This window comes from Antennarius striatus, chromosome 18, assembly GCF_040054535.1.
Source record: "Antennarius striatus isolate MH-2024 chromosome 18, ASM4005453v1, whole genome shotgun sequence".
NCBI lineage: Eukaryota > Metazoa > Chordata > Actinopteri > Lophiiformes > Antennariidae > Antennarius > Antennarius striatus.
The window spans coordinates 15660122-15872500 of record NC_090793.1 but is presented as its reverse complement, the minus strand read 5'-3'; the positions used below and the strand labels follow the sequence as shown (position 1 = coordinate 15872500).

Here is a 212379-nt window from a genome sequence, read left to right as displayed (position 1 = left end):
TAAGACAATTTCAGCTTGTCTTGCTATTTGAATAGGACTTAAAAGGAATAGAGAAACTGCGGTCAGATTGGCACACAGGGTGCTACAATCAACCAATGTTCAGTCACTGATGGAAAGTAGCCAGTGGCAATATGGAAATTACAGTACGGGTTGTGTAATGCTTGCTTGGCACTTGTTTTGTCATTGACTATGTCCCTGTGAAGAGCAAAATATTGATCAATGAGAAAAAAAAAAGGATTGCAATAATTCTGGTACTAGAGGCTGTGGCTTGGTAACCTTCTGGATTTTTTTACAGTTACAATGACACTACCATCCATCTTTTCAACCCTTTAGCACAGGGCCCTTATCAGACAAGGAATTATCCAACGTGGATGCCGAAAATCATCAGTTTGGAAGATAAATGCTTTGTTTGACACATGGAAAGACGACAAATTTCAATGGACAGCTTAATGCATTCATCGGTACAGCAAGTTTTTGCAAGATGTCCGAGCTGGTTCCTTATGAGTAAATGACAAACTTATTTTCTATGTCACAGTCAACATCCTCCAAAGTGTTTATGTTTATGTTAAAGTCTCGAAAAATACAATGAGGACTAGCTAAGAACAATACTGTAAAGTGCTCAACTTAAGGCAAATTGATGAACAGAGTACCAAACATAAACAAAAGAAAAAAAATTGAAATAAAAATTCCACAAAAAGAATCAAAAGTTACAAAAATGAAACGTCTGATATTTTGGGTAGTCCTACAGTGAAAAAATGTTTAAAATGCATTTTAAATACCGGCCTATGTAAAATCGTACTCTTTTGTCTCCACTGTCTGAACTGCAGTTCCACTTAGAAACACTGGGCGGCACTATCCACACAGCCCACATTGCTTTGAAAGTAGTAGTGACAAAGGGACACTGCATTAACCCTGTTTCAATTCTGTTGCCGTCACAATAATTACCTTTAATCAGTATAGTAAAAATTAAAAGAGCAACTTTGGAAAAATTTAAAAATCTGAAAAGTCAATATGTACAAGAAGCCACATCAATATAATCATATTTTCAACAACCACTAAATACTGAAAAACATGAAATAGACTGCTCCATGTCAGCGAAAAGGAGCTTACATACACAATAATGATCGACTGTCTCAGACTGTCTGCTGCATTTAATGTTTCCTGCATAAGATCCTTCAGACCCTTTCTCTCAGGACTTTGTCCACACCGCTTCAAAGTTTTGCTTATTAACCTTATTTCAGTGTGAATGGGAAGACAATAGAATAACAAACTAATGAAAAACATAAACAAAAACAAACAAACAAACAAGCAAAACAGGCCTTATCCCTGTAAATTGCATGTTTGGCAAATTGTCTTATAAAACTTGTTGTGTTTTCACAGCAATTCACTATTTTCTCAGTTCAGTCATAAATATTCCAAAAGAGGAAGACTGACATGTCTGTCATTTGCTGCAGTAGACCTTGGTTTGGCTGGTAGAAGGGAAGCTTTTTTCATTTCAGATGTCTCGGTCTCAGTCTATTCTGCAACTGGAACAGCGACTCTACCTGTCTCTCTTCAGTGCAAGTGACTACTGTGTAAAAGTGTGGATTTTCATTGTGTGCTCCACACTCCTATACTCTCCACCCTGAGGTTTGCGGTCACCTTGTCCACAGAAACCAGAGGTGGTGGTGTTTGGTTGAAGTGGGAGAAATGGAGTGGCAAGATGAGGCACCAAAAAAATCAAGAGAAACAAATAAAAAAAGCCAAAAAAAGATGAAGTTTTGACTGGTGTTATGTGTCTTCTGCCATAATTTTCTCTGTGTCAAAAGAAAACGTCCTGTCGGAATCAGTAGTGAGCTTTTTTGTGAGCAGGTGAGCCGCAGCAGACAATGCGTCAAACTCATTACAAGAAGTTCTGCAGAGTTCTGATCCTCCTCTGACAATACAACCTTCTTCATGTTCAGGTGGACTCTCAGAATCAGACTCTCCTTCTTCTTCCAGAGTCAGATCAAACTGGAACTTGTCGGCCAAAGTCGGGCCTCCACCCTCGCTGAGCGCTGTGGCTTCCCCACTAAGGGCGCTCTCATCCTTGCCCTTTGGGTTTGGTGAGGGGCTGTGGGGGATCATGCTCTGGTACCACTCTCTATTATCCTCCAGAGTGTCCAAAATCTCTTGAGCATCTGGGTGGACAAGGTCAGCCCATGTTTCCCACAGAGGATGAACAATGTAGTCAATGAAACCCACCTGAAACAGAGGCAAAAAGTTTTATTTCTGCATGAGAATGTCTTTATTTCTTTGAGGTCTTTTTGAATAATTTTCATCATAACTTCTAGATTTCAGCTTTAAAATTAAAAATGATTCCTGGGTAAACTTCATGCTGCAGGTTCTGGTTTGTACCTGGTTCTTCTCTATTGAAGCATTTTTTTTGTCACACATGGGGCTGATCTCCATGCCTTTGTCTCTCTCCCTGTCCCCCTGGGTGAAAAACTCCACCATGATGCGGTCTGTCCACTGCCGGTAGAGCTCCAGCGGCTTTGTGGGATTGCTTAGGTCTGCACAATGCACCATGTTCTGAAGAACCTGTAAATAAAGGAGAAGGGTTTTTACTTTTACTATTTAAAATAGCTTTTGAAAAAACTGAATGATGAAGCAGCGTTCATCGAGTTCTGATCGTGTGAGGGCAGCAGTTGTTGACATCCTATGAAGTGGTTGCGGTGAACTGGTGACGAAAATGTCCTTTTTCAATTGCTTAACAGTTATTCTGTCTTACATTTGAAACATTTGGATCTTTAGCAGGAATCTTAACCAGCTAGTTACACTTAGTCTGCCTTTTGGTGCCAAGCAGGAAGTGCACTGCAAATTCTCATTTGTCTTTTACTGCTGAAAATACGAGAGTTTTATAAGGGAGGAAAACTGAGCTATAACTGGAAGTTTGAGACCGTTCACATTCATTTTAGCCCATTTATTCATTGTTACGACCTGATTAATGTGGCTTTCCCAATCAATAAATGACAAAACTGCTCTCACTTGTATGCGATCTGAATAGTTGTCCAGCAGCAGAACTCCAAGGCTCGTGACTTTCCTTGTCTCCACCATGGTTTTCAGGTCTGCCAGTAGGTTCATGTGTTTAGACATATCAGTGGCCAGCACCTAAATCATAGTTTTGAAGCAAATATATATATATATATAAACAAAACCAAAAAACCAATATATAAAAAACAAACAAACAAAAAAAAAATGACCAAGACTCCCTTAAAGTGTCTTACCATATCTATGACCATTTTTCGTAGCGACTGTCTCTGTTTCTTGCAAAGGTTATGAAAAATATCGCAGTTTTCCTCCTGCAGAAGCTTAAAGCCAACAGCCAGGTGGTGATTCTCAAGCACTGAAGAGTCGTTGTACATCAGGGCCAGCTCTGAGTCTGAAGGCAGATACACACACACACAATAGAAGGTTTAAAGACAGCACATTCAACACCAGCGTCTACCGAACCCACATAAACCCCGTGTAGACTCACTAGTGTTGATGAGGAACTGATTGGACACTCCAGGGTGATCCACATCATGGATGGCACTGGCAAACAAAGCAGCGAGGATCTCCAGATCGGTAAACACGGCCTTGGAACAAACAAAACAAACAAACCCTGAATCAACGTCTGTGTGAGGTTGCTCAACATAACAAAGTTTGATTTAATAATGATGAAGTTTGTGATCTTTCTCTTGGATGAATCCGAACAAGCATCTACCTCCAGCGCTGGTGTGGAGAGTAAGACGTGTGTGGACTGGACCACATCTGCTGCGTGGATGTTGTTGTGGTAGGCCACGTCTGCATGGTAGTGGTCCTCCAAAGTCATTACGAAGGTGATGAAAGTGTCTGCTGGGATTTTAAAGGACTTCAGCAGGTCCCGTTCCTGCAGTGGCAGAAGGTTAGTTCAGTCCAAGGTTAGTTCAGTCCAACTATGCATCTTATTGTTCATTCATTTCCTCCAAATTTTAAAAATTGATGCAAACTGTATGAAAAAAATCCAGCATGTTGGACGTGTTACCTGGAAGATGGAGTACATGGTGACCGTCAGTGGTCGATTCCCAGAGTACTCAGAGACCTTAAATATGTCGATACCCCATCTGTTTATGTCCTCCAACTCCTGCCAGTGGACGAGAACATATTTATATCATCATCAACGTAAAACAAGAAGGACAGAGAAACATATTCTCAATTAGTCATCATACTCTAGCGAGGAGTCCTTCCTGGCTGGTGTTGACCCCGAATCGAGGGATGGTGGAGGGGGCGAGGTTAGGGCTGTGGGTGGGCTTCTTCACGCCGCTGATCTGGGACATGGGCCACTTGTTCTTGTCTTTCTCCTTGTTGGGGGCGGACATGATGTCCATGTCATGTTGCTTCTCTGTCAGATGGCAACAGACAAAAACGTAGTACGTTATTAATAACATGTGGACTATTATACTAGTAATCTCTCAGTTACAAGCAACACACGAGCAGGAAATCAAAAAGGAGTTCACTATTCATTATATTATTTGCTGACATATACATTTGTGTGAAGTTTCTGAGGTCCAGACAGGAAGTTATTTTACCTAGGAAGGTGCTAGAGATGAACTCCGACACCTGATTCCCTGAACGGCTGGTTTCTGACAGCTGGGTGAGCTCTCGGTTCAGCATCCTCTTGAACTACAGGCAAACAAACACATGCATCCATGACTTCAGTCTGAGACACTTGAAAGTTAAACCACAGCCAACCGCTAACCATCGATATCTGCACCCAGGACGCCTACACCGATAACAGCATCCACATGTGCTTGTGTGCATCTCGTGTCACACATGATTCAGACGCTCATGATTGGATAGAAACACACGATGGGAGACTCCACCCGAACACACACACACACACACACTACATACCACACACATGGTTTATGCTTTTATCTCAAAATAAGCTGACATTTCTCAGAGAAAAGTCTGTGTCTCATCTCAGAATCCAGGTTCCACTTCTTCACACTCATTCCCAAAATGAGCAACATGTGAGCTCTGAACGGTGTCTCCCCTTCCCCTCCAGAGCATCTCCTTACCTGAATGACCATCCACGACACAGAGAGGAAATAGCTCACTTCTGGCATTTCAGCACAAATTTGAGCATGGAAGCAAAACTAAAAATGTGTGAGAAAGCAGGACATCTTCCTCGTCCTCCGATGCCACAGGAAAGCAGAGACAGCAGGGACACTGTGTGCTCGTATACGGATTGTCTGAGCAGAATCTACTGTAAGCAGTCAGTCCACTGGTTAGTGTGAAAGATCTTATCAGCAAAAGATGAACAGAAAGACAAAAAAAAAATCCGTTCAGACATTCACTGAAGAACAGGAAAGTGGAGGCACAGCTGTGGGAATGTTGTGGGGATGCAAGGATGCAAGACTGAGAATCCACACTCCATCGCTCTCCCTGACTCTTCTTCATTCACTTAGTTGCTGGCTGCTCCTCTATGTGTGTAAACAGAGGGAGAATGAGGTACTCTAATCCCCACCTCCTTCCAAAAATGCCCAAGAATAGCAACCAATGAGGTTCCTGCTGCAGCAGTGTTCTGGAGAGTCGGAGGGCCGTCATTGGGTGGGAAATGTAGAAAGTAGGCAGGTCTGTCTGTGTCAGAGGGGGAGGTCGTGAGACACCATGTGCACAAAGTTTGAAGAAGATATGAAGGAAAAGCTTTGAATGGACGAGGGAGTGGGGTGGGAGTGAGGGTTCATTCACTAAAAATAAAAACAGTACACCATGTACCACAAAATGTGGCAACTGCCCATTATTACGATATAATTAGAAACAGACTGCTGAATATTTTACAAAGAAATACAACCGCATTGTACTGCCGTATAATAGTGAAAAAATTATATTTATCCACAATAAGTGCTCCAGCAGATCACATTTTAAGCTGTTTTTTTTTCTTCTGAACCACATATGTGGTAGAATGATGATTAATATCAGGAAGTCACAACATATTTGTTTTTATATCTAGCAAAAAAATCTATCAACAGCTTAGAAAAACACTTTCAGTAGGGTGTAATGAGAATTTCATCTGCCAGGGATGTAGAAACAATGTTCTCTATCCATTCCAAGGTGGATAACTCTTCCCAGCGGTTGAAGCGGCTCATCTGATCTGCAGCGGTGGTGGTTGCTGACACCACGTGAGGCTGTGGCGTGTAGAGTGGGTTTATGCATCCACGCAGGCGATCTACATGTATGTGACTGGAAGAAGTCTGTACACGTGTGACATGTGTGTGTGCAATCTCATGGAGAGCATGTGCATGATGTGTGGGCGGAATCACATGATCACAGCGCTCCAGTCTGGGATGTATGTTGGAAGGATGCATGGAAGGGGGGGGGATGCTATTTCATCTTCAGCACACACTTTCATTCACATTTTTCTGCACGAGTGGGGGGAAGGGTGTGTCTGTGGATCTGGTCTCTGCATGCATGAATCCATCCCACTCATTCATGGAGTAAGGCCTTCTCCCACCGGTGATGGATGGGAGACTCTTTTCATAGTTTCATTAAGGATTCTTTGCTTTAGGGACCTTTATTGTGTAGAATCAGTGAAGGCTGAGAAAAGTTGAAGTGCGGCAAACACAATTGATTATTTTAGAAATGCACAGCACAAAATTACAAAATGCTTTCTGTTTAAAGAAGATTCCAAAAATTTATGAATGGATTCATGAAAATGTTTTGAGTTTTGGCGGTGATTTGGATTATCGTTTGGTTACAAATTTTTATAAATGACATGATTTTTGCTTCATGGAGACTGCCCACAATACACAATGACATTGGCATCTATAATACAACACACACACACACACATGCACGCACGCACGCACACACACACACACACACACACAAAAGAATACAGTACAATACCACACATCACACAGCAATCAAACAGATTATAATCTGGATCCTAAGGATATTCCAGATCCAATTTTTGGGCTCATTTATAATTATGTAGATTTGCCATTAAAATCATAATGAGGCTTGAGACTTAAGCAATTGCGAAATGTTTTTTTTTTCTTCTTAAAAGTACGTTTCAACCTAACAATGAATGGGTTTTCAGGTGGGATTTCTAATGTGTCTATTTCAATAGGAATTATGTTTTCAACATTTTCAATGCAACAATGAAACCAAAGCATTTCCTATATCTACACCTGTACATGCTGCATTCTATGTCTATAAATGGAAACATATTTAATTAGTTTTCGGGTTTATCCTGGTTGAATGCATGGTTACTTACTGTAAGGTGCTGATGGAGTTTACTGGAATCGGACTAACTGCAAAAAAAAGCTGCATGACTAACAGAATCCCTCAGGGAGTTGAATCAAGGTCCATCTGAGAGCAAAAGTACTGCAACGTCACGCTGTATCTCACTGCATTACATGTTCACCTGACGGTGAGGCAATGTGTTTCATCCTCTGACAGGTGTGTGTGTGTGTGTGTGTGTGTGTGTGTGTGTGTGTGTGTGTGTGTGTGTGTGTGTGTGTGTGTGTGTGTGTGTGTGTGTGTGTGTGTGTGTGTGTGTGGCACTGTGCCTGTGTTTTACATTTAGAGTACCTTGTTGGAGGCCATCTCGCTGACAGAGTGACGGGTTTTCAGTGTCTCTAGTTGTTCCAGACACCAGTCCAGTTCATCGAGGGTCTCGATGGCCAGCTGCTGGTGAGGCTCCTCTGTAGCACAGAAACACATCATGACACAAAGATAAGTGTAAGCTGTTTTCAAACTGTTCAAATGAAATGGGAACTCAGACAGGCTGTAAACTGCTCTTGAATTAATTTTAGAAATTTGAGGTATGTATTATATTTGTACATTTTCTATTTTATACAACTTGGTCCTTTACTACAATTAATTTGTGTCTAATCCATCCGTCATGGCTGGCCTCACCACTGTCTTATAAACTTAAAGGACGTTCACTTAAATGACTCTTTCAATGCAAGATTCAAAACGGATATTCTTGTATTTTTCTTAAGTAACAAAACTTGTACTTCAGTTAACAGCACTATCGCTTGTGTTTCATATATTTGTCAATGACATTCTTACACAGAGCTAAATTTAACTTTATGGATCTCCTCACCATCTCTTGTTGTTTTCTGTCTGGGGTCAGTGTTGATTTTGTGATACTGGCTAGTAAACAGTCCATTCTGTTATCAGTACTGACCTGCCAGGCTGGTCTTGCACATGGATGGGGGGTTGCTTCCTGAGGATCGTGTCCTGAGGACGGAGAGAATCCAGAGTCAGCCAGTTAAAGTCAGGCTGTAACGGCAGCGTGAACACATCTGTCAACTGTGATGATAGCATCATTATAGTATTCATTAAAACACCTACTTGCTGGCTGTACGATCCTGCTGTCCGGTTATGATGGCAAAGTTACCTCGGACTGTTCTAAGGCTGGCAAGAACCTAAAGGTAACAACAAGAGACTAAATGTCTGAGATCATGTGACAAATTACTGTACATGCCATCTGCAACACACTCCTGCTTATTTCAGCTTATCTACATCAAGTAATTCTTTAATGGGAATTGCAGAGCAGCAGGTAGTCTGTAGATGGTAAAATGGTCTTCTTACACAAAAACAGAGAGCTTCAATCAAACAGAAAGACCTGTGAACCCTTTGACTGGTGAGTGACACAGAAAACAGCGCTGGTTGCTCAACAGAATGCCATTTCTGAAAATATTTAAGATGAGGAAGACAGAATTTTGTTTCATTTCTGTTTAGCAATGCTTGGACCCTGATCTGGAACACAGTGTTGGGACGCGGAGCTGTAGCGAGGAGGGGTAGAGATGTGTTAGCGCCAACAGTAAGAATCTGCGATAATGCAGATTAAATGACTATATCTGTGAAAGGTAAATGTTGTATCTACACCAGATCCAGCAGCATTACCCTCTCTGTACGATAAAAATAATTGATTTCCCTTTAATTGGAACGGATGACAAGCCTTTGAAGGCAGATACTGAGGCTGACATTCTCCCAGCTGAGGAGCTACACAGAGGTTTTGATCAGGTGTCCAGACCTGACCCATGCAGCAGTGGCCTTATCAGCAATGGTATGCAAATTTAAACAGCATGATGAAGTGGTGTTGGATTCACTACTTCTCTCCCAGTGTAAACCGAGCACGAGTGTGACGCACATCCCTCACAAGAGCTGGCAATGCCAGGGTGGGCCGTCTAATACTATCGCAGGGCCAAATGCATGAGGGGCCGTTCCAGCAAAGCAGTAAAGCCCATTGTGAAACCGTCAACGTTTTGTCTGTGTATTCAAGACCTTCTGTCGTTGGCTAGAAAATGAGCAGTTTTCACTTGACCGTCTTATGACTTTTCAAAAGAAGGAATATTTCTGCCAAAAGTTGGATAGAGAGGTTTCAACCGACTCACCTGCGCAAATGGTGTGACGATCATGTCTTCTGTATGTCTGCAATGCAGAGTAACACACACACACAAATCATGACACACGGATTGAAACACTGACTATAGTCTGACAATAAACTGAATCATATTGATTTAACTGCATTCAGTGAAAACAGGAAATAACCTTTTATTAACCAACCAAATAATAGACTGGTGAGCAAACAGATGGGGTTAGGTGGAAGGATGGGTGATACAAATAAGTATGAATTGGTCAAGGCTACACATTGTGTTATTACACATGGTTGTCGTTGATCAAGCATCACATACAAAACAAAAGGAACGGAACTGGGTGTTTTCAGGGATCTAATGGATGTTAAACACAGTGTTTAATCTCATTGGTGAGGAGGGAGGTGGGAAAATGATTGCAAAGCCGACTGGATTGGATGCAGGAGATGACTTTGAGGAGAGAGAGAGTCTTTGTCTAATTTTAATTTTATCGTGTTCTCCTCACCGAGATGACAACCAGTTGACTTCCCAGTGCTTCAAGCTTTCCTCCCTTCAAAAACAGATAGGCAAGAGTCGATGAGGACAACGGTGCCGGCTAACTTTATAGATTAAACGATTGCAGACATAAAGAACTATCAGGGGAAGTGTTTTAACCATCGGGTTGGCAAAGAAAAAGTAAAAACAAAAAGGAACAGCAGACAAAAAAAAAAAATGCTGTTTCTGGGGAGGCAGATTTGACATGCAAGCATTTGCAATAAAGAGAGCTACTTGTGCTAATATTAGGATTTTTTCTAACTTTGTAATTTTTAGACACATGCATTGTACATCATCCTCTTGTGCCTTCTATGACTGCACTATTAACAACAGTGCAACTGAAAGGCTGCAACAATAAATGAAAGGTAGATCATTCTCATTGGTCCAAGCAGTATTTTTGTTTTGTTGGTGCGTTGAGTAAAAAGCCACAAGAAATCCAGTACAGTCTTTCGACTTCACAGAACTCTCCAGGGATTCCAAGAAAATTACATGAAAGAGGAACTTCAAATTTGTAAAGTTGAGAGGAAAACTGTTTTCTGCAGCTTCAGGGAGCAACCCTTAAACCTGTGCACGATATTCATCTTCCCATGTGGGAATGGCTCAGATGAAAGAAGACATAGCAGAAGAGAAACCCACAGGCAGACATGTTTTTCTTGTTAAAATCTAACAGAAAACAAACTCAGCATTCGGATCAAAGTTGTTGGGATAAGTCATGTTTGCATTCACTGCATATGTTGAAATGAAAGACAATCTGCCCAGATTTAATTTTGTACAATGAGATGTCAAGTTTTTATTTCATGAAAGAATCATAGTCATAGTTCAGTTCTGTAATTTTACCATTATTAGGACTTTTTTTTGAAGAAAGTATGTTTTTATATGTATGTATTAAAATACACATCGCTATAGGTATAAATAACATACAGTATACTCATAATGCATACCCTATTAGACACAATTTAGTGAAAGCTAGATGATTCTGAGGATTCCGATGCGACATGAGTCCAACAACTCAATGCAACATCGAGCCACAACAACAGAAAGAGGTGGAGTGAACTTACAGGTCACTGACAGTAGATGTGTTTCTGGTAGGACCTTTGGGCGAAAGGTCAAAGTCAGAATCAGAACGGTAGAGGAAGGATTCCCGTCGCTGGCTGTGAGGAAAACTGGCCTGTAGGACCAGACCAGAGCCAGGGTTGGTCTGGGGGTCCAGGTGGCTGCGTCCCACAGACAATCCATTCTCCACATCGAAACTGAAAAGGAAAAGACAAACAAAAAACGATAGAAGATTTATGAAGGCCGTATAGATGGAAAACACATTTTATGGGAAAAAAAAGATGCAGATTTATTACAGCTGGAGGGAATGAAAGGAGCAACCATCCAACCAGGCAACCAACTCTTTTAAATCATGGAGAAAACATCAGTTTTTTACTGAAGTGTTGATCAGTCTCCCTCCTACTTTGAACACGTCTCACACAAGATTCTTCTCGTCCTGTTTGACCAGACAAGACCAACTTATTGTCATAATTCATAGAATCAACTAGGAATAACCCTAACCTAATATATATAAAGAATAACTGTTACAGTCTGAGCTGACATACCTCTGGACTGGAGTAGTTTGGGTGAGTGGATCAGACTACATGAATCTGCTAGTGTGACAAAACTGGGTCAGTGAGGGCTGAGCCAAAAATAAAGCAAAGTAGAATTTTCAGTCTCCAGTTGAGAGGCTGGTGCAGCTTCATTAACAATGGCAGGGAATAAAAGAATATACAACACAATGCACTCCAAATGTAATTTCTGGTGACAACATTCAGCCATTTCCATCTCGATCAGGAAATGGTGTAACTTTAGAAGGAAGCAGGATCATTGTGAAACAGAAAAGACCAAAATTGGAGCAGAAAATGATAAATTTAGGAAGGTGACAAAAATATGAAAACATAAAGTGTGGGAATGGAGCTGATAAGTCCCCTGGTGTGGACTAAAATCAGCACAACTCTTTCACGATAAAGGAGTGCTGATAGTCAGACTGTGAATGGCTTCTAATTCTGATGGTGGTGATGATTTTGACGATCTGCCATAAAAGTGGAGTGAACATTACACCAAGGAACATTTTAAAATTAGAAAGAAAGCAGAGGCAACAGCAAAAGCTTCTACATCCCCTTCGATTTAATGATTAGAATCCTGTTTGCACGCCTGAATAAATAGTGTGCACTTCATTAAATGCGTGAGGCATGTGGGACACATTGGTGTCACATAGGTGAGATCAGGAGACACGAACCACGAGTAGCGACAGACTGTGAGTGAGTAGTGAGTGTAAAATTAGAATCAGCATGCTGACGTGGAGGTCATGTGAGTGTGAGTCTAAAAATAGCGCAGCAGTCAGGTGAGGAGGAGTTCCTCCTGATCAAACGCTGACGAAAAACACAACGAGATGTTTTTTCACAGTCCAGGCATTTTTCTGCCTTGATCTACATCTTTTTTTTTTTACCCACAATCCCTCTGCTGACATGTGAATCTGACAGGATGTCCCTTTCTATAAACAGCCGGAGGAACTCTGGAGTAGAACTGCGTGTTTTCATAAATGATCACCAGCACAACGTGAAGGATTCTGAGTGACAGTTAAATCATTTTCAGACAATTATAGCAGGTGAGGCGATGTTCAGACATCACCGTCTGAAACCAAAATTAAAAACTATCTCCTCAGAATTTGGGCATTCGTGGATGCACGACTGCTGGCTGGAGATGTCTGCTCATCACACACACATGCTAACACTATTTAAATGTGAGAATTAGCAAATTAAAAGCCAAGATTATAACAGCTGTGATTAATGGCATTACTTCAGTGGATGGGTTTCCTCCTATTCTACACCTCTGAGGCAGCATTTACCATTCCACAACCTGAAACTGGCAAACCTTTAACATGTCAATAGATTATTACTGATTGATTATTACTGTTGAAGGAAATAAAGAATCACAACATTTATCAGATATACTCCATTTTAAATGGAGTAAATACCATTTGTACAGTCGGGCTAGTGGCTATGTGAGACAAGAGCGCAATGATAACTTTAAGATTGCTAAACATTTATATTGACAATACTAACACGCTCATCGTTAGTATCTTGTTTGTCATGATGCTCTCTTTGTTTAGTGCTTTAGAATGTTTTGCATTTGTAAACTGAACATTAAAGACAGCTGATACTAGGCTGGATAACAATGAAAATTCAACTTCATGAATATAAAAAAAATCACAACATTCATTACGATTGATCATCCGGGGAGCATAAATATCTGCACAAATTGAATAGGTGTGAGATTATTTCAATCTGGACCAAAATGATTTATCATATCATATATGATATTCAGAGTCATACCCCTAACATGGCTAATAATACTTAATCACATCTTTAGCTACATTAATACTAATCTGATAATGTTAGTAGGTATGCACCAACTGCGACATGCAGATATCCTATTCAGTCTTCATTCTACTCCTTCCTCCGGCGCTCCTCCCCCCCGACGGCTCCCCTCCCAGGATGCTTTGTGAGGACGAGATATTGGTGCGTTGCTGTTACGTAACAGCATCCATAGAGAAGCCCCATCCTTCCATACATGTGACAGATTCAGACACAATGACTGCACTATGTGTAAGTGAAGTGTGTAACTGGAAGAAAGGAGGGAGGATAGCAGGGTGAGGGGGTTGAGAGGGGGAAATAGAGCAAAGAAAAAGATGGAGGGCAAATATGATTTCAAAGGAGAAGAGAGCTCAGCCTGTCCTGAGATACATTCACTGTATGAATGTTTATTGTGTGATCGGTGCAGATGATGAGTATCTGACAAAGTGTGTTTAGTGATTAGTCATCATTTTAACAGAATATGAATCAAAACTGTTTTGTGTGTGTAAATGATGCCATCTTACACGTCTGTCATGTGTGTTTTCATTTCACACACATCTTCTTACTGCAGCTACACACGCAGCCTGGAAATCCACCCCATCTTTATCTCTCACTTTCCCCCCGTGTTGTTCATCCCCGATGGTGATGATGGTGATGATGATGCACCCCAAGCTGATTTCATCTGTTCCCTGATCATAAATTCATTTCTATTTTTGTTTTATGCATCAGGCTTATGGCTCCGTATTGCTAAATTTATCCTCCTCATGCATGGGGAGTAGACTGAAAGAGGCGGGGAAGCAGCTAAAAATAGTCTTTCAGGTAGAATACCGAGTTCCCCCTTCTGCCTCATTTCTCCCTCAGCAACAGATTCTTCCCCTAATTCATGAATATTTATGGAGGTTTCTATTTCAAGCCCATGACGAGCTAAAATTAGATCACAGATCAAGCTATCGCCCACATCTTTCCCTCACTGCCGTTTCACTTCCAGTTTTCTCTCGTTCTCCAGAGTCCCGGCAGATTCATGACTGGACGATGCACTTAAAACTGACAATGATTAAAAAAAATAATGAAACATGTTTACACACACTAAACATATGCATATCCTACTTTGTTATTCACAAATAACAAAACTTAACCAGAGGTTTTAAGGAATTAAGAATGAATGCCTTCTATTCTCATAGTGGCATGAGTGCCAGGAGGTTGTTGCCAAGGTAACAGTCAGTGTGGAGCCAAAAGACACACTGAATAAAACTATTGCATCAAGTTTGTGTTTTTTTTAACACAAACTTGATGAACTGATCACATTTATAAGTCTTTTTTTTTTTTTTTTACTTTGATTATACTAAGACAAGCAATAGGATCAACATGCAGGTTATAATGGCAGCTAAATAACACAAAGAGCATTTTGTCATAAAATATTTTTTATCAGAATGTATTTGATACTCTACTGTTGAGCATCTACGAAGAAATATGGCATATTTTATGTGTACATTCCTTTACAGTTCAGGCCATGTTGGCAGAGGAAATGTGATCTACTCCTTTATGCATTGCCTTTAAGCAAAATGTTTACCAATTCTTTTTGTGTTTATAAAAGGTCATAGGTCAACATTCAGGCTTAGCAGACAGCAAGCTTCCACAGAAGCACCATCATTGTATGAACAACAGGTCCTCTAATACAACTCTATTGTCTTATCTTGTTTATGTCTTCCACATGCCAACCAGTTACACCCACCCACCTCTTCTCTCTGTTACCGACACCCCCTCCTTCTTTTCCACTCTCCCTTTCACACTTTGCACCACAATGATAAATAGAAATATAAATAACACAACAGAGAATGATTTCTTTTTAAAGATGCTGTTGAGTAGGATGGTGTTATTTAATAATATAGCAGATAAACTTGCTGGTGAGTGATGGCTGATACGCAGTAGGAGCTGTCTGGAGAGCAGTGATAAATCTCTGCATTCACTTTGAGGACAGGCTCCCTCTACTGGCCGCTGTTGGGATTGAAGGATGCTCAAGACAACGGGACTATTCAGTAGAACTGAAACAGGCGTTTCACTGACATATTCAGTAATTTCCAAAGAATTTGTTGGCAACAGTTTTGATAATTAACTGCTAAAACCAACAAACAATTGATTGGCTGATTCAAGTCTTTTTAAAAATTAAGTCAGATTTCGGGGGGGTGATTCATTTTTGATTTGAGGTAGGGTACACCACGGACAGGTGGCCAGGCCCAAGTTCATAAAGGTAAACAACCATTCTCATCGATACACACTCATCACTTGTTTTGTATAGCTTGTATTTAGGACTGTGAAAGGAATCAAGCAGACACAGAAATTTCTAGAAATTTAGGGTGGCAGTAGCTCAGTCCCCAAGGACTTGGCTGTGAGTCTGTAGGGTGACTGGTTCAAGTCTCTACAAGTCCTACATGGACCAAAGTGTGGAGTGTCAACTGATAGCTGGAGAGTTGTCAGTTCACCCCCTGAGCACCGATGAAGTGCCCTTTAGCTGGGCACCAAACCCAAAAGGGCTGCCCTTGGGGTGCTGCTACCCGACTGCCCTTCACCTCACCATGAATACAGTAGATGTCTACAGTCCCTTTGATGAGAGGCAGAGTTGTCATCAGAGAGATGGTCACTACTATCACTGTCTTCACTAGTCTTTGGTTTATTTATCATTCATGATAAACAGTAAAGTATCAAAGGTACGAGGCCTGACGCTCTAAGCCGCTCACAGAGACAACAGCAAACAACAAGAGGGGGAACTGAGTGTTGGAGAGGGATGAACGCAGCAGTGGTGCTCGACGGGGGTTGTGGCAGGAAGCGGAACTGCAGGACAATAGTCGGATAAATGGCGGCAGCCATTTGTTCGTATCTCTGAATGTTTGTAAGTTGAGGACTATCTGTACTTGAAATCATAAAAATAACAATTGCACTGAAAGTCACAATGCCTTTAAGTTAGACACCTAAATTAACACACACACACACACACACACACACACACAAAAACAGTGCAAGAACAGGGGGGCGGGGGTTGTTACGGCGTTTCTTACTGCTTGGTAAGAAGTCTGACTGATGGTAACCTGACAGCGGCCTTGATACTCTACACCCCACCTGCGTCACCGCCTGTCACAGCAATGTCAATCCCATCTGGGTAGCATTAAAATACAAGTGCTGCAGGGCAGAACCAAAGTCAGACAGACAGACAGATAGGCCTGTAAACCAGGTCATCACTCTGAAACCTTTGCCGTCACACAACCAGAGGAGGAAGTTTTTACACCAGAGCGGTACCACTGGATTTTTGTTCAAATGCTTTCCGGAAAAGTGCGGATCTTGTGTATTTTATGCTTCAGATTTTTGTGTGTCGTGTCTTTTCTTCTATTTGTCAAAAAAAGTCAAAGAAAATGAAATAAGAATTTTCCCTGGTTGTAATGAAGCGTTATAACATGGACTGTGTCTATAAAGGATGATCTGGAGAACAAACTAGGTTTAGAATTTTCTTTAATGAGACCTCAGATTTCCCCCCAGCGGCAGCTTTGCAGCTATTTCATATTCACAACGACATTTTTTATGTGTTAATTACTGCGTGGCATAATGTTGTAAACTCTGGAAAATTTACCATAATTTTCATACAGAGAGAGATAAAACCTCTCTCCTTCCCTGTCACTGCATATTATTGGCTATGCAGTTACCTATGCAGTCAACTCCCTCATTAAATCACAAAAGGCTTGTGTGACTCTTCTTGGAGTCACACTTGAACGTCAAGTAGCTCCAGTTTTTCCAGATTACCCTCCGATTATCTCATTTCTTTGGTACAAAAGACCTGTGATTACATTGACATACAAGTACAGTAAATACCAGAGAGAACCCACGCAGACACGGGGAGAACAAACTCCACACAGAGCGGGACGCGAACTCGGAACCACCCTGATTGCTGTGCGTTGCCTGAGAGTGCGGCTAGTGTCATTTAAAAAGGGATCTGCTTTAGATTTGGGGGTTTTCTGCCAAAAAGGGGTCAACAAAGTCCAGGATTGCAGAGCAAGAGGAGACCTGCCTGATCAACACACATAAACCAAATCATTGTCAAAATAAAACCCGGGGTCCCTGAAGGCAGCAGTTACACTCTCTAGCCATCCAAGAGGTGAGGATGTGGGATCTACAAGGCCTACAAGCAAGTGTGGGAAGTCGAAACAACAGGGTGATGATCTGAAATAGGGGTGTTAGTGCTTCTCTAAGGGAGACAGAGAACCTGTGACAAATTACGAGGTGCAAAGCGTTGATGCATTGGCCTGTTAACTGCTTGAATCAGCCCAAGAGAGTCCAAAAGGCCTTTCAAATTACAAATTGATTGGATGGACAACAAACATGACAATTAAAAATCCCAACAGACTAACAGTTTGTCAAACTCATACATTACGATGATACAGATTGCCTTCGCAGTGAGTGGAGTTTGACCTGTCAATCATTTTAAGACTTTAGTTTTAGCCAGGAACAATAAAATCTCTCCTAATCATGATCTTAATTCCATGAGGTCACAGTAACCCTGTCGTTTAACGTTAAAGTTTATTTATAGTTTATACTATACTGTGGGTCCAATGTGAAAGTTGCTGCTAGAATTCTGATAATTTACTTAGTAATATCGGCAGAGGTGCATGTTGTTAAAAAAAATTAAGAATCACTGCATTTCTTGCATTAAATATGTGAAAAAGAATGTGTTCCTCTTATCATCAAAGCCAGTAAAGCACACATGATGTATTTATGTAAACAGATGCAGGATTCCAACGACGTGTGTTACTTCAAGCTTAAACAGGAATACTGTCCTGAGACGCCAAAAACTTCTGAAATCACAGGCTAGATTTTTGCACAGATCATAAAAATCCAGACAAACACATGTTTTCACACATCTTGCACTTGTGTCTGAAAGGTTTACTAACGGACACTATGAGTCAACTCTGTTGGGTGAAAAGTTAGACACACACACACACACGCACCACCCCAGCCAAATGTCACGTTCACATGAGCAGCTTGTGAGAAATAAAGATTTTCCCCTTTAGAAGCCTCTAATGATTTTATAAATGCTTTGGAAAACAATTAGACTCATTTTTCACTAAATTCACTTTGGCGTCACCCTCTTCACTAGCACGGAGGAGGGCAGCAATGATTTAATCATTTCTGCGAATCAGAAGATTCATGTGGAGTGACTGAAAGAGTAATTCACCAGGCATCAACGACCTGGCAAACTTCGATGATAATTGACTTCGTGTGTGTGTGTGTGTGTGTGTGTGTGTGTGTGTGTGTGTGTGTGTGTGTGTGTGTGTGTGTGTGTGTGTGTGTGTGTGTGTGTTGTCTGTAAGACTTTATGTACATAAAATTATCTGTGACGGGAAGAAAAGACAAATCTGCTCAACACAGTTTGGCCACTAAATCGTACACGAGTGTCCAACATTCACAGTCTGAGAGTTCGATAAATCACTCTAGAAGAATATTTATCTTTTCCTTCTTGTCATCCCAGACTTTACTGACAGGAAAGACTATTAGGTTTCTAAGAAATACTGTTTAAAGCTCGACCTCAGTTACCTCACCCACATGCAATCTGCCAAAACTGTCATCTTTGTGAGACTTTTGATTCATATTAAATTACGCTATGCATAAATCACACCCTGAAAACACCCAACAAAGCTTGCTCTTACATTTGCTGTCAGTGGTTCATTTAGAAATCATCTTTTAGCACCCACCCCACCCCCCACCTCATCCTTAGCTGTCACAACTGTAAAATGATCTTTTTCGTGACCACATTTTATACTTGGCCCTTAGCAGACGGTGTTGAGAGACATTAGATCACAAGCTTGTGGAGACATTGTTGGGAGAGTGGAGGAGTGAAGTAATGTGGCTCGAGCTAATGGAAGTAATTAACTGGTGTTTAATTTTCAGTCTGATACCAAAAAAAAAGAAACAGGATGCGAAACTAAGGAGACTGGAGCTAAAAATGATATTTACTATTAATTTAGTACGGCAGCATATTAAGCACTAATCAAACAATACCCATCAGGAATTGTCTTATTTGGTTATAACCCAGAAAATAGATATAATTTTCTCCTTAATTTATTTAATTCATTCATTCATTTCCTGATCTATTTCGTATGCAGGTCCCAGGGTTTCTGGAGCCAATCTCAGCAGGCAAGAGGTGGGGGACACTCCAAGCATGGCACCAATGCACAGCGGAGCCATACAGAAGACTAAACCACTCACGCACACCCTCACAATCACATCTATGGGTAATTCGGAGCAATCATTTCAGGTAAATTGCGTGATTTTGGAGGTGGGAGGAAGCTGGAGAACCCCAAGAAAACCCAAACAAACACGAGGAGAGCATACCAAGTCCACACAGAAGTGATTCGAACCCGGAACCTTCTAGCAGTGAGACGACAGCTCTACCCACTGTGCCACTGTGCTGCCCTGCGATAATGAATATGAGTATGAAATACAATGACTGTTTACCACTTATGGAGATATTTCAGAGTGGACCAAAATGGTGAGCCCATCTTGTTCTAAGACGGCAAATATTTTCAAATTAAATGCGTCTTACAGACTGCTTTCATTGCTTTAAACCAGTTTTAGGTTCATAACATTGGAATCCATTGATAAATGGATGCAGATCCCGACAGAGCTGCTGCTGTACAGCGTCTTCAGAGGGAATCCTCTCATCTGTCCTAATTTAGGAAAAGCAGGCATCACGACAGCTGAACCAGTGACTGGGAGGAATAAGTTGTCAAGTAGTATGACGCATACCAAGAACAGAAATATTCACTACCTTCTTTTGTATTGTCACAGACACATAAAAACATGCATCACAATGTCCCATTTCCATTTAAGGAGAAAGAGCCAGTGTGATCCGGCTGTCTCCAGGTCTAAACTGGGATAATTGGGTTTCAAATCAAAGGCGTCTGAGACACTCCAGAGTTGCGTCATTCCTGCGCCTAAAGGCTCATCATGTTTTTCTAAAACCACCCTAAGTATATTTGATTCAAAAAGTGCTATGTCCAGTGTGTTCAAGTGCAAACATTAGGAAATTAGGGTTTGCAAATGATAAGAATAAGCTTCACCGTCTGGTTCTTTTTCTTTTTTTTACAAATTTGTGAATTTCTTAAATATGTAATAGTATTAAATTCACAAAACAGCAACTGACAAGGCTAATAACCATCTCCAGTGCACCATTACAGCCTGAATATTTAATTAGAATAAAGGTCCACGACATCTACCTCCATACCTGTGACTTCCTCATTAGGAGAGTGAATACATTTTCTTAAACATCTGTTTTCTTGCTAATGAAATTAAAATCGACACAAAATTTTTGAATGACGGTAACCTGAGCTGTGTGCTGATATAGCGATAGTCTGGAATTCCCCTACTTCACCGCGGAAAGTAGGTTCATCTTTGCATTTTACCAACACAAGTCATGAATAGGCATTAGAATTAAATTTCTTAAAAACTGCCACTGCTCACAGACGTTCTAGATTGTTTCTTCTAACATCGTAAATTTGGGAACTTTTTGTATAAAATTTTTGAACCATCCTTTACAGACGGTGTGTAAAGTATTAATGAGCAGGATGTGTGTACAGTAGGCCATCGCAAACACACCTGTTTGTCTTCAGTATCTGTGAAAGTCCCTTTTTAAATGTCACAGCGATGCAGGAAATTGTTGCTGTTCAGAAATATGGGTGAAATTATAAAACACACACACACACACACACACACACACACACACACACACACACACACACACACACACACACACACACACACACACACACACACACTGTAATATAGTAAAACTACGGTTAATTGTATTTAACCACTAATAGCATTTGCTTTTCAGTTGTAACAGTTCCGGGCAGAATAAATATACAAATTTAAAACTTCATGAAGAAAAAACAATCCAATATAAAATAAGTAATAAAATAAATAATCAGATAATTTCCTTGTGGCTGTTACTGTTTCTGCTAAACTTAAAATATGGTCTTTTATGCTTCAGGTAATAGTGTTGTAAGTAACGGGTGTTGTTTCTCATTAAAGGCACCTGTAAGCAAAGGTAATGAAATGTTTTAAATAGTTTTCCAGCAGAAACATTCTTTTAACTTAACTAATAAACTTAATACAAAACATATTACACAATATATCCATATCATGCCTTACATGCAGAGAAAGAGAGAGAGAGAGAGAGTTTATGTGTGTGTGTGTGTGTGTGTGTGTGTGTGTGTGTGTGTGTGTGTGTGTGTGTGTGTGTGTGTGTGTGTGTGTGTGCGTCAGTGATGAAAGGAGACATTGACAAAGAAACACCAAAGTGAGAGTAAATGAGATAGCTCTTCATTACCACCTGCATTTCTGTATGATGTCAATGGGCCTGTTGACGGCGAACTCCGATCCCCATGTGCTCCCACTCCTCACACAGATACTCCGCTCCATGGAGTAACAGAACCCACAGTTTGTGGACACACTCATGTTCCTGTAGTCTACTCCCTTTATTCCTCACCCTCCTCCTCTGGGCTGCTCCGCTGCTCTCCCTCTCTTGCTTCTCTTCACTTTGTGGCTGCTCTCATCCCTGTGAACCTCACCTCCTTTCCTGGTCTTTCTAGCTCTGTCAGGATGTCCACCTCTCCCCTGCTTCCCGGGAGTTCTCATTACCTTGGGCAGAAGAGAACACTTATCTCTAGGGCTGGTGGCTCCACTGCTGGATGGTGGAAAATCTGCTTCCTCTTAGGTGGAAGGAATAAATTTGGGATGGGTTCCTCCTGTGAAATCCTTCTGCACACTCCCTGGTGTCTGACTGTCTGTCTGCCTTGCAGGCTGCAGAAGACACTTCTCATTACTCTAAGCAGAGCTCCATTAACCAGTCACCCATGTGCATCTTGCTTTTGCTCCAGGTCTAAATGTGGCGCAGAAGCACTGCCCTCTCACCCCTCTTTTTTCTTGTCTAATTACTCTCTCTCTCTCTCTCTCTCTCTCTCTCTCTCTCTCTCTCTCTCTCTCTCTCTCTCTCTCTCTCTCTCTCTCTCTCTCTCTCTCTCTCTCAACCTTTCTCCACCTTTCTTTATGGAACAAGCAGACCTCTCTCTTCTCTGGGCAAACTTGCTGTCCTGCTACCATCTGTCACAGCAGCCCTTATGCTGTCTGTGTGTTTGCTCATCGTGGATCCAAAAGAATGTGCAAAGATTTGCATGATGTGTGTGTGTGTATGTGTGTGTGTGTGTGTGTGTGTGTGTGTGTGTGTGTGTGTGTGTGTGTGTGTATGTGTGTAGATGCAACTGAGCATGTGCGTCTGGGAGTAAGTGTGTGTGCATAACATACAAGGAAGAACAAGTTTCAGAGTGAGGTCAGAGCTGAGAAAGGGGGCGGGATCAGGGCCAGCATGGTTCCTGCTCTGCCCAAACGTTTCAGTGATTTTAACCCCTTCCTAATCTCTCACACACATACACACAGTGAGCAGCGAGTCCCAGTATAAACACAACTCTCCCTATGGTCACAGCGCTATTATCCTTTCCAGATGGAATGCGTGTGTGTGTGTGTCTGTTTGTCTGTGTGTGTGTGTGTGTGTGTGTGTGTGTGTGTATGTGACAGGTCCGACACAGGATGAGTGTGATAGGGTATTACAATAAGTACATCTTAGGACAGAGCCTTCTGAGAATGAAGAACAAACAAACAAACAAACACACTCACCCCTACAGAGTATGTACTCAAGCATGCATAGGCTTACATATGAGTACCCAAGGTCAGCCCCATCCAGGGGCTGTGTGTTTTTAAAGATCAGAAATGTGAAAAGTAAATATGAAACTTTAGCTGGTTGACCTTCTGTAGGCTTTATATGAAAACTGAAACAGGAAATATTTAGAAAAGAGGTCAGTAAAATAAGATGAGGGCCAGAGATTGTCAAAATGACAGATTAAGCCTAGCTTTAAATTATTCGACAGGACAGGAAGTTAGTAAAGTGTTACCAGGAAGAGCTGCGAGCGTGAGAAAGTCCATATGGAAACCTTGGATACTAAAAATTATCACATCGACTCCATCAGCGTTCATGGGACGGTAATAATCAGAGGGATCTGAGGGGTTTGTATATTTCTAAAGTATTCTTTAGAAATATATAAGAACTGAAAAATGCAAATTCAAGTCTACAGAATTTAAAGTTCATCACTACATGAGTTGGTACCTGTGGATTTTCTTAGTGTTCTTTATATTCATTTGGTCATGACATGTCCCACAGGCTATTACAGCTCTATCACAACTGTGAGAAAAGTATGTAATCAAATCTTTACGTAAAATGCACACAATGCAGAAAAAAAGAAGCAATCAAAGCCACAAAGTGAACTGATCTGCAGTAGTCATTTATGTTCTGGTTTTATCCATCCGTCTTTCATTTTTCTGTAAGTGCTTATCCCTTTCAAGGTCTTGATGTGCTGCAGACTCCCATCTGATACAAAACCACAACGACAGATTCAGGTTTAGCAAAAGCAGACGTTCAGGATTTGGCTCGACTGTAAACATAGAAAACTGGAGAATTTTGGAATGAAGTCCCTCAGTTTATATAGATTCCTGTCGCAGTATGTGAAGAATTTTTTTGTTGCAAGCTCATATGTACAGATTTTAATGTGTTCTGACTTTGGACTTGTAAAACCTGAGACCTTAATCCTGGTGTTCTGATGGGAAACGGAGATGGACTTTTTACACATTGACATGACAAGAAACATGTTTGCAAGTGCAGTTGGAAGAATGAAGCATTTATGCAACATGATTTGAGAGTAATATGCCTGCTGTTTTATAGGGACCATACACACTCGCATGCAGATTGGTTGTCAGCATACCACAGGACGCAACAGCGTTCATTGTGCCTCCATCATTGTGATGGAAGAGAATGACTGTTTGAAGAAACACAGACATGAAATATTTAGGTCTGCTCTAATCTGTAAAAAATAAAATAAAAATAGTGATATATACATCTTGGCTAACAACTTAGTTGCAAAATTAATAAATCTGTTATTTCCAAAGAGGCCTCATGACATCATGAGCTGGTGACAGAGGGGCATGGTGCGCATTCCTGGATAATGAGCTGTTTTTGAGTCAGCGTGGAGCGCTGTGTCAGAGTCGAGGCCAGTCAGAAGACACAGCTTGTGGATTGTTTGTCATGTTAGCTGACATAGGTTAATTTCTACTGTGTTAAAAAAAGCAAATCATCAAAAAACAGATGCAAATACAGACAAGACTTTTTAAAAATACAATATACTGTATATTTGTATACCAAATTGTTTCCATTTCAGGAGCCTAAGAGGAGAGTAGCTCTGATCATGTGGGTTAGTGAGCGTTGAATACTCTTGTCTATATAATAATAACAATAATAATAATAATAATAATAATAATAATAATAATAATAATAATAATAATAATAATAATAATAATAATAATAATAATAATAATAATAGCAGTGGCCCAGTGGTGGGGCGGGCCGTCCAATGTTCCAAGATCGGTGGTTCAAGTCCCGCTCCCGCCCAATAACACCCGGAGTGTGAGCTGACGGTGAGATGTGTCAGCTCACCTCGGGAGCACTGCCGAGGCGCCCTTGAGCAAGGCACCGTCCCCTCACAAGCTGCTCATTTCGGTGCTTCACAAAGAGGCTGCCCACCACTCCACCTCCCATTACATGCTTGCAGGCCCCCGTGTGTGGTTGTGTGTATTACAGGGGCCTGTACACACTAACATGAATGCGTGTGACTGACTAACATACTAGAGTGTGTATTCTTAATTTCCCTTCGGGGATTATAACAGTATATATATAAAATATTAATAATAATATAAAGGAGAAGAAGGAAAACAAGAAGAATGCAATGCCTTTGACAGATGTAGTTTTGATTAAAGTTACTGCAAAATTAAGAGTTTATCAAATTAAGATACATTTAGCTCTTTTATTGCTCATGGTGAAGCCAATGTGGTTTAAAAATACAGTCAGGTCAAGGAAATTGTCTAAATTTTCAATTTTTTAAAGGTTCAATTTCACCCACACAATCCAAAATTATATTTTTTCTCTGGATTCTCCACCAAACTTTCAGATAACATAATACGAAACACACCTCCTTAAGGTAATTTACATTACAACATAACAAGCCTTAGTGTCTGGTGTGAGCCTGTGACCCTTAGCAGTCTATATTTACCTAAATCTCTGTAACGTCAGACATCATGTTGCAGCAGGTCCTGTAGTAAAGGCTATCACTGACTCATTTTGTGATTCATTAGGCTGCCATCTGCTAGCACCACTGTGGGGTCCGGGCTCCTCTGATTTAGGGATTGGATGGATGACAAAAGTAGTCACAAGCAGAATACACATATTCACAGTCTCACATGCACAAAATGGCCATACTTAATTACAGTACATAGGATCTTGCTTCAAACATATATTTTTATATATGTGTGTGTGTATATACACACACGCACACACACACACACACACACACACACACACACACACACACACACACACACACACACACACACACACACACACACACAAAATGGTCTGCGAATAATCCAGATGCAAAGTGCTCAGCCAAAATGTTTGCCTGTTGTTCTTCTGGCATAGTCGTTGTATATCTAAGTGCAAACATCAGTAAACGCAGCTGCAGGAAGAACAGCAGCGTTGTAGAGAACTTCATACTATCTAACTATCTATACTAACTACTATACTAACTATCAGGAGTTGAAAAAGATAAAAATTAGTCCCTCAGTTCATGTCAATCATATTGTCATCACTGAGTCCTTGGGAGACACCAACATCAGCTTTAAGATTTATTTACAAATGTTACTTCTGAAAGACATTGCCAAAATTAGTTCTACACTTTTGATAATTAATCATCGATCTGGGACAAGAAGATTGCAATCGTCTCATCTGCTGTACCTAATTATCTGTGTTGTGGGTCTTGTCTCGAAATTAAATTATATACTACGGTAAGTAAAATAATTTTGAAATTTTGAAATAACTTCAGCATTTACTGTTGACGCTACTGGATGACATTCAGTCTATTTAGTTTGGTATAATCAGGAATAAATGAGAACAGTGGTAGATGGTGGTGATGGTTTAAGATATATGAATCACTTTGAGCGAATTTTATGACAAAAAACAACACAAAACAGAATAATGTGTTAAGTAAATACCAATGCAAAGTCTTTGCAATGTAACTTAAAACACAGCGGAACAAGAGTGGCATCGTCTTTCAGGCGAGCAGAACGTGAAATCATAATCTACCAAACTTGTATAGGCATTAATAGTCTGGTCTAGTACAGACAGGCTGTGTCCAAGCATAATTGATCTGATTCCCCCCTCTAGTGGTTGCAGTGAAGAGTCACTATGACACTGTGACATACCATTTCTTTTCTTAAAATGAAGAAATCAATCAAATAAACCATGAAAACAAATACATGAATTATAGATTTGACATAAACTGAGTTTAAAAAACAACAAAAAAACAAATACTTTTCAAAAATTTAATGCTCTTTTTCTCCTTGTCATAAATACATAAAATGTAGAATTTGTAAAATAAATATCTAAAAATACTTCAATTTTTAAAAAATCTGTTTTGTTTTGTATTTTGCTTTGCATCTTGATTTGTAGCAAAGTCCAAAAGCCCCAAAGAAATCCAAAACTTTACATACTGTAAAGTAATGTCCCATATTTTTGGTTGCCTATAATTATAAATTCTGGCAGAATTGGGAATACATTCGCTAAAGCATAAAACTGTGATGCAAAATTCAGTGGTGGCTTTTAAAAAAGGAGACCACAACTCCCACAATCCTCTGCTGCCTTGGTCCTTTGTTTTGTTATTACTGAGACCCCTTGTGGCAGACGCTACACACCATGTGTTCAAGTAACAGCCCATCTGATTGTTTTAGGACATGACTTTGAAATAAAATGACAATGTTTTTGCTTTATTAGTCTATGTTATTGTGTCTTCAGTCTCTTTGAACTTTTGGATGGCGGGGCAGCTCATGTGTCCTCTCCACGTTCGTAGGAAGTATAGTAAAGTTGCTAGTTTCACATTTCGTCTCTGCCAGCCACAGAAATCAATGAAACTCTGTAGGTGATTGGGGAAATCAGTCATGCTGAAAATATGGAGTGCAGCAGTGACGCACGTAGCAGCCAGTCCACCACAGTCACACAGGCCCTATTGACTGATCTGAATGCGTGGGGGGGGCTGGATTCTAATTAAAGACCTCTGATATTGACACTGTTGCCCTTTGGTTGGACGGCCTCTCTTGACGTACTTTTTGTTTTCCTAATTATTCTTGAATCACAATCACTTTCCATCCATCTTCTTTCTTACTCCACCACAGAAATACTTTTTCTCACAACCTAACACCCCCCCCCCCAATCATCTTTCAGTCCAACCCTCTCCCTCCAGTCGTATCTTTGCACTAAAAGCAGCCCTATCTCGACCCACATCCTCTCTATCGCTTCTTCTCCGCCCTCTCGTCTGCGCCTTGACCCACTTTGCATGAATTATCTCATTTTCCCAGTCGTTCTGTTGATGCATTTGTTTCACCCCCTTCTCACCTAAGTCTTCCCATCATTATCGTCTTTAGATGAATTTCATCTGTTCAGGCTGATGCAGCACCGACCATCTTCTCGTGATACTGCTTGAGGCCTTTCCAGCCTTATCCAGCTTAATGCAGCGACACTCTTGTTTAAATGTACCATCCGGCCTGAGAGAGGTCATAAAAAACATTGTGGAAAAGGTTTCTAGGAGTGTGTGTGTGTGTGTGTGTGTGTGTGTGTGTGTGTGTGTGTGTGTGTGTGTGTGTGTGTGTGTGTGTGTGTGTGTGTGTGTGTGTGTGTGTGTGTGTGTGTGTGTGTGTGTGTGTGTGTGTGTGTGTCATTCAGTGGGTTTGGATGAATAGTGCACTGGTACCATTAGTACTAGCGAGTAGAAGAGTCATCTCTATTGTGATGAACACATTGGGACTGAAAGGGACTGTTTTTTCGTACAGTGTGTGTTTTTGAGTGTGTTACGTAAGAGCACAGAAAACTTTTATTTCTAGATATGATTTGTATCTTAAATAGATCGAGTACTTCATTTCAGCGCGATTTTTATACCCGGTCATGAAGTATGAAGCTAGCCGTGTTTGCTTTGTGTGTTTGGCTGTGGTTTAAACCTCCTGCTTTGATCTCCTCATATGATCTAAACAGGAGTTCTGATAACACTAGTGAGGCACATGCTTCATGCCTAGAGCTCAGAAAAGCTTTGCCACACACACTGCACAGAAAAGACCTCTATAGCTCTGAAATGTCCAGTGAAAACAAAGTTTGATTTTTATCAACATGTGCAGAATTTAAAGCTAGGGAAATTTGCCCTGACAAGTGCTTCAGGATCCAAAGAGAAATAGATCGGGTTTATCACGATCATTCCATTAACTTAGCTTTTCAAGTAGGACAATTTTCCAATGTTTCTTAGGTTCTCTTGATGTCAAAACAATCCCAAACAACATGGAGGCCACGCCATGTATGGAATGGATGCCTCTGCTTGGCTCAGGTCCATGGACACCCAAGGAGGGCCATCAGTGGACAGAGTCATCGATTCGCCATGCCACCCCGAGGCTTGCAACGCTAATCACAGCGCCAACACCAACAGCATCACCAACTGGCTTCAGCACAGCTAGAATAAATCATTTGACTAAAGGACTGCCTCTAAATTCATGTTGAACAGTTTTTGTTGCTAGTATGTATCACTAAACAAAATAATGGTAACACTTTAAGTTGAATATACTAGTTTCCATGGAGAAATGCTCAACGTGAGATTTTATTCTCACATATGTTTCATGTTTTTCTCATGATGTGGGCCAAAACTGTTTTGAACAAACAACAGAATAAAAATATAAAACCAACATAAACAATGAGACACAACTGTAAACAATGATTAAAAAAAAGTTCTCAGTCAACCAATTCAATTTTATGCATTTACCAAAACTTCCTCAACCCTCTAGTTTCATGCATTACTATCCTTTTTACTTTCATTACGATCAGCAAACTCTCAGCACTCAAATGGATACGTACCCGATGCATGAGTGCCTGCGTGTCGAGAAGTTGCTGTGCATCTTCCTTGAAAAGCGGTTGTCTTTATTCATCATTTTTCCGGCAGGTTCAAGAAGAGCTGGGTTAGAATTCAGAAGGGCATCAAACTTGCAGCTTGGTGAGGCGAGGGGTAAAAGAAGTGAATGTCTGTGGGGCTACCAACCCTCATGCTGCCATGAGTCAGAACAGAGAGTTGTCCAAACTGTTTTCTCTGGTCAAAAGTTACAGATGACAGGTCCTGTTGACCGGACAGTTCAAGAAAAACAGGTCCAAGAACAACATTTGGTAACGCCAAGATGCAGAACAGCAAAGCACAAGAGTGTGATGAGCTGCACCTGCTTAGAGCAGGAAGGAAACCGGACAGATAAGAGTGAGACGAGCTGAACCTCTTTTCTGTATTTATTATTTGAAACGTGTCGGCTTGAAGCAATTCCCTTCCAGGTCAGCGCAGAATCAGCAGGTCAGAGTGTATTAAACTGTGAATTCTGTTTGCAGGTTAGCTCTTTATCCCACCATCAAGGACCTGTCCATTTGTTTTTGTGGAAAAGGAAGGATCAGAAGGGTTGTGGAGCGCCTAAAAAGCATCATGTCATCCTACAGACAGTTAAAGCATGAGGTCGAGTAAAATTAAGACGAATTGAGAGTCGTGTCAGCTGTCAGCGCTCATCTGGGTCTAGTTCCTCACTCATTCTTCTCTCTGCTCTCCACAAACTTGCACAGATGAAGTTTCTTTTCTTTCTTGTATTCCAAAATCAGAAACAGCAATCTTCCAAATGGCTTGAGAACTGAGGTAAAAAAAGGCCCTCAGGTATTCTCTGTCTTCAAAAATGAGGTCCATTTAAACACACCTCTATCATGCTGCACCACCAAAACACTGAGAATTTTTCTTACTGGAGAAAAAAGTTAGCTGGCAGGACTGTTATGATCCCATCAGATGTGATGAGTGGGCCGTCCCACACGGTCGCTATCAGCTGGCTATAACAGACTTCTGCATTCTCCTGCCTGCTCTCGTGAGAGTGGTGGGACCCAACTCAGGCTTATAACAACAAACAACATCACTATCTCCCTAGAGAGAGAGAGAGAGAGAGAGAGAGAGAGAGAGAGAGAGAGAGAGAGAGAGAGAGAGAAGGCGGGGGTGTGGGCAAGGGTGCAATGACAGCAATAACAAAATGACAGTGCATGAGAAAGACGACAAGTGTGAACAGTGCAGGAGTGAACAGAAGTGAGGTGAATGAGGAAATGCATAGACTTCTTTATAGCCAGTTTCACAAAAATTAGATTAGTATTTTCTTTTTATTATTGAGTTCTCTTTTTATGCTGATGATGTAATTTTATTTTCGTGCAATAACATTGTCACTGTTTGACAAATATTTGGAATAAATAAATATGTGACTATGTCAAAATTGAAGAGAATAAATAATGAGTACAGAATGGCAACGTCTCATATCAGGAAATAGTTGTTCCAGTTTGAGATTTTGCTGCTGCACGTCAGTCACAGTAGAAAGAGTAGTAGCAGTGGACAGCAGCTGTAAAGAAGCCCACATTCTTGTAATGCTTCTTAAAGAGTAGCATGATGTAATTCAGTGGATTGGTAAATACAAAAAAAGAGTGTCTGTTATAACTACTATTGTTTTCTCCACAGTTACACACAAATATAGTAGTTAAGTATAGTAGTTAATCAAGAAAAGCAAATATAAAAACTGACATGGAAAATATCCACATTTGGATTTATGGGGACACGCAGATGTGACAGACATCTCTATAAGAGCATAAAAATTTATATTCGAACTTCAGAACAAAAACTTTTATGAGTCACAGGAATTTCCTGAAGAAATTCATAGAAAGAAAGCCGTAGTGGTGCCCCTTCAGACCAATTACCACACTGACACATTCTCATTTACATCTCATCTCCAACTCCAAATAGTTTATCTTTCATCAGCTAAATTTATTTATAAGTGATTGGCCATTGCCCTACATAGGATGTGAAGTTAAAAAGTGTATAGCTAACCCAATGAAACGTGCACAAAAAACACAAAAAGCACATTTTTTTGTGAAATCAGTACAAAATCATTAAAGATGACTAAAAAACAAAACAATTTCCAACTATCTGCAGAGAATATCTGAGCAATCTCTCATTTCACATTTTGACATTAACTTAGACTCCATTATTCACCCAAAAGTACAAACTGGATCATTTTAGGTATTCACGATATCTAATGTCGGAATGATAGCAACAGAAATAATATATAATGACATGGACCAACATATTTAAGGTAATGTATGATAAGGCTCAAGGAAAAGGAATAACACTTCAACCCACCCTGCTTCTACCAGTTACATAAACTATATAAATACGGTAGCTTATGTCCACATTTAAGTTATTTAAGTTTACATCAACTGTTGTATTTGGGGAATCAAATTGTTGATCGATAAGTTAACTAAAGTAATGAAATAAAGTAGTAATTATTATGCTTTTATATTCAGTCCAGAACTTGATCTCCATTTACCAAAAAAACTAATAATTACAAGCTAACTTCCTAAAGTAGGCATGAAAAATGTATAAACAGAACATTTTTTTTACGTTTCAAAAAAAATCATTTTGACGTGATGTCTCTGGAGCGGAAAAAGAGTCTTATTCAACTTGGACATTGAGTGAAAATAGCTTCAGGTGTTTGTACTATATTTGAGCTGCCTGTGAAATTTAGTTTCCATTAGACCCCAGTTTATTTAATTCTGACTTCTTGCCAGCCATCCTGCTATAACTCACATTCATCCATTTATTTCCTCTCTGATGCTCAGGGACACATCGCGCTGCGGAGGGACAGCTCTACTGACTGGAGCTGCGTAATGTAAAACCTCTGACATGTTGAACATCTTTTTTAGACAGTAAGCATCTGGAATTCCTGATTGAGCTCTTGGTTGGACTTTTGCCCTCTCATTTTTTACACTAGATGTCATTAACGAAACAATGGCTGTCATTAAAGTCTGGAAAATTAATGAGTCTATTCTTGTGTTCAGACCATTAAAAGTCACAAAAATGCCCCCTCCCTCCCATATTTATAAAGATGGATGAACGTATGAATCTCTCTAGTGGGCATTGTCCTGTTTAGGAATGTTTAATACGCATTTCTTGCCAATACAAATAAGCCAGGACCACCAGCTGGAGTTTCTCTCAGGCGTTTAAATTGATTCCCCTGAGGTAGACCTATCCTCACTGTTGAGGACTTCTACAGTATAAAAAGTATAAACAACATTGAACTGTGAGGTGTCAACAACTAAATGTGTACATGTGAAGGAGAAAAGGATAAATATTGAAAGGCAGGAGCATAAAGTTTTATAGTATTTAATAGTTTCCACAACTATTTAAGTGCTGCACCAACGAGGAAATATACTGTAGCCACTCAAAAACATGAGCTGTCTGTTTATATGCGTGTGTGTGTGTGTGTGTGTGTGTGTGTGTGTGTGTGTGTGTGTGTGTGTGTGTGTGTGTGTGTGTGTGTGTGTGTGTGTGTGTGTGTGTGTGTTATTCTTTCTTGTTCAACAAGTTAAGGCGAAGCGCGGTGTGCTTGATCTCACCTTATTTCCAAAGTAAATGTTTAATGTACACTGGAATCATGGAGCATGCTTGACACAACAAAGGCTGATAAAACAGCAGCTATCAACAGGTACCAGAGCAGAGTTGGCAAATGACAGAACATTTGTTCTCTTTACAAACTAGAGTTATGGCCATTATAGATAATGAACATTATTAATAAATCAAATAAGCAAAGCAGGAAGCATCCAGTTGCAAGCTGAAGGCATACATTTTTCTGTGTTGCTCTGAAAAATGGATACTGTGCTGTTATTTGACAATCGAACTAACAGTTCACTGTTGATTTAGTGACAGGAGGGGTGTCACTGAGCTGGTTGTTAAATGGCACGACAGCAGTCAGTAGGATAAGAAAGGCTTTGGAAGAAGTTATTCACCTGCACGTGAGGCACCTCTGATATGCAGCTCTTAGTACAACTATTGGTTTTCAGCGAAATCCAACATGTGAGAAACAAATGTGTGTTTCAACCACGAATAAATAAAGTTGTATACCTATCAAACAGGAAGGAAACATCAAGTAACCCCACTGAATGTTCTGTGGTATAAGAATCAGCTGGTCTGTTTACAGAGGATGAAGCGCGCTTTGTAAAATACTAAATGAACTGCATTTATTTTTGTTGAATTTCTGTGAATTTCTGCACAGAGCAGTGCCTGAAACACAGCAATAATTTAGCTTCTTTTGGTCAAGAATGATTTCCTAACATCTTTTAGGGGAACGGTTGTTGCAGCATGGAAGGCTGCAGCCAGAGCTGCACTTGCAGCCGTGTTGAGTCGCCATCTGTGATGTGACACAAACCAGGTCCTTCTTATCAGCAGGTTCAGATAGTCACCAGTGATTCAGGTTAAGGAGAGGAGATAAAATAATAAAATGTTAATTACTGACTGGAATACTTCTGAAACTTGAGGCTAACACATCTGTGTATCAACAATATTTACCCAGTGACGTCATTAAGTAGAACTGTTTCCTGAAACTAAAGTTTAGGTCGAGCTAAAGCATAAAGTAGTGTCGTCTTTGCCATGTTGAACCCCAGAGGGACGGACTCTACCTGGGCGTGTGGGCGAGGGTGAAGCGGCGCCTCTGTAGGTTAATGGTGCGGTTCATCATCAGCTTCCTGAACAGCAGCGGGGAGTTTCTCGGAGAGCCACGTGGGGAATTCTTGGGTGAGATTTTTGGAGATCCTGCAGGGGAGCCAGCTTTCGACCTAGGCATAAGCTGAATGATAGGTAGCCTCGTCATCCTCTGGTCTTGTGGCCTCTCCTCGGCCTCGGATTGCTCTTCTTCGGAGCTTTCTGAGCACGGCTCACTCATCGTGGACACGGGATAGTGAGTCAGACGAGTCTTCTCATCTCCCTGCATTTGATAACTTTGGTCCAATAGAAAGCTTCTCTCGTTTTTCCAAATAGAAGTAAACCCTCACTCCCCGCTTGTTTATAATTGAGCAAAATCAGATCCTGTTAATGATTGACTCGATTCTCTATTGATAAAGCTCTCACATTAGTTTCCTTTGAGATGCAAAAAGAGCATGAAGTCTCCTCAAAAACACAAACATCCACCTCCCTATTTGCCTCTGAATTTATGAAACCTTGCAGTCCCTTTCTTGTGTCCTCTGGGATCATATCGACTCTTGTGCTGGGCAATATACTCAAACATTACCATTATGTACTCTCTTGGCCTCACTCTCTCCCTCTTTTTGTTTACATTACTGCTAGGCCTTCCCTCTTTCCAACTAAATATGGATGTCTGATTTACGGGGAGGAGAGCCATGAGAGATTACCTCCCTCTGCTTCTCTCTCCCTCCGTCCAACTCTCTGTTTCCCCTCCTCCATCACCCCTAATCTCATGGAGAATATTATTCATCAACATTAAGCCCTATTCCATAATTACTTCCTCTTGTGTAAAAATATTTAACGTTCTCCTGGCTTGGTTTTGCATCCTGTGGCTGTTCCTGAGGTGATGTTTGTCGTGAGTTTGCTGATTTCCTCTTATTTAGTTTCATATGCTTGAGTCACATGAAGGGCCTCAGACTATAAAAAGCAGATTTAGATAAAAGTGAACAGAGAGCATGGGTGCTGTCACGATGGCACACTCTATCTGTGACCAGAGGCAACACCAAGTTCGCCCCCAACCAATCGCTTTGTTGATCACAGAGGAGTGAGGAAAGGGCCTCGTGTGATCAAGTGCTCGGTTAAACACCGTTGCCGTCTGATGCAACTGAAATAACCTGAGGAGCTAAAACATTTCACACAGGACAGAACATATGACCACCGGATGACAGGGAGAGCAGGAACACGCACTCGGCTGAGAAAGTCTTTTTATGGATATAAAACCATCGCCACTGAGCTGTGTGTATTTCAGAGCAGCAGTGCTGCTGCATTTCTACATGTACAAATTTACAGTTGTCCAAATAAAGCACAACAGATGTTCCTTCCCCACCATAGGATCAGATGCATGTGAAGATTTTCATATCACCTGTCACAGCCAGAGCATTCCCCAGGTGTCAGGTATGGTGTATTTTTGATAAGTTCTTCCAAGACAAGCAGGTTCAACACTTCAGCATCAAACAGCAAATCAATTCTAGGTCATATTATGTCCAGAATATTGTTAATGCATCTTCATTTTTTATTTCTATACAGTTTTATACTCTTACTCCATTTTTTTAAAAAAAGAAAAAAATCAGCAGTATGTATGATGATTCATCAATAAAATCAACTTGATTTAAAGTAAATAAAGTTTGGTTTCATAGTCTCACTCACACTCTGCACAACTCTTGAAAACAGAAGTCGCCTAAATAAAGAATGTGTTTCTTCCCATGCTGTGATGAAAAACATCTCCCTGAGCATTTTGGTGATGAGGGTGAGGTAACCCTAACCCTTAACAGGCAGAAACCTTGAGCAGAACCTAAGACTTATTGTGGGAGTGGGAATGGGAGAGGGAGAAAGATACAGAGAGAGAGAGAAGTAGAAAGACATAGATGGGCGGAGACAAGAACAGAGGGAGGGAGAGTGACAGACAGTGACACAGAGCAGGAGGGAGAGGCGCGGGAAGACAAGAAAGAGAGTAAAATGGTTCACAATCTGCAGACAAAGTGTTGATGGACACTGCTACATGGCAGTGTTCAGACTGCTCCCCAGGCTGCTGTTATTGGAACCACAAACAAGCTGGCACTTTGGGACCACAGAGTTCAAGGAGGGTAACAACACAATGAGTTCCTCAGCATATGGTGGGGTCTGGCTGTTGAAGGCTTTGAAAGCGAGAAGTATTTTACATTCTTTACAGGGAGCTAAAGCAGAGATGCTAACACAGGGGAAATGTGATCTCAATCTGGTTCCTGTTAGAACACGAGCTGCTGCGTTCTGGATCAGCTGCAGTTGTTTCATAGACTTGTTGGGGCAACCTGACAGCAATGATTTGCAGCAAGCTGTCCTGGATGTAAGAACACCGTTATAATACTGTTTCTGCATCTTGTTGCCTTAATACATAACCTGATTTTTCTGCAGCAGGGTCTTTGTGGTACTGTAGACAAGACCACTTACAAAACCACCAAATGTCAAGCTCAAGTCAAAATATATGTGTGCAACAAAACAGCACCGGTTCATGATCATACTCACACATACGGGCAACTTATAGTGATAAATTCATCTGAGCTGCATGTTTGTGGAGGTGGAAGCCAGAGAACCAGGAAACTCAAATCAACTTGCCACAACTGAGATTTGAAATTATGGATATTGATTTTCATATATCATTATATTTCAAGCATTAATCGTGATGCATCCCCAAGAATGTATAAATAAATAATTTGCAATATAAAATGTGTTTATGTTTGTTTTTCCGCTCCAAAATAACAAAGAATCAGTTAAAACTGCATTTTACAATCTTTGCAAATATAAATAAATTGCAAATAGACGATCTTCCAGGCATTTTTTTTTAATTTCAAAAATTTCTTGTCTTGTGAGAATAACTGCTCGTCATCTTTGTGTGAAAGCAAATGCAACTAGTGGTAACTTGACAAAAACTTGCTGCTTCACACATTGCATTTTATAATGTTTACAACCAATAAAAGCTGTGAAAATATGACAGCACTATAAAACAGCCGGTTTAAAGTTCACAGTTTGTTTGAACTGACATCTGGATAATAAACTTGATCCAGTGGGACATACATTTGGGGTTCTTGAAACCCTCTTCATCTTTACATTTTGACTTTTCATCCCTTCTGGAGCCACACTATGGTTCTCTTCCCTCCTCCAGCCTAGGGAGGTCCTGAATGCGTTGCGTCTTCTGTTCAACAATTAGAGGATGGAAGGACGTCCAGAGAAAGAGTTTCTTCAGTTTCTTTACTGAAGTGACAGCGTTTTATGTTTAGTTTTTAATGTACAGAATTTTATTATCACAGAAAACTGATTTAATTTGAAGATCAGTATCAGTGAGTAGTGCTGAATTATCGTTGAATTTTTTTCCCTGAACCCAGAGGAGCACAAATCACTGAGCGTCTGTATTGGAAATGTTAGATTGCTCAGAAACATTAGAAGGTCTTCTAAGGGAGGAGGAAACACAGTGCTGAGCTTGCCGAGGCCACGGGCCACACTCTGTCTCAACCCTGTCTTTATCAATCTTGCCATATAAGAGCATATCTGTGGTCAACGTTCAGATCACTGACTCCATGTAACAAGCCTCACTGAGAACAGGATTACTGTGTCTGTGTTCGTCTGCATCACTTTGGTATCTCAGGGGAATGGATGATTTCATGTTATGTATGTGTGTGTGTGTCTGTATATATACTGTATATATATATACTATATATGTACTGTATATATAATGTATATATACTGTATATATATTGTATGTACACGTACAGTATATATATATAATTTTTGATGAATGACTCAACAGAAGGGCCTTTTAAATTGATTCAATCCAAATCTTATTTAAATCTAAAATATATATTTTATCATCAACTGTGGCAGAAGGAGTGGATTTACTCGGCTAAAGGAGAGACCAAAAAATGAAGATTGTGATTGATGGTGCATTTCTATATGATTATACTGGATGGAATCAGCTAAATTCCATACCTATTTTAAAATTGCAGTGCATTTATATTGTGTATATCACAGGGACATGTTTCCAGTGTGCTATACAAATAAAACAAACAAAAAAAACCTGTCTGGTCATCTTATCTCAAATGAGTGTCACATAACAGGACAAGTGTGGGCTGCAGGCTTGTTTTATTGACCACATATCAGTTTAATCATTATTCTGGTAAATGGGTATAATTCTTTACACAGAGCTCACAAGACAGCCTGTGGGCTGAAGGACTGTAGCTCAATAGATATTGTTAAGCCTTTAAGCAGAAAATGGAATTTGAAAAGTGTCTTCTTAAAACTCTGGTGAATTCAAGTGGTCAGTAAACTGTACGACAGAATGACAAACGATAACATGTTGACATACAATAATACTTTAAGCTGTCCCCATTGATCTATGTAAAGTGTTCTTGCAAGTATATTAAAGAAAAATTAACTTGCCTACGACATGACGCCTCTACCTGGTGGTGCAGTTCCTGGTGGAAATATGAGTTTATATCCTTTAGCATTTAGTATCATTTTATTCCCATGTTTTCTGTGAGCCGACTAAGGATTAGTATTTTGTTCAAATTTGTACAATAATATATTCAGGAATCACAATCAAAGAATCAAGTGAAATTCATTTTACCACCCTTAAAAATTTAAACCTTTTACGTCTTCATCAAATTCTGATGGTCAGGAACTGTCTAGTTTTTAGTTATCTATTCATTGATTTACTTTTAATGTAGCCGTAAGAGGACACAAGCCAGTGTCTTATTGTGCTGTTCCCATGCCCGGATAAATACAAAGGGTTGCATCAGGAAGGGCATCCGGTGTAAAACTTTTGCCAAATCGAACATGCGAATCAAACCTCTGACTTCCATACCGAATCGGTCGAGGCCCGGGTTAACAACGATCGTCATCGGTGCCGTTAAACTACAGGGTGACGGTGGAAATTGGATTACTGTTGGTCGAATAAGGAGAGGAGGAAAGTGTGTTAGTAGGAAGAGAGAGAAGAGGAACACCAAGAGTATAGGACTGAGAGTAGGGACGTTGAATGTTGGAACTATGACAGGAAAAGGTAGAGAGTTGGTTGACATGATGCAGAGGAGGAAGGTAGACATAAACCAAGGAAACCAAGTGGAAAGGTAGTAAGGCTAGAAGTTTGGGAGCAGGGTTCAAGTTGTTCTATCATGGTGTAGATAGGAGAAAGATAAGAGAAATGGAGTAGAAGTTATCTTGAAGGAGGAGTTTGTTAGGAATGTTCTGGAGGTAAAAAGAGTGTCGGATAGAGTGATGAGTCTGAAGCTAGACATAGAAGGTGTGATGTTCAACGTTGGTAGTGGGTATGCTCCACAGGTAGGATGTGAGCTGGAGGAGAAGGAGAAATTCTGGTCGGACTTTGATGAAGTGATGCAGAGCATACCTAGAAGTGAGAGAGTTGTCATTGGAGCAGACTTCAATGGACATGTGGGTGCAGGAAAGAGAGGTGATGAGGAGGTGATGGGCAGGTTTGGTATCCAGGAGAGGAATACAGAAGGACAGATGGTGGTTGACTTTGCAAAAAGGATGGAAATGGCTATAGTGAATACTTTCTTCCAGAAGAGGCAGGGACATAGGGTGACCTATAAGAGTGGTGGTAGGAGCACACAGGTAGACTACATCTTGTGTAGACGGTGTAATCTGAAGGAGATCAGTGACTGTAAAGTAGTGGTAGGCGAGAGTGTAGCCAAAACAGCATAGGAAGGTGGTGTGTAGGATGACTCTGGTGGTGAGGAAGATGAAGAGGGCAAAGACAGAGCATAGGACAAAATGGTGGAAGCTGAAAAAGGAAGAATGTTTCATGACTTTTAGGAAGGAGTTAAGACAGGCTCTGGGTGGCCAAGAGGTGCTTCCAGATGACAACTACAGCTAATGTGATCAGGGAGACAGGTAGGAGAGTACTTGGTGTGTCGTCTGGAAGGAAAGTAGATAAGGAGACTTGGTGGTGGAATGAGGAGGTACAGGAGTGTATACAGAGAAAGAGGTTAGCTAAGAGGAAGTGGGACACTGAGAGGACTGAGGAGAGTAGACAGGAGTACAGGGAAATGCAGCGTAAGGTGAAGGTAGAGGTAGCAAAGGCCAAACAAGGTTATGATGACTTGTATGTTAGGTTGGACAGTAAGGAGGGAGAGACTGATCTATACCGGTTGGTAAGACAGAGAGATAGAGATGGGAAGGACGTGCAGCAGGTTAGGGTGATTAAGGATAGGGATGGAAGTCTATTGACAGGTGCCAGTAGTGTGATGGGAAGATGGAAAGAGTACTTTGAAGAGTTGATGAACGAGGAAAATGAGAGAGAACAAAGACTAGAAGAGATGACTGTTGTGGACCAGGATGTAGCAAAGATTAGTCAGGATGAAGTGAGGAGGGCACTGAAGAGGATGAAGAGTGGAAAGGCAGTCAGTCCTGATGATATACCTGTGGTGGTATGGAAGTGTCTACGAGAGGTGGAAGGAGAGTTTCTGACTGGGTTATTCAACAGGATCTTAGATAGCGAGAAGATGCCTGAGGAATGGAGGAAAAGTGTACTAGTTCCCATTTTTAAGAACAAGGGAGATGTGCAGAGTTGTGGCAACTACAGAGGAATAAAGCTGATGAGCCATACAATGAAGTTATGGGAAAGAGTAGTGGAAGCTAGATGAAGGGCAGAAGTGAGCATTTGTTAGCAGCAGTATGGTTTCATGCCAAAAAAGAGTACTACAGATGCAGTATTTGCTTTGAGGATGTTGATAGAGAAGTACAGAGAAGGCCAGACGGAGCTGCATTGTGTTTTTGTAGATCTGGAGAAAGCTTATGACAGTGTGCCCAGAGAGGAACTGTGGTATTGTATGAGGAAGTCTGGAGTGGCAGAGAAGTATGTTAGAGCAGTGCAGGACATGTATGAGGACTGTAAGACAGTGGTGAGGTGTGCTGTAGGTGTGACAGAGGAGTTCAAGGTGGAGCTGGGACTGCATCAGGGATCAGCTCTGAGCCCCTTCTTGTTGCTATGGTGATGGACAGGCTGTCAGACGAGGTTAGACAGGAATCTCCATGGACTATGATGTTTGCAGATGACATTGTGATCTGCAGTGAGAGCAGGGAGCAGGTGGAGGAGAAGCTAGAGAGGTGGAGGTTTGTCCTGGAAAGGAGAGGAATGAAGGTTAGCGGGTTTTGGAGATAAAGTCAGAGAGGCCAGACTGAGATGGTTTGGACATGTCCAGAGGAGAGATAGTGAATGTTTTGGTGGAAGGATGCTGAGTTTTGAACGGCCAGGCAGGAGGCCTAGAGGAAGACCAAAGAGGAGGTTTATAGATGTAGTGAAAGAAGACATGAAGGTAGTTGGTGTGAGAGAGGAGGATGCAGAAGACAGGGTTAGATGGAGGCAACTGATTCGCTGTGGCAACCCCTGAAGGGAAAAGCCGAAAGAAAAAGAAGAAGATTCATTGATTTACTTTTAACCTGTCCTGTCAGGGATCTCATCACGCAGGATCTCTGGAGATGTAGGGATCAGAGTCCCCTGGTTCCTGGATTCATGCTGTGATTAAGATGCTGGACTTTGGACATCTTCCGGTTTGCCTGGGGTGGGTAGTCTGCAGAACAGCCCAAGAAGTTCAGGACACTTCATAGCACATCTAACACTGGGAGCCTGGGGATGCTTGGTGGAGGTGTCCAGTTTCAAGGAGTCCCTTTGCATTTTGATAAATTGTTTTTTAGATATGCTAAAAACCAAGATGAGCATTGAAAGAGTCTTTATGAGCATTTAGTTTGATTTCTGTACCAGACCAGATATTTGCAAAAAACTAGGATGGCCTAAAAAATGTGCAAATGTTTTTATCCACATCTGTTTCAGCTATGCATATTTACACATTTCACTTTTCTTCTCTACATGTCTCTAACTTTATTGGTAATTAAAAGTGCATTATCTGTATGACGTACACAATTCAGAAAATAAACAGTTGAAGGTCAATGTCAGCCTTGGAGGAATTTCTTGAAGAAATTGTTTGAAAAGCAAAAAAGGGACAAGAACGTTAAGGTGCATTGCAGACAGAGATGGGCTGTGTTGAGCTTTCGCACAAAAAGTCAGGCGTTGTTTTTGGAGGGCTTATCTGATCTCAGGTCCTGAGACCCACACACTAGTTTGGATACAACAGACGTTTCTCACAACGAAGTTGTGTTTTGGCTTCAGCTCTCGGGGCATCTCACTCTTAGCATCAGCATCGATGGGAAACAGATAGGAGTCCTTGTATTCGGCCGCATCTTGTGACTGTCTCTCTACCTGCTCAAAGCCCCACGTCTACAAACCAAAGTCAAGACGACCTTAGATTGGAGTTCATTATATTTTCATCCATTTATTAGATTTCTCTGTTAGTAACTCGTCTTTGCAATGGTAAAAATACTACTTTATAGGTAAATTATGGATTTGAATATATAATTGGCAGCAAACTTCATATGTTTGATCTAATAATCATATGACATGAATAGCCATCAGACTTGACTGGCTAGACAGGATTTCATTTTTGCATTTACGCCTCTAGTATTGTTCTTGTTGTTCTAGTATGACAAGGAAACGAGGCAAAAACCAACACATCAGCTTTATCTCATTGTCTCAAAGCACAGGAGACATATCCAAAAGTAACTCCATATGTTTTAGACATAACTTGTTTATATTCATCTGAATACAGAAATCATAATACATAATAACTATACATGTAAGAGTTAACATTTATAGTGCCTTCTTAAAGGTTCATTGATCACCATTACCTCTGTAAAGGTGAATTGTTTTGATGGGGGTTCTTTTCTGACATTTTCAGCACATTTTAGTGTATTATGAGACAAATTCCAAAGAGGAGGAAAAAGAAAGGCACACAAAACACCAGTTTTTGACATGAACACAACTTTGGTAGAGTCTCAATTTCTAAAGGGATTGAAGTCAATGATCAATATTTAGCACTTCTTCAGCAGAGGATATGAATTTACTTTCAACAAAGTATGACAGCACTTTTGATTCATGAATGTTAACTGATTATCATGGACTGTTTGTTGTATTTTTCAAAGTGATGGACTCACTTCTTAGGAAAGACAGCAGTATTAAGTGATTAACAATTGTTATTTGTTTGCAGCCATCAATTATTAGTGGTATCAGCAGAATAAAGATGAGGTTATGAAATACAGAGTTTTCTAAAGGACAGAGACTGCTGTCTCCACAACATGTTACTAAAAGCCTTTGATTTCAGTTAATAAAACATCACACTGATGAATAATAGTTTTGCAGAAAGTTGTTTATTTTTATATTTTTATATTTCTGGAAACAAGATACAAACTCTGATCTTACATACATAAAAAAAAAAATCACCAGCTTCTGAAGTGCCCACACTTGAAACAGATCATTTAGAACTTGTAGTTTCACAGCGCTGCTCTTCCCTCATTGTGGTTGTAGCTTTTGTATTGTCTCTGGCTCCCTCCACAGGCTACAGTCCTGGCACCCTAGGAAAAAAAAAAAGAAAGATATGGTCTCATGAAACTAACTATTCCTGTTTTATCACACAGATTCCAAATTTAAAAATTAAAGTACGCCAAGTCAGTGCATGAGTCGTGTGTGAGTGACATTGACCGTACCTTGAACGTGCTACAGACGAGTGTGAAGAGAGAAGACTCGGCTTTGTTTTGCAGCTCATCAGTGTGCCCCTATACGTACATACGTACATGCAGTGATTCATGTAAAATTTCCAAATTTAATGATACTCTTACAGATCTTTAATCCCCTGATGTCAGACTGACTTATCAGCTCATTACTGTTCATATCAATTACAGATGAAGATCATACTGTCATTTATTTAAAAGCAGGGACAGATTTAGGGATGTGATTAAGTTTTGTTTTTTTTCTTCAGTCTGCCACAGAAGCCACAGGTTTTGCTGCTAAATCCACCAGGTGACTTACCCCATTAATGGTGACCCAGGGGACAAACTTGTGTGTAGGCATCAGGGCGTTGGTTTTCAAGGCATTCTGATGCATCAGCTGGTTCCCAAGATCGCCGTGCACACACTTCATGATGGATCCCCACTCCAACTCGGTGGCAAAAAGGTCTGCACACTTTAAATATCAATGAAGGGAATTGAACACACGTCATTCTGAGTAGGGAGTTACATGTTGATGAGCATGACCAAATTAGTGATGTAAAGAACACAAAAACGAGCCGGAAATGGTCTGTAATGAGTAAAGTTCATTGCAGATCAAACGCTGCTCCAGAAGCAATAAAAAAATTCAAGTATGAAATCTGCATATACCTACCTAAGGTATGATTTTCATATTGAGTAAAATCTTTTAAAGATTTTCAGACTGATATAATATCAAATGTATTGATTGTATTAATAATTAAGCTATGGAAATAATAAAATACTTCAAATCCCCAAAATATCAAAAGGCACCTCTAAGAGTAAAACACAATACGTCAGTACTTGGTTGTTGAGAGTAGACAATCCTGTGACCAAATATTGAAGGGAATTTGAGCTGCACTCTGGACACAAAACAAAACAAAACCTCCCAAAATGAGATTCCGCATAAAACTAACCAAAAGGCACAAATTCCTGTCATACCTGATACATGGAATGAAGTTTCCAGAAAGGAGCACACACACACACACACACACACACACACACACACACACACACACACACTTACGCTCTTGGCTGCCTTGATGACATGACTGGAGGACTCCATACAGGAGATGATGGGGAAAGCCTTGTCTGTCATGTTCAGCAAACACGCCTGAGAAGAACAGCATTTACAAATTTACAAGAATCCACACAATAATTTGGACCAAGCAAAAGCATCACATACAGCGCTCCAATTTATATTCACATTATTATTCTGAAGTTTACTCAGTGGGTGCTTTGAGAATTATGACTTTACCTGAATCATGTTACCCAGACATTCCTGTTTTCCATGCTGACAAATAAAAATATATCTCTGCCCATCAGACTTTTCCTGGGATGAGAAAAATAGATGCACGAGTTAAAAATAAAAAAACCAAAACAAAAAAAAACCAAAACAGAATTCTGTACAAAATTATGACTTATCAGTAGAAGTAAAGGGAAATCTAAGACAATCATGTTAGTCAGGTTATTTTGTCACCATTTAGCATTAATTAGGCTTTAATATTGTAACAGTCCTATTTCTGTCTCAGTTGCCCTTTTCATAGTAGAATTAGAGGGATTGTGTACAGTATTTTGAGCACCATAAGGCGCACCTTCAATGAATGGCCTATTCTACAACCCCTTTTCATATGTAAGGCGCACTGGATTATAGAGAAAATCTGATTATAGGGCACACCTTCAATGAATGGTCTATTTCAAAATTGTTTCCATACATAAGCTTTACTGGATTATAAAGCACACTTTCGGTCTTTTGGCTTTTCGGTGCGCCTCATAGTGCGGAAAATACTGTATACGTGAGGTGCTTCATGCATTACTTACCTGTGCATTGCCATAGGGCACTAGAGTGACCGACATGATGTCGTTCAGCAAAATCCAGGTGGGAAAGAACATTTTAGTGAGAAAGTTTACGCTGTCAGGACACAGGGTTTCATAGTAAACCCCGACCCGGACGGGATCTGCTGTCTGCTGGGACCTGGTGGAGTTAGATTTAAGGCACTCCTTCAGAACCTGCACAGCAAAGGAAGAGGTTTTCACTTCATTGTTATCATTTCTCTCTCTTTTTTTTTTTATATAGACTTTTTTGATCAATTTTTTGACTGTTTGTCATTTTTCCATATCACTTAAATCACTATCGAAAAATTGGTTGTCAAAAGTTTTGTGGCTGGAGGAAATTCTGTCGTCATCTGTTTGCTTGTTTGTCCGTTTGTCTGCCAGATATCTCAAAAGGTTATTGATGGATATTTGTTGAATTTTCTAAAGGATAGTGCGACAGGGAGGAAAGTTTTGAGGGTGTTGAAGTGGATTCTGGGTCATGATTCACTTTGTTCAGCATTCAACACAGAGTCTAATAATACTAATGAAATTATTCTAATATTGTGTAATATTTTCCAGAGGACATGAACTCTCAGGTATGGACACATCATGATTCACGCTTGTATTTGGAGGGGGGCTGAACGTGAACATTCAGTTATTCAAACTGATTTCATGTCTCTGTGGAGGGTAGAAGACATATATCTGGATGAAAAGTAGATCCAATCCATCGTTATGGTAAAAAATATTTACTTTGATGATTGACAGCGTTGTGCGCTATGACCTGGGTCATAATGACTGTCAATATTGAGTAATGACAGAAATGTTCTTTCAAACTGCGTGAACTTTCTGAACAGACTTGATTTTCCAGGTAGTTTATTTATAGATAACCAAACCCTTAGTTTAGGATGATTGTTGAACTCACTGCTGATACACTTCCTTAAACAAGGTTTGCGAGAATTCCTTGTGACATATTTTGCTGTTAAGACTTCTGCACAAAGGGCGCACAGCCGGTGGGGGTTTGCTGGGTCTATGTGCGGACGCGGACTGTTTCGTGTTGTAAGTGGTTTGGCCTGCGGGGCCGGCCAGGTGAGCCGTGACTCCGGCGGAGGGATTCAGGATTCAGTGACCGAAGCTACTTGTGGCTGAGATGCACCGCGGATGTAAGTCTTACCCCACACCGGAGAGCTGAGTCCACAGAGGAGCACCACTTCGACGGAGGGAGGTTGCAGGATGGAGAGTGGACGCCACCGCCAGACTGGACGTGAAACCAAATCATTAAAATCAGCAGCGTGGGGCCCTTCATGTCAGTCACAGCAACTCCACGGAGCGTCACAACACAAAAATCACGAGTGTGTCCTGCCCCTTTAAATCCGGCTCCAATCCTGTTTTGAGGAACTTCTATTGGCTCTACGTCACGTGATCAGATGACGTCACAACGTCAACTTCACTAGAAGACGTCCGAACCAAGATTTTCTGCAGTTTTATTTCCATAGAAATCAGTCATAAAACTCCTCGATCCGAAGTGAAATAAGTTAGAAATAATTTAGTCAATAATCACAAATTATTTGAAGATGACGTCACGTCTGACATCTCCTTAAACACTGGTACACATTATTATAAGGCACAATTCCGTCTATAAATATTACTGTACTACCTATTTCTATTTTACATCATGAAGACAAAAAACAAATCAGGGAATACACTGCAAAACAAATGGGTGAAAAATCACAAATTTTTGTGGACAGAAGTACAGTATACAGATCTGCAATAACAATTATTTATATTAGTGATTATTGATTATGCAGGGTAGGACAATGAGTAGAGTGTGATCAATAAAGTTTATCTTGTATTGTATGGCTGGATTTGAATCTCTGCTGCGCTGCATGCACTAAGGCCTGTATGTACTGTATGTTTGTTTTCTCTAGCCATCCATCCAGCTTTTTGAAGACAAGATGACACACGCCTGGCATATCCAGGCGTGTGTTGATGATGTATGTGGTGACATTCACAGCCTCAAGAACCAGCCTATCACATGACCAGGTTCAGGAAGCATTCGAGGCTTTGCCCAAAATTCTACAGATAAAGGTACACCAAAGCTTCTATAGGGTTTCTGTCAAGATTCTGTGTACACCAGCTTCACCTGTGAACGGGTATTTTCAAAAGCGGGTGAAATAATCTCTAAAAATGAAACTGCCTGAAGCCAAGCACTGTTGAAAAGTTTCTCTTTTCGAGTAAATAAAAATTGCGTTTAAGTCTATTCCAAACCAAAACCCTTCCTCAGATCAAGTTCATGGAAACCTGATTTGTAGTTTTTGTGTAATCCTGCTGATAAAGGGACACACATAGGAGAAAACATGATCTCCTTGGAAGTAAAAATTATCTAACGTGAGCATTTTTAATATTTTGCACTTGGCCAAACCCAGCTTTACCTGCTGGAAAAGCAACATTTGAATGGGTTTGACTGATGACAATTTACACACCAGCCAGGAAGAGACAGTGGTTAACGTAGGTCTGTTCAGATGTGGTCCTGTGTTGGTCCTTCATTATGAGATGTATATACCGTATGTGATACATTCAATTTTAAGTCTTTTAAGATTCTCTCAATACTGAAAGGAAATAATACTAGACCTCAATAGGAGCCATAAAAACACAGCCCAGTGCTGTAAAACACTTTACCTAGTGACTCCCACATGATCCCTCTAAGCATTCTACGAAAGGGAAGCATTTCATTTATCCTTATCACAAAATTAAACAACTGCATATTTCAGTTGCCTTCAAGTTATCAGCATTATTTTTCTAAGAAGAAATAGAAGTAATTTTTCTTCTCATCCAGACCTCACCACAAAGTTTTCTCTAGAACTGCTTTCAACCAAATAACAACTTTCTATTGAAAGGCAGCACAGATATATTTGGTTTTATGAATCCACGGGGGCTAGAAACTATGAATGCAAACTTTTTCGTCACTACGTACACACAATGGTTAAATAATCATGCAATCTTTAATCACTGCCTTTGGTGGCACATTGTGTGATTGGGGCTTTTGGTTTGTACCAGTGAAAACTGGTTGTTATGTCATAATCCATGAATCTCAAAGTGTTACGGATGTATGCATTCTGTGGAGTTGTATATTGGACATAAAAAATCTTTTCAACATTACAATATCCAGCATTTTAGTAACATCTTCACAATAGAATGATCAATAATAAGCCAGTAAGGATATGAATGCACTAGCATGGACTCGCGATTTTCCACTGCTTTGCGCAAGCATAAAATATATTTGGAGAAAAAATGTTCCAAAAAATATCAAATGAGTGACTCAATCATGCCTTAACTTAGCAGCATAGCACAAAACCATATGAGGAAGTGTGATAAGTTGACTGTTGTCTCATGATGATACAAGAAAAAAACATCAAGACAAAACCACAAAGCAGTGAACTTTATTTCATATATCTTTTATTGTCTTTTAAAATCATTGCATCAGCCTACAGAATGAACCGTACAGATGAATGAGTGCCTGTCTGAGGACAAACTACTCTGAAGCAAGCTGTACACAAGAGAGAAAGGAAGAAAGGTCACATCTGAATGCAGATGGATCAATGGCAGAGGACAACACAAGCAGAGAGAAGAGGAACCATATTTTCGTGCGTAGAGGTTGGCACACCTCAGCCAATAGGCCTCCAATGGCTGGAACAACAGTGCTCCCTCTAGGTTCAATTGCACTTTGGTGTAGCGTTGCTTCATCTGACTGCCCCGTTCATTTCCAATCATCATTTAAAGGAAGCAGAAAGCTGTTTTATCATTATTTAGATGTGTTTGTAGTGTAGCTGACTCAAGTATGACCGAGTTAACCATACCCAAGGAAACCTGTTTCACAACAAATCAAATGTTGCCTTGTTATAGGCAAAATAAATTCTTCTATGAATTTTCTAGAATTATTTCCAGCCAATTTCTGAATGGAACACTTTTAGTTGGGTCTTGAACATTGAATTACTGTACACCAGTGAAATATACTACCCATTAGAATAATCTAACAGAGGGCAAACTTATCAGACTGAGACATGGTGATGCAAGGAGAAAATAAGCAGAAATAAAAGTGCAGATATTAAAATCAGCATACTTGAAATGTAAATCACACATAAGCTGAAAATATAGTGGATACATTTTGGTCTTAAAAATTATTTAACCAGCAGAACACCTGGTTCAACATTTCATTTGAGTATTATTTGCTGTGTAGTGCAAAACCAAGAATAGGATACCTCTTGATATTCCTGAATTTCCATATTTACTAAATCTGTACTCAAGCATGTTCACCAAGTGGCATGTTTTTACTGTTAACATAAAGTCTTTGAACCGATTCCGTACCAGAAAAAAACATGTCCTGGGGCTGCACAATATTTTGTCTCAACATTGACATTGTAAAGTATGTATGTCCAAATGTCACATCGCAGGACGTGTCAGGTCGAACTCGAACACGTCAGGGCTGTTAGCTGCTTGATGCAGAAAAGGATAAATGGTTCCATGACTAAGTTTGTCTGAGCATCATTTACTCTGAGTTTAATAAATACAGCTTGACAAAGCTGCATTTTAATGTGTTAGGGTCAAAGCAAAAGGGCTTTGTTTTTAACAAAGTTTTTCAAGTCACATGAAATTCTACTGATTTTTTTTTTCATGTCACAGAAAAGAATGTTTTTGCAATGTCAAGTTTTCTCCAATATCATGCAGCCCTAAAATCTAAACTGCACACAATAAAAACAGCAAAAGATGCAGCAGCATCTCAAATTAGGGTTCAGTCCTACGTATACAAGGCTCAGTGTAATTTTAAGTAGTCAGCAGGTGAGGATTGACGAAGGCTGATAAATACTGTAGAAAAATTAAGCGTTTGCCTCATTCAGTAATAATTTTGAAATTGAGGGAGCACTGTTCTCACACGTGCAACAAAGAGTGACGAACCAGGAAAGAGGAAAGAGAACAAGCAGTCATAATATTTTCAAGTTTAAAATGAAAGAAAATAAATGAAATATAAATCAATCCGTCACAGCCACTTTTTAGGGATGGACAGATTGATTCTCAAATGCATATTTACTATTTGGTTAATGACATAATTGTAAACATTTGTATTTCTTTTTTTCTGCGTGGATGAAATTTTTTCAATCTAGCTTATTTTTTTCTTTATAGGCTCTGAAAGGTAATCATTAACAGATACAAACAAACAAAAATAACACTTGGACAGACAACTCTTATCAGTTTTTCTTTAAAAAGCAAAAAAACAACAACAAACAAACACAAGAAAGCAATAAGAAAACATATACTCAGGCACCATAAAAGAACACTTTCTAATGCCATCATTGTTCCATGTACAAATCTCTGTAAAGGAGTGACTGAACTGCTGAATCATGTACCATGTTTATGTGTTTATCCTGTCTGTGTGCACATGTTAATAAAACACCACAGATCTACCGGCGGATGCCGCAGTGGTGAGATGTGCATCTTTCAAACTCAGTTCTACTCACAGAAACCAGAACATTCCAAACGACAAAAAACGATTCCTAAGTTCAAGAAGAAGAAAAAAAAGGAGAAACATCTCTCTGATATTTCTTAAATGCATTGCAGCCAAAGACTGCATTTGACATATAAACTCAGCTCTGTAAATATTAACACATGTACACAAGCTTGCTTCGTCCTCTGAATCAACCTGATAATAATCATGCAAAATAGATTACATTTATTTCAATAAGTTGTAACCACAAAGGTAGTTGCTGATCATGATGAAGCTCACTGTAGCTAATTAGTAAAAATACTTGGTTTTCAATATCTGCTCAGATACAAAACAGCCATGGAGCATGTCTAAAGACCATGTTCACGTCAACGCCACTTTTTTTTCTGATTGGTTTCAAGCACAATCCAAATCAGAATTACATCATCCAAAAATATAGATATCTAGGTATATATTTCAAAATATTTATTCTCTAGCATGTCTCTCATTCATCAGACTTTAATCGACACCAATATATATGTCTTTCTACGTAGTCAGTGAAAGATGTGCTTTGTGTGTGAGGCCAGTTCAAGAAATTTACAGTGTACCAAAGCCTGTGAAAAAATATTTAATTCCTTGAATGATTATTTGTTATATAGAAAAATGCAATTCCAGAAGCTCTGACAAATGCATATCTAATAGATGAGCAGGATGAAAGCTTTGAGATTTGAGTAACATCTACAAAAAAACGGGTCTAATCTCAGTCAAAGCGCATCAAAGTATTCATCCTCTGCCCGTTTCGTGCCCGACTAACTGTGCGGTCGGGTTTCATTGCTACTTAAGCTGCATTGCTTGTGGCTATAAACATCTGTGAATAACATGGCATATATGGCAGATGAAAAGTGTTCATCTTCACTGCAAAAATGTTCATCTTAACAAGTGATAAGGGAAGTAATTTCCTTCATTATTTTCTTTAAGTGAATAAAAACCGTGAGGATAACCTGAATAGAACCAGAAACTCGTAAATAGAGTGATTTCCTAGAACATATCCCCAAAAAATCAAATTTTTTCCTTATACTACACTTTCATTTTTACTCTTATGTGCTGAGCTCTTGACATATTCATATCTGAAACTTCAATTGCACATAACAACATTTTTTCTTTCTTTCGGGAAATACTGTTCGTCTTGGTCTGATTAACTCCAAGAGCTGACTGAATGTTTTTTATTAGAAACTACTTCCAAAAAAACCCAAAAAGGATTTCTCACAGAAGCAATATTTCCGTAATTAGATAATACAAGGTAGTAAGTGATAAAAAAAAAAAAAGATGGAAATTTGGGTTCCCTTCTCCTTAAACAAAATTAATACTTTTCTTCTTGCTAAGTTGGACAGTCTTGCTGTGTGGACATTAATTGCATAATGAGCCAGCAGCTCTCCTTAAAAGCACAACAGATTTCAATACCATATAGTAAAACTAAAATGGAAAATTACAACAGTCAAAATCATCAAAATCACAACAGTTGTTTAACTCAAAAACAACATAAGTATATACTATACACTGTATACTCCAATATCATGAAGAAAGTCACTCTGGATATACTGTATGGAAAGACATTGAAACTAGGAACACGACTGAAAACCGAGCTTCACCGCCGTCTGTTAGTTTACAGTTGCTGGGATTTAGACACACCATTTTGAGTGTGAGGAACAGGAAAAAAAAGTGCATTCACCAAAGTGTTGGTCCAACAAACTGAATATATGTGTCAGCAGTGACAGATGACTCAACCAGATTTCTTGTTTCTGAATTAACTGATGCTAGAAACACTGAGAAATGTTTGCATGCAAGTAACATGAGAGCTTATCAAACGAGCTTCGAACAACTGGGCTGGGCCACGGATGTGTACGGTTCACATTTCTACCTTATCTGAGTTTTATTCGAAAACATACTAGACAAATAAAACATCAACAAAAAAAAATCTAGCTTTGGTGCACAGTGAGAAAGAGAAAGCACCAAGCTACTGTACAGCCGCCCACCATAGAAAGAAGGAACATGTAACAACTATAGATGTAACAAAGAGGCCCGACTAAAATCTGTCACTCTAGTACCTAAAACATGCTCAGATCTACAGAGACACAAACAATCACACAACTATTTCACCAGATACCCTTTAGTCTTTGATAAACGGTAAATGTCTGAACCATGGGACACAGCATATGGTGGTGGTGGTGGCACCTTTTTAGAATGACGCTCTAATTACAACAAAGAGAAAAATATCTCATCAACACTAAAGGCACTTCTAATTTTACTCACTGGCGTGTCTTTATAACCCTCTGATCAGAAGCGTCACTACCACGTCTTCTTTAATTCTTGAGCTTTACTCACCAAGAACAGTGCAAAGTACAGTACAACTGATTCATCCTGAATGAAATCAAACAGATGCCTTGATTAAAACTTTCAGATCAAACTGGGTTTCACCTGAAACAGGGATTTGTATTGGTTGATATGATGCTGGAAAGCCTTCCTGAAAACTCCAAATGAGATGCAGCTGTAGTATCGCGTACTGACAGAAAAGTGAAGAGCATGTGACTCTCCTTTCATTATTATCCCTTCTCAACAAAAATCAAACCTTTATGCTGAATGTGCAACCTTTAAAAACGCAATAACACCACTGCCAATGATGATCAATTATTCTACTACAGTTTTCATTAAAAAATACATTTATCTTTCTGCAAATTTAATAGATTTTCATTCATTCAAGAAATGAGTCAAATTTAGAAGAAGTATCTCGTGATGTCTCTTTTCATGTGTAACACAAGCCAGAGTGAAGAACCCTGCCTCCAGACATGAACTGAGCTTTTAAAGTGACGTAGACCAAAGATGGTACAATCTTTACCTTGAGCCAAATGGAACATGAGGGGAGATGAGGGGGAGGGCGGGTGGGTGGGTGGGGGGGGTTCACTGCCGTGGCACAGAAAAGAGGGAGGACTCAGTCCTTAAATAATGCTTTATCCATAAGTGACTGCGTTGTGCATAGTACTGTACTACCACACATTAAACTGTACATGCACTGAAAAAATAAAATCATCAACCACTGGTGCGAAGTGAAAAACGAACAACATTACCCAAATGAAGGAGTCCATGATTTCTGTACTAGATAATCTCTGAGACCATAGAGGCTGTGCTGTATGGCGAAGGACTGGTTATTTTCTTTCTTGCTACATGAAAGACATCCTTCATTTGGCTCACATTTGTCGGATACTGTGCATCCTTAAAGAGTTTCTAAGAGTATAGAAAATATTTAGAGCATCACATACACTGACTGCGTGTGTGTCCGATAGACTGTACACAACTTATATTACCACTTTCTCTCGGTTTTTGTACGTGTGTGTGTGTTTGTGTGTGTGTGTGTGTGTGTGTGTGTGTGTATGTGTGTGAAGCTTGTGATAAAATGATCAGTCTGGGGCAGGAAACACCAAGTACCATGTGTTACTCTGGGGTTTAAAAGAAAACAACCATAAAGATCTGCAAGGACACTGTACCGCTAAAACAGTCTAACTAGAGACGATGCAAATACAGTACTGAAGATACAATAATCACATAGATCAAAGCTCTGCAAGTGTCTTAAAAATATAGACATAAGACACGCAAGACGAGAACTAACAGTTATGCCTTAAGTCTATGGCTACAGGCGCTACAGTATAAAGAAGGATGAAAAGAAAACGGGAAAAAACAAAGATTTGATGCAGGAATCTTTACACAATTTCCATTTTAGGATGAAACCTGAATCATGAGGAACGGCATTCATCAAAATACCTCATCATCTAGTGCATTGTGGTTAAGAAGTCCTTCCATATTCACAACACACCAAATATGTACCATGTGTTTCTATCCCATAATATAGTATTTGTGTGTTGTACCTCGTCAATTCGAAAGGAGACCCAGAGAGGCAGACAGAGACAGAGGAGTCTAAAGCAGTCGAGAAATAAAAATCATTTCATTAAAAATATACCTATGTGTTTAACTTTTAAAGCTGTAGCTTCGTCTAAATTGACAGCCGCTCACTCCTCTTCCGTTCCACCTCAATGTGCCCCTTCGCTCTCCTGACACAGGCTTGTGGTCATTCAAAGCTATTACTATGGCACTTAAGCACGCTTTAAATTCAATCCATCTTTTAGAAAAAAGATAATCCCCAGAAAAGCATCTCCCCTTTATCCCTCCCCATCCCAGCTCCAGTGACTATACCCTCCTGGGTTCAAGGTTTCTTAGCCACCCTTTGGTGTTATGTGAGCAGCCAAACCGGTCTTTTCAGGGGGTGACAGCTCAGGTCAAAGGAGAGTTTGCAGGCAGTCTGGGGATGACAGATTGGGCCTTTGTCTATGGACAGTTATCACATATTCAAGGCAAAAAATAAAGGAGGAGAAAAAGAAGGACATAAATGCCTCACGCCAATTTTCTTATCATCCCCATCTGGTTTCTCTCCTCCTTAACACTATCTTGACAAACATTTGTGTGCTTATTTTGTCTTCTATTAACACATTGTGTTTGTTTTTCTCCCTATCAAAATATATTTTCTTTTCCTTTTTCACGTTACTTCGTAGCTGACACTGTATAGTTATATCTGGCTAATGTGATACTGTCCACAAGTTAAAACTCACAGCATCAGCCAGGCAAGCTGTACAGTGATTCGTTACTGGTGGTGTGCTTATTCTGAAGCCATGCTGTCAGCAAGAAGTGCTCTTTACTGGACCGGGTTCCAGCCAAGTATTAACATCAAATCGTGGCTGTTGAGTCTGTTTTTTTTTTTTTATACAAGCATTGCTCAGAGGTTCATTCTTTTCCCAATGCATGTGAGTAAAAAAATTGTATTGTTCCCACCCTGGTTGGCATCATACACCTGCTGGTAGAGAATTCATCTGGGATGCTGGTTCTGGTTCTGAGAGCGAGCCAGGACTGGGTAGGCGAGATTTACATTCAGCTGGTCGTTGTGTTGGACCAAGGAGACGTTTTTGTAGTGGAGCACCAGCTCTTTGAGCGATGAGTACAGATTGTAAGGCTCGGCAAATCCATAACCTGTGGCCGTCTTGTAGACGACGCAGTGCTTGGCATCACCTTCCACACTGCAAAGGACAGACGGCAGATTTTTAGATATTCTACATGCCTTAAAAAATAGAGTCAGTTTCAAGTATCAGTCAATTTTGAGAAATGTTTTGGAAATTCTGTTAGTGGTAAAAGAATGATTATTTTAGAAAGAAGCTGACAGCAAACTAACATTTGATCACAGATCATATCAAAAACAGAAAATCAATTTAAACATGATAAAAATAATTTGATTGATTTTTTTCCCCCAAAATACTTAAACTGAAACTCACACTACAGAGCAGGCATACGAGCCCTTCTGTGATTGGCTCTCCCGGATGAGGAAGGTCCCATCACATTTGCCTCTCAGCATCTCCTCAGCCTGGGTGCGTTTGATGTCACCCACGTACCATGTACACTCGTCATGGTGGGGGGAACCTTCGTCTTCCTCCAACGGGTAGGAGCTGGGGGAACAGGATTAAAGCAGCAGACGTGTTATAAACACTGAGCTGCCTTTATTAAGGTGAAAGACATAAAAGCCCCAGTGATACCAGTAAGTGTAGCTGTGCTCTTACTTCATCCCAAACACTTACTCATCAGAATCATTCTTAATGCCCAACCACTCATGGATCTTTTTCTGCCTTGTCCCCTTTTGTGTCAGCCATCTACAAAGCAAGAAAACCACAGGCAATTGATCAATGTACAGAATGTTTTAACTAAATTATCTAAACAAATGATAAGTGTATGGAAAAGAAATTCTTTGTTGAGTCCTCTTACATTAAGTACTGGTCACGGATTTTGCGGAGCTGCATGAGATCCGGTTTGAGGCTGTTCATCTTCTTGTCAATCTCTCTGTTATCAGAGACCTGTTGTCTCAAGTCCTGCTCAAGTTTAATCTTGCTGTCATGGATCTCCTTCACGCGAGACTTCAAACGCTCCGAGTTGCTCTGGATCCTGATTGGAAAGAACGACACAATGCTGTCATAATTATGTTCCTAATGTGGATCCAATGCAACTCATCCGTCTTCCTGCTTTCATTTGACACTTTCATCTTTCTTCTGCAGTTGATTCAAACCATATTTTAAAGAATGTCATGTTCAGAAACAAACAATGTACTTTTGGATTTCTTTTTCGTTGCCCTCTCGTTGGAATCGCTCCAACGACTCTCTGCTGTAGCGCTCCTGAGTCTCACACTGCTCCTCAAAGATCTTGATGGTCTCATTGAAGGCCTCAATGGCCGTACGTTTCATCTGCAGCTCCTGTAGCAAAGACAGCCATATTGTGAATGATAGTTTGATTCTTTCTGTTGTTTCATTTAATCCTCAGCCACTAACACATCTTCATCCTGCTTATGTAAGACAGTGATGTGACTTATTATCATTTACTTGATAGATTGTTAAAGAAAGAACCAATGAATGTTGGATTACATTTGAAATAAGAGGAAAATCCATGTATTCATTAGTTTGAGTCTGAGCTTGGGAACTCGTACCTGTGTGGTGCGTGTGTACTCCTCATACAGAGAGTCGTACTCGCGACTCTTGTCCTGGTACTGCTCGTGGTATACCTTCAATTGCTCACCCACCTCCTCTATACTGTTTTCCTTCACCAGCTGAGCCATGCAAAATCCAAATGAGAGCAAAAATCACCAGTTTAATGAGAGAAACAAAGATGCACAGGAGGATTGTAGACAAATTTAAATTACAATAAATTAAAGATAGGCTTGTAAAGCAAATTTGAGTACTTCAAACTCCTGCTAGTGCTACATATCCCCCTGCATCACTGACCTGCTGGTATTTGGAGACAGGGTACAGGAGCTTTGTGTCCAGCTTGGCATTGTATTGGGCCAGGGACTCATGGCGGTAGTGACTGATAAGATCCACGACAGACAGGAAGGTGAGAGGCTCAGAAAAGCCGTACCTCTCGCCTCTGTGGTAAATCTTGATGAGCTTGTTATTCCCTCCTTTCCTGCAGGGGGTGACAAACGAGACAAAATAAAACATTTTTAAATAAACCAGACTATATAGAGACTCACTGTCTCACTGTGGGAGACAGTGAGCCAGTGCTGCCAGTGTAGCAGAGCCAGAGGGGTTACCTGAGAGTGAGGGTGTACTCTCCCTGGAGTTTACTAGAGGCATCTCGGACCAGGAAGGTTCCATCAGGGGTGTCTCGCAGTTTCTCATTCACCTCCTCCCTGAAAAGACGAGGATATGAAATTGTACTTCATGAACAGTGGTCAGATATTTCAACAGCACCTCCAAGAAAACCCTGCATGAAGTCAGATCCAATTCAACGGTAACTAGACAGTACACAGATAAGAGACTTCTTTTAAGGCAGTTCTATTTTTCTCAATTTTGCTGAAAGTCTCAATGCTATGAAGTTTTAGCCCTAATAATGTGATTCCTTGAACATGAACCCCCTGAGAATTGGGAATCATACTGGTATCCATAATCATTTATTGTTTCGCTTATCTTGAATGTTTTTGGAGGTAGGAGAAGGCCAGACACACACAGGGAGAACAAGACACCTCTGAACAGAAAGGAATTGAACCTGGAACCTTCTTGCTGTGAGTTAACAGCGTTACCTACTGTGGCACCATGCTGTTTGGAATCAATATTAGTTTGATAACTATTCAGAGAAAAATTACAAAGGAAGTTTTGCAAAGGATCTAGTTATGTAACTTCTGAAAATAATGTTAAATTACTAAACCTTACAAGGCCTGTTGCCTGGTTTATAACCTCTGTCACCAACAGTTAATTAAAATCTGTTCTGAGCAATGATCCACCTATGAGACAAAACACAAAAACATAAAACATTCTTATAACAATAATCTATTTTTAGAATTTACCTGGAGATTTCTCCCCAGTACCACTCAGCTTCCAACAGAAGGCTGTTTGGGTCGGTCATTTTAGACTTCGCTGGCTTTGCTGGGAGAACTGGAAAAAGTCCAAGACATCAATAAATTAAATCCATTACAATTGCATGAATTTAAACAATCAGTTAACTCATGATAAACTCCTTGGGAAACTGCTACAAGAGATGACAGTATGACCACAAAACTAATGATATCAAAAGGGAAAAGTAATAAAAATTGCTGATATGTGTGACGTGTGTGAACCTAGAATATATATTTTGGCAGATATGACTCAGACACAATAAAAATGGATGTTTCAGATGAAATCACATTTCATTTAATCTTTTAAAAACTAAAAACATGAAAAAGGAACAATTACTTCTCATGGTTTGAGAATATGTTGAGTTTGATGAAGCTACATAGAATAGGTTGTGACAAAATGAAAAAATATACATACAGTGTCTACAGCACAGATAAACAGTGGTCCTATAATCCCCTGTTGGTCATAAAAACAACAAACCTGGAGGACTGAGGCCTTGTTCTGTAGTTCTCTCTGTCAGCAGTTTCTCCACCACAAGACCAGGGAATTCCTCATCCAATGATAACCTGTAATTTCATGAAAGGAGTGTTTTACAATTTTTAGCCAAGACAGACAACTTCACAAATAAATTAAAATTAGATTTGATCCCTTTTGATTTCTCATCCTTACATTAAAAAAAAACTTACCACGGGGTCAGGGAGCTTGTTCGAATCAGTAGTGGTCCAAATATCTGTCCCAGCGTGTGTGTGTCCAGGCCGTTGCTAGCTTGTGCCTGGGCGACCTTGGTGAGGTGTATGAGGAGGTACTGTATGGTCAGACGGTGATGAAGAGGGACGGCGGTGGAGCTCTCAAGGACCAGGCTTACCTCTCTGTCATGGCTTCCAGCAGCTGCTCCATCTGTCAGAGGCATTCAAACAACCGTGAAACATAGCTACATGAAGAGTGTTCATGTTGCTTGAATTGAACCTGAACGTCAAATTAATAATGACTCCAAAAGCACAGAAAATTATTCCCTGTATATTTCTGTAAAAATACCTACAATATATTTGAAATCAAATCATGCTGCATTTTGTGCAGAAGATAACTGGCTTCAGTGCTTCATTTGTAGTGAACTAATCTCCTCCTGGCATTTGACAATCCTCTGGCGGGTAGCCGACCTTGAATATTTGCTTAAATTATAGCTACAGAAGCTACGAAACAAATTTTTCAATCCACTGACAAACTGCATGCAGTTCATTGATTAGCTCATGCTGTTTTATTACGCTACGCCATTGTCTATAGAGAAAAAAAATCTCCATTTTAACAAATGTTTCCATTCTTACAGTCACAAGATACTCTAAAAACAAGGGAAGTTTATAAATTGATCTTTCACTTGATTGAGTTCAATTATACATAATTCAAGAATATTCTTCTAGAACTGGTGGAAATTCAGATTTAGGATATAAAGGCAGCTTCTTGGTCTTTGAAAGTCCAACACGAGAGTTTTGATTATTTAGGTCCATGAATTGCAACTTGTGTTCTTGCAATAGTTGTTCTTGTAATAGTTAGAGTATAGCTGTAAAGAAAAGTAAATGTTGTCACCACTTTATTTAGAAAAACTCAACATCCAACTCTGCATCTTCTTTTATTTCCATCAGTTCATAAGTTTACAGCACCTGATTAATGCTGATATAACAACTTTCAGAACCTCTGAAGTTGCTTCTTTTAATTTGTCTGCATATAGTGTAAAGCCCAAGTTTGTTTGTTTTTTTAAAAAGGGGAGGGGGGTATGATCAGCTGTTATGTGAAAACATAATTTTTTTTACCGCTTAACACCTCTTTTAATGACCCACCAACACACCATTAGCTTGTGAAAAAGATACATAACACACTTTCCTAAAAACCTGAAGAACCTACCTGCTGCCTGCTGTAGGACCTGCTGCTGCAGTGTGACAGCTGTTTGAAGCTGAGGATAAATACAGGCAGGGATGATGGGTGATGGAAGGTCTTTCAGGTAACGTAACACACCCTCAGACAGTGGGCCCACATCTGTGTGACAAATGTCACTCTCTGGAGCCCAAAGACAAAGAAAAATATTCAGGAGAACTGAGGACAAAAAAAATCTTGCAAATTCAATCAATCTCCCACATTTCAATTAGCTGACTGCTGTTGAATGCTAGGTGCAAGATTGCTTGTACTCATGTAAAATATCTAATTAAAGTTCCTATGGACTGCACACCCTTCAATCTTTTCATGCACTCATTTGAGGTATGCAATGACCTATTTACATAAGATCAATTATAATGTGTGTATCTCTCAATCAGACTCCCTCACCTGAGCTCAGGGTGTACACTGAGTTGTCTGAACCTGAGGAATCAGTCCTGTACAAGGTCTTTGAATCCAGACCTAAGAAAGACAAAACCAGCATCTGATGTTAATATATCAGTCCAACACAGGAGAATGTTTGCCAATATTCACTTTGTTGACCACTACAAGCTAATGGTAAATTTGATCACATTCACAGAGAGCGGCGACTGGTGTCGATGTGTTGTGCGTGGGTACTGGCTTATGGCATCAATTTGTAAAACTAAACAAATATTTAAAGATTCTCCCAAAATGCAATATTGAAGGAATTGCTAAAGAACACTTTCCTGAAAGCTTTCCAAAACATGTGTGACCAGTTTTATGCAAAAACAGTGAATTACTTTAAACTGACAAGAAACTTTCTCCATCGACACATTTGAATATAGATAATATGACTATGTTTTTCATACTTTATCTGTGTGCCAGCATTATTCTAATGACTTCCCACCCCCCCTGCCCCCCCAAAAAAGATCAATTTTAGATCAAGATAACCTTGCTTTTCATGCCATGTTGGAATATTTATAACACAGAGTAAAGACGAAAGTCATGCAGAAAGCCTGTGCAGAACTCAACAACATCCTTATGATGTAAACCACATTAAAGAGAATTTACTTCAAGTCACCAACAAACCCAAGAGACACTGAGTATGCACGAACTTCTGTGTGACTACTCAAGGGGAACCACATGCCTGTACATCTACATGTGCAAAGTCTGGCATGAGCAAAAGAAGCAGATGGTGGGAGGGAGACATTCAGACACAGATGGAAAGACGGGCATGCCAAACAGACAACAGACAAACATCTTGGTTGTTTGACACAGATATACCTATTTTCTCTATGGCTTGGATCAGGCTGACAAGGGTTGGGGGAGCCGTCTCCGGTGGCGTGAACTGTTCACTCAGGTCCGGCAAAGAAACAGCTGAAACAACGACACAAATCACTGTTACACGTCTGGCATCCAGCTTCTGGAAAGCCACAGGACTGCTGCAGCAGTGAAGAGGACAAAGCTAACCAGGAGCAGTCTGACATAGTGTATTACAGAAACATTATAGAAACAAATACACACATATATTAACACAGACACATACACTGCTCTCTCTTTCTGACGGATTCAAATAGACCTGAGGTGGATTTTAGTATCAGTTAGACAAAACGCACACCTTTTCGGAAAACCCCCCCAAAAAAGATTCAGTATTTTGAGCAATATTTGACTAGTAATAAATGTCTAAAACAGAGCTTGTGATGTATGGCAGTGTTAGATAGTAGTTAGATAGTAGTTTGTAGTAGAAAACCAGAGCAACTTACTGAATGTAAGAATGAAATAATTTTACCAAGGATTGCAAACAAAACAGGCAAAAAAAAATAAAGGGGGACAGCTGATGGAGAGCAAAAACTTTATCAACTTTACAACTCCCCATAGTCCAAATCAAACATCGCTTCATTTCAAGAGAGAGAAAAGGAGAGAGAGCAAGAGTGGAGGGAGACAGATCCCACCCCCCTCTTTTCCCTTTTCTTTTCTCTCACTTTCTCTCCTCCTGCTCTGTGCTGCTCGCTGTTTCGCCTTAGCTCTTTGCGTGAGTGGAGCACAATAAAGGATTTAATCAAAACTCCTGAACAAGCAAAAGCCCTGTGGCAGAATGCCAGACCCAGCCTATCCCGGACAGGCAGCTCCTCCTATTTGGCTCTGGAGCTGGGTTGTAAACTGGGGACAGAAGGGTAGGGGTGGAGGAGAGGCGTGAGGGATTGGGTAACGGTGGGAGAAGGGAGGGCCTGGCTAGGCCTTGGCAGTAGGCTCCGGCTCCTGGCATGGCTCGGCTAAACTGCTGCTGATTATTAATTTGGGGAGTTCAGACAAGTAACGCCGCGTCAGCACATTCCCCCTCCCTATCTCAGTCTCTTTCTAGTTCTTGTTCTCAGTTTCTCTGAATGTCTCTCACCCATCCTCACTCTCTTTTGTTCTCTTGCATTCTTGCTCTTGTTGGACATTCTCCTTTGCTCCTTTTTCTGTTTTTTTTTCACCCCTCTGTCTTTCCCTTACCGTGCCCACCAGTTCAACATGGAAACTTTGCCTGGCACTATCTGCAGTGAGCGCAAACAAACTTTAGCTTATTTGCATAACCCCGGTTCTCTGAGCAGCAAGAGTGCGTTTCTCACATTGGAAACGCCCTCGGCGTGACCTCATCAAAAGCTCCTAAATGCAATCTGCCAAGATTAGCAGGAACTACGCACATCAGTGTTAGGGAGGATGAAGACCATGAAGGAGTTTGACACTACGCTGCCCATCATTCAAAAAAACTATAACCTCTTCCTCACGACTTAGGGTTTGGTAATCCCAAGCACTGATTGGTCCAAGGAATTTGCTATAAACTCGGGCTTGCAAAAACTTGTGAAAGTGTGTGGATTCGCTCTATCCCATGAGAGAGCGAACACGTAGATTTGCTAGTGCCTGCAAGCCTTTTGCACTGCCCACTGCTTTGACTGGTTTCCCCATTTGATTCTTTGCCCAAGACACAAACTAATTGAAAAAACATTGTTTTGTCCACCATTTCCTGTAGTAAAATGGTGGGGAAATTCTTTTACACACACTGTATTTAACCTACAGGCCAAAGACCTGTAGACATGGCAAATGATGGTGAGATGGTGGACTGAAGGGCTGCTAAGTGGCAAAACACTGCAAGTGGTTTTGGGGTTCTGTTCCTTACACAAGGGTACCTTGGCAGTGCTCAGGAGGTGAACTGACACCTGCTCAGCAAACCAGTTCACACTCCAACTTTGGCCCACACAGGACTTGAACAGGCCACCCTCCGGTCCCAAAAAAAGATCCTTGCGGACTGAGGTACTGCCACCTGAGGTGTTCGGGAAACCTGGTGATCTGACGCCCGCTGGAGTGATGATACAAGGATACAAGTTCTTCCAGTAACTCTGGTAATTTGATCAAGAGTGGTTTTTCTTGTCGTAGCAGGACGGAGACACAGCTGAATGAACTTCAGGCCATTTGATGTTTAGCTTACCCGTGGCGCATTTGCACACATCCTGCAAGTCCAAATCTACAGAAGAGGAAGACGAACCATCTCCTGGCTCAACTTCCATAGAGGGTTGGGGTTTTGCAACCCAGCTCGAGCTATTGTTGTCGTCCTCATTGATCATTTGGAGTCGCGACAACCCAATGTCTGAGTCAACAGAGGCCCTGAGGCTGGGGGCATCTAATTGCTGGGGATACAGGCCATTAAAATCAGCTGACTATCCCAGCTCGGGCCAGCTTCAAAATTGGGAGCCATCGATACAGACATATCCATCTGCTCTAAAGCCTTGGAAGTAGATGCCAGAGTGGGCTCACTGCTGGAAAGGTTCATCTGGTAAGCCAAGTGGTGGCGGACTACTTTGACGGGAAGTTGTTTGCAGGGTATGTACTCGTCGGCAGACTCAAAGGGGACTTGGGCGTGTTTCAGGCTGCTACACATCATGCGCATCAGGTTAGTATCCCCACTCAATGTTTTATTCCTAAAAGGGCAGACTCACACCTGGAGATTCGCCTCAGTGGGAGCTTTAGCATTAGTCATGGTCACTAGCAGGATTTATGGAGCTGTGAAGCTGTGCTGTACGGGCTGCTAAAGTTACCTCGTGTGGTTAGGGAATATCAGACATCGACTGGGAACTTTGCAATTTCCAGATGGGTTACAGAGCAGCAGTGTTGTGACTCTGTTGTGCGTTAGCCAAGTGACGCTAGTTGTAGTTTGGGTGAGTCTTGCTTCTTGGTGTAGTAATATTACCGTAGTTTCGAGTGGTATTGCTACACAGAAGTTGAATGTTGCCACACTGTTGAGCTAGTATTCCTATTCCAAATAGATAAAGATATAGCTCTCGAGTAACTACGATGTGAACAAAGAACCCTTTAAGTTTTCACAAGCCTTAGTGGACAATTAAACTAAATCACAAAGAAGCCATTAGAACAAGAGAGGGGACTTATGCTCATAGTGAAAAGAGTTTTTTGAATGATGGGCAGAGTAGTGTCAAGGCCTCTTTATAGGGGGAGGGTCTCCATCCACCAAGGATGTTTCAAATGTGAGACACAAAGCAAGTGCTATGAAAGAGAACCTCTGCCTCTTCTTCTCCCTGTTGGCCATTTTAGCAGGTAGCCCTCACACCCCTCCTCATAGAGCTTCTTTCTCAAGTTTTCACAAACCAAAATCAAACATCTTAAGATATCACTGCCTTCTAAAACCCTACAGACAGGACAGAATAGTTAATCAGTCCTCAATAATACCAGTGTTTGACTGTTGGAACTAATCTGTAGTACCTGGGAGAGATTATGCTCCGCGTAAACAATGCAAGTGGCTGTGGGTGCAATGTGAAATATAAATATGCAAATTCCTTTGAAAGTAATTACCTGTTGGTAACATTTTTATTTTTTAAATTACATAAATTAAGTCAGTGTTTAGGGCGGCACGGTGGCGCAGTGGTTGGCGCTGTCGCCTCACAACACGGCGGACCCGGGGTTCGAGTCCCGCTCTGTGCGGAGTTCGCATGCTCTCCCCGTGTCTGCGTGGGTTCTCTCTGGGTTCTCCGGCTTCCTCCCACCTCCAAAAGCATGCGCTTCAGGTTGCCCGTAGGAATGAGTGTGAGTGTGCATGGTTGTGTGTCTTAATGTGTGGCTCCGCGGTGCACTGGCGTCGTGCCTGGAGTGTCCCGTGCCTCATGCCCTATGCCGCCGAGATAGGCTCCAGCTCCCCGTGACCCGCTGCGGCGGACACAGTGGTGGTAATCTGACTGACTGAAGTCAGTGTTTACTAACATTGGTGTCATCTCATTAACATCTTGTCTTGCAGAAAAAAAAGTTGTAATGCTGAAAAGCTATGGAAAAGTACCACACAAATCAAGGCTGGATTCTCACATGATCTAATGAAATCCAGCCACCTTGAAAGGTAACATGATTCTAGCATCAGGACTGCCAACTATGTTCTTTTCTGACATGGATGACAGAAGCTCAGTGTATCTTCGGGTAGGTTTTGGAAATTACGGCACAAGAAGAGAGGAATGAAAACATGTGGAGGAGTTGAGACAGGCATGTAATATTACATGCCTTGAGACATGAGAGAGGAACAAAACATGAAAGACTGTATTTTGACACTCCAGTATGTTCATGGGTAACTCCTGGAGCATCTGAGCCCTTTCAACTCTGGTTTATGCGAGCATTAATATAATTTAAAAGACAAGATCTCATGACTGTGCTTGCAATTTTTCCTCAAAGAAGCTTTGATTTAGTTACAGAAAGTAATCAAATTAGAAAGTAGTCAACTGCCATACCTCCACCAATGACATCGTAAGAAGAACCAGATCAATCAGAAAATAGTTTTCAGCTAAGATCCCTCTCTGCAATTTCTTTTAAAGAAGAAATATGGAATCTCAATATCTTCCCAGGACATAGCACATACTTGCGACATTGCTGTGAGGATATAGCTTTTGTCAGTTGTATAGAATAATGAATTAATAGTACCACATTTTTTTGAACCTATAAACCTAATGCTACCATTCTGTGTTTATCAGCAGTGGTTTATTGGTTGTCAATAAGGACAGATTTTTCAAGAGGTTGGTTCGGATCCTTTTATCATGTAGCTATAACTTTTCACAGATCACCAACCTGTGACAGAGTACCGGTACATGAGGTCATACAACACAAAAACTATTATGTATAGCATTTGATTCCAAAAGAATAAATTTGTGCTGATCATCTGTCAACATTTTATTGAACAGTAAACGCGAAGAAATCTAACAACTGCTACTGTTACAGCAAACTATCATTTGTTATTTGGTGAAGGCGGATTAGCCATATGACAGGCACAGCAATATTATGCTCACAAAATACAGTTTTAGGGTATCATAATTTCTATTAACTTTGAAAAAAAATAATGAAATGTTAGAGTATGAATAAAGTGAGTTCAGCTCAGAACCAAAAGGAACCATTCTGTGGTGGACATGGCTGAGAAATCAAATTACTTTCCAAAACAACTATGGATTTACTTAAATCTAACAATTACTATCTGCACGTCTTCATTGGTAATTAGGTGAATACTGTACGGTGACAAGATTGGCAAATTTTAAATTATAAAGGGCATGTATGAACTTTGATGTCCAATAACTAATTAAAATTCACAACCTCTGCCAAGGTCATTTTAGCAATATCACAACACATGGGTGCTAGTTGATTAATAGCAAACACTCCTATTTTGATATTGAGATACAGAAATAAATTTCATTATGAACATTAGTTTAGCAGCAAACAACTATTTTTTTAATAATATTATGGTGTAACAATAATATCCTGAGCAGAAAATGACAAACTCCTGTGTGTGCGGTAATCTGAGTGTTAGTGCATGTGTACACATGATGGTGCACATCCACCACCATGCATGTACGGGCAGCTCTTTGTCCCCAAATGTCTGTTTTCAAGGTGGTGAACAACTTTCTCATATTTAAGCTAGGGCTGTTACCATAACCACATGACCGCAATATGCCAAATGTGTCTTTTTTATTTTCAAACTTTGCTAAGTGCGCAACATTCACATTTATTTTGGTCTGAGGTGCAGGCACTCTGGTGTGATATGCAATGGGACCCATTTTTGCACACCCATCTAGTTTTACTGCATTATTTTACAAACTATAGCTTACTCCTCACTGTACTCATTTGAAGGACTTATCAACATGGGGAAGAATGTGGCCAGAACATTTTAAACCATGTTGCTTACTCCAAGCATGTGTTTCTTATATGTGGTGGTGACATGACCAGTTGGTGTCTGGCTAACAGAGGGTGCATCAGGTTTCATTTCTGCATGTCCTAGCTGCATCACAAAAATGTGGGACAAAATCAAATCAAATCAACTTTATTTATAGAGCACTTTTCATATATGATGCAACAGAAAATGCTTTACAGAATTAAACAAAATAAACACAATTTAAAAAAAAAATCAAAAATCAAAGATAAACCCCTCCCCCAACCCTCCATACTAGATACACATAATCACAGACAATGCATAGACATGACAGGGCACTGATGATTAAGGAAATGAAAATGGGGCCATCCACAGTGGGTGGTGCCACTGGGGCGACTAGCACCCTCCGATTTTGACAGACAGGTGGATCCCCACATAGAAGTGAGGAACCCCCAGCAGGCAGGGTCGAAGGAACCCAAGAGGAGCAACCTCCTCCTAAAACCTGACTAATGTTTCTATAAAATGCTATCACTGTTAAAAAAAAACAAACGTTATTAACTTGGTTAAAAAAAAGTTATTAAATTTTTTTACTTAAAAACGTTAAGTTCGATACAGGTCGATGATTATTAAGTTACTCTTCTTCAGAAGGGATTTCACGACCAGGTAAAGCCGGTGGGGAAGACACCCATCTGAAGAGAGCGATTCATGATGTTTAAAAACTGCTCCTCAAAGAAACTGTAAATGTCTTTAACAGTGATGTGGGAATTGGATCTGAAAGGCAGGTTGTTGAGTTTACTTGGGAGAAAATTCGACCAAGTGTCCTTGCATCAACCAGGGCAAAACTCTCCAGTGTTTCCTTAGGCAAGGACGACAGTCCAGGTGTGTCAACAGACAAAACTTCCTTGGATAAGAAACCTTACCTGATGTCCTTGATTTTAGTTCTAAAGTGGTTTGCAAAGTTGGCTTAGAACTTCATCAAAATCAGTGCCTGTTGGAATAATATTCTTGTTGTTTTTATGGTTGGCTATGAGTTTTGAGAAATGGGAAATCCGCAAGTTTCAGTTTTCGAGGTGAACAGAAAATTCACTACACGTGTCCCCAAGCACTATGGCTGCCATTTTGCAGGAAGACAGACGTCAGGGACAGGCATCATGAGTACAGACACCATCCACTCCTCTGTCACAACAAGCTTCATGTGTGAGGGAGCCCTTCAACCATGTCAAACACAGTTGATCTCTGCACAGCTCTGGTTTTGATGTTAGATGTCTACAAGCACCAATGACCTGAAATATTGGTGCAGAGACGTGCTGTAAAACCTGTAACCAACATGTTTCATGCAGTGTGACTTGAAGTGTTTATGGTTCTTACTCATAAAGCAATGAATAATCACATGTCAGACACGAGACACTTCAACAGTTAATGTACATGTACAGCATTTTCCGTACTATAAGGCGCACTGGACTATAAGGCGCACCTTCAATGAATGGCCTATTCTAAAACTTTTTTCATATATAAGGGGCACTGGATTATAAGGTGCACTGTTGCTTTTAAGAAAATTAAAGGCTTTAAGGTGTGCCTTATATTGTGGAAAATACTGTATGTACTTTGTTTATTGGGGACATAGGTTCCAATGTTTGAGTTAAGACCGATGAACCCATGTTTTTCTTTTTAAATCTTTTTAAAACTGGCAATCCAACACATTCCCTTTGCTTTTAAATGTGTCTGTGTCTATCTCAAACCAAACTTCTCTGTCCTCTCTTTGAAAAATTCTATTGCCAAAACTTTGGGTGTAGTCATTTTCATCTGATGAAAATTTTTCTCTCTGAACATGATCAGCCAATAACTAGATTCTTCAAAAGTAAAAATAATTGTATTTTCACATGAAATATCTATTCAAGCAGATCTAACCTGTGTATTAAATATTGCTGCTACAAATATTTATATTTGTGATTTATATATTGTTCGCGAATACAGTGCGCCCTCGCGCATTCGCGCATTAACGCTCGTGACTTCACCTCATCGTGGATTTTTGGTAGGCAGTCACATGATACCGTACACGCTTTCTATTGGCTGAAGGCATCCGGAAGTGTGTTAAGTCAGTCTCAGACTTTCGGGAGACACAAAAGTGCTTTAAACAGTCGATAAGAGTGTGGGAAAAGGTAATACAGATAGAAAGTGATTTAATATCAGTATGGGGAGGGTTCATAAACGTTTAAATTACCATAAATAATAAGATAAATAGTCTGTCACTCGATTTCGGAATTCGTTATTTGTGTGTGGTTCTTGAAACGCTCTAACCGCAAAGAAAGAGGGCGCACTGTAGTCAAAATCCACTTGAATGCTTTCAGGGTATTGTTCTGAAGCAACCCACAGGAATGTTGATTTTATATCACTCTTGCCTGCAAAAAGTTCTCTGATGTGATCATGTTCTAGAAAACACATTCTGCAAACTATTGCATGCTAACTTTATGAAATTCCTGGAAAGAAGAATACAACAGTCAGGGGTGAAATCAAATACAGCTGGTTCCTATATTTGCAGTTAGAGTGGGGGTCCTGGGCTTAAAATGTAGCCCTCCCTCTCCATATCTCTCCCCATTCACTTTCTCTACTGTCTCAACCCTTCTGCAACCCCCACCTCCATTCTTTGAAAGTGTTTTCCTGGTAAGGCACACGGAGCAGAGATCGAGTGGAGGCCTCTCCTTTCTGAGAACTGGCCCCTTTAACATGGTTTATGGCTGCCCAGAGACAGTATCAGACGTGTATGTGAATCAGAGAGGCTGACGGAGAGGAGGGAGGGAGCGAGAGAAGGAGCACGGAGGGAGGAGTTTGTAAAAATGCCAAGCTATGGTTCACTTCAGCAGGCAGTGTAAGTGAGGCCAGGGAGAGGAGAGAAAGAAATGAGGAATAAAGAAAAAATCATTCCAGCTGAAAGTTAAAAACATTTCCCCTCCTTATCTAAGGGATGAAACTGATTTTGAAACTTGATTTGTCTTGAAGTGTTTTGCAAAAATATGCACAACACATACAGTACATTGGGTTTTCTCCAGTAAACTAACATTGCTCCAACTATCAAACAACTTCTAGATGTGGAAACAAAAGAGGAGCACTGAAAGCATGTCATGTTACCCTTCTGAAAGAACACCCCCCAAAACATTAAAAACTGCCTCCGTAAAAATACAACATCTAATATTCTACGAAATCAAAAAATAAACAAATTCTTTTGGACTGATAAATCTGTGCTAAAATTAAATCACTAGTTACCAGAGTGATTCAAAGTATGAGGGACTGGGCAGAAACATCATTAGTGGCCAACTGCATGTACAGGTGGGTTTTTTACTACAATACATTGTAAAACACTGATTCTGTGAAGTTTAAATTTGTTGTGGTCTACAACCACAGTTTAGATGAATAAATTTAGGATAATCTGCTTGTGCTCTTTTTTTCTTAGAGGTCCAGATGCATATTAAAGGACGGACAAAGGGATTAAACCTGTAGGTTCGTCAACCTTTCAACCACCCTTCCATGATTCTTTCCTTCAATAAGACAATCCCGATAAATGAACACCCACACTGAGATCTATTGACATTTCATCTGGGACGTGTTATGATATTTGGGAAGTTTACGCCTGGCCATTTCTAATCTACAATGTTCTTGATATAAAGCCAAAGTATCCTTTCTTCAGCCACCGCTGTGTCCCCTCTCACGCCCCCTCTGCCGGGTTTTCACTGGGTTCTTCTGCCCCTGTTGCACCGCATCACAAACACAAAATGGCCGCTGCCAAACTACTTTGTCTCACTGTCTGTCAAACCACAAGGATGCCGTTGTCCTCTTCACCTGTGGTGCATAATCTCCAACACTTTCCCTTCTCTTTTCACTATATTACTGAACAAATCTCATCAGATAAGATTTTGGGAGATGTTTTGCCCCAACGGTGAGACTCCCTGTTTATTTAAGTGGAAAATACAGACAAATTTGAGTCAAACAATGAACTTGGATGAGGCCCAGTGTACTTACTTGAACATGATAAAGAGCGAATTTGTTCAACCAGAGGTAATTTAGAGTTCACAGTGTATATGCTCAGTGTGGTACTTTTTCCATTTGTCATAAACGGCACTTGGACAACAGAATACGATTTCGACAGTCGAGAAATGGACGTTTTCACATGCATGAACTTGTATTCATCTATTCTGGCCTTGTGCACCTTTTTCTCTGGCATCTCTTGCAAGGAAGCAGTAAATTAACCAGCTGAAGTTAAAAGCTTGGGAATGCACGGGAGAATAAAACACTGTAAACTTGGGAAGAATTCTGGCAGCAAATCAAAGTTTTTGACTTTAAATTGAGCTTGCCAAAGTTGAACCATCCTTGCCAAGTGGATGAAGTGAACACTGTCCCATTTGAAAGGCTCTTATGATTAAGAGAAATAATGAGTTTTTTTCCCCCACCAACGTCATGGAAATGAAGAAGTGCCAAAAAAATGGGCATTCATCTCAGAACAAATGTGACATTACATTCCCTGAAAAGTTAAATAACTCAATCTGCCCAAAAAACACGTATATTAATCATCGTCGTTCTTCAAAACTTAAAAACAGCAACAGTAACATTGGTCCTGCAATGCTTGTTGGGTCAATAAGAAGTCATAGAGAAGGAGAAGCAAGCAAAATGTGCAGAGAAGCCCAAATGTAATTTGGATGTCAAAAACACATGCGAATGTTGAATGTAAAGGGGAACACACAGGCAGACAGAATCAATAACAATCAATTACAGAACAGTCCCTAAAGTACGCAGACATTTTAGGGAGCAGATTTAACGAGTTCATCAATGCAACAAAACATAATACAGTAATATAGTCATGGAAGTTAAACTTAAAGCACCAACTATGGTAGTTTAAGCATATATTGAAAGGTCAGCTAAAGGTCACTGTCAAATGTGAGAGGCCAATCAAAACTCGCCAACTACCAAAAAAAGTTGCAAATATTAAAGAACAAGAATAGCAACAAATTTATAAACATCTAAATTATTACAATCACAAAAAGTGCCATTAACAAGTGTTTGCAGTATTATTATAAACTGAGTAGAAACAAAATCAAAAGAAAAATTACATATGAAAAATCTACATCAATTTTGGCAATCAGAATTTTTTAAACTACCATCTTAAAAATGAAATCAACAGTGACAAATTCACTAATGATTTTTCGAAAAATGAATGAGTTTGTGCCTGTCTCAGATAAATACACTCCACTGTATCACAATCAGGTAGGGCTTCAACAATTACCTCCACTAACAGGGTAAAGTTCTGTCATCTGTATGTTAGCAGGATTTTCCAAAAATTTGTGAAGTGCCTTTAAATATTTTTTTGACTGCACACAAAAATTGATCCAGATTTTGGTGGTAATCCAAATGACTCTCTGCATCCATGTTGCTTTTAAATGCTACTGAACCACGACATGTCATAAGATCGACTACACACAAAAACTGACCTGGATCCATGTGATATTCTGGATTAGGTGCTGCTGTTCGATGGATTTGGGTGCAACAGCATGAAGGAGAAACCAAGCTGCCTCTTTGGAGCTTTACATTTTCCAAAAACTTAAGTCTTAATGACCTTTTGTGATAAATAAATACACATGTGGTTTATGGGGTCAAGTGAGGAAAATTAACAGATTTTTAAAAAAAAAATATTTTGATAAAAGTCTGTTTGCCTCCTTGATTTAATACACCCACTGAAAATTTAATTGAGCTCTATGACTTTTGATGAATCATAATTCATTGCTACTTATTGTTTCATTATTTAGTTTGATTTAATGGAGCAATTTCATTCATTAAACTTTTGTAGATATTTGTTGGACTGAGTTTGATTCTCGTTCAAATTTCAAACCAGCTCCAAAAAAAGCAGTCAATGAAACCTCCTGTGTGTTCGTGTGTGTGTGTGTGGGGGGGGGGTTCATATTGCAATGAAGTTCGCAGACGAGACAAAACACTTTTTCAAAATTGTGAAATCCTGATTTGGCTGATCACCTAACAAAATAAGTATTAATCATAATCTACCAGAGCCTAAAACGGCAACAATCCAAAAATCAAAGATTCTTCATTTACTACAAAAAAAGAAGAAGCTTAAAGCAACACAAATGCCTACATTTAAGAAGGTGGAACCACCTTCTTAAATGTAGGAAAAAGCCCAAAGGAAAAGAAGGTGGAACTAGCAAATTACATTTTTGCTTGAAAAATTACTGAAATTATTTGTACTAAATTTTTATCAAATAATTTTCAGTATTTCAATTTATTCGACTAATTATTCAGTTCTAATTGCACATTATCTCTAAATTTGCTGTATCATTATGTCATCAGCGAATCATTATTCTCTTTCACTGAGTGGCTGCAGTGCAGAATAAAACTACGTCTTAGCGTAAAATATAAAAAAGGGCCTTACCTTGCGATGCGTCTTGCCTCGGAGCAGCAGGGAGGGGTCGTTGGGACCTGGGTTGGCTGGACTGGAGGGTCATCTTGACGGGGCCCACGTACTCTACATACGTCCCTGGGAAGTCTCCTCTTTGTTTTGTGCGCTCATTGTAACCGAGGAGCCAGCCAAGGAGCTCAGGATGCTCCTCACAGCCCTCCTGATAGCTCTCTATGGACAGCAGAGAGGCTTTGCTGACAGTGAGGAGGTCTCCGGGCTGCAGATCCAAGTCCTCATCCTGGTCCTTGGTAAAAACGTACAGCGCGAGGTACTGGAATCCTTCTGCCGCCATTTTGATAAAGAGGCAAAAAACCCCAAAATGGCCACCAAACGGAGGATTAAATGGCGCACCCTGTCCCACTTCAACAAGGAGAATTGGCTACGCGGCAGTCCTCTCTCAGAAATCAGAGCAGCTGAGTCACTGAACTGGAGGGTCGTGTTAGTACCGTTGCTCAGGGGTCAGGGGGTAGAGGGGAGGAGGAGAAATCACCCGAAGCTTAGAAGCATTTTTAAAAGTCGATATGGCGGCGTTCTGCTGCGGTGGCAGGGGCTTTAGACCTGACCGGTGTTGGTGGACTGACGCACTTTCCTCAGCTTAATACCCCGGTTGAGCCAGATGATGGAGCAAAGGGAGAGCGATGGCAACATGCTCTTTAACACAGCGAAAACCTGCTGGTAGGGTGCTGTTGGAACAGCCCGGTAAAATATTTCACCTGTCGTGGGCCCGGCGTCGATGGCTCCCCACCATCAAACCAAGTAGTCTAATTGGAGCACAAGCAGAGTGGGACGATCTTTAATCCTCTTTGGTTCTCTCCGGCTCCCACATTTTCTGGACACAGATTCTGAACAACCTGCGTGACAAAAAAAAAATTAGGAAAGGAAAAAAAGAGCAAAATTTTTTTCAAATTTGATTCAAAAATTAAAAAAATAACTAGCATCTAGAATAAACTGCTCATAAATGTTGTTTCTGCTCAATAAATAGCGACAAGAAAAGCAAAACGCCGCGTGAAAATGACGAACTGCGTTTGTTCAGTCTTCGGTTAGGACAGAGATCGGATGATACTGCTGCGTCATGACCAACAGCAGACTGCATCCTTGGACGCGAGCCTCCATTCTCTTCGCTCTACGTTCACACATGCACACACACACACACACACACACACACACACACACACACACACACACACTCACACACACCTTTCACCCAAGCACTTTCAATAGAACCAAAAGTTCCACTTGTAAATGAATGTCCCGTCAACATGCATGACATCTACGATTAGCAGGATCCGAAAGAAATTTGTGTAAAATGGCGAAGAAAACATTTTCGCAAAATGAGCATGCAATGGAAACCAAGACGTGCATCGATGCTGTAGGGTAACCTGGATTTTGTGAAACATGCAGACCCCTTTTGCAACAGTTCCTCTTGAAGGAGAAACAAAAAAGGCAGCTCTGTGTTGCCTCAGAAGTCGGCTTCTTTCTGTCAAAACAGCTAAGTCGTACCTCTATTTCATACGAGAATACCAATCACGTAGTCGACTGAGCAACCGGAGCCAGGCAAAATATTAGAAAACGCAATTTAAAGCCAACTATTTCAATGCATCGTATCACATTAATGAACTATGTTGTAGCAAAGCATCTATGTACAACAAAAGGAACATTCTAGAACATTAATGAATACTGTCTGATAAAGATGATTGTAAGGCCCAGCGCAGTGCAAAGCTAAGTGGGGCATTATGACCATGAAACATAAAAAAAAAAGATTCAAGAATTCCGAAATAAATAACATCAACATTTCCAGGGTTGGAAACCACTACCGTATAAAATCCACTGCAAAATATGTAGAAGTTGTATTTCGAATTGTAGTTCGAATTCAAAATGCGACTATACGGAGAGATGAGACAGATGACACGCAAAAGAGAGAGAGATTAGGGATTCCAGATTATGTACGACATCTGTGGTCTGTGATCCAACCAAGGACGATGGTCCTGTTAACCTCTCAAGACAGGATTAAAGGACATCAGTGAGGAGATGAAGCAGGTAAAGAGGGAGGGAGAAGGGGACGTGAAGATGGATGGAAGTTTTGGTCTTTTATGCCAGGAATAAAGAGCTATTTGGGGCAACTTCCAAAAATATGGAAATTCAAACATCCATAGGCCTGAATTTTGAGGCCCCGATGTTGTGCAACCTTTTCATCGAGGTTTGTGAATGAACAATATTTGGAGTGATGCAATTCAGACGCGTAAATAAAAACTAGGTAAGAGCGTGAAAAAATAAGCTTGTATCTTTGAATACCGAAGTGCATGCTTTCGAACCTTATTCTAGATGTCTCTCTCCTCCCCCCAACAAGATTGAGAAAGCAAGCGGACATCAATGACAAACCTTCGTGAGTAAGAATTTTTTTTTAAAGAGTTATCTTGATATCAGGATGCAGCAGAGTGCAACACTCACCCCACTTTAGATTGCGAGAGAAGCCGGACAGGCTCCGCCAGACATCCTTCGAGTCGTGAAGCAAGAGGTGCCAGGCTAGACACGTGGCACTGGCATACCCAACCACAGCCCGCAATCCTCACACCACCATGTCCCCCCCCCAAAACCCTAAACCCCCCCTCCCTTCTGTCTCCACCTGCTCACCCCCCCGCCCCCCAAACCCAGCCGAAACTCACACACACAGAGTCTTGCCTCCAACTGACACCCCCTCATCCTCAGCCAGCAAAAAAGTCTGGTTGTTTTTCCAGTTGCCATGCTTTATTTGTTTGTAGTCAGAGCACTGCTGCAGAAAAGAGGCAAAAACAAGATGAGGACCAAGTGAGGGGAAAAAGCAGCGTGCAGTGAGGCGTCCTTATTTATTATTTAGTCCCAGAGCAGAAAAATTGGTAAGAGGTAAGAGACGAGTCATCTCTCTTAGTCCTGGTCTGACAGTGTTGTAGTAGCTCACACTTCAGGGAAGCATCTGGAAAGCTCAGCGACAGTGGATCCATCCTTTTTTAGACTTTATTCAGTCAGAGCAGGAAGAGACAGAAAGCAGTTTAAAAAAAAATAGAGTGAGAGACGTTCACTTTGCTATCAGCAGAGTCCAAACGGCTGAGGGAGACCACAGGAAAATAATTAATGAATAGGCAGCAAGTAACTCACTGTTGCTAGAGAGAGGGAAAGCTAATCCTGCTCTCTGATTGGCTGCTTCTCTGGCCATGTGCTCAGCAGTCACCAGAGAAGCTGGACAAATCAAAGAAATGTTCTAATATTAGAAAATGTATCTAGGCAGTGATCAAACATCTGACCCAAACAATTACCTTTTCTCCTCACACTTGACTTTTTATATCTGTGAAACCTTGATGATGATCCTCATCTCTGATGAAATGATGACTTAAAGAAAAATAATCTGACACATGTTAACAGTGAAGAGCATAACAGTAACGGCTACGTGTGATTGGACAGAATTTCATGAGTCATGTGGAAGCTGTGCAATGGCATTAAAAGAGATTATTTTTTGTTTTTCTCAGCTGAGAGGATGATGAAAATATTCTAAAACAGGAACACTGACAGAAACTGACAGAATCAAAGTTCAGGCACAGTAACGTAGAGATAAAATATTTAGTTGAGAACTGTGCATTATGACATAACCCATGACAGACCGACACAGAAAGTCATTCTGATTTCACATGTTTTTGTGCAGCTGATAGCCATGAACTGAAGTGCTTTCAGTGTAGTGAGAAATCTTACCACAATACACACACAGAGACATGTGGTCTGGTTCTGGGCTTGTTACTGGGGAGACAAATCTTTACTTTTCCTCAATTTGTGAAATCGACACTTTAGAAGCTGCAGCATCATGCATCTTGTAGAATCTGATACTCTTCATCTCGGAGGGATTTTTTTTTTAAAAAGGGCTCTCTTGCTAACAGCCACAAACGAAATGTAGAAAGAAATATTTGAATGTGACAAAAACTCATCCGAACCAGAATAGAGTGGTTGGTGAAAATCAGGCTTTTGCTTAACTATGGAGAAAAATAAGACCTAGATTGAAGTCAAAACAGTATCTAAATTTTCGTCCTCTGTTTGCCGACATCAAATGAGTCTTGATGCATTTAGGCAGCTAGTGGAGTTCTGACTTGTTCATTATATACCAGCATACATAAGGTAAAATGGCAAATAAGCTATTCAGAGCATCACTAATGCAGAGAGCAACACAAAAGACTGACAGATCGAAAGCAAACACATTTGTTGACTATTTTCATTTTGGTGTGAGAAAATGTTCTACTGTTGGTCTTTTCGCATCTACATGATAACAAATTTATTACCCCCCCCCCCCCCCAACAAAAAAACAAAAAAACCCCAGCACTACTACAGAACTGAAAAAATTACAGCAGTTTCTAAAACAATTGTTGATCCGTATGGTAAAATTATTCCAACTTATTGTTTGAGGGTTTTGTTGTCTAGTGGGACATAATGGAGCCCCACAAATACTTTATATTTGAGGCTATTAAGAGATTCAAGCATAATATTAAAAATTTTTTTACAAGACAACCACACGATTTGTGTAGTAGTTTTACGTTTTATCACGGAACTGTGATAAAACCTATTTAATACTGACAACATTAATAAACTTAAGGAACATTTCCTCAAAGCCAGTGAGACCTCTATATTGTGTATTTTTTATTACTTATTGGCGGATATTACTTTCTGTGGTATAGTCAGAAATCAATAAAAACTATCCAATATATGTACCTCAATCAATAATCAAAAATTACAATTAATTTAAAATAAAAAAAGAGTTACAGAAATACATTTCTCACCCATCTAAGATGAGAAGCATCTTAGCCGGTTGATAGGGTGGGTATGTGATTAATTTGCTCAGGCCTTTATCTGTGCATGGCATTATGATGAAAGGAAAATATTATTTCCTCATTCTGTCAATATTAATAAGCCCTATGGTTTAGCTAGATAAACTACGTATTAAATCACCATTGAAAAATTCTACCTGAATATGCTCTGCCATGTAATTCCTAACAATCTATGACCCTTCTATTAACAAACCAATGCAGATTAACAAGTTCTTCTATGACCTAAGGGTGCATCTTCTTTCCCTGTTCAACCAACCACATCAATCATAACCATGAGTCAGATCTCTGTAGGTCAGGAAAATTGGTTGAACTGCAATTAGAACTTCAAAAGTTTGCAGGAAAACATGGCAAGACAAATAAATCAGCAGTTTATCCTTTAGTGTGATTTCTACTCAAGGGGAAGAAAGGCTTCATGAGTTTAAGAATGCCGTCTTGTTTTACGACACCTGATTGACTATTTCAAAAAGAGAATTTGTTTGATTTTATGAATTTTAAAAAATAAAGATAACACATAGTTATTGCTTTTAAGTTCGAGTGTTGTGTTGGTTCTTTACAAGCCTACTGGGGGGAGCTGACTACAGAGGCACCACGCATGCAGCCTGGCCTTGGGCCATCTGTCCACATGCAACTGAAAAATCTACTGCGCCACAGGCTCGGAGGACAGGCCAACAACACAGGCACTAGTACTGTCTCGTTTTTCTGTCTAAAATGGGGGCTTAGGCATTTCATGATTCAGGATAAATAAACCTGAAACCTATCAGTCCTTAATGAAGCTAAAAAGCTCTCACTCTTATATATCGAAACATCTGCTACAAAGATTCTGTAGAACTGAGAAAGCACTGTTCCGAAAAGTTAAATACACCACAAGACTAACAGCTAAAGAAGTCTCGCTGTATTTCTCAAAGGCCATAATCTGCAGGCAATCAGATTTCTATGCTGGTTTAAATGCTCTGTTAGGTCCATGCAACCATGGACAGAGAAAGAAAATCTGATAAACCTGCAGTCCGCACCGCTTGAAAATACCACAAATTTCTTCACCAGTTTTCTTTGCTTCATCAGGTCACGATCTTCAGCTTTATGAATCTGTATGAAGTGGCTTCCTCTGAGTTGGGGGTGGGTTGTTAAAGTATCCTGGAGTTTAGCTCACTGATTCTCATCTTTGTTTTGGTGCATCATTGGCGGTGATAACGATGTTTTATCAGTCTGCTGTGGTCGTAGAGGTAGGATGAGAGGCCTGGACTTTAAGGGGGAGCTCAGAAGAGAAAGAACCCAGTTGAGGTGGTTCGATTAGAAAGTTTTATAAGGTACCTCCTTTTTAAGTTTTTCCAAAACTTGATGGTTACATTTTGAAAGTAATTTTTCGGGGTATTAGTAACTTTCTTCGATATGACAGTTGATATGTCAAGAAACCCAGAAAAGGGCAATGGCCTCTTGAGGGCTGTGGACTCAGTACATGGGTATGACAAAGACTAACCACCGCTCCATCTGTACCCTGGAGATGAGGTATCTCATCTGGACCGGGTCTGTCCATGTCTGGAATACACCACACAGCTGCTGTCACTGTGGCCTGACCCCAAATAAGCAGAAAATACATCTAAAAAAGTAAAAAGTCATCTCTTTCCAGGAATCAAAATCTGGTTGTAATCCACAAACAGTATTCTAAACAGTTTCAGGGAGTAACTACAGTATTTTCCGCACTATAAGGCACACTGGACTATAAGGCGCACCTTCAATGAATGACCTATTTTAAAGCTTTTTGTAATATATAAGGAGCACTGTCGGTTTTTGAGAAGATTAAAGGCTTTTGGGTGCGCCTAATAGTGCAGAAAATACTGTACTGTCTTCAGAACAAAATCACGGAATGAAGAGTGCAACTGCTCAAGAACTAAAAGCCATTTAATGATGGTATTTCCTCATCAGTTCATTTCCTCATCTTCTCTATGATACTGATAGTTTGGTAGTAAAACAGTTACTACATGAACATGGTCACAACAAGGTCTGTGGATCATCTGGAGTAACAACATCATGGCAAATGGAAAGACACACTGCGGTAATTTTTTTTATGCCTAGTTATCATGTTTTATTGCGATTGTTTCAATATCTCCACACCATTCTCTATGTTTATACATCGCTGTTCTATGAACACAATACCAATAAAACATTTATACACATCTCATTTACTTGAATAACAAAGTCCAAGCTTGAGTGTGATATGTTTTGAAAAATCTCACACAAGTCACATATACACAGCTGAGAAATTTAGATTTGGACAATGAAGAAAAACCCGTCAAGTATTTAGAAAGAAAATGAAGTTATTATTGATGTCGTTATTGTAATGTGATGGAAGATTGAAACGGGCTGCAGAATTCAGCACAAGAGAAAGGGAAGGAAGGAAGGTTGAACAAGGGGTGCAAATGGGCATATTTGCATTAAATGCATTAAATACAATAAAAATTCCAGTCCAGGAACCTGTCAGGCCTACAGCTACGGTAGGCCCCCAACAATGCAGGGCCCCATAAGAGTCTGCACTCAATCCAGAGCAGCCATTAGTAGTGTAAGCTTTACTGTTACTGACTAAATACACAGAACACTGCGAGGGTTTGTGCGAAGATGGTGCATTTGTTTGGTGTTTCAAAGTTTAACAAAAATAAATAAGAAGGAGTCAAAATTAAATGTATTCAAATTTTAGCATTTAGTCAAAAACAACAACCCAGAAGAGGGAGGTTTAACTTCTGCATAAATCAACACATTAGAAGAGCTACTAAGCAAAGTTAACCTTAATAACTTAATATAAAAAAAACTTTGAAAAAAACAAAATATATGAAGGCAATGCTAGAAAATAACATGTCAGACCTTACTCTCATTTAACGGCCTCGGTATTTAGAAGTGAAAAGTTAGAAGTGGAAAAAGCGCCAGAACGCTGCAGGAATAAATTTTGGAATTTAGTGCAATGTGTACTGCACAGAAAATACAGTCAACATTTAAAAAATAAAAATAAAAAAAACTTCTAACTTTAAGGCTAGGGCACAAAGTTGCGTGCGGAGGGCACACTTGCAGCGCTTCCACCATTTTCCAGTACAGTGGCTGCTGCTGCCTCGCTGTACTGGAAATGTCCAATAACTTGGAAAAACTCACCCGAGGATATTTCTTGAATCTTCTCACTTTTTAGATGCGTCGCTAACTCCCCAAAGTGTCCGAGTCCGTCCCGTACCGTGTCTGTAGACGACGGCCTTCTTGAGGTGCATTTATCGTCTGTCCGAGTGTGTGTTCACTTCTTGCTTCGACTTCTTTCTCTCGCTCTTTTCTTTACTTTACTGTTCATGACTCCCCGCTCCCCTACACAGCCATTTTCCAGCTCAGCACGGCGCAGGGAAGGAGAGTGCGTGGGAACCAACACGACGAGCACGGAAAGAGCCGAAGCCGAGCGGAAAAGCCCGAACGATTGGTGAGAGTTCACCGAACGGATTTCGCCAATAATGGACGTTTGAATCTGATTATATGAAATATTCTGAAATAATTTTTCTATCATACTTTATTTATTGATGCTGCAAAATTGAAAACAGAAGAAATTTGAGGGACAAATGACAAAAGCATGGATGTTTTAGTCCCGGACCTTTCAGTCCCTTTGCAATTCATTTATTTCAAGCACTGTAAAGACAATTAAAAAAAAAAAAAAAAAGTCACACCAGTCTGCATTTTGTACCCACGTGGTACGAATTTCACAAAGGCCAGTTTCAGAATATGAAACTGAATGGTAAAACATACAAACACATTGAATGTGTGGAAAATATATGGAATAACCATTGAACACCAGTGTGAGATTTATACACACACTAATATCACCAGATCATGTGATGTCCAACCATTGGTTTCAATAGGTGTTGACTCCGGTTTTAAAAGATTATATATGATTTTGTTTAGAGGGGCTACACAATAAATTAAAATCCTACAAACATACTTCGATGTTTATTGCATCAGATATTCAGTGATAACTTCTACACACAGTCTCTTCATTCCAGAGTACGACAAACAAACTTCTATCGTGAACCTTCTCAGTCTTTAGTGTTATTATCATCCATTTCAAATTCGCACAATGCTACAATCACAAATGTAGGCCTTTGGAGAACTAAAAAGATTGGAGCAGAGTTTTCCTCTGTGTACCAAATTCATATGAAGTATGTCTAGAAATAGTCTGGAAGTTGGTCCGAAGAAGAAAAAAAAACATGCTTGAAACTAGAACACAAAATGTAAATTAAAGAAAACATATCTGAAACCAAATCCAAACAAAAAGTCATGTCTCTGATTAAAACTCTAATATTAAAGATCAAATTAAAGAATTCCATATGCTTTCAAACACTTCCAAGAGATCCTTAATGACATTGTAAACTTGTGGGAATATCAAGCTGGGATGTGAAGCATGCACAACTCTTTGAGGTTGATAGCAACATGAGATTAAGACCCAGCCACATGTGTGACATGACACAGTAAATCCATCAACCCTTAAAAGGTCACTTTCAAATAACATCACCAACAGCTGTTATAAGGTCCATTGTTTATACAACATACATCAACAGCATTGGTCATCAGTACTGCAACAAGACTAGTTCCATATCAAAATGTACAAAAAAAAAGTCATATATATACCCTTTCCTTCATCTGCTAAGGGTCTCTGGTTGAATTCACCGTCAATCAGATTTTTCATAATAATTTAACAAAACCACAGAAATCCACACACATATTTACAATAAAATGTAAACATTCATTCATCACACATATTTTTAAAAAAAAAACAGCAAAGGGAGTCACTTTTCTTACTTGACTGTTCAGTTTCTGAATGCCATGAAGAGAGAGAGTGAAGAACATCCTGAAAAAACAACAACGCGGCCGACGCTTTAGGATAGAATATGTGTGTGAGGAGCTGGACGGAGTGTCAATTCAACAAGACAAAAAAAAAAAAACTTTTACTACACATCAATTTTGATTAAGTTATCATATAAACCACCACTGGAGGAGTGTCAGCGCTGACACGTTTTTAAAGACAGTGAGTAGAATTAGAGCCCATGCATGAAGCTTCTTATGTACAAGTACAGTACCTCTTTTTAAAGTGGATCCTATGGCTGAACTGTGCTTTAGCACCACAGATACGATTCCAAAATAATTGGATGTTAATGTTTTTGTTCTTTAAAAATATTCACACAAAGGCCCCTGTTCAGGAACAGTGAATTGAAATAGTTAACTCAGAACATCGACTATCTTTTCTGTACTGTCTGTAAAACAGACTGAACAAGCCATCTTTGTGTGATATTTGTTTTGCGCAATTCCAAAACAATGAGGAACTGAGGAATCCAAGGCATTTTAAGCAACTGAAAAAGGAAAGATGAGCATATAAAGTCATAAATAAGTCTCATCATTTGAAAAAGTTTTGTTTTTTTTACAAAATACATCCATTGCAGGTGCCACAGTGATTTGAGAGTCGAGAGAGAAAACAAGCAACCACAAAGTAAACAGTTTGGCTGTCATTAGTTTGTTGACAGTGTTGCAGGATGCATATATTACTGAGAATTATCAATATCATTTGCTCTACTGTCTTCAGTTTCTTCTGATTATTTGGGATTTAGTCACAGATTTCTGGACAAACATGCAAGGCCTTCATATGTCCGGACAGTAAGAAAGACTTCCCATTTTTCAGAATCTGTATTGACGAATCATCCCTGGCATTGTGACTGAACTAAAACCCTTCTTTGTCTTTTGATTTGGCTTTCTGCTGTGTTGTTATACCCTGTGATCCGCTTCCTTCCAGTTTAGAGCTGGATTCAGATTGGGCCATGTTGACCCAGGATGCCTTCGATGTGTTAGGTTGTGCGACAGGAAGCGTCGGGCTGTGTGCCGCCTCCCTCTCCTCCGTGTCATCGAAGCTCACTTCCTGCACGGCCGCCTGCTTCTTGAAGGAGTCCCTTCGCTCAGACAGCGCCAGCTTCCTCATCACCACCACCTCTTTGGAGTGGTGGTTGCTACTGCGGTGTTGAGGGGAGGTGGTGGGGCGGGGGTGCTCACTGCCAGCGCCGACGCTGTCCTGGTGTCCTCTCTGCCCTCCTCTGCACAAACCCTGACGGCCGTGCTCACCCACACAGATGAACCCGGTCACAGTGTCCCCCTTTATGTCCTCCAAAACCCCCCCTTCAGACAGAGGGACCTCCATGGTGTGACGGCGGGTGCTGTAGGCCTTCCTGTCTCCGTGATACCCCACTGTCGTCTTCTCTCCTCCTGTCAGTTTTTCTGCTGACTGGACCCTCTTGAGCAGCGGCGAGCGCGGCGGTTCTGCACTGCGAGGACGCACAGAGTGGCGAGCAATGGTGGGAGGGGACAGTGTCTTACCATGGAACCCCTGTAGGGATTTGGGGGTACTGGGGAGACAGGATGGGGAACACTGAGGAGAGAGGGGCTGAGGGGGTGGGATGCAGGCCAGTGGTGAAGGAGGGATGCTGCTGGTGGACTTGCAGCGTCCAGCTTTAGTGTAACGACCCAAAACATGAAGGGAACTGGGGCGGGCCTGCGGCACAGGCGAGTTAGGGGAGCTGGAGCAAGGAGAAGAACTTGAATCTGGTCGAAGGAGACAAAAGGAAAAAAGGTTCAATCACATCATAAAGAGAATGAACACAAATTAAATGTAACGCTCTAACACCCACCTCCAGAGTGGTCAGGGGCAGGGGAGCGACAAGGTGTGGAAGGCCCAGGTGAGAGACTTTGTGTGGGCGAACCTGACAGGCTGTCGCTGGACGACTGGTGGAACCCTGAAGAGAAGCTGCGACTGCTCTGCATGGGGGGGGGAGGCGTATGCTTGGACAGCTTCTTCAAGATGCTACGCCGCCGACTGTGCAAGAGTTGAGAACAGTTTGGCTTGAGTTTAGTTTTATTCTTGTGACAGAAATACTAGAGGTGAAGCAACACCAAAAGGAAAACAAAACTTCATTTATTAAACTTCAATTGTTTTTTTTAAAGGTGATAAACAAGTAAAGTTACTATGACCACATTACGTACCTGTCCTGTCCATCCTTTCGCCTGCTTTTCTTGCTGCGTCGGGCCATCTTGGCCTTGTAGCTGATCTTTCTGGCTGGGCCCACCTTGATGGAAGTGTTCTCCAGTGCAGTGGTCTGCAGAGTCACTCTGTTGCCACTCTGTTGGAACAAATCCACAACATAAACAGCTGCCTATGAAGCCGTTTAGTCTTCCTTATGGGAAACGAGCCACAAACACACGAGCAGAAAAAAATGTTTGAAATTTCAAATATTCGGTTTATCGATGTACCTTTAGCAAAAGCTCCACCACCTCAGTGTGGACAAGTCCCTGGACAGACTCCCCGTTAACATGAGTGATGAGGTCACCAGCCCTCAATCCCGCCTCATGTGCTGGACTGCCATCCTCAACACACTGTAGACACAAATACATAACCTCTGATCAAACCAATAATTTAATCAATCGTTATTACGCCAGAAAGGCTTTCATTACATCTTTATAAAAATATGTGCACTGCATTCATATATCAAAATACATGCATGAAAAATATAAAAGTCCATCAAAAAGAAAATCTGAAATCGAAATAGTTTAAGGATTTTTTTTGTTTTGTTTGATCATCAAACTCTAAATGTGCTGCATTTACAAAAATGTGTATCTTAAACCCCATCAGCTTTATGTGAACACGTACCCAGACCATATGGTGAACGGTGTAGACGTCACTATCTCCCATGTAGACTCTGATAGCTCGCAGTGCAAAGCCAAACCTCTTCCCAGAGCTGTGGATGACCACAGGAGGCCGGAGACAGCTGATGCTGACAGACAGATCCCGGCTGGGGGACGAATCTCTGGACGAAGGGTTGGATGACAGGGACAGGGATGATTTGGGGCTAGTAGGAGGTCCTGCAGAATCATCTGGATCCGGAAAACAAGATCAGAAAAGCCATCTGATGAGTATTTATAGAGCAGCTGGTTGTATTCCTGATTTTTAGTTGCGAACATTTTGCAGCATTTACCACATTTGATAAAAATAATGTAAAATATGTGTTATTCTACCATGAACAGTTCCTAGTTAAGGGAAAAACAAGGCAAATCAATGTAAAACTGTGAAATAATAGTTATCAAGGTCACAGCTCAGTATTTAGAGTGTAATACACAAAAAATGCTGTAGAGGGTACTGTAAACATGTAAATAATTTGAGCAAATACAGGCAGACAAGAGTCACACCCATAAAAGGTTAAAATTGATTAGAACTGGAATTTCAGGAAGCAACTAAATCTATACTGTCATCAGTGGAACACAGTGATCATCAGGATCCTGTTTACCTGGGGTGATGATGAGGGACAGGCCAGACACCGAGGCAGACTTGGGGACTTTTCCAGCTGAGGATCTGGGTTTTTCTGGGGTCTCTAGCTGGTGGGTGATGCGTCGCGACGCGCCCCTTCTGAACGATGGCCTGGTGCCCGTGCTGTTGCTCCGTAGGCGAATGCGTCGCAGGTTGGAAACCATCCCGTCTACTACCATTAAGTACAGAGTGTAAGTATTGGTGTTTTAGTTCAGTTTCAGTTGACTGTGTTTGGTAGTCTCACCGTCCTCCTCAGCGGAGATAGCAAAGCGAGGCATGATGTCGAGGCTCTGCGTGCTGTTCATCACCAGTGGGCTGGCGCTGCGCTCTGACTGAGAGGAGCTTGACGAAGCACGAGGACGGAGACTGTCGTAAAACAGGCAGAAAAAATGCAAGGGTTCAATAAAAATTGGAAGACGAGCTCTTTTACAGAAGTTACTGTAACATTAAAATGCTGATTTCATAATTTTGGAGCTAGCAAGGCGGTGAGGATTTTGTCCTCCATCATGCTCTCACCTCCCTTTGTGCCCATCTGCTCTCCTGTCCACACTAGCCAAGTGTTTGAACCCATCACCGGGGGAAAGGACTCCCCTTCCCTCCCATCTCTCCTCCTTTTCTTCACTATGGCTTCGCTCGGATGATGACAGGCTCTGGTTGGACGGCGTGGAGGTGGACAGGTGCTCGGTGCTGCTGTACACCTATGCATTTTAATAGAAATGGATATTTGATGTGTCGTATGAGACAATTACTAATGGTAGGGGTACTGTATCTTTGATAGCAAATTATGTGATCTTTTTATTCTAGAGCAAAGCTTGGCCTCAAGGTTAACGGTTCAAGAACACCTTCTGCTGGCTGCAGACAATCTAGTCCTGGTTTTGCTAGAAAACTGATGCACACCAACACTCATCTACCAACTCAAATGGTCAAATAAAATTTTGAAGAGTTGTTGAATCAATTTTGAAATAATTGCTTTTTACTATTCGCAAATGCGTTGACCTAATGTCTGTGACACTAGGCTATCACTGATTATACCAGTGAGTGTATGGAATCACAACCTCAAACCTCAGGCTGAATCAAAACCAAAGGTTCTTTTGTCCTGGTGCTGATACTCAGTGTTATTGATTTTATAACAGAAATATGAAATATGATATCTTTCATGTCAAAGATAACATTAGTGAACTGATTATGAAACTGAGGACATGATTTATTTATTCTCATAACATAGATTTTGAATTATTCAGAAGACAAATTTCTTTGTAAAAGATCCAACCTCTGAAATTGTGAGGGAAATATACTGTACATCGTATGCTGCAGATAAATAAGATCAATAAGGACCTTGCTGAAGCGGTGAGCGACACAGGAGAACTGTCGAAGTTCAACAGATGATTCGTCATCGTTGGTTTCTTCGTCGTCATCTGAACCGAGGTGGCAGTAGCGTTCTGATCTGGCTGTTAGGAACACAATCATAGCAACTTAGATGTAGAACAACACAAATGCATGTAGTCCTCAAGATACAAACATTTGTGTAGATGACCAACCACGAGCCGCCACATCCAACTACTGCAGCTCCATTTCCTGCCTCAACTTACACCAAGCAGCATAACATTAACACCTTATAGATTAAGATTTCACGTCACGATAAACTCAGGAAACTGAAGACTAAGTAAACAGATCAGATCTCAGATTTGTTCAGTTGGCGCATCATCTGCAGCGTTTCGTCCTCCTCTATCCACATCTCTGCAAACTTCTGATCAGGGAACGAACACACAACATATACGTGCATGGGGAATTAAAACAGACTAATCAAGCATAAACTGTGACAAAGGTACGCTCAGGTTTGACTGTATGCAGACACAGAATGTACAGTGATCCGTGACATTTATTCTATTCTATTTGATGTATACTTACTGTCAAAGTAGCTCGTGTCTTCTTCAGTCTCTAATTGAGGTATGAATTCAGCCTTCTGCCTTAGGAGACCATTCCAGTCCAGACCCAGGAAGAAAATGTGCATCTTCACCTCATTAGTCCCACCTGCACCAAAGAAGACAGGATTTGGTTGCACGTCTCTGCTCTGGTTGGACTGGTTTAGTAACACTCCTCAGCTTGGAGCTCAATACAAACGTCCATTCTTGTAACATGACAGCATGAGTTTCTCAATCACCTCTATCAGTCCATAAATGTCAATTTTATCAATCAAACCAAAGTTCTGGTACACCCAATGCTGTGCCAAAAATGTACCTTTGTTTGAAAATTTCTCAGAAATTTTTAATCAGTCTTAGTCCTGGGTATAATGGGTAAAATTACTCATTATTCAACTTCATCCTCATCTCTCATTCAAGTTCTAATGGGGCATCAAGTCTGGGGATTTTAGTCATTGCACAAAAGGGAAGGTATTGGTATAAAACTAGAGGGTATCCAGCTGTATGACACACAGAACACAGATACGCACCCACAATTACACGCGCCTACATTTGTCCAATACTTCATATATTTTCCAAATTTTCCATTTCTCTCGCACTGTCCACTAACCTGTTCCCAGGCGCTCCAGAGGGCTTTGTCTCAGCAGTCTGGTGATCAAATCCTGGGCATCAGCTGGGAGAGCGTCCTCCCCTTCTGGCCAGAGGATATCATCTGGATTTAAAAAAAGCACACCAGTGATTAAACAAAGGGATATGGATGTAAGTACACATCCCAGAGGGTGTTGAGGTAATGACCAATGACTTTAGGATAATTTATTAAAAAACAAACTATACATGGTTTTCTGAGACTCAATAATGCGCTTATCTAAAAGCCATCTTACCATTGACCACCTGACCAAAGAGCTGCTCTGGTGTGTCGCCAAAGAAAGGCACACAGCCCACTAAGAATTCATAAAGGATGATGCCCATAGCCCACCAGTCGACTGGCTTGCCGTAGCCCTGCCTCAGGATGACCTCTGGAGCAATATACTCTGGAGTACCACAAACCTTATGGAGGATAATCAGGTGATGAGAACAGATAGAGATTAATATAACAAACAAGATGTTTAGATGTTAAGATAGGAAGACACTAACCTGCTTATCAATGAACTCTCTTGTGTCCTTTTCAATATGTCCTTCATATAAGTTGGTGGTCATGTTCATTAAACCGATCTTTGACAGCCCAAAGTCGGTCAGCTTTATGTGTCCCATGGAAGTGATTAATAAACTGCAGAGGAAGGAAACACAAAATTGTTTCATGTTGCATCAAACGCTAATTTCACAATATATATCTCAGACTCAGAGAGAAATATCAAAGGCTTGACAATTCAGAAAATTCTTCTTCAACTTCAAACAGACTGCCAGCATTTTAAAGATCATCTCAAGTCTAAAAAATGATGAAAGCTTAACAGTAAATAGCTGCTGCCTGAAGGAAGATAGAATCTATGGAAAATGTGAACTTCAGACTCACTTGTCAGGTTTGAGGTCTCTGTGTACGATTCCGTAGTTGTGAAGGTATTCTAAAGCAAGAACAGTCTCTGCAAAATACATGCGTGCCATATCCACAGGGAGAGGACCGATGTTCTTCAACAAATTGGCACAATCTCCACCTATAAGCACAAACACAAACAGGCCTTCTTATTCTCTGATAAAGGGCCCTTTTATTTAAATTAGGTGGAAACAAACACTAAAAGGAACTTTACTTAACAAGTACTTGAGGGAATCAAGTGTTGCACCTGGAAAAGAGACTTAATAACATCTATCTTCCAACCCACCCACCTTCAACATACTCCATGACCATGCAGAGATGCCTACGTGTCTCAAAAGAGCAGAACATAGACACCACAAATGGGTTTTCAGCAAAGGTGAGGATGTCTCGCTCCACAAACACCTGCTGGATTTGATTCCTAAGAATCAGATTCTGCCGGTTGATTTTCTTCATGGCAAAACGTTGACGGGTCTCTTTGTGGCGCACCAGAAACACGGCCCTGAATAGAAGACAAAGGGAGGGACAAAAGAGACAGGAAAATTACAGGACAAACAAGGATAGGAGTGTTCGTGAATGACTGAGCATCAGTTCACACTTGAAATTAAATTATCCAGACAAATTGTGAGCGCAGACACAGATATAAACAATATAACTTTCTCGTTTAGATTCTTTTCCGCTTTTATTGGGCTGCGTCCACAAATAGAGTAAATCGAGTGCCAGAATGTCTGTCTCACTCACCCATAGGCGCCATTGCTAATGAGCTTGATTGTCTCAAAATCACTCTCCAGTGGTTTCCTTCGAGGAGGGGTGCAGGCTGCCCGGCTCTGAATCACACAACCCAAAAATAGAGAAGGAAAATAACAGGACTTCAGTTTCTGTAAATCATGAATCTACACACCCACCAACGTCAAACAGAGTCACATTACAATTCATTAAGTGCATTTAACGTCATTGTTTAGTGTAAGCTTATACCTGTACGGGCGTCGCCTCTCCGGTGTCATCAGAGTCTCTGCTGGATGATCTGTGACTCGGACTAGTTTGCTCTAAATGGACGACTTCTGTAACCGAAGCACAGCCCAACAAATCAAACTCCAATCAGCTGAAACCGCCACAGAGATGCCTGCGATGATACTGAACCACTAATGAAGTCTGACAGCATTACAACTGTTACTGTGCTGGAAACATCGGTTCCTGCTTTCCTTCAAACTTTAATGTGATTACAGGTCTTCGCTATTAAATTAGAAGGTTTACCGATTCAGCTTAATTATGTTTGCTGATGAATTGGAAAAGCATTGCAGGCATGTAGTTACGCAGTATTTTGGTTGTGTTCTCAAACAGACCAAACACACAAACACTGTTTGATTGTGTGTTTGGTCTGTTTGACAAAGCAAAGTGACTCAGCAAAGGCATAAAAACCACTGAAGTGCCAAACGGCAAAAAATGATTTCTCTCCTTTTCAGTCCAAGTTATTAAATATTGCATTGATAAAAAGTCTACTAATCGTTACAGCACAAGCAAGTACTATATATAGTATAGTATATCATATATATACTATTTATAGTATTACTATATACTATATCTACTCCTGCCTCACTTTTTTACTTTGTTCTACTGCGGAGTGACTGACGAAAAGCAATTTCCCCTTCCGGGACTTAATAAAGGATTGTGATTCTATAATCCCTACATACAATGTGCATTTTTCAAATGACTTTAATCAACGCTGTACCTTCCAGGGGATCCCTAGTGAGGCCGAGCTGGTTGATGATGTATCTGGGGATGTCAGTCTTGATGCCCTGGCCCACCTTGGCCTGACCCTCTGCCGCCTCCAAACGTTGATAAAATTCCTCTGGGTCAAACTCCTGGGGAGGAAAATTACATCTCATGGTGTCATTGCATTTATCTGGACTACAACAATAAAAAACACCAGGAAAGCACAAGAAATAGAGTCCTAAAGAAATTCAATGATAGGCATTGGCAAGAAAGCAGAATGTAAAAGCTGATTGAAACTCATCTCTCTATGGCTTCAAGGATAAATGTGATGATTATCTGAGCTAATTTCACGATTTGGTAACAGGTGGATAAATACCCAAAATCTGTAGTTTTAAATAGCCAATAAAGGACTACAACCCCCTGCTCACAGGTGACCTTGCTTTTGACATACTGTTGCTCAGCGACTGTATTATTACAGCAAAAACATAAGTAGTCATTACAACATATCATCATGGTGTATGACTCATCTGGGATTTCTGCATTAGAGGGGACAGATTTTGTTACACGTTACACATCATGTTGATATTACATCTGTCCTGTTATTATGGTGACCAGCGTTTGCTGGTGAACCTTACCAGACACTCCAGGAGCCTGGCTGGCCGGGAGATGATAATGAGAATCTTCTTGACTAGTTTGGTGATGATGGTCACCTCCTCACTCTCTGAACGCTCATAAGCCTGGTAAGGAAAAAGACAATGGGATCATGGTTAATTCAATTTAATCCTGTCTGATTCAAGGAGGTTGACTAAACTTTGCTCCAGCTTGTATCATTTTTAACCTCCATTCCATGTGTATCTTAGATTATCTGGTGCTGATTTAGAGAATGATGGATGGTAATTCAACATCTTGCAACAGTATTGACTTCTGTTGCCCCGTTCTCTGTTTACATTTGAATGCAATTTTATGATAATTCATTGTCTCATTATCTTAGTCTAGTAGTGTCTCACCCTGGTCAAACAGCAGGTTCAGAGTCTGTTTTTCAGAAGTGGTGAAACAGTGAGATCTGACAGAGGTCAGGTTACTCAGCTGAACCAATCTGTTACAAGATTTTTTATTTTAAATAATTTATGAGGACAGAGAAACAGCAGTAAGAAAGGAACTTAAATTTACCAAAAAAAACAACAACAAAAAACCAGGGGCAGATTCAAATATTTTAACATGTCAAAGCATGAACCAGTCGCTTAAAAACAAACTCCAAGTTGGAAAATCTTTTTCTGAATAGAGCAAATAAGAATAAAAATAATGATGTTGTAGTTTTGGTCGTCACACTAAAATATAAAGTAAGCTACTTAAAAAACTGAAATAACAAAGAAAACAAATGCAATAACTGGCAGAAATTATTTTAAATTGCTAAATGTTCTGAGCAAAGACAGGAAAGAACTCGAAGACTACGCCTGCAGCACAAGTCGTACGACTTGAAGATAGCATCTGCTGCTGAAAAATTATAGAAGTGTTATGTAAAAAACATTTTATTATCAAAAGCTTGACTGCTGCCAGTATCTCTGCAATTACACAAAATGATGAGACCATTACTGGCCAATCAAATGGACAATTTCAAATCAATGTACCCAGTGAGGCTATAGTTTAGCACCCAATGTCCCAGAGGGCACTCTGAGCTGCTGGTAATCGTAAACCCACTGAAGATATCTCTAAGGGAACAAAGGAACAAGCGTGCCCCAAAATAAATAAAGATAAGAAGCACTTGCCTCATGCAGCAGCTTCTCCAGTTTCTCCTGCAGCTCCACAAAGTACCTGGAGGTGACCAGACCTTTCTGAGACTTGTCCAGGCAGTCCCTGGCAAGCTCCACCAGTTGGTGTTGAATGAATCCCAGGACACCGTCAGCCAAGGGCAGAGCGTTATCTGGGGAGCACTCAGCAATGATGTGGAGCAGCTGACCTTCCATCTGGGCTGTCGCCTGGGACACACAAGGTGGAAGTTTTCATTTAAAACATGATGACAGGTCTATTTCTTTTAAGAGTGTTCGAGTGTGTCAAATTTTCAACTGCAAAAAGCCCAAACATACATTTACAGATCACATAGATATCAAACACCGTGGCAAATGCCTTACAAATACAGTTCAGCAGGAGAAAGAAGGCAAACTGAAAAAGAAGAGGGGCAAAAAAAAAAAAACACTTAGGGAATACCTTAGGGAATCGTTCCTTGTAGACGTGATTCATCATGACAATTTCATTGTCAAATGATCCACAGGTCCTTCCAGGGCTGTTTGAGAAGCAGAAAAAAAAGAAAACAGATTTTTTTCTATGACTATGCAATGATTGAGATCAGTAATATTATATAATATGTAATTATTATATAAAAATAAAGGTAATATTTATTAAGACAAAACAGCTAAATTTGACAACAAATAAAAGGTAGAAAGGTGGATGGAAGACGCGTACAAAACATGTTTAATATATTACAGTCAACACACAAACGGTAAACACACCAAAACCAAAGAAACTCAAAATCTGTCCATTTTCTTGTAGACAAGACGACCATAACCATCTATCTTCAGCCACTGATCCACCTTGCATGGGTTGCACTGGAGCCTATCCCAGCTGGCTAAGGGCGAGAGTGGGGTACACTTAGGACACATCGCCGGCGCATTGCGGAGCCACATTATTTACAAGCAAATAACAAATGATGGCCTGTTAACAACTCCCCTCACCCCGGTTTGAAAATGACTAATGTGATTCAGATCAGGTTCTCATTTCTAGTATCCATGACCGCATCTGTTGAGACCACAGGGCTCCAGTTACAACAGTACACTTTAAAACACCACACAGACATAACACAAATCAATATACTGTCATAGCATGTGTTAAAAATAGTCATCTGGGGTTCCCCATCAGAGGGTACAAATACCAATATCAGCATGTGACGTGACAGGTTACTATTTCAGGAGAACCACAACAGATGCATATGCACAGCAGTAGTTTTATTTGAGTTAAAGCCACAGTTAAACCCTTGGGAACTATTTGAGAGCACTGGGACACACTTTACACACCCTTGGCAGCTATTTCAGATCTAAATAAACACTTGTCAGTGAGCTAAACCCACAGCCAGTGCAGCCAACAATGTAGATGTCTTTTTAATCATGTGACATCAGGCAGCTGAATGCCTGAATGGAAATTTCTTTCTGGATTAATTATAAGAGGGTTTGTGGTTTCACTTGCAGACAACTGATCAGTTGTCTAATGAAGAAATGACTGGATAGAAAGCAAATCAAAAATGGATTTATATGTAAAAAAAAAAACATGTTAACGTGTATATTATTGCAATATCTGACTAAATATTCGACAGTTCTTATTTATATTGATGTAAAACAAATCAACAAGTGATGAAGATCTCGTTTACACACGTCTTCAATGGGTCCTCTTCCTTCGATGTAGAACAACAATAACAAAGCTCAAGTTATTGAGTCTTGTTATTGGCTCAATAACTATTAACCTTTTTTTAAAACATACTTAGTGAGAAAGCAACTCACTGTAGGTATAGGTAATATGTTCCATACTAAATAAAAGCTGCATCCCTGGACTTTTTTCCCCATTGATATCTGGAAGTTCAGACATTTCTCATCAGTATCCAGATGTTTTTTTCACAGGCAGCAATTTATCAGAAAAACTATCCATAAAAAAATTTCAACATCCTCCAAAGCCCATTGTAAAAGTCTCCAGGGACCTAAAACTCCGAAGTGCATGAGCTATTTGGAGGACTGTGCTCGTTTTTGATGAGAGCAGCTGTCTAAACCAGAAGATCTGATGCTTGTTTCCAGAAACATAAAATAATTATCCCACCAACATTAGATCTACTTCTGCTGGTTGGAAGCTGAGCAGCAATCTCTGCAAATGTGAGAGGGCTTGTTTCTATTTCTGATTCTAACACTGTGACTAAGTAGTATGCTAATTCTAATCGCATGATGTCTGTGTGTTAGGTTTCTTGCAAATTATTTTAAATCCATGCTTCCATATATAGCTGTGTGACATAGGGTGCAGACACTGTGACAACAGCTATAGAATGCTATTTTAGCTCCACGGCTAGCCGCAAAACAAAAGCAGGGGAGAACTAATGAAAGGAACTACAAAGAAAATCCTCATGATACTGAAACACTTTGGTTCAATGAAGAAAAATATTAATCAAAGATGTCTTTCTCTCCTTTATCTTCGATGTTGAACAGGTAACACTGAAATATAACTTCAATAATTACAAACTTAAGCCAAACCTACCTGAGACTGCGCGATCGGAGCCTAGTGGGAGGAGTAGGGTGAGCCTCTTCATCGGCGACACTCTCCGTGCTCCGGAAGTGTTTGAAGAGGAAGTGGAGATCATCTTGTGTGGGTTGGAAGGGCAACTGGTGCAATAACTCATGGGAAGAAGAGGACTGTGATAGAGAGGTGCAGAAGAGAAGAAGACAAGGAGCACGTCAGACTTTAAAAAAAGTAATAAAGTGAAAACAGCATGCAGTGTCCGCTTGCAAAAAATTCATTAAAATATATCATTACAGTACTTACTGTACTATAAGGCACACCTTCAATGAATGACCTATTTCAAAACGGTTTTCATGTATAAGGTGCACTGGATTTTAAGGCACACTGTTGGTTTTTCAAAAAATTAAAGGCTTTTAGGTGTGCCTTATAGTGTGGAAAGTACTGTAAACAATTAACGGTTCAAACTTATTTGCTAGTTTGGTTTCATTTGTGTCGGTATCAAGTTTGAAGAGATAACGTGTTTCTTCAATTCAGAAATGATCCTCACTCTTTATGCCATGAATTCTCAGGATCTTAAAGGATTTCATGTTTCACTTTATAACTAAATTAAAAAAAACACACACAACAAGGACATCCTGAGAAAGGGTGCAGGAAAGTTAATATCATTAAGAGAGGCTCGGTGAGCTCTACTGCTCTGTGACGATTGTGTTTTTTTCCTTTCCTGATGCATCGGACCTTGAGGCAGGCGGAAGCGGCTGTTTTTCCAGACCTGCAGCAAAAATCTTTAACACTAGAATGAAATAATAAGAGACCTCCCATCTGGTTTGAATATTGTGTTTCATGGAAGGAAGCGCCAAGGGAAGAGTTTGTTTATCTAACTGGAGCAAAGAGTCGACTAGAAGGATGAAGTGAAAGGGAATCAAAGAAAAACAAAGAAGGAAAAGTGACAGAAGGAGGGGCATAAAGATATCCTGAGAAGGAAACTAGAGACGAGTCGGAGGCAAGCGAGAATATAAAGCCCTCACTGACAGCGAGCGTGAAAGGGCCATTGTGTGAGAAGGCTGACCTCATCGTCTCCAAGCCATGTGGTTGGCCTTACAAAATTACAGCAGCGACAGAAGAGACAGGGTTTGTTTTTTTGTTTTTTTTACAGCCAGCTGTAGATTCGGTCATGACCATCAAGACAAAGCCTGAAAATCAGCACAGAACCCATCAACACGTAGCTGGTGGGTGTAGCTATTCTCAAGAGGAAAAACTGACCCGAGGAAATGTGAGAGGCTTTGCTGTCCCTGTTCGTCTGTGATGTCATCCGGGACAAAACACACATTCAAAGTCATGTTATTTCAGTGATAAGATTTCTGATTGTCCTTTATCCTCAATTCAAAGGGGCTCAAAATCTAAAAACATTTTTGGAATGAGGTCAGTTAAAATGGATGGATAAATGCTGTGTGTGTGTCAACTGTTGTGTTTCTATAAATTATATCCACACTGCACAAATCCCTCCAGGAAATGTGGGGAATTTTTTAGATTAAATTCCTACTTGCGGTTTAAAGCGGAAAGACAGCCAAGAGCAGCTAATGATGGAGAGATGTATCATCATCACAGATATCCTGTTATGACTGAGTCATTAAAGGAAACAGCATTCAGCTCCAGTCAGATGTTTGGTCGACTGGCTGCAGAGAAGATGTTTGACCAGACTTCTGGCAGCAACGTGACCAACGTGAGAAGGAAGTCGCTGTTTTTAAACAGTAAAACTGATCATTTCAGCTGTTTAACATATTGAAGGTTGCACCTTCTGTAAAGTTGGATAATGTTTGTCAGTTTAGTAGTTTCCCTTCCTCGGCAAGAACAAAGGCGGCTTGGATTCAGACACAACTGATTCCAACAGGGATGTTTTTTGTGGTGCAAAATGCATCAATAAAAGTAAAAGAAACATGCAGCCTAAAGTACATCTGAGAGCAGTTCCTACTTTACGGGGGGTGAATTCAGATTAACGCACTGTAAATGAACAACCATTTATAGATGGATATATTGCGAACAGTGTAATCTGATGGAATATACAGGTCAGTTGGTAAGCAACATAACTTCACAAAACACAGCAGCTAACTGATTCAAAGAATGCTTACAGATACTGACGAACTGGGGGCATTGGTGCAGTACCCAGAAGAGGGAACTGACGCCACGGACCATCTTCTCCCGTCCCCCCTGCAGGAAATAATATGACAACAAACACCTCAGTGATAGCTCCCATGAAAACCACACATCCTGTTGATTTACACCAATTCTCACAGCTTCACCTCCACACATTCGCAAATCTCTCATGCAACAGTAAAGTTAGAACATCTGATACTTGAAAATGACAAGCAAAGAAAAAATAAAAAAATTGTTACTTACTTTTCAGATCGGGCCAGTTGACTATGCAGGTTCACAAGGAGGAAGATAAACAGAAGAGGAGCGGTGGAGCAGAAGAGAGGAAGGAGGAAACAACAGGTGACAAAAAACAAAACAGATTAATAATAGTGACAGTATGACTGGATGTCACAGATATGTGTGTGTGTGTCACAGCTCCTTGCCTGTGGCAATCTGACTCACCAGCATAAAATTACTCATTATTCACACAAAAAACACAGCAGCAGAAGACTGTACACTAAAACAGCAATAACACTGACACACACACTCAGTCCCACAACCAGAGATATTTAACCTTGATGTCAGATTTGTCTATCTCTGTATTCCCTCTACTTTTCCATCTAATGTGGCACTTATAGGATGTGGCCCAGTTTCCTTCACTGATTCAATCCGTGATGATCCAATGTTTTCTAGCACAAAAAACAGCTCTTGGAGACATAGTTTGGCTCTGAGATCCCAGGATTAGTCTGGTTCATTAGATATGTGTGTGTTTTCTCCTCAGGATCATATCTGACATGTTCACCATCTGCTGTGTGTTACCAAATATCTATTACTCACAGTATTCTGATGATGGATGATAAAGAATGCTTTGAATAAATGTTAGGATTGGAACGCCTTGGGTTTTTGAAGTAATATATTGTGGATAAAAACATCTTTGTGAAGGAACTGAATCTTAATTATAATAAGTCATCCTTGAGATAACTCTGTCATATTATATTTATATTTAAGTTCTCCTACTAGTGCTGACATGACAAAACAATCATACACATATCAGAGACACACAGTGTGTGTCGATGCCAAATGAACCCGGTGGACCTCTCAAACGTGGCTTAATGGGATCCGTCTAAACCACCCAGGCTCAATAATAAATTCAGAAGAGTTCTGCAGGAGAGAGGCACGTAAGAGACATTCCCTCTCAAATCCTAGGTCTGGAAGTCAAAGACCCTTCATTATCAGAGAATGTTTTTGGCTCTTGTTGTTGCTTGACTAAACTGGTTTGTCTAATGGGAAGACCCATGACCAGAAAGCCTTGGATCTGTTCAGCAGGTTGGACCTGTCGCTTCGTTTCCATTTCAAAGACAATAGCAAACAAGACGGTAACTCAGTTTGCTCTAAAAGCAAGTTTCTCCATTTATTCTAGAATGTTGTTAGGAGTTTTGGCAAAAATAATAAAAGCTCAGGTTAGTCGTTGGCTCAGATTTGACAGGGAAGAGACACTAATGAAGTGGCAATCTCTCAATCACACTTCTGCTATTGAAAGACTTATTGCTTCTCATGCTTTCAAGCATAACAAGTAAGATTGTTTTGTCTTCAGGCAGTTTCAGTAGTTCACATATTTGCCAGGACAAAATTGAATCTATTTTAATGTTAAAATATGTGTCTAATCCTGTGTTGTTCAGAGACATCTGTTCTGTGTCTCAACAGTCATACCGATTTTCTGTGTTTTGTATTAAATATGGAACAAATCAATATCAAATAGCATCTGCTTACCTTCGGGCAAACTGGAAGTTGGCAGACGTGCTGGCAGATACATTTCTGGGACTTTCTGAAGGGCTGCTGCCGCCTAAAGAAACAACTAAAGGTCAGCAACTTTTAAATGTGAACATGCTGAAGCAAACTTTATCAGAATCAGGACAACAATGTTTTGTTGACGAGTAGATTTAATCCAAAAAGGAACCCAACTAGGTGGTCTGATGCTTTAAAGATAGGTGACATAAATCTAGATTTGGATATAAATTTTAAACTTAGTAGAAACATCTTTGATATGGAGGTCCATTATGTGCAAATTATTTTGTGTGTGTGTGTGTGTGTGTGTGTGTGTGTGTGTGTGTGTGTGTGTGTGTGTGTGTGTGTGTACAGTATTTTCTGTACTTCCAGGCGCACCTAAAATCCTTTATTTTTCTCAAAAACCGACAGTGCACCTTATAATCCAGTGCTATATATGAAATTCTTTTGAAATAGGCCATTCATTGAAGGTGCACCTTATAATCCAATCCTTATAGTGCGGAAAATACTGTGAATGACTACATACTGTAGATGTTATAACATTCAACTGGCTGTTTTCTAGTTTGATGAGTTTATAACTACTTTATCTTCTCAGTTCAGCCTCAATCAATCATATATTTAATTACAGTCACACTCACACAGATGTTAACTCTTCCCCATCTAATCAAAGAATCTTGGATTAGACACTCCTGCCCAGAAATTGCATACGGTATTATTTGGAAGGGGTCCCTGAGGCTGCGCTCACACTACAGGAGCTTTAAAATCCTATCAAGCTGGGAAATTGGGTTTTATCACATCCATAAAGGGAATGTCAACCGAGCTTCTTCTCTTTAATCTCACACATGCACACACTGCAAATTTAAAAAAATATTGGGAAATCACAAGCGGTAGCAATTCCCTAAGATTCCTGCAGTAGAAGGACCCTTGAATGCACCACTTCTTGTAAGAGAAGGAATGAGTGTGGAACAGTAAATGTTATGGAAGATGTTGGCCATCCACCCTTCAGCTAAGAACTGGAGGTTTCCAAGAACCTATCAGTTTAATATCCATTGACAGCAGTGTGTCAGTTCATATTAGCCAAGTAGGCAGCTGCTGTGTTAAGCAGTCCATAACGGGTCGTGTCTCTCATTGTGGTAGCATTATTGCTTGAGAGAAATCCCTATAGCCTATCAACCAGATTTACTAAGCAAACCCGGATTATCCACAAGCAGATAGTGAGCAAACACCTTCTACTGCGAGATTATCTGAGGTAAACAACTGCATTGATCAAAGTCCCAGGCATTTTTTCTCCCCTGATTGTCAGAAGGAGGAAATCAGGGTAAAATCGGGCTAACTCTCCTGCAGTGTGAGCGGCGGTTTAGTTCTTTTCATGCCAGCCTTGTGAAGCAGCCACACCCTGAAACACTTAATAAAATGGATCGAGAGAATGAGCGAAACTCCAGACAGAAAATCAGGCATTTAGATCAAGGAATGAGGAGCCTAGAGGAAGCTGCCGGAAAAATTTCATCATGAGGAGCAAAATTACAGTCTGATGGGTGCATCGTAATGTAACAGCAATGAGACCACTATGACGGCACCAGAGGGAAATCAGTCAGTCTTGTGACATTCAGAATCAAATTCAAGGCTAAAGGCTCATAACACTAAAAAAAACAAATGGAGTGGTCCTCCCACCGCTGAAGGTCTTTAGCTCTTCACCCACTACTGTTTTAAATGTGTTTATGTCTACATGAAGTACAGTATTTTCTGCACTATAAGGCACATCTGATTATAAGGCGCACCTTCAATGAATGGCCTATTTTAAAACTATTGTTACCAGAATAGGGCGCACCACATTATAAGTCGCATAGAGTAGAAACCAGTGTAGTGGCTGTGGCTGTGTTATGCATCCACTAGATTGAGCTACTCTGAAGGGATTGCATTCATGATTTTGTAGCCTTTTCTGAAATTTCAAGAGCCAAGTCACTGCTAGCCAAAGGTGCCTGGCATGCTACAATTGATTTGCAAATGTGGTTGACACTTCAAACAGCAGGTAACTGTGGGGGCGAGGAAGCGCAGCTTAGACTTGTGTATTCTGTTTGGGGCTGCTGACCAGATAGGCAACAGCGTGGAGGTTGAGGTTACAGCTGAGAGCTGAGAAGTCATCTTTAATGAATGCCCTATTTTAAAACTTTTTTCGTCTAATGAGTATCCAGTGTAAGCTCAAAAAATAAAATAAAAAACACCCACAAAAAAATAACAGTACCTGTGGACAGTGGGAGAGGTGAGAGGGGTCGTGAAAGTGTTGGCGACGGGGTCCCAACAGCCAAACTCCTCCTTTTGTTGTTTCGGGCACTTTAAGAAAATAAAGACATAAATAAGATGAATAAGAAATGGGACTGCCGTGTCTTTTATGAGGGCAGTTAGCCATCACAGACGATAAACACAGACAACCTATGAACCCCAGGAAAACACAGCAGGCAATCATGTTTACACATCAACACACAGGTACAGCTACAAACATGTCTGTATGTAAATTACAAACATAGATTATCATGTGCTGTGTGCTTACAACTGAAAAGTCAACACTTATTTAGCATAACACAAATTTATCTAAAAATCCATCTGACTCCTGATGTAAAACAAAAGATGCAAATATTTAAAACAAATGGATATCAAACAAACAATGGTGGGTGTGGACTATCCTGTAATGCAGACACTGTGGCAAGATGGCCTGTAATGTCTGAAGTTGTTTTCATGTGAGCGTGACACTCATCTTTATGAAACAGAGCTCAGAAACCTGGGAGCACATGGCCTTGTGAAACAGCTTTTCCTTGTTCTACAACAATGCAGAGAAAATTTTGAACCCAACGGCTCCCATGATGGAAGTTTGCAGGCCATGTTCCATCCATATCAGCGTCGATTAACACAATTCTCACCAACACGCATTGAAAGCATTGACTGATGTATGGCTGAGGAGATCAATGACTTGATGATCGGTGAAAGGAAAATGATTTGGTGTCTCCTCAAACAAATACATCCACTCATTCGCAGATATTTTTACACATGTGGCCCCTGCAGGCCTTCATAGACCCAGTGTTCACTCTGATTGTGTTCTAGTGTACTGTGTACTAGTCTTCATTCTGATAATAGTTTGCTTTTATTCCCTAAAAAAATATTACAATACACCCCTGTTTTATCCAGATGATGAAACCCTGTTTTATGGTGGATTATGTTGATGCAATTGCCCTTTCTGTCTGGCTATGACCTAACAACCAAAGGCTGAGACAACAACAGACCCCGACGTTTCTAGGTCACCGCAGAGGCAAATTCACATAGAATATGGTTCCAAACCCAAGATCACAGCAACAGAGACAAGAGAGAACCAATAAATCCTTGACTTAAACACAAACCGCAGAAGGGCAGACTGTAAGCAGGCACCATCTTGCTCTTATCAGTAAATAATCAAACAGACACCCTTTTAAAACTGTTTAGCCTGGATAATAATGGCTTAAAAGGATAACTCCATCCCATCATGAGTATGTCATCTTTATCTTAAGTCAGCAGTGATAAAGCTTCTCATCTGGAGTTAACAGAGGTAGGACACTTGTACTCAGACATGCATCATGATTAACGTGGACCTGCATGGTCCTCGTATTGTTTGATGATGAGCTACCTTCATCACTGAGATCCATTCAGTCAGACTGTGTTGAATGCATTAAATGATGCATGAACCCAAGGAACACACACACATTCCTTCACAAGCATTTAAGCAGTCATTACCTTCTCGTCACACAAATGAGACATTGATTTTTGCCAAGACTTCTGACCTACTTTTAACATGTGCCTTACTTGTTTCTTTGCTTTTGTTATGGACTCTTAATAACTATTTCGTGCTTGATCTGTAGCTTACTTAATTCATATTACTAGTGTTTTCTGCATTATAAGGCGCACTGGACTATAACGCCCACCTATAAGGCCCATGAATGGCCTATTCTAAAACTTTTCACAAATTGGATTATAAGGCGAACTGTTGTTTTTTTTTAGAAAATTAAAGGCTTTCAGGTGTACCTGTTGTTAATTACCTGTTGTTATTTACATGAACCTTTTGTCATTTTTATGTTGTCTTTAGCTTCTCTTGGAGAAAATCTTTGTATATTGATGTTATAATCATAAGAGCTCCACAAATTGTCGTTAGCTATTAATGGAAGGACTGTAATTCATTAACAGGAGAGGTGACCGCATTGGTTTTCCACCAAGCAGTCACAATGAACCTTCTGCTCGTTCAGTACAGGTAGAGCTTTTTACTGCTCTGTTTGATTAAACATATCTGAGAGATAAGAGCTTCACATCCATTACGCTGCAGTCCCAATAATCACATCAGGGAATCGATCAGTGTGGCTGTATGCGACATCTTCTAGCAGACAATGCAGTCTGCTCACATCCACAAACCACCACAATGGATGGCCACGTTTCTCTGTGGGAAACAGAAACCAGGGCGGGTGTAGCCGAACTGTATTCTGTGCTGCCGTCTGTCAGGACCCTCATGTGGCGTTTAAAAAAAAACAACACACTGCAGTTGCACATCGAAAAACATTGGATGATGCGTTCAAGTGCTGTCGATCTAATATAACAACACATTGAGCAAAAAGCTCGGCGGAAGTGGAAACAACTGAGGGATTAATTAGCTTGATGTTCTGCTCTGGTTTGTGAAATAATCACTAATACTGTTGGCGTTACCCTTTCGATCTTTTCATCATGGCTCCAGTCACGAAACTAGTTTTGTAGCTCGGCAGAACCGTCCAGTAGTAGTTTTGGTCAGACATGGTGACGGTGGTGACCGATCAATCCAATCCAGGTGTGAGAAGCCCACTCCGGCTAAAGTGGGAGCATTGTCTCCCGTGGAGCTGTTGCTACTGCTGGTAGTTAGGCCAGAACGCGATGTCCAAAAGAAACTCCACTCTGCATCGGTACAAACTGACCCCAGAACCACGTCACGGTGGCTCGGTGGTGACTCTCCACTGCGACGGCCATGTCCACTCTCCACACTCCGTTACTAGCAAAACGTCCGTAACCCTCCCTATCCCACGACGCGCGACATTGTCGACAAGTCTCTTAGCCAAAATAATGTGATACAAACTTTCCACGGTGACTGCTCAATGCGCCTGCGCAGCCGCGCGGAGGGCGGGACCATTTATGATGCCTTCAAGACAATCCGAAATACTGGAACTTTCGAACAAATGCGAACAATTCTGCGCAATTTAGCTATAACACAGCAATCCTGTATTTTCAGTCACAATCAAACACAAAAAGAGTCTAATCTTTAAAAGTCAAACCAATGTTTGTAGTAAAATCACAATCATCCAGTTTTATCCAATGATGTGGTCAAAAACCATTAAAATGTCTAACAGATTGTTCATTGTGCTATAATCCACATTTTCAACAAATTCCCTACAGTTTTACAGTTTTATAAAACACTTAAACACAGGCCAATGTTTGTTAGAAGACCACCATGATGACCATAACGAAGCTGCTGTTTAACATGAACGGTATACTTCGATAGCCGAGGTGTACGGGATGTGACCCATTTAACCAATCCATATACATACTGATCATGTTTCACCTATAAAACCTCTTCATTTTCACCAAACAACTTTAATACCAGGAAATAGCCAAATGTGAACTGTAAAAAGAATGTAAGTGCTTTCAAATCTTTAAATCCTGTATCCGTCATGTGCTCTTAGTTTCTCCAGCGGTTCTAACATTTCTTCTGAGTCATGGACAGCAGAAGTAACCTGACTCATCCCTAAAGACAAAGTAAAGTCGTCATGTGTCATTACTGATGCAACCTCATACAACCTGACACAAAGCCTTACTGCTGTTTAAATTTCCATTAATCATCAGGATGATTCTGGACAGGAAAGGATTCAGCGATAAAACAAATATCACTGAGTGGTCACCTGTTGGGACTGGCTCAACTCGTTTGCTCAGGTTTTAACACACAATAGCGAAAAACCAGATAATTCCCTCTACTGAAAAATAGATGAAAAATGATTCAGATGCTTAATTTACACCTGAAAGAGCAACTGATGATCCACTGTGTTTATTTGCAAATTAGCCTTCATAGTTTGTGTCATATGAAAACATCCCTAGTACGTTCTGTGCTCTCACCCTCACACACTGACACAGTATTCTTACAGATCTTATTATATTATCCTTGATCCTTTTTCTAGGGTTACAGTAAGTTTAATGAGTGCATATCTGGTATTATTGGATGAAGGTATCATGGTTATTTCTCTAAAACAGTATTTCCAGGGTATATACGACTCAGAAATCCTTCATGTATGGCAAAATATTGTATTATATATCATTATCATGAGACAAATAACCAATTTAGACATGGACTTACTTAAAAATCGCATAGTGGCACTAAATGAATGTGCACATTTTTAAATCAAATGAATTTTCCAAATAAGTATCAGAGAAAAGGAACTTATTTCTTGCACACAAAGAATACAGAACTCTTCCTCAAGTTTGTGTACATGATCTCCATCGCTCCCATCCCACTCAAAGTTTACATAAAACCTGTTTGATTAGTGACACTACTCATTCTCTCAGACTTCGGATAGCCTTGCCTTTCAAAAGAGGGTCAAGTAACTGTTGTGCATTGTGCATGTGAGCCACATTTCTGACAAGCTGACAAACGAGAGGCAACTGGCTGATCTGGTTTGAGAAGGAGAAAGATGTCAACAAAGAACACAGAATATATCAAGTGATGATACTTACACATTTCCCCTGCGAGGAAGACTCAGTTCTTTCTAAAAAGAATATTTAAAAAAAAAGAGATGTTAGGAATTTCAAAAAACAATCAATCAAATTACAATTTCCAAGTTTTGCTGATGACATTAATTTGAAATACATATTGTAACTATAGCTAAGTGGATGAATAAGGCTTTTTTATTTTTATTTTTTACAAACAAACTGGTATCAGATGACAGCTCTTATAGATGATACATGGAAAGATGGTGATGTGATGATTTTACTGTATTTTCTGGCTTGGCTGAAACTTAGCATTTGTTACATGTTCTCCTCAGCGCTTATGTTTATATCACACCCGCTTTTGGTATTTCCCTTTGCATTGTAAATATAATCAACGTACAAGTCGTTAAAGAAACAGGGGGGGTTAAATCATGAAAAAAAATAAGTAACACATCATCTGCAGCGTTTCATCCTTCTTTTATCCACATCTCTGGAAACATCTAAGTAAAGAATCAACACACATCTGGCCCAATAACAGGGACAAATGTGGACAAATTCATTCTGGTGCATTCATCAGAGAGGATGTGATCAAGCAAAGGTACATAAGTAAAAACTGAAGCGGGGGATGATCCCGCCCATCTCAACCCCAGCAAATCACACCCTGAAATAATTATCTGGTAATACCGTCACTGGTTATTTACTAGGGAGCGTGTAAATCCTCAGTGGGTCCTAGCTGCCAATCAGAGTTCAGGAATACAGAGCTGTGGTGCTCAGGGTGAGAAAAATCAGCACAAAATCATTTTGAGGCAACTCACACAGATATTTTTTTTAAAGATGATGATGATGATGAATTATTCTGTTTCTGGTAAATACACATATCTTAAGAAGAACACATTATTTTTCATGAATTTTATAGTAGTAAATAACTTCAAAAGGAATATGTTGAAGCTAAAGGCTCATTTAGGCCTATCTTGCACCATTCAAAGAATAACCCAGCGGAAGAAGTACATTTATACTTCACCCAGAATTGTAAGTTTCACTTATTTTAAATTTTCATTACTTGATTAGTATTTCCATACTTTCTCTTTGACTTTCTTCTTGGTTTTTATTTTTTGTTTTGTTTTGTTTGTTCAGAATCTGGATGATTAACCTGAACTCATACTTAGACAAAAAGTAGGAAAAACCTGAACATTGACATTTCTGCCAAGAGCAAAATGTCTATTACAGTTGTAAATTCTGTCTTTTCGCTCTCATCAGAGCATGTCACTACACAGACAGATCAATATAATGCTAACATGTTTTCATCCATTTCCTTCAACAGCTTATCCTTTGCTGGGCTGAGCAGAGGAATAAACCCCGCCAGACATCACAGAGCTGAGACACAGCCATTCATATTCACACGCCGGCTGACAGTGTAGTGTTTCTAATTCACCCATGCTGCATGTTTTTGCGGGGGATTCCACACAGGTAACAGGCAGAACATGAAAATCACACACATAAAGGCTCTGATTCAAAGCTTCGTGATATGTTAAGTCGTTTTTCTAATAATAATAATGTTCATTATTAAATAGACAGGGCTTCAGTCAGATTTAAATTACCGATCAACGTGTGTTGGAAAAGAAAAAACAAAGGAACAGCAGCACCCAGTCTGGAGTCATTTACCACAAATCTGCCACCTCCTCAACGTCCTCCTTTATGAAGAAAATATACACATGAATGACCTGAGCGAGAATAAACAAACCGATTCAATATTGTACATCTCTCTTTAATAAATGTGGCACCCAGGAATAGATTAAAGGGATGTTTCTGCCAATCATTCAGTAACCCTTGGGTTTTCTGTCCCTATCACCAAGGCAACCAGATCCACCAATGGAGAGCTCCAAAATAAACATCCAAAACAGAGAAATCAAAAACATTTTCTGTTCAGATTCGTCAATGACTATAAATGATAAGCTTCTGATGGACCATAACCTGCTTTGGATTTTAAAAAAAAAGGAACCTGACAGTGGTAAAAATAATCAGTAGGTATAATAAAAAATGTTTAAAGCTCCAGTGATGTCAAGGAATCACCGGGAAGAACAAAGACAAAAGTCACTTACATGGAAAACGTGTCAACTACTTAAATCCACTAATAGCTGCTGATGGTTGATCACCATCATCATCATCATCATCATCATCATCATCATCATCATCATCATCATCATCATCATCATCATCATCATGTTATTTCTATTTGCCTGGAAACAGCAACAAGCGGCTGTTGTCGTGTCTTCTTTTACCTGCAGCCCGCGGCGTCTCAGGATGTTCGGCTCGTCCATAACTAAAGGCGGTCGAATCCCGAACCGGACCTCCGGTCGGCCGCTCGGCGCGTATCGCGCTCCGTCCGCTCCACGGGGCCGCGGATGAGTCCTCCTGCCTGGCTTCTGCTGCCGCTGCTTCCCACCAGCTCCTCCTCCCTCCTCCTCCTCCTCCTCCTCTTCTTCCTCCTCCCGAAGACGAGCTGCACGGAGGGCGGGGGAGGGGGTTGTGACCCCCACCCTTATTTAAAAATATTCAAGGGGTTCCAAAACGCATCGCTGTTTGTATTTGCAATTTTTGGCCAATGAAAAAACATCAATTAGATAGATAATCATTGAAAGTGAATCAATTTATATTGATTGTGTCAGTAAAATCAATAACACAGACTCGTGAGTATATAGTCTGTGTACATTTTACACAATCAGTTATTGGCAAGTCTCCAATACCATTACAGTAATCCTCCTCCTCATGGATTGGACCATCCTCCAGATGATGTCATCACATGCGATGACGTCTCACTCTGTGGTGGGAACTCCACCGGTTTGCTGCTGAGTCTGTGAAGAACCTTCAGTCCGCTGCAGTCATGCAGGTTTTCAGTGGGGTTTAGGGTTTCACCACTGTGAAACGTTTCAGATCTATGATCTTATTTCTCCTCTAATGGTGGAACAGCACCAGTTTGAAGCTCTCAGCTTCAAGGTCCATCATGCTACAGGCGCATTTTTCAAATCAGCAGAGTTCACTTTCTGTGCCGTATGCAATCTACAGTAATTACATCCCGCCTCAAAGCGGTGATGTGTAGTAATTGTCAGTGTTCGTGTGTTTGTCAGTCTGTTCATCCATCTAAAAGTTTAAATTTGATCTAGTTTTCTCAAGGTCAATGTTATCATCTCATTTTCATCCTCTTTGCCATCCGAGTAATGTGCTTTTCGTTTCATCTTTCTATCTGCAATGGTTGCGAAGATATTCGGTGGACCGCTGTGCACAGAAGTCAGGCTGTGATTAATCTGTGTCTGTCACCTAATGGCATCATGGAGTGTTTTTTCATTGATAACAATGGTAAGCTTTCTTGTTCAGTGTTGTCACATGTCTGTTTATGTAAACCAGAGGAATGTGAAGCCTTTATTGTTGTGTTAAAGCTTCTATGGAGCTGAATACTGTACGTCTAATAAAGAAAGCTGGTAATCGTTATATTAAGTGTGTCAGTGACCATATGTATCTTGTGGTATTCAGTATACAAGGATGGATAAAAGGTGTTTTCACTGATTTCCTTTTTGTTGGTTTGCAGGATTCCTCCCACAATTTAAAAAAAAAAATACATTGTCATTTCTTCTTGCGTTGGTTTGCTTGATTTTTGCTGGCTTTGGGTTGGTCAGATCATTTAAACCTCAATGGATGAATTGAATTAGACCACAAATCAAATATTTTCATCTTTATTTGTGGTAAGATATGTGCCACCAGCTGTACAAACAAGTTTTATTTTGAGTAAAATGTATTCTGAATGTGAACAGTGTGTTTGAATGATTTACAAACTTGAAAACTTGAAAAGTTCTGCATTATGCAAATTTGAATGACATTTATTTAAATGTTTTGCTTTTTTTTGTATGTAAACTAGATTTTTGAAGCTCAATCATTAATACTGAGAAGGAAAAGTAGAATCCATTGTGTTGTAATTTCACATCTTTGTGTGGAAAACAATCTACAAGATTTACTTTTTCGACAGCATCTACCTGTATTTAATCTATTAAAAAAATGCATCCTAATCATACCTTGACCATTTTAGATCACTATAAAGTATTACTATTAGATACTAAATATTTTTAATTTCTACTGAAATTGTGGTGAGCAATAAAAAACAACCAATAATATCATATTTCAGTATTGCATCCTGATTGTTGTTGTTTTTTTCCCCACAATGAGAAACAGTTCTTTTCTTTAATATTCTTAGAATGAAATGTCCACATTAGTTGCACATTCAAAAATGAGGCCATGGATTTTCTCGTCAGTACTGCTTGGACTCCTTTTCCTCTCAGTTTCATTAGAGGTTCACATTAGTACAGTAATCAGTTTTCAGCTATCTCTCAATATGTCGCGATTAAAATGTTCAAACATGGTTGTTAGTTTAGCTGATGTATACAATGTACAGTGTTTTTTTTGTCAACTGTATGTGTATAAAGTCTGTCTTGAATTGAGCGGTCCTAAAACGTCAGGGAAGAGGCACTGAGTGAGGCACGCAGTTCTCCTGCCTCATGGTAGGGGGCGCTGGTGATCCCAGGGATTCTTCTTGGAACTCTACGGCCTCAGAAAAAGTGATGACAGCTACAATCTACAGTCAGCAAGTCAAGTGCAGCTGTTCATTTCTTTTTTTCGCTTGCCTTGCCTCACTATAAAAATGGAGGATTACATATCTCAACTCAAATTTTTTTGATGCTTTTGTTCTGAAGGAACTGCGCATGGACTTCATTTATAAGTAAGCATAACATATAAACAAACTTGTAGGCAACAACGTCACTGTTTTGAACTATGTCGCTGAAGGCCCCTCATTACACGGAGCTGCAAACGTGAGGCACCGACTAAAAAAAGTGTGATGTAGCTGTAAGACCACAAGAGGGGGCGATAGAGCTGAACTACTGTTCAGGTACTGTCACCCCCTTTAGGTCCAGGTCCGTCTGCCGGTCTGTCTGTCTGGCTGTCTGTCTACCTATCTAACTGTCTTGCTCATTGTGCAACATGATGTGACTGCCCTACCTCTCCCTATTCCTTGCATGCTTACATGCTTATGCAGATGTACACACTCACACAAGCACACACAAACATCTATCTATCTATCTATCTATCTATCTATCTATCTATCTATCTATCTATCTATCTATCTATCTATCTATCTATCTATCTATCTATCTATCTATCTATCTATCTATCTATCTATCTATCTATCTATCTATCTATCTATCTATCTATCTATCTATCTATCTATCTATCTATCTCTCTATCTATCTATCTCTAGGAGGAAGGGTCTGACTTCACATACAGTGCCACTGAGGATGAGTCACTTCACACCTTTCACACAGTTTCACTTGAAGCAGTCTCACCTGGCAGAGCACATGATGGTTTCATCATCTTTGGTGACTCAGTGCTCAGAGGTTCACACACTCCTCTCTAGTGAAAAAGACACATCTCTGCTTCTCTTTCATAATTGGACAGAAACATCTTGCCAAGTTAAAATATAGATGAGGTTTCTGATTTATCAAAATATTCATGATCCGATATGATATCAGATCATGAATTCCCAGATGTTTTGGTTGTGGAAATTAACACTGCCTTCCTCCAACCATGATGATCCTTTATCAGCTCTTCTTATTTTATTTATGTGTTATCAATCCTAAAGAGAGAAGGAGAATGAAGTAGAAGAGGTCACATACTGATGCTGAACTCATCTGTACAGTTTGCATCAGCTTATAACATCATATCCTATTTGTCAAAAGTGCAAACAGTAATATTATTCCATTGGGGGTTTTTTTTACCATACATAGAGTATCTAATTCTCAACCCTGTTCCGAGGAGGAAGGTTTATTTATAAAACTTCATTATGTGGCACATATGGTTGTAAATGCACCTTTATGGACACTTATCACCAACAGCTGCTGCAGTTGGGAATGCTATATATCAGTTCAATGACACAGACAGCCACGTGTTAGGGTGGGAATTTCCCGTGTAACCAAGCAGTCAACTGATAGAGGAGAAAATTCTCGTGTAATCTACTGGTCCAGTTACCGCTGGGGTTCTCCACAGCACTACCCCAGAGAAGAACTGTCACCCAGCTGTAAAGGAGAGCGGAGCAGATATTACTACAGTCCATTTCAGTCATATAAAAGAAGAAATCTTTCATCGAGTGCATGAACTCCTTAAATCAGCAGTGTGATGATGTGACAGACCGTCACGAGGCAGCTCTTGATGAAATTACTTCTTCGTTATCTCTTTTTATAAATCTTGAAATATTTCCTCCATATGTTGGTTAACTTCCTTAAATGAACTGACACAAAAAGTGTTCTTTTTCTCCCTTTATCTGCCTGTTATATGTTGGCAATAGATGTTTTTATGAAAACCATTACTACGCTGAATTGTTCAGGAAGTGCATTGCAGTTTCTGGTAGCCCTCTCTCTGGTAGATGATATCTTTACATAAATGCAAGGACATTAAATACATGTCATCCTCACTGGCCACATTTATCAAAAAAGCCAGGAAGCAGAGAGACTCAACTCTGTAGGGATCAATAAAACTCAGCACTAACAGAACTGCTTGAATTGGTCATGGTAAGACGTATGAACTTTTGTAAAAGTAGGTGACGCCTAAGGAACCTGCTGGCATTGCACATTGAGATAAAACCATGTAGTTATGATGCAAACCAAACTCCTCCCATCCCCGCTTTCATTTCCAACCACAAAGTAATAAAATTGTAAAAAAGTAAAATCAACTAACCTGACTAACCAGGGGTGTGGCAATAGAGTCACTATAAATAAAGCATGTCAGGAATGTCATTCATAACATGGCCAGACTCCATCTGTTGAGGTGTTGCGCTCTCATCTATCCTGACAGACGCACCATGCTCAGACCGCTCACCTGTCACCCATTTGTTTCCTGCACTCTTTTGCTCGTGGTCATCTCCAGCTCAGGGGAGAGCTGGCCTCACACGGACCATGATGGCAGACTGGATGTGGACAGCAGAGGCAACCAAAGAGCCCTGCTTCTGGAGGCAGTGAAAACAGGCATCCTCACATCCTTGGGTATGGGCAAAGAGCCGACGACAAATACAAAGGTGTCAGAGGAAGAGCTGAGGATGATGTTTCAACTCTATGAGGAAAAACTGCTGGAGATAAGAGGCAATTCCAGCCAGATGATGAGGGAAACTTCACAACACGCCATGTTTTCCGTGCTCTTTCCATCTACAGGTGAGATATTTGTTAGAGGGAGACGTCAGAAAGGCAGCTATGCCTCATCGGGTCAGTGTCACAGTTGAGTGACTGAACTGAAAAACCAACCCGAAAAGTTTGTGTGGGAGTAGGAAAGTTTATTTCGTAACAAGCTCAAAGAATCTTGCAGTGTGAGTTTACATGTGCAGACAAAGTGTGGTGGTACTTTGAATGCGTTTTCTATACACTAGGGAGCAGGTTAAACTACACCCACAAGTTTAACTGTGGAGTTTAAACGTGTGAATGGAATAAGAGCCACCAGGACAGCAGAATGGACACACATCCTAGGTGGTATCAAACAGAATGTGTTTTTAGGAATACCATGTCGCAAATGTATCAACACTAAGGGTAAAGTTTCATGCAATATTTCAGAAATCAAGAGATAATGTTGTCAATTTTGTCTCTTATCAATGTTATCTCTGTGTTTGCTTTTAGTGGAGTCAATAAATTTGCACAACAGAGGACGGATTCATTCGCATCAACGCCGGCAGTGGTACAGAGCTGTTTTCCATAAGAACCCCAGTATCCAGACTGAATTATCACTCGCTCGGGCGGAGCTGAAGGTTTCCAGGCAGGTTTTGGGTCGACCCACCTCAGTTCAGCCTGAACTACGACGAGAGGTTAAAGTTAGAGTCAACAGGATGAAGCCCCTGAACTCTGCTGCACGGACACACACTGATTCACCGCGTGCCGCCAACGTGTCAAACACTGATATCATCCTAGACATCAGCCCTGAGGTCAAAAGGTGGATGAAGACTGGTGACAATCAGGCTCTCTGGGTGGATGTGGGGATAGTAGTGAGTGGAGAAGATGCAACTGGGGCAAAACCAGTGATTTCTTTGGAGTTAGAACTCAGAGCGAGGAGGAGATTGCCGCGCTCTGATGAGGGAGACACCTGCCACGAACAAGGATTGTGCTGCCGCAAGTCCGTCACCGTGTCCTTCAGAGACATCGGCTGGAGGGACTGGATAGTGGCTCCATCTGAATATACCATACATTACTGTGATGGCGCCTGCCCCCACAATTACAAGCCTGCAAGCATGCACACACAGGTGAAGTCTCGGCTGCACCAGATCACCAAAGGAGGGACCCCTCGTCCCTGCTGTGTGCCGGCAGCCTATGAGCCCATGGTCCTCATGCATTATGACAGTCAGGGGAAAGTGAAACTGACAACTTTTGAAAACTTTATTGTGAGTGAATGTCATTGTGCATGAGGAAAGACAAGTTTTGTTTTGTTTTTATTTTATTTTATTAATTTTTTTAACTCTAACTTCTGGAAGAGAAAATATGTTACATCTTGAAAAGACTTGACATGCACTGAAATTTCCCTTGTATAACAGCCACGTATTCAAAGTTGAATTTAAATTAAAATCTCAAAAATCCTCTTATTTTTTTTGAAAATGAAGAAAATATGTTGTTTACTGTTTTGTGGATTAGGTTGTATATCTGCTCATTCATCATGCAACTTCATAAAATTATTTGTTTTATTCTATTTAAGTTTTATTTTAAGTTGTATTTATAGTCTTAATCTTATGCTTACTTGTGTATTTTGTTTATTGTTGTTATTTTATGTTACGTTAAAAGTACTTAATATGTAATTATTTTCATTGTTATTCAAAGTACTGTATTGTTCAGTCATTCTATTTCTTGTTATAGATATTTTAAAAAAATAAATAAACATCATGTTTTATTCATACAGCCCTTGAGTTTTTGAACTTGTCAGCATGATAAATAAAATGAGCATTATCTTTACTAATATTTGTCATTTATCAATAGAAGCCACGCTAGAATAGCAGGGTCAGGGTGAACCACAAAAATCAGCATGAAGAGATAACATATCTCTGATAGCCTTGAACGGTTTTCACTCTAGCCTTGACCACAGAGTTAAGTAACAAATTACATTAAGTCGATAAGGTAAATATACTGTAAGTAAAAAGGAGTAAACTCCTTGCTCAAACTACATATCAGTGTGATGAAGTAGTAAAGAATAATAATAAGAAATAACCTTTTTTTTCCAGTCTAGCTGTATATTATATATATTTTGCTTTTGTGCTTTGAAGTGTAGATAATTTATTAGGAGTAGTAATGATAATGAAAGATATCCAATGAATACAAGTATAATCGCAAAGATGAGAGAAAAGAGAAAGGATCTCATTAAGGGGGTTAAAAACATACGTAAATACAGCAGAGCAATTTGATAAGTGTGAACTGAAATCAGCAGAAAGCACTCAAATGTTTTTAGTTTAATTAGACATCACAACCCCAATAAGAGATCAATCATTTCAACTTTGAATAGTTGCAGGTCAAATATGGTAAATATGACCATAACCTCTTTTACAATGAATAAAGTAGTTATATTAAAGGGTGGAACATGTTGGCTGACCATGAACTACTGAATAAACAGGCAGACCGATAAATAAGCAGTTAATCAACATTTCAGACACAAGTGCTGACCGTTACACTTTGGTGTAAATCCAAACCTGTGCCTGGTAACTACTCATTCACTTCCTGATTTCTACCCTTTTTGCTCTTTGTTTCAAGGTCAGCATCTTCTGCTATTTCACAACCATGGGTGAATGGAAAGGCCTTCAATCTTGGATTCTGAAAGGACTGGAGTTTCAGGTACCACCCAAAGTATACAAGTATAAAAGAATTGGGGACAGTGTTTATCAGGCCCTCTGTGTGGACGAGATAGACAGCATGAACTCATTAACCTCTGGCATTTGGCCTGGTTTGAATCCAAACACAGCTTTACTGAAGGAGTATTACTGTAAGAAGCACAATTCTTGCTCTTTCTCTCGCTCTGTCTTTCGTTTTCACACACTTTCTCTCTTTATCTCATAGGCCACGCAGTTATAACGTTTTCGTATCCTCAATTGTAATGCTGACCTTAGCATTTTTCTTATAGGTTTTGATAACACTTGATTTTATACTATCGTTTTTGTGTAAAATCTTTTAATGTACACAAATAGGAGGTTATTGGCCAAAAGCCTGAAGCTGAAACGTGACAATCTTATTTAATTATAAACAAGCAAAATCATTTTATCCCCTAATTTTCTATGTGGACTGCAAATAGCACTTCATACAACAATTTACGTAACAGACAGATTATAACATAAACCCACCAGAAAAATCATTTTCGATGCTTGACAGAAGGAATTGAACGAGATTATTATAAATATACAATCTTTGTCAGCGGCAGATGATCCCATCAAGATCGGGTTTTATCTATTAGACCTACAGCTTTATTAAACAATAAGATTTTTTTCTATCCATGCAAACATAAATGTGGAGCATATTTTCACATTCACCCCATTTTCTTTCTTACTTTATTTTAAGGCTGTTTATTAAAAGGTGAGAAAACACTTAGTCTTTAACATTAATAGTCTGTTCTGCTAGAATCTTGCTAAATCTACTGGAGTGATAATTGCAAAATGAATAATGCAAAAACCTGCATGCTAAATTTGTCCTCTCTGAAAGTCAAAATCAAAAATTTATAGATTATTTGTGATATTTCTTGATATTGCAAAAGATAATACATATAATATATATCAGAGATATTACATATGTAAAAGTAGTTGGTTCTTCGTAATAAATTATTTTGAATTATTGCCAACATGTGGTAATCTGTAGTGCACAGAGTACAATCTCAAATTAACTTGTCAAAAAATTGAGATTGAAGTGTGGAAACTCCTAAATACACTGGATTCATTAATTACAACACTGTGTCTATATATAGTTTAACCCTTAATCTAACCGATGATCTACAGTAATATATGCAAACTGTACTATAGATATAAAGTATCTGAGCCAGCAGTTGTACTGGAACTCATTACAGACTGGTTTTATGGTAGCAGGTTGGATCATAAAGAAACAGCCTTATGAAACTGTAAATTTATACCACAAACACGTGGAGCAAATAAAAGATGCTCCCCATCATGAATCTGGCACGATGTACAGATTATCTTCTTGGGAGTCTGAGAGGATGGACAGGTTGCATGTCGGGTCATTGCTGTATATTGCATCATCTGGTAAATCACATTGCAAATACAAATCCTCTTCAGGATCACCCAATAACCTGTGGAGTAAAAGGAAGCGTGGTGGGTAATGTTCCTTCATGTTTCTAATACCAATGTGATATAAGACAAATATTATGTAAACTGTGTAGATTTTCTTTCCCCAGTTTCCATTCTTGTTCAGAAAAACTCCAGAACTGAGTCACCAGTCACCATGTTTGATCAAATGATTTTAAATTGGAGGAAACAAAAGGAGAAGGGGACCTCCTCCAGATACGGGCCAAACTGTGTACACAGTCTGGAGCAAGATTGTGCAAAATGGGGAAACTCAGAACGCAGCGTTGTTTCATCTGTTTCCGTTTTCATCTGTTCATAGATTTCTTTACTTTCAGAGGTGACATTTTAACTGCACATTTCCTCAATATTGGACAAAAAACGGTGAAACTCATCCTGTCAGTTAAAACTTTCCCAACCAGCCTTAAAATACTTCATATACAGCTTACCTGCCCTGATTCACTGTGCAGCTGTTGTTTTTAGTCCGAGTTGTCAGATTTTCATAAATAGGAGTTTGTCCTCTTGACTGCTGTCTGCTCATAACAGTGTACTGATGTGAATCAGCCTCTGGTATCTCTGCACAGCCCTTCTTCTTCTGGCTTCGTTTATGTCCCAGATGGGACACAGCCCTAATTGAACTGCGATATTTGTACAAAATTACACCCGCTACCATCACGAGAAGTAGAAAGAAGACAGTCAGCCCTGCAGCGAGTCCTACAGAGGCGGCCGAGCCCGAACATACGGAGGTCTCATTTCCAGGGACACAGGTGTCATTGAGGATCATGATCTACAAGCATGGAAAGTAAAAAGTTACTAAGATTTCAGGAACTTTTAAAGTTTTTTATATTGAAAAAGCCTCTAAAATATATATATATATATATATGATTCACTTCATAAACAATATACTTATTTATTATAATTTTCATTATCTTAAAAATTGAAGAGATTTTATAAAATTATTAAATTAGCTAATAATTAAAATTCACAAATCCTTCTAGGAAAATTCTATTGAAAAAAAGTTCTTGCTAAATTAAAGTTTCCTCTTAAATTAAAGGTCAATCAGACAATAATCTCACCAAACAAGCCTTTGTGGGTTCAGGTCAGAAATACAAATGGTGGTATTATGTCATGTAAGCGCGTCTTTAATAACGCATGACACTTGCAACTGTGAAGTTCCCTTTTTACTGAAACCATGAATATTGAATAAGTTGAACACTTCCTGTAAAATCGCTTTCCTTCAATAGCTTGCCTCACTGCACAGGATGAGCTGACATGTTCAGATTGATTGCCTGGACATCCTTTAGAATTCAAATATTGAATGTGAAAAATTAAAAACAAACGGCATCTATTGTTTTCTCTCATCACAGTTCTAAATGAAAGTGTGTTTAAAAAGAGGGAGTTGGATATCGATCACACAAACACACGTGCGAAAGGATTTCAGCGTCATGAAGTTAAATGACTGTCATCTCTGCTCTGCATGCCGATCGAGCTGCATTAATAAATGATATGACATAATAGGAAACTATCACCAGCACATTCACACGGACATACAGCAGAGTTCAGCTGGACCTTTACTTCCCCCTGCTGTTACTTTCACTGCCCACATGCACCAGCCTGCGCTATAGATAAACAAAACTTACACACTGAAAATTTTGTAAAACTTGGGGGAATACAAGTAAATATGTTACAGGAGGGAATGCCTGATCTTGAAGACGATCTGGGATAAAGGAATAAAATGTCACTGTTTTTTATCATCCCAAAGGTCCTGGGGACAGTCATAAAGTTGTAATAAAAAGGAATGCTTGTCCTTCTCAGACAAATTAATTCTTCTGCATTTCTCTCCAGACTTATTTAATTATTATTTGTGTTTTCTGACTCATCTTAATCAAGTTTGCGTGCAGGATGATCCCAGGTGTCAAATGTACTTCTGAAGTTATTGACTGAGGTTTAAATGCATGTATAGTTAACACACATCTATTGCTGATTCAGCAGCCATTGCATACCCCAAATAATATCTTGCAAAGGCAAAGTGTTCAAAAATTCCGGATTTGTGCAAAAATAGAGAACAAAATTAGTCTGCTGTCATTTAGGTGTATTTGATAAAGTGAAATGAAACTTTCCCAGTACTTGTCTCAGCACTCAAGTACTGCTGTTGGTGCATTTCTGATGCGTATTTCATTATCTGAATAAAGTGCACAGGAATTCTCTACAAAAATACAACTGTATGTTCAACTTCAAGCTGGCATGGTGGCGCGGTGGGCAGCACTGTCGCCTCACAGCAAGAAGATTCTGCATTTGATTCCTTTCTGTGTGGAGTTGGCTTCCTCCAAAAACATGCAATTTAGGTGGACTGATCATATCAAATTGTCCTGAGGTGTAAGTGTGCACGTGGGTGGTTGTTTGTCTTTCATGTGGCTCCGCGATACACCAGTGACAAGTCCGGAGGGCACCTTGCCTTTCGCACGTACTCAACTGGGATAGGCTCCAGCAACCCCCGTGACCTGGCTGGGGGAGAGATGATCATGGTCCAAATGGCAGACGGCTGATAACAGAGTAAATGTTGCCTCGGCCTGCACTCCAGTTGCTTTTTGTCTAAACTACCAGGATTACTAAGAGAAAATTCATTAATCACACAACGGGGAAATTCAAATGTTGCAGAGGCAGACAGGTGTACATTAGTATAATGGTACTGGTGTACTTTTACTTTACATGTAAATTACTATCTCCTGAATTTTGGACCATTGTCATAGCCCCAAATGATTGCAGGTGCGGCATTTTAACTCGCAAAAAATGCTTTTCATGCTCTATGTTCCTGTAGTACGATTACTAAACCTCATCTCATCTGATATCTAGCTCACAGGTGTCTTTGTGCATACAGCAGCTCAACATATCAAACTCCAACTGTAATTAAGAAATAAGAATGGACATGCACTGGACTTTTTCCTTCCATATTGATGCATTTATCAAGTCATGATTGTCAGAGAGGCCAGACTGCGATGGTTTGGACATGTCCAGAGGAGAGATAGTGAACATATTGGTAGAAGGATGCTGAGTTTTGAACTGCCAGGCAGGAGGCCTAGAGGAAGACCAAAGAGGAGGTTTATGGATGTAGTGAAAGAGGACATGAAGGTAGTTGGTGTGAGAGAAGAGGATGCAGAAGACAGGGTTAGATGGAGGCAACTGATTTGCTGTGGCGACCCCTGAAGGGAAAAGCCGAAAGGAGAAGAAGAAGAAGATCAAGTGATGAACTGGGGAATGGGCTTCACAAAACAGTCACAGAAAGGCCAAATCTGTTAATTGTTTTTGAGGAGCTGTTGTGTTACAACAGGTGCTTGCATTCCAACAGGGTTTTTTTTTTTGTTAAAATGACATGCCCGACATGCCCGATGGCATTCAAAACCGATTTGAGAAATTATTTCCATGTGTCCAAGCACATTTACGTGGATGACATTAAATTCCCAGCAAAAGGAGCATCCATCTTGAAGAAACTAATTTTCCTTTTCGAGTTATTTTTACAAGATTTTGGTATGACCTTGGAAAGGGAAAATCATGCAGTGACTTTAACGACTACCCCTTGTTCTCTGTTCCCTTGGTTTGGTACCTCTGATCTCCTGACACAAATCAAGATTGCCTGGGTTTGTTACTGGGACCATGATCTTTCTGACACTGTGAAATGCGGACGGCTGCAGTGTTGGGGAATCTCCATATTCTCTGGAAAGTTGTAGTTGAGTTTGACAAAGCACCGCTTCCTGGAAGGTGTCCCATTTACTGCCTGTAGAGGGGATGAGGGTCAGCTCATCATGAGCTGATGATGACCTTAACCAGCTTGATATGGCCAAGATCACCTGAACCCTCTGCGACATATTACATTACGGAACAGTAATTAGCAATCATAACAGTAGTAGTAATAGTAATTTTAATAATAATAGTAATAGTAATAGTAATAGTAATAGTAATAGTAATAGTAATAGTAATAGTAATAGTAATAATATGCTACACAGTGTGTTCACTGCAATCCAGATGTGCAGTCCGCCTCCGCTACACCCCCGCGTGGCGACGCGTGAACCCGAAATCACAACAATTAGGAGACATCAAGTCAACGCGGAATAACCGCGTTGGGCGCAGGAAACGGGGCGATTCTACCTTCAAAATAAAAGCATGCCACTTCGCGAAAAAGACGAAGCACCGCGTCATGAAAACCTGTCAACACCTGGCTATTTTCTCACCATTTCCCTATTGTGTGGATTTAGATTGTGTGATTTTATGTGATAAATTATGTTTTGAATCAATATATTGGTCCAACCACCAACCAGTTTTCTGTATTATTTTCTACTACTGCCTGTTTAAGAAAGGACAACTTAATTGATTGTTGCCTTTAGTGGGAGAGGCCATATGACTGAAAACTGAATAAGATCTGCCAGATAGAAATGTTTTCCTTAGATTTAAGAGAGAAACATATATTTATAACAGCCAAGCTGTGTCTATACAGTATTTTATTTCTTTGTTCAGTTCTTTCTTACACCTGGATTGCTGATGTTGCGCACCTGTTCGACCGCATGAAGGCTGAATACACCTCACAAAACATTCATGACAAGAATATTACACATTATGTAGTACATTAACAAACATCGCATTGTCAAACATTAATTTATTTGTACCACTACACTTGACTGCTCGAGCTGCTTGCTTTGCATCCAAGTTTTGCGTGTTGATAATTTTCAAGTCATGAAATTAACATGATTTCTAAATTGGACCTTGAACGCAGCATCAGTATTGGGGCGCGCCCCCAGTAACACCTGTATAATAACAACCCAGACTTTACGTGTGAGCCGTGACAACTTTAAATCATGTAGAAGACGTTCTAACAGACCTTTTATTCAACACCTTTTAATTAATACTAACTCTAAACACTCCGCAGTGTTTTATGTCACGTCGCCAACGCCTCTAACAGGAAGCTGCGTGTCTTCATTCCTCAAAACTTGACGGCGGCCGTTTGTAAGGAAAACGGTGCAGAGGAGCGAATCATGGCGACTCCGAACAATCCGCGGAAATTCAGCGAGAAAATCGCTTTACATAACCAGAAGCAGGCGGAGGAGACAGCGGCGTTTGAGGAAGTGATGAAGGACCTCAACATTACCCGGGCAGCGAAGGTAAAGGCTGTCGTTTCCCTCCACATCTTCTTCAGCGAGCTGTCATATAGGCACGCATCCACGGCAGAGGAGGTAAACAATAACAAACGACGCTTCCAGGAACATTCTTCTCCCACGGATGACTCCCAGCGGGGGTGACAGTAGGTGACAGTCCTCCGACGCTGGAATAAGATGTCCACGAACCTCATCCTAAAAAGTTACTGCATTTTTTTTAATTTTTTTTAATTTTTTTATTTTGTCCCACGCAAGTGGAAAGCAAAGGGGCGTGAGCGCGTTATTTACAGCGCGCATCCGAATGCGCATCCAAAAACGAGGCTGCCGGCAGCAGCAGAATCTCATCAACATTTTTCCAATGCTGAATAATTCACCAGGTGTCAAGTGCAGTTTTTGTGGCGGTGTGTCGTTTGCTCCGTGGCTTTTGTAAACTTGTTTGACAGGTCGTCAGGCCTGTGAGCTGCGCAACGGTGCTGACATTTAAATGGAAGATGATGGCCAGCAGATTATAAGGAATTTAATCCACACTCAATACAGGCCTCTGAAACACACGGATTTAAAAACACACCACTGTGTTCATCTACATGTTGACTTGAGTCGCATGAAAATATCAATCAGTACTTTATTTCCTAGTCGCTGTTATTGATTGTTGTAATTTTCCTTAAATTTCCAACAAAAACACAGAAGAGAAACAACAACAAAAACATATGCAGTCACAGACTGCAACATTCCACGACAGCCCTGAATTCGAAATTTTACCCTGACCTTCTTGCATAGGTCAAAGACCAAAGCTAGAGTTCTGACATACTGTCATTGATCAAAGCATTAATTTGGATCTATGGTCTTACTCACACTGGTCTTCTCCCTTGTCTTTGTATCTTTATCCGGTTCCTGAGTGTACAAAGTTAAAATCTGAACTTGACCTAGTTTTCTCAAGGTCAAGGTCATCATCTCATTTTTATCCCCTTTGCTGCCAGAGTAATGTGCTTTTTGTTTCATCTTTCTATCTGCAACGATAGCAAAGATATTTGGTGGACTAACGGACGAACACACAAACGTTGACAATTACAGATCATCCCCACTTTGAAGCGGGATGTAAAAACATAGCCGCCATAAATTTCTCAGGAGACAACTGGATTACAAAACATTTACACAATCAGTAATGATTGTGTCCCTTGTGGGCATTGATCAGCCAGTTATCCTCCTCATGGCCTGGAACTGGAGCTGGATGATTCTTTACAGCTTTTAAGGTTACAATGGAGTCCTGTGATCTCTCCTGCTAAAGTGTTAGCTGGTGTGAGTCTGTTTCTAGTTTCTGACATTGATGCTGTATTTACATACAGGGCGGTCTGTCGTCGTCCCTCTTGTTAAATAACGTGGAAATATGTCCCTATGTCTGCGTGGGTTCTCTCCGGGTTCTCCGGCTTCCTCCCACCTCCAAAACCATGTGCTTCAGGTTGATTGGCCGGTCCCAAATTGACCGTAGGAGTGAGTGTGTGTGTGAATGATCGTTTATTTCTATGTGGCTCCGCGGTACACTGGCGTCGTGCCCGGAGTGTCCCCCGCCTCACGCCCTGAGACTGCCGGGATATGCACCGGCTTCCCTGCGACCTGCGTTAGCGGATTAAGCGGGTTAGAAGATGAATGAATGAATGGTTTGCGGCGCTATGTTTGTTCAATATTGAACGGAGTGCCTTCCCCCCTAAAGTTTCTTTGCATCTGTTCAAATGTTGCTGTAAGATATCTCAGGTTTCTTTTGTTTGAATAAAAGTGTTTTCATTCTGTTTTGAAATCAACAAAATCTTGATTGCGGCACCTTAAACAAGTGTCCGACGAGGGAAATGTCAATCAGCACGGTGCTTTTTGGAGTCCCGTCTATAGAACATGATGAATGGGATTAAAGATACACATTGTGATATCTTGCATATTATATCCTTGTTGGCTTGTGGTCTGTTTCTAAGCAGTTTGTGTTGCTGTTACTGAAGCATGAATTTACTATAACAAAGAAAAATACTCATTTATTTTGTGAAGTTCAATCAATCGTCTCGTTTGTCTTCATCTGCTTTCAGTTACAACTGCAGAAAATTCAGTATTTGCAGCTGGGACCAAACCGTGGACAATACTATGGAGGCTCTTTGCCAAATGTCAATCAAATTGGAAACGCCACTGTTGATGTGCCTTTTCAGGTGAGGCAATCATAAACACTTAATATACACCAGGATTTGTTTTGCAGTATGTATCTACATCTGTTTAAGATATTTTTTTAAATCACATCTTGCAGCATTGATTCAGTCTGTTTACATTGACTCCATGAACACCACAAGGTCCTTTTCCCAGTAGTGACATAGCTGGTGTTAATGCAAACAACCACAATATATTTTTAGAATGAAAAGAACAAGGCAGAGTAAATATATCAAACTATATTAGCTGTCTGTTGTAAGATATATTTTTAAAAAGTCAAAAATCCAAGTTTTGTTCATTCTCTCTCATTAATAAAATAAATTCTCACAATTTGTTAAGTAGTTTTGCATTTTTTTCTATCTTTGTCAGAATTCAGGGCTGGATGCAAACAGATCTACACGACACCACGGGTTGGTGGACAGAGTTTACCGGGACCGGAACCGAATCACATCACCCCACCATAAACCTCTGTCTATTGACAAACATGGGCGCCAGATATCTTTCAATGCCTGCAGGTCTTTTCATTGCACTGTATATGCAGATACTGAAATAAATTAAATAATACATTTATTTCCTGTGGCTAAGCATGTGCCTAAATGTAATTTGCAAATGTTTCCATGACTGAAGATTGTGATTAAATCTGAATCTTATTATGTTTGGTAGAAGCGTTTACTATGTGCAGTGTGTGCGATAATACTGTCTCCACTGATAGAAGACTGTGATGTGAAGCTCACAAATCATTACTGCTCACTTTTATCACATGATGGTTCATTTTAGATCTTGCCAGCACTGTGCTCTTTTTTTGTATCGCCTAATGTTTAAAGTATTCATGGTAGTGAGATTGCAATGAAACCGCCAAGACTTTCTCCAGCTACATTTTCTTAACCTGTAATCTCACATTGACAGCTGTCCATATGCTTCAGTGTATCTGTCACCACCGCCCGATACCAGCTGGAGGAGGTAAGTCAGCCTCTTCAGTGTTTGCATGATTGTCTATCTAGTGGTTACCCTTTTTTTATAGTAATAGTACTGATTAAACCTTCACACTGCCTTCCTTAAGTATTCTGACTCATACTATGTTCCTTCCATTATTTATGACGTTGCCCGGTCAAAGCAATACAGGTGGTAGCGCAGTATTTCCTAATCCTTACTGAATATGAATGTAAGTTTTAATTTTCTATATAAGCCCAGGTAAATGCAGAGGGTTGTGGTTGATGAGCGTTCATCTAAAGAATTCCATACCGGATTTAACTCAGCTAAAAGATGAGCCATAATGACTGAATGGTTTGATAAATGTGGTTGAGGCTTGAATTTGTATTTGCTTTTCATTGGTGACGTTTTACTACGAAATGCACTGACACACAGTATTTTAAATTGTTTCACTGCAGGACAAACTCCGACTCTGCGTTGCATCAGAGCACATTAAATCCTGCACAACAAACCTCGTTTGTCGGAGAGTTGCAGGAGTTGCAACCAAAACGCGGTAAACATTATCTCAATTCATTTTCGTTTGGCATTTGTTGATTAACGTTTCATTTTGAATTTGCCTGAAGAGCATGCACAAAGACATTCCATTTGATTAATATTGATCAGTATGTTGAGATATGAGTAAAGGAGAAAAAGAAACCTATATGGGACCTTTAATATATAAAAATAGACTTTTAATCAGAATAAGTCACTTCTTAATCGTGTGTGGGGTTTTTTCTTTCAAATCTGGTTAAGAACTCTATCTGCAGTAAGGGGTCATGTTTTTTCGTAAGTCTGTTTATTTGTTGTTGTGTTTTCCTTCTTTAAGTGTCTTCCAGTGTTGATAAAAGAGTTTTAGATGTGCTTTTGATGGCAGAGGTGGAAAATGAGGAGACTCAGTCCATCCAGGTGTCCAAAGAAATTTACTGCTAAAACCCAAGATCATTATCTTTTGTGTGACTCTCTCCAGTTCTCCAAATCTCCGTACCAGGTGCTGAAGAAATTAAAAAAGAGGTTGATGAAGCTGGACAAGAACAAAACTGGGAGTGCAAAGAGGTGAAACCTTTACACTAAGAATTATGTTAACCTTCACTTATTGTTCAATGCATCCATATTTTAGCTACAAATCATTTTTTGCCCTTTAGGACATTTCGTCTGATCCCTGCACAGTTCCAGGAATCCAGTGAGTTTTAGTTTTAGTTTTTAGTTTAGTTTTTTCAATGTTGAACCCATCTGAGAAAAAGCTCTCTTAAAATCTGACTGAAATAAAAAATGATGATGAAAATAATGCAGTTTTTCCTGGCAGTTCTTTATAATGTGTAATGTATGTATAATGTATAATTGTTAAGTGCAACTGCTCTTTAGGACATGGAAGCTCTTCAGTTTATGTGCATATTTTCACAAATAAGAATTAAACATAGCTTTAAACTGAAAGCTCCTAAATTGTCCTGACTACAATAATTTAGATTTATATCTTATCTATCAAAAATATAAGACAATAGAGGCAAGACAAAAAGTAGCAGTGACCGAACGCACCGAGTACAAATAATGGAGTTTTTGTTGTGAGAAACACTATTGAATGTTGGCCAATAATTTGCATGAGACATCCACTGTTAATATTTCTGTTCCTTCATCTTCACCATCTAATTTTTTACACCATAAGAAATTTCATTGTATGCTTCTGTATCCTGTAGCATATTCCCATCTCCAGGCCAGCAGTCAACCACTTCATTAAAACCAGCAGCCCACAACACAAGCGGCTCCCTTCCTGACCTGACTAATGTCCAGTTTCCTCCTCCGCTGCCCACCCCGCTCGACTCAGATGATGCAACAGCCGCCTTGTTTGGCTCGTCAAGCAGCTCACAGATGATGACCATTACGCAAGGTAACCCTACTGACAACGGCCTGTTCATGTTTAGTTTAGGAAAGTTTTTGTGCAAGATACTAATGAATTTTGATTTAACATTTTGCACGTTCTCTTTCAAAAACTCACTTGTCATGTTGTTCCGGTTTCCTGGGTAGGAGGGAATTCATCTCAGGCCACAGAAACCATGGAAATGCAGGCAACACAGGACAACATGGTTCCTCTAATCCTGAATGCAGGAGACTCCTGCCAACACCAGAACCTGCAGTTGTCCCCAACATCTCCTCCTCTGAGCCTCTCTCAGGTACAGCACTGCCCTGGCTGTTAGAAAAATCACATGCAAGTTTGATTTATATATACACTATAATCAGATAAAAAATTATGCAAATGAATTCTGTGTTTAATATTTAAATTAGTGTTGTAGAATGTTTCAAGAATGAAATATAAAATGTACTGAACAAGGAATGTATACAAATATGTGAAATGCCCAAAACATTTTGCTCATGTAATTGACCTTTATGACCCATAAACACAACAATAGTTATTAAAATCAATTATTATACCTACATAATGCAAAGTGCTGTAGTTCAGTCTGGGTATTTTCAGCAATCTAATCAGAAATGCATAACCTTCATATAACATCAAGACAATCTAAACCATATTATTTCAGTTATATTGATGTTTCTTGACTTTTTAAAATTTTTCTTCCACTGGCTTTTGTCAGTAAAATGCAAAGGGAAATTCCTCGCATTTGAAAACCTTCATATTAAATTCTGTCTATGAAGTCATGCGACTGAGCTGTGTGTGGAAACGTTTTCCCATAGAACATTGGAACCTTCTATTTGTTATGTTGCTGTGTTCACCGCAGGCGGCCATCAACGCCATGAACCTTGAGCAGCAGCTGTCCCAGTATGCCTTCTTCAACCACCAGCCGTCATCCCAGAGTCTGCAAGTGAGTTTCTCCTCCGTCACTCTGTCCAAAGTTTCAACAGCTGTCTTCCACTGAATGTTGTTAAGCATCACTTTGATGATGATGTTGGTGTGTGAGGATTCAGGCTTGATGCTGTGATGCTAAATGTTAGATTGCATTAATAGTCTGGTCATTATTTGTAATCAATACATTTAAATCTGAAGTGAATATAGTTCACGTATTTCTGTCTTTCTGTTTCTTAAAACACTGAACATGTCTGTTCCAGTGTCCAGTCTTATATCAGAGCGATTTTTTAACATCTATAAGCTGTGAATGGATTAATCACCTCTCAATCTCATGCTACCTTTATTCGTTTTGATTGCTTATCTATCAACAGATTAACAATCTGGAGGTTTATACTCTTGTTGACTTTTGAGTGATAGGAAAGGATTCTAGGCAAGAAACATGAGTGGTGCTAGGCCTAAAGGTACATAGACATGGGCATCATCTGCAAAGCAGTAACTGTCTCTACTGGGTCTACACACCATTCCCCACAGAGTAACTTGTAAATTATGAATGATTGGGCACACAAAATAGACCCCTGGAGTTCCTCACAAAAAAGAGAAGCACAAGAGATGGCAACTCACTCCAAATATTTCTGGGAAAGTTTTGTTTGAGAGACAGGAAATACTCCAGCAACACTGATGGCTGAGATGTATCTTTAATGAGCCTTTATTTCAACTTTAAAATGTTAATGGATGACTACATGGTGTCTGTCTGTATTTATGATGCAACTCTTTACTTTTCAGCACACAGCTCTGGCCCAGCTATCATCTTCCATGAAGTCCTGCTCTACATCAGACGACCAGACATCGTCACAAACCAACATGACCATAGACATGAACACGGTGAGTAACAAACAGATCTGTCTGCATTACATCAGTGTCTGCCTGCATCAGGTTATGGCTGCAGTCGAATCACAGCTGGTTCTTTGGGCTAATTCTCATTTCCTTTCCTAATAATTTGTTATCAGGATGTCGGTCTTGATGATGATGATGATGATGATGATGATGACGATGATGATGATGTGTGAGGAGTCTTACACGTTGATGCTGTGATGCTGGATTGTAGATTGTATTACTAGTCTTGCCATCTCTATTTGTAATCAATAAATTTAAATCTGAAATGAATATAGTTACATCAAGGATGGGAAAGAATTTCTTTCAGTCTTTATGTTTCTTAAAACATTGAACATGTCTGTTCCAGTGTCCAGTATTGTTCCATTGTTTTATATCTATAAGCCGTGAATGGATTAATCACTTCTCAATCTCATGCTACCTTTATTCGTTTTGATTGCTTATTGAGCAACAGATTAGCAATCTGGATGTTTATACTTCTGTTGACTTTTGAGTGATAGGAAGGGATTCTAGTCTTGTTTTATAAACCTCCAAATGTGAATTGCTGAATATGTTGTTTTGATATATTTTTCTCCACAGTCTGTTCATGTATTATTTTTTAATGTTGCTAGGCGAGTAGATTGGAAAGAGCTATATAGCGGAACAGATTATAGGGAGCACAGTCTCCCTGATCCTCCAGTTTTGCAGTATTTATTGACCTGGCTTGGCAATGTTTTTCTCCTTCTCTTTAATCCCCTTTAGTTTTTCTTTTTTCCCCAAAAAACCTTTTCAATATCAAGAATGCATCCATGTGAGTCATCTCTGTGATCAGTTCACAGGAACAACTGTTTCGGCATTAGGTGTCAGTATCATATAACCCGGGTGCGATTTGTCAAAAAAAACAAAACAAAGGGCTGGGGTGGGGTGGTTTTTTTTTAATGAATGGAATATTTTTTCATTTAAAAAAAATAAGCAATCAATGGGCCTTATTCTTTTTAGGTTAATGCAGTACTTCTTAATTGTTTTCTGCCCAGACAGAAGAAAACATTTTACGTCCATCCACTCTCTGCCTCTACCCTTTATTCTGTTACATCAATGAAAAAGCAAGCAGTAGTTTGCCGCACACGTTCACCATAACTCTGCGAATTTCTGGGCAGGGAACTAACAAATGTTTGGCCCATTAACAGCGACAAAACAATGACTGATCAGTGTGGACATTTGTCCACAGTGTGTTTGTCCACAAATGATGACAAACATTTGTGTTATTTCATATTTTTATAATCATTGATGGGGTCCTGCTGTAGGAGCTAAATGGAAGTATGGTGGAATACCTCAGTGGCTTAAAGCTTGGTTGAGCCTCTCCACCCCCCAAGGATAAAATTCCTTCAGCAGAGATAGAGATGTAAAAACCCAGAGGGGGGAATGATCCCCCTATCCCACCCAACAAATCACAGATTTCATATACACATTAAAATATTTAATAAACATTTAGGGATTTTACAGTCAGTGAACCCGCTGGCTAAAGGTAAACCTGATCACATAATGTAAGTCAAGCACCAGAGATACAAAAAATACACCCCCTGTGTTCAGTATGAGATCATTTCCACACACAGATACCAATAAATGGCATCTGCTATACAAATAACAGGTAAAACATATCCTCTTGTATTAGGCCTCCTCCCTCCAACAGTACCGCAGTAGGGTCGGATCCTCTGCCAATCAGTCTCCAACCTCTCCCGTCTCCAATCAAGGCTTCTCACCTGGAGGTTCACCTCAAGTAAGGGCGTGTGAATACATGAGATTCTGGCTCATTCTGTATAAACCGTCCCCTGCATTGCAGTACTGTGGTTATCATTGCCAAGTAAAGCTCTGTGGCTTCCCCCTACAGCTGCTTGTGTTGTGTTAACATTAGCAGATCTGGGCAAGAAAAAATATGCCACTTTGTCTGAGTCACTGAAGCAATTTAGACTTTTTTCATTAGTGTAAGTTAAATAGTTTAGTTACTTTGCTTCTGTAAATATATACTGAACATATAATGATTTATGATCTCATGATATCAGTACGCAACACACTTATTCACGGCTGATCTTTACGTCACACCAGGAAACTCAGGTATTTTGTGTTATTATAGTTTTACCAGCAAAATAATTCTTATTTTTTAATTATACTGTGGTTTTAATTTTATTACATGAAATAGTAAATGCTGTTAAGTCAAGAAAAATGTAGAATTTTAAAAATGTTATTATATAGTTAAATAATAGTGTTTAATTTTTTGTTAAGTATGCGTAGCTCCAGTTTTGCCCAGATCTCAACCAGTCTTCTGAAACTCTGTCATATGTTGCTCTGATGTATTGTCCCCGACCTTCCTTCTCTGCTGTTTCTGTCGTACTTCCGTTGCATCTCCACTGTTTTCCCTCCTAGTATGACATTTTCTTAGTGATCATTAGATCATTATTAATATTGTGGTTTTGCACCAGCACGGAGATTTGAGGCAGCTTGAGGTGTTTCAAGGAGAAGCCGCCATTGCTGCCATGATTGAATCTCAGCAAACTAAATCTTAATTGCAGGATGGTGCTTTAATATAATTGAAATACACCCAAGGTAAACATGGATCAGGGCTGTTGATCTGTTCTGCACATGAGGATATGCTGTTTGAATTCATGGCAGAGAAGTGGGTCTATAAATCTGTCATTGCTTAACCTTTCAAAGTGTTTTGAAAGACAGCCTATCTGTTGAAGCATGTTTTATACTAAACTAAAATTAAACCAAATATTTATAGCAATTTTAGACACTAAACTTTTGTTCCTACTGCATTTGTGACTGCATTGTATTTACAATGCTTAAAAAAGCCAATGTGGTGAGTGATGTTGTGGGTGTTGTGTGTTTATTATTGTGTTTGCTGAACCCAAGTCCGTGTTCTCATCAGCTAATATGGCTTAATTGTTGTCTAGAGGTTATCCAGGGGCTAAACCACAACTGGCAAGCCGTGTGCTACATCATCCAGCTGCCCTGTGGGGACCTCTGCAGCACACACAGATTGGTTTTGAACAAGGAAGAGCACGGGCTGAGAATATGATCCAATTACTTATACATTAAGAGGCCACAATGAAATAGGAGATTTTCTGATGCTGGTTCAGTGAGTATGTTTGACTGAGGAGCTTCAAAAGAATCAGCTCACAGCGAGTCAGTGGAGGGAGAAACAAGTCGCAAAGGGAATTCTATTGTATTTTCAATGATTCCCTTTATTTGATCTGATGTTCAGTATATTTGGTTGATAGTAAGTAAGACACAAAGGTCACAAAGCTTAAGAGAAGGTTTATACTGAAGGAACGAAAAGCATCCCATCCTTTTACTGTGGGCTACCAGATTTTTAACATTAGTATGGTTTCTGTCTACCGGTATTTACTGCGGCATTTTAAATAATTTCATATACAGTATTTTCCGCACTATAAGGCGCACCTAGAAGCCTTTGATTTTGTCAAAAACAGACAGTTCGCCTTATAATCCTGTGTGCTTACATATTAAAAAAGTTTTAAAATAGGCCATTCATTGAAGGTGCGCCTTATAGTCCAGTGCGCCTTATAGTGTGGAAAATACTGTATATTATGGTTCTTATTCATGCTCTTTATCTCAATCCTTATTTTTTTACACCTTGTTATTAATTTTATTTCTGTTTTTCAATGCCTTCTCCAAAAAAAGTTTGATTGGTCTCTGGATAAGAAAAATGCTCCCATGGTGGATGAAAACACAGAAGCTGCTTCTGTTTTTACGTATTTAATTTATGACATGATATTTACTGCTTCTCCTGTGTGTGTCATCCGTTCTGTATTTAGACGTGCAAATGTCTTGAGTTAGAGCGCATTAATCTGTTTCTCTGTGTCTTGTGTACACATATTGTATTATTTACATAAAGATTACTGGAGACATTACAAATGCAGTGATGTTGTTAGGCAATATCAGTCATTGATCTAGGCTTGTCTCCATTTAATAATTCATATTTAATGATAAATGCATCATTTCTGCACACTGCATGAAGAATGTTTTCAGCATCAATAGGTTTTTTTTAATCATTATTTGTTGTTGCAGCACAACTCCATACTGGGCAGTGTTTTTGCAGATTTTTATGACCAGCAGCTCCCATCCATCCAGGCCACGGCGCTCTCACAACAGGTCAGATAGAAGCACATAGGTCCATATTCTACTCTCTCCAGACCTCCTCTTGCTTTATAGAGAGTATATTTGATATAAGAGCAGACATTGCAATGTTATTCTCTGATATGATTTCCAGTTGGAACAATTCAACATGATTGAAAACCCCATCAGCTCCGACAGTCTGTATAGCCAGACCTCCACCCTCAACTACTCCCAGGCACTTATGATGGGTTTGACTGGTGGCCACTGCAACCTGCAGGACTCACAGCAACTGGGCTGCAGTAGCCATGGCAACATCCCCAACATCATCCTCACAGGTGCTGCTTCAACATCCCATTTGGCTCATTTAATTCTTAGCAACAAGAGGCTTGCAGAGTAATTTGGCACCTGTTTTTGTTGAATACCTTTGCAAAATCCCAAGCTACATTAACTTGTGCATTGGGCCTTTACTTAACCAGTATTTACAAATGTGTGTGTGTTGTATAACGGTTAATTATTTTTGTAAATGTGTAAAATAATCACTTATTGTGCACTGGGATTTGTATGTGCGAAAGGGAATCTGAAAAAACGTCTTCAGAATCTGTGACCGTGTAGTGAGATTTGTAAAATGTACAAAGAAATATTCTAAAGCCTTATTAATTGGGATTTCTAAATATGTAGATAAATCAGTAAACATAAACAGTATATGGATATTAATGCCACATATGCACACAGTGCAGGGGAACATTTTGTTTTTTTCACATATGAGACCTACAAAAGCATGTGGTGATTTACATGTTTTTATGTACCTCATTGTTGGATTTCCTACATAGCCCTCATCATGACATCATGAACATATAAACAACATATAAATACTATGATTATACTATTATTAGTTTTTATTATTTCAGATAAACAGCAGCCCAGTCCACGACGGGCTTCAACAGACTAGTGTTATGAATGCTATACAGCTAGTGAGACAGACAACTACGTGTATTTGCAGCAAACGTCACACCAGGAAATGCTGCTGTGAGTTGAGAATGATGACATGAGTATTTATGTGTTTATTTACAGATTTCTACACACATTTACAAATCTGACTAAACACAGACAGGTCTATGATTCACAATACTCCACACTCATTTGCAAATAATTGTAATGCAGTAAGGGCTTCATAGTTTCAATTTTGTCACATTTGCTTTCTATTCTTGTCTACTGTTACACGCACAACAGCTGAGCATTGTACACCTTACAAAGAAATGATTAATTACTTGGCTTTTCCAATACAATATATTGTAGTAATACAACCAATAAACTGGCTTTGTTGTTAATATTCCACCCACACAATGGGTGAATAGCATATTTTATAGCAAACCAAATTGAGTGATTGTGTGAGACATATCCCACACAAAGGCTATAAAACGGTGCTGCTTTCATGAGCTTTCCTCAAAGTAAGAAAGCTGTTTTCCAAAATCTACATAGAACATGTTGACAGTTTATACTCAAACAGAAGAACAGGAGGAAAGCATTTTAATAAGATTCTGTAATTCATCTTTTGAACTCTTCCACACATATAAACAAACCTTATGAAACTGAATTTTTTCCACCTCACTGAGTTTTCGCTTCAGCTACTGGTGAAAATCATCCGTTGACGTTAATTCTCTGTACTCAGATATGTAATTATTATGTCAAGACGTCAAATCTATAACAGCAAGTTATTATCAAATCAAACTGTGGCTTGTCAACATGTTGTCTCTTGTCTATGTCTAGTTTTACCCAGCGATCCTTCCCTCTTTCTTCTGCCTAGTGAGTGGAGAGTCTCCCCCCAGCCTGCCCAAAGACCTTGCTGGCTCCCTGTCAACAGATGTCAGCTTTGATATCGACTCCCAGTTCCCACTGGATGATCTAAAGATCGACCCACTGACACTTGATGGTCTGCACATGCTCAATGACCCAGACGTGGTCCTTGCTGACCCGGCCACAGAGGATGCCTTTCGCCTCGACCGGCTCTAACCAGCTCATGTACACAGGTGTGTGTGTGTGTGTGTGTGTGTGTGTGAACACAACCGCCCTGGGTGAAGGGAGCAGGGGTAAATCTGGAACGCAACAACAGAGAGCAATTCCACTGCAACCAAACAACCAACCGACCAACAAACCAACTGACCAACCTACTGCAACCATCTTTTAAAAGAACTATCATTGTAGGGAGACACGTGAAATGTTCAAGAATGCTGCAGCCTCCTTCCCCTTCAGAACCTTAATGGTTTGTAATAGATGGAGTTGTGGGGTGAATGATGTTAAAAGTTGTTTGTTTGTTTTTTGCAAATGACATGATTTATAGTAGATGTCTTTTTTCTGCATCCATGATGAAGCTTGATCTCTTAGTGTCCATCAATGACTGACTAAATCAGAACATAGATCCTTAACACTCAGTGTTCTCATTACTCCATTGTAATTAAGTTTAGCCTCCCAGTCACACATTTTGTCAGGATGTTAATTTATTTGTAGTCTGTGTGTGTTTTGTCACACAAACCATCGTCAGGCCTGGTTGAATTTTTCCTCAATCTTGAATGAGCAAGTTCTTTTTAGACAGCACTGATTTTGATTTGACCATAGTAAAAATATCTGTCATCGGTTATGCATGAAATTTCAAATCACTGTGCAAAGTTGTTTTGCCTTAATAGTTTGACATTTCATTTTCTCGAAAAGATGACTAGTATTTAAATGAGAAAATAACATTCTAAATGTCAAGAAGTTTTTAGTCCAGGTGTTTAGGCCTAAGTCTGTTACTGCTGCATTATTGTAGATTGTAGTATTATTATTGTAGTGTTTTATGTGCTAATCTTTATCTGTGACTTTGTGCTTTGTCACTAGCGTATAATTTTCCATTTTGGTTTATCAGTCAAATCCTCATGGATAAATGAGTTCTTGTTATGAAATACATATTTAAAGTCTTGTTTTGCTTTTCTATTTTTAAATGTAGAGAATGTGAATTTGCGTAATAGTATCTATGCAAAACAGCAATTCATTTAGGAAAGTAAAATTAAACAGATAAAAATAATATCTTATAAATGAAAGTCCCTTTTCAAACACAGTGATGGTGCCATTTTACTTTCTTTTAAAAAAATATTTTTTAAACTCTTCATATTTTACTTAGAAAACAAGGTTTAGTGAGTGTGACATATGGTGGAAACTCTCCTTGATTACTTCCAAAGATGTGACCTTAGTGTAGTTGAAATATATATTTTTCCAGAAGCTTGAACTGCCTCTACACTATAGATTAGAACAGCATTGTTGATGCAATGAGAATGTATTGAGGTCACATCTTTAGAATTGTGTTGTTGATATCTTTTTCACCTTATATCTACTCTCAATGTGCTGTAGGACCAAAAATATCTCACCAGTTAATTTATCCCTAATTTATCCCTGAGATGTACTTTTTAAATGGTTTTAACATTTATGTTTCTGTGGCACCACATTGACGTTTGATACAGTATGTGTTTCCTCGCCATGGCTGTGTTGTCTGTGCCCGTTATGGATTTGTTTCATGACGTTCTGGTCTTTGTTCATATTTTGTTTGTTAGTTTCATGCACTTAGCTGTTAAAATCCTTTGTGAATTCATTGTGTTTTCAGTTATAATGGATTCAATCAGAAGCATGACATTTGACATTTAAGAAAAAATTTGGTCCATGACTGTTATTTGCACTGGACCTGTTAAACTTGCCTTCTTAGATAGAGAAAAGAAAGAAAGAAAAAAATATGAAAACATCTTGATTAATTACACTTATTTTTGAAAAGTCATATACAGATAGTCTATTTAAAAAAAACTGCTGTACTTGATCAGTGAGAATTTTGTTAAATGTCTAATAGTTTTTCCTAAAATCTGAAAAGTAATTTTATATTGGAACAGTGATGTTCAAAGATGCATCAGTCATGTTCCTGCACTGCGGCTCAGACCTAGAAAAAATTCTATAATAATCACTGATTAGTGAATCACTGATTAGTGAATTAAAGTGCTATTGTTAAAGTGTTTAATGATGCAAGTAAGATGTAGTATAATTTCCAGATGAGCACATTTGGAATTTGTAGGGCATATTATCAAAAATACTGTACCAGATTAAAACAGGCAGAAAATTTATGAAAAAAAAACTGTATATATATATATATAGAGAGAGAGAGAGAGAGGGAGAGAGAGAGAGAGAGGGAGAGAGAGAGAGAGAGAGAGAGAGAGAGAGAGAGAGAGAGAGAGAGAGGGAGAGAGGAGAGAGGTTTGATAAGAACAATGAAATAGACAACAGTTCATTTCAAAGACACTACTACCAATCAATGTTTCTTACTATGGAAAGGATTCTTTTAACTACAACATGTCTGTCAGTGTTTGTCAGGGTCCTTCCTGTTCAATCTCATGTTACTACTATTCTTAAAAATTATAAGCCACAAATTTTATTTCAAATGATACTGAATCTGTTGACATTATGTCTTTAAGCTTGGATATTTTTCTCCTTTTTTTTTTTTTTTTTAACTAAACATGAATGCATCATGTTTCTGGATTGTGATGCAGTGTGTTTGTTTCTTTGCTGACGATGTTGTGACTGCATGAATCTCTGGCCTTGTTTTTGCATCATCTTTGCCTGGTTTTTATTTACATTGACGGATGGAGTCATCCCTGTTCATCTGTATTTTGTTTTTCTTGTTAAGTGATACAGTATTGTCTTTATGTGTTCTCTCTTCAGCATCACGTATGGACGATGTATCTGTTAAATGAAGCCTAAGGGCATCAGAAATACGGTTATCAGTCTTTCATGCGGATGTAACAACTGTTGTTTGGTACCATGTTTTACTTTACAATATAAAGTATGTGGCGCCCCAGAGAATGTTATTATGTCATTGTGAATCTAGACTAGGTGTGTATATTGCTGTATGGTAGGAACAATGTTTTTGTGCTTTCTGTGATATGATGTCAAAGTGAGAAAATGCACTGAGAAATACTGCGCTGCAATATGTTATTGTGGCTCTGTACTCTTTTGGATGTCTGACTTCAAAGTGAGCTGGACATAAATTTTGTGGGGGGGGTTTGTTTTTTTTTTGTTTTGGGGTTTTTTTTTACTTTCATGAGCTCATGTAGATAGCTCTGATTGATGTGTTGCCTGTGACTGGCACCATTTTATGAAACAGTGTCCAGGTGCCCATCTGTATTACTCCAGTGTTTACAGAGGCAAGACTTTCCAGCAGAGCAACGGTTGTTTTTCTCAACTTAAATATTTGTTAACTCCATTAGATTATGTATCTGGAATAACTGACTACCTATGATCCACCTACGGCACAGAGTAACAAATATAGTGTGCGACTGAAATTCAAAAGTAATTTGTAAGACAATAGTTTCAATACTATGAAAATGTGTAGTTACCTACCTTGTGAGGTATTGTATTTAAATGACCTGCTTAAATTTCCCTTTGACTTTATTCTCATGCATTCTGAGGCCCTGAAGGCAATTTCAGTGTACTTGCCATGAGCAGCTTCATGCCATCAAATTTGTTATTTGCCACTGGTACCAATCATGATTCTTAATAAGTTAGGATGCTGTGGAAAAACAAAATCTGATTGTGATCATTTACAAATGAGATGAGTTTACGACAACATTTTTTGTGTTCTTGGGCCAGATTCATCATATCCTTTATGTGTTATTCCACACAGAATTGAAACTCGGTTCTTCTTCATTTTTGAATTGTTTCACCTTTCTGGGATGCCTATTTTATATCCATGGGGATGTAATAGGGTCCCCTTATTAGTTAATATTTACCCATGGAATAAAGCTATCAGGGTTGTTGTTTTTTTAGCCTGTCCTGTCCCAACACAGTTGAAATGTGGGCGTGTATGAACTTATCAATGCTTTGATTACCTTGATCATGATTACTGAAATCTTGCAGTATAATTTCAAGAAATGTGACCCATACTTAGATCTATTACCTGGGAAGCATCTGGATTGATGCTGAATTTTAACAGAAAATACCTTGATATATTGTATTTTGATTTAAATTATTTTTATGCTTCATAAATCTGATATTTCATTTTGAATATTTCTAGATGGACATCTTGTTGAGAAATACCAACTAAGAGAGAACATAACAAGTGGCAGATCAAGATATCATGCAGCAATTTCATATAGATGTATGTAGATATATTTGTGGTGCAACGTGCTAAAATACAAACTGATGTGGGAAGGTGAAATGGAGTCATAGTCCTATATAGTCACTTAGAGGGTTTCCCACATCTATGTGCGCATTTGAGGACGGACCACTGCTGGTTGGAGCCTCATACAATGGCAGCTAAATTGTTACAAAATGCATTTTATTTCAGAGCGTAGTGATGCTAAACACTGCACCTGCATTTTACTGCCATTAAAGGGTGGACTGTACTGCTAGTACACCCTCAGCAACAGGAAATATTATGCTCATAGAATATGCAAACACAGTACAGCTTGGCAAGTTGATACTTTTTTAAGATAACCCTTTAAAAAGTGCTTGTTCTAACCTTGTACTTCAAAATTGTGCATTTTATATTTTGAGTGTCAAATCGGACCAAAAGAATTCAAGTTGGCTGTAAAATATGTGCTATATTGAAGGTGAAATATGCTTCTGTTTGAACTGTACCTGATGTATTTTTCTCGTGTGAAAGCTTCTGTCTTTGTACCTTTGCATTATTATTTGTAAATGAAATAAATATATCTGAGAAAGAACCGCATATATTGAATAAAACCCTAAAGTATGAGGAACTACAACAGAGTTTCACACGATGCTTTACATCCCCCATAACTGGCATGTCTGAAGACTTTTTCACTCACTCCACAGCTTTAGACTCAGGAACTGCGCGTTCTGTTCCACTCTGCCCACACTAACAATTTTAATGAGTTGACAATGGACATTTTGCATGTGTGATGAGGATGATCGAATAATGACAGGATTGCATTCAGGTGGCTTTTCTTCACTGATAGCTAAAGGGAACATTTTGGAAATGGAAGCTAGTCTTGACAACTTTATTTTTTATGACACAAAAAACATCCTGGTCTCTCATCTAATGATGTTTTCTGTTGACAAGGTTAATATACACAAAGACATTTTAAAAATCTAAAATTGACTCATCACCAGAAGAAAACACTTGATGACTTAAAATCACTGTCAGTGTCACTCAGTGTCTAAGACTCTTAGACAAGAGGTTCAATTTTTAAAAGGAAGTCCATTAGATTTTTTATGTATTGTAAATTATTAGGATTAAAAATCAACTAAATTAAACGTCAACGATGAGGCCTCCTCTTTTAGAAGTTGCAGGGCGCCCCCTGCTGGGAGAATTGTGCAAGTTAAAATCAATCGTGTTTATTTTGTAATCTGCCATTGCTTTTAAGTATTGATAGTGGCACGATGAAAAAACATCTTTTTCTTTGCTCTGCATAATAGTAAACTTAACTTAATTTGATAGATAGATAGATAGATAGATAGATAGATAGATAGATAGATAGATAGATAGATAGATAGATAGATAGATAGATAGATAGATAGATAGATAGATAGATAGATAGATACATAGATAGATACATAGATAGATAGATAGATAGATACATAGATAGATACATAGATAGATGGGTGAATGGATGGATGGATGGATGGATGGATGGATGGATGGATGGATGGATGCCAGTATATCTTGAAACGATCCCTTCATTGTCTCGCAATGCGCGTTCATCCCGGTGACTCCGTGGATCGCGGTGCGCCTCCTCATCCACGGGTATGCCCGCGAGTGTGGGTGGGCGGCCGGGATGTTTACTTTGCTACGTGTGGACGTCAAAGCGCGTACATCGTATCCCAGCATGCATCAGGAGGCCGCTGAGGGATCCAGCAGTTGGTCGTGAGCTGCTAGAGCGCCGATCAGGCAGCAGCCAGTGGTCAACACGGCGCACACTTTACCTGCTCCATGTGACGAAAACTGAGCCGTCTACGCTACAGACGACAGAAAAACATGGTGTTCGGACGCCTGGCGAGTTAGTGCATCGGCCTTTGAGTCACCATTGTCACCCACTTTTCGTTTTGGAGGATTCCTCCCTCCAGCCTCCGGATCGCACCGAACAGGCAATGACAACGGTCTCAGCAACCCCGCAGCAGATGAGGGACCGGCTGCTGCAGGCCATCGACAGTCAGAGCAATGTGAGTGAAGCTACCCGACTAGGTGGCTAGCGTTAGCTTGTTTACTTGCTCTCGGGCAAAACTCGGCCAGTCAGTTCACCCAAGAGTTGTCAGTTAAGTCTTTGGTTGTCTTTTGAAATGTTTGATTCGCAAATTTGATATACGCCGTCTTGTGTAGTGACTGTTAAAGTAGGGTACGCTTAGCTGTCGTTTTGACAGTTTGCTAAATAGCTTAGCAGCTTCTAGCGAATGTAGCGCAGAAGCTGCTAGCATAGCTACTGAAGCAAGTTTATGGTATTTCATGAATGGACTACGTGTATAATATATATATATTCCCTTTGGAAATGTATGTTTGACAGTAATATAGTTTACGTGATCAAAGAATTGTCTAGTGTTTCCATGGAGACCGTCTAATGCGACGACTTGTTACGAAGTGTGGGATGTAGCTAGCTAGCTCTTAGCTCGACAAGCTGCGTTTTAGGAAATAGCCGGAGCCCTCCAGCTGAAGTTAGTTGAATGCTAACAGTAGCTAAAATTAGCTAAGGAAGCTAAGTGTCACTCAAACGATGCTTGACGTTTTCAAACTTAGACATATTAAAGTTCGTCGCTGTTTGATTTTAATTATTGTCACAATGCTCTTCTTTCCAAAAACACAACGAATGATGTGAGGCAAATGATGACGGAGCTGACACTGTCATCTTCACTTTTCAGCGACGTTGACTGAAGTCAAGCTAATGTCGCGTAAGCTAACTTAGACGCGATTAACAAGCCTAAAGCATAAAATATGACTTAAACGTGTGTATTAATGAATAATTTAACACAATTTATGACATTATTTCCTGATATACTGGGACTGAGCCTACAATTGCTATTAGTGAATTTATATTGAACACTTCCTTCTTTGCAGCCAACAGTACAACGTGAAACCTAAAACAAAATGTAAATTCATTAAAAGAAATTTATTCTCCGTACAGATATGCAACATGGTGGCCGTATTGGAGGTAATTTCCTGTCTTGAAAAGTATCCTATCACCAAAGAAGCGCTTGAGGTAAGGTGATTGACACAAACTCCTGCTTAAATATAAAAACAGTGTTGTTTTTAAATTTTGCATGTATCTGTCATGTAGGAAACTCGACTTGGAAAGTTGATCAATGATGTAAGGAAAAAGACAAAGGATGAAGACCTTGCAAAGCGTGCTAAGAGACTGTTGAGGAATTGGCAAAAGTTGATCGAACCTGGGCCAGCTGTGGCTACAAGTACTCCTGGGTCTACCAATGGCAGTTCTCATCCCTGCAGAACGGAAGCCTCACCTTCTGACATTTCCGTCACGGGGAAGGGTGTCCCCGAAGTCAAAATCAGAAATGATGTTCACAACACATATTCACCAAAAGCTGAGAAATCAAGCAACCGGAAACGCCGAATGGAGTACAGAGACGCTGGAGTGCACTTACCAGAAAAAATCTCCAAATTATCTTCATACGACAACTCTTTTTCACCCCCACCCACTAATGGGATTGCAGGCAGTCCTGATGCACTACCTGAGCAGCAAGTCGTCCCGTCACCTGACAGATCTCGAATAGAGCATGTCGATAATGATAAAATTAACAGAATTCCGGTGAATGCTGTCAAGCCTCGCCCCAGCTCCCCTGGAGTGGCCAAACTACCTAGCACTTCCTCTATGATTAAGGTTGCTGTGATGCAGCAACAAGCCAGATTGGATGAAGGAAGTGCGTATTATCAAGCCAGGAGTCCCCGTGGGCTCAATACCAGTCCACGGAGCGTGAAGCAAGACGTAGTGACCAAGCGCTCCTCGGCATCTACACCAAAAGGGACACCTATTTCAAGTCCTTCGTCCAGGGATTCTCCCTTGTCTTTGCCCCAGTCTGTATGCTCCCCAGCCCAAGCATCTTATGCTGACAAGCTGCCACATTCTTCTCATAGGTCTTCAATGCACTGGGCTGGTTTGTCAGAGGTTCCCCCTGTTTGCCCAACACAAGACATATCTGTAACACTGGAATCCCCATCTGTCTCTCCCTCGTCCTCTCATGTCCAACAGAACTTAGAACTGCACAGACCACCATCTGAGGGAGCTATGTCTGTGTCTGATGACACAGATGGGGCTGTGGTCCCAAACTTGGAGCAAAAAAGGAGAAAGTACAGATCAAGAGACTACTCTGTTAACTTAGATGGCCAGAAAATGGAGGACACGACAAAGCCTGTACGGTTAAAAGAACGCAGGTTAACGTTTGACCCAGTCACGGGTCAGATCAAACCTCTGGTTCACAAAGAATCTTCCCCAACCGAGGAAAGCCCCACTTTTGACACCGCTGAATCTAGGCAGAGAACTGAAAGCACTGTACAGCAAACAGCTGCCCTGACTCTCGCTCCGACCTTAGCTCCTACTCCATCCCCTGTGCCAGCGCCAGGTCCCAGCCCCAATCCTTTCCATCAAACAAACTGGAAGGAGCTGTCCAGAAATGAAATCATCCAGTCCTACTTGAACCTTCAGAGCAACGTGCTCACTTCCTCAGGGGTCCAGGCCCCTAGTGCACACTTTTTCATGTCAGAGTATCTGAAAAGGGAAGAACAGGAGATCAAGGACTCAAGGAAGATACACGTTCTGCAGGCGGACCCCTCAGTTGTGGATTTACCGGGTGTGAGCCGGGATCTGAGGGACGGGGATGTGGACAGGATACACACAGAGCACTGGTCCGGAGTGAACGGTTGTTATGACACCAAGGGCACCTGGTATGATTGGACAGAGTGCATATCATTGGACCCTCATGGGGATGAAAGCAAGTTGAACATCCTACCATATGTTTGCCTAGACTGAGGGGTTCGAGGGAGTTCTTTTCCTTTTCCACTCCTTTATTCGTCTCTACAGAGACTAAATACTTTGTGATTTTCGTTTGTTTGTCCACTGTGAGACTGGCAGAAGCCAGGCCTGCTAAACTCCGCCCTGCACCTCTTCCTTTTTCTGTGCTAATCTATGAAGAGTTTGGTATGAAAGGATTCAAGTTTAAAGGAAGTTGAGTTTTAATATCAAGGGCTGTTTATGTTATAATTTTCAAAAGAAATGGCACAGAAAGGATGAGGCCCAAACTGCAGTTTTCCTTTTAACAATGAAGACAAGAAAGATGAGACAGTTATTCCAGATAATCAGAAATGGTGTGATGTGAAATTTGGACGTTCTGATTCACGTCTCTATTCAGGCTCACTGGCATAATGGTGTTTTCTACTTTTTTACCTTCGAAATTTTGAATAAGAATTTAAAATCGAGGGCTAAGTGTGTGGGAAGGATGGAGTTTAGCTGTCCTGTCTAAACTGCTGCGTTGGTGCCCAGAAAGGTGTTGATAAAGAGGTCATCCAGCACAGGTAGAGCTGAACGTGTCCAGCGTTTGAAATGCTGGTGCATATTTGGCCGTTACAAGAAGCTTTATGTGAGATATAAAGAATAAATCGTAAATGATGTATACATCTATTTATTTTGACAGTTCATTCTTGGGATGTTCATCCACACATTTAGAAACATGTAGATCTTTTTTTTCTCTCTCTGTGCATCACAACATGGTCATCCTGATCTTGATTGTTGAAGGGGCATACAAATGCTTTTGCATTGTATTTGAGATTGGACGATGCATTCGGTTAACATTCCATACCCCACCCATCACCCATTCTCAGTCTTTGTGTCATCACAGATCTCACGTCCGTACCATCTCAACTCTGGAGGACAACTTTATAATGAAAAGTCAATGGTTTTCAAATTCTTTGATCAAAATAATGTGTTAATTTGAAGTTAATTTAGTTACAGTGACACACTCCAGCCACATGCTGCCTCTTAAGCCTCAAATATTTAAGAATAACAAATCACACTTTGCTGATCAGTAACTGGATTGAGACAAAATAAACAAAACATTAAAGTTTTAATCCAAAGATTGACTTACAAGTAGTTTCCATTCCTTCATGCAGTATTTCCTTCTGTAATTCCTTCACATCTCTAAAGAATTTTGGTGACTATACAGCACGTGATCTCTCATGCAACTGAACACTCGTTGGTCACTTAAATACTCACTTGGTTTAAATATGAATTAGAGGTAGGTGCTCCCACAATTTAAGTAAAATTTGTTTCTGTTTCAGTCACAAATGTTTTTGCAGCTGCAATTCAGAGTTAAAGTTTTGGATGCAATTAGAGGTAGCCCTATTTTTGCTTCCACTTTAAAATATTGCAGCCATATTAAGGAAGAGAGTTGTCCATCAGTAATTTATGGCATTTTTGTATTCAATTTGATTTCCTTTTTGCTCATCAACCATTTCCAGTTTTTACGTCCATGACACAAATTAAGACTGGCTACTGTGCAGCCTCTCTGTTCATACATTCTTGCAGTCATTCATCCCTACCAATGTGCCTTGGTAAGTAGTGAATCTGGATTTGCTTCTGCATAAAGCACGCCTGTCCATAAAAGCCAGGCTAATGTGCGAGAATTCCTAGTCCTGTGATCAATACGATGCTGTTATATGCACCATTTCTGTTACCTTTTTGTACACACTGATGTGTCGAGAGTGAAACTGCAGTCATTGAGAAACTGCATAACAGCTGGCAATAAAGGAAAAGTGCTACAACTAGTTGATGAGAATATGTTTTGCCTGGGGCATCTTTATTTGTTAAGTGTTCAACATCTCAATTGTTTGAAAAATAAAATGATCCAAACCTTCAGCTTGACAGAATGACTCTTTTACAATGGTGTTGTGCTTAACTTTAGTCACAGTTGAATGTTTTCCATTGTCAAACTTAATGATGACTCTGACCTGTGTATCACTTCGTGTAGTTTGTTTTTTTTTTAATCCCAGCAAAATCTAAACATGGAGGATTTGGTCATATGTCTGTAATCATGTTTTCAAAGCATTGCGAATTAGCTTGACCAAATGTTACACGTATTGAATCCTGGGAGATAGTTGTGTGTTTTTAGGTGTCGCAAATATACTAGCATCACCACAGTTTCCATATACATGTACGGAATTTTTTATACTAATTTTAGTTGGGTGATTCCCATTAGAAAAGATGTTATGTGAGCATCTTGCAAACTATTTTTGAGAATCGCCAAGTACTGTAATCAAAAGTGGTTGTGCATTTACTTGGACTTCTCTAAGTTGTTTCTTTCCCTCTGGCAAGATCATGCACAGCAGGGTCGTGAAGTCGGTAGTTCTGTTGCCTGGGACTTCTGTGTGGAGTTTGTATGTTCTCCCTTTGGCTGCATGGGTTCTCTCTGGATTCTCGCACCACCAAGAAAGTTGAGGTCAAGTGGTGACTTTTTAAATTGCCCTTGGTATGAATGTCAGTGTGACTGGTTGTTTTTACTTTTACTCCATGCAATTGCATTATTACTATAATGCAATTTCCTCCGGGATTAATAAAGTATCTATCTATCTATCTATCTATCTATCTATCTATCTATCTATCTATCTATCTATCTATCCAGCTCTTCCATGATCCTAAACAGGATGAACAGTTAAGAAAATTAATGAATAATTCATTATAGGTTGATGATCTTTATAGCATATATTCAAAGCATTACTCCAGGAGATTCAATTTATTATCATAAATGGACTGTGATTAATTGATTGGGTCGATGGGTAAATATACCGATTATTTGTTATAAACTTTGCTATACATGAGGTATTGAGCTGTAATATGTTGTAGTAACACAATTCATCCACGTGGGGGCGCATACATGTGCATTGTGTCTCCATGATGCAAGAGTGGGATGGTCCAGAATCATTTTAATGAAATGGGAAATAATTGAACTGAGTAATATGAACTGATAATTGATTATTTTTACATGAACGCACAACAAATACTGTTTGTTGCTCCCCATTTTAAAACCGAACAATCTAGATGAGCAACAACTGATCTGTGTGTACAAGTGTTACATTTTTATGATAGGATGAATGAATACTTTAGTAATCCCACAGGGAAATTATTCAATTATTTATTGACTGAATAAATTACGTTTTATGATTATTAATGGAAGAAATAATCTCAATGTATAAAGAATACTGAGTCCCAGCTTGTTTTAAATGCACCCCACGACCCACCCACCATGACTCAGTAAAGTGATGTCATCTCAACACAGTTGTCAGGTCAGTAACTGTCTGTACTCATACTGTGAATCAGTCAACTGCACACCTGGGTGATGCGTTCATGTACCATCGAATACAGGTGTGCCCAAACACTCACTACAGATGCTTGTGAATTTATGTAATCATTGGTTTCTGAGAATAAAGTGTGTCACGAAGGCCTCTAACTCTCTAAAACATTACGTCAGCCTGACGATGTGCAAATTCACTGACGTCTGCAGATGTTGTAATTGATCAATATTAAGGATTAGTTTGATCAGAAACTGGTGAACTGATTATATTCTGAATGTGATTGTTTCTTTGTCTGTAATATGTTTTAAGCTAGAGGTTTTTAACCAACCTGAAATATTAACCTAAAAATACTCAACTCCATATTAAACTTCACAAAAAAACACATCACAAAGCCAAGTTTGACGAGATAGAACAACCAAATGTCCTGATTTTCATGTAAATCAACTAATCATTTTAGCTGTAGCAATTTAAAAAAGTTCACATACACCTATGTCTGTTTGTATGTATAGTAAGAAAACATGCTTTTAAATTCTAATTTTAGATGTATTTTCGCCTTAACTTTTTCCTTGAATATAACCTTGCTGGTGAAGACACACAAGGTTTTTTTCCCCTCAGATACACAAATCAGTCTTACAGAGGTGATGAAATGCACCATTGAAGCAGAGTAACAGAAACATATAGTAAATTCAATGTAACCTAAAGCCTATAGACACAGTTTCCTTTCCCTGTCCAAGAGACAAGTACTATAGAGCCCATTGTCCATAACTAAATCATGACTGATCTGGGAAAAATACAATTTTCTTGTCAGGAAGCTGCAGAAAATATTATCTAGTGTAGCTAAAAAAAATACTGCGGATCTGGAGCACCTATTAAATGTAAGTACCAAAAATATAAACTTTCCAGATAGAAACTTATTGGTGTTCATTCATTTAAGCTATCTGTGGGAAAATGTCATGAACAAAAATGATAAAACAAAAGGCCGCTGTGACAAGGATCAAATTCCCCTCCCCTTCTAATTATGTGTTTTTGGTTAAATAATGTACTGTGACATTTGTGACCCTTGTGTTTGGAGATTCTTGTGAGTTTTCAGTTTAAACTCAAACACCAGTCTGGAGAAAATTTATAAGCCCTGGCATATGTGGTTATGTCAGTTATGTAAAACCCCATTCTACCGACATCACGTCACCCCAGTAGCTCATCATACGCAGTTGAGTTCCTCAAGGATTTATTTGTCGGCAGTGAGTCAAAAAAACTGCGACAATTTGTCTGGTCCACTAAAGACTGGTATGCAGGGTGGGACCAGATGAACACTCCCACCATCCAGGAATTTGGGAAGTTTCCTTCCATATAAGGAGTTTTTGATTTCAATTGCGACCTGGAGAAGAAAAAAAGGAAAGGTGGAGCCTAGGATCGATTAACTGAGCAGACAGCCAAAGAGTACACAGGAACAAATTTAACTCTGTGTACTTCCGTAATTGCTGTAAATAGGACACAATGTTTTCGTTCGCGTGTACTGATTGTTATTACGTGTCTCTTTCACTTTAATTAATTTTTTAAAATTTATTTGTGGTAGGGCTGACAGGTAGAAGCCAGTAAGCTTTTGAAAAGGAGCCTATTGGCCTATTGACCCATCAATTTATTTTTTGAGAAATATCCCATAAAGTATTATAGTTACTTCATTGTAATAGTCCAGTTTAATCTCCTTTAATGCATTTCTCACGGAAAGTTTCTTAAAATCATTCTATAACTTCACTTTTCAAAGGGAAAAGTGCCAATTTTGATTAAACAACTTTTCCAATGTTAGGTTGTTGATGTTGTAAAGATATCCTAAATACTAAAAAAACCCCATCAAGCATCAGTTTTAATTTGGAAGAGAACAAAAAATTCTGGATCGAATTTAAATAGTAGTTTATTTTATTTTTGTCACACAGTGCCCAATTTTAGGTTAATTATTTAAAGATTTTTGTTGTCTTTAATTGCTCGATTTGATTTATTTTTTTTTCCCCTGAATTGCGTTTCAGTTTCCGCTTCGGTCCAACAGCAGTGAATCATCTTGCCTCGAGAATGAAACATCTTTGATAGAAACCGTGGGAGCGCTGCAATTGGTAGCCGTAGAGGAGAGAGGAAGTATTTAGTGCTCTCCATTTTCATTGGAAGAGAAAGTCGAAGATAAATTAGCGGAGACTTTATCCCAACTTCACTATCTTTTGCACAAATCGCAAAAACACGCTAGAAAAATGGCCAACAAGGGTCCTGCTTACGGATTATCAGCAGAGGTGAAAAACAAGGTGGGTTCATGTTGTTTCAACGCGTCTCTTAAAGTAACTTTCGACTGAACTTCCTTGTCTTATTCTACTTTTTTTTACGAAGGCGAATTCTGGTAGTTACTTGGTCTCCATTTTGATTAGTCGTGTTCGGTTTAAAGGTCACCACAGTGTCACGCATGGGTTTTAAAATAATTTTAAGTAATACTTTTTACGTCATATTCATCAACCAGCTTTGATTTTGCATGCATGTGTTAAAAAAAGAGTGCATTAAAAGTTTTAAATGCATTAACGGGACATGCGTATTTGACACCAGAGGCAAACTTCTACGCCTATGGGCGTTGTCCCTCTCGGCTAAAAACCTGTGTCGTTGTAGCGAAAGTTCCTTCTCGGGGTGTTGTCAGCTTTGTCTTTCATTAGTGGAGAATGTAGTTCGGATATTGGTGTCAACGATGGGGGCCAGACCTCTGCGTAACTGTTGTTCTGCGGGTCTTTTTTGAGTTTAGGAGATGTTGAAGCGCAGTGAGCGGTCGTGACGCATTTGTTAATTCTCTCAGATTGTTTCGTCAGTGTTTTAAAAGTGTAAAATTCTTAATTTTGCACCCTGAAAAATATGAGATAGTTTTTAAAAAAAAAACACTATTCAGACTGAGTCTACTTCAGGAAAGACAAGGAAGCGCCTTGTTTATTTTGGCCTGTGTGGACAGACTCAATCCGGATCCTGACCGCATTGATGAATGTGTAACACAGTCACCTGGGTCACACTTTCGGCAACTTTACCTAATGTTTTTTCGCAGTGTAATAAAAATATTGTCATAAAAATAATGTTTTGTTTTTTTAAAAAAAATCCTCATTTAAATGTTTCCTTTAATCCGCCACAGATCGTTGCGTTTACACACAGCCCCTCTCTTCAGACTCTCCACATTTCTTTTGTTGATGTTTAATTATAGTTTCGTTAATCCGATCCAAATAATCCAGATACTGTAAATAAAATAATTTGATATGATTGGTGTTGTTTAATTGGCATGAGGGTGAGTGAAGTAATGACAGTAATTTGTGGTGATGCAATGGTTTCTGTGTGTTGAGGTGAAGCTCGGATTGTAATTTGTCTGGTTTTGCCCTTGTGGGTCTCCTCCCTCAGTCTCTAGTGAACAGCATGTGCTGGATGTAAAGACAGCATGCTGATGTCCTCTGCTACCAGTGATATCCTTGGGGGGGGTGGGGGGTGACAGTCGACTGAAGTTATGCTGATTTGAATTGTGAACAGAAATGTGATGCATGTCAAGATGTACGCTCTTTCTCATTACTGTATTTTCATGTCGAAAATGTTCACTGGTGAGATGTTTGAGCTCGAACTGCGTGCTGTATTTGTTCACTGGATCATCACATGCCGTTCTGCAACCTCACTGCTTTTATCAGTGTCCTGTAGAACAAGTTCCTTGCCTTCTTATTGTCCTTGTGAATTATCTATAGAAGTTTTTTTTTTAGACTATTATAATTGCTGAGGTTTTGTTTAATATGAGGCTTACTGAATGAAGGGCATTTAACTGGAAGACAGACATTCCTTTACGGGGCAGCTGGTCGTGAGATGAACGCAGTCGACTGCTGAATGTAGTTGATTCAGTTTTTTCACCCTCGGGATGGTTTGTTTGCTGATCTAGTTAGCAAAGAGTTCTGTCGACACCTTTTACAAGCAGAAATCGATTCCTGTTTTAGTCTACGAATTGTTTCACTTTTGTTCTACAGTTTTTTACATGTTATACTTCAAATTTTCCTCTGTGAATGACTTCTTTTAGAGCCAGCAAACACCATTTCGTACACTGATGTGACTTTAAAAAAAACAACAACTTGTAAATCGAACACCTCAGCAGCGACACCCTCTAGATAAAGTCAATCTTTGTGCCAAAGCAATGGCCTTCCTGTGTTTCAGGGAAGAATTTAGCAGTTTACCAAACAGGATGTGTGTGTGTGTGTGAGTTTGTGTGTGTGCCTCCCCCTCCTCCCGTCAAAGGGAAATTCCTGATGACAACGACACATTATAACATGCAGTCATAATTAACTTTTGACTGCAAAAATAGCTGACTATGCCTCTTTTGTCATTGTTGCAGACAAACTGCATGTTATTATTATTTGGGATTAAAAAAAAACCCCTATCAATGCATTATCTGTTTTGATTGATGGCATCCTTGTTGTTTCCTGCTTCTAACACAAATGTGACTTTCAACCCAACCAGATCGCAATGAAGTATGACGTGCAGAAAGAAGAGGAGCTCCGCTGCTGGATTAGAGAAGTCACTGGTCATACCATTGATTCGGACTTTCAGCAAAGCCTAAAGAGTGGAATCATTCTATGCGAGTAAGCAGTGCCGCAGTACTCTAAAAGTACCCATGCACGATTATTTAATATATTCCATCAAAATGTGCAAAGAGACCTTGATGGTAATAATGTAGAGATATGTTTGTGCTCTCTTGAGTTCATTAGCCTTAATGGAGTAATAGAGATGAAGATGAAGGTCAATAGTCAAGTAATCTGTCTTTGCATAGTTCGAGGTCTGACCACGTCTTCTTTTACCACGAAACTAACCTTTTGTTTCAAGGATTACAGTAATTATATCGTGCTTTAGTTCATTGGGTTTTTACTCGCCACCTTTTTCTCAAGTGTATGATCAAGACTGCATGTGAACTCTCGACAGAGGTCAGTAGGAAGGAAAACGATTCACTCCTCCTACTTGAAAACATTTTTTTACCCATTGCTTCATCAGCAATTGAGTGACTACCTACACAGTCCTACTATTTCATGTTTCCCTGGCTTCTTTTTTTTAAATTAAGTCTGTGTTGTCTTTTAATTTTCCTTTTGTCATGTTTTTTGTTTGTTTACAGCCTTATCAACAAACTGAAACCAGACTCTGTTCCAAAGATTAACAAGTCAAAACTGAACTGGCATCAAGTGAGTAATGAGATTACAAAGGCTTTTAGACAAATAAGGGATTTGCAAAGTAATAGTCTGACTTTTATTTTCCATGTAGCTGGTTCCCAGTGAATGACAGAGTTCCACATGAAGCGAGCACATGATTCTACAGCTACTGATATTTTAAATATTTTAAGTGATGCAGAAGTTTGTTTCTGAGACAGCTGCCTGTATTGTTAGGTGTTAAGTCAGAAAAAAACATACTTCCTAATTTGAGAGCAGCTGACTGTTGTAAACACAAACCGCTAGATAGGAAGGTATCTTTTTCTTAAGAACATTATTTAAATTGGAATGCAAACGGACAATCTGCTATGTGGTTAATGTTTTACTGAACGTTGGTTTCAGCTGGAGAACCTGACAAACTTCATCAAAGCCATCACAGAATTTGGCCTTAAACCTCATGATATCTTTGAAGCCAATGACTTGTTTGAGAATGGAAACATGACACAGGTCCAGACAACGCTGCTTGCTCTTGCTAGCATGGTGAGTCAAACTTAATGGAGTGTTCTTGGAATAAAAGTCAGTTATTCTAGTGTATAAATTATTCAAGTACAGTACTTTCACATTGACAACCTTCAATTCTCTGTCAGGCCAAGACCAAGGGCTGCCATTCAAATGTGGACATTGGGGTGAAGTATGCAGACAAGCATGAGAGGATGTTTGATGATGAGAAGATGAAAGCTGGCCAGTGTGTCATTGGACTGCAGGTATTTTCAGAAGTAGTTTGGTACCTGAAATTCTCTAATCGATCCAGTGAAAACTGAAGAACTGCAAACACTTCAACCTAAAATCCCAAATGTCTCATAAATTTTATTTTTTTACTGCAATTGGACAGTAGGTTTTTTTTTTTAGTCTCTTAGTCAACACAATGCAGGCCAGTACAGGTTTGACACTGAGTGAAGTATAAACAGAACAGGTTGTACATGACTGGATCTGTGCGGCATAGCCTATGTCAGTGTTTGCACAATCAATGCCATGATTTCATTTTACCCATATTTCACAACGGCTGCTTGTTGTTCTCACCGCCTCTGTAGTTCATTATTAGCCTCACCAAGCAGCATCAGTCAGTTTGTCTGCAAGATCACGCAAATGCTACCAGTCAGATTTCACACAGCACTTATTTAGTATGGTCTAGAACTGAACTGATTAAATTTTAGTGAGTCTGTATGAAATGATGAGTCATGGATTTCCCCCCCCCCCCCATTATGGAACATTTATAAGTTTTAAAATAATTTAATTAATCATGTGTTTATATATTATAATTGTTTTACATGAGTTTATTGTGGTGGTTTTGTCTTTTTAGATGGGGACCAACAAATGTGCAAGTCAGGCAGGAATGAATGCATATGGTACCAGGAGGCACTTGATTGACCACAAATGCCAAATTCAGCCCCCCATGGACAACTCTGTAATCAGTCTGCAAATGGGAACTAACAAGGGGGCAACCCAGGTACTGCAACACCTTCCTATAAATTCAGTACTAGAGGGGTCGGAGAAAAAGGACTTCATTGCATCTGTAAACATATCATGTAAAATTTTTGTAGAAAGCTGTAAAGTTTGAGTTTGAAGAAATTAATAATTCCTAAGCAGAAAACTTTTTATAGAATTTTAAAATGCAGCGTTGTATGAACATATATCACTTGGTTTACTTTTTCCATCGTTTGTCACTCTCCCACAGGCTGGGATGACCGCTCCAGGCACAAGGCGTGCCATCTGTGACCTGAAGTCGGGCGTAGAGAAGTGTGACAACAGCACCCTGTCTCTGCAGATGGGCTACAACCAGGGAGCGAACCAGCACGGCCAGAACTTTGGCCTCCCCCGGCAGATCTACGATGCAAAATACTGTCCTAAGACTGAGGTGGTGGCAGATGATCAGAATGGGGCTGGCAATTCCAGCAGCTACATCCAAGATTACCAAGATGAGGGTTACCAAGGTTACCAGGAAGAAGAGCAGGTGTACAGAGATGATGGGACAGATTACTAGAAAGAAGGAGGACACTGAGGAAGGTTTAGAGAGGTATTGTACAAGAGAGAACCTCAAGGCAGGAAGTTTATTTTTCTACCTAGGATGTTGAACCTTTTTAGGGGCCATATCCATTTTAGTATTGTAAGAAATGGTTGTCTAATCCCTTATTTGTGCAAAGCAAGGTTACACATATCATAATGAACTGTATTTCTTTGTTATATTTAAGGTGTCCACAAAAGTAAGACTTGTAGGCTTGGCCTAGTTTTCTATCACAGGGATTTTTTAAATGTGCCAAAGCCCTCATATTTGTTTTTTTTGATATAATTGTTACATTAAGGGAGAGCTGGAGACTTTTGCAAGGACTAAATTTAATGAATCAATCATCAGGGGTTCCTTATTTCTTTAAAAAATGGGGAGGGAACTTAAAACACCCCTGTTTGTCTGTCTGTGCATAAAGACACATTCCTGATAATGAGCTTCATTTCTTTGGTTGTCTGGTATCAGCTAGTACCGATGAGGAAACATATTTTTTAAGGAATAACCATCTTTTTCTTTATACATTCCTTTGTTTCTGTCACAACTTTTCATTTTGTTTGTTGGCAGTGTTTCCTTGTTTATGTAACCACTCTGACAGGAGTGAAGTTCATTTCTTAGGATGATTTAATTTTTTGAACATTCCATACAAGAATACTGGATTCTATTGGTCAGTGATTTATATTATGTATATCATAATTACATATTGGGGTGTAATGTGAACAAGTCATTCATTGTATTTGCATCATTCTTATTTATGCACATGTGATTTTTTTTTTTAAAGTGATTTTCCATTTGGTATTAGATTATACTTTGTCTTCTGGAACACTTTATGCTAATTAAAAAAAAATTGATAATCAGAATGGCTATTTTTGTGAATATAATATAGTAGATGAGGCACAAAGATCAACATATACAGAACATAACAATATTGTACCTAGATGTCCAGCAGGAACAGGTGAAATAGCCGATGCCACAGAGTCCCAGTGGTGAGTGGTAGAGATGATGTGGATTCCCACAGCTCAATACTCTGTGAGACAAGAGAACACCGGAAGTACAAGCACTGTGGGAAGAGGCAACGCCACCAACATGTATTAATCCAATCCAATCCAAACTTTATTTGTTGAGCACTTTACCACAACCGCAGTCGACCAAAGTGCTGTACAGGCGAATGAATAAAAAAGAACAAACATTATAGATAAAAGACAAAATGGCTCAAATATAAGTAAAGTTAATCAATTAAAAACATAAAACATAAAATATGGATAAAAACAAAAGCAAATAATCAGAGCAATAAAAAGTTAGATAAAAAAGATAAGACAAAATAAAATCTGGTGTCTAGATGTTAAAAGCCAAGGAGAAGAGGTAGGTCTTCACACGAGATTTAAAAACAGACAGAGAAGAGGCCTGTCTGATTTGCTGAGGCAGATTATTCCACAATTTGGGTGCCACAACAGCAAAGGCACATTAATGGCACATGAATGGGTAAAGGTTGAGAAAGAGATGAACAGAGGGGCCTGTTGTGTCATGTCCCACAGCACAGGAAGCCTGCAGTGGCATGGCTATGGGCTGAGCCAAAGCAAGCCTCAACCAGCCCTGACAACTAGCGTTAAAGAGGAATGTTTTAAGTATACTTTAATGAAGAGAGACTTTCCCCATACTCCAACTGAGTCCTCTCATATGTCGCAGCATGTCGATATGATAAATACTTCTTTTCCTTTCGGCTTTTACAGCTGGAATAATTTCAGCTGCCATCTACTGTGGAAATCTTGCTTATTAAATATACTAACAAGATCTTGAAAGTTTATTAAATATACTACCAAGATCTTGAAAGTTATCAAACTGTGATCTTTTTGAATTGGATTCTGTCTGAAATGATCTAATTCAAAACCGTATGTCAGAACAAGTTTGAGGGTGTAGTTTAAACAGTGTGTGGGTTTATGCACTCTGACTGAAGCCAAATGAATCTAATAGGGAGATGAAGTAGTGCAAGGCTATCATTAACATTCATATAAACTCGAATAGCCTATAATAATTACCTGATTGGCACTTGATTAAAACTTTAGAGTGAGTTTTCCAGGTTGGTCGTGAAAGACTGAGATCAAGGCTTTCAAATGATTTGTACTTTGATTCAAGTTTTGGTTTGATTAGAAAGTTTGAGTCTCATATGCAGTCAATTCCTCTAGCCTGCGCCAAAGGGACACACATTTTAATAAGTGCCGCCCCTCCTGTAAAAGATGCTCTTCATAAATTAGATTTAGGTCACACAGAGACGGGTGTCTGGTTGGTTGGTTTACAGCTCGTTCCTGTCCTTGGACCCGGAGAAGAAGCGCCCTTCCGGCTGCTCCCGCATGTGCATGAGTGTTGCCATGTCAACCCCCTGGGAGAGTGTAAAAAACGCCATTGTTGTCCACTTTTCAGGTGTTTTGTTATTTATTTGTTAATGCTTCTTGTAACATATCTACAAGATCAGTTCTTTACCTGTTCTCTATCTAGTGTCGTTGCTCCTTTCCCTTTTGGGTTGACAGGAAACCAAATCGGACACGTTGGGAGGAAATTTGACGGCATGAAAACTATTTCTTGCAGAACAGCACCGCCTGTTGACCACATGGGGTATGACCAAAACACCACCGGATGTTGGCGCAAATCGCGCGATATTACCATGAACGAGATTTCCGCCCGTTCTTTCCCCCGAAACCTCCGGCAAGATGGTAGGTGCCTTAGCTATAGCAGATTTTCGATATACAATCTGTTCGCATCTGGGCTATTAATAAACTTAAAATATGCAACTCGTGGGCTCATCCGACAACTACACATATTGTCCATTGATGTAGTAAAAAATCTTTGATTTAAATATCAGAAATAATCCTTAATAGTCCCCGTATTGACCCGTGCTACGGCCTTCCGAGGCTAAGCTAACTATCACTTTAGCTTGTATTTGTAACCGGACACGTTATTGTTGGTGTTTGTCAGCGACAACAGGCCATTCATTTGTGATACATTTTAGTAATTAGAATTTTTTAGCATGATAAAGCATAGACTGTACTGACTATGGTACTGACTACATGTACATGTATCCCTACAGGCGGACACCGAAATCAAGAAGAAGCGTACCTTCAGGAAGTTCACCTACAGAGGTGTCGACCTGGATCAACTTCTGGACATGTCCTAGTAAGTGGAACGCAGAATTCAGGGAGCTCATTCCACTGCGCTGTATGTTATTTTTTCTACATCCTGCTTACTCAACGAGCCTATTGCCCTTGCAATGCTACCAGAAGAGTGTGTTTAGTTGTTTCTTAACATTGCCCATGATTTAGAATTTTATAGTTCAATGATGGTAGGACCAATAACTTTGACAATTCACCAGAATGACTGGCTAATGAGTTGATCGCCTGTCATTGTAATCACAGTGAATTGCAATCAGTTTCCAGCTGCCTTTGGAACCAGGCAATGTAGCTTGATTAAAAAATTCCAAACATTCATAGCAATGGGAAATATCCTATATCTGTTCATATCACAAATTATCTTACAGGAAAATGCCCAACGTCAGTTTTGGTTCATATTGTGGTGCCCTAACTTAAAGGATGACCAGGAGCGTAACTGAATTTACTGACCTGTCCCCATGTAGTGAGCAGCTGATGCAGCTGTACTGCGCCCGCCAGAGGAGGAGGCTGAACCGTGGTTTGCGTCGCAAGCAGCAGTCTCTTCTGAAGCGCCTGCGTAAAGCGAAGAAGGAAGCTCCACCCATGGAGAAACCAGAGGTGGTGAAGACCCACCTGAGGGACATGGTTGTCCTGCCCGAGATGGTCGGGTCCATGGTTGGAGTTTACAACGGCAAGACTTTCAACCAGGTTGAAATCAAGGTGAGGGAGACCTGAAGAATATTACATTTCTGACTCTCATGGACATTATGTCAACACTTGCATCCATTTTTTAAATAGTACTTGCAGTTCCAGTAAAAATTGATGAGTGCGCCATCACATTCGCACATCAACGCCTGCGACTTCACCTTATCGGGGATTTTTGGTAGGCAGTCACATGATACTGTACGCGCATACTATTGGCTGACAGCATCTGGAAGCGCGTTCTGTTCCGTGAGTCTCGGACTTACGTGAGACACAAAAGTGCTTTAAACAGTTGATAAGAGTGGGAAAAGGTAATGCAGATAGAAGGTGGTTTGATATCAGTATGGGGAGGGGCATAAATGTTTAAATTACCGTTAGTAAGATAAATGGTCGCTCTATCGCGGAATTCGTTAATTGTGTGTGGTTCCTGGAGCGCTTTAACCGCGAGGAACGAGGGTGCACTGTAATCCAGTTCATTTCAGATGCTACCAGCATGAACATTTCAAGCTCACAACGATAAAGTCGGTAAAAGATACTGATTCTTCAGTTTGCCATGGTTCTCATTAGTCTTGTTGTATCCCATATCATTTCTTTGTAGTAGGACTTCTGAGACTTGGACAAAAGCTATGGAAACCATGTGTGTAAAAATGAAAAAGGCAATAACAAACAACTCAAATGTGTGATGTGGCTTGTTTTGATGAATATGGAGAATCTGGACAATTTAATCAGACAGGTAACATTATTTTTCACTGTACATGCATCATGACAGCTGATGAGTTGATGCAAATTATGGAAATTGTTAAACATAGACATCCAAAATGGATAAATTCACTAAGGCTCTAAAGGAATTTCATGAACTTGATGTAGATAAGATACTTTATCCCAAACTGGGAAATTTAAAAAAAAAAAAAAGTATGGAAATGTAATGCTGAATATATAAGTTAGGTTTCACTGAAGTGCTTGTTGCCTTGTATCGAGTGTTCTACAAATTTAAACATTTGAAACTTTACCATATCTGCCAATAAGAAAAGCCTCATGAAATTATCTGAAATCTTTCAGTACAAAAAATATTGTCAGATATTTATATTTAGCTCAATTCCATGATAGATTAGGGTACCTCAGAATAGTTTTTGGTGCTGTAACATTGCAGCATCCTATAATGTTAACATTGCCAAATAGCATTACTTCCAGAGGGCAGTTGTAGAATTGTGATTCAAAGCTCATTACTGCACACACAAAATGACTTTTATGTAATTTATCTGATTACTAATCTATTTCTCCTCTCTGCAGCCTGAGATGTGTGGCCACTACTTGGGTGAGTTCTCCATCACCTACAAGCCAGTCAAGCACGGTCGCCCTGGTATTGGAGCTACACACTCTTCTCGTTTCATCCCCCTGAAGTAGAATGGCTGTAATCTTTGTATAAATAAAAAAGGTTGTTCCTCAAACCATGTCTGTTTTACTGTCTTTACTGTCAAAATATGAAGTACTGATTGCATACAGGATTTGATGTGATTTTCAGCAATGGTTTTCCAGTTCAAATCCTGTTTTTACTGCTGCAAATGCTGTTTTGGCTTTACAGTAAATGCATATTGATTTTTTTTTTGTGGTCAGGTCTAGTAAACCAGGTAACTTGAGTTATGCTTTCATTTTTGTGCTGTGGAACATTGGCAAAGCTTCAGTTATTAAATCTGTAGAAAATCAATTATTCCTGAGCTGCACCAATGTATTACCAAGATAATACAAATTGGGAACTTTATTTTCATTGTTGATGGTTTCAAACTCCTGCTAGCCATTGAAACATCTGGAACCATGTTTATTACAGCATGTCAATGGTTAAGACATGAGAAAAAACTTTACTGGAAGATTTTGGGATGAAGTTGGGCATCACTGACGGTCATAGCTGACAATTCCTTCTTTTTTTTTTTTGAAAGTATCGGTAGTGCGCACCTAAAAACGTTCCGGAGTGTACTCGTGAGGAACTAAGGTTCCTCTTTTCGATTGGAGAAGCAGCTAGTTCTGTGAGTGACCACTCTGGGCCATGGATTCAACCTCCAGCACTTACACACTCAGTTTATCACCATTAAGCTAAGAAAATCTAGCATTTGTTTCAACGAGCAGTGACCAAATTGGTAAGTGTTTCTCATTTTCCAGCTCGTCGCTCTTTTTTTTATTATACATAACTAAAATCGCTAGTTAGCACCTAGCATGCTACTAGCCGAGCTAGCTAACGCTGGTTAGCTTCAGATCGAAAATGACAGAGGGGAACTGTCATGCCAAAAAAATGCAGCTCAGAAATTTAAATGGAGACACTGATAGCTGTCATTTCCAGCGACTTTGGGTTTCAACATCTACTACCAAACAAATCCTACTCTACTGTCATTGAAGATATCAACACATTGATGTGCCGGTGTTTTTTCTAGTGTGAATGAGTGGTATAAATCCGAGAACAAAGCTCTATTGTGGGCTATCTAACCCTTAGGTTACCGTTGCTTTCTATTCGACTCAGGTTCTTCCCTACCTGTTAAACGAGCGCTCCGGTAAAAGCTAAAATGCTTCATTTCCATATTACAATAGAAATTGCTGAACAAGTTAATTTGTTACCACTTAAAATTTTCGCGCAAGATACAGGAACCACCTGAAAGTGAGTCTTTCAGGGAGTATCTGTAGCTGATTAATAAGTAGGGTTGAAGTAGCTCCTTTTGTTGGCACATAATCAAATAAACATTTAGGTTAAAATCACCTCACAGGTCTACATACTAGTCAGATGCAAGTCAATGTTGAATTGATTCTTTATGGGCACTAGTGACTCTTCTATAGAGTGGTAGGAGACTAGCCTCCCACTACTCTATTAAGTTTTGTGAGGAAGGCAGTCTTTACAGTCTCTGATTTTCTTTTTCCTGTTTGCTAATCCTTCATTAAACACAAGGGGATAAGCAAAGAATGTGGGATATTCCCTACACCTTCTACTTGACCTTTGGCAGAGTTGAAGACTTATCATTTGTGTTTGTGATGTGTTGGATTTAACACTGGAGACAAAGTTTGAGAGCAGACTTTGACGGTTTGGGCACGTCCAGAGAGATAGTGAGTATATTGGTAAAAGGGTGATGAGGATGGAGCTGCCAGGCAAGAAGACCACCAGAGAGAAGGTGAATAGATGTAGTGAGGGAAGACATGAGGACAGAAAGGAGGATGCAGAAAATAGGCTGATGTGGAAAAGGATGACATTCTGTGGTAACCCGTAACGAGAGAGGCTGAAAGGAAAAGATTGGATTTAACACATGATAACCAATAGAAATGATATAGAAGCAATCTCGTTAACTTTATTCTGGAATTTCCAACAATCGCTATGCACTATGTCCATAGGTGACAGAATTTGAGCGAGGTGTGTTGACTGGTGAATGCATAGAGTCAAGAAGGTCAAACTTTGTGACAATAAAGAAGGCATCTGGAAAAGGTACAGTATAATGTTTATGTTATATTTATTTTATATTTTATATTATAATTTTATATTTTATGATATATTTATTTTAACAGTTGCAAAATGGGGAAGATAAATGAATATAAATTTTAATCAGTTCCTTTTTAAGAATGTACAAGAGCAAGTATCTTGGGTTCTGCGCCTCTTACTGGTTATTCTAATGTCCACTGCAGGTGTGTAACAGTTAGTATGATGGCTGTGGACGGCCTTTCAAACAGCACAGAAGTGGTGGAGATGGAGGATGTTCCGTCTCAGTTCTTTGTAGAGAAGCACTCTTGGGAGGGTCTCCGTGACATTATCCATTGTAGCAGGAAGTATTCAGGCATGATTGCCAACAAGGCTCCCCATGACTTTCAGTTTGTGCAGAAAAAAGATGAGAATGGACCCCACTCCCACAGGTTATACTACCTGGGTAAGTTGATAGATACTTCATAATTGTGCCCAAAATCTCTTCTAATTTTTGTCTGAATTTCTTTTGTATTTCTGTCACTTGGCCTCAGTCATGTTGTAATGCTCGGAGCAGCTGAGCTGTGATCCCACATAATACTAAAGCCCTCCCTTTCCAGTGAATACAACTCTTTGAAGATGTTGTTGTTGACTTTGTTTCTTTTCTGTATGCTTACAAGGAATGCCATATGGAAGCAGAGAAAACTCGTTACTTTACTCAGAAATCCCCAAGAAGACCCGAAAAGAAGCCCTCTTAGTGTTGTCATGGAAACAGATGCTGGATCACTTCCAGGTGAGCACACGCCCTTCCTGTTTATGCAGCGACATAAGAGAAAGCATAACAGTGACAAATTGGTTGTAATTCAACACTTTCCTTTAGTTTTTATTTGAGATGAAGTTGGGTTTCAACCTGAAATATGTTGTAAAACTTGATAAATAAAGAATCAGCATGACCGATATTACTGTGCATGATGACTACACCGTTTACCGGGTCAGATCATTGAGGTTCTGTTATTTATGTCACAGTTGTAACACTGTTTTTAGTGGATTGCATGACAGCGAGTTTTGAGTGTACAAAACAAAATTGTGAAAATGTGATTTGTGTTTGTTTTCTCAGGCTACGCCACACCAAGGGGCCTATTCACGAGAGGAGGAGTTGCTCAGAGAACGTAAACGTCTCGGTGCATTTGGAATCACTTCTTATGACTATCATGCCCAGACTGGCTTGTTCCTTTTCCAGGCCAGCAATAGCCTTTTTTACTGTCAGGATGGAGGCAACAATGGCTTCATTGTGAGTGCAGTGCTGTTTTGTTTTTCTTTAGTTGAGAATGCTTAGATACTCAGTGCAGATTTAATTTTGGTAAAAGTATACAATTCCACATTGTAGCCATGGGGTGGTTGCATTAATTTGCACATTGATTATTCCCATTGGTGCCCTAATATAAAGTTATCAAACATCTGTTTGATAACTTTATCAAGATTTTAATATAATTATCATGGAACAAGTCTTTTCCTTTTTTGTGAATTTACATTTAATGATGTGTGATTAAATATATAACATTGAAATGTAATGTGATTTAATATCTGCATTTTAACTTTTTCAGTTCTGGTAATTAAAATTCTCTGCAAGAAAGATGATCAATCACATGACAACTTTTCTCCCCCCATTTTATTGTAGAATAAGTTACGAATATTACTTTAATTTTACATGTAAAGTTTTATTTAATGGTGATTTTGCCCATATTGTGAAAATCCTTTCTCAAAAAAGAGAATGTTAGTATCAATGTCAATCCTGAATATTGTTCTATATTTAATTCAGTTTAGCTCGTGTGAGTTTAAGGGCTGCAATTGTTGGTTTCTCATCCTCTTAATGTGTTCAGCAGGTCATAATGATCAATCTCGAAAGCAGTTGTATGTTCAGTATACATTTACACACAGTTGAGATTTTTAGAGCTGCTGAGTTTTGTTTTGTTTTTTAAATCAAGAACATTATTAATCTTTGTTTGAAATCTGATTGCGTGGGTCACGTGTCATATTAGGGTGTCATGATATGCCTTTATGGATAACAGGACATAAAAACATGAGTATGGTGATAATGCATTCGTAACACACATGTAATAGCTTCTGTACTGATTCTGTATGGCAGTAATATTGTTAACAGGTACAGCATTTTCAGCACTATAAGGCGCACGTAAAAGCCTTTTAATTTCCTCAAAAACTGACAGTGCACCTAATAATCTAGTGCGCCGTATATACGAAAAAGTTTTAAAATAGGCCAGTCATTGAAGTTGCGCCTTATAATCAGATGCGGCTTATAATCCAGTGTGCCTTATATATGAAAGAGATTTAAACGTAGGTCTTTTGTTGAATGTGGGCCTTATAGTCCAGTGCGCCTTACAGTGCAGAAAATACTGTCATTCCTTAGGTTATGATAATCTTGAAGTGATCATGCGTTGCTGTTACACCCACACAGGTCTCCTCTATAACTTTGCATCTAAAAGTCACTTTTCAGCTTGCCTTTGACTAAGACTGTGCGTGTTGGTTTTAGCAGTCTGCTCCTGTAAAGCCAGTGGAGATCAAGACCCAGTGTTCAGGGACACGCATGGATCCTAAAATCTGCCCCGGAGATCCTGACTTCATAGCCTTCATCAACAACAATGACCTGTGGATAACCCACATCAAGACGGGCGAGGAGAGGAGACTCACTTACTGTCACAAAGGTCTGAAGACTGACTTTCATTTGAACTGTTGGATTAAGTTAAAAAATGTACTGCAATAATAAGTGGGTTCATGTGTTTAAAATGTGCTGTTGCGTACCTTTTATCTACATCTAGAACTGTATTGAAAAGACCAATATTCTAACATTATTTAAAGCCATATCAATTATACAGGAATATATTTTCCCCCTAATATATTTAAATGTCCTACAGGTGTGGATAGTGTCAAGGAGGACCCCAGATCTGCAGGTGTAGCAACTTTTGTCATCCAGGAAGAGTTTGACCGTTTCACTGGCTACTGGTGGAGTCCCACAGCAGTGCATGGTGAGCATGTTGTGGCTTTAATACCTGGGTCGTTCACATACAGGACATTAAGAACAGATCATTTACAGTTAATAGTTTGGACATTAGACTTTTTGAACTCTCTGAACCTGGATTTTACTGTCCATTGGTGTTTTGTTTCATTTTTTTAAGGCTTTAAAGAATTCTTTCATTTCTCAATTTAATGTTTATCCTCTTATCAGACCCTGATGGAGGTAAAACGTTGCATCTGCTGTATGAAGAGGTGGATGAGACAGAAGTAGAGATTATTCATGTTCCATCTCCGGCACTGGAAGAGCGGAAAGCAGATGCATATAGATATCCTCGTACAGGTCAGTGCAGCTGTCTAGTAGCTTTATGCTGTACAAACACAGGCACGGAGCAGATTGTTTTTAATCCTTGTATATTTTTTCTACGTGTATTTTCCTATTTCTATGTTTACAGGGAGTAAAAATCCCCAGGCTACGCTTAAATTGGCAGAAATCAAGATAGACCACCAAGGAAGAGTAAGTTTTACTATTTCTGTGAATATTTCTTCTTCTTTATACATGGCCCTTTTTCATTTGCATTAATGGTTGTACTTACAGATTATACGTATGGATGATAAAGAGTTGGCTGTCCCCTTCACTTCATTGTTTCCGACAACAGAATACATTGCCAGAGTAGGATGGACGAGCGATGGCAAATAGTGAGTGTTAAAAGTCAGTGATCTGGTCATTCTCAAAATAAATCATGAGAAGCCATGTAACGTGATTTTGTACATGGACATGGAGATGTATTCCATTATTTTCTTCAGCCTTTTTTAATCATTCTAACAAGTAAAATGCTTAAATTTATAAATTATTTGATATTTAATTGAACAATCTTAACACGTCATGCAATATCTTGTCTTGAGTTGTGTCTGCTCTGTGACCCCCCCCTAGTGGCTGGGCAGTGTTGTTGGACCGCAGTCAGAGAAAACTCCAGCTGGTCCTTCTGCCTCCAGCGCTTTTCATCCCTGTCACAGATGATCCAGCTCAGAGGCAGAATAATTTGGCGGCCATTCACAGCAGCACACACCCATACATTATCTACGAGGAGACCACAGACATCTGGATTAACGTAGGTCTTTTTTTCATGCTAAAATCTGTAGTTGCTTTAAAAGTGACAAATGCGTCGTACCATATTAACTTATTGTCATGATTACCATAAGTTCTTCTCTTCAGATTCATTAACTGACTGTACGTCTTGCAGGTTCACGATATATTCTATCCTTTTATTCAAACAACGGAAGATGAGTTTACTTTCATTTGGGTGAATGAGTCCAAATCGGGTTTCAGCCATCTGTACAAAATCACATCCCTGTTACAAACGGGCTGCTACTGTTGGGCAGACGACTACCAGCATGTAGATGGTAAGAATCTTTTGAATTCATTTGAACCAATCATAACGAAAGAATCACATAATCGTGGTGCATTTGTTATGTCAAGGGACACATTTATCGTCTTGTGTTTTTTTCCTTCAAGGAGATTTCAAATGTGTAATTAAGGAGGAGGTTCCATTGACCAGTGGAGAATGGGAAGTGCTAGCAAGACATGGTTCTAAGGTTAGATCCGTACAGCACTGTTGAATGTAGAAATTAAAATCTTTTAAAAGGCACATGAGTGTTGGACTGCATGAAGTACGTATTTGGACATATATTTTGTTGCGATAACTGTTAACGTCGTGTTTTCTCTACTTTGTCAGATCTGGGTGAACGAGTTATCAAAGCTGGTGTTCTTCCAGGGCACGAGGGACACTCCTCTGGAGCACCACCTCTATGTGGTCAGCTATGAGTTTCCCAGAGATGTGGTCAGATTAACCAAACCTGGCTTTTCTCATAGTTGCTCTGTTAGTCAGGTAAAGCCATTTGTTTCTATGCCCAAAAGTTGTGCACATTTTATTTTTCTAGGGATTTTATTCTGGTTGTCTGTCATCAAACAGTATTAGTTAAAGACACTTCTGTTCTTTTTGTCTGCTGTTTGACACAGTAAAATATTTAAACCACTAGATTAATAGGACTAAATCAGGATAAGAGACATAAAGTTAAACTTTTGGAGTAACGGCTGGTGCAAAATGTGGTTTAATGCCAGTTGAACTCACTTTATTGAAGCAAAGGAAAACATTTCAAAACTTGGGATGATTGGTCTGCAGCATATATGATAAATGCTGCAAAATTCTGGGTGTGTTTTTGTTTTGTTTTTTTCTTTTAAAAATGGAAGCACGTGTCAAGCTGCCTTGCAGCAAAGCTGGATGCGTCCCTTCTTGCCTCAGCTTTTCCATTCTTTCCTGTCTGTGATTTTAAAATACAAATACGTAGCTATAATAATTTAGCACCTCTCATATTCTCTCGCCCAACAGAACTTTGACTTTTTTGTCAGCCACTATAGTGATGTGAGTACTCCTCCCTGTGTTCATGTCTACAAACTGAGCAGCTCAGAAGGTGACCCCCTGCATGTGGTACCTGAGTTCTGGGCCAGCATGATGGAATCACCAGGTAAAGCATCTGTGCCTCGAATCAGTGGCCATACTGGTTTCAATGTGAAGAGTTTGTAATCATATAACTGGGCCCACTTAGCTTTTCCTAGACAGCTGTCTGGCCAAACGTGAAGGTTGTCCGACTATCTGTGGTTTTATTTTTGAAGCAATCAATAGAGACGTCTGTATGGGAAGGTTGATGTCTGGTTCTGGTGAAATCAAGGACAGTTTGGCTGAACCGCATTGACATCAGATATTGTGTTGCCAAAGCACTTCAACATTTTTTGTGTGTATGTAACAAGATCACATTTCTTGTTGCACATTTATGTTTCTGCTTTTGCAGAAGTCAAGGGAACATAAAGCATCTACCACTCTGGCCAAGGAGTTCTCACTGAGTTATCGTGTGTGATTGTTGTTACTATCATTAAACAGTGTATTTTCAAAATCAAGGATTGGTGCTATAGAAGTGTCTGTCTGGCCCATCAGAAAGCAGAACATTTCCTGAATTGATGTGTCTGCAGTAAAAGACAAATTAAATTGAAACCAAGTATTGTCTGAGGGCCTGTTGCAGTGTTGGTGCCAGAATTACATTAATATTTTGTGTGTTTTAGTGTTGGTTGTCCATCCCCATCTTAGTTTTAGAATACAGTATACCAACCTAATTCCGACATGTGTCCTTCAGGTTGTCCAGGAGATTACAGTCCGCCTGAGATTTTTGACTTTCCAGGGAAGTCAGGTTTCCAGCTGTATGGGATGGTCTACAAGCCTCACAATCTGCAGCCCGGCAAGAAACACCCAACAGTTCTCTTTGTGTATGGAGGCCCACAGGTTTGTGGATATATTAGTGTAATCAGTAGATGACATTCACAAGAAGTTTATAAAATAGACATCGGACCCTGTTTTACTCCGTTGAGCTCTGAAATGCTATCATGTGCACACTTTGGTATTCATCCCACTGCTTTTATTTACCAAGATTTGTGAAACTTTTCCTGGTGGAGAAGATGTATTATATTTGTCTTTATTAATATCTAACACTAATATATAGGGTAAATAATGTAAAGTAAATTCAGACACCCTCTCTGTGTATGTGGCCTCAGGTGCAGCTGGTGAACAACTCCTTCAAAGGGATGAAGTACCTCCGTTTGAACACACTGGCCTCCCTGGGCTATGCTGTTGTCGTCATTGATGGGAGGGGTTCCTGTCAGAGGGGCCTCGAGTTTGAGGGAGCTCTAAAAAATAAAATGGTAAAGTAAGGGTCAGACAGTCAAATAATATCCAGAGGGAATCATTCTAACAGTTGAAAGATGGCCAAAAAGAAATTAACAACCATATCCTCATGTGTTTGTGCATGTTTTTAATGAACAATCTAATGTTTCTGCTTCTTTAGGGTCAGGTGGAGATTGAAGACCAGGTGGAGGGGCTGCAGTATGTGGCAGAGAAGTTTAACTTTGTAGACCTTAGCCGTGTTGCCATTCATGGCTGGTCCTACGGGGGTTTCCTGTCTCTCATGGGCCTCATCCAGCGACCCAATATCTTCAAGGTTGGAAGAGTTTTCAATCCTCTAACTGTGCTGACTGGTGATGGGATTGTTTGTCGATGATCGAAGTAATGAGCAGCCATTTTTATGCCGGGCCCAAAGGGGAATATAAAGGTCCATCTGTTCATGTGTAAGGGGGAGTAGTGTATGTTTCCTCGAAAATCACTGGCCGTAATTCAGTGACATTTTAGCAGTGTGCTGGATTATGTACAATTGGTTCTCAAACACCTCTTGTACACCCAATTTGTTGTATCAACAGCATCAACATTACCAATAAGCCCTGTACTTGATGCCGTGAATTACATTTGCGGTTTTATAGGGGTTTTTTTGTCTTTGGTTTGTTAAGAGTGTTCACCGTGTCTGTATTTCACTCACCCTCATCAGGGATCAGATACGTCATGAAGTATGTAGCACAACCTGTCGTGTAGTTACCACTTACATCCACACGGTGGCAGTGTTGATTAACGTTAACCTCATTCAGTAGGAACATTTGTTGATGCATTAAATATTATTTTTTGGAACCAATTCTATATAATAATCGAACATTTATATAAACCTTAACAATAAATCTCACAGTAGGAAAGTTTTTCTATTCTTCATTTTCCATTCTTTTCCATCTTTGATTGTATTCTCCCTCCTTGCAGTTGGCCATTGCCGGCGCTCCGGTGACGGTGTGGATGGCCTATGACACCGGCTACACAGAGCGCTACATGGATGTGCCTGAGAACAACCAGCAGGGCTATGAGGAAGGCTCTGTGGCGTTGCATGTGGACAAGCTCCCCAGCGAGTAAGAACGCACTGCGCCTGTTTGATGGCATTACGGTTGTTGAACTTGAAATATTTGACATATTGAAACAGGCAGGCTAAAGCAAACCATGATGTCGCGCCCCAGAGGAAACCCTCAGGGCTTGACAATTGATTCTGAAATAAAAATCAAGTTCAAACTTTTTCTGAATTTGAAAGAATTATGGCACCTGTCACTTTTCCAGCATTAAAACTGTATTTTTTACTTTTCTATGAAGCTTTCCATGTTTGACATATTGTTATAATCCTTGATATTCCCAGGCCCAACCGTTTGCTGATTCTGCATGGATTTCTAGATGAGAATGTGCACTTTTTCCACACCAATTTCCTCGTGTCACAGATAATCCGCGCTGGGAAGCCCTACCAGCTTCAGGTCAGAATTACAAGCCTTATACTACTGAATAATGCATTTCTGATACCACAGGACAAAATATCTTTAAATTATTGTCATATTTTCTCACACCACTGTAATGTAAAATAATACTTACAGTGATTTATTCACATCAGCATCATTGCATTAAATTAATGACATTTACCACATCATATTTTACAGGATACACACCAGTGTGTAAGTTCTACCCTCTGTTTTAACTTTTTCAGGTATATCCTAATGAGCGACACAGTATTCGCTGCCCTGAGTCTGGAGAGCACTATGAGATAATGCTGCTGCACTTTCTACAACAATACCTCTGAAATGAGATAGCAGGGGAGATGTGAAGTCCCCCCCCCCACCCCTCACTACCTACATTTACGCTCCTTGACTTTCCCTCATCAGCTCCTAGATGTTCACTTGTAAACAAGAGACTTATCGGACAACTTCTGGCCACGAGCCACTCTCTCTGTGAACTAGCCATGTTAACGTCTCTGCTAATCCTCCACCTTGTACTCTCCGTCTGTTCTGCCACTCTCTCTTTCTCCCTTGTGCCCCCCCCCCCCCGTTGTCTTTGTCTCACACTGAAAGCTGGACAAAGACATAAAAAAATACTTTCAGGCTGCGTCACATTGACTCATCATGTCCTCAACTCTGCAACCATGAGAGTTTTTGCCAAACGTTATCGTGTCGTTCGCCCACCCATTCCACCTGTTTTATTCTCTTGAGCCAATGGAAGAAGAAAAAGAAGAAATGGGCTTAAAGATCACTGATGTGAAATGGAACCTATACACATTTGCAGCCATGAGCTTCCAAGACTGTACATTACGGTTGGTGTAACGATGAAGAAAAGAAGAAGCAAGTCTCTCCCTCTGTCAGCTTGTTTTAAGTGTGTGTTTAAAATTAAATGTTTTATGAATTTTTATTCTTTTAATGAGAACTGACAGAAGTTGCTCATTGAAACCTTTGCGCTGATTTCTCCCCTCACGTTACATTGCTTGTGATGTCTGCTTGCCTTCTTAACACATAATTTATATTTGCCAAAGTACCTCTTGACTCTTGATCATACTGGTATTTACTTTTTTACTGCAATAAAAACAACAGGAGAGTGAGCGTTGGAGTCTTACAACAGCTTTGTACCACCGGAATACAATTTGTACATTATAATGAATAAATGTATGAATCAATCGCTCTCTTTTCCGACATTATTTTCAATCAGTTACATTTTACAAATGTGACTGATGTGCAGCATTTGCCCACCTAATTTGCTTTACAGGGTGGAACCAGACTTTCTTATGAGGACGCACAGGCGCATCTCCTCCATTTTTGCTTCATGTAATTCAGATGTTGAAATATATATATTTATTAGATTTTTTACACATAAATGGAATATTTTCAGCATTTGGTTTTTAATTATGGTTAACCACTCACTGAAATCAAAAAATCTGGTATCCATTTCCTGAGACCAGCTGTAAAAAGGATTTATAATACAGAGAAGTCTGAAATGCACTCAATACTTTTAATTCAAATGTGCTACTTTAATTCATTGCATAAAATTGGAGGAAAAGACTGATGGAGTTGGTAGCGAATTGGCTTGGTTTCTCTTTACGCTAATCTGACCGCCCTGGCTCCATCTAAAGCTAACAAAATGTTTGTACACTCAAGATTTTTTACAAATACAGTTTTTAACTAGTTTTTAGTCATTTTAAATCTAGCAAAGGCATACCCCTTTTGATGGGTGAAAGATACCACTACTGCACAATTTGTTGGTAAAGTTAGCTGTAAGAAGAGAAAAAAGGCTATTTGATATTGAGTCACCACAATGTGACACAATATTAGGATAACACTACAGTAATATGTGTCCTTGCTTTCAGACATTAGCTAATGTTAGTCATCAGTGGGGTAATATTTCTATTTCATATGGTCTCTGTACGGTATTGTGTCAAGATTTAACATTTTCATCAGCTGGAAATGGGTTAGCTGTACCAGTTAGTGTAATTATTAGGCCAATGGTGATCCTTGGTGGTTGAATCTGAAGCAAGACTTCTGTTTTCAGGCTTGAACAAGATGTTGTAACAAGACCTTTGTTGTGTAAGTGTTCCTCTCTGGCCTACATTTTCCTCTGCAGATAGCAGTCTTTCAGCTGACCCAATTTATTATTGATCTTTACTAGATAAATCAGACAACAGAGGTAAATTCACAGCACACCACCCCATTGGATCAGCTGTGATGGAGGTCGATCATGACCTACTTGTCAGTTCTGGGAGGATCAGAGTGGATGAAACACCTTAAAGAGTAAAGCTGGTGATGGAGCGCAGAGAATCACTATGAGAAATTAAAGCTGACACCTGGAGGCTCCTGAGGTTTGCTGTCAGGCAACGTAATTAAGCTGCTAAAATCTTTAACTATCTGTCACACATGTGGTTCAATGACTTTGTTTAGCTCAGGTGTTCTGTATGGGATGTATCCTGCAGGTGGTTTCCAGGGGAAATTACTAAAAACTACTTCATTTATTTAAAATTTTAAAAAATAACTTGAAACACAAACTTTTTATAATGAAAAATAAAGACTATATACTGAACATCCTGGAGATGTATAGTATAGGCTAACCGGTTTGCATTTCACATGACAAAATGTATGATAATAAAGCCACTTGAACATGAGCCCATCACATATATTGACTCTTGTGGTTATTTTTTGTTTTGGAATTGTTATTTGTTTTTTGTGGTATTTATAATCGCTTCAAATTGACTGTATTGTAGAAATATTTTACTTAATACACAGACAAAAAGCAAATATTTGTTTAAATCAATATTATTGGCTCATTGTGGCCAAAATAATGGTTATGTTCTCTTAAAAAAAACAAGTCAAGGAAATATAAATTACAATCAGGCAACACCGAAAACATATAAAGTGATTCTTTACAGCATTTAAATAAGAAAAGGGAACACCTAACACAACAAGGACAACAGATGATGACAAATCAGGATCAGTTATATGTCTGAAATGACAGATGTGATTCATACACTGTAAAAAAAAAACAAAACCCACGTCTCTCACTTAAAAGAAGTCAATATGACTTAGCATTAGAATCTCCACAGAACAAGTAAAGTTAGTGAACAATATGCTTAATTTGATCAACATTACAGGCAGAAAATATAATGTACAAATTAGTGAAAGCTGAATGCACTCAGTGCCTCCCGAACTGCTTTCCAATAGTTACACAGTTTCTGCATCATGAACCTAGTTTTCCATGACTCGTAACTTTACATAATGCTTTCAAAACTAATCTTATGTTCATGTGAAAAATGGCTCATTGTTTTAATTAAGTCACCATTTGGTCCACGTCATTTGGTTTAAAATGCCTGCGTAATCGGCCTTCAGTCCTACACCTTCTTCACAAATGAAGCGCAATCTCAAACTGACCTGTGATGTCACCAACGACCCGCGTACACAATTGTTCCACTTGTCCGTTGATGAGCCTCAACTTGCTAAGATTACTTTATCGGCTAAAGAACAGTAAACAGGCCTGAACTCGCTTAGTAACGCTCTTCTGTCTCAGATTTCCAGCGTCGTGCCAAGAAAAGGGATCAACAGCAACGGTACGACATGTGATGGATTTCCTGCTGCACATTTTCTTCTTTTCTCTTCTGCGGCTCAGCGTGACGAGGAGGAATCGGCTCCTCTCTGAGAGCAAACCAGTGGGAATCAGGACCTCAGTAAATATCACTTCTTTTTGCTTTGATTTTGTCAGCTGAGGCTGTGGTTTGCTCCCCCTTCACAGGGAGACATGAAGATTCTAAACCTCTGCTGCATCATTTAAGCACTAAGGAGAAGAAAGAGAGGTCTAAAATGTACTCTTTCTCCCCCTTTTGTTTTTCTCAGCTTTTTTTCTCAGTCTCTCTCTACTCTCTATGACTTGCGTAGGATCGCAGCGGGGGCAATCATCATCTTGCTGTACTTCAGAGGGTAGTAGCGGCCCCTCCAAGTCTTCCAGAAGATGGCCTGTTTCCTCTGGTGCCGGTACTTTGGAGGAGGGCTCTGGAAGTATCTACCGTTTAGGTTGGAGCGGCCACAGTTACTAAACCACCAGCCACCTAGAAAAACAAGACAATATGAGGATGGATTCTGTCTGTGAGGTTTATCCCAACCCAAACATGTGGAAAAAGATATATATATATATATAATTACACACATCTTTAATAACTTACCGGAGAGGTGCTTGGCACAGTTGGTGTCATTTTTCCGGTCGTTGTCTTGGTCCCGGGTGGAAAAAGGGAGGCCGGAGATGGCGTCAGTCCCCAAGGAGCTTTCCAAGGGGCTGAAGGTGCCCACCTTCTGAACCTTGAGTGAGTACTTGGTTTCCTCTCCACCCAGATGAAATGGAAGATGGACAGATGCTACATCACCAGTCCAGTCAGTGAGCTTGAGTTTGAGGATGTAGCCTCCCTCTTTGGCAATGGAGTGGATCTTTTCTAGACCCAACCAGAAATTTCCTAGTGAATAAGACAAAGAAATTGTAAATGATGTATGACGGGCTTTGACCCATTTAAACCTCTAACTATTCAAGACAGTTCTGTATCTATGACCCCAGCCTGGTAACCGAGTGCCGTTACATAATTTGTGAGATCAATGTCAAAAGAGTATTTACCATTCAGACCACCAAAGCCTTTCTTGTAGGCCTCCCACAACTGGTCAAAGTCCACTGAGCCATCTTGACGTGTTTGTATAACTGTCCATCCACCATCTGGACGGAAAGACATAAAAATTATTAAAAGAAAAAAAAGTTATGTATACCAAGAAAGCTGCTCTTGGTGCAGCTTGGAGACTTGTCACAACTACAGCTTGCTGAGGGTACGAAGTGGAAACTGGAAACTCCACTTACCAGCTGTCATCTCGCAGAAGACTTTGAATGGTTCGGCATTCGTTGGCTGAATAGTGTAGACCCCGCTGGTGGTCTGTCCTCTCAGGAACAGCTCATGACAGTCTGAAGCCATCCCTGGACCAAAGAAAGAAGACAGCGTTGTTAAAACAAACAATTTTTGGATGACCGTACGCAAGAAACACCATTCAAACAGTGTAATTTGCACTGTTGAAAATATGTGATTATGATAACAGAAGCGTTTTGGTTTGTGTTTATTCTCCTGCAATTTGCATTTGCAAAAAAGTACTTTTTTATTATCAGTAGTTTTACTGTGGTAGGTGTGATTTTGGAAAAGGGATTTGTTGAATCTGAACTTGTTTGCTTTACTCAGCCTTCAAAAATAGGTAACTTGGAGTTAGGGAATCTCAGCGGGATATTTTTCTTTACACGGCGAGAGCAATGGGTCTGCAAATAAGATTTTTCCGAGTGCCCTTATCAGCTAGTCTGGAGATATATATATATATAGATAGGTGTGTTCCTAACAGAGTACCTGATATAGCCATAACAAGAGGAACAGTGAGAACTCCTTTCTCAGTTAAAAAAATAAACATGACCTTTATTCTAGTTCCCAAGCAGCCTCAGTCAGGATATTAAGTTGCACATTACTATTCTTTGCATTCATCCACCCCCATATCCCCTGTCTCTGGTAGCCCTCCCCGTCACACCTCCCTCACGAGCACAGCGGCCTGTCTGTGACGCAGGGAGTGCATGGTTGGTGCGTGCATAGGGAGTGATCACCGGGAGGTGAAGGGGATTGGGAATGCTGCCATCCAGACCCAACTGGGAGCGCTCATGTGCCATGTGACTGATTATAAACTCTTTTTATAATTAATTATATCATCATGGGATTTTTTGTGTGGAATAGCTTAAATGAGAATTCAGTAACATATATATACATATATATATATATATATATATATATATATATATATATATATATATATATATATATATAGTATTAATCTTTGGATATTCAGTATTGTATCGTTTTAGGGGGAAGGCATCTAATACAGACCCACTAAACCTAAATGTCCCCTGATGGCCTCTTGGGGGTCAGTTGTGGCTGCGATCATCTGGGGGTAAAAGGGTTCTTCTGACCTTTGGCACACTTGTTATTCATTTGAATGGGATGGGGGGAGGAGAGGACGCTGAGGAGGATGTGGAGGAGGGATTTCTGACTCTATGACAGATCTAGGGGAAAGGTTGCTCATTATTGAGGGATGTGCAAATTCTCGTTTTACACAAAAAAGATGGGATGTCTCCCAAAAGGGGAGGAGGCAAGTGTCCTCAAAACATTCAAAAATGCCTGTACAGAGTTCACGGATAAAAATTTTTTTTAAAAATTTATTTCCCCTCCCCTTTTGTTGTTTGGCTCTGACACCAAGACAGTAATCTGAGGAACACTGCGTGTCTGATTTGAACAAAGACTTCTCACATTTCCAGTGTTCTGCAAATAACAGGAATCAGTGTGAGTAATCGTGCTGAGCTATGTGACCCTGGGTAACTGTTCTCAACCTGAGAACTTTAACCCAGTTGAAACATTGCCAGACAACCTTTTCTTTCCCCTCATTCCTCAATTCTCACTGACGTCAGACCTGGTGTGTAGTTGTGATTTATTTTGGCTGACTAAACTCAACCGTTGCCTCAACCACAATCAACTTTCACCTACTTCTAATGTGTGGCAATCACAAATAAAGATTTGACTTTAATGTTACTTGAAATTTATTGCGATATTATAAATCTACCATCATTACAAATGAGTTCTTCAGGAGATGTATGCTTTTTTTTTTGTTGGTATTTTTGTTTTTACATTTCCTCAAATCCTCTTTGAAAACGGAATAGACTTCAATGTTAGAGCAAAATGCTGAAGATGAGATGATTAAATTGTTCAGCTGTTTCCCATCTGAAGTGTGTTCAGTCTAGTCTGAATGAAGGCATTCATCATTTCTGCTGGTCTGGTCTTGGTTAAGTTCATATGGGAGCTGCAGATGCTTGGTGGGAACCGACAGCCTCATTTACAGCCCACAACTTTTACTGTAAGAAGTTAAAAGAGCCTCACCTCACCTCTTCCTGTGCTCACAGCCAAATAAATATTCATTTCCAGCTAAAATATTTCTTACTTTATAAATAATGTGAGTGTTTGAATAATAAATAATGAAAATGTCTACTTTTTTCTGGCTGAATGGCACTACTACCTCCAAAAGTCTTTTAGCTGATTCGATTCTTTGACTTTAATTGCCTGTGATTTAAGCGTGTTTGTGGATTGGGAAAACAGATGGCAAAACAGATTTGGCTTCAGATTTTGTCAAGTCGACTTAATACCGCGTTAAGAGAGGATTCCGTGCGCTTTCTTGCTTTTACTTACCGACTGGAGAGTCGCGTTGCTCCACGGACGCACTCCGCACCGACGCGTCAGCGCTGCTGCTGCTCTGACGAGACTCCTGGGCCTGAAAAAGATTAGGAATCAAAATGCATTAACACGTAAATAAATCAATAAAGTACATTTTAAAAAATTGCATCACGGTATCTACTCATAACGGATGTAGAAACGGTTCCAAAAGTCGTTTTGATGCGTACCTGACTTTGGAGCGTCCTGATGCGCACATTCTGCTTGTCAAGCTTCTCTTGCTGGAGTTTGATCCGTTCAACCAGTTCATCAATACGTCTGTTCTGAGTCTGCAGCATCATCTGAGAGAGAAACAATCAAAATAATCAAAATAATCAAAAACGTGGAAAGTTTTAGCCTCTTTTTTGAAGAACTTCTATGCGCCGTCTCTGTGCGTAAAAGTACCCACTGCGTTGAGAAACTACACGATTCCACTGAAAACCCTGAGACACGGACACTAGAGACATTTCCACCCCTCGTAGACGAGCTTGTGTCGTGTACAACCAATTGTGGATTGATTATGTAACATCACCATTAGGGTTTTCTTGAAGGAGGGGGGCTGGGGGGGGGGTCTCACACGGCTTCACACATCCTGTCCACTTTATCATGTGGCTGAACACTAAAGGAGTAATAAATCCTGCAGCTGATGTATGCTGGTCCCTTCGTTGGAGGTGGGGGGGGGGGTTCTCTGTTTCCTTGCACGTACTGCACGTTCTCACTCCATGCAGATTTGTTAACCCCCCACCCCACACACATCCCACACACACGTCCCAGCACTCCATGACACCCACCACCCACTGCTTGCCCTCTATGCAAGATTTAGTGTCTTCGAGCTCAGTCAAAGCCACCGCCACACAATAATCCACTCACATTCTACATCCATTATTTTGCACAATAAAAACATTTTTTTCTCTTTGTGGTTTTATGGTAATCACTTTAAATGCTGTCATTTATGTTAACATATAATGAAAAGTCTCACAAACTAACTTCCTCCTCATTTTGCTTTTGCCTCCCCTAAAACAAATTGTCTTAATAAATAAACTCACCTGGATGTTGTGAGCATCGCTGCTGTTCTTGGCACTGGAGTCTCTTTCAGGATGCGCAGCATCTCCTTGCAGCATGCTGTCCACCTTCTCCTCCAGCTGGCTTATCTTCTCCATCATTGTCCTCCTCTCCTGCTGCATCTCGTCCGCCTTCTCTCTCAGCTCGGCCGTCACGTTCAGCAGCTGACCCTCTCTGTCCTCCAGCCCTTGCGCCTGAACCTTCACGGCCTCCCCCTTCACTTGCAGCCGGTGGCTTTCCTTCCCCAGCTCGGTCACGGTGTGATTGAAGATCTTCAGCTTGCTGTAGACGTCCCTCATCTGGACTTTGGTTTTGTCGACGTGCTCCTTCAGCCCCTGGCCCAGCTGCAGCAGGCCGTGGGCGATGACATTGACATCATCCCATGCTGCGTACTGGACACGCTTCTCCTTGGTGGCACCGCCGGAGGATGAGACCCCCTTCCTCTCAAAAGGGAACCCAGTGGCCGTGAGCACAACCAGGCAGAGGGTCACGGTTGCCAGTGTGGTCTTCATTGCTTTGATGATCTCAACCTGTTGAAGTGCTTTCAGTAGAACAGAAGTCTCCTGCAGAAATCTGCACCGTCCTGTCTTCTCGTCTCAGAAATGTGAGCTCAGGCTCCTGCTCAGCAGTCTCAGCTCTGCTGTTATATAGTTTCACAGCCTGTAAGTCTCAACTGTAAGCTGCCTGCCATTGGCCGGCTGAGCAGAGGGAGGGGGGGGTGGAGAAGGTTACTCTCAGGTTTCCGTCCCTCCTCCTCCTCTATGTTCACTCATCATGTTAGAGGCAGAGGAGAGACGTGACATAAAGGCATGGTTGTCGTTCTTAGCAGCACTGCAGGAGACAGGGATGAAGATATCTGATGGAGGGGGGGGGGGACGACGACTAAACGTTTGATCTTTTTTTTAAATGTGGAATGAATGTAGAATTTATATAAAGCTGAGTTAACAGGAACCAGTTTACCACGTGTTGTGTAACTGAATGTGAGGTAATCCATGTCTAAGCAGAGGAACACTCCTAGATGGTAAAATTATGATAACACAGCATGAATTAGGATATAACTTAAAATATATTCATTCATTCATTCATTCAGTATTCACAGGCAATCTAAAACCTATTGATTAGGTCTGATTGCATCATCATCCACCACCGATGGACCCAGTGTGAATTCCTTTATGCTCCTTTAAGATGAAGACATGAAAGACCGACCTCAAACCTTCATGGTGTTCTCATCACCGTCCAATTTGTTTTTTTGTATTTCATTACTTCACATCAACATGAAGTGAGGGCTTATATGTTTTATACGATAACTCCCTTTATTGTTCCAAAATATCATGAAATACTTCTTTCATTTTACGGATCTTGCTGTTAGTCTAGTTCACCTGCATTTGCTCTCTTTGGCGTAGGATCACGTGCTGCCAGGTGCAGATTTTATTTTGACGAATAAAACATTGAGGAAGCATTAAAAAAAACAAACAAACATATTATTTAAATTTGTATTATCAAGGAATCACCAGATTAAATATTCATTCATTAGAATTAAATTAAATTCAGGCACGATTAATGATCATGAGCACTTGAAGTGTTACAACCAAAAGTCTGAGTGACTGTGGTCTTGTTGTTTGACTGATAAGAGTTGACATCATAATTACATATTATTAAAGCTATCACAGAAATAGCAAATCATTTTCTGGATATAATGCTAGGATTGAATGAAGTCTTTTGGGGGAGGGACGCGTCAGCAAATGTGTGATGCTGGGAAGCCGTAAGGACTGTGAGAATTAGGGGAGAGTTCATGATGCACAGATTGCAGGCTGGGGTGACTTTAAATGCCTCTACTGGGGGTGGGGGGCTCCTGGGCAGGACTTGATCTGAGGGCTGTTCACAAAGACAGAGACTGTTTAACCCTTTCCTGTCTGCAGCCCAGTATAAGTAGGTGAAAGGCAACTCGGAGACGTCTGACAGTGCTGAAAGGGGAAACTAAGTGCAGAGGAATTACAAGGCCCTCACTTGTGTCTGGAATGTCACAAGCATGCATTGTTTTTTCTCAAATCTTTGTCAGAGGGACTTTTTCCTCTGAACACGACAAATGAACTTTTGTAACTCAAATTTGACAAATCTGTTCCTTTTAATAGGAGCAAAGAGGTCAAACCCAGACAGAATTTCATTGTTCGTTCAGACGGTCTGATGGAGCCAGTGGTCTGACGATTCACACCCTCTCTGTTACATTACAGCAGAATCCATCCAATGGAAACACAGATTGGTCAAGGACACCAGAGTATTATAATAATATTCTAATAATAATTATGTCACATTTGCGACAAGTAGTAACTTGGTTAAAATGCCATTGTAAGGAATGTTAAAGATGCCCCTGACATTATGTAATGACTTTGACCAATAAATCTGGAGGCGCCCAAGAAGAATATGAGCTTGATGATCTGGTGTATGATGGTATATAAAATGACACGTTGCAGAATCCACATTTTTTGATTTTGCAATGCCATTAATCTGGTTTATGTGTGTTTCTATTTTGACCTTGAAGGCAAAACGATGCTGTGGTTAAAATCTCTTTGACCTCATCAACAGTCAAATCTTTCGCTTTGATAAAATTAGTTATGCCTTTGTTAATATATACTATATGTATTTACAAATAAAAGTCTTGCTTTCAAAAATGTTAAATCACACAAAACATACTTAAACAGGAATTTTTTTTTTTTTACAACTTTTAGAAAAACAAGCTCCAAAAAGAATCTGCTGCAGGCTTTTATTCACATAGTCGACTGCATGTTTAGGACAGTCTCAATAGGTAGTCAGATGACGTTCGGTATGGTATCCATAGTAACACAGGGAACATACAGGAATCTGCCTTATCCCTGCCCATGCAGTCATGTGGTTTCGATCACTGATGGAGCCACACCTCACAACAGCTGCTGCTTCAATTTCCCAAAATGGCCGCTCCCATCTGAACCCGGCATTGTAACCTTTTACCCACATCCCAAACACAGAACATCTGTAAATCCCAGCGCAGCCTCCAGGCTTAGTCATGAACCGAGGGGATGGAGCCTGTTCCAGCCATAAACCTCTGATTCACATGGAAAGAGCTTTTCCATTTGGGAATATTTTACAGGGTTCTGGGGGTTTTAATAGTCAGGGAATTTTTTCCACTTGTGTTTGCCAGAAGTGCTTATCTGAATATAATCTAATGAAGCAAGCAATCTTAAAGATTTCGACTACTTTTTGAAGTAAAAAAAATAGAAGCACGTAAGTAGAGAAGTCACTTTAACTTTCATTTGGCACATTCCAGATTACTGTAATCCTTCTTTTATCAAATTTAGAAGATCCTACAATTTAATCATCCCCCCAAAAAATCCATCTATCATAAGTTAGTCAGGATAACCAAATGTTGTTTACTTCATGTTGTATGACAGAGAAGTAAAATTAGTCATCATGCGCTGGAGAGTAAAAAATTCAGGGAAAGATATGCTCTCTGGAAACACAACAGGGTGGAGACTGTTTACAGACACAATATGGTCATAGGAAACAGTTCCTAAAATCAGAGCTGGCAGGAGATTTTATTGTGGTTTTAACCAAGAATGTTCAGTATGTTTCACTGACGTTAGATGTTTGTGTTTTAATGCCTCATTTGGAGGAATCATTTGGACGAGTGGGTAAAGACAGAAGTAAATAATAACAAACATACCAGCTGTCCTGCATTGACACGATCCTGGAATGACCCTCTATCACAAACTGGAAAGTAATCTCAATGAATGAATGAATGAATCAATGAATGAATCAATGAATGAATCAATCAATCAATCAATCAATCAATCAATCTTACAGACAGAGAACCCCAGCAGAACCCTCCAGAGCCATAAGCGACAGCGGCAGGGAAAAGCTCCCTCATGAGCAATAAGCTCTGGGTCTGGCCCGGTTTCTGCCTGTTAAAAGGTAGTTTTCCTCACCACCGTCTCTGTGCACTAGCTCATCGAGGATTGTTGGTTCTGCAAAACAAAATGTGTCTCCAGATATCCTCTTCTTGAAAAGTGCCTCGATATAGATTATATTGTGACGGGGAGCTGCGGAAATAAACGTCCTTGACTTGATTTAAGACGAAACAATAAAATGGTCCTTAAGTATCTGAAAAGGTTTGAGAAAACATGGTCGATGTGAGACGCGCACGTGAAACTGAATAAGTTCAAACTACCCCCCCCCATACTTTTGTGGAAGGTGTTAAAATAAATTTTTTTGACCAGCAAAACATTTATTATGATGTTTCTACATCCGTGGTGTGACGTTAATGTCAGGAAGAGTTGAAGAAAGATTCACAGATTTTGAATGATTTTTTAGTGATTGAAACCAAAGCCTTTAAACCCATAAATATAATATAGTACCAAGACTTTAAAACTGGTACACCTGATGCGTCATTTGTTTCTTCTGAAAATGTTATCGTTCATCTTCGCCCAGACAAGGACGTTTACAGTCCTTCCTGATGGAATGATGAGACAGCAATATGACTTTCTCTGCTGGAATGAGATGAAACCAGGAAGACCATACAAACCTGCTGATGAATGGACTCAGGTGAGCTTGTGCACCATGTGTAGATGTGAAACAGGTCTCACTGTGTTCTGTCTTTAGCACTAGTCAACATGCAGGTGGAACACTTGACTGCCTCCTAGTGGTGCAAATTCAAACAAAGCATGTCAGTTTTGTATGTTCAGCTGTGACCCCTGCACATCCACCCAGTGGGGGCCCTCTTGCAGATGTTCAAGTATAAAGATCTGAGTGAGTGGTGACATTCTGGTGTAAAAATACTAAGATGCAAGTGAAAGTACTGTGGTCAAAATCACATGTAAAATAGATATGAATATTTGTAGGAAATTGTGGTTAAAGTACCAACAGTAAAAGTACTTCTTTTGAAAAAATGTTCATTTAAAGTACTTCATCAATAATTAATTGGAATTCTTTCGCTGGTTTATATTTGCAGCATGTAAATGTTTTCTAATTGAATCTCGTCCCAGAAAAAAACAAGAACCAGGGCTTTGAACGAAAACAAAAGCAAAAACTTTAAATTTTTTAATGTTCTAGAACAGAATGGTTATTCAAAATAATAGTAACCAGTTAATACCCCCCCCCCCATTCTTTAAAAAAATTATCTGATCTCATGTTTCACTTCATTCACTCAATGCTTGATGAGAGAGGAGAGAAGCTGAGGCGTATCACCAGCAGTCAAGGAAAAGGCAGTCTCCCAATCTGGATTATATTAATAAAAGGTAAACACTGCAGTATGTCAATCTGAAAAAATGTTTGATTTAGACATTAACTCATTGACTGGCAGTCATTTTTAAACAGAATTCCCCAGACTCTGCTCTGAAACTTTGCAGCGTTGAAACTTTGAAACTTTATTGCATCATCAGCTGTCACAACCTCTCCATCTTCCTCTATATTTTTTTGTTCTAACCGGTTCAGGAATGTCAATTCTTGGGTAAAATGTAAAACCAGAAAACGTTATAATACTGTTTCTGATTCAAAAGCCCTGACAAGAACAGTTACCTCAGCACACGCAGCTTATTATACTTAATTCAGAGCGCACATAATTATACAAATGAATAAATGTTCTTAGTTATTCAGCACTACTGACTGCTGTCGCCTTAAGGAGTCTCACTGAAAGTGACACGACAGAATGAATTGCTTTTTAATCCCCAGATATTCTGAGCACAAACAGACCAGTAGGAGTCAAGGGGTGAGAAGATATTGGATATTTCCTGTGGGGACACAGGACAAAGATTGTCCCCATTTAGCACGAGCTTTTATCGAGGGACTCCATCTGTTCCCAAGCAAAAGTTTGGCTTCAATCATCTTATGAGGATAAACTTTTATTATACTTAAATGCTCAGTTTTTGTAGCTTTTAGCTTCATCCATTTGTAAAAAAATAGACACAAGTTTTGTTAGACAAAGAACGAAAGGTTTCAGTGAACTGTTTGCTCAAATGACCGCTGAAGTTAAACCACACACACCTCATTCATGCTTGATAGACCAACAGTCATCTCCTTTTCCACTCCTTGCATCTCCTGCTCAGCCAGCACATGCACAGACACGTGTGACACTCTGCAGACAAATTTGTTTTTTTGACTGCTTGTCGTCGCTGGTATTTGTTTTCTGTGGGAGACTTTTACTTCTCAAGCTGGTCGTATGGAGCAGCTCCCACTGGTGAATGACCCATATATATCCTCTCCTCTTATGAAACCTCATGTTACTTTTTTCACTGCTCACAGCACAAAAGAGCATCACAGCTGGCAGGAAGCAGCAAAGTACAGAATGTACGCATTTCTCCAAATTGGAAAATGTAAATACAGACTACGCCTGAACTCAGCAGCTGTGTGTCCTGTCGGTTCTTCGTGCTGCTGTGACTCTGATTTACAGTAAACCCTAAACTCAACAGCAAATGTATGGGTTCGAACATTATTACATTAGATCCTCTTGTGAAAATAATCCTGTTAGCTCCTCAGACATTATTTGTCTTCTATACTTCATCTCTCTCTGTATTTTGAGACAAGAAATCCAGAGTTTTGTAAATTATGGCACAACCTTGATTTTGAGTCTGTTTCTCATGCGAGTTTGAACACAATGAGTTTCCCAAAAAGTTTTTGAAAACCATTTCATCATCTGTGGTTTTCCTGGTAGTTATAACACATCACTGCACCAAAGGCACAGCGCATAACACCGTGATTTTGAAACAACGTTGTTGGACTTGTATCTACCGCATGCAAAAATCGATTAATAACACCTACGTCCTGATTCTGGGAAATCATACTCCTGGCATGTGCTAAAAATGAATATGTAGTTCAAAAGACAGAATTAAACAAAGCTCATATTTTGACAGCTTTTATCTACACAATGATTCAATACATAATTATTTTTTCACGACTGCAGCAAAATATAGATCCCACTGACATTCTGCCATTTAGTCATTTGGGGTTCTGGCCTGCTGGAACCTTTTAAACACTGTGAGGCCACTCAGCTTTATTTAGATTCAAGATTTGAGATTAATGAGTTTCATTTATTCACTGAGCAAATGGCCAGAAGTCATTTTAGGAGTAATTTTTACATGGCCTTGTCAAGTTACACTAAGTTTCATCTTTAACCACTGTGAAGATCTTTTCATGCAACTCATGAATCATCAAAAATTCAAATCTGCACATTCTCTAAAATAGATAAAATATCAGAGGCAGGACTGAAAGTTGTACAAAAGCTTTTCTTACTCTATTTTTCCCCTTAAGACCTCCAGTGAGCAGTTTCCTATAAAGATGTGAATTATACTTTAACAGCACAAAAGAGACACTGGTGAGAAGTACATCATTTCAGCAGACATGTAATGTTTAGCTACTGTGAAACAGTGAAAGGTCAGACCCCCTTCTGTCATGGACAACACTTTGAAATTCAAACCTCATTCCTTTTCCAAACCACTGGATGCTTGGCAGTAAAGGGCTGTCCGCTTGTCTTTCCACAAATATGTCTTTTCACTGAGCTTTGTGCTCTTCAGTGAAATAACAGCAATGTAAAAAACAGCCTAAGAAATGACTATTAATTCAAACAAACTGAACATACTGCAGCTTAAGATCAGTACCATGTAAATATATGCTGTATATATGTGCCATTTCCAAATTAAATATCTTACCATGCCTTGAATGTCTTATCAAAATTTAAAACCTTGAAAAATTAATGTTATCATCATACTTAAACATATTAACAGGTTTCTTTCGGTGGCCTGTTGGGTTGTCTACCAATTTTTGGATCTTTTTTTTTTTTAACATTTTGCCATTATCATGAAAAGTAATAAAATCAAAGCCAATCAAAATGAAAATACCCTGGTATCGTCAACTCCTAATGTTCCACCTCTATGCACAAAAAGAACTAGATCATATCAGCATCTGGGGGATTTGGATCTATGTGCGTTGAGGGGGTGATGTGTGCTGCCTTACAGCATTAACATAGGTGAAGACATGGCACTGCCACCTCTGAAACCCGTTTTATCATTAACAGTGAAGCATCTAAGCTTATTTCTCAGCCAGCCACTTTTTATTTCTGTGCAGTTGCTGTTTGCACTGTGACATTTCTGCACAGGGAACTGTGGGATCTCATACCTTTAAAAGTTAAATGCACTGGTGGGGTTGGAACGGTCACAAAATAAATGGATGGCTTGTTTTTCTGACCTTCACACGATGGAGCCTCCCTCTCTTGCACTTTCACTCACATAGAAGTAAATAAGTGATTCTGTGTTTGGCTTTTTGTGGTGATCAAGCCATCTTTCTTGTGATTTTACCTCTGATGTTGTTCATGCATTCATATTGTTGAAGACCTATTCTGATGTCTTCAGCCACTCATCCAAATCCGAGTCCAAGTTTGTGTTTGGAACCTATCTCAGCTAACATCAGACGGGAGGTGGGCTACACCCTGGATAAGTCGCCAATTCATGGCAGGTTTGCATAAAGAGACAAACCCTCAGTCATGCACACATTCACACTTACAGTCAATTTAGAGTAGAGTTTCTCTGGCTCACATAAATATGCATTGGCTTCTTTTAATGCCTGTACTCTCAGTTCTTTACTTCAAGATGTTTTTTACGGTCTGCAGACCTTATTTATTTAAGGTTAAATATTGATAGAGTCCAGGGACGGCAAACAAGTTTGAGAGGCATTTTGAGAATGTGAGAAAGAAAAGGACAGAAACCACCAGACACCAGTGAGAGCGAGGCAGGGGAAGTGTTCTGATTACTTCGGGGTGACTGCTCTTCTCTGGGTCCTGTGGGCCCTGTTTCTAAATCTGCAGGCTTTGACCCAGATCGAGGCTGGGTTCAGAGTGTGTAAATCACCAGCCTCTCCTGCTGGACGAGCCACGACCTCCATGCTACACATCCTGTGACCCAGCATGGGGTGGGGCAAAGCACATAAACTCCCGCCAAGTTCATCCATTTCCCAACCAGCCTAGTTCCCTAAAGACAACGAGACGGTTTCCACTTCTGACTTGTGTCACCAAACATTTATAACAGGGAGGCTGAAAAAATGTAAAATCTGACATTCATTATTATATTTGTGCTATTTTATGAAACTCTATAGTGTATTTCAACACTCAAACATTTCAAAGTTAACATACATTAAATCCTTGACTTTATATATATATACATATATATATATATATATATATATATATATATATATATATATATATATATATATATATATATATATATAAAATATAATATAATAAATGTTTTTAGCAAAGCTTGCAGTGTTAAGAAAGTTGAAAAAAATTAATAAGGTGACTTTTTTCGTTGAGGCTGATCAGAGCGACGATGGGGAACCGAAGCCGGAAAAAAAAAACATTAAGCTGAAAGGCAATAAAATGCCCAGTAAAGCTCAGAAGACGTTCCCCATTTTAAATAAGACCCCTCTTTTGATCCATCACTGGGAGTGATTTATATCATATTCATGAATGGCAACAACCAGAAAAAGAAATCCATTAAAAGTAACTTTATTCTGATATTTCCCCCCCAGTGCTAACTAATGACTGGATTCAAAGAAAGTGTCGTACTAGGAAGACTCCAGATTTTACATGCAGTGTTTCTGAATCTCTTAAATGTAGAAGAAATATCATTTTAGATTTAGGGACTACATTTTCATGATTAATGATCAAACTGTGGGTTTATGGGTGTATACGTATGCCCCATTAGAATCTTATTTGGCTCTTATTTTGGTTCAGACGTTAAATCCTAAATTAAGTGTTATATTTCCACTACATTACAAAGAGACCACACTCCTTTAATAGCCGGTGCCGAGCATTAGAAAGCGGTAAACATGTTTTTCTCTAGCTATTCCCCTCTAGGCACAACTTTCCTGTTCTGAAGCACGTTGGTGTGTCTTCTGTAAGGTGCCGTTCCCAGATATCGACAGCAAACACTGATAGACGTGTTTTCTCCCGGCTGGTTGGGCCTTGGTGACCTGCAGGAATACGGGGGCGGGACTCAGGATTGATGGGTTTGTAAGCTGGTATGTTTCTGCCTTGAGATAAGGAAGAGAGACAGGAAAGATGGTAAACACATGCCACCCGTGACCGTGAGTCTATTTGTGTGGGTGAGGTGTGGAGAGAGGTGTGAAACACTGCTGACAGGATGACTAATGTGACGGCAACTTGTTTACAAGCACTGAGCTTGTTGACTGTGAAAGCTGAATAATTTGCTCTCGTTGTCTTTGTTTGCCCCTCTCTCTCCGTTTGACTGTAATCCATTTTTGGAACGGGTCTGTTTTCGGTCAGAAATGTGTTCTCTGTTCAGATTAAATGGTGTCACTCCTGTTTCTCTTTGATCCTGAGTTCACTTATACTGTATATCACAAATAACAGCCTTGGATAAATGTTTGGCCTGGTCCATCCATCCATCCGTCCATCCATCCATCCATCCATCATTACAAATCTTTCACAGGGTCATGGAGCAGACACCGAGTAAAAGGGCGCAGAGAAAATAAAAAATAAAATCCAAAACAAAAAAGAAAAGTTAGTGACTTGTTTTGGCTATGAAAATCATTTTGGCATGTTTCAAAGATGATGGTTTGCTTTAAAGATAAGAGGGGTATGAATAATGAATAAGATATGAATAAAATAAGACACAGGGTTCTTTTCTTGTTCCAAATGTTCACAATACTGAAAAACCACCATCAGCCATTAAGGGGTTGAGAATAAAAAGAGCCCACAGTCACCAACATCTTGTCTGGATGTTAACCATTATATAACACTGCGCAACAAGAGCTGCTGAATGGAGCCTGTTTGATGTGGGTGGGATGAGTGTGACCTGTAAAGACGGGGTTATACCCCCCTCTGCTGGACAGAATGCAAATGGAACATCCTAAACCCGACGGTGGTTTAGGATGGTGAGTCTTGCTAAGACACTAACTTCATGTCACTAACTACATTCTATAAATTCTATTCTATTCTATTCTATTCTATTCATTCACAGGGTAAAATATTTTGAGCTTTTCAAGCTTAAGAAAAAAACCCTTTCTTTCGTCCATTTTTAAAATCTCTCTTGTTGATTTATCTCAGCCTGGATGACTGCTAAACTGCTAACCTGCTCAGACAGTTCAAACTTTTGTTGCTTTTAATTTTGATGATAATGACTCACAGGTTATGCAAATCTAAAATTCAATGTCTCAGTAAATTAGAATACTACTTAAGACTGATGAAAAAGGGATTTTTAAGCAGACATGCAAGTCTTCTGAATAGTACGTTCATTTATACATTCAATACTTGGTATTTCTTATACATGAAATACAACATGTGTGTTGTGGCATGGAGGTAATCCGCCTTTGGCCCTGCTGAGGTGTTACAGATGTCCAGGTTTCTTTGATGGCAACCTTCACCTCATCTGGATTGTGGGGTCTCATCTTCCTCTTGATATTATCTAATTTCTCCACAGGGTTGGATTCAGGTGAGTTTTGCTGGTCAAATATATATATATATATATATATATATATATATATATATATATAAAGAAAAAAATACCGGGATAGATTTTCTTTTAACAAAGTTAGATATAAAAATACTAATAACAAAAAAGAAATAAGCAACGAACTCAACAACAGCTAGGTCAATAAACAATTTTCCTGACCTTTTTTCAATAATTTAGGAGAAGTCCAGTCTTATGGGTTTGATATACTCAGTCCATTTTCTCCAAATTTTGTAAAATCTGTCCTTTTGGACTTTGAGGGAGTATGACAGCCGCTCCATTACAAAAAAAAATCATAAATAATATCAATTCATTCATCCATACTGGGTACAAGGGGTTTCAGCCAGTTTCTTGTGATATTTTTTTTGCTTCCGGCTACAAGAATTTGAAACAACTTTTTATCGTTATTTTTCCATCGGTCAAGTTGAATTTCTCCCATATAAACTGCAACAAAGGTAAAAGGGATACTGACTCCAAATATATTATTAATATGTTTGTGGATTTCCTGGAAAAAGTTGCTTTCATCTTAAAAGAAGTTGTGTTTGATGTTATTTTTCTTTATGCCCTTGGATAGTTTGATCCTTGATTGATGGTTATGTGGGTTTCATAACCTGACAAATGAATGATTGTTGTTAAAACAGAGAAAAAAAACGTGTTTTTTTTGTTGTACTGTAATGTTTTTAACTTGAATAGGTAATAAATTCAGTTATTTAACATTAAGTAGTAACATTTATATTACATTACACTGAGTTACGTTTTTAAGTTATACCCAACCCTTTGAAGAAAGCCATTATGCTCATGTGGCCCTCGGTGAAAATGAGTTTAACACCCCTTCTAGGCGTTCGAGATGTACCAGCAGCTCAATACGTGAGCATTTGATGCTTCCATAACGACACCAAGGTTCACCTTATCTTTAGGTACACTGGATGTTTGTATTGCACCCGATGCTGGATTAGTTTTAAGAAGCAAATCTATGGGAAAAAACTGACATACTTGTAATTTTATTTGTGCCTCAGTGACAATAATTTTTATTTCATGTACTCAATTAATCCCTGAAGGGAAATTAGTGGCATTCTAGTGTTAGTAATTCACACACATATGGATATCAGTGTGTACAGGCCCCGAACACATTCAGAGGGAAATAGCGGCGAGCAACTCCTGCTTTGTGCGCCCCCAAATCAGCTTGTAAGTGGGGACGTCGCCTTACTCAAGGATGCCTCGGCAGTGCTCCAGAGGTGAGCTGACACCTCCCACTGTCAGCTCAGTGTTTTTGGGCGGGAGCGGGAATCGAGCCACCGATCTTGCAACATTGGACGATCCGCTTCACCAGAGCCACTGCCGCCGAATGAGTGCCCAGTGGTAGAAAGCACCAGAGCGAAATCACCCTGGTTTATACCTCGACCACAACTGATGAATGAACAAGTAGAATGTAACTGAGCAAATCTGACCAGCCAATTCAGTCGTATGCTTCATGTTGCAACCTTAAAAAAACTATAAAATCACAAACTACATAAACATTAGAAGCACATCTTAACCAATTTTATTTCCAAGAGAAAAGTATGATGTTGAACAAAGTGAAACTGACATCTTCTGCTCCACTGTGTTGGACTGATACATCAACGCTTCAGTCGACACTGTAAAGGAAAGAAATCAGTCTTAAAAACATATCAATATCATCAAATATGCCATCATAAATCCTATTAAATACAGATTCTACAAACATACACGCAAGAGAAACAAATAAATCATTAACAGGCTACAAAATATTCAATATGTTCAATTAATAAGCGTGATTCGCTGTCCACGTTATTGTAACTAGGACCTGCCATCTAACCAATGTGTGGTTCTAAAATTAGCATCAGACCCACAGTCACAGTACAACTAACCTAAGTAATGTACCAACCAACACAACCGCAAGTAACATGATTTAAACAGTAAAGTTCACTAGGATTTCCACAATTGTCTCAATTTGTTCTGTGGTAGGCTGTGACAGTCACACCAGAGCAATGTAATGTATTATTTCTTGGCCACAAAACAACACAATGTTTGTATAATATGGACATGTGTTTTACAAAGTTTTCTAAAGTGATGGACAATCAACAAAAATCAAGAATACAGTGATTTCAGTCTTTTTTCCCCCTCCCATTAAACAAGTCTGAAGCACTAATGGCTTTCCACGATGCTGGGGTTCATAGCTGGGTTTGAAGCCTCACCCTATCGCAGCCTCCTGGCTTCTCTTTCAGACTCAAGAAGTGTCAGCACATCTCCTTCTCGGACTGGGCCCTTCACATTCCTGATGATGGATCGGTTGCTGTCATCCATGAACTCAACACAGACCTACAAGAAGAATAACTGAATTAAAGTAAATTTCAAGCCTTCAACGGTTTCATAAATAAAGTGAGATTACGTTCACATTAATAAACTCAACAGTTTGTTTTCTTTGAGATCATATTTGACTGTTTACAGTAATAAATAGGTGAATCATCCAGAATCTGTGAGTAGTCATCTACATCACCCAAGACTAAAAAGGTCTTGTGAGACAACAGACGACAAAAAACTAACACAGATTAATAGTTAATGCATCAATCACAATTTTTACAGCACTTTCTCACAAACAAATTCTTAATAGTTGACATTCCACAGTGCCATGTGTCCTCCTTAGACCTTTTCGTTGGCTGTGCTAACAGCGGTAGCTGCTGGCTACAGAGCATAACCCGTGTGTTTAGTCAAAAAGCAGCAAGAATTCTGATTCGACTGTTGTCTTCACGTTGTGTGACCACTAGATAGTTGTACTGTAGCCCAAGATGCAAACACCAATAATCGCTATCCTTATGATAATCCTAATCCACAAAGCGACATGCAAGTAGTACTTGGGATACATGTTACTCGTATGTATTAGTTTTTGAATTAAAATTCTCATGTCGCCAGTGTAAATTCTATCTCTGAAGCATTGACCTTTATAAACATACCTGTGTACATTGTCCCTGGGAACCAGTTCTTCCTAGCACCTTGGTGACCTACAAAAAATAATTTACAAAATTAATCCAGAGCAGTGATGCTAACAGTGAGTAAGCTAGCAGACAGTAGCATTGGACGGGCCTCCATGTCGGCCGCACAGGGTCCGCCGTCTGGGACTCCAAATAGTTCATCAGAGTGGATTTTACTCCAAGATTTTGACACCGAATACGACACCATCAGATTATAAAGTGTTTAATCTGTCTAGTTATAATCATTTTCACTATTATAGATGCTTTCTTACTCTTGCGAGCTTGATCTGTTGCACGCGGCTGGCGTCCATGTTGTCAGGCTAGAGCGGAAAGGAAGTCACGTGGGGCACCGCTGCGTATGTGGTCACCGTAATTCCTCATATCGTTTTTTTTTCTTCATTTCAAAATATTATTTGAACTACAAGCAATTATAAATATGTATTACACAAAAATATATAAAAATAAATTTGTTGTTTCATTTAAACGTAATTTTAGAGTACCACTTCCTTTTCCGCCAAATGGACGTAACCATTCTTACAACTCTTCAAGGGGTAAACTAAGACCGTACCACTATCATCTTTTCTCATGACGCCTATTATAATTTGTGTGGTGTCAAATAATATATTTCTTGTAGTTTTTACATGCTTTGTTATAAATACTTGCTTTTAATTTCTACTACAACTTCTTCCATTGGCTTTTCTGCACCATGTAACAGGCTAAACTGTGTTAGTATGCCATTCATTCATTCATTCATTCATTCATTCATTCATTCATTCATTCATTCATTCATTCATTCATTCATTTAGCATGTGAGTCACATAATTTGTGCCGTGAGTGGTAGAGTTGAATACATATTTCAAGATATATTCACATCTTGGTTAGTCCGATTTTGATATTACATCAATACCACGATATAATTTGTTTAAGTTGGCATTTTGTTATATCCTAATATTTAATAACCTAGATGCACAGATTATGCCTATAGGTAATAGTGGAGCTGTTATACAAAGTCAGTATATGCACATGGTTGATGATAATTCAATAAAGTATTGTATTAATATTTACTAGGCAAAAACAGTTGATCAATGATTGTCTTGGCACATGGATCAAAAAAAGGGTTGATTATTAAGGCAAAAGCACAGAATAATCTACTTTTCTATAAAATTCAAAAAAGAAAGAAAAAATATTTATTTTAAATATTAAAATGTTGAAATGTAAGGAAATTCAAGTGTATTTTATTATTTCGGACTAAGATCAAAAAGACCGCAGCTGCAGTTACCCACTGTAGTTTACCTGTAGCATTAGTATGCCCTGCATTAAGCTCTCTATAGTCTTGGTAGCAATACTAACGTCATCGAATCACTCTCCGCATTTACTCCTCTCTCAGAACTCAAAGCCTTAAATCACAACGCTAATCCTAGTGAACAGTATTTTTAACTTGCGTTTAGACAGAAAGGACAGCAATAGGATTAGAGAATCAGCAAAGAGGCTGAATCCCTAACTCATGCAGTTGATCCTCCTGCACACTGACAGACAAACGGCTTTTTCTTTATCATTATTTCACATTTTCTTCTCAGAGGACAACATTTAACCTGAATGGAATTTTTTTTGTGCAATTTTGTGGACTTGATTTTTGCCGCTTGCCATTGATGCCATTTTTAAAAAAAACCTTTTCTCTTTAGTCTGTTATCTACAATCTGTCATAATGGAAGCAATGAAACCCAGATTGAAAGTGCTGAAGAAGCGTCGCTCCAGTCTTTTTGCAACCATTAAACGGGAGGTTAGTTTTTCGCAAAGCATTGAACAAGAGGATTCTGAATTCCCATTTTCACAGGACAGCTCTGTAAAACCATGGACATCCATGGACAACCTTGATGCTCCTGACAACCAAAGAAGTGGAAAAGAGGTATCAAACCCAAGGCAGTCAAACATTGTAAACCTCAATGTGGGTGGAAAGGTATTTCATATCCCGAAGCATTTGGTTCTCCAACACCCAAGAACCAGGATTGGAGTCCTTGCCGTCTGCAATGATCCAGTCAAGCGTCTGACACTCTGTGATGACTACAATGTTCAGAACAACGAGTTCTTTTTTGACAGAGACCCCATGTTTTTCCACTACATCTTTCACTTTTACTGCAGTAAGGTCCTGTGGGTGATGGATAGTCTCTGCCCTGTCAACTTTGAAGAGGAAATGTCATTCTGGGGGTTGAAACTGAGGGACACTCAGAGGTGTGCAGAATATACAAAATAATACTCATAATACTATCAAAGTGTTTACCTGTTATTGTTTGTGTGTTCATAGCATAATCTGAGAAGCAGCTCTTGTAAAAGTAGAAAATAAATCAGTATGTCCTTCTTCTCAGGTGCTGCCGCATTCTATTTGAGGAGAAAGTAGATGACATCAGGGACCGGCTGAAGGTTAACCAGGAACTGATTGATGAGATTAAACCTCACCAAGATGACGAGGGATATAAGACCATGTTTCTTGGAAACTTTCGGCAGATCCTCTGGGATTTGATGGAGAATCCTTACTCCTCATTATCAGCCAAAGCTTTTGCCGTGTTTTCCAGCCTCTTTGTTCTTATCTCTATTGTTGCCATGACACTGAATACTGTGAAAGAACTCAGGGAGTATAAAGTTGGAGATAGAACGTACATGGAGTGGATAGAGATTGCTTCCATCCTTTTCTTCACTTTGGAGTATTTTTTACGGTTACTTACCACATCCAACATTAAACATTTTGTGAAGAGTGCCCTGAACTTTGTTGATATGGTGGCTGTTATGCCCTACTTCCTCCAGATCATTTTTGAGGCATTTGTTATGGATTCAGAAGACATTAGTGCAAAGGAAGATTTGAAGACGATGTCCAGGGTCAGTAAAGTTAGCAAGGTGCTCAAGGTTGTCAAGTTGATGCGTATCTTCCGTATCTTGAAGCTTGCCCGTCACTCCACAGGCATGAGGGCGTTTGGCTTCACCATCAGGCAGTGCTCTGAGCAGGTATGGAGGAATATGTATTAAAACACAAAAATTATGCAAAACTAAAATTGCATTCGTGAAGTTTTCAAATACCTAGATGTGATACATTTGACATAGAAGTGGCTAGTTAATACTCATCTTGTCTTTATTTTGGTTCATATATGAGTTTACAGACCTGCAAATTCACTACTTTAGCCCAACCTATTCAGCAAGCAGTAAAATATTTTCAGCAGACATAGAGAGAGAGAGAGAGAGAGAGAGAGAGAGAGAGAGGGAGAGAGAGGGAGAGGAGAGAGAGAGAGAGAGAGAGAGAGAGAGAGAGAGAGAGAGAGAGAGCTCAAAACAGAGGTAAAGCAGGTAGTGTTAAACTTACATCTTATAGATGGACAAGACTTCTTATGTTACTCTATAACTATTAGATCCCAATATTAAGTGTACAAATGATTGATATTGTGAGAGGATATTGATTGATATTGTGAGAGGATAAACATTTAACACATCCATAATTAATATATTCCAGTAAAGATTGAAGATGCTCTTCTTTTCTTCGTTTGCTATCATACCCATTACTGCACTGCTGCCCCCTGTGGTCAGACTGATGTAATACATGCTGAATGTTAAGATTTGTTCGCACAGCAACGTATTTCAACCAAAGTGGGGGTGTTTTCTCGCTCACTGGCTTCTGGTAACTTCTACACATTAGGGCTATTCACATTAAAAAAACCAACCTGGATCTGCTTTTATGTGGTAATACACAATCTATGCAGACATTTTAGGTCGGTCACAATAAGGCTTAAATTGTCACGTGATCTGATGTGAGGCTTACTAAATATACAGGCTTCAAAATATGAATGAGCACTGCTGTTGACATGTACCCTTCTGTCATTATTATTTGTTACATAGGTGTGCTGTCTCTTCTTGTTCATTGCTATGGGCATCTTTACCTTCTCCGCTTTGATGCACTCTGTGGAGGTGGATCAGCCTGGAACACCATTTAGCAGCATACCAGATGCTTGGTGGTGGGCAGCAGTGAGTACCATATAGTTCTGTTTGAAATTCAGGGAAATTTGTGATTGTAAGGTTCTTATTCTGCACAATTGTGGCTCCAGTGTTTGTTTGTTTGTTTGTTTTTGTAATCTGTTGTAGGCAGATGCTTTCTGGTGACTGTGCCATGATTTTGGCTCAATCTAACTACTGGAATATTAGTATTATTATTTTCCTCTTCTTATCATTTTTCTTGATGGGAATTCCAGTGTAAACATGATCCAGACAGGATGAATAAACAAAGTAATTAAAAAACTAAGTCAAACTAAATACAACTTGTTATTTGATATCAGATAACCTGAATTGTCATTACCATCAACACAAGGAAGGCTGCACAGCATTTAAAAAGATTTGATCAGCTCTTATGATTCCTTCTTTAATTGTTCCGCATCAGCTAACTCATTTATGTGGCTTACTAAGCTGTTCCACTCGACTGTGCTGAGAAGATAGAACAGGCGCTCAGTAGGGAGAGTGTCTGTATGATCAAGCAGTACGGTGAATCTCAGTTGCCAAGGATTACACTTACTGGGATTTGTGATGCCTGCCTAGTCAGACCAAGACAGACATGCACAATGCAAGGCAGAGTCAGGTTCTGTGCTACAGCTGTGACTGTATCGAGCAATGAATCTAGAAGGAAATTTCTCATGAATACAAATTTGTTGTGTTAATTAATGTTTGGCTTGAACAAGTGTGATACATTTGACAAGGCAAGAAAATTCAGAATTCACCTGTAAACAGTTGCGGTTTTAATACAGAATTAGAGTTAAAATGTATTTAGACTTCCAAAGAAATAGAATAAGAAAGAAGACCTTTTTTTATTTGCATATGCCAAAAAGCAGATAGAAGAATATGCAGTAAGTAACTTGCCCTTTGAGCAGGCATTGTGCAGGAATACATTTTAAACTTTATTTTCTGCTAAATAAAGATTTATTACTTCTGAAATCTTTTTATTTTTCAGCATAATTACAATATAAAATGTTAGTCATTTTGTTTTAATATACTAGAGTACTTGTTCATCATCAGGGGCTGTCTTTATTTTTTGCATTCTCATTTAGAAACATTTGCTCTTCATTTATCTGGTGGCAGCTGTTAACTTCTATGTGTCTAATCCCCTCTAATACGATGTAATGCGTCTCATTTGTGGCCAGACACACTGATTGCATTGGAGAGATAGAAAGTGTGGCAGTGCATTCCTGAAGATTTATTTGATACTCTTTGTTAATACAAACACTTTTCATAGTTATTTAGGGGCACCACACACAAAACCGGTTGACTGTACTCTTTTCATCCAACAGGTGAGCATCTCTACTGTGGGCTATGGTGACGTTGTCCCTATCTCCTATCTTGGCCGCTGTGTAGCATTTGGTTGCATCTCTTTTGGAATCATCCTCAATGGCATGCCCATCTCTATTCTGTTCAACAAGTTTTCCGATTACTATGCCAAGCTGAAGGAACAGGAATACAGAGTTTCAAACACGGAGCGCACCTTCCAACTCGCAAAACGTCTGAAGCGCAAATGCAACAGCTGCTGCGAACCTCAGCCAGATGAGTCTGATGAGGAGGAGATGCAGTATCGACCCAACAGGAGGCAAACTGACTGAGCAAAGCTGCCAACTATTGACCTCGGTCACCCAAAATGGCCTTGTCACCCGTGGGTCTAGAAAGAGTAAAACCCCATCTGCCTCCAATTCTGAGCCTATGTGATATAAGATAAACAATATATAATAATAAAGGATGAAATGGAGGCCAGGGGAGATAATCCTCACGCCTCAGCTTTAAAGTAGGAGCCGTTTGCATGCTTTGGGTGATGTCTCCTCAGTCATATGGACGAGAAGCTCCACTGGACAGTGTATGTTCTCTTTATAAAAACAGCTCCTAGCTGCAGCTGTCATTAAAGAAAATAAAATAAATATTTGACAAGTCAAGTGGTGGCATTATTAGCAAAATAATGTTAAAGTTAAACAAAAGTGCCGTTAATGAACTACTCTTCACAATCTCTTATATTTTATTTCACGTTCCACACGAGACAGTCTGACATCAGTCATCTTCAATCTTTTGTAAAATCTCTGGCCAGTATAAACCACACTGTTGTCATTGTCTTTTTCAAGCTGAAGCATAAAATCATACAAATAAATATACAAGATGTTTAAAATTCCCATGCACCTGAGAAAAGCTGAAGATCAGAGAGGCAACCTTCTGCCATGTGCCATTCATCACGTGTCAGTGAAGTGCAGAGGCACACTCTCATCACGCAACAAGCGTGACGGGAGAAAAAAGCCAGCAGAGGGTGCATCAGCAGCGATCAAGAGCATGAGTGTAATTTTGTTGTCAAGGATTACCGGGATTTGCACTTATGCCTTCTGCTTGGTCAGACAAGGGCAAGAGTCAATCATGTTCTGTGTTATTTCTGTGGCAGACACAACCAGGTCTGTTTTAAGTTCTTGCAGACTACTTTCTTTGGTGACATTCAATTTACTGCATAACTGGTAGAGTTTTCAAGCAGTTCACCTGAGGTACAGCTCTTTTCATGCTCAGTTCTTATACAGGTGCTAATAATAGCCACACAGGTAGGTATGATCTCCTGTTGGAGTTACTGAGGATTGAGCTCCAGGTTGTTCATCTCTAGAGGATCAAGCATGGTCCAGTTTTGGACTAAAACCAAACTGTGCTGTGCTGCTGGATGCGCTTAGCTTCCCCTGTTAAGATCATTAAAAGAACAAAATAATATTACAGTATTAGAAAAAGCTCTGGAAGGTAAAAAGTATAGGTTATTCTGCCCGGAGCTGTTGTGCTTAGTCCACTGGTTTAAACAGGGAGAAAAGAAGCATTTCAAATGAAAACAAATTAATCCATCAGGATCAATACCAGCTCCAAAACCCACTCAACAAACTGTGCTTGTGATTTAATGTGGCTATATAGATAGAGACCTCTGACTTACAACAGATACCTGTGACACTTCACAACTTGTCACGGCCTGTGTGAAACATACAAAAAATCAAAGAGAGACTTGCTCATTATATTGACTGTGATCAGAGAGAAAATCATTGTTATGACATTGGTAATGCTAATTCCTTGTACTGTAATCCATAATCCATAGTTGTTGGAGAAAAAATGACAATGATTTAGGTTTATGATGAAATTTCTCCAAAATCTTACAAAGGTTTTATGTGCAATCACAGGTTGAAATACTTCCAGTGACTGCAACAGTAAAGGTACAACAAATATTCTGTTGTTTAAAAAATTGCTAATAAAATAACATTTGTTTTATACAAACCCTGCAAAATGTTTGACCAACCAAAAAAACTCTAGGACTGCCTGAAAACTAGACACTACATAAAACAGATTTTGCTCCATCTTAAAATATAAATTTGTTCTCAGTGCACTTCAGAAAAACAAAGGAAATATCTTGATCAATTAAAACTTCATATGCCTCATGTGTTATCTTAACTATTAACATAATCGTTCCACATTTTTGTCCTCCTCCTTCCAGACTCAAACTATTAACAGGCACTTACCTAATTCATTTGAGGGATGGTGCTTCCTGTCTAATAGCATTACAGGATAAGGGAATGGGTGAGATGCCAATACTTAAACAGTGTCGTCAGCATTCACTTGAATTATTCAGAGACACTGAGGGATTCTGTTGATGTCAGGTGACCCAGACTGGACTGAATGGAAGAGAATGCAGTCTAGAGGGAAGTCAGGGACAAATCAATAAACAGACAGACAGACAGTCAGTCAGTCAGGCAGGCAGAGAAAAGAGTGCTTGGAGAAAAGATAAAACTCATCGACCTGAATAAAATCATTTAATGCATGAACTTACTAATTATGTACAATGAAGAAATAATTATGCTATTTGCTTTTTGTTTGGTTGACTTTTCAGATTATTACACAAAAGCATACTGAACAGATTTTGATGAAACATGGTAGAGGGGTTTCACATGAACTGAGGATAAACTTGTTAACATTTTGGAAAGGATTTTGAGAAATGGGTCAAGTCAAGATGGTTTTTTCTCTGTTTTTGAACATCAAATAAATGTTTTTCTTTTTGGACTGTTTTGGCAGTTACACATAAACCTTTGTTTGGATGATGATGAAACTGGGAGTAAAGGTGGGCCATGTATAAAACAACAAAAATATCACATTGGGGAGCTGAAACACATTGATAACTTCTATTAGAGGCATTGTCTGGACTGACTGGCAAACTTATTTCCTTTTATAACAGCTGAGCCAAAGCAAATGCACAAGGCACTCAATAAAACAGAAAACAGAAAAGGTAAGAGTATGAATGTTTTGAATTGGACATCCTGCTCTAAGACTAAATATATATTTTAATTAGCATAACAATTTTGGGATATCGTTATCAGAGGTTAAAATACCAAGCATAGCCTGAAGTACATTAACATGTCAGCTTTCATTTTATCATCTGTGCTGAAAATATGAAACCATCACCTCTGACAGGATTATGTAATGAATGACAGCCCAGGGGTGAACATGAGTGTGAACAGTTGCGTCACTTTCCTTGATTTCGTTTAGCCAGTCTGACTCTGGTCCTGTTATATCCCATCCCTCAAAGTTTGTCAAAAGAAAGGGCAAAAGCAACTCATGAGAAAATAGAAAATAGCTTAGTTAAATAACAATATTCTGATGTTTTGACAATAATTTCAACATCTAAATCTCCAAAGAACCGTGGTTTGTTTTGTCTCAATGGTTTCAGCAAGTCTCAGAACATCTCTTCTGAGAATTCTCAAGGCCAGGCCAAGTTTTGTCTAAAAATGACTTAGTATTCTTGAGCTTGAGATGAGGAAAAACTTTTCCTTCAACAAGGCTGAACATTTGCTTTAAAAACCTTTTTACTACCAAGGGGTCACACCTATCTGCACGTGTATTTCAAATTACCACAATTCCTCGCAAGTTTGTGCAATTTTAATGATTAAAACTGCCCCTGGAAGCTATGAAAAGGGGCTTTCAGACACTATTACAGTATGTGCATTTCAGTAATAACAGAGTGCCTTGTTGGGAGAATAAGGAAACAAACAGCAACTGCAGGCGGCAATTGTGATGACGAACAAGAGCGAGACATGTCTTCTTTGTCACCTTCTCATACTTCTCAAGTACTTATCATGTGACCGTGTCACCTGCAAGTTCCTGCATCTATAAAATACAATTTATATATTTTTTACTCTCTTATGAAATATATTTTATTGACTCGGAATAAATGTAGTGAAAGTTTGTTTGTGCTACTTTTGTACATTTTGCTCATTTCAGACTGGAATTAAAATACACCTTCTAAATCATGGTGGCAACTGAATATAAATATAAGAACAATATTTACTGTGACTCATCTGTCATAACACAGTTTCAATATTAGATTAATTCAGCAAATCATCCAAAAGCAAACCAAGTCCCAAGTTCTAAACTCTCAGACAACCAGCTATGTTTTTCTATTGTTAATTAATAGAATATTTAAACCTGCTGAAAAATGAGCCATGAAATTGTAAATGGGTCAATTCAGCTACATTAAATGTGTGATGCATGTAATTTTTCTGCTCACACTTATATTTGAACACACACACATAAAGTCCAAGACCAAGGCCTGAGTAATGCCATGGTGGTGCTCCCTCTGATGTAGTGCTAAACCGGATTGAGGCCATTCAGCTCCGTAACAACAGGCATAATCTCTGCAAACTGGCCACTTTCTTGCACTGAGTGTATAATTCTCTCAATGGATAATCAAATGTGTTGCTGATTATCTGCCACTCTATGCTGCTGTCTTCACTAAATGACTCTTAATAGCAAATGGAATCAGCCTAGAGTGGCTGATCGGTTAATTGGTTTTATTTGGGCAGGGATGGATTGTATTGTAAGTACAATTGGTTTCTGGATAATTGGTTTTAGCTCCTACAAAAACAGGCAAAACACCCCGAGATTATTTTCAAATTGTAATAATAATGAGCAGATTATTTTACTGGGAAGGTTTTCATCTATGGATGGTAAGATACTCTGACAATGTACACCGGCTGCATTGAGCAAACTGAGTTCAGAATTTTTAAACATTAATACCATTTATTTCATTCTTGAGTTCAAATGAAGCATCATTTATAATGAAAGAAAGCAATTAATTCAATTGTTATTTTGACACTGAAGGGTGTGAAACTATCTGTCACGCATGAAACGGTGACATGCAATATTTTGCAGGTTTGTAATTTTCTTATAAATGTGATTTCAACTTAATAAATCTGCAAAGAACTAATTCTAAAATATATTCATAAAGAGTAATATTTTAGTGGGATGCACAAGAACATAAAAAATCTCCACAGACAAACATATACCGAAAGAATATATATAGAGTTTTCAATAATGAAGACCTTGCTCTTATTAAAATCATTAGATATACATACTGTAAGTACAACACGTACGGTACACGTGCTTTCCTGCATGTGATGCAGTATTTTGTTTCAACCAGCAGGAGGCGACAGACATAATTTCTGCAGGGTTTCTCATCTGACAGAAGCACTTATCGTTTGTCAACAGTAGAAAACATACTCAGTCTGCCAACTCCAGGGTGTAATTTCAATGTTACTGTATCAGGTTCAGTCATTACAGCTGCATTTCAACCACATTTTCCCTCAATTGATGATCAGACCCTCAAAGCTCATTAATATGAAATGCTCAATCACTTCAAGTGATCCTTTATCTCCATGTGACAAGAGGAGAAATCTGATCAGAGGATACTTACAGGCCTCAGTCCATTATTACCCAGGGCCTGCATGGGGGGGGGGGGGCTTAAACGGGCTCCTCTTCATGTCTGTTTAGTCAACTGACAGTCTGAAAAAACAGATTTTCCAAATGAAATCTCTCTTTCTGTCTTTGTATTTCTTTATTTCCTATTTTATTTTTTAGTAAATCGGACAGGTTAGCAGCTTCACTGAGTGCCAGCGGAGCAGCATGAATACACATGTCTAAACACATGGGATGGGCATACACACACACACACACACACACACACACACACACACACACACACACACACACACACACACACACACACACACACACACGCATGCCAGGCAGGTGAGTGAGTGTAAGGTTGACTGGTGGGTGTCAATTTGCATGTAAATGAAACGGCAGTCAGTGCTCTTGTTTCCAACACTACATTATATCCGGTGTGTGTGTGTGTGTGTGTGTGTGTGTGTGTGTGTGTGTGTGTTTGGGCAATTAAAAACAGATTTCGCAATTACAAACAAGTTTTTAATTGCAAGGATAAGGACTGTGTTAGGTTTAAAAATACTATGAACTATTAATTTGACACTATTCACATTCATTTTCTCTGATGTGGATGTTTATCTTTATTTCGTTCATACTTCTTGCCATACCACAAACAAAGTATTGGGGGGGTGTAAGAATCTGTTCCTTCCATCCTGTTTGAACACCACATTTTGTTGCAAATATTAAATAATATCTGATTTTTTTTCACTAACCTTGTAATGCACTTAACGCTCACTTAACCTCGACTTCATCTCCCACTGAACATATAAGTAACCTAAACGTAATGACGACATGTGGTTATTGTACATGTGAATGTGTGGACTTGGATTTGATGTTAAATTTTGATCTTGCAGCTTTCTTCTAGTTTCCTTCACTTGGGACTTCGTGTTCATCCTCTTTGAGTCGATAATGTCATTTGAATACACAAACACACACAGCATGAGCTGGATGCATGTGTTCATGTTTGAAACAAAATGTTCTGAAATAGATAAAGAACATCTCTACTGCTGCATTTTTTCCCACTCAACCCGAGTCAATAATTTGAGGGCCCTACAATCATCCCCTGCATCACACGTCTTGCTTTTCCCTCCACCTGCCATCCGCTGTCTCCTACTGTGATGTGACGGGTCTGTCTTCTTCTCTCCTTGACAATGCTTATGTTTGACTGGACGCTGACAGCTTCAGGATTTTCATGTGATTAGACGCGGCTCCCACAGGACCAGGGCGGTGGAAAACCATCAAAGGACCTCACATCTACATTTTGTATGACTTGGGATGGTGTCACTATTAGATCTTATTTTCCAAGGAGGAATAGTGGTATAGGAGCACAACAATACAGCTTTGTTACTTGATGAAATGCATACAATACAGACATTTTAATAATAAAATATGAATATATATATATATATATATATATATATATATATATATATACACATTTCAAGATATATTAATCATCATAAACATGCAGCATCCTATCTTATAAATTACAGAATGCCTTTATCTTATGGAGACTCATACATTATTAGGATAAAGCTCTTTTGGAGCTGTGCCAGAAAACCTATCCCAGCGTGCAGTTTATGTTTGCATCGGTAAAAATGAATTTCAGTGTAGAACATTCAGAATGTCACCAACAAAGATCTTTGGGTTTGTCAGTTCTCTTTTGTGAGTGTGTGATGTGTTCTACTTTCCTAAAACATGTTTTATAACATTTTAATAGCATTTGGCCTCTGAACCGAAGCCAATTATTACCTCATCTCCTTTAGTTACTTTCTCTGCTGATACGGTCTTCCATATGCATGGCATTACATCCACTTAATGTGTCCAATGAAAGAATAGAAACACATGCAACGAACAACACACACACACACACACACACACACACACACACACACACACACACACACACACACACACACACACACACACACACACACACACACACACACACACACACACACACACACACACACACACACACATGCAGACATTAACTAGCACTCTGCCACAACCTTGGGGCCACTGGGAGGTGGTGAAGCTGAACTAATAGAGTTGAGCTGGTGGAGGGCAGTGTGGCGACGGCGGCCAGTAAACCTACTGCAGGCATGGGTTCTGCAGCTGCATGGCTGAAAGTAAAGCACAGCAGAGATTATGAGATGTTTACAATTGTATACTGAATAACAGAAAATCCAGTTTGTTTTTGCCACCGCATTCAATGTGCTGTCAGACACGTTTTTAACAGTTTTGCTCTTTTTCTTTGATGACATATTGGAAAGGTTGATCTGTTCTCTATTTGATTAAGTATAAATAATATACTACTGCTGTACTTTATATTTATATATTTTAGGTATAAATAATATACTACTGCTGTACTTTATATTTATATTTTTTTAAGTATAAATAATATACCCTCGCTGGGCTTCTCAATAATAAGGCAACCAAAAAAGGGATTTTTTTTTTTTGTGCCTTTTTCCTTTGTCTCCTGGTTGTTGTCCTGGGATTAACCGTAGTGTGATGTCATGCCACCGTACGGCTTAATGCTGACTGCTCCGCTCTTATGCTGATGCATGAAGTCATGGTCGTATGTTTGAAACAGACACAAGGACTCTGCTTGTTTTGTGTGTTTCTACATGTGCGATCTCTTGGATGCTTAACAAAGTCCACAAAGTAAACCTTCATCCTTTGGCCCTTTTGCATTGTACAGCGTCACCTGTTGCACATGGCAGAAAATCTGACAGGAATGTAAAGAGAGACTTCCTAAAGATGAAACATGTATGAGTGAGTGAGAGAGAATGTGTGTGTGTGAGAGAGAGACAGAGAGACGGGCGATCGACAGGCCCAGCTGCTCCAGTCTCTCTATTGCACCTTGTTTCTGTCAGTCCACCCCTGCCTCCATCCCACCCCTCTATGCTCCGGTGCGTGACTCGGCTGTTTGTAGGTGATGCAATGTTGACAAAACGCTTTGCGGTGGGAGTGTTTAGCCTGTGTGGCGCACTGCTCCGCTGTCGTACAACATAAAGATGCTGCTGTGGCAATCTGGGAGAGGATTTTTATTGGCGTGCAATAAAATGTTAGAGAGTTAAAGAACGTAAAGAGCAGGAAACTATTAATCCCTATTTAGGTTATTCATTGCATTATCAAATTATGTATTGATTACATTTGGCAAGCAAAAGGTATTTATTTATTTATGACCCTCTTACCGCGGTGCACTGGCGTCGTGCCCGGAGTGTCCCCCGCCTCACGCCCTATGCCGCCGAGATAGGCTCCGGCTCCCCGTGACCCGCTGCGGCGGATACAGCGGTGGTAATCTGAAGATGATGAAGAAGATGACCCTCTTACACAAACAATTACTGCATTGTTGTTGGCTCGATGTTACTGTTGTTAAAAACATGTGAGAACAGGAAGAGACCAGTCAATACACTTCAGCCAATCAAAATTAAGTTGTATGACTTCAAGTGTCCCGACCCCCCAACCCCAATCGTTTTGATGAAGACACATACAGTAGACGGGGGCTGGAAATGTTTATGTGTGTTTGAGAGACTGCATACAAGTTGTCCCTGTCAGAGTTTTTTGGGCACGTTGGCCTTTATTTCAATGTCACACTCTGTGTGTGTGTGTGTGTGTGTGTGTGTGTGTGTGTGTGTGTGTGTGTGTGTGTGTGTGTGTTTCTGCATGTGACTCAGCAGGATATGTAAGCACAGAGGAGTACAACAATAGCAGGTACAATATCTCAGCGGAGTGCTGCAGCTTTTTAAGAAATTAAAACACTGCCTCTCTGTTACTTTCTGTAAGTGGAGCCATTAATGAATATGGAGGCTTAATGGTTCAGGGGTCACCCTCCCCACACACACATACACACACTCTACTAAATGTACACTTGAGGAGTGGTCACATGATCATGACAGGTGTAAAAGAAAGAACAGGTACAGCACAAGTTAGATGTATTAATATTCTGGACGAGCATCATTTCCAGGACAATTTGACTTCCTGGGAATGGAATATAAAGATCAACTATCTCCAGCATTTTAACCCCAAATTTACATCATGATTGGGAGGTTCCTAACATTTTTTTTCAAAGGAAAAAATATTAGTGTATAAAATTGTGTACACTTCAATGAGTAAATTGTCTTTAATGGGGTTAAAGCCTAGCTTCGTGCTAGTGTGGAGTTTGAGATTCTTTATTACCCTAAACAATAATGTACATTCTGGTTAAGTTCCTGCAGGTATTCTTGCTTCTGAGTTGCTTTTAGACTGAACCTCCTCCTCCTACTCATCCTCCGCTCCACCTGTCCCAAAATGCTTAATGGGTCTTCTCCTCTTTCCTCTCCAGCCATTCCTCTTCCTCACTTTTTCTCTGGTTGCCCCGCTATACATAATTAAATTTCTCCTGGAAGTGTACCCCTCCACTTCCTCTTTTTCTCCATTCATCTCCACGTTATTCAGTCTTCCCTCCTCACACTTGGTAAATAAGAAAAGGTGAGGCTGACCTCGGGGCTCTAGACCTGCTCCCCCCCCCCGCCAGGGTTTTTAACTGATAATGTTGAAATGCTAAATCACTCCACCACAGCCACCACTGTCACCTCCACCCTCCCTCATTCTGAAAAGGTCTCTTGTTTCACTTTACGCTGTCATCCTATCCAGTCACTCTCATCAATACGCAATGCAGGAGCTCCATCACCCTGTGTATTTCTCTTCAATCATTGGACGAAGTAAAGTCTTTTTTTTGGGGGGGTGTGGTGTGGGGGCTAACCATTGCTCATATCAGTACGTTTGAGGTTTCAGACTTCCTTCTTTCAGTTTCATGTCCTTTAATTTATTGAGAGTATTAAAAAACATGGGGTGAAATTAGGGTTTTTTGTTGTTGTCACCGTTTATCAAAATAGAATAACACTACATTTCAAACCTGTAACATCTCAATAAGGAAAGATTAAATTAAAGGCAAACATACAGTACATGTCAGGAATCGACTCAATCGACTCAAGAGATTGATGGTGGTGGTGGCTGATGGTTTTTTTGAGCCTGATGAAAGTATGAAGTCTGCAAAAACTAGGTGGTCATGTGGGAAGGAGAGGGGGTCTGCATAACAGCCATAAAAGAATAAAATACATAAATCAAAGATATTAATCAATACATCAAATTCAGCTGTTTGATGTTAATGTGCATAAATGTAGTCTTTTATGATTATACATATTTGAAATAAAAGACATACCATGTAATTGTAAAACAGTGCGAAACCAGTGGATCATATACTTTCACAATAGATCCTGTTGTCATAAGAATGTTTTAAACGCTGTTCAGTGAAATCTGATTAAAACTTGAGAGAGTTGCAAAATTAATTTGACTGCACCTTCTACCTGTTGCCGCACAGCTAGAAGGTGCCTGGTTCGAGTCCTTTTTCTGTGCAGAGTTAGTATGTTCTCCCCGTGTCTGTGTGGGTTCCCCCTGGGTTTCTCCAGCTTCCTCCCACCTCCAAAAACATGCACATCAGGTGAAGTGAAGTAGGCGTGAGTGGTTGTTTGTCTTTTGTGTGGCTCTGCGCTGCACTGGCTTTGCGTTTAGAGTGTCCCCCGCCTCTCACCTGTTAGTCAGCTGGGATTGGCTCCAGCAACCCCCATGACCCGGAAGAAGTGGATAAAAAGATGAATCATAAATGAATGAAGCGATAAGAAGAGAAATGAATGAATGAATGAATGAATGTTGTACATTACTCTGGATTTCCCAATACAATGATATTAACGGAAATGTAAATTAAAATATTGGCTTTAAAATGACAAATAAAATATCACTGTGCCCTGATAAATGCCTCATAGCTGGTAACAAGGATACACTCTAGAAGTGCTAGAGTTAGAAAACCTTCCTACATTTCCCAGAGACTGGTTGTACTTTTCGTCCTGTGACCAATAGCCATTACTTTCTGAATGTTGGAGAGTGATGTCTGCATCTTTCTCACGTTACTATCACCATAAATGAGTTCTCCTGCAATTCACACCTGTCAGGTGAGCTTAGTGTTAATCTCCTGCAGTCATTTGAGATACCAATTCATCATAGACTCACCAATTTCAATTTCATCAGCCGCATCAGTTGAAGTAGTCCTCAGCCACCACCAGTCTGGTCACCAATGTTGAGGTTATCTTGTTGGTCCTCAGGGTAGATGTCTTTCTATCACAATGTCCCTGAAGAGTCAATGGGCCAAAGTCTTGCTGACTAAATATAATCAGTCTACATCTTCACTTCATTCTCAAGGCGGGCTAAATTTTTCGGACTGATTGATAAATAAAACAAACAAGTTCAAAAATACACTTGTTATCGAGTAATAGTAATATAACTTGCTTTTAAAGAGTATTGCAAGTAATGCATTGACATTTTTTAATTAATGTTTCCTACTCCTATAATAAATATGGTATTGTTAATATATGAGGATACCACCTCATTGTATGCATGCTCAAATTTTATTTACTTCATTATGGTAACATACAGACATAAAAGTTGTTTCAGC

At 39.7% G+C, this 212379-nt stretch overlaps 13 protein-coding genes and 1 long non-coding RNA gene across 25 annotated transcripts; 7 read left to right on the top strand and 7 right to left on the bottom strand.

The window, feature by feature from the left end:
- Positions 1–809: 809 nt before the first annotated feature.
- On the bottom strand, positions 810–34596 carry pde4ca (phosphodiesterase 4C, cAMP-specific a). Of its 4 annotated transcripts, none has more exons than XM_068339833.1 (16): positions 34035–34596; positions 10964–11155; positions 9877–9921; positions 9393–9429; positions 8347–8420; positions 8180–8232; positions 7579–7691; positions 4569–4662; positions 4209–4381; positions 4025–4123; positions 3725–3889; positions 3497–3596; positions 3246–3400; positions 3007–3129; positions 2377–2559; positions 810–2223 (listed from the first exon to the last, which is right to left on the bottom strand). In XM_068339833.1, exons 1-16 carry the CDS (start codon positions 34343–34345, stop codon positions 1771–1773), a joined length of 2370 nt encoding a protein of 789 aa, XP_068195934.1. In that variant the 5' UTR covers positions 34346–34596; the 3' UTR covers positions 810–1770. The 4 variants fall into 4 exon arrangements, with proteins under 4 accessions (XP_068195934.1, XP_068195937.1, XP_068195936.1 ...); XM_068339836.1 differs by lacking the exon at positions 34035–34596 and adding an exon at positions 29382–30410; XM_068339835.1 differs by lacking the exon at positions 34035–34596 and adding an exon at positions 21672–22201.
- Positions 34597–43325: 8729 nt separating this feature from the next.
- Positions 43326–46918, bottom strand: LOC137612443 (gamma-interferon-inducible lysosomal thiol reductase-like). Its single transcript, XM_068340975.1, has 7 exons — positions 46703–46918; positions 45538–45726; positions 44975–45049; positions 44744–44830; positions 44003–44155; positions 43681–43749; positions 43326–43548 (listed from the first exon to the last, which is right to left on the bottom strand). The coding sequence occupies exons 1-7, from the start codon at positions 46832–46834 to the stop codon at positions 43468–43470; spliced, it is 786 nt and encodes a 261-aa protein (XP_068197076.1). The 5' UTR covers positions 46835–46918; the 3' UTR covers positions 43326–43467.
- Positions 46919–53956: 7038 nt separating this feature from the next.
- On the bottom strand, positions 53957–82682 carry pik3r2 (phosphoinositide-3-kinase, regulatory subunit 2 (beta)). 2 transcript variants are annotated; one of them, XM_068340966.1, is made up of 17 exons: positions 82451–82682; positions 74448–75325; positions 62140–62232; positions 61285–61356; positions 60868–61020; positions 59837–59868; positions 59658–59752; positions 59452–59537; positions 58926–59013; positions 58173–58271; positions 57865–58045; positions 57570–57689; positions 57197–57339; positions 56858–57034; positions 56674–56745; positions 56374–56544; positions 53957–56121 (listed from the first exon to the last, which is right to left on the bottom strand). In XM_068340966.1, the coding sequence occupies exons 2-17, from the start codon at positions 74764–74766 to the stop codon at positions 55914–55916; spliced, it is 2109 nt and encodes a 702-aa protein (XP_068197067.1). In that variant the 5' UTR covers positions 74767–75325; positions 82451–82682; the 3' UTR covers positions 53957–55913. The 2 variants fall into 2 exon arrangements, with proteins under 2 accessions (XP_068197067.1, XP_068197066.1); XM_068340965.1 differs by having other exon boundaries at positions 59658–59868; positions 82451–82681.
- A 2361-nt stretch (positions 82683–85043) lies between these two features.
- mast3a (microtubule associated serine/threonine kinase 3a) lies at positions 85044–110133 on the bottom strand. 4 transcript variants are annotated; one of them, XM_068340963.1, is made up of 28 exons: positions 110027–110133; positions 107775–107806; positions 103255–103343; positions 100998–101070; positions 99492–99512; positions 99224–99302; positions 97116–97270; positions 95034–95109; positions 94595–94804; positions 93464–93565; positions 92845–92977; positions 92091–92176; positions 91857–91942; positions 91409–91617; positions 91101–91239; positions 90725–90857; positions 90472–90637; positions 90201–90302; positions 89580–89702; positions 89007–89119; positions 88188–88369; positions 87916–88037; positions 87652–87843; positions 87018–87241; positions 86621–86743; positions 86354–86490; positions 86002–86186; positions 85044–85915 (listed from the first exon to the last, which is right to left on the bottom strand). In XM_068340963.1, the coding sequence occupies exons 1-28, from the start codon at positions 110063–110065 to the stop codon at positions 85044–85046; spliced, it is 4203 nt and encodes a 1400-aa protein (XP_068197064.1). In that variant the 5' UTR covers positions 110066–110133. The 4 variants fall into 4 exon arrangements, with proteins under 4 accessions (XP_068197064.1, XP_068197065.1, XP_068197062.1 ...); XM_068340964.1 differs by having other exon boundaries at positions 87652–87840; XM_068340961.1 differs by lacking the exons at positions 107775–107806; positions 110027–110133 and adding an exon at positions 105729–106097.
- A 4477-nt stretch (positions 110134–114610) lies between these two features.
- Positions 114611–116260, top strand: LOC137612305 (inhibin beta C chain). Its single transcript, XM_068340774.1, has 2 exons — positions 114611–114991; positions 115448–116260. Exons 1-2 carry the CDS (start codon positions 114646–114648, stop codon positions 116224–116226), a joined length of 1125 nt encoding a protein of 374 aa, XP_068196875.1. The 5' UTR covers positions 114611–114645; the 3' UTR covers positions 116227–116260.
- A 40-nt stretch (positions 116261–116300) lies between these two features.
- Positions 116301–120235, bottom strand: LOC137612306 (uncharacterized). The gene is made up of 3 exons (XR_011038837.1): positions 120159–120235; positions 119532–119869; positions 116301–119090 (listed from the first exon to the last, which is right to left on the bottom strand). It is a non-coding gene; the product is annotated as an uncharacterized lncRNA (long non-coding RNA).
- Positions 120236–123905: 3670 nt separating this feature from the next.
- On the top strand, positions 123906–137712 carry crtc1a (CREB regulated transcription coactivator 1a). Of its 3 annotated transcripts, none has more exons than XM_068340772.1 (15): positions 123906–124232; positions 126296–126412; positions 126777–126904; positions 127308–127367; positions 127796–127890; positions 128344–128429; positions 128519–128556; positions 129068–129258; positions 129396–129541; positions 130106–130189; positions 130957–131055; positions 132716–132820; positions 135130–135213; positions 135332–135512; positions 136982–137712. In XM_068340772.1, the coding sequence occupies exons 1-15, from the start codon at positions 124107–124109 to the stop codon at positions 137185–137187; spliced, it is 1746 nt and encodes a 581-aa protein (XP_068196873.1). In that variant the 5' UTR covers positions 123906–124106; the 3' UTR covers positions 137188–137712. The 3 variants fall into 3 exon arrangements, with proteins under 3 accessions (XP_068196873.1, XP_068196872.1, XP_068196874.1); XM_068340771.1 differs by having other exon boundaries at positions 126777–126922; positions 127314–127367; XM_068340773.1 differs by lacking the exon at positions 132716–132820 and having other exon boundaries at positions 126777–126922; positions 127314–127367.
- A 5371-nt stretch (positions 137713–143083) lies between these two features.
- crsp7 (cofactor required for Sp1 transcriptional activation, subunit 7) lies at positions 143084–148171 on the top strand. Its single transcript, XM_068340506.1, has 3 exons — positions 143084–143370; positions 144324–144398; positions 144477–148171. Exons 1-3 carry the CDS (start codon positions 143299–143301, stop codon positions 146181–146183), a joined length of 1854 nt encoding a protein of 617 aa, XP_068196607.1. The 5' UTR covers positions 143084–143298; the 3' UTR covers positions 146184–148171.
- Positions 148172–151625: 3454 nt separating this feature from the next.
- On the top strand, positions 151626–157590 carry cnn2 (calponin 2). Its single transcript, XM_068341009.1, has 7 exons — positions 151626–151785; positions 153995–154116; positions 154641–154707; positions 155074–155211; positions 155319–155435; positions 156032–156178; positions 156407–157590. Exons 1-7 carry the CDS (start codon positions 151735–151737, stop codon positions 156710–156712), a joined length of 948 nt encoding a protein of 315 aa, XP_068197110.1. The 5' UTR covers positions 151626–151734; the 3' UTR covers positions 156713–157590.
- Positions 157591–159380: 1790 nt separating this feature from the next.
- On the top strand, positions 159381–162023 carry rps15 (ribosomal protein S15). Its single transcript, XM_068339975.1, has 4 exons — positions 159381–159438; positions 159813–159898; positions 160356–160590; positions 161863–162023. Exons 1-4 carry the CDS (start codon positions 159436–159438, stop codon positions 161974–161976), a joined length of 438 nt encoding a protein of 145 aa, XP_068196076.1. The 5' UTR covers positions 159381–159435; the 3' UTR covers positions 161977–162023.
- A 551-nt stretch (positions 162024–162574) lies between these two features.
- LOC137611924 (dipeptidyl peptidase 9-like) lies at positions 162575–174853 on the top strand. Of its 3 annotated transcripts, none has more exons than XM_068340094.1 (21): positions 162575–162704; positions 163939–164029; positions 164227–164465; positions 164680–164792; positions 165117–165290; positions 166551–166719; positions 166930–167040; positions 167241–167369; positions 167482–167543; positions 167625–167725; positions 167961–168138; positions 168271–168430; positions 168543–168622; positions 168763–168915; positions 169417–169552; positions 170216–170361; positions 170631–170777; positions 170921–171073; positions 171715–171857; positions 172136–172247; positions 172475–174853. In XM_068340094.1, exons 2-21 carry the CDS (start codon positions 163974–163976, stop codon positions 172565–172567), a joined length of 2655 nt encoding a protein of 884 aa, XP_068196195.1. In that variant the 5' UTR covers positions 162575–162704; positions 163939–163973; the 3' UTR covers positions 172568–174853. The 3 variants fall into 3 exon arrangements, with proteins under 3 accessions (XP_068196195.1, XP_068196194.1, XP_068196196.1); XM_068340093.1 differs by having other exon boundaries at positions 166548–166719; XM_068340095.1 differs by lacking the exons at positions 172136–172247; positions 172475–174853 and having other exon boundaries at positions 171715–171861.
- Positions 174854–175147: 294 nt separating this feature from the next.
- angptl4 (angiopoietin-like 4) lies at positions 175148–181256 on the bottom strand. The gene is made up of 7 exons (XM_068340096.1): positions 180601–181256; positions 179746–179856; positions 179534–179615; positions 177130–177243; positions 176896–176991; positions 176456–176740; positions 175148–176341 (listed from the first exon to the last, which is right to left on the bottom strand). Exons 1-7 carry the CDS (start codon positions 181126–181128, stop codon positions 176157–176159), a joined length of 1401 nt encoding a protein of 466 aa, XP_068196197.1. The 5' UTR covers positions 181129–181256; the 3' UTR covers positions 175148–176156.
- Positions 181257–193625: 12369 nt separating this feature from the next.
- Positions 193626–195440, bottom strand: rps28 (ribosomal protein S28). The gene is made up of 4 exons (XM_068340764.1): positions 195368–195440; positions 195078–195125; positions 194322–194445; positions 193626–193742 (listed from the first exon to the last, which is right to left on the bottom strand). The coding sequence occupies exons 1-3, from the start codon at positions 195404–195406 to the stop codon at positions 194323–194325; spliced, it is 210 nt and encodes a 69-aa protein (XP_068196865.1). The 5' UTR covers positions 195407–195440; the 3' UTR covers positions 193626–193742; position 194322.
- A 1360-nt stretch (positions 195441–196800) lies between these two features.
- On the top strand, positions 196801–200786 carry si:rp71-39b20.4 (potassium voltage-gated channel subfamily V member 2). Its single transcript, XM_068341411.1, has 4 exons — positions 196801–197324; positions 197459–198092; positions 198975–199100; positions 200411–200786. Exons 1-4 carry the CDS (start codon positions 196801–196803, stop codon positions 200714–200716), a joined length of 1590 nt encoding a protein of 529 aa, XP_068197512.1. The 3' UTR covers positions 200717–200786.
- The last annotated feature ends 11593 nt before the right edge of the window (positions 200787–212379 follow it).

Coding starts and splice junctions, on each gene's coding strand:
- rps15 (XM_068339975.1), top strand. Junction 159,899..160,355: donor CAACTTCTGGACATGTCCTA/GTAAGTGGAACG, acceptor GTCCCCATGTAG/TGAGCAGCTGATGCAGCTGT. Junction 160,591..161,862: donor TCAACCAGGTTGAAATCAAG/GTGAGGGAGACC, acceptor TCCTCTCTGCAG/CCTGAGATGTGTGGCCACTA.
- LOC137612305 (XM_068340774.1), top strand. CDS start 114,646: ATGCTCAGACCGCTCACCTGTCACCCATTTGTTTCCTGCACTCTTTTG. Junction 114,992..115,447: donor CGTGCTCTTTCCATCTACAG/GTGAGATATTTG, acceptor GTTTGCTTTTAG/TGGAGTCAATAAATTTGCAC.
- si:rp71-39b20.4 (XM_068341411.1), top strand. CDS start 196,801: ATGGAAGCAATGAAACCCAGATTGAAAGTGCTGAAGAAGCGTCGCTCC. Junction 198,093..198,974: donor TCAGGCAGTGCTCTGAGCAG/GTATGGAGGAAT, acceptor TTTGTTACATAG/GTGTGCTGTCTCTTCTTGTT. Junction 199,101..200,410: donor ATGCTTGGTGGTGGGCAGCA/GTGAGTACCATA, acceptor TTCATCCAACAG/GTGAGCATCTCTACTGTGGG.
- mast3a (XM_068340961.1), bottom strand. CDS start 105,814: ATGTCTGACCAAAACTACTACTGGACGGTTCTGCCGAGCTACAAAACT. Junction 94,805..95,033: donor ACAAGGAACGATTCCCTAAG/GTATTCCCTAAG, acceptor TGTGTGTCCCAG/GCGACAGCCCAGATGGAAGG. Junction 91,240..91,408: donor GGTCATGGAGTATGTTGAAG/GTGGGTGGGTTG, acceptor TTGTGCTTATAG/GTGGAGATTGTGCCAATTTG.
- angptl4 (XM_068340096.1), bottom strand. CDS start 181,128: ATGAAGACCACACTGGCAACCGTGACCCTCTGCCTGGTTGTGCTCACG. Junction 179,857..180,600: donor GCGATGCTCACAACATCCAG/GTGAGTTTATTT, acceptor TTTCTCTCTCAG/ATGATGCTGCAGACTCAGAA. Junction 176,741..176,895: donor AGGCTTTGGTGGTCTGAATG/GTAAATACTCTT, acceptor CTTATTCACTAG/GAAATTTCTGGTTGGGTCTA.
- cnn2 (XM_068341009.1), top strand. CDS start 151,735: ATGGCCAACAAGGGTCCTGCTTACGGATTATCAGCAGAGGTGAAAAAC. Junction 155,436..156,031: donor AGTGTGTCATTGGACTGCAG/GTATTTTCAGAA, acceptor TTGTCTTTTTAG/ATGGGGACCAACAAATGTGC. Junction 156,179..156,406: donor CTAACAAGGGGGCAACCCAG/GTACTGCAACAC, acceptor ACTCTCCCACAG/GCTGGGATGACCGCTCCAGG.
- rps28 (XM_068340764.1), bottom strand. CDS start 195,406: ATGGACGCCAGCCGCGTGCAACAGATCAAGCTCGCAAGA. Junction 195,126..195,367: donor AACAGATCAAGCTCGCAAGA/GTAAGAAAGCAT, acceptor TATTTTTTGTAG/GTCACCAAGGTGCTAGGAAG. Junction 194,446..195,077: donor CCCAGGGACAATGTACACAG/GTATGTTTATAA, acceptor TTCTTCTTGTAG/GTCTGTGTTGAGTTCATGGA.
- LOC137612443 (XM_068340975.1), bottom strand. CDS start 46,834: ATGAAGGGCCCCACGCTGCTGATTTTAATGATTTGGTTTCACGTCCAG. Junction 45,050..45,537: donor TGCCCTATGGCAATGCACAG/GTAAGTAATGCA, acceptor TTCTCATCCCAG/GAAAAGTCTGATGGGCAGAG. Junction 44,156..44,743: donor TCATCAAGGCAGCCAAGAGC/GTAAGTGTGTGT, acceptor TGATATTTAAAG/TGTGCAGACCTTTTTGCCAC.
- pik3r2 (XM_068340965.1), bottom strand. CDS start 74,766: ATGGCGGCAGAAGGATTCCAGTACCTCGCGCTGTACGTTTTTACCAAG. Junction 57,690..57,864: donor CTGTCTCCAAATACCAGCAG/GTCAGTGATGCA, acceptor TGCATGGCTCAG/CTGGTGAAGGAAAACAGTAT. Junction 57,035..57,196: donor AACGAAAAAGAAATCCAAAA/GTACATTGTTTG, acceptor CTTTCCAATCAG/GATCCAGAGCAACTCGGAGC.
- crsp7 (XM_068340506.1), top strand. CDS start 143,299: ATGACAACGGTCTCAGCAACCCCGCAGCAGATGAGGGACCGGCTGCTG. Junction 143,371..144,323: donor CCATCGACAGTCAGAGCAAT/GTGAGTGAAGCT, acceptor TTCTCCGTACAG/ATATGCAACATGGTGGCCGT. Junction 144,399..144,476: donor TCACCAAAGAAGCGCTTGAG/GTAAGGTGATTG, acceptor TCTGTCATGTAG/GAAACTCGACTTGGAAAGTT.
- LOC137611924 (XM_068340093.1), top strand. CDS start 163,974: ATGCATAGAGTCAAGAAGGTCAAACTTTGTGACAATAAAGAAGGCATC. Junction 166,720..166,929: donor ACTCACTTACTGTCACAAAG/GTCTGAAGACTG, acceptor AATGTCCTACAG/GTGTGGATAGTGTCAAGGAG. Junction 171,074..171,714: donor AGCGACCCAATATCTTCAAG/GTTGGAAGAGTT, acceptor CCCTCCTTGCAG/TTGGCCATTGCCGGCGCTCC.
- pde4ca (XM_068339833.1), bottom strand. CDS start 34,345: ATGCAGGGAGATGAGAAGACTCGTCTGACTCACTATCCCGTGTCCACG. Junction 9,922..10,963: donor ACATCTACTGTCAGTGACCT/GTAAGTTCACTC, acceptor CTGTTTTTGAAG/GGAGGAAAGCTTGAAGCACT. Junction 2,224..2,376: donor CTTCAATAGAGAAGAACCAG/GTACAAACCAGA, acceptor CCTCTGTTTCAG/GTGGGTTTCATTGACTACAT.
- crtc1a (XM_068340771.1), top strand. CDS start 124,107: ATGGCGACTCCGAACAATCCGCGGAAATTCAGCGAGAAAATCGCTTTA. Junction 126,413..126,776: donor CTGTTGATGTGCCTTTTCAG/GTGAGGCAATCA, acceptor TATCTTTGTCAG/AATTCAGGGCTGGATGCAAA. Junction 135,214..135,331: donor CCACGGCGCTCTCACAACAG/GTCAGATAGAAG, acceptor TATGATTTCCAG/TTGGAACAATTCAACATGAT.